The 259,546-nt window shown below is 41.2% G+C and overlaps 3 protein-coding genes, 2 long non-coding RNA genes and 5 pseudogenes across 22 annotated transcripts, besides 17 other annotated features; 2 read left to right on the top strand and 8 right to left on the bottom strand.

Moving 5' to 3' along the window:
- LOC100421494 (microtubule affinity regulating kinase 2 pseudogene) lies at positions 9,697 to 10,652 on the bottom strand (annotated as a pseudogene).
- RPL26P17 (ribosomal protein L26 pseudogene 17) lies at positions 10,143 to 15,545 on the top strand (annotated as a pseudogene).
- Positions 14,457 to 14,641: a silencer, noted in NCBI's record as "fragment chr4:77811512-77811696 (GRCh37/hg19 assembly coordinates)". NCBI's record gives its function as "represses an EF-1alpha promoter that drives an FKBP-Casp9 reporter gene in an ReSE screen in HepG2 liver carcinoma cells {active_cell/tissue: HepG2}" and the evidence as "EXISTENCE:reporter gene assay evidence [ECO:0000049][PMID:32094911]".
- On the bottom strand, positions 18,250 to 22,242 carry SOWAHB (sosondowah ankyrin repeat domain family member B). Its single transcript, NM_001029870.3, has one exon. It carries the CDS (start codon positions 21,945 to 21,947, stop codon positions 19,566 to 19,568), a length of 2,382 nt encoding a protein of 793 aa, NP_001025041.1. The 5' UTR covers positions 21,948 to 22,242; the 3' UTR covers positions 18,250 to 19,565.
- Positions 21,593 to 21,702: a silencer, noted in NCBI's record as "silent region_15494". NCBI's record gives its function as "represses an Ori minimal core promoter by ATAC-STARR-seq in GM12878 lymphoblastoid cells {active_cell/tissue: GM12878}" and the evidence as "EXISTENCE:reporter gene assay evidence [ECO:0000049][PMID:35858748]".
- Positions 21,963 to 22,262: a silencer, noted in NCBI's record as "silent region_15495". NCBI's record gives its function as "represses an Ori minimal core promoter by ATAC-STARR-seq in GM12878 lymphoblastoid cells {active_cell/tissue: GM12878}" and the evidence as "EXISTENCE:reporter gene assay evidence [ECO:0000049][PMID:35858748]".
- Positions 22,333 to 22,402: a silencer, noted in NCBI's record as "silent region_15496". NCBI's record gives its function as "represses an Ori minimal core promoter by ATAC-STARR-seq in GM12878 lymphoblastoid cells {active_cell/tissue: GM12878}" and the evidence as "EXISTENCE:reporter gene assay evidence [ECO:0000049][PMID:35858748]".
- On the bottom strand, positions 32,914 to 73,663 carry LOC105377294 (uncharacterized). 2 transcript variants are annotated; one of them, XR_001741739.2, is made up of 3 exons: positions 73,061 to 73,663; positions 34,076 to 34,257; positions 32,914 to 33,130 (listed from the first exon to the last, which is right to left on the bottom strand). It is a non-coding gene; the product is annotated as an uncharacterized LOC105377294 (long non-coding RNA). The 2 variants fall into 2 exon arrangements; XR_001741738.2 differs by having other exon boundaries at positions 32,914 to 33,146.
- Positions 72,635 to 72,714: an enhancer, noted in NCBI's record as "active region_21632". NCBI's record gives its function as "activates an Ori minimal core promoter by ATAC-STARR-seq in GM12878 lymphoblastoid cells {active_cell/tissue: GM12878}" and the evidence as "EXISTENCE:reporter gene assay evidence [ECO:0000049][PMID:35858748]".
- Positions 73,625 to 73,804: a silencer, noted in NCBI's record as "silent region_15497". NCBI's record gives its function as "represses an Ori minimal core promoter by ATAC-STARR-seq in GM12878 lymphoblastoid cells {active_cell/tissue: GM12878}" and the evidence as "EXISTENCE:reporter gene assay evidence [ECO:0000049][PMID:35858748]".
- Positions 73,835 to 74,144: a silencer, noted in NCBI's record as "silent region_15498". NCBI's record gives its function as "represses an Ori minimal core promoter by ATAC-STARR-seq in GM12878 lymphoblastoid cells {active_cell/tissue: GM12878}" and the evidence as "EXISTENCE:reporter gene assay evidence [ECO:0000049][PMID:35858748]".
- Positions 73,850 to 164,252, top strand: SEPTIN11 (septin 11). Of its 8 annotated transcripts, NM_001306147.2 has the most exons (12): positions 73,850 to 74,028; positions 111,907 to 111,968; positions 119,879 to 120,036; positions 120,523 to 120,637; positions 129,699 to 129,894; positions 135,833 to 136,019; positions 138,954 to 139,115; positions 143,263 to 143,359; positions 144,600 to 144,768; positions 152,727 to 152,859; positions 154,881 to 155,068; positions 158,595 to 162,713. In NM_001306147.2, exons 3-12 carry the CDS (start codon positions 119,980 to 119,982, stop codon positions 158,608 to 158,610), a joined length of 1,320 nt encoding a protein of 439 aa, NP_001293076.1. In that variant the 5' UTR covers positions 73,850 to 74,028; positions 111,907 to 111,968; positions 119,879 to 119,979; the 3' UTR covers positions 158,611 to 162,713. The 8 variants fall into 8 exon arrangements, with proteins under 8 accessions (NP_001293076.1, XP_016863890.1, XP_016863891.1 ...); XM_017008401.2 differs by lacking the exons at positions 111,907 to 111,968; positions 158,595 to 162,713 and adding an exon at positions 163,171 to 164,252; XM_017008402.2 differs by lacking the exons at positions 111,907 to 111,968; positions 158,595 to 162,713 and adding an exon at positions 163,841 to 164,252.
- TXNP6 (thioredoxin pseudogene 6) lies at positions 82,822 to 83,338 on the bottom strand (annotated as a pseudogene).
- Positions 118,509 to 118,658: an enhancer, noted in NCBI's record as "active region_21633". NCBI's record gives its function as "activates an Ori minimal core promoter by ATAC-STARR-seq in GM12878 lymphoblastoid cells {active_cell/tissue: GM12878}" and the evidence as "EXISTENCE:reporter gene assay evidence [ECO:0000049][PMID:35858748]".
- LOC105377291 (uncharacterized) lies at positions 138,820 to 147,423 on the bottom strand. The gene is made up of 2 exons (XR_001741734.2): positions 146,357 to 147,423; positions 138,820 to 144,874 (listed from the first exon to the last, which is right to left on the bottom strand). It is a non-coding gene; the product is annotated as an uncharacterized LOC105377291 (long non-coding RNA).
- Positions 139,373 to 139,905: an enhancer, noted in NCBI's record as "OCT4-NANOG hESC enhancer chr4:77936428-77936960 (GRCh37/hg19 assembly coordinates)". NCBI's record gives its function as "activates a minimal SCP1, AML or CMV promoter by ChIP-STARR-seq in primed H9 embryonic stem cells {active_cell/tissue: H9 hESC(primed)}" and the evidence as "EXISTENCE:reporter gene assay evidence [ECO:0000049][PMID:30033119]".
- Positions 146,973 to 147,592: an enhancer, noted in NCBI's record as "NANOG-H3K27ac hESC enhancer chr4:77944028-77944647 (GRCh37/hg19 assembly coordinates)". NCBI's record gives its function as "activates a minimal SCP1, AML or CMV promoter by ChIP-STARR-seq in primed H9 embryonic stem cells {active_cell/tissue: H9 hESC(primed)}" and the evidence as "EXISTENCE:reporter gene assay evidence [ECO:0000049][PMID:30033119]".
- Positions 150,100 to 150,179: an enhancer, noted in NCBI's record as "active region_21634". NCBI's record gives its function as "activates an Ori minimal core promoter by ATAC-STARR-seq in GM12878 lymphoblastoid cells {active_cell/tissue: GM12878}" and the evidence as "EXISTENCE:reporter gene assay evidence [ECO:0000049][PMID:35858748]".
- Positions 164,253 to 171,252: 7,000 nt separating the features above from the next.
- Positions 171,253 to 200,087, bottom strand: CCNI (cyclin I). Of its 10 annotated transcripts, none has more exons than NM_001348132.2 (7): positions 199,570 to 200,087; positions 190,347 to 190,499; positions 182,605 to 182,733; positions 180,347 to 180,421; positions 180,060 to 180,200; positions 179,248 to 179,478; positions 171,253 to 172,760 (listed from the first exon to the last, which is right to left on the bottom strand). In NM_001348132.2, the coding sequence occupies exons 2-7, from the start codon at positions 190,458 to 190,460 to the stop codon at positions 172,317 to 172,319; spliced, it is 1,134 nt and encodes a 377-aa protein (NP_001335061.1). In that variant the 5' UTR covers positions 190,461 to 190,499; positions 199,570 to 200,087; the 3' UTR covers positions 171,253 to 172,316. The 10 variants fall into 10 exon arrangements, with proteins under 10 accessions (NP_001335061.1, NP_001335067.1, NP_001335064.1 ...); NM_001348138.2 differs by having other exon boundaries at positions 180,060 to 180,198; positions 190,347 to 190,503; NM_001348135.2 differs by having other exon boundaries at positions 180,183 to 180,200; positions 190,347 to 190,503.
- Positions 196,584 to 196,653: an enhancer, noted in NCBI's record as "active region_21635". NCBI's record gives its function as "activates an Ori minimal core promoter by ATAC-STARR-seq in GM12878 lymphoblastoid cells {active_cell/tissue: GM12878}" and the evidence as "EXISTENCE:reporter gene assay evidence [ECO:0000049][PMID:35858748]".
- Positions 199,415 to 199,564: a silencer, noted in NCBI's record as "silent region_15499". NCBI's record gives its function as "represses an Ori minimal core promoter by ATAC-STARR-seq in GM12878 lymphoblastoid cells {active_cell/tissue: GM12878}" and the evidence as "EXISTENCE:reporter gene assay evidence [ECO:0000049][PMID:35858748]".
- Positions 199,625 to 199,974: a silencer, noted in NCBI's record as "silent region_15500". NCBI's record gives its function as "represses an Ori minimal core promoter by ATAC-STARR-seq in GM12878 lymphoblastoid cells {active_cell/tissue: GM12878}" and the evidence as "EXISTENCE:reporter gene assay evidence [ECO:0000049][PMID:35858748]".
- Positions 200,155 to 200,384: an enhancer, noted in NCBI's record as "active region_21636". NCBI's record gives its function as "activates an Ori minimal core promoter by ATAC-STARR-seq in GM12878 lymphoblastoid cells {active_cell/tissue: GM12878}" and the evidence as "EXISTENCE:reporter gene assay evidence [ECO:0000049][PMID:35858748]".
- Positions 200,155 to 201,253: a biological region, named in NCBI's record as "H3K27ac hESC enhancer GRCh37_chr4:77997338-77998308".
- Positions 200,283 to 201,253: an enhancer, noted in NCBI's record as "H3K27ac hESC enhancer chr4:77997338-77998308 (GRCh37/hg19 assembly coordinates)". NCBI's record gives its function as "activates a minimal SCP1, AML or CMV promoter by ChIP-STARR-seq in naive H9 embryonic stem cells {active_cell/tissue: H9 hESC(naive)}" and the evidence as "EXISTENCE:reporter gene assay evidence [ECO:0000049][PMID:30033119]".
- On the bottom strand, positions 206,497 to 207,211 carry RPL7P17 (ribosomal protein L7 pseudogene 17; annotated as a pseudogene).
- LOC339966 (ubiquitin family domain containing 1 pseudogene) lies at positions 236,393 to 237,554 on the bottom strand (annotated as a pseudogene).

Raw genomic sequence — 259,546 nt, forward strand, 5'->3', positions numbered from 1 at the left:
ATGTTATTTTATTTTGTTGCTAAGATTCTTCCAGTTTTGCCCATTGATTTAACATAATTTTTAATCCATTAAAAAATTAATATTAGGCTGGGTGCATGGCTCACACCTGTAATCCTAGTGCTTTAAAAGGCTGAGGCAGGAGAATCACTTGAGCCCAAGAGTTCGAAGTTACAGTGAGCTCTAATCATGCCATTGCACTCCAGCCTGGGCAACAGAGTGAGACCCTATCTTAAAAAAAAATTATAACCTGAGATATGAAAACTATTTTTTTTTTGAGACGGCGTCTTGCTCTGTTGCCCAGGTTGGAGTGCAGTGGCGCAATCTCGGCTCACTGCAACCTCCAAATCCCAGGTTCAAGCAATTCTCCTGGCTCAGCCTCCCAAGTAGCTGGGATTACAGATGCATGCCACCATGCCCGGCTAATTTTTTGTACTTTTTAGTAGAGACGGGGTTTCAATGTGTTAGCTAGGATGGTGTCGATCTCCTGTCTGCCCACCTCGGCCTCCCAAAGTGCTGGGATTACAGGCGTGAGCCACCGCCCCGGGCTGAAAACTATTAATAGAAACATTTCTCCTTCTGTACACAAGTTTAAAAAATCGATCTGTGATTGTGTGAAATTTATTTTATATCAAATTTTTAAAACTAGGTAGCAGATTCCCATCGTCCAAAGTTGAAAAGAAGCAGAGGGGTGTATGGTGAAAAGCAGCCTCCCCATCCTGATCACATTCAACTTGTTACTTTCCCTGGGAAATAACAGTGTTAGCAGTTTACTGTGTTTCGTTTTTAGAGATTTTTTTCATATACAAAAAAATACATATACTTTCCCTTTTTTCTTCCCCTCACTTTTATATGAATAGTATACATATCATGACAAACCTGGCTTGTTTGTCCATATCTTGAGAGATTGATCCATATCAATATTTGAAACTTCCTCATTCTTCTTTATGGCCAGAAGGTATTTTATTGTATTGGTCTCTTACTGATTCTCAGTAACATATATGTCTTTTCCAATTTTTTTTAGTATTATAAGCAATGCTAGAATGAAAAGGCTTCTACTTAGCAATTTTGTACCCATGCATATCTCTGTAGGATAAATTCTCAGAAGAGGAATTTCTTGGTGAAAGGGTTTTATGATAACCTGACTTGCAAGTAAATCAAGTATACATAATGATAAGTTTGAGGTGCTTGAAATTAGGCTTTCTCTACTTAGGCCAGGAGGGACTGCTAAGAACCCTGCAAGGACGATGCAGGTGGGAACTCCAGGCATAGCATTTTGGAACATCACATAACCCCAGCAAGGAGTCGGGTAGATAGGGCAGGGTAGTAGAGTTCAGTGAATGGTCCCTAACATTTCTAACACTAGAAAATGATGAATTAATGGGTATCTGTTATGTTCCCTGCTGGCTTCTTTTATTATTATTATCATTATTTTATTTTATTTTTCCATAAGTTATTGGGGTACAGGTGGTATTTGGTTACATGAGTAAGTTCTTTAGTGGTGATTTGTGAGATCCTGGTGCACACATCATCCAAGCAGTATACACTGCACCATATTTGTAGTCTTTTATTCCTCACCCCCCTCCCATTCTTCCCCCCAAGTCCCCAAAGTCCACTGTATCATTCTTATGCCTTTGTGTCCTCACAGCTTAGCTCCCACATATCAGTGAGAACACACAATGTTTTGTTTTCCATTCCTGAGTTACTTCACTTAGAATAATAGTCTCCAATCTCATCCAGGTCATTGCAAATGCTGTTAATTCATTCCTTTTTATGGCTGCATAGTATTCCATTGTGTATATATATATATATATATATATATATATATATATATCACAGGTTTTTTATCTACTCATTGATTGATGGGAATTTGAGTTGGTTCCACAATTTTGCAATTAAGAATTGTGCTGCTATAAACATGCACATGCAAGTGTCTTTTTTGAATAATGACTTCTTTTCCTCTGGGTAGATACTCAGTAGTGGGACTGCTGGATCAAATGGTAGTTCTACTTTTAATTCTTTAAGGAATCTCCACACTGTTTTCAATAGCAGCTGTACTAGTTTACATTCCCACCAGCAGAGTAGAAGTGTTCCCTGATTGCCACATCCACGCCAACATCTACCATTTTTTAAGTTTTTGATTATGGACATTCTTGCAGGAGTGAGGTGGTATTGCAATGTGGTTTTGGTTTGCATTTCCCCGATCATTAGTGATGTTGCGAATTTTTTCATATGTTTGTTGGCCATTTGCATATCTTCTTTTGAGAACTGTCTATTCATGTCCTTAGCCTGCTTTTTGATGGGATTGTTTGTTTTTTTCTTACTGATCTGTTTGAGTTAGTTGTAGATTCTAGAAGATTAGTCCTTTGTCAGATGTATAGATTGTGATTTTCTCCCACTATGTGGGTTGTTTGTTTACTCTGCTGACTGTTCCTTTTGCTGTGCAAAAGCTCTTTAGTTTAATTAGGTCCCAGCTATCTATCTTTGTTTTTATTGTATTTGCTTTTGGGTTTTTGGTCATGAAATCCTCGCCTACTGGCTTATTTCAGTATCACCAGATGCATATTTAGCCTAGTCAATAAAGAATTTGTAAGATATTATTACCAAGTAAAATGTTTTTCAGGATCCTTATAAAGTGAATAATTGGTATGGATATAACTAGCATCCAATAAGCAATGCTTTCTAATCTTTAAATAGTAAGGCCAAAAAAATTTTTAAATACTCATCAATATTTAGCAATAACATCAGTGTGATGGTTAATGCTGAGTGTCAACTTGATTGGACTGAAGGATGCAAAGTATCGTTCCTAGGTCTGTGAGAGTGTCTGTGAGGGTGTTGCCAAAGGAGATTAACATTTGAATCAGTGGACTGGGAGAGGCAGACCCATCCTCAATCTGGGTGGGCACCATCTAATTAGCTGCCATTGTGCCTAGAATAAAGCAGGCAGAAGAAAGTGGAATGAGCAGACTCGCTGAATCTTCCAGCCTTTGTCTTTCTCCCATGCTGGATGCTTCCTGCCCTCAAACATCAGATTCCAAGTTCTTCAGCTTTGGGAGTCTTGGACTTACTCCAGTGATTTGGCAGGGGCTCTCGGGCCTTTGGCCACAGACTGAAGGCTGCACTGTTGGCTTCCCTACTTTTGAAGTTTTGGGACTTGGACTGGCTTCCTTGCTCCTCAGCTTGCAGACAGCCTGTTTTGGGACTTCACCTTGTGATTGTGTGAGTCAGTACTCCTTAATAAACTCCCCTTCATATATACATCTATCCTATTAGTTCTCTCCCTTTAGGGAACCCTAATACACTCAGTATATTACTTTGAATTACATGACATGAGGCAGTCTTGTCTCTTGTAACTGGTTTCTATTTGTAAACTAAAGCCAACAGAGACTGTTTTTATATATAGGAGTCCATTAAGAAAGCATCATTGGAGATGTGCTTTTGGATAAGTCTGAGTGATTAAAGTGGATTTATTGCTATGCCCTTGACATTTTACTCCCAAAGATTCTACCATTCTACCTGGTTTCTGTACCAGTATTTCTGAAGTTTTATCCTTGGCACCTCCATTCTATTCCTGATCTCCTTTTCTTCCTGAACTCCTACTTTGCCCATGCTGCCTGTATCCTACTCCCTTAGTCACCTACCTCCAAGTATCCAATCACAACCCGTCGTCTTGTTTTTCACTCTGCCAAATGAAAGGAAATCTTCTTTTCAGGCAGACAAAGGATTACTTGAAGGGATATGCCAAACAATTTATCATATGTTCCTTTCTTTTTAATAATATGACTCCATACATCATTAATGATAGACCAAGAAGACAAACCCAAATGAGACTGTCAGGAAAGTGGCTCTTCTACAAGTGCTCCCACACTTCATTAGTTAGTAACAAAACATCAGCCAGACCAGAAACAAAGGTCAAGAGAAGCTGATTTTTCCACTGTTGTTTATATGAATTAGTACATCAGATGGTTTTGCAATGTGTTCACAAGTCTTTGATACTCCTTTCAAGAGCTGGAGCTTCTTCTCTTCCACTTGAGTGTGGGTTGGATTAATGAGTCACAGAAGTGATTGCGTGTGACTTCCATGACTATATTATAGAAGATGCCATGGCTTCTTCCTTGCTCTTTTGCTTGGATTATTTCTGAGGGAAGCCAGCTGCCAAGACACTAAATTGTGAGGACATTCAGTCAGCCCTCTAGATGGGGACTGAGGCCTCTACCAAGAGCCATGTGGGTGAGCCATCCGAGAACCACCCTTCAGACCCAGGCAAGCCTTCAGATGACTACAGCCATGACTGACGTCTTGACTACAACCTCATGAGAGTCCCTGAGCCAAAACTGCTCAGCTGAGCTGTTTCTGACTTACAGAAACTATGAGATGATAAGTGTTTAACTTTTTTTTTTCCCTGAGATGGAGTCTCATTCTGTCCCCCAGGCTGGAGTGCAGTGGTGCAATCTCAGCTCACTGCAACCTCCACCTCCCTGATTCAAGCAATTCTCCTGCCTCAGCCTCCTGGGTAGCTGGGATTACAGGCGGGTGCCACCACACCCAGCTAATTTTTGTATTTTTAGTAGAGACGGGGTTTCACAATGTTGGCCAGGCTGGTCTCGAACTCCTGACCTCATGATCCGCCCGCCTTGGCCTCCCAAAACGCTGGGATTACAGGCGTGAGCCACTGTGCCCAGCCCTGTTTCACTTTTTTATTAAACTGCTAAGCTTTGAGGTAATTTGTTACATGGCAATAAATAACTAGCAATTACAATATTACTTTTATGGTGTGTGGCAGTAAGGACTTTAAAAAAATGTAACAAGACAGTTTCACTAGCAACAAATAGATATGCAACTCAATGTAAAAGCTGCTCTGCATACCCATTAAAATGAGCAAATAACATAAAACCCACTCTTAGTATGGCTTTCAGGAGACATGCCTGCTGGTGGCACTTTAACATGATTCAATTTTCTGAAGTACAAGTTGGTAAATGTAACAAAAGCTATAAAACTGCAGCTGGGAAAATAGCCAAGAAATAAAAGAACCTCGTAATTATTTTTACAAGATATCTATATCTTCTTGCTGCTATTGTAATTTGAGAAAAAAAGATATATCAGTACTACAGTATTTGTAATAGTGAGAAATGACTCAACGTCAAAGATTAAAGAAATAGCTAAACAAACTACAATATATTAATCATGGTAGACCTTCTGGCTATAAAAAATGTAAAAAAGGAAAATTATTTTAATATATGGGATATGCTGTTAAATAAAATAGAAGCTAAAATAAAATATGCATGCTGATTAGACTTATGCAATCAAAAGTTAAAAGGGAATATATGGGATTGGAAATGGTTAAAATCTATTGCTCGTTAGGTTATATCTTCTGAGAATATGTTTGAATTGCTAAAAAAAAAATTATTGAAAAGTAAAACTAGCACCAATCTTCATCTTCAGACAATACTTTAACTAAAAGATCTGTATGACCAGGAAAAAAATGTATATTTTAGATTTCTATGTTTCCTTCCCTAGCCTTATGTTAAATAAAGTAGTTCTAATATAGTCTCTCCTTAGCATTAAGAAGAGTAAAAGTACTGGTAGATCTAGCCCCTTTTATGGTGCAATCAAGCATAGTAAACATTCCTAAATCATAACTGGCCCACACCTGTCTCAGTGTCTCCTTTGCCCCATAAACAAACAGAAAAGCTACAGGTGAGAGATGGTTGGTCACAGCTGCGAGTTCCCTCTTGTCTTCCTGCTATGGGTGGGAACAGGGAACCAGTTTCCTGGAGGAGGAGCCACCTGCCTGAAAAGTCATGCACCCAGAACACTGGGCAAAGAAACTGGTTAAAAACAAAAGAAAATTTATGGCTTCAAGTCAAATGAATGCTAATAATAATTTTTAAAATAATTTAAAACTTAACTCATTTAGGACCTTGCCCATAGACTGCAGAGAAGGGAAATGGCATTGAAGCAAAAGCGTGGTCTACAAATAATTTCTCAGCTGCTCCACTTTTAGTCATCTAAAGACCTAAACTTTATCCGCAACTCGGTATAGAATTCCAGTTCAAAAGGAAAAAAATAGTGACATATCAAACAATAAAATAGATTGGCAATTATGTACAATATGGTTTTGGTTTTGTTATAAGTTTTGAAAGTGTATATATACAATAAAATATCAGTGATCGCTCAAGGTAGCGAAATTAGTGACAGATTTTTTCTTCTTTTTCTTTATCTGTGTAACTGATTTTTCTTTGCAATGAACATGTATTATTTGTATAAATATAAAATTCTTCAAGATGCAAAAATAGATGTAAAATTTATAAAAACACAACCTTTATCAACTGACTTTTGTGCATCTAAAATGCAATAAGCACAAAGCACTTAAGAATCTTTCATTGTTTTTTGAGACACATAAATTGTGTTTAGTGCTGAATATATTTCATTGTAGTTTTTAAATTTTCTTACAACTGTTCATCATGTAAAACATATGTGAGAAATTCCTTTCAACTCGAATAATTTGTCATCAAAATAATCCATTTCCTAAACCTACCAGATAATGGCAGTATTTATGTGGTATCTTCTCACAACACAAAATACTTATTTACTTCTCCCCATATTAACTTTCTATTTCCTTTTAGGAACACCAACAGTCCATAACTTCCATCATAAGCCAGTATCTAAATGCTGTGGCTTTCAATTTATAAGGAATAAGGATTATCTTTTACTCAATTCAAGTGAATAAAGACATAAGGAGTTTTGAACCTGAGGAAGTACCTCACAAAAGCCTCCAAAACTGAATTTGAGTCAGAAATGTACGACAATAACAGGGAAAACATTAATGAGGGCAGCCTGAAGAGCCCTGCCTGTGTCCAGAATGCTGAGATCACCAGGTGATACTACTCCACCTGCTCTGCCATTCTGCTTCTCCAGGTGGCCTTGAGGAAGCTTTTAGCAGGAAAACACCTAGATCCAAGAGACCACAAGAAGGTGTGACACATACAAGGATATAAGGTTATGGTCAGGCGACACCTAATACAACTTCTGCATGCAGATGTTTTTGTCTTTGCCCCATGTCCAGGGGATTAATCCTTTTCCCTTCTCAAAGAATCACAGGCTGTTCACAGGATTAGGAATTTTAGTGGTCTCAGAGTTAGCGGCCACATGCAGATGCTTTCCTTTACTAAAAATCTGAGAGACATCTTAAATAAACACATCTTATGGTATAAGAATATAGCTACAATTCAATTCTTTATTATCTGTGCTACAGTATATGTGTGTGTTTGGAGGCAGGGGCGCATGGGTGGGTAGAATGGAGTGATATAAAATATCAATCACACTTGATATGGTTTGGCTCTGTGTCCCCACACAAATTTCATCTCGAATTGTAATCGCCATGTGTCAGAGGACGGGGCTTGATGGGAGGTGAATGAATCATGAGGGTGGATTTTCCGGTTGCTGTTTTCATGATAGCGAGTTCTCACCAGATCTGATGGTTTAAAAGTGTGTGGCATTTCCTCTCTCTCCCTCTCTCCTGCTCTGCCATGGTTAAGACGTGCTTGCTTCCCCTTCGCCTTCCACAATGATTTTAAGTTTCCTGAGGCCTCCCAGCCATGCTTCCTATACAGCCTGCAGAACTGTGAATCAGTTAAATCTCTTTTATTCATAAATTACCCAGTCTCAAGTAGTTCTTTATAGCAGTGTGAGAACGGACTAATACAACACTGATGATTAAAACCTCAAATAATTCAAAGATTCTAACAAGTAGCAAGTAAACTTGAGTTTCAACCCCTTTGTCAGTTCCTGATTGAATTTTACAATTAGCTAATAAGAACAAAGATCAGAAGAGAAAATGCTTGTGTAAGATCATCCATATTAGATACACTGCTCCTGAAAGAAATGTGTAAACCTAAAATTTGAAAAGTAGTTCTAGGACTCAGCTTTCCCAAGAATTTATGACAGGTATCAGGAATCTTGCCCAATAAATCCAGGGCAATATTTTGTGATCTTTCCAGAATGCACGGAAAGAGGCTCCACAGGTAGGTTAATTACATATTTCTATGAAACATTACTTAGTTAACATGCCCCCTAGGAGTCCAGAGTTAAAGTCATTATTGTGAGAATATATGGCTTACAGATAAAGCAAAATCAGCCTTCTGTTCTCCCCCACCCCCCATTTGCAGCTACTCATTAGTAATATTGTGTATTTTAGCGCTGTCTGTCCTGAAGATCTGAGGCTGATTTGATACTATTGGTATGTTTTTTTCTTTCCTCCTCTCTCCTTTCCCCAGAAAAATCAAGGTTCACAGAGGTTTTATATTTGCCATATAACCTATTAGGGTCAAACCAGGTGGAAAACTAAGAACATCCACTCAACAACATGCAAACACTGTAAAGGCATGGCTATTCCTGTGGCCCTTTCCAGGAAGAAAAATCCATGTGACTCTCCCTGGACCATTAGTGCAGGCAAAGCTGTCAGCGCAGAATACTCATTTTGCTCACTTTTAAAAGTCAGTTTTAATCAGAAACTCTGAATACTGTACTCTGATCTGAACACCCTTATGCGATTCACTAAGTCTTGAGAAGTTCTCAGTCCTCAAATAACTAAGAAAATTGGACTATTTCTGGCCCATTAGCAGGATCATAGATTGAAATCCTTGTCTTACCCCTACCATGACTGGCCCATTCTCTTAGGCAGTGAGACCCACTGTGGGATGGTGGCATGTCACTTGGCTCACAATATTTATGTCTCTGAAGTGTTTCCCTAGCTGACATCAAAGATAAGAATTCACTAGAAGCTAATTGTATTTTGGGACATAAATAGAAAAAAACCTTCAAATCCTGTAAGATTAATAATTATAGTTTTCGAAAAAGTGATGGTACAGAAATAGCTGTTAGTAGGTGCTAGATTTGGGAGTGTTCACTGTTGTAAAAGAAGAGGAAACAAGGAAAGGAAAAAAGGAAGGAAAGAAAGAAAAGAGAGTACTTGGAAGAACTAGACACTTTCAAAACAGTCCTGGCTTTGGCCCCAATAGGCATTTGAAAAATATTTCTCCTTACTTGTCTTGGTATTTTCTTTTTAAATTGAGAACTAATTTACATACAGTAAGGCCTTTACAAAACGCACAAGTCTTAAAACTAGAAAAGAGAGGGCATCATCAGGCTGCACAGACCAGATGCTGATGTGCTGAGCAGGGAATGGCAGTAGTGGCCACAGCAACCAGGGCAGCATGAGCAGCACTGGGCTCTTGCAGCCTACCCCAAGTGAGGTGCATTCCTGCCAGTCTCCAGTGGCCTTCACCATGTGCTGGCACCTGCTGTACACCAGTCCACCCATCCAAGCTGTCGCCAAGGAGCTGTTCCTGGGCAAAACCGAGAAGGAAGCACAACAAAGGTTCTTGCCCACAGCTCTCCCACTCCCTCTGCCTACTGACCCCCACCGGTGCTTCTCTGTGTGGTCCTGCATGTTGTGTGCCTGTCCTCTGGGGAACTGTGGGCAACAAATTATCTTTTCAGTTGTACAATACTTGTTTCCTGACCTGTTGGCCTTACTATACCTCAAATTTTGTGTCAACCCACAATATTTAGACCAGCACGAATGACAAGACACTTTGTACCCTTAAGAGTGAACAAATGAAGAACATACGAACTGTGCACCTTTTCCCAATGTTTTTAACAAGTTTTGTATGTTAAAGCATAAGAGTTTCTTTCAGGTGATGGGGAAGGCTAGTAGCTGTTGGGTGGGATCCACTGAAGGCAAAGACTTTGCTGTGATGATGGAGCCCTGCATCAGGTTTCCTGTAGCCCAGGATTCAGTACCAGGCCATGGTATCATCAAATTTTTGTTCTAACAAGGACTGGATGTGGTCTGCCTCATATCCCACGGACACCATGAGCTCTGTGTTTCAGGAGTCCTGGTAATCAGAGAGCAGCTCCCGGTATGGCCTTCGTGTCTCCTCCTGACCAGTGTTGATCCATAGGTGTTCCATGACGTGGACTAGTATAGGCCTCTCCCTGCAGTCAGAAATAGGTTTATGAAGCTCTCTGGAAATGAAAAGCAAAGAGTGGGATCTTGTACAATTGTTCACACAGTATCAGCTTCCTCAGCGCCACAAAATCTGCCCAATAAATGGCAGGACCTGGTTACTGTGGTGTAAAGAATGACTTTCCAGCTCCACATGTCCACTGGGGCCCATCATATGTTTGGCCATGGAAGAGTTCAGGACCGCATAAGAGGGACTCCCACCGAAGGTGCCCAGCTTCTGGCCTACAGTGAACCTGGTATCAAATCCAAAGTCTGTTATTTTTATGTTGTGATGGACCACAAGGAAATTCTTGGGCTTCAGGTCCCTATGGATATCCCCCTTCTGTTGGTGGTACTAGAGGGCTGATACTATCTGCTGGAATTTGCTTCAGGCCTCTTCCGCCTTCATGTAGCCCAACTCTAGGATGTAGTCGACCAGCTCTGCTCTGCTGGCCGTACTCCATGGCTAAGAACAAAGTGTCTGTGGTGTTGAAAGAGTTTGATGACCTTGGGGTGACCCCATGGAATAGACTCTAGAGGGAGTCTAGAGTCTCACTGCTGCCCAGTGAGAAGGTACTTGGTGAACTTCATTCACCCTGGTGAAGCTGTCCTGGCTGATGATCTCGAGGAGCCTATAATGATCAGTAAGGGTCTCCTCATCAGCAGAGATGGTCGTAAGGCCCTGCCACATGGTAACCTTCTAGCTACAAATCCTAACTAGGAATGCTAACCAAGAATGCTACCTATAAAAACGTTGCTAACTGTGAAAACGAAAGAGCACAGCTGGAGTTGCTCTGCACACTTTCGTGTGTGACCTATGGATCACTCCAGTGCCTGTGACTATGTGCCCGGCCAACTTCACCTGGTCTGTAGCTGGGTGCTGGATAATGGCACCAGGAACCACCTCTGCTGACCTCTTGGCTATGTTTACTTCCCTCTGTGTTGGTGTCATTCTTGGGTGGGCTTTCCCTTCAAGGTGACAAGATGGCACCAACCATTCTAGCAACCTAACAGAAATAGAGCTTCTGTTCCCCCAGGGTTCCAACCCGGAGGTCTGACCTTTGGCACCCGACTGGTTACGTGCCCAGACCTCAGCCAATCACTATGGCTGAAGAGAATGGGCTCTGCTGATTGGCCAGGTTGAGGTCATGTGGCCTCTATCTCCAAGGGAACTTGGGAGCTGCTCACCTGCTTCCAGTGGGAGAGGGTGTGACACCTGAGAGAGCAGGTTCAGGATCGAGCCCTCTGTTCATTTCCTGGATATGCCTGCTCATGTCCTCCCACGCCACTGTCTTCTGTGTACACAAGAACCCAAGGCAGCACTTCTTCCCCTCTCCTGCCGCCTCCTTCACAGGCCCCATTTCAGGCATAATACAAAGGAACAGGGCTTCCTGCTTGAAGGTAGGATTTGGGGTTCACTCCCAGCTTCAAGGCCTGCTGCTGTGTCCTGTTGTAATCAGCCAGTCAGTGATCACCTACCATGTGCCAAACCCTTCTAGGTGCTGATCCAGGGATCAACAGGACTGATGACGTTGCTCTCCTCAAGGAGCTGACACTGCAGCGTGAGGGGACAAATTCAGAGGACAAATTCCGATCAGTGTTCCCTCTTCCAGCACACATTCACTGAGGTCCTATTGCATGCTCCAGACATGGAAGCACGGCAGGGAGTGAAGCAGGCAGAGGTCTCCATTCTTATGGGATGATAGTCTAGCGGGGGAGACAGAGAAAACAAAAGTAAAACATAAACAAAGCTAATTAACCTGAACCCAGGTCATCAATCTGTTGAATTCAGCAAATTGTATTCCAGTGATTCAATATGGAAACAGAGGCCTAGCTAAGTGGTGGCTCATTCTTGGAGACCCAGCTCAGATGTCACCTTATGAGGCCCTGCTGGATCCTTACCACTCCCCCAGACGCTTTTGCCTTACTTGGGACCCCTCAGTGCTGTGATCACACTTTGAAGTCCTTTCTAGCCTGTGAGTTGTGTGAGGACGCTGAGTTAGATGCAGAAAGGGGCTCAGAATGTGATGATGAGTAAAGTCTGAATAAATGAAAGGATCAACCCCCACCCCACCCCACCCCCCAAAAAAGTAGAAAATAGGAGTCAAGCTTGGTAGCTAGAGATCAGGAAGTGTCATTTTCATATCATGAAGGAAGAATAGTCAGGTCAATACTTTTTAACCCAACTCAGTGACTTCATCGTGACCAAATTTAGCAGAAATTTGATAAAGTTTACTGCATGGTTCCATTTAGATTTTTCCAATTCATGAGTGATAGTAGCATTACACACACACACACACACACACACACACACACACACACACACACACACCCCTCACCTCTCCATAAGCCTGAATCCTTCAGAGCTCTGTCTGAGTTTCAGTTCCGGGCAACATCAGCGCTTCTAATTTGACTGGTATTAGTTTATGTGACTTCAATTGGACATAATTCTGTTTAATGACATAATAGCTAATGATTGCTACACACAGGAGATAGTTAAATAGTCTTTTTCATTTGAAATGAGAAACCCAGACATCTTTCTCGTGTAGAAGCATAATGAAAATTATTTAGCTTTATCAATAAATTTTTATCAGCACCTTTTGAATCAACTAGATTTCTTTGCTTTCTGCATAGATGGAAATTTAAGTGAACTGTATACTTTGAATGGTATTAAAAATAATAATACCAAATGTTTAGTGAGGATCTACTATGTGCCAGGCATTTTCTATGAACTTTGTACAGGTATAAATTCATTTTATCCTCTCAGGAAACCCATTTTCTATTGCTATTATTTCCATCTTACAAATGACAAAACTAAGAAGTTGAAGGTCTTGTCCAAATCAGGACAGGAACCAGGCAACCTAGCTTCATTGCCATGAGCTTAAGTACTTACATAATACAACCTTTCGTTAAACATTTTAAATTTGTTTTGATGTTGACAAACCCAAGTGTACACAGCAGCACTGCTATGCAAAACAGCTTGTACAGTGTTTGAATTTACACTCTGGATTCAGTGCCACCATGAACCTAGATGGTCATGACAGGAATGAAGTAATTTAATTATAAAACCAGGCCAGACATGATGGCTCACCCCTGTAATCCAGCACTTTAGGAGGCCGAGGCAGGCGGATCTCTTGAGGCCAGGAGTTCAAAACCAGTCTGGTGAACATGGCAAAGCCCCATCTCTTCTAAAAATACAAAAATTAGGCCGGGCACAATGGCTCATGCCTGTAATCCCAGCACTTTGGGAGGCCGAGGCGGGCGGATCACCTGAGGTCAGGAGTTTGAGATCAGCCTGGCCAACATGGTGAAACCCCGTATCTACTAAAAATACTAAAATTAGGGCTGGGTGTGGTGGTTCACGACTGTAATCCTAGCACTTTGGGAGGTTGAGGCAGGTGGATCACCAGAGGTCAGGAGTTGGAGACCAGCCTGGCCAACATGGTGAAACCCTGTCTCTACTAAAAATACAAAAAATTAGCTGGGCCTGTAATCCCAGCTACTCGGAAGACTGAGGCAGGAGAATCATTTGAACCTGGGAGGCGGAGGTTGCAGTGAGCCTGGGCAACAAGAGCAAAACTCCGTCTCAAAAAACAAAAACAAACAAACAACAAACAAAAAACCTAAAATTAGTTGGATGTGGTGGCACACACCTGTAATCCCAGCTAATCCAGAGGCTGAGACAGGGGAATAGCTTGAACCTGGGTGGTGGAGGTTGCAGTGAGCCAAGATTGCACTCCAGCCTGGGTGACAGAGCAAGACTCTGTCTCCAAAAAAAAAAAAAAAAAAAAATTAGCCAGTTGTGGTGGCTCACGCCTGTAATCCCAGTTACTAAGGGGGCTGAGGCATGAGAATTGCTTGAACCCGGAAGGTGGAGGTTGCAGTGAGTCGAGATCATGCCACTGCACTACAGCCTGGGCAACAGGGCGAGACTTTGCCAAAAAAAAAAAAAAAAAAAAAAAAAATTGACAAAACCAGGGTATTTTGAGGGTGAGAGGAAATGGAGAAACTCTTTTACATCTTACCTAATTCTTAATTCTTATCAACTAAATCAGCCCCACCAAGAAAGTTTTTTTTTCCTCACTGTATATATCCAATCCAATGGATGACACCTTATCCAGCTTATTGAGTCAACATTCCTGATATTCCCAATATGAAACTAAGATATTACAATAGTTTCACTGATCTCTGCTTCTAGTTTATCTCCTTTACTGCAGCAAGAAGAATCTTTGTTTCACCCCATCTTATATGTCACTCCCCTGCATTAAACCTTCAATGGCTTCCTATTGCCTGGATCAGTGGCTCTCAGATTTATACAGGAACTTAATGTGGTTATAGTTGCATAGGTGTGATTATACTAAAAATCATTGAATTGTACATTTAAAATAGGTGAATTGAATTGTAAAGTTATTTTTTAAAATGTATAGGGGGAGCTGGGCATGATGGCTCATATCTGTAATCCCAGCACTTTGGGAGGCTGAGGCTGGAGGATTGCTTAAGCTCAGGAGTTCATGACCGGCCTGGGCAACATAGTGAGACTTCATCTCTACAAAAAAATAAAAAAATTAGCTGGGTGTGGTGGTGTGCGCCTATAGTTCCAGCTACTCCAGAAGCTGAGGTGGGAGGATGGCTTGAGTCTGGGAGGTCAAGACTGCAGTGAGCTGAGATTGCATCACTGCACTCCAGCCTGGGTGACAGCAGGAGACCCTGTCCCAACAACAACAAAAAACATGTACGGGGTACCAGGTGTGGTGGCTCACACACGTAATCCCAGTGCTTTGGGAATCTGAGGCCAGGAGTTTGAGACCCAGCCTGGGCAACATAGCCTGGGTAACAGAGAGACCTTGTCTCTAAAAAAAAAAAAAAACATAGCTGAGTGTGGTGGTGTATACCTATAGTCCCAGCTACTAAAGAGGCTAAGGTGGGAGGATCTCTTGAGCCCAGGAGTTTGAAGTTACAGTGAGCTATGATGGCAACACTGCAGTCTAGCCTGGGTGACCAAGTGAGACCCTGCCTCAAAAAAACCCAAAAATGTATAGAGGAATCAAGGCATCTGGAATTCATAGCATGCTATGTGTAGCACACTGAAATGTTGAAGTATAAGCAATTTTAATATCATAAGATAAGACTAGACCGAAGCAAGAACTGCAAAAGGCATTTCAATGCGCTTTCACACATTTGGAAGAAGATTATGTCTTCCCCCGTTTCCAAAGAGCTAAGACAGAAGTACGACGTTTGATCCATGACCATCCGGAAGGATGATGTTCAGACTGTGCAAGGACATTGTAAAGGTCAGCAAATTGGCCACGTACTCAAGGTTTACAGGAAGAAAGATGTCATCTACACTGAATGGGTGCAGCAGCAAAAGGCTAATGGTACAACTGTCCGTGTAGGCATTCACCCCAGCAAAGTGGTTATCACTAGGCTAAAAGTGGACAAAGACCATAAAAAGATCCATGAACAGAAAGCCAAATCTTGCCAAGTAGGAAAGAAAAAGGGCAAATACAAGAAAGAAACAATTGAGAAGATACAGGAATAAATGAATCTATATACAAGCTTTCATACAACTGCTAAAATGAAAAAAAAAGTGTTGAGCTAAGCTTATCAACAATTTCTAATGTTTGGTTTTAAAATGAAATTGCCATTTGTTAAATTACTTTGTTGCTTACCACTATGTGCTAGCAAATAAGCATTAACAACACTGAAGACCTAAGAAAAATTTGAAAGAGGAACTTAAAGCACATTTAATCTAATACTTTGAAATATTTTTTGTCTTCAAATTAAGACTTCAGGAAAACACCTGGATTTGGAATAACACTAAGTTTTTCTGGGAGGAGTTTTCACAATGCTTGGCTTCCTAGAAAATGCCTGTATTTCCTGAGGTCAAAAAGACCCTTCTTTCAACCTAGTCCTAAATGACCTTTCCAGTTTCATCTCTTTCTACACTGCCTCACTTCTGCCACACTATGTGGCTCAGTATCCCCAAACCACTCTGTGGTTTTGGTCATGTCCCTTCCCTCTCCTGGGATATTCTTCCAGAACTCTTTCCTGCACTTCACCCTTCAAAGCTCATCTAACTTCCTCTTTCCCTCCTGACTTCCCCAATCCAGAAAAGCATAATCAGAGCAGGAAATAGGTATATTCTACTAAATGTTTTATTTCCAGCATAACCAAAGAGACTGGCACATAGAAAATGCTTCACAAACGTCCCCTTCTCTGAATTCTCAGAGTCTTGACACACACACATATCTGTGCACTTACCTCACTGTGCTAGAAGCAATTTTCAGTGACACAACCCTCACATCTCCTTCCACAGTAGACTATGAGCTCTTAAAGGCAGGAATTATGTCTTTATCACATAGCAGATGCTCCATAAATATCTGGAAATCTAGATGAATTGAAAACATATTCACTAATCTCCAGATGTTCAAAATCTTCAGGAATATTGAGACATACAATTTACTTGAATACTATGTGGCAAAAATTGTAAATGAGTTATGTACACAGTATTGTAAGAATTCTGATGAAGGAGCTATAAAGCTTCCAGCTTGGAGGTGTTTGTCCTGGAATCTTCATATAGGCTGTGACATTTGAGCTATCCTTTGAGGAATAAGATTACCAGGAAAATAGCAAAAAGGGTTTTCTAAGTAAAAGAAATCCAGCACAAGACAGAAACTGAGAGGTTAGGGCCACCAGCATCCCAATGGGTCTGCTGTAGCTGAAGTTTAGGGTTCATGGCAGGGAGTGGCTGGCAGAAAGCTGGGAAAGTACGCTAGTCCTGGCAGCCCTCCTGGCCTGGACTTCACAAGATGAGTAAGAGGGTGTCAGGATCAGATGTGTGTTTTAATCAGCTCTCTACACCCTCTTCTCCCCTGACTCCTCCCCAACATAGCATATTGACCATGTAAAAGAGTTGACCAGACGCAGGTATGAGGGACATGATGAATCATCATAAGAATCAACTTGAGACTTACGATTGTGTTCTAACCAGTGAACAATCAGCCAACACTAGTGCTATGTAAATCACACACTGAAGCAGAAGTCAAGAATGTGGTAGGACTAACAGAGCTGGTTTCTTGGGAAAGTTAGTATCATTCAATTAAAAGATTCCTGGCCTCTACGAAGCCCTCCCTGATTTTCCCAGCCCGAAAGGATCTCTCTCTCTCTGTTTCTCTCTCTCTGTTTCTTTCTCTTTTTCTCCCTTTCCCTCTCCCTCTCTCTCCTGAAACAAGTGCTCTCTCCAGAGCATGTATTTTGTACTTAGGACACTTTTGAAAATTTTTTCTTGCATTGCTGCTGTTTGTCCTCATTTCTGGTACCATCTTTCTTTTCTCTTTGCCTGATTTTACAAGCTTATTTTCTGATATAATGCAGCTTTAAAAGACATCATGGGAGCAAGATAGGGTACAGGTCAGGCACAGTGGCTCACACCTGTAATCCCAACACTTTGGGAATATTGAAACATACAACTTATCACTTTAGGTCAGGAGTTCGAGACCAGCCTGGCCAACATGGTGAAACCCCGTCTCTACTAAAAATACAAAAATTAGCCAGTAGTGGTGGTGGTTGCCTATAATCCCAGCTACACGGGAGGCTGAGGCAGAAGAATTGCTTGAACCTGGGAGGCGAAGGTTGCAGTGAGCCAGGATCACACCACTGCATTCTAGTCTGGGCAACTTCCAGCCTCAACTTTTTTTGAGACTCTGTCTCAAAAAAAAAAAAAGGGTATAAAGCAATCAGTAATATTGTCAGATTTTAAATTTCAAGACAGGAGGGGTCATCTCCCACTCATCTTTATAAATCCCACAGCACTACACAAAACACATCTGTTGAATAAATTGATGTAGTAATAACAATATGACAAAGTAAAAGCATTCATTGGATTTTTTTAGAAAGTTGACATTTTTTCCATGAAATATCACTAGCTTACTAGTAGTTTACAATTTTTACTAGTTTACCAGAGTATTTGCATAGATGTCTATTGTATTCTTTTAATTTTTTATCTCTTCAAACTATGTCCCATCTGTGGTTGCCATTTTTCTTGCTTTGATTTGACAAAGTTTCATCTCTTATATAGGTCTTTTGGGAAAAAAGCTCTTAGATTTATTTATTATGCTTATTTTTCTAGTAGAAGAGATGTATTTATTTCAGCAAAATTATAAAGTAAAAAATCAAAGAAACAATAATATTTGGCACTCGCTGAGACATAATTTTGTAAAGAAGAAAACAGTAATCAGCATAAGTATAATAAATTATAAAGATCTATTGATCTTTTAATGGGGGCAAATAACCAGAAGAAACACAAAAAGACTTAAAATACAGCATCATTGTCACATCTCATGAAAACATTCCCATAAAAAATTAACAATTTCCACTTGAACATGTATTTCAGCCCTCTTTGAACTTATTCTGAAATCTTGATGCTCTACTGACGTTTATAGACTAGCCATTTTCTCACTCCATGAACTCACAAGTTATCGGTCTCTTCAAAAGCAATTAAAAAGGAGCACTTCATGTTAGATATAGAGTACTTAAAGGCTAATATTTAATCTTAATTGGCAACAAGTTTAGTGCAAATACAATTATATTTAGCGGCTTAGATAGTCCTGGTAAGGATGCATTCTCTTAACCCTTACTGTTTCCCCAGAGTGAAATCATTTCTCTCTTTTTATGAGTACAAACGTTGGCCATTCAAACCTCTGAAAACTAGTAACGATAATTCTGTTTGTTACACAGGGAGTTTCCATGAAAGATGGTTTCAGTCACTATGTAAATGAGCCACATGGTTTTTACATTTGGAAAGTTCCCTTCGGGTTGATACAAAAAAGCAGGGCCTGAATGACAGTCATTCCTCTTAGGAATGGAGTCCAAGTCATAACTGGATCTTACCCAGCTGCTTCTCTGATCAGTGAGAAGACCCAAAGGAGGCATTAATCATTTTACCCATTAACCACCATGCATGGAATTCAAAAGAAGACTTGAGAACAGGGCTGAGGAATCTCTTAAATCGAACTGTGCTCTCCAGTAATAATTTTATTTCACTGATTTAAATGCCAAAAAAAGAAAAATAAAGCCATCTGATTTCAAACCTGGTGCTTCCCACTGTCAGCCAAGATTTATTCTTCAAATGAACAGAAGCCAGAGAGCTACTAGCCAGAGAGGATTTTAATTGTGCTTCATCAATTCCTCGAATTGCTTCTCTTTTTGTTAGACATCTGTTCCCTCTCTAGCCAAGGCCTGGGACTCCTGCTTCAGGAAACAATATGGCTTACTGTGCCCAGCTCCATGGTGGCAAGGGAAGAGGAAGAATGCCTCCTAGATATCAAGCACCTGGCCCCGCCTCTTGTCTAGGTTTCTCCAGTCAAGGAGTTCAGCTTTCAAAAAGCTTGGATGACCCTCTTGAGGTCCAGGATGTAGTGACATAAGATCCAGGGAGGTCAACACCATCTCACTCGACCATCCTCTTTACCAACTCTCAGCAGCTTTTCTATTCCCCCTGAATTCTCTCACTGAGCAGGATGAGGGAGTGCTGCCTGCATGTTGGACAGAGAGACCCACCTCAGTCACTATACTCTTCTCTTTCCCTTGGACTGTGGAATTTCTCATACTGGTTGGCCAGTTTCCACTTGTTGTGCTGACTTTTGAGTAGTGCAGCGAAGGAAGTTTTTCGGGTGACACTTCTAGATATTTCCTTGCTCTTGGCCTTTCTGGTAGGGGAAGAACTTCCAACTAAGGGATAGACAGGGAAAATGGGCTTGCCCCGAGGAGCTCCCAACAGCTGCCATATTTCCCCAGAGGTATTACTGGTTAGATACTGCCATGGCTTCTTCCCACTGCTGTCCCTGACATTTACCCGAGAAGCCAACCTTTGCACTAGCAATTTGATGACCCCCTGGTGGCCGTGAATGGCTGCAAGGTGCAGCGGGGTATATCCACAACTGGACCTCACGTTTACATCAAGGACAATCCCTGCCTTCTTTGCTCCAGACACCAAGTCCTGAAGGGCCCTGAGGTCACCATGTTTGGCTATCCAGTGCAACGCAGTGTACCCAGTCAAAAAGTCTTTGTGCAAGGCCAGTTGAGGGTCCTCCCAGAACAAAGTCCACACCTGAATCCAGGAGCCACTGGCAAGCTTCACAATCCACTCATGCTCCCTGGCATCTAGTGGAACCAGGGATGATTTGTGCTCAGAAGTTCTGTGGGGGGCCAAGGCTGCAGACCCCTCCCCACTGGGGACCCACAGGCTGTGTCGCCAACCCCGCTCGGCCACAACAGCCTTAACCTCTGCAAGTTTTAGTGATAAACCTGCATCAACCCTTGGGCTGGGTGCCGTTCCTGCCTTGGAGGGCTTCCTGGATCGAGGTGGGCGCCGACTTCTTTTCAGCAAGCCCTCATCGAGGTACTCCTCATCAGAGGAGGACAATTTGGCTCTCCCTGCCAGAGAGCTCCTCCTGAGGGACCTCCTTAACTTAGGAACTGGCCAAGGCAAAGGCTTCAGGGGGTGGCCTGCAAGGCCATTAGCCCCTGCAGGGACCTGCTGAGAGATGTGACCATCCCCTCTGTTTCTGAGACCCTGAGGGCTCCGGCTGGGGCTGCCCTCCTTCCGAGATACAGAAAGGCCCCCAGCTGGATTCCTGAGCTTCCCCCTATCTGGGGTTCCCAAGACAACCTGCAGCCCCTCTTCAGAAGCCCCCGGGGAGTCTTTGGGCCCACTGCTGCTCTCCTCACTGCCATCACTCTCCTGGTCCACAAAGTCATCCAGATCTTGGAGGGACAGCTGACAACGAATGCTGCGAAAGACAGTCAATGAAGGGTTCCCCGCCCAGGATTCCCAGGACTCATCCGGAACAACAGGAAAGAGAGAGTGCGAGGAAAGACAGGGGTCTGGCGGCTCTGAATTAGGCTCCGTGGAGCCGGGTTCCAAGGGCAGCTGGAGGAAGTTGTCTGGCAGCACCGACCAGGCGCGGATAGGGCCCTGATCACGGGCCTCGGGCACCTGCGGGTGCCTGGCCACCCACTCTCGAGTGCGCTGCTGCTGCTGCTGCAGGGTCGAATAATGCAGGGAGCTGGGGGTCAGCAGCTCCGGCCGGTCTCCGCGGGGAGCGGGGCCGGGCAGGAGAGCAGGCGGGGAAGCCCTGCTTGTCGCAGCCTCGACGGTGGCGGGAGGCGAGTGAGCCACTGCAGGCACAGGCGCCGGCTCAGCTAGCGCGCCTTCTTCCCGCTCCCTGGAAGCCCCGCGGTCATCCTGGGCAGGCAGAGCCCGTGCCGGCTTCTCCTCCGCGGTGGCCGAGTGCGGGAGTGCGCCGAGCTCTCCCGGCAGTACAGCCAGGTTGTTCTGGAGGCATTCCCAGCAGCAGCGGCCCTGCGTCTTCGCCGCCGCGCAGCTCGCTCTCGCCTGGGCCCCTGCCGCTGCAGCTGCGGGCACCGGCGGCCTCTGTCCGGGACTGCCCTTCGATCCGCCGCCCTTCCCGGGCGCCCTACGGGAGTCGCTGCCCGGGAGTCCATTGCAAGCTGCGTCGGCGGCTCTGGCTGCTGCACCTGCTGGCTCCTCCTCCGGCTCCTTCTCGCGCCGCCGCCGCCTGGGCTGCTGCTGGGGCGGCTCCCCCCGGCGCGCGCCTCGCGGGGAGCAGGGCGCAGCTCCCCCTGCACTGGGGGCGGCCGCGGGCGGCTCGCGGGGTCGCTGCAGCCCCTCCTCCCCCAAAAGGTCCCTGTATCTCCTCTTGAGCACCACGTACTTGGTGCCGTCGGGGTCCTGGCGCACTGCGGCGACCGAGTTGACGAAGCCCTTGAAGAGCTCGCGGCGGTGCTGGTGCTGGCTGGGGGACGCGTCGGGGTCTCGGAGAAAGCTCTTGAAGTGGCTCAGCAAGGCAGCGTTGGTCACGCGGCCCCCAGCCTGGCACAGAAAGTCCAGTAGTGCCTCCTGGCTCAGCTCTCGGGCCATCGCTGCCTTGTCCTCCGCCCCAGAGGTGTCTGAGTCTCGCCCTCCCGGGGCTCTCCCCAGCCAGAGGAAACCCTGGCCGGGCGAGTGTCACCTGCGCCCGGGGCGGCACTAGCCGCCCCCATCAGCCGCGGAGGCCAGCGCTGCCCGCAGCCCGTGAGCGCGCCAGGAGGGCCGTGGGTCCCCTCCGGGTGGCCCCAAGGCTGAGTCCCCGCGGCAGTCTGCGTGAGAGAGGGCGGCTCCGAGGCCGCCCCTGCGCGACTCTAGCCTCTCGCAACGAGTCCTCACAGCGAAAGTTCCCGGGATAGGGCCGAGTCGGTTTCACCTGCGCCCTGGCGGCACCTCCTCCCTGCCTCTGGGGGAAGGGTCAGGCCCGCCTCCTCGTGTCCCTCCGCCCCCTGAGGTCTCCCCCACCCCCTGCCACCCATCCCAGAAGAGTCAGGCCGGAGAGCCAGCCGGTAGGTGAGGTTGGCGGCGAACCGAGCCGGCAGCGAACTGCTCTGCGGCCGGGGAAGTGGAAGGCAGGTAGGCGACCGGCCGTTCCTCTAAGTCTCCGCCACGCAGGAAACAAAAGCGATAGAAGGTCCGTTCCTGTCCTCCGGTGCTTTGATGAGTTCAGGCTGAAGCCGATGGGGGAGGAGGAGAAGCTGCAAGTTAACAGGCAATCTGAGTTATCTTTCTTTATTAACGCTGTAGAGGAGTACTTCAGATTTCTCGAGGCTGTATTGAGGTCCGCAAAACTCACTTTGCATCCAAACTAAATTTTTCTTAATATAGAAATACTTTCTGGGCCGCTTCTCCGGCGCCCCCTCCAAGGGGTCCGAATACATCCAAGTCTATACTGAAAAGAGAAATCACTCTGAAAATTACTACTGGGCAATATTGGTTTGGGACTTTTTCTTTCATACTTGTCTTTCCTTCATACTTGTCTCACATTAAGGTGCTGGAAAAAAAAAATCACTTTGATAGCTTCTTGCCCCCGGCGGCTAAAATGAACTAGGAATTATGTCTCGCCAGTTAAGGTATTTGATGTGTAGCATTAGTTTGCTTTTATTTACTCTAAAATTTGTGAACAGCAGAGATTTGTACAGTGTTTTGTATTGGCTTGGTGAAGTGCTTCCTTTCAGAATGTAAGGTTCAAAATGCAGACTAGAGCTGTCTTTAACAGCACCTTTTCCCCCTAACAGCTGGGATCCCTCTTCCTTTTTCTCTCTCCACATGTTGACCCTTCTGTCTTTGATGTGAGATCCTGGATGTCCCTCACTGTTCCTTATCAGTCCTGTTGACATGCCTGAGATAGTTTTCACTGTCATTATCTCTTTACCTGTTTTAGTTCCAAGCCTTCTCTCATTCTTTTCTTTAACTTGGCCTTCCCATTTCTTTCTGTTACACGACATCCTTGTTTACCTTCGGCCTCTACTGACAGGAAATATGTCTGTTTCTCAGATCCTCTCATGTCCACTGTATTTCCCATTCAAAAACCTCGATTTTCTCCTTCCCTGTAATTTGCCTCTCTTTTCTCATGGACTCTTCTCATCTTTTCACTTTTCCTTTTGCTCTTCTATTTCTGATTACTCATAGTTCCTATACTTCTCGCCAAGAAAGAGTATTGAAAGTATGTGTGTTGGCCCTACAATTGTTGACAAAGACATGTTTTAGCATGGACCAATCTTAGTGACTGCCCTATAGACCACATTAACTGAGCTTGATTTTAAATCCCCAAAAATACCCTAGCACTTTTCCAGGAATGAATCTTTGGTTTTACATTATCTAGGTCAGAAAAAAAGAACTGGAAACATTTTTGTCTATTTTTGGCATTTTCTAGGATCCAAACCCAATACTGGGTTGAGAGAGGGATAGTGGTTTTCACTGATGTCTCTACATAACATCAAGCCTTTAGGATAGTTTTTAAAATTAAGGTTTTGTATTAAATTTCAGCTTTCTTTTGAGTTTATTTGCTGGTATAGAGTCTTGTTGGGACTGAGTAAGGTGAGTCCATACCTAAGGCAGGAGGAACACCAAATGAAAGACTCAAGTGGGCATTTTAGAATGGCAAGTGGAAAGAATCCCTCTTTGCTACTTTTTAAAACATCTGGTTACAAAATAAGGGGCTAACTGCAAAAGAGAGCCATAATATGGACTGAGGTTTCGACTCAAAGGAAATAAAAAGACTAGAGTGAAAGAAAGTGGAGGGCCAGGTGAGGGGAGATTATAAAGCATCTGTTTGTTGAAATCAGATCATTTTTAGTTGAGGGTGGAATTAATAGGATTGGAGCCAAAAAGAAGAAAAAAAAATCTGATTGCTTTAGATTTCTGGATTCCCAGGTACTTTGGTGTCCAGACCTTCTCCTCTCTCTCTCTCTTGTCCCAGGATAAAGAGGTGGTTAATTGGAAAGCTCTTTACATTATCTCAGGGAGAATTTTCCTGCCTCCCACATATACAGTTCATTATTTCCAAAAATATTTATGAAGCTCCTACATTACCCTGACACTGTTGGAAATGGGTATAAAGAAGAAAGTGTACTTGAGAATTCACTATTTCTCTCTATTTAGTAAGGAGCAACAAGAGAAATGGCATGAACCTGAGTGCTAAGTGATTTAACAGAGACATGCACCACATACTGGTGAAGTTGAGGGGAGGTGCATAAAGGAAGAACTCAGGCTCAGCTTGGGGGATCAGGACAATTTTCCAGTAAGAGCTAACTTTGGGGCTGGGCGCGGTGGCTCACAGCTGTAATCCCAGCAGTTTGGGAGGCTGAGGCGGGCGGATCACGAGGTCAGGAGATCGAGACCATTCTGGCTAACATGGTGAAACCCCATCTCTACTAAAAATACAAAAAAATTAGCCGGGCGTGGTGGCGGGCGCCTGTAGTCCCAGCTACTCGGGAGGCTGAGGCAGGAGAATGGCGTGAACCCGGGAGGCGGAGCTTGCAGTGAGCCGAGATCGCGCCACTGTACTCCAGCCTGGGCGACAGAGCGAGACTCCGTCTCAAAAAAAAAAAAAACAAAAAAAAAAAAAACAAAAAAAAAAAACAAACAAAGAAAGAAAAGAAAAGAGCTAACTTTGAGTAAAAAGGTGAGAATAGGCTTTAAGGCAGAAAAAACATTGGTGCGAAGGCAAAGAGCTGGCTTAGCATCGCTATTTGGGGAATGAACTGCCAATAGATCTGCTTGGCCTGTTTGGCTTTAAGGAAGACGATGTGTGTGGATGTGCTGGAAAGGGAAAAAGTAGATGGGAATCAGAAGATGAAGGGCTTTGGGGGCAGGGGCGGCTTGGAAGAATTTTCCCAAGGGTAGCAACCTGACCAGATTTGTACTTTAGAAAGATCTCCTGGAAGTAAGTGTTGGTTTGGAATCATGACCAATATTAATAAGTAAAAAGAGTACATTGTAGAACAATGTTGTATGTAACCAAACCTAAGAACCATTGATTGTATGACACATTGTGATTTTAGAGATGTTAAAATATGGAAAAAAGTTCCTCCTAAAATAGAATATGGCATAGAGAAATATGGCATGTGTAATAAGATCCTATTTTTAGAAAAAAACTATGTGTATATGTATTTGGGGGTAAAATTTAAGGACTGGATACGGGGTGACTTTAATTTTTTTAAATAGCCTTATAAACTATTTTACAATGAGAATATATTACTTTTTAGTTTGAAAAAGACACTAACGAAAAGAATCCCATAAATGAATATCAACAAAGAAAGAGACAATATCAAGTCTTTAGGCTGTAGGAGGAAGGTGAGGCTGCCCACAGGAAGAATAGTCCAGAAGTTACTGAGATGATCTAAGAAAGTGATGAAAAAGGTCTGAGCTCAGCAGTGGCCAAGAAAGGGAGACGAACAGATGTATTGGAGAAGTGTTCAGTAGATACATGTAATAGGATTTGGAGCCAGAGTAGTCTGAGGATGAGAGACCAGGTTGGCTTACTCCCATGTGTCTAGCTTGAGTGCCTGGATATAGTGCCACCCGACCAACCACTGTGTGTTTTTCTCCATTAGGGAACAGTATACCCTGGGGGGTTAGAAACAGGGAAGGCAGGCACTGAACTGTTCCAGGTTGAGGGTTGGCAGGTTAGGGCATACAAATTAAGCTTGTGGAAGAGTGTAGTGGTATGAATGGATAGTGAAGGAAGTCAGCTCAGAGGGTTAGTGGATGACTGTTACCCATGGACAATTGTTACCATCCGCCTCAGTAGAAAATATAAAAGCAGTCGTTGTTGGAAATGGGAAAGATGATCAATTCAGTTTGGACATATTAAGTTTGAGGTGCCTATGGGCCATAAAGATAGAAATATCTAGGAGGCAGTTGGTAATATAGGTTCAAGGCTCAAGGATGTGTGGCATTAGCATCTATAAATAATGGTCATTTAAACCACAGGCAATAACAAAATTGTTTAGAAAGAGATATATAGGCAGTGGGAAGAAATGAGGGTAGAGGGTGAATCCACATTTACCAAAGAGAGAGGAAAAGAAACCTGTCAGGGAGACTTAGAAGGAGCAGCTGGAGGGGAAGAGGAGCACCAAGGAAGGAGGAAGAACAGCTTTCTATGCCAAGATGCCAAGTTAGATAAGACGTGAAATATGACCATAGCCTGTTAGGCCACTGGGGCCCAATCTGGAGCAGTTTCACAACGGTGGTAGGGACAGAGACCAGGTCATAGAGTAAGTGGGGTAGAGAATGGGATGAAAAAAGCCTTGAGCATGAAAGGAAGGAGAAAAGAGAATTCTAGACAAGGAGAATATCAGATCATGTAATGTAAGATTTGTTTTGTATAGTTGTTAGAAGAGATATGAGCATGTCTGTGTGCTGAGGGAAAAGAGCCAGGAGAGGATAAGTTGAGACCTAGAGGAGAGAGTAAATAATTGATGAAACAGGGCTTGGGGTGGGGTTGGAGTCCAGAGTTCAGGTAGAGGGATTCCCTGGGACAGGAGAGAGGAGAGCCATTTTTCCCATTAAGAACTGAGAGAGGAAAAATAGCTATTGTATTCATTAGCATAGGCTAACCTGCTATAAAAATAAACCTTAACTCGTAATGACTCAAAAATAAAGTTTATTTCTCACTTACATCATTTTTAGGGCAGTTTTTAAAGACAGGCAGGCAGCTACTTCCCATGCAGTTATTTAAGGAACAAAGCTGATGGCAGCTCTGCCATCTTTAACACATGGTTTTCATATCATCAAACAGCTTGCCAGAAGGGGAAAGATCACGGTGATGTGCACGTGAAACATTTTTATAGACCAGGCATGGAAGTGGTAGACAATACTAATGCTCAAATTCCAATGGCAAAAAATTTCATCACATGATACACCTAACTGCAAGGGAGGTTGAGAAATGTAGCGGAGCTGCATGTCCAGGAGGAAGGGAGGAATAGATTCTGGTTAACAGCAGTTCATCTTGGCCATAGCTGTAGATATACATTCACTTTATTTGCACATGGAGAGCAGAAAGCTGAGAGGTTTTATGCGTGAAGACCTCCATTTTCCTCATGGTATAGAAAAGGATGCCATTCACTGAGTATGAATATGTATGAGAGAGAAAGAAGCATGAATAAAGTTCATGCATCAGTTAGGGCAATTGGGAGAAGCATATAGGATTGCCATTTGGCCAAAGGAAACAACTTATTTTGAAAGTTTATGGTGTCACCAGATCAAACCACTCTGTTATTTTCTCCATGAGGGCACAGTACCCTGGGTGTTTAGAAACAGGAAAGGCAGGCGCTAGACTGTTCCAGAGTTGAGGGTTGGCAGGTGGGGGCATGAAAATTAAGATTTTGGAAGAAGGAAGTGGTATGGATGAATAGTGAAGGAAGTCAGCTCAGAAGGGGCCTAAGAGATAGGGAGAAAAGGTTTGAGGAAGTCTTGGTGGGGTTGAAAAGCAGGCACAAGGGGAGTAAGTGAATATGAGAGCTAGAGGGTTAGGACATTGTGAGCAGAACATCAGTTATTCCCAGGTCTTGAGGCTTGAGGTTTCCAAAGTGGAATAGTTTGGGAGTGATGACAAGGTTCAGAGTGTGACCACATGAATGAAGCATGGTGGAGGGGAGAGGCATATTGAAGATGACGATACCATAGAATGGTGAGACCAGGTGTTGAATGAGTCTTATACAGGGATACAGAGTTATCTAGGATGGAGAGGACAACAAAAATTGTCTAAGTCCTTAGTACTGTGGTATGAGGAACACTGATGGCATTCTGCCAGGAGTATTTGCTCTGCTCCTCATCAACACATAGTGATGAGGAGCAAATAGTGTAATAATGTAGTGATTTACACATGTGGGTCATGTTCCAGACCACACTTCTTTATCAGATCATCAGAACAAGTATGGGAAGTGTGTAGAACAGAGATCATTACTGTTATGGATGAAATGTTTGTGATCCTCTAAATTCACATGTTGTACATCCTAACCCCCAATGTGATGGTATCAGGAGATGGGGCCTTTGGGAAGTAATTAGCTTATGAAGGTGGAGCCCTTATGAATAGGCTTTGTACCCTTATAAAAGAGAACCCACAGAGTTCCCCCACCCCTTTCTGCCATGTGAAGGCACAGTGACAAGACAGCTGTCTATGAGCCAAGAAGTGGGCCTTCCCTAGACACCAAATCTGCCAACATCTCGATCTTGTACTTCTCAGCCTCCAGAACTATGAGGGATAAATGTTTGTTGTTTAAGCCACCAAGTCTATGGTATTATGTTAAAACAGCCTGAACAAACTAACTCAATTATCTTGCAGAAAGCAGCTCTCCTTGCTATTAATAAGTCTGTATTTCTTGTAGGATGTTCTGATGAGCTTATTCTTTGCCTTCCATCCAAACCTCTACTGTGGATGTGGAGTGATATCACCACTCAGGAAGGTGGAACTGCCCAGTGTTAATCATCCAGGTCAGTGGGTAGATCCCCAGGTGATATAGTTTGGATGTTTGTCCCCTCGAAGTCTAATGTTGAAATTCGATCCCCAGTGTTGGAGGTGGGGCCTCTGGGAGGTGTGTGTGTCATAGGGGTAGATTCCTAATGAATGGCTTGGTGCCTTTCTCATGGTAATGAGAAAGTTCTTGCTCTATGGGTTCACACCAGAACTGACTGTTAAAAAGAGCCTGGCATCACCTTCCCTCTCTCTTGCTTCCTTTCTCACCATGTGACACACTGGCTTCCTTTGCCTTCTGCCATGAGTAAAGGCTCCTGAGGCCTCACCAGAAGCTGAGCAGATGCTGGCACCATGTGTCTTGTACAGCCTGCAGAACCACGAGCCTAATAAACCTCTTTTCTTTATAAATTACCCAGTCTCAGGTATTCCTTTATAACAATGCAAAATGGACTAACACCCAGGTGAAACCGTAGCAAAGGTAGAATGTAGAAATGCAGGAGAGAAAACCAGGGGGCTTGCCAACCCTCTGTCCTCACTGTCCTTTGTTCAGGTTTGGATTTCCACAAGTCTAGACATTCTGACATAGCAAGGGAAATGCATTTTCATGCTGAACTACAAGCTGAAGTTGGGGATTCTAATTTATGTGCCAGACAATCTAATGATATGGTGCTTCCTGCATTTACTTCCCTTCTCTTATTTGAACCTTTATTTATTTATTCATCAAATATTAATTGAGGGCCCACCAGGTATATGCACTTTTCTGAGGCTGGGAACACAGTGGTAAACCAAACAGATAGAATCACTGCTCTCAGAAAGTTTACATTCTAGTGAGAAAGAAACAGACAATAGACAGAAAATAAACAAGGAAATATCAGTAGCAATAAATGCTCAGATGCAAAAGCCAGCTGATATGATAGAGGCTGACTAGAGAGCTATTCTAGCAAGGACAGGCAGGGAAGGCCTTTGTTAGAACATAAAAATAAGCAGAGACCACAACGATGAGAAGAATGCAGCCAAGTGAAGATGGGGAGGAGGGAACAGGATGGAATGAGCCTTCCAGACAGAGGGAACTGCTGAGGTTACATCAGAAATGAGCATGGTTTCACCTCTGATTCTTGTGATAAAGATAGATAGATTAGGTAGATAGATAGATAGATAGATAGATAGATAGATAGATAGATAGATAGATAGAAAGAGAAAGGAGCTTGGTGTGTTTGAGGAACAGAAAGCAATCCAGCCTCGAATCTGGAGCATGATGAGCAAGGAAAGTGTGGGGTGAGGTCAGACAGTAAGCAGGATCTGGGTCTTGCAGGGCCTAATGGGGTTAGAGTTTCAATCTAAGTGTGATGGGAAGCCATTAGAAGTTTATAACCAAGAGAGTGACACATAATTTATGTAGTAAACAGACCATCTGGCTGCTGTGTGGAGAGTAGATTGTAGGGGATATTAAAGTAGGAACAGAAAATCCAGCTGAGAAACTACCACAGAAGGGGAGGTAAGAGATGGCAGTGGCTTGGAATATTAAGGCATCAGATGTGGAGAAAGATTGAGATTCGCAAAATGTTCCAGAGGTAGAACTAAGAGAGTTTGCTGATGGATTGATTTCTTAGGCTGTTCTTACATTGCTATAAAGAAATACCTGAAACTGGATAATTTATAAGAAAAAGAAGTTTAATTGGCTCACAGTTCTGTAGGCTTTACAGGAAGCATGATGCTGGCATCTGCTTGGCTTCTAGGGAGGCCCCAGGAAGCTTCCTATCATGGTGGAAGGCTAAAGGGGAGCAGGCACCTCAAGTGGCAAAAGCAGGAGCAAGAGAGAGGGAGGGTGAGGGGGGTACACACAACCTTTAAATGACCAGATCTCGCGAGAACTTACTCACTATCATGAAGACGGCACCAAGCCATGAGAGATCCATCCCGTGATCCAATCACCTCCCACCGGCCCCCACCTCCAGCACTGGGGATTACAATTCAACCTGAGATTTGGGTGGGTACAGATATCCAAACTATATCAATTGGATATAAGTTTACCAAGATTGAGAATATTGCAGGAAGAACTGGTTTGGGAGCAGGAAGTCAAGCATCCCATTTTGGAAATGTTATATTTGAATGACCATTAGATATCTAAGTAATAATCTAGAGCAAGCAATTGGACATATAAGTCTGGAGCTCAGGAGTAGGTCAGAGCTAGAGGTATAAATTTGAGTCTTTGGCTTTGAGGTGGTATTTTAAAGCTATGGGATTAGATGAATGTATCTATGGAAGAAATCTAGAAAGAGAAGAAAAAAGTCCTATGTCCAGCTCCAACATGAGGGGTCCATCTTTAGTAGTATCTTGCATAAATATTATAAGCTGTCTCAACCATACTATGGCAATGAGAGAAACTGTAAAATCCATGCTTTGTACCCCTAAAGCCAGTTTGCTGATTGTGGCTCCAGCAGACATTAGTGTGAGTAACCTTATACCCCAAGAGTAAGGTTAATTTTAAGATCTGGAGTAAAAGACTTTCCTCCATCTTGTGGAAAGTCTTCCTCTGTTACCAACTTTAGAACATATGGGTTTAAAATTTTTTAAAGGCATCAGCAGGTTTTCTACGTGTATCCTGATTTTACATGTGGAAAAACCAAGTTTCAAAGTTTAATGGTGTCTTAGCCCATTCAGGCTGCTATAACAAAATACTATAAACTGGGTGGCTTTTAAACAATAGAAATTTGTTTCTCACATTTCTGGAGACTGGGAAGTCCAAGATCAAGGTTGCAGCAGATTTGGTGTCTGCTGAGGACCTACCCTCTGGTTCATAAATAGTACCTTCTATATGAGTCTTCAGTTGGTGGAAGGGAAAACTCTGGTCTCTTCAGCCCCTTATAAGGGCCCTAATCCCACTCATGAGGACTCCACCCTCATGACCCAATTACCTCAAAAAGGCACCACTTCCTAATACCATTACATTGGGATATTTGAATCAAGTTGACTTCAAATCTATTTTCATTCTTCTTTCAGCATTCTGTACTAATTCTTGTGTTCTTCCTGAGTAACTCTATTTCCTCAGATTCAATCACTGCTTATATTCTTATGATTCCCAAATATATATGTATAGTTCACCTAGAAAAAGCACAGACTTTCAAGCAATTTTGTCATCTCGGCTCTGTTCCTATCTCCTTAAATTTGGCCAATTTCAAACCTCTCTGGGCCTCAGTCTGTTCATTTGTACAATGGGGGAATTAGATTAGTTGATTCTGAAGTCCTTTCCAGTGCTCACATTCTGATTTTAAATTTGCTGCTTCTTCTAATAATGTTAATAGTAATAATGACATTTATTGCATATGCAGTGCCAGACATTGAGCCAAGTGCTTTACAGGTGTTAATATACTTAGTACTCCTAATAGCATCCTATGAGATAGGAGCTATTATTATTTTTGTTTTATAGTTGAAGAGACCAAGATCCAGATAATGTAATTTCTCGCTATTTTGTAATGAATAAGTAAGTGGCAGAGGCAGGATTCAAACCCAGAGGGTTTTAGTCTGGAGTCAGCATCACTTAGTTCCAGCTCTGTACTTGTTTCTCTTCAAAGACCCTGAACCCTGTTCTGCCTTCTCACCTTAGCCCGACTTGACTTCTGCCCCTCAAGCGCAGGTCCTGACTTCTTGTGTTACCTCTTTCCTGTCTATCTTTATCCTCTTTCTCCTCTATCTCTCCTGGCTATTCTTTCCTTCCTACACAAAAGAAAAGAAAAGAAAAACCAAAAAAGAGTGCCTCCCTCAGTCACTGCCTTAGCCCAGCCTCATTATTCTGTGCAGATGTCCAGATGTCACCTCCTCCCAGGGATCTTTGCTGAACTCCTTGGCTAGGTCAGCTTTCCATCTCCACGTACCTCCAGGCATTTCCACTGGGAGAAAGTTAGGTTTGAGATGCCCATTAGACATTAAATAGAGATGACCAGTGTCTGAACTGTGTTGCCCCCTCATCCAGAACAGTGGCTCATGATGGTGGGACTGTGTTTGGTTCACCACTAGCAAAGACTTTGTTGTGAAGAGGACTTGGAATAACAAAATGTATTTGTTTCATGGAGCTGCTGTAATGCAGTATCACAAACTGTGTTCCTTAAAATAATGGGAATTTATTTTCTCACAGTTCTAGAGTCCAGACATTGGAAATGGAAGTGTTGGCAGGGCTGTTCTCCCTCTGCAGACCCCAAGAGAGAATTCTTTTCCTCTTCCAGCTTCTGATAGCTGTCTTCATTCCTCAGCTTCCTTGGCTTGTGGCCACATCACTCCAATCTCTTGCTCCATCTTCATGTGGCCTTCTTCTCTTCTCCTGGATTAAAGATAAACTAAAAATAAGATCCTTAATTTAATTATATCTGCAAACCTTTACCTTTTCACAAATAAGATAGCATTCACAGTTCTAGTGATTTAGACATGGACACATCTTTTGGGGGCCATCATTCAACTCACTATACAAGAAAACTGAAAGAAGTTCAGGGATGTCCTTCTCCAACCCCTCCCCTTCTCCCTTGAGTCTGGCTAAATTAAATTTCCTTCAAGATTCAGCTCAGCTGTCACGAAATCAAGGGAGTCATCCTTGACCCATACCCCCAGTCTCAGCACGTGTTCCTCCTATAATAATAATAGCTCTTGCATATTCAACACTGTTTTAAGGGCTTTATGTGTATGAACTCATTAATTCTTGCTACAAACCTATGGGTAACCTCATTACTATCCTTATTTTACCGAATCCTAATAGTCTGTTGTGTTGTCTCTGTCCCCTACTAGACCTCCTCCAGGGCAGAAACCAACCACTTATTTATCTCTGTGCCCCTAACACTCACCGCAGTACATCCAGGCTCTCTAGAAAGGCGGATGGGTTGAATAAATGACTGAATAAGAGATAGTTTGGTAATAGACTGGGGACACTTTTGAGTATCAAATTAAGATATTTGGAGAAATCCATCTCTGAGATCACAGGAGGCCAACAGAGTTTTAAAGCCAAGAAGTGATAGAAGGTACCCCTCTTTCAAATATATCCTCTTCTTGGGAGAAATCACATGAAATATTGTTTTAATTACATGTAGTTCTACCTGGGCCTTTCTACCACACTTTAGCCTCATATTTCTTGCTTCTTACTGGGTCTTTCTTGGTCCTAAATCAGCATGTCCAGACTAGCCCTCATTATCTTTCCATTCTACCAAAGTCATTCTTCCTATATTACAGAGCCCACAGGTGTTCAACCAGACCATGTGAATTTATCCCAAGCACTTACCTCACCTGCCCTGCCAACTCTATCTTCTGAACTTTATCTCAGATCCATTCCCTTGGCCACTGCTGCATTTTGGGCTCTTGCGTCTTTCACCTGGACTATTGCTGTAGCCTCCTTATCAAACTTGCTGCTTTAGTCTTTTCCAACTCCAGTCCATCCTCTATTGTACTGCCCATCTTGTAACCCTAAAAGCCAGATCAGATTATATTACTCTCTTGATAAAACAACAAGCAAACAAACCCCAAAACAATTTTGCAATGGTTATTCATTGCTTACAGGATCAAGATCTTCAAGATGTAGCTATGTCTTAATTCATCTGGGCTGCTATAACAAAATATGATAAACTGGGCAGCTTCAAAGCAATGGAAATTTAATTCTCACAGCTCTGGAGACTGGAAAGTCCAAGATTAAAATGCCAGCAGATTCAGTGACTGCTGAGGACCCATTTTCTGGTTCATAGATGGTGTCTTCTAGCTATGTCTTTACATGATAGAAGGGGCAAGGTAGTTCTCTGGGTTCTCCGAGTGCATAAATTCCATTCATGAGGGCTCTGCCCCCATGACCTCCTAATTCCATCCCATTGGTGATTAGGTTACAGAATGTGAATTTTGGGGGGATACAAACATTCAAACCATAGCAAGCTACAACCTAGTTTTTCTCCCTATTCATGAATCATTTGCCTCCTTGGTGAAGATTAATTTAGTTAAAAGTAGATAATATAATCTGTAAATCCACTTAACAAGCATACAAATAGCAATAAAGTTATAATATATACTGAAATCATTTCTTACAAAGAAACCATAGATTAAAGATAATGCTGAACTCCAAGCCCAAGCAAACAATACTGCAAGCCCAGGGGATTGGCACATACACCTAGTATGTGCCTTCAGCAATGTTAAACTTAAAACAATAACTGCCTAGCCATATCTGAAAATAATTGCTCTGCAAACTTTAAATTATGGAAAATGCCATTTATAATAGAAATTTACATGATCCCTCTTTAATGATGAGCTCCTCCTTAAGCATATACAGTCATGTGTTCCTTAACAGGGTTATGTTCTCAGAAATATGTCAGGAGATTTTGTTTTTGTGAAAACATCGTAGAGTATATTTACACAAACCTAGATGGTATAGCTTACTACACACCTAGGCTATGTGGTATAGCTTATTGCTCCTAGGCTGCAAGCCTTTATATCATGTTACTACACTGACTAGTAAGACAGAAAATAGTAGCACAACAATAAGTATATGTGTGATAGAAATTTTTCTGCTCCATTATAAGTTTATGGGACCACCATCGTATATGCAGTCTATTGCTGACTGAATCATCATTATGTAGCAATGATTGCTGATATACATATAGACAAATTTCATTTATGTTTCCTATACACATAGCCCAAAAGTAATTTTATATAATATTTTTCATAATTTTGTGCATGCAACAGATTTGACTGTGACTTGCACATATGTTTAATATATATTAACACATATATACATGTTATATATTTTAAATGTATACATACATTTAATTATAGATTTTAAATGTATACATACATTTAATTATATATTAAATTAAATGTATGTACTATATATTCATATTTTATATATTTATAGCCATATAATATTCATGTTCAATATTATATTCAATATAATGAATATATATAAAAAAAGTGAAACAACCCATCAATCTCTCTTTCTTTCTCTCTTTCTCTCTCTCTCTCTCTCTATATATATATCTTATTTAATTTTAAGTAAGAAGATGAGACTTCTTTAAGACTAAATAATGCCAGGTTGGGATATTTTAAATGTATACATACATTTAATTATGTATTAAATTAAATGTATGTACTATATTAAATTAAATGTACATACTATGTACTCATATTTTATATATTTATAGCCATATAATATTCATGTTCAATATTATATTCAATATAATGAATATATATATAAAAAAAGTGAAACAGCCCATCAATCTCTCTCTCTCTCTCTCTATATATATATATATCTTATTTAATTTTAAGTAAGAAGATAAGACTTCTTTAAGACTAAATAATGCCAGGTTGGGAGAGACATAGCTACAGGTTATTGGGAAAGAACCAGACCTTCCACCCATTAGAAGTTGAGCATTCCTTATCCAAATATCTGAAATCTAAAATCCTCCAAAATCCAAAGCTTTTGAGCACAGACCTCATACCACAAGTGGAAAATTCCATATCTGACCTCATGTGACAAGTTACAGTCAAAACATTGTTGCATGCACAAAATTATTTAAAATATTATATAAAATTACCTCAGGCTATGTGTTTAAGAAACATAAATGAAATTTATGTTTAGACTTGGGTCCCATCCTCAAGATATTGCATTATGTATATGCAAATATTTCAATATTCAAAAAAAATTTTGAAATCCGAAACACTTCTGATCCAAGCATTTTATGTAGGGATACTCAACTTGCAGCAGTCATTCACCATTCCTCCCTACCCCCAGCCACCAGTAATCTACTTTCCTTTATTATGGATTTGCCTATTCTGCACATTATATATAAATAGGAATCATAAACTATATGGTCATTTGTGATTGGCTTCCTTCATGTTTTCTTCAAGTTTCAACTATGTTGTAGCATGGATCAGTAGTTCATTTCTTTTTATTGTCAAATAATATTCCGTTGTGTAGACATACCATATTTTGTTTATCCATTCATCTATCAATAGACTGATGGGCTGTTTCACTTTTTGGCTATAATGAATAATGCTACCAGGAGCATTCATGTAGAAGTTTTTGTGTGAACATATGTTTTCATTTCTCTTGGTTATACACCTAGGAGTAGAGTTGCTGTGTCATTTGGTATCTCTATATTTAACCTTTTGCAGAGTCGCCATACTGTTTTCCATATTCGTAGCACCATTTTACATTCTCACCAGTAGTGGATTCAAGAGCACCAGATCTTACATTTTCACTTATGAAAGAACCAAAACTCTCCTCTAGGCTCAATTTTTTAAAACCTGGGAAAGGATTTTACTTCGCCTGGCCTGTGACCAATGCAGACCTGTTTTCTCATCTCTGTAGCTAGAGAAGGGTCGCCTAAGAAGATGGCCATCTAACACATGGGTGTGGGAAGGAGTTTCCCTGGAAAAGTGACATACTGGGCAGACAAGAATAGATGTCTGCCACAGAAGCCTAAAAGTTAAGGATAGCACCACCCCTTAAGGATAACTGTAAATGTGTAGGAGCAATTGTAAATGTGATACAATGACTGGGAGGGTAATAATGGCATTTAGATAGTGTCTTGGACCCGGAGGTATAAATGTCCTGAAATATGCAAGACAGTTCCCATTCAATAAAGATTTGTCCGCCCAAAGGCCAATAGTGCTCCAGTTGATAAAATCAGTTCTGTAATAATAAACTCCCCATTTTTCAGTTGGCAACATGTCTATCCAAAATAAAGATTTTATTTCCTAGTCTCCCTTTGCAGCCAGATGTGGCAGTGTGATTAAGTTCTGGCCAATGGAATGTAAGCAGAAGTGTTGTGTGCAACTTTTCACAAGGATCCCTGGAGAGAGAGGTTATGCCCTTCTTTTCACCTTTCTTCCTCCAACCCCCCAAACACTAGCTGGAATGTAGATATGATGGCTTGTGCTGGAATAGTCATCTAGATTATGAATAAAAACTCCACTTTGAGAAATAGTGGAAAAACAAGATGGGAGGAATCTGGATATATGATGATTGCAGTCATCCCAACTTCGGGCTGTCCCTGGTTAGGTGTGAAACAAACTTCTATTTTAATAAGGCACAATTTGTCTTCTATCACTTTTAGCTGAACCAAATCCTAACAAATCTAACCATATACTATGTGCCAGGCACCTTCTCAACTGTCTTACTTGTATTCTCATTTACTATTCATACTTTCCCTGTGCCCCCCATAAACCACAATGCATACAGGTCTGCCTGCTTGCAAGCCACAGTACTCTTGATGCAAATATGTATTGCAACAAATAACATTTATTGAGCCCTTACTATATGCCAAGTACTGTCTCATGAAAGCACTTTATATGCATTAACTCAATGATTTCCCATCAAACCAATAAGATAAGTACCCTTACCCCCACCTCATTTTGAGATGAAAACACTGAGGCTCAGAAAAATTAAATAACTAGCCTGAGTTCACCTAGATTTTACATGAGAGACACTCTGCCTCCAGAGCCCCTTTCTATAACTATGCTGCCCAGATAGCAACAAATTAACAAAACCCAGAACAAACTGATAATGATAAAACTAAAGTGACTGTAATTTACAATTAATAAGCAAGAAGAACTGAAATCAGAACCTAAACTACCTCAGTATAACAGTGACGATGATGATGATGATGATACATGATAAGAAAGTGGCCTTTTGAAATTTGGAGAAAAACCAACTATCTGCATATGTGCATTGGCCAAGCATTTTTCTGGCTGCTGGACTTTTTAGTAGAGTGCAAAATTAGAATTCTAATCCTTAAATATGTGCCAATTGTAGTATATAGAGATCAAATTTCAATAACTTACTAATAAATACTCGTTAGCTACATGTAAAAAGGAAGGTCTGTGGAATCACACATCATTCACATATATGAATAAAGATATGCATTTGTTGAAATTAATGTACAGTCTGTCAGGAGGGCCTATGGACCTTACTTTGAGAATCATATTTATAAAATGCTGTATGTGAAATGAAGAATCTTGTGTTAAAGCCATAGCCCTCTGTTTCTATTCATATATGAGAGATATATATCATAACTGTATTAGGGTTCTCTAGAAGGACAGAACTAATAGGACACACACACACACACACACACACATATATATAAAGGGGAGTTTATTAAGTATAAACTTACACAATCACAAGGTCCCACAATAGGTCGTCTGCAAGCTTAAGGAGAAAGCAGAGCCAGTCTGAGTCTCAAAACTGAAGAACTTGGGAGTTGGATGTTCGAGGGCAGGAAGCATCCAGCATGGGAGAAAGATGCAAGGCCCATCTCGGCTTTTCACATTTTTCTGCCTGCTTTATATTCGCTGGAAGCTGATTAGATGGTGCCCACCACATTAAGGATGGATCTGCCTTCCCCAGTCCACTGACTCAAATGTGAATCTCCTTTGGCAACACCCTCACAGACATAGCCAGGATTAATACTTTGTATCTTTCAATCCAATCAAGTTGACATTCAGTATTAACCATCACAATACCAGTTTGAAGCTTAGGGCATTAAATGTTCTGAGATGATTAAATTCAATGAACACTGATTGTATACCCACTACTTGTGACTGCATGGCATCAGGGATAAAATGATGACTAAAAGTGATCCTTGCCCTCCAGAAACTTGTAATCTACCAGAGGAGACATCAACAAGACCAGTATAACCCAAGGGCAGATGTGCCATAATAGAGGTATGTTCTAAAGGAAGAGTGAGGAGAGTGATTATTGGTGTCTCTGGATATTGGAGAAGGCTTGAACTATCATTAGGATTCTGCCAAATGGAGAAGAGAAACCAGACTGAGAGAAAAACAGCAACAAAATACAAATCTGGCCGGGTGTGGTGGCTCACCCCTGTAATCCCAGCACTTCGGGAGGCTGAGGCGGACGGATCACCTGAGGTCAGGCGTTCGAGACCAGCCTGGCTGACATGGCAAAACCCCATCTCTACTGAAAATACAAAAATTAGCTGGGCATGGTGGTGATGCCTGTAATCCTAGCTACTTGGGAGGCTGAGGCAGGGAGAATTGCTTGAACCCGGGAGGTGGAGGTTGCAATGAGCAAAGATCATGCCATTGCACTCCAGCCTAGGTGACACAGTGAGCCTCCGTCTCAAAAAACAAACAAACCAAAAAAAGGGACAAAGTTATGGAAAAACTGTAACAGGCTTACGGAGTGCCAAGTAGTTGAGGGCAATTTATTTACAGGCATATCTCAGAGATATTGCACATTCAGTTCCAGGACACTGCACTAAAGCAAGTCACACAAATTTTTTGGTTTTCCAGTGCTTATAAATGTTATGTTTACAGTATACTGTAGTCTATTAAGTATGTGATAGCATTATGTCTTAAAAAAACAATTGACGTCTCCCTCTCCCTCTCCCTCTCCCTCCACAGTCTCCTTCCACGGTCTCCCTCTGATGCCGAGCCAAGGCTGGACGGTGCTGCTGCCATCTCGGCTCACTGCAGCCTCCCTGCCTGATTCTCCTGCCTCAGCCTGCTACGCCTCACTGGTTTTCTTTTTTTTTTTTGGTGGAGACGGGGTTTTGCTGTGTTGGCCGGGCTGGTCTCCAGCTCCTAGCCGCGAGTGATCCGCCAGCCTCGGCCTCCCGGGGTGCCGGGATTGCGGACGGAGTCTCGTTCACTCAGTGCTCAGTGGTGCCCAGGCTGGAGTGCAGTGGCGTGATCTCGGCTCGCTACAGCCTCCACCTCCCAGCCGCCTGCCTTGGCCCCCCAAAGTGCCGAGATTGCAGCCTCTGCCCAGCCGCCACCCCGTCTGGGAAGTGAGGAGCGTCTCTGCTTGGCCACCCATCGTCTGGGATATGAGGAGCCTCTCTGCCTGGCTGCCCAGTCTGGAAAGTGAGGAGCGTCTCTGCCCGGCCACCATCCCATCTAGGAAGCGAGGAGCGCCTCTTCCCCGCCGCCTTCCCATCTAGGAAGTGAGGAGCGTCTCTGCCCGGCCGCCCATCGTCTGAGATGTGGGGAGCACCTCTGCCCCGCCGCCCTGTCTGGGATGTGAGGAGCGCCTCTGCTGGCCGCAACCCTGTCTGGGAGGTGAGGAGCGTCTCTGCCCGGCCGCCCCGTCTGAGAAGTGAGGAAACCCTCTGCCTGGCAACCGCCCCATCTGAGAAGTGAGGAGCCCCTCCGTCCGGCAGCCACCCCGTCTGGGAAGTGAGGAGCGTCTCCGCCCGGCAGCCACCCCGTCCGGGAGGGAGGTGGGGGGGGTCAGCCCCCCGCCCGGCCAGCCGCCCCGTCCGGGAGGTGAGGGGCACCTCTGCCCGGCCGCCCCTACTGGGAAGTGAGGAGCCCCTCTGCCTGGCCAGTCGCCCCGTCCAGGAGGGAGGTGGGGGGGTCAGCCCCCCGCCCGGCCAGCCGCCCAGTCCGGGAGGTGAGGGGCGCCTCTGCCCGGCCGCCCCTACTGGGAAGTGAGGAGCCCCTCTGCCCGGCCAGCCGCCCCGTCCGGGAGGGGGGAGGGGGGGTCAGCCCCCTGCCCGGCCAGCCGCCCCGTCCGGGAGGGAGGTGGTGGGGGTCAGCCCCCCGCCCGGCCAGCCGCCCCGTCCGGGAGGTGAGGGGTGCCTCTGCCCGGCTGCCCCTACTGGGAAGTGAGGAGCCCCTCTGCCCGGCCAGCCGCCCCGTCTGGGAGGGAGGTGGGGGGGTCAGCCCCCCGCCCGGCCGGCCGCCCCGTCCGGGAGGTGAGGGGCGCCTCTGCCCGGCCGCCCCTACTGGGGAAGTGAGGACCCCTCTGCCCAGCCAGCCGCCCCGTCCGGGAGGGAGGTGGGGGGGTCAGCCCGCCCGGCCAGCCGCCCAGTCCGGGAGGAGGTGGGGGGATCAGCCCCCCGCCCGGCCAGCCGCCCCATCCGGGAGGAGGTGGGGGGTCAGCCCCCCACCTGGCCAGCCGCCCCGTCCGGGAGGGAGGTGGGGGGGGTCAGCCCCCCGCCCGGCCAGCCGCCCCGTCCGGGAGGGAGGTGGGGGGATCAGCCCCCCGCCTGGCCAGCCGCCCCGTCCGGGAGGTGAGGGGCGCCTCTGCCCGGCCGCCCCTACTGGGAAGTGAGGAGCCCCTCTGCCCGGCCAGCCGCCCCGTCCGGGAGGGAGGTGGGGGGGTCAGCCCCCCGCCTGGCCAGCCGCCCCATCCGGGAGGGAGGTGGGGGGGTCAGCCCCCCGCCCGGCCAGCCGCCCCGTCCGGGAGGGAGGTGGGGGGGGTCAGCCCCCCGCCCGACCAGCCGCCACGTCCGGGAGGGAGGTGGGGGGATCAGCCCCCCGCCTGGCCAGCCGCCCCGTCCGGGAGGTGAGGGGCGCCTCTGCCCGGCCGCCCCTACTGGGAAGTGAGGAGCCCCTCTGCCCGGCCAGCCGCCCCGTCCGGGAGGGAGGCGGGGGGGGGGGTCGGCCAGCCGCCCTGTCCGGGAGGGAGGTGGGGGGGTCAGCCCCCCGCCCGGCCGGCCGCCCCGTCCGGGAGGTGAGGGGCGCCTCTGCCCGGCCGCCCCTACTGGGAAGTGAGGAGCCCCTCTGCCTGGCCAGCCGCCCCGTCCGGGAGGATGGTGGGGGGGTCAGCCCCCCGCCCGGCCAGCCGCCCCATCCGGGAGGTGAGGGGCGCTTCTGCCCAGCCGCCCCTACTGGGAAGTGAGGAGCCCCTCTGCCCGGCCACGACCCCGTCTGGGAGGTGTGCCCAGCGGCTCATTGGGGATGGGCCATGATGACAATGGCGGTTTTGTGGAATAGAAAGGCGGGAAGGGTGGGGAAAAAATTGAGAAATCAGATGGTTGCCGGGTCTGTGTGGATAGAAGTAGACATGGGAGACTTTTCATTTTGTTCTGTACTAAGAAAAATTCTTCTGCCTTGGGATCCTGTTGATCTGTGACCTTATCCCCAACCCTGTGCTCTCTGAAACATGTGCTGTGTCCACTCAGGGTTAAATGGATTAAGGGCGGTGCAAGATGTGCTTTGTTAAACAGATGCTTGAAGGCAGCATGCTGGTTAAGAGTCATCACCACTCCCTAATCTTAAGTACCCAGGGACACAAACACTGCGGAAGGCCGTAGGGTCCTCTGCCTAGGAAAACCAGAGACCTTTGTTCACTTGTTTATCTGCTGACCTTCCCTCCACTATTGTCCTATGACCCTGCCAAATCCCCCTCTGCGAGAAACACCCAAGAATTATCAATAAAAAAAAAATAAATAAATAAAAAAATAAAAAATAAAAAAATAAAAAAATAAAAATAAAATAAAATAAAAAAAAAGGAAAAAAAAAAAAACAATTGACATACCTTGACTAAAAAATGCTTGCTGCAAAGATACTAATGATCATATGAGCTTTCAGAGAGTCAAGATCTTTGTGCTGGTGTAGGTTCTTAGTGTTGAAGGCTACTGACTGATCAAGGTGGTGGTTGCTGAAGGCTGAGTTGGCTGTGGCAATTTCTTAAAATAAGACAACAATGAGGTTTGCCACATTGATTGCCTCTTCCTTTCACAGAAGATTTATCTGTAGCATGTGATGCTGTTTGATAGCATTTTACCCAGAGTAGAATGTCTTTCAAAATTGGAGTTGATCCTCTCAAAGTCTACCACTGCTTTATCAACTAAGTTCATGTAATATTCTAGATCCTTTGTTGTCATTTCACCAATGTTCACGGCATCTTCATCAGGAGTACATTCCATGTCAGGAAACCACTTTCTTTGCTCATCTATAAGAAAAAACTCCTTATCTGGTCAAGTTTTATCATGAGATTGCAACAATTCAGTCACATCTTCAGGCTCTACTTCTGGTTCTCTTGCTATTTCATCACATATGCAGTTACTTCCTTCACTAAAGTCTTCAACTTCTCAAAGTTATCCATGAGGGTTGGAATCAACTTCTTCCAAACTTCTGGTCATGCTGATATTTTGATTTCCTCCTATGAATCACAAATTGTTCTTAATGGCATCTAGAATGATGAATTCTTTCCAAAGGTTTCCAGTTTACTCTGCCCAGATCCATCAGAGGAATTACTATCTATGGCAGCTATAGCCTTCCTGCCTGCTTCTTTCCTTCCTTCCTTCCTTCCTTCCTTCCTTCCTTCCTTCCTTCCTTCCTTCCTTCCTTCCCTCCTTCCCTCCTTTCTTCCTTTCTTTCTTCTGGGTCTGGCTCTATTGCCTAGGCTGGAGTACAGTGGCATGATCTTAGCTCACTGCAACTTCTGACTCCTGGGCTCAAGCCATCATTCTACCTCAGCCTCCTGAGTAGCTGGGACTACAGGTGCATGTCACCACACCTGGCTAATTGTTGTATTTTTTGTAGAGATGAGGTTTTGCCATGTTGCCCAGGCTGATCTTGAACTCCTGAGCTCAAGTGATCTGCCCATCATGTCCTCCCAAAGTGCTGGGATGTGAACCACTGCTCTGGCCATGAAATATATTTCTTAAATAATAAAACCTTAAAGTCAAAATTACTCCTTGATCCATGGGCTGTGGAATGGATGTTGTGTTAATAGGCATGAAAACAACATTAAGCTCCTTGTACATCTCCATTAGAGCTCTTGGTTGACCAGGTGCACTGCCAATTAACAATAATATTTTGAAAGGGATCTTTTTTTCTAAGTGCTAAGTCTCAACAAGGTACTCAAAATATTCAGTAAAGCATGCTGTAAATAGATGTGCTGTCATCTAGGCTTTGTTGTTCCATTTATAGAGGACAGGCAGAGTAGATTTAGCATACTCTTAAGGGCCCTAGGATTTTTGGAATGGTAAATGAACATTGGCTTCAACTTCAAATCACCAGCTACATTAGCCCCTAACAAGAGTCAGCTTGTTCTTTGAAGCTTTGAAGCCAGGCATTGACTCCTCTCTAGCTATGAAAGTCCTAGATGGCATCTTCTTCCAACAGAAGGCTGTTTCATCTACATTGAAAAATTGGTTTTCTAGTGTAGCCACCTTCAATCATCTGAAGTAGATCTTCTGGATAACCCGCTACAGCTTCTATATCAGCACTTGCTGCTTCACCTTACATTTTCATGTTATGAAGACAACTTCTTTCCTTCAGCCTCATGAACCAACCTCTGTTAGCTTCAAACTTTTCTTCTGCAGCTTCCTCACCTCTCTCAGCCTTCATAGAATTGAAGAGAATTAGGGCTGTGTTCTAGATTAGGCTTTAACTTAAGGAAATGTTATGGCTGCTTTTATCTTCTATCCAGACCAATAAAACCTTCTCCATATCAGCAGTAAGATTGTTTTTCTTTCTTATCATTTGTGTGTTCACTGGAGTAGCACTTTGAATTTTCTTCAATAACTTTCCATTTGCATTCACAACTTGGATGTTTGACACAAGAGGCCCAACTGTCAGCTTGGCTTGCTTGCTCTCTCTCTCTCTCTCTCTTTCTCCTTTCCCCCCTTTATTTCTTGCTTTATACAGACAGAATTTCACTCTGTCACTCAGGCTGGAGTGCACTATCATAGATAGCTCACTACAGCCTCAAACTCCTGGGCTCAAGGGATCCTCCCACCCTAGCCTCCTGAATAGCTGGGACTATAGGCATGTGCCACCACCCCCAGCTAATGTTTTATTTTTTTACAGAGACAAGGTCTCACTTTGTGGCTCAGGCTGGTTTTGAACTCCTGGCTTCAAGCAATCCTGCCACCTCAACCTCCCAAAGTGCTGAGGTTACAGGCATGTTCCACTGTACCTTAGCTTTCTACGTGCTTTTCCCACTAAGCTTAATCATTTCTAGCTTTTGATTTAAAGTGAGACATGAGACTCTTCCTTTCTCTTGAACACTTAGAGGCCATTGTAGGGTTATTACTTGGCCTGATTTTAATACTGTTGTATCTCAGGGAATAGGGAGGTCTGAGAAGAGAAAGAGAGATGGAGGAACAGCTGGTCGGTGGAACAGTCAGAACACACACAACATTTATCAATTTCACCATCGTATATGGGTGTGGCTTGTGGTACCCTAAGACAATTACAATAGTAACATCAAAGATCACTGGGCTGGGCACGGTGGCTCCTGCCTGTAATCCTAGCACTTTGCAAGGCCAAGGCGGGCAGATCACCTGAGGTCAGGAGTTTGAGACCAGCCTGGCCAACATGGTGAAACCCCATTTCTACTAAAAATACAAAAATTAGCCAGGCATGGTGACAAGCGCCTGAAATCTCAGCTCCTCATGAGGCTGAGGCACGAGAATGGCTTGAACCCAGGAAGCAGAAGTTGCAGTGGGCTGAGATCATGCCATTGCACTCCAGTCTGGGCAACAGAGTAAGACTGTCTCAAAAACAAACAAAACAAAACAAAACAAAACAAAAAAACCCCAAAGATCACTGATAGTGGATCACCATTACAGATATAATAATAATGAAGAAGTTTGAGAAATTGTGAGAATTACCAAAATGTGACACAGAGACACAAATGAGCACAAGCTATTGGAAAAATAGCACCAATAGACTCGTTTGATGTATGATTGCCTGCCACAAACCTTCAATTTGTGGAATATGCAATATCTGTGAAATGCAATAAAGCAAAGCCCAATAAAATGAGGTATGGGCCAGGAATGACATCTCATGCCTATAATTCCAGCACTTTCGGAGGCTGAGGCAGGAAGATTGCTTAAGCCCAGGAGTTTGAGACCAGCCTGGGCAACATAGGGAGACCTCATCTCTATAAAAAATTAACATTTAAAAATTAGCCACATGTGTTGTCTTACACCTGTGGGCCCAGCTACTCAAGAGGCGGAGGTGGGAGGATCACTTGAGCCTGGGAGTTTGAGACTGTAGTGAGCTGTGATCATACCACGGCAGTCCAGCCAAGGTGACAGAGAGAGACCCTGTCTCAGAAAAAAAAAAAAAGCATGCCTGAACTTTAAATTACATGCATGTACTTCTATTATAATGTTATGTACATTATTAAAGCAAACATATAGAAATTATACAAGGAAATAAGGCAAAAAAAATTGTAAAGATATTGCTAATCATAATGGATTCTCCCACTATACCCAGCTAATATAACAAGCCTTAGTGGGGTGTGTTTGTTTGTTTGTTTTTAGACTGTCACCCAGGCTAGAGTGCAGTGGCATGATTTCAGTTCTCTGCAATCTCCACCTTCTGGGTTCAAGCAATTCTCCTGCCTCATCCTCCCAAGTAGCTGGGATTACAGGCATGCGCCACCATGCCCAACTAATTTTTGTATTTTTAGTAGAGACAGGGTTTCACCATGTTGGCCAGGCTGGTCTCGAACTCCTGACCTCAAGTGATCCACTCCCCCCTCAGCCTCCGAAAGTACTGGGATTAGAGGCGTGAGCCACTGTGCCCAGCCCCTTAGTGGGGTTTTGCTATGGACTAGCGATGTTGTAGCTGTTGTAATGTTGTAGCACAACTCATTACTCATGTGTTTGTGGTGATACTGGTGGTAAAAAAAAGAAACCTGTGCTGCCAGTTGTATAAAAGTCTAGCACATACAATTATGTATAGCACATATGCCTGTTATTGATAATAATACTTGATCATGTTACTGTTCTATGTATTTATTATACTATACTTTTTAGCATTATTTTAGAGTGTATTTCTTCTACTTATATGTAAAAAATGTTTACTGTAAACAGCCTCTGGCAGGTCCTTCAAGAGATATACCAGAAGGAGGCATGGTTATCATAGGAGGTAACAGCTCCATGCATGTTATTGCCACCAAAGACCTTCCAGTGGGATGAGATGTGGAAGTGGAAGACAGAGATATTGATCATCCTGCACCATGTGTAGGCCTAGACTAATGTGTATGTTTGTGTCTTAGTTTTTAACAGAAACATTTAAAAAGTTAAAAAAAATTAATAGAACAAACGTATAGGATAAGGATATAAAGAAAATGATTTTTGTACAGATGTATAATTTGTATTTTAAGCTAAGTATTATTACAAGTCAAAAAGTTTTTAAAAATGTAAAAGTTTATAAAGCAAAAAAGTTACAGTAAGTAAAGTTAATATATTGTTGAAGAAATAAAAAATTTAAAAATAAATTTAGTGTAGCCTAAGTGTGTAGCATTTATAAAGTCTACCATAGTATACAGTGTACAGTAATATCCTGGGCCTTCACATTCACTCACCACTCACTCACTGACTCACTCAGAGCAACTTCCAGTCCTGCAAGCTCCATGTATGGTAAGTGCCCTATACAGATGTGCCATTCATCTTTGATACAGTGTTTTATTGTACCTTTTCTATGCCTAGATATGTTTAGATAAACAAATATTTGCCATTGTGTTACAGTCACTTACCGTATTCAGTACAGTCACATGCTGTACAGGTTTGTAGCCTAGGAGCAACAGGCTATACCATATGGCTTAAGTGTTTAGTAGGCCATACATACCATCTAGGTTTGCATAAGTGCACTATACTCGGTGATGTTCACACGATGACAAAAATCATCTAACAATGCATTTCTCAGAATTATCCCTGTTGTTAAGCAACGTGTGACTATAATACTACTATACTGCCAGTGTATCACCTTGAGAACAAGAGACACATGACTGTGTACTTGATCTTTGTCTCTGGTTCCTCCTAAAACCTTTGGAATTTCTGGAGTGATAGGAGTTTCTTATCATAATAAGCTCCTTTTAACCATACCTGAATTTACGCTAAGGAGGTGACTCAAGATAGACTTTTAGATAGTTTCAAGGGAGGGGCTGGTTATGTCAGGAAGACTTGGCACATAATTAGAAGGTTGGAGCTTTCAGTCCCATCCCTCCATATCTGGGGAGGGGAGAGGGACTGGAGACTGAGACCAATCACAATGGCTTAATCAATCAATGGTTTAAACAATGGTCAGTGGTTTACTCAATCGTGCCTACATAATGAAATCTTGAAGAAAACTCTAAGGAGATTCAGAGAACTTCCTGGTTGGTAAACAGACAATATAAGCAGGGGTTGGGGACATGGCACGCCCCCAATCCATGGGACGAAGGCTGCTGCCTCCTCTCCCACAGACCTTGCCCTATGCATCTCTTCCATTTGATTGTTTCTAAGCTGTATCTTTTATAATAAAATGGTACTTGTAGGTATAGCACTTTCCTGAGTTCTGTGAATCATTCTAACAAATTATCAAACCTGGAGGGAAGTTGTGAGAATCCCTGAATTTGTAGCCAAGCCAGTTGGGAAGATGTGTGGGTAACCGCTGGGACTGCATCTGGCATCTGAAGTGGGGATAGTCTTGTGAGATTGAGTCCTTTACCCTCTGGGGTCTGCACTACCTCTGGGTAGTTAGTTTCAGAATTGAATGGAACTGCTGGACATCCAGTTGGTGTTGGAGAATTGCAGGAGCGTATGGGGGAAGTACTTAGCATTTGCAAAGTGGGCCATTATCTAAAACATTTGAGACACTGCAGGAAAGTACTCAGTACAGAAACACTAGACCTTGAATATAGATAGAGGGTAGCCGTTGTGCTACTTTGAGGCATTTCTTCAAGTGAGAGATAAAAATATTGACATTTTTAGACTGGAGTCATACATACAAATGTTTTCTTGGCATACTTTTCAAAAGACACGTTCTCTTCTTAGTAACCTTATCAAAGATAATGAGGCCTGTTTACCCAAAATTATTTGGCGGCAAATCTGTCTGAAGGCTCTCTTTTAGCCATATAGCATATATATCTCCATCAGGAGAAAGTTTGCAAGGATCTTGAAACAAACAGCTGCTGCTATCTAAGTAAGTGTGAATGCTGGTATGAATGTGACACATTATATTTCCTTCAATAGATATTTTTATTACATTGATTCTTTTGAAAGAGTTCATTATTTCCATACTTTCTCTGAACCTTCCTTTCTCTTTGGCCTCCTACTTTTTTACCCTCCATCCCCAGATAGGAAAAGGACATTCTTAGAAATTCACATACACAATGGCAGAAATACTCAAGACTTTAAAGGAATGAGAAATAGTCCATTATGAAAAAAAAAACTACATCATTTCAAGAAGATGGGAATAAAAGATACTATTACCTGATGTTTAGGGTAATGAGTAGGGAAAAGAGAGACTATACTTTTAGATTTGGACAAGGACAAAACTCAAGGTAATTCATGTGGCATATATAACCTAGATATTTGTAAAATGAGTATAAATAGTGTTTTTAAACAACTGCAAAAATAATGAAGAAATGAGCTAGTCAATGTGTGTGGATACAGGGTCTTCCTTGTGAGCAATAATATCGTTTGGGATATTGTGACTTTTATCTTACTAAGTCAGAATCCCCACATATAACATTAATTTACAAGTTAAATTTTTAATAAAAGACTTCTTTCACTCGTAGATGCAAGCAGTGAAAGCAGTATTTTTAGTATTATTTCAAATGAGAATATTTACTGTACTTCATTAGTTCATTAAATCATGGTAAAAACTGTATAATGATTTTGTCTTCATTTTAAGAGACTGCAATTATAGTCTTATGATAGGTATTTATAGACTGCCTCTTGTGCTATAGAAAACATCTTATGTCACCTACTTAATATTTTAAAATGACATGAATCTCTGTTCATAACACCTTCAGGAAGTTGTGAACATGAATAACAGTGTGCAGATAATTTTTAGTTTGCTAACTGAATAACACTTTAATTCATCCAAAGTGGTTCCTAGAGACTATAACAATAAGTAGTTCATTTATTTTTAATTGCTAATTTAATTTCAGCTGTAACACTTTCATTTAGGGGATGACTTCATAGTAGAAAGTATTTGGCAGCAAGAAGAGAAATAATCAAATATGTAACAATCTTCGAGATTCCATGAAGCACAGGGCTTATGACACTATTTATAAGAAATGAGGCCATTCTGTAACTTTAACTTTCAAATGTAACATATATTACATTCATAATAAAATAAATATGTACCTTTTATTTTCCTAACGGGTTAAATGTATTTACCTAAAGGGCTGTGCATTGTAGTTGAAGGAGCATGGTATGGAAGTTTAGGGGTTTGATTCTATGCCCTGCTGTGAAACCATCTAGCTCTGTGATCTCAACCTAACAAGTTAGTGTAGCATTTCTGGATTTCAGTTTCCTATCCTAGGGAACAAACTCAAGAATCCCTAATGCACTTCCCAGCTCCAAATTTCTGTGATTCATTCCATAACTTTCAGAGATACCTACAATGTTAACATGTTTTAATAGTTGTAATGAGCACGGGATTGTAGTCACACCAGACGGATCTCCAGTTCTGCCATTTACTTCATTGTAACCTTTGGCAGATAATTTTTCTGAATTCCAGTTTATTCAACTTTAAAACAGGGTTAATGATAGGAGAGCAGACACCGTTGATGTCCTGCTGCATAGCGGCTCGCTCCGCTGCAGCTACAGGGGACAGCTCCACGCCCTGACAATGGTTCACCACTGGGCCTGCTGGAGTCTCCTTCACTGCCCCTGGGCTTTTTCAGATGCCACAAGAACTTGTACAGCCCAGAAGTACCAAAGATGTAATGCCCTCAGGTGAAACCCTCCACCAGTGAGAGACAGAAGCTTTCTGACCCTCAATGGGACAATTCAGAGGCACAGGTCACACAGTTCTTCGGTGGGTCCTCAGTGGGATTGAGGCACATAGCAGTAATCTGCTCATTCATTCACCCTGTGTTTGTGAATTAATCTCTCACTCCCCTGTCTCATTTTTCCCACTACATCACTGTGCTTCCTGGGATCACCTCCCAAATAAACTACTTGTAGACAATTTATTTCTCAGGTTTTGTTTTTGGGAAACCCCATTTGACAATTGCTGTGATGATTAATTGAGAACATAAAGCACCTACTAGGTCCTATAATAAGGCCCCAACAAATATGATAATTATATCTGACAAATGAAACAGAATTTCGTGGTTCTAGGTAATATTTAGGTTGTATTTCTATAGTTAAGTGATGCTTACATCCTGCTAAAGCATATTTCATACTGTTCTGAGGTATATCAGATGCAAAGAAAATTTTGTAAGTGGGGAAACTTTAGGTATGATTAAAATTTTGTTATAGAAAAATATTTGCTAAGATGTTTCTTTTTTTAAGTTCCTCCTTTCTCCTTTTTATTGTTTCATACTGAAGTCATAATTCTATTTCTATATGAAACATTAATTGAGTACTATTTATGGAAGAAATAAGTAGAAGAGTATTAGTAATATAAGAGACAACCTGTGCCGGACACAGTGGCTCACGCCTGTAATCCCAGCACTTTGGGAGGCCGAGGCAGGTGGATCACTTGTGGCCAGGAGCTCGAGAACAGCCTGGCCGACATGGTGAAAACCCATTTCTACTAAGAATTATGAAAAAAATTAGCCAGTCATGGTGGTGCATGCCTGTAATCCCAGCTTCTCAGGAGGCTGAGGCATGAGAATCACTTGAACCTGAGAGGTGAAGTTTGCAGTGAGCCAAGATCAAGCCACTGCACTCTAGCCCTGTGACAGAGTGAGATTCTGTCTCAAAAAAAAAAAAAAAAAAGAGAGGCAAGACTACTGCTCAATGATTCTACAATTGTTCAATCATGAATGGGTCATTTATCTGACATTATCTAATATGATAATTCTAAAAGAAGAATATTATATACTTTGTATTTCTTTCAGTGCTGGGATTGAATTCTTTTAATCATTTCTTAATCTATACCTTTCCTAGGCAAATGCATTTTAAAAGTATGTTGTTGTTTGTTAATATGTCACTACTCGGTTTAAAATGCATTCTTGGCTTGTAAGAAATTCCATATATAAGTACACAGCTTATCTGAAAGATCTTTGAAAATGATGAAATGGAGCAGAATGAATCTTACAGCAAGCAGCAGTAGGTATCTCAATACTATCTCTTCTTAACTGCACGTCCTAACAGAAAAGACCACTCTAGCATTTTGTTATTTATGGACATAGCCTTAACCCCTCAGGTTGCTCCCAAACCAGAAAAGCATCTCTTGGTGGTGCCAGGTACATACAAAGGGAATCATTTTTCTTGATGAAAGTATGGTGGCCTTGGGATTCCAGTGCATTGGTGGTGGAAAGAAATATTGTTGGTTCTTTCTGGAAAATAACTCTATGTGTCAAGAGTGTTAAAATATGTATACCTTTCATTCAGTAATATCACTTTCAGGAACATTTCTTTAAAAAATAATTAGAATGGCCAGGCACAGTCGCTCATGCCTATAATCTCAACACTTTTGGAGGCCAAGGCGGGCGGATCACTTGAGGTCAGGAGTTTGAGACCAGCCTGGCCAACATGGTAAAACTCGTCTCTAATAAAAATACACAAAAATTAGCCAGGGCTGGTGGCATGCACCTATAGTCCCAGCTACTCAGGAGGCTGAGGCAGGAGATCTCGCTTGAACCCAGTAGATGGAGGCTGCAATTTGCCAAGATCGTGCCACTGCACTTCAGTCTGGGCAACAGAGCGAGACTCTGTCTCAAAAATAAATAAATAAATAAATAAAAATAAAAATTTAGATATATATGTGTAAAAATGTTTATTGTGTTATTTATAATAGTAGGAGGGAAGAATGAAAAGGAAGAAAGAAGAAAGAAAAGGGGAAAGGAAGGGAGAGGAGGAGGAAGGAGAGAGAAAAAAGAAGAAAAATAAAAAATAAAATTAGAAACAATCTAATATTCAGTAACCAGGGAATAATTCATTAAGTTTTGATGCCCTCATATGATGGACAATTTTGCAGCCATGAAGATGATTTTATTTATCTATAGTTATGGTTGACATTTTTCAGGCATAAAAACTTCTATTGCTCAAGAAAAAAGTTAAGTACTTCCTATGGAAACAATAGACAAATGACATCAACAAGAAATTTACAAAGAAAGAAAAAAAATGGCCAGTAAACATTTAAAAAACTTAATCACTAATTGTCAAATTTAAATTTTTTAATCTATAAACTATCATTTTTTACTGTGAAATGGCAAAGATTTTTTAAAAAGTATATCCAATGCTGCCAAGAGGGCAGAGGCCTTTCTGTAAAACAGCAGTATGTATCAAAAGCTTTAAAATGTGCAAATGTTTCTACCTAGTGTATTGCTTTGAAAAAAAATTCACAGGCAAATTAAAATTTCTTGGCTGGGCACAGTGGCTCATGCCTGTAATTCCAACACTTTGCCTAACCAAGCTGCACTTGGGGAGGCAGAGGTGGAAGGACTGCTTGAGGCCAGGAGTTTGGGACCAGCCTGGGCAACATAGTGGGACCTCATCTCTACAAAAAATAAAAATAAAAATTAGCACATCCTGTGTTCCTAGCTACTCAGGAGGCTGAGGCAGGAGGATCTCTTGAGTCCAGGAGTTTGAGGTTGGAGTGAGCTGTGATCATGCCAGTGGGTACTCCAGCCTGGGCAATAGAGCAAGGCCCTATCTCTTAGAAAAAATTCTGAAAATTTTCTATGAAGCAATGTTTCTATCCTAAGTTAGATATTGAAGGATAAAAAGTAAGTGTGGTGCATATTGCTATGTGAAGGAAGCCAGTTTTAAAGGTTTCATAATGTATAATTTCATTTCTATCACATCCTGGAGAGTGCAAAACTACAGAATCTGTAAGGAGATCAATGATTGCAAGGGGTTTAGAGAGGATTGAATAGTAATATGGGAGAATTTTAGGGTTATAAAACTGCTCTGTATATACCATAATGGATCATATAAGTAATGGATCATGGCATGATGCATTTGTCAAAACCCATAGAACTTTACAGCACAAAGCGTGAACTTTAATGTATGCAAATTAAAAAATAAAGTAGGGAGTTGGGGATCACAGGATGGAATACAGACTATGATAAAAGAATCTATTATATTACAAATGTATGAAATAACCTCACTGAAGAGGATGGGAGGAAAGGGTGCTGACCTAAGTACCTTTGGAAATGGAGTCTATACATTAAAGGCAAAAAAACCTGATAAAATTGTTTCTCATTGAGTATATGCTAACAATTCTGAAATTACTATACATACATACTAAAATGGAAGAATTAAGAAAATGTATGGTGGATGGTGAGAGCTAGGTTTATCACTATTGGACTGAGGTTACAGACAAGAAGAAGGCTAGAATGATCTATGTGGTAATGGATTTGAGTTGGGGACATCAGTATGAACTCATAGATACAAATGGTGATAGAGCCATCCCTTGATATCCAGAGTGGATTGGTTCCTGAACCCCCTGCCCCACCCCAAGGATGTGAAAAATCACAGAATGCTCAAGTCCCTGATATAAAATGCCATAGTATTTGCATATAACCCATGCACATCCTTCTGCATACTTTAAATCATCCCGAGATTACTTATCATACGTAATACAATGTAAATGCTATGTAAATAGTTGTCATACTGTATTGTTTAGAGAATAATGACAAGAAAAATGTCTGTACATGTTCAGCACAGACACATCATTCTTTTGTTTTTTTCCTTTCTGAACATTTTCTTTTTCTTTTCTTTTTTTTTTTTTGTTTTGAGATAGGGTCTCATTCTGTTGCCCAGGCTGGAATGCAGTGGTGTGATTATGGCTCACTGCAGCCTCAACTGCCTAGGCTCAAGCAATTCCCTCACCTCAACCTCCCAAGTAGCTGGAACAACAGACATGTGCCACCATGCCCAGCTAATTAAAACAACAAAAAAAAGTATTTGTAGAGATGAGGTCATGCTGTGTTGCCCAGGCTGGTCTTGAGCTCCTGGGCTCAAAGGATCCTCCTGCCTCTGCCTCCCAAAGTGATGGGATTACAGGCATGAGTCACTGCACCCAACTTCTTTCTGAATATTTTTGATCTGTGGTTGGTTGAATCAACACATGTGGAACTCACAGATATGAAAGGTTGATGTGCAAAGAAATATTTACAGATAAATGCATATACACAGGTTAGTATACACATACATTTTCTTCCTCTGACAGCTGAGAAGGTCTAGAAGCAACCACATCCCTGTAGCAATGAGCACACTTAGTGCCTAGATCTTGTTTCTAATACCAATCTCCAGTAAAAGTAACCAGAGACCCTTAGAGAAATGGCAGGCTCTAGGACTGGGACAGAGGATGTACAGAATAAACCTGGAGCGTTTTGCAGTGCTAGAAAGTAAGGAAGTGCTCAAAACAAGTAAACAAGCAAACTGCCAGTGATGGGCGTATGTCAAAAGGACAACAGAGCCAACTGAAAGAGCTCCCAGGGGCCAAAGGTGGAAGAATTTGAGCAACAAAATAAATAAAGTGGTATTGGATCATAGCCCAAAGCAGAAAACAAATATCCATGAGTCTATACTGATATAAGTAAATGATTGAACAATTGTTAATAAATAAGTGGGAAGAACGGACAAATCTCCCATGATGCAGGAGAGTACCAAATAATTTTTATATATGCTCCACTCTCAAAAAGGTGGAGCATAATTCCTATTCATTTAATGTGGGCTGCTCATTGTGACTTCCGTCCAGAGAGCACTGTATGGAAATGAGGAAACTTTGCAGTGGAGAAACCTGACACACATTAGTTGAGCCAGGTCATCAAAGTTAATATCCACAGTGATGAGTCGTGTTGATAGTATATACCCTTGATATGATGTGACGACAATGGCACATTGCCTCTATGATCTTCCTACCGCACACCCATAAACTTAGTCTAATCATGAGGAAACATCAGACAAATCCAAACTGAGAAACATTCTACAAAATACCTGGCCAGTACTCTTCAAGGAGCCCAAGGAGACGTGACAACTAAACATTACGGGCTCCCCTGTATATGCCATCCTGGAACAGGAAAAGGACATTAGGCTGAAAATGAAGGAAATCTGAATAGTTATTGGTTAATAATAATATATCAATACTGGTTCATTAATTGTAATAAGTGTACCATACTCATTTTAGATGTTAATAATAGGGGAAATTGAGTGTGGGTTACATGGGAACTGTATATACCATCTTCAAAACTTTTCTGTAAATCTAACATTTTTAAGTACAAAAAAGGTTATTAAAAATGATAGTCAATTTTAGGCCGGGCGCAGGGGCTCACAACTGTAATCCCAGCACTTTGGGAGGCTGAGGAGGGTAGATCATCTGAGGTCAGGAGTTCGAGACCAGCCTGGCCAACATGGTGAAACCCCGTTTCGACTAAAAATACAAAAATTAGCTGGGTGTGGTGGCACACACCTATAATCCCAACTACTTGGGAGGCTGAGGCAGGAGAATCACTTGAACCTGGGAGACGGAGGTTGCAGTGAGCTGAAATTGTGCCACTGGACTCCAGCCTGGGAGACAGAGTGAGACTCCGTCTTAAAAAAAAAAAAAAAAAAAAAGTCAAGTTTAAAAAAGATTTGAAACAGGAAAAATAGAAAAAGGACCTGTGGCTTATGGAAAACCAAAATCTGCAGTATAAATCCCCTTCGAAGTAGAATTTACTACCTGGCTGCTGGGAGTGCAGTGAGCACAGTCTCAGCTGTCAGCTTTTACAGGGTCTGCCTCAACTGTAGAGAGACGCCCCTTACCAAGTCACAGCTTTCAGAAGTAGCCCACATCCAATGACTGAGCCAGGGTGCAATGGTGTGGCCATTTCTGCCAGAAGGGGACAACTGATGGGCATTATTTGCTCCAGAGCTCCCCACTGGGTTGGCTCCAGCTTTATTGGGTACACATCATGGTTCATGTTTTCTCTCTGCCCAGTCCTGCTTCATCCCCCTTCCTTTCACAGGTTTGATGCCTAATACAGGTTTTTTACCCCAACCTCAATTTTTGCATCTGTTTCTAGAGAACCCGACCCGCAACATGGCTTGTTAGAGAGCTCTCTCCTGCTACCCACCAGACCCTAACACATGAAAGATAGTGGGAGAAAAGGAAGAGAAAACCGGCCCTCGCATGGCAATGAAAGAAGGAGTTCTAAGGATGGCAGATGGAGGTAGTTATAGATGAATGGATGGCAGGGAGGATATCCTTTGTGGAACACCGAAGTGGAGAGTTCTCTGAACTGCCATCCTGGACTGGCTTGCTCAGGGTTTTGGTCCACTGCAGCCTTAACATAGAACCTTGGCAGCTGGAAATTTGAACTATCTGTTTAATTTCAGCTGCTGGCCTTTTACCAAGGTTGGGGTCCTGTCCTCTACATCTGCTCCATGGAACCATATAGCAGGTAGCTGATTCTGGGCACCCGTTTTAACGGAAGAGTTTTATTTAGTTTTAAAGATAATTTCCCTCTGAGCCTTACTTGAACCCAACTTATGCTTAAAGATTGAAACATTTACCAAATATCTTCTCCGTCATCATTTAAATAAGGCTACAGGCAACAATTTATAACCTTATTTCATACACATATTCTATTAGGTTGGTGCAAAAGTAATGGCAAAACCACAATTACTTTTGCACCAACCTAATAATACAAATAGCATCCTGGTAGTACTCACAGTGGCTTTTGCCTGTTGCAATGGACTGAATGCTTGTGATCCCCCTCCCAAATTCATATATTTAAATGCTCATTTCAATGTGATGGTATTTGGAGGTGGGGCCTTTGGAGCAAGATTAGATCATGAGGATGGAGCCCTTATAAGAGGCCAGAGAGCTGGCTATCTTTCTTCCGGCCATGGGAACACACATGGAGAAGTTGGCAGTCTACTGCCTAGAAGAGGACCCTTACCAGAGCCCAACCATAGTGGTACCTTGATCTCAAACTTCCAGCCTCTGGAACTGTGAGAAATAAATTTCCGTCGTCTATAAGCCGCCAGTTTATGGTATTTTGTTACAGCAGCCTAAGGTAAGACTCTTACCCCTTTTGGAAATTAACTACGTTTGTGCCTTGGGATTTTGGTGGGATCAGTCAAGGTGCATGTGTACATACACATGTACATACACACACTCACGAGCCAAAAGGTGGGCACACAATCCAAGCCAGGCCAACCAGACTTTGCCACAGAGTGTCAGAAAGCTGGGAAGTAAAGCTGACTCCTGCTGAAGGGGTGGTTCTTCTATCTGTGGCCTGATTGTTCAACCCTTCCTGTGTAAGCTCCCCAGACCCTTGTAATGAATATCTGTTTTACTGGCTTTACTGGCGTTATCTGGTTCTACTGGCTTTAGCCAGTGTCTATGTCTGCCACTTGAGTTCAAAACAAAACAATAAAATGACCCGAATGGGTATATTTCTACTTTATAATCTTCACACATAGCAGTCCACACAAATAAAAAGAATTTCTACAACACTCCCAGAAGGTAGAGGGAATTATTACAAAGTAAATGTAGAGGGAATTATTACAAAGTACTGAGGGAACTTATGGGGAAGGAGCCAAAAAATGAAGATTTGTCTCAAATTCCTGTGACATCCACCAGTTCCATTTCCAGGAATTTATTCTAAGGAAATAAACAAGCAGTGAAAGATGTATGTGCTAGGTCATTGGCCACAGAGTTATTTATAAAAATAAAATATAGAAATAATCTAGATAATTATGGGTAGTAGCAGTCATTAAAAATGTAATGAAGGCTTGTATGCATTAATACGAAAAGATGTTCTAATATACTTTTAAGTAAAAACGTGATTATAAAACAACCTAACACTTCCATTTTTACAAATACATTTCTATATATGTAAGTATGCATACAAAAAATCTAGAAGTGAATATATAAAAATATTGGTAGTTGCTATCTGAATGGTGAGTTTATGAGTGATTTTTATTTTTCTCATTATATTTCTCAGAAATTTCCAAATTCTTTGCAAAGAGGTCTTAGTAATATGTAATCAGAAATAATCAATGAATCAAGTAACGTTCTTGAAGGATTTTTAATAATGTAAAATGTAAAAATGTTACATTGTAAAAAAGGATAAAGTGCTATTTTTAGCATCATCTTTTAATTATATAAAAATATTCAGTGTTTTAGAAGAAAATACATCAGTATATTAATGTGCTTTTCTCTGAGAGGTTGGCTTATTAAAGATTCTAAGATTTTTATAAATAAACAGTATACCTACATATATATGTATATATATATAAAATTTACCTAAACATCAACAAATTGAAATAAATAATATTTAAATCCAGATACCAATATGAACCCTGTTATTGCATAGGACCAGAGAATGAATTGATAATACATTAAAATTCAACCCCTTTCTATTAGGAAACTTCATCTGATTGAGGAAGATGATGATAAGAAGAATCAGAGAGAAAGGTGATCAGATCCAGTTTGGGATCCAATGTGGGGTTAACCCTAAAAAGAATTGAACTTGGCCTCTTTTTTTCTCCCCAACCCTTCTGCTAGGGCCAATATGATTCATGTCCAGTTATCCTTCTATCTCCCTTAATTATTATTATCATTAATTTGCTCCTACTGAAACTAGAATATCATTGGACAACAGTAGCCATGTCAAACCTTTATAAGGGTGCCAACCCTTCCGTTTTTCTAAGTTGACTTATTGGGTAGAAATAACTGTTTACTGAATGTCTACCATATGCACAGCTTTGTAAGAAAAAGGAAAAATTATAAAATATGGTTAGGCAAAAAAATTAAACAATAGTTTAACAGTGACATAACAATTCAAAGTCATTCCAGGATAGTACACCACCACACCAGAGGCAGGATGACAGTAGCAAGTGTATGGGTTTAAGAGGCAGATCAGCCTCTACCACTGTTTTGTTGATGTGTGACTTTGACATATGTTATAGACCCAGTGAGAATTGGTTTTCTCATCTGTATACTGGAGATAATAATAACTACCTGTGGTGTTCGGCCTCCATGATAGTTTCTAGTGATCTTGCCTTCTGGTATTCACACTTCCCGTAGTCATCTCCTGCATTGAATAGAGCTAATATGACAACAAATAGGATATTGTAGGAATTATACAGTATAATTTTCTAGGGTGAGGTCATGAGAGACCTTGTGGTTTCCACCTTGCTCTTTGCTCTGTCTTGGATCACTGGTTTTGGGAATGTCAGCTGCCATGTCATAAGGACACTCACTTAGCCTTATGGTGAAAACTACATGGCGAAGAACTGGGTCCTCTCACCAACATCCAGTGTCAACTTGCCATGCATGTGAGTGAGCCATCTTGGAGGCAGATCTTTAGCCCCTTCCACACCTTCAGATGACTGCAGCCCTAGCCAGCATCATGACTGCCATGCCACAAAACCTGAGCCAGAACCACTTGGTAAGCCACTTCTGATTTCCTGACCCACAGAAACTGAGATAATCACTGGTGATTGTTTTAAGCCACTACATTTTGGGGGATAATTTGTTATGCAGCAATAGCTAACTAATACTCTAGATTATGATGTATTAGTGTTATTTATTTGCTTTATCTGCTGCTCCAACATCAGACAATTGAGAGTGCAGGGTCTGGGACAGCATCTTTGGGAAAGAGAAGGGATGCCGAGAGTTATAGACAGAGGTGCAATTTGTATATGAGGGTGCATAAGGATAGCCCTGGTGGGAAGATTTGGTTTTCTCTGTAAGCAGGAAGCATGATATAGCTGCTAGAGGAAATGACAAGTAATAGAGAAAACAAAAACAGGGTTAGACAGCATGAACGTATAGTGATCTGAGCTGCAGGGTTCTTTTCTTTCTCCATCAATTCTCTGTGATCTAGGGGTAAAAGGATTAAAATAAACAGCAACTGGGGAAAGACCAAGTGAAAAGTTCGATGACCAAGAGCATTGGCAGGGAGGACTGATGCCCATGGTTGTAACATGTGAATTTCTTCTACCTGAACACTGATTTATACTGTGAAATTACCAATATTTGGTACAAAAAAATGTCAATTTCATATAGTTCAACCCATATTCATTCTAAAGAGTAAATCTACATCTTCCTGGAGGAGTTTGGGTGGTTGAGATCACTGATGAGGAAGAAGCAAGTTTCTTAAGAAAGCCCATCTTGAGAAAAACCCCTACAGATTAAAGTGAGTTTTCCCAATGCCTGGAACAAGTAAACTTTTTTTTTTTTTTTTTTGAGATGGAGTCTTGCTCCGTAGCCAGGTGGGAGTGCAGTGGCGTGATCTCGGCTTAGTGCAACCTCCGCCTCCTGGGTTCAAGCGATTCCCCTGCCTCAACCTCCTGAGTAGCTGGGACTACAGGTGCGCACCACCATGCCCAGCTAATTTTTTGTATTTTAGTAGAGACGGGGTTTCACCATGTTGGCCAGGATGGTCTCGATCTCCTGACCTCAGGTGATCCGCCTGCCTCGGCCTCCCAAAGTGCTGGGATTACAGGCATGAGCCACCGCGCCCGGCCCACATAAACTCTTAAAAATTTTAAAAATAGATATACATGCACGTAATTCAAAAAAGGAAGATACAGAAACATAAAAGAAGATAAGTAAGTCTCCATCTGCACTAATTGTTTTCAGCCGCAAGCAATAGAAACCTCATACCTGACTGGTAGGGAAATGTATTCACTCTCTTACCAGAGATGCGAGATGGGGTTCAGTTAGTTGATTTAGCAGCTTCACCGTATTATCAAGGACACAGATTCTTTCTGTTTTTCTACTCTGCTCTCTACTGCCTGGGCTTCAGCCTAAGGCTAATTTATTTCACAGTTGTCAAATGGAAACAGTTGGGCTTCATCCTTCCTTATTTGTGTCCAACTGACTTTCTGTGAATTTGTCCTTAGAGTAAGAAAGCAAATTCTAGAACCTTCCAGCAAACCTCTCCTCTGCTCTCCTCTCATTCACTGGACAGAATTGGGTCACATATCTCTTCTTTAACAAATCACTGTCAGGGGAAAGGAATCATACCTGTAACAATCAGAGCCATCCCTGGCTAAAAAGTCCATTTTCCAAATGCATTTGTGTAGAATGGATGTGGTTGAGTCACTCACAATGTTCATCACCTTGACCCACACCTGCTGCACGTGCTCTTTCACAAAAGCAAACACTATTCTCAATCTCTAGTGCATCCTTCTGAAGATGCATGTTCATTTAGATGCATTCTCTTCCCTTTTTACAGAAGTGGTAGTGCAGCATACATGTTGTCTTACACATTGTTTTTTTTTTCATAGTATACACTATTGGTAAATGTTTAATGAATAAATGCTAAGTTCAGAAACATATATTTTGTAAGCCAGGTGGCTTTTATCCTAATTATGTATTTTCTTGTTTGCCTTTTGTACTCCACTAGCATTAAGCTTTTTTAAGTTCCAGCAATTTCAGTTTTGCTAAGGGGAAAACAAGGAAGAGTCTTTGTGTGGACTGGGGCCAGGGTATTAAAGGGGATCAGCAGATCCTGAGTGCCAATATAGTAGTGGCAGCAGACAGAAGAGAATCCCAAGGGGTATGTAAAATAATATAATAACAACAATAATAGTGCCTCCTATGTACTAGATTGTGCTAAACATATATTCAGTAAGAACCAAGTTGGGGCCGGGCGCAGTGGCTCACACCTGTAAACTCAGCACTTTGGGAGGCCGAGGCGGGCGGATCATGAGGTCAGGAGATTGAGACCATCCTGGCTAACACAGTGAAACCCTGTCTCTACTAAAAATACAAAAAATTAGCCGGGCGTGGTGGCAGGCGCCTATAGTCTCAGCTACTCGGGAGGCTGAGGCACGAGAATGGCATGAACCCGGGAGGTGGAGCTGGCAGTGAGCTGAGTGGGCAACAGAGTGAGACTCCGTCTCACAAAAAAAAAAAAGAAAAAAAAAGAAAAAAAGAACCAAGTTGGGTCTCCTTGGTTGGCTGTCTCTTCACAACTAATGATTCTCCTTCAAATGCTAGACCTTATGATTTGTAGTGTTTTCACAATGGAGGTGATTCTCTTAGCCTTTGTGAGTGAAACTCCAAGAGCTATATTAAGAAAGATATGAGTGCTGAGGAGGCAACATAGCTTGTTGAGAGATGTGGGTGGTGTAGGGTAACAAACTTGGGCTTGAATCCTAGCTCTACCACTTATTAATTTCACAGTGTAATTAGACATTGGATAACGTGGATGATTTTGTTTTGTTTTGTTTTTTGTAGAGATGGGTCCTTGCTATGTTGCCCAGGCTGGTCTCAAACACCTGGCCTCAAGCCATCCTCCTGCCTTGACCTCCCAAAGTGGATAATATTCTTATTGTCTCTGTGCTTTAGTATCCTCATCAAGAAATGGAGAAATGCCAGAGGATTGCTGTGATGATTAAATGAGAGATGCATACAAAATACTTTGCATGGTGCCTGAGACAGAAAAGCATTCAACAAATCTAAGCAAAAGTTTGATGGCATGTGATAACTTGTAGAGAAAGAGGTCCACTCTTACAGGTTTTGATATCACAAAAACAATATTAGTACAGCAATTTAAGATTTTTTTATTGATGTTTAACCTGTATACAACCATACCCATTTTAAGTGTACAGACAAATGAATTTTGACAAATTCATTCACTCATCTAATCATCACTATAACCATGATACAGATTTTTATCACTCCAAAAGTCCATCCTGTGCTCTTTTCAAGTCCATCCTCCTCATCTGATACCCCAAGCCACCATTGTTTTGCTTTCTGTAACTACAGTTTTGTGTTTTTAGAATTTCATATATGTTGAATCATACCATTTGTAATTTTGGGGTCTGACGTCTTTCACTCAGAATAATGTATTTGAGATTTATCTACATTTTGCATGTATCCATGGTTTATTTTATACCAAAGCAGGGTTCTATTATGTAAATATAGGTACCACAATTTGTTTGTCAGTTAACCTGTTGTTGAACTCTTGGGCTGTTTCATTTTTTGGCTGCTATGCATAAAGCTGCTATGAATGCTTTTTTGTGGACTCATTATTTCTGTCGTGTAACTATTTTTTAGTGTAAATGTAGAGTCATATGGTAAATATATGTTTAACTACATAAGAAACTGCCAATCTGTTTTCCAAAGTGCTTGTACATTTTGCATTTTCACCAACTGCAATGGTTTGGATGTGGTCTGTCCCTACTGGAATGCATATTGAAATTTTATCCCCAGTGTGGTGGTGTTGGGAGGTAGGCTAGTGGAAGGTGTTTGGGTGAGGGAGATGGATCCCTCAAGAATAGATGAATGCCCTCCTACAGAGGTGAGTAGTTCTTGCTCTGAGAGAATGAATTAGTTCCCATGATAGCAAGTTGTTAAAAATGAGTTTGGCTTCCTTGGCTTCTCTCTCTTGCATCCTCTCTCACAATGTGATCTTTACACACACTCTCTCTTTCTGCTTTCTGTCATGAGTTGAAGCAACATGAGGCCTTCATCAGATGCAGCTGCCCAATCTTGACTCTTCTAGTCACCACAATCATAAGCCCAATAAACCTCTTTTTTAAAGTAAAATATCCAGCCTCAGGTATTCTGTTATACCAACACTAAACAAAGACAGCAACAAGGCATCAGAGTTCCAGTACTCCACATCTTCCCGAACAACTGGAATCATCAGTCTTTCTAATTTTCACCATTCTACTAGGAGGCATACAATTGTACTTTAATTTGCATTTCTCTGATGACTAATGATGTTGACCACCATTTCACATGCATTTGGCCAAACATGTATCTTCTTTTATTATGTGTATGTTCACATATTTTGTCATTATTATTTTTTGCAAATAGTGTAGGTATTTTTCCCCAGTCTGTGGCTTACCTTTTTAGTTTCTTAGTGGTGTATTTTGAGGAGCAAAAATTTGAAGTTTGATAATATCCAGTTGGTTAGTGCTTTCTGTGTCTCCTCTACAAAACTGTTGCCTAACCCACAGTCATGAAGAGTTTTTCTTTGTTTTCTTCTAAACAAAGCTTTACTGTTTACACTTAGGTTTATGATCCATTGGATTCAATCTTGTGTATAGGTGAAATAAGGTTTGAGGTTCTTTTCTTCTATATGGATATCCAATAGTCCCAGTATGATTAGTTGAAAAGATTGTCCTTTCCCATAGAATTATCTTGGCACTTGTGCCAACAATCAATTGACCATATGTGTCTATATGTAGACTTTCCATATGCTCTCCCACTGGACTATATGATTGTATGTTGGCCGATTCCATGTCTTGATTATTGTAGCTTTTTAGTTAAGTATTGAAATTGCACAGTGTAAGTTATCCAACTTTGTTCTTTTTCAAAATTGTTTTGGCTAGCTAGCATAGGTCTTTTGTGTTTTCACATACATTTTACAATCAGATTGTTAATTTCTATTTTTAAAAAAAGCTTGCTTGGATTTCAATTGGGATTATATTGAATCTGTAGATCAATTTAGGGAGAATTACATATTAACAATATTGAGTCTTTCAATCCATGATCATGGTATATTTCTCCATTACTTTAGGCTTCCTTTAATTTCTCTCAACACAGTTTTATAGGTTTTTAGAGTACAGATCTTACACATATTTTGATAAACTTATCTCTATTTTGTTTTTGATATTGTTGTACAATAATTGTTTATATGGTTATTTCATTATAATAATGATCCTATGAGGTAAATATGAGCTTAATTTATTAGTTAACAAATGCAGCTCAAAGAGATCAAAAGGTTGGCTTAATATCATATGATTGGCTAATCCCATTTCTGGAAATGTATCTTGCAGATATACTTTCACATGTTAAAAATGACTAGTACAAGGTTATTATTGCGGCATGGTTTATCATGATAAAAGACTGAAAAAACCTTGAGTGTATCCATGAGACTTTATCAGTGATATAGCCTTAGAAACAGTAGGCAGCTGTATAAATGAATGAAGAAGGTAACTATGTATCTATATAAAAGGAACTGCAAAATATATTAAGTGAAAAAAAGATACAGAATGTTATACATAGTATATTTTTTCTTTCATGTACAATATGGGGTAAGGTAGGAAATAAGGATACATATTTATATCTGTTGCAAATTGCTTAGAAAAACTCTGGAAAGATACATGACACAATAATAAAGTATTTACCTCTTGTTGGGAGGCATGAGGACTGGATAGATGGTGAATAGAGTGGAAACTTCATTCTGCATCATTTTATGTTTTTTAAAAAACTGTGTAAGTATATTACCTCTGAGACTGCTGATTTCCTCTCAGTGTCCATTTTTCATTTCTTCCTTTTACAAGTAGGACATCCCCCCTGAGTTTTTGGAGGGCATATCCTAGCCTCCTCTGCAGCTAAGTACATTCCTGTGACTGAATTTTTGCCAGTGGAATGTGAACACAGGTGACTTATATTATTTCCATGTCACTTCCTTAAATGGAAACTAATATCTTCCACTTTCTTTTCTTTACCCTTTCCATGGGCTAGAATGTGGATATGGTGCTGGTGAGACTGTTTTGATCAGAGTAGATAAGGTAACAATCGGAAATAAACATCTAGGCTGGGTGCGGTGGCCCACATCTGTAATCCCAGCATTTTGGGAGGCCGAGGCAGGTAGATCACCTGAGGTCAGGAGTTTGAGACCAGTCTGGCCAACATGGTGAAATCTCATCTCTACTAGAAATACACAAAAATTAGCCGTGCATGGTGGCTTGCACCTGTAGTCCCAGCTATTTGGGAGACCGGGGCAGGAGAATCACTTGAACCCAGGAGGTGGAGTTTACAATGAGCTGAGATCGCACCACTGCACTCCAGCCTGGGTGACAGAGCAAGACTGTCTCAAAAACAAACAAACAAAAAACCATCTATTTTTCTTTAACCAATGACTCTTGGGATATTCCCATTACAGCAGCTTCGCCTATATCCAAATACATCAACTTAAAAATTTTGCATAGCTCATGATGTTTGACAGTGTAGGAACACGAACGCAAGTGTCCTGGCTTCCAAGTCCATGTTTTCTCTGCTGATGAGTAGGAAGGCAGTCTTGCAACGGCTAGTTCGTTATCTTCCTAAAGTGTGGAATGATGACTCATGAAGCATAATCTGCCAAAATTCATGATACCAGCCAACCTACAGCCACTTCTGCTGATTCAGATGGGACTCAATAAAACAGACAGAAGTAAGGTGAAATATAATGCTGATGACTTTTGAAATCTCAGCCTGGAAAGAGAGAATTAGTGGTAAAGCAAATTGAACTTGGGAAAATTAACAAAATGAACATAATCCAATAGGTATCGGTACATGAGGTAGCAAGGAAATTATGACTGAAATATTATAAGTCAAGGAAATTTTATCTCATTCAAAAGGAACAAGTCTACAGTAAGGGAGATGAGGGTGCAGAGTAACCCCTGCATCAGAGAGTTATTCAGCTGGTAGAAATGGACAGTGGTAGAATGGTAGATAGCAAATAGGACGAGACAAAAGGTGAGAAGGTGTAAGTGACATGGCTGTCAGAATATACAAGTGCATATGATTCTCTTCTAATTCAGTGGCAGTATCTAGTATTCAGAGGGACATCCACCACATAAATTTTCTAGGCTCATGAAAAAGAATAATAACTGTCACCACAATGACTGGCCACAGGGAGAAAGGAATTATCTGAGAAGGAGTGATGCCAGAGCCAGGGGAAACTGACCCAGCTCCAGGGCTGGCTGCCAAACAGAGTGGCCAGCAAGCCAAGTCATCTTACTCTAAGGAGCATGTCACTTCACAGGACATACTTATTGCAATCAGATTTTTTAAACAGCGTGCTTTAAAGAGTACCATAGCCTATAAGAATGGAAATGTCCCTGCAGGCTTAGATAATTTTTGCCTTTAAAAAGAATACAAAGACTTTTTTTAAATTTATTTTTTTGTTTTTCAAGTAATACTTGCCACAAGAGGGTGAACAAGAAAGGATGGAAGCTACTGCTTCGTGCTGATGACATAATGCTATCAGATGACAAAGAAAAGGTAAAACTCAAGTTTTAATTTATTTGTCTCCTCTCCCAAAGAGACTAATGTTTTAATGAAAAAAGGTAGAATAAACATGATTTAAAGGCTACTAAAATCCAGCATGGTAAGCAAGCAATCGATTGCTTTAAATGAGTTTCTAGGCCTAAATGAATTATCCATGCAAGAGATTTCATAAGTGATCGTAAAGGTAATTACTCACTTTCCAGAAGCCAGAGAAAAATAAGAAATGATAAAAGATTGAAGAAGGGCAAATATTGTCTTGATTTTCAAAGATAATAAAAAGTGGTAGGGGCAAAGAAGAGTCAGAGTTATTGGTAAATTTAACATTGCCTAACAATTTTCTAGAATGATTTTTAAATGCATTTTTTTAACAAAGAAAAGAAGAGATAATCACTGGAGCCTATGTGAGTTTATAAATGACGGTTTCAATGTTTTTGCCTTCCATGTTTATCAGAATCTCAGTGGATCCTGTATCTTGTAAACTTGCTGAGTTCATTTATTACTTCTAATGATTTTTTAGTGGATTCCTTAGGATTTTCTGTATATTTGTGTTATCTGTGAATAGAGAGTTTTACTTTTTCCTCTCAAATGTAGATGCATTTTACAATGTTTTAATGAACATTTTTACATATTGTGTTGCAGAAGGAGTTCAGGATCAGTCAGTTCAGGACAGTCAGTTAAACCATCCAAAATTAAAGTGGCAATAGCTAACTTATCACCTGTTTTGTGTGTGTGCTTTTGTTTGTTGTTGTTGTTGTTGTTCTGTGACTCAGTCTTGCTCTATTGCCCAGGCTGGAGTGCAGCGGTGCGATCTCGGCTCACTGTAACCTCTGCCTCCCCGGTTCAAGTGATTCTCAAGCTTCAGCCTCCCAAGTAGCTGGGATTACAGGCGCCCACCATCACGCCCGGCTAACTTTTGTATTTTTAGTAGAGATGGGGTTTCACCATGTTGGCCAGGCTGGTCTCGAACTTCTGACCTCAAGTGATCCACCCACCTTGGCCTCCCAAAGTGCTGGGATTACAGCCATGAGACACTGTGCCCAGCCTCCTGTTTTTCTTGTATCCCTTTATAATTAATCATTTTTATGGTAGTCAAGAGTGATCTGGTCTTTGGGTTCTTTGACTGTAAACCACAGAAACAAATCCTAGATAACTTAAGCCAGAAAATAAAAAAATAAATTGTAGACCCCATAAACTGTAACAATTTGCCAAAAAGTAAAAAATAATTTATGGCCTGCATAAACTGTAACAATTTGTATTGTCTTTGTGTCTCTTGATTCAAAATTCAAATGTAACAGCATCTAATTGGCCAAGCTTAGATCACATACTTTCTTAAGAATGTATGTACTGTGGTGATGAAAGGAAGGGTGTGATGGAACGTCTCTTCAGGAGCCTCTTATTGAAAATAAATTAAATTAATTTTTTTGGACGTGAGATCTTGCTATGTTGCCCAGGTTGGAGTACGGTGGCTGTTCACAGGCTCAATCATAACGCACTACAGCCTTAAACTCCTGGCTTTAAGTGATCTTCCTGCCTCAGCCTCTTGAGTAGCTGGGACTACACCATGCTACCACAGCCAGCGAGGAACCTCTTTTTTTGGTTTTGTTTTGAGATGGAGTCTGGCTGTGTCAGCCAGGCTGAAGTGTACTGGTGCGATCTCGGCTCACTGCAACCTCCACCTTGTGAGTTCAAGCTATTCTCCTGCCTCAGCCTCCCGAGTAGTTGGGATTACAGGCATGCACCAGCACATCCCACTAATTTTTGTATTTTTAGTAGAGGTGGGGTTTCGCCATGTTGGCCAGGCTGGTCTCGAACTCTTGACCTCAGGTGATCTGCCCGCCTTGGCCTCCCAAAGTGCTGGGATTACAAGGCATGAACCAGTACGCCTGGCCCAGAACCTCTTTTTTAAGAGGCATTTACTTTTTACCAAGTTGAAACATTCATTGGAAAAGCTCTCCAAATAAATTGGGGTTCAATTAAAAAGGGAATAGACCCTAAATTACTAACAATGCCAAATATTCACTATAGCTGTTTTCTAAAATGCAAATTTTCTTTGCTTAAAGACCTCCTTGACTCTTCATTACCTTAGTATGGCAATAAAAATTATTCATTTCCTAGTCTTTACCCTCATCTCCAACTCAAAATTTATTGAATATACCAGACCATGTGACAGAAGCTAATAGACAAAAAAGCACTCTTACCTTGAGACATTCATAGTCTAGTGACAGAAGCGTGATAGTACGACCACTTCTTGATTGCTTAATATGTCTAAAGCAGAGTTTACTGGCAATAATAGCTGGGGTGGCCATAAGTCCTTGTTTTTCCTATTGTCCTGACATCATTACTATCAGCACAAACCCCCTTTTCCCAGCCTCAAAAGTTTCTCAGTTTGGACAGAAATTATAGGTCATTCTAATAATAATAATACAGTATTTTCTCAGTTAACTCTCAAAACAATTCTGTGAAGGAATGAGATGTTCATTCCTACTGGATAATGTGAGTAGAGTTTTATAAAAAGACTATCTGCAAAGGTATGTGCAAAATGAAGGGAAACCATAGGGGTTTACTCTGGGTCACCCTAGGGAGGGATACTGGCTGCTTCCTTTGGTTGAGGGAGGCAACCAGCCTGCAATGGTGCCATAGTAAGGGAGCCAGGGGGGAATAAATAACCATACTCCTTCCTCTTTGTTCCATCGCTGTTGCTTCCTAGTGCCTTCACTCAACTGGAAGCTAGAGGGAAAGAAAGTCTCTTGAGTTAAGGCTCCAAAGGACAGACAGCAGGTTGGAGAGTGGATCTGGCTAACAGAACACGTCCTCCCCCAGGACTCACTGTTACTACCCTATTTTACAATAGAAAAAAAAAAAATGAGATGAAAGTTTAACTTATTTGATATAACAAAGCTCATAAGTGATCATCTGTAGCTGAAGTGCCAGGTTCTCCCCACTCTGCCACTCTCTCGCTAAGGCTCCAACATTCTAGCAATGCCAGGATACCCACCCTCCCCATAGCATCTTCACATCCCAAATGAGATGTTGGAATATGTAACGTTAAGTTTTGCTGATTAGAATAAACTAACCTACCCACCAAGGTAGGGCATTCACATTCTTACAATCTAAGCAGATGAGTTTACAGCATATACATTCACAAAATAAATAAGTAAAAAAAAAAAATTTGATAAACAAATTCTACAGTCTGTTCTGGTCAAGATAACACAGTTCCTTTGCAACTGCCCTTACATCCGGTTGGTGGTGTGTGGAGCCCTCTTTTCCCAGGCCTTACATGAGGCCTCTGGTCCATGGGCAGTGCTGCTGCTGTCTGATCCTCCTTATGGAGAAAGGACAAAATGTCCATGTACCAGAGCTGCAGAAGAAAGTATTTGTCTTCCCCCTCCCTTTGCACAGCACCCATCTGTGTGTAATCTTATTATTATATATTTTTTGAGACAGGGTCTCACTGCGTCACCCAGACTGGAGTGTAGTGGCGCGATCTCGGCTCACTGCAACCTCCGCCTCCAGAGTTCAAGCGACTCTCCCACCTCAGCCTCTATAGTAGCTGGGACTACAGGCAAGCGCCACCATGCCTGGCTAATTTTTGCATTTTTTTAGAGCCAAGGTTTCACCATGTTGGCCCACCTCAGCCTCCCAAGGTGCTGGGATTACAGGCGTGAGCCACCGCGCCCGGCCCATTTATGTGTAATCTTAATTCAACACTTATTGAGCGCCTACTGTATGTTTGGCATAAAATGGTGGTCCCTAATTTCAAAAGATTTGGAGTCTAGAGGGCAGAAATTGAAGAGGTTGGTGCTCTGCACGTCTGAGTCCGCCCACAGACTGAATAAATAAGCTCTGCGTCGGCGCCCCTCACCTTTCTTTCATGGCCAGACTTTTCTCTGGCGGTTCCACAGCTGTCCTGACAGTGGAATTCAGACGGGGTGACCAAGCCCCTAGCCCACCTACCAGCGAAATCCAGCATCAGTTCCAGGGCAGCCGGACCCGCGCCCGGGGACGACTGACCCTTAGCCCAAGGCTGCGGGGGCGTCGGAGTCCTGAAGCGCAGGCGAGGCAGGGCCAGCGGGACAGGGAGACTCAAGGCCCCAGGGGATCTGGGCGTTTGAAGACTCAGGTCAGACTCTGAGGCGCCCGTCTAAAGAGACCGGTTGTCTTTTCCCTAATTCAGGAGGCCAGGCTGTCCCTTGGGGCGTCGTACCGAGGGCAGATCACAGCCCTTCCCTCCTCACCACACTCCCTGTGCTTCCACCCAGCTGGTTCCCCGCCCTGTCCATCGCTGTCCTCAATCGCTTGTTGTCGTGGGCCCCCCTCTCCGGCCCACGTGGGGCCGCAGGGATCCACAGCTCATCTGACACACCTCGCTGCCCTGCACGCACCGGGACCCCTCCATTCCGCCGGCCCCTCAGACACGCAGTAACACCCCAACATCTGCTGGGAAAAAAATCTTCCCCACGGCGGAGGAGTTCTCAGTCCCACGCGCCCAGAGTCGCACCCACTCGAGCCACCCGCCTGTTGCCGTCGCCACGCCCTCCAGCCGCAGCCCCAGCGCGCATTCCTACGGGTCGCCGGGTCTGTCGCCAGCGATCGAATGAAGTCGGCTGATCCCCCACGTGTGGCTGCTCCAGTGACACCCAGGGGAGGCCTCGGTCCTTACCCCTAGAGCAACCAATGGCTGCCTTAATTCTTCAGCGGGGGCGTTCTTTTTCTTCCTCCCAAGCAGGCGGCCGTTGGGTCGGCCGAAGGCAGCAGCGACTACTACGGCTCTTCCTCTCCAATGGGATCCCCTGTCTGCCCGCGCGCCACAGTGACAGCTTCCAGATGCCTGTCTTTAGTCTCCCTTCTCAAGGGAAGCGGTGGGCGACCGAGGTGCGGCCTGGAGGGCCCCCATGTGGGAAGGGAAGACTTGCGGAAGGGCAATTCTTCCAGTGCGGAGACGAGGAGGCCAGCCCAGCCGCACTTCGGTCGCCCACCGCTCCGCCTGGTGGTCCGCAGCCCCTTCCAGGCCGGCTTCTCCGGGTGGGGCGTGCTAGTCCGGGGCTAACTTTCCGCCACGTGCTGTCCCTGCGACCCGTCTCCCCCGGTCGCCCTTCCTTCTCCCGGCGGCCGCTGGAGCTGCCCGCTTCGTGGAGCCGGTGGCAGGCCCCGGGGCTGGGAGCTCGCGCCCAGGCTTTTACTCAGATTCCAGCACCTGATGGAGCAGGGGGTGGCGGCCAGCGCACAGGCTGTCGGCATCTCATGGCAGCGGAGACGGTCGTTTGGGGACGGAGGGGCGAGCCCCGCGGCCGGGGCCAGTGGAGCTGGGCTCGGAGCCCGCCCACCATCCTCCCGCCCACCACCGCGGCCGGGCGCGCAGGCTCACACCCCTTCCTGGGGAAGCGAATGGTCCCTTCCAGGCGGGTGGCCATGTTGCTCTAATAAAGCGGGAGGGGCGGCGGCGTGGGGGGAGCAGATGCCGCTGGCTGCCAGCGGGACGCCGGCGAGCAGAGCGCAGCCGCGAGGGAGGCGCGAGGGAGGCGAGCCGGAGCCCGAGCACTAGCAGCAGCCGGAGTCGGCGTAAAGCACCCGGGCGCAGCCGGAGCCGGTGCCGCAGCTGCGATGGCCGTGGCCGTGGGGAGACCGTCTGTGAGTGCTGGGGCCTCGCCTGCTGCTCCTCGGGCGCCGGGTGGTCTCTGCTCTGGGGCGGGTGCGGTGAGGACCACAGGGGAGCCGGGCGGGTGCTCGGCCCCGCGGCGGCGGCGACGGCTGTGGGTGTGTGCACGAATTTGGGCGCGCGTCTGGGGTCGGGGTTAGGAGCCCAGGGGCTCAGTTACGTGATGCAACAGTGGATCGCCTCGTCGCGCCCCTCTTCTGGGAATGCGAAAGAAAAAGGACCCCTCTCCTGTTCCCTTTAAAATAATTCTTTGAGGCGCGGCGTGTCTCAGCCGCCTCCCTCTGCCCGCGCACCTCTTCCCTCGTGACAGCCAGAAGGGCGCCGGGTTCGGGGCTTTCCTCCAGTCTCCCCCGCGCCGAGGGGGCGCTCAGGGCATGGGAATTGCGAGCTGAAGTGCTGCGTGTGGCACTGCTGTAGAAGCAGGTCAGAGGGGTGGGATTTCCGTGGTGGCCTCCCCAGCGCATTGTGAGATCCCGGACACCCTCGGGCATCCACCCGGCTGAGCGGGCCCTGCCCAGGATGTGGACAAAGCCCCAGATAACACACACAAAGTTTTCTGGAGGCTCCCTTGTGGTGTGGGTGGAAGGACTGAAATGTTCTGCGGCTGAAAGGCCGGGGGCGGCGGGCTGAGGAGGCTGGGACGCGAGGAAGAGGAAGGGCGGGCGGGTGCGTGAAGAATCGAGTGCCCCACGGCGGGAGGGAGGAGAGTAGGAGGGAGGAGATACCTTTGCCCCGAGTGTGTGGGCCAAGGCGCCGCGCCTACTGGGTTGCAAGACTCGGTCCGCGCCCCGGGGCCGGGCCGGAGGGGAGCGGGACTCCGAGGGTGCGGTTCAGTGGCCGCTCCGCATCCCCAAGTGAAAGGCGGAGGAAGGGGCGGCGGCGGCCTTTCCTTTTTTTTGAAAGGAGCGGAGCTGGGTGGGAAAGGCGGAGTCCTCCTGTTTTCCCTTTCCCCTTTTCATCGTCGATGTTCACAGTCCACTCGCCTTACTGGCTTTGGGGGCGCCTCGGGCGATGTCTTTCCCTGTCTATCACCTCCTCTTCCCTTTTTCTTCTTCCCTTTCCCACAGCTGTGCAGCTGCAGGTGGTGGCTCGGGAGATTTTGTAGTTACAGACGAAAGACTTACTGAGATACTGGAAGCTCGGAAATCCCAGAAATGCAAGGCTGTGCTCTCAGGCTCCCGGCTCTTCCCCCTCTCCCCGCCTAACTCCTCCCCAGATACGCGCGCCTTTTGCACCCTACCCCCTCGGGAGAAGTTCATGGGTCCCTTTGCGGATTCTAATTCGATTTGGTGGTTCGGCTGCCCGCGGTGCTTTCAAAGACGTTTTCTGCAGTCAGAAAACACAGCGGTCATATCGAATCATGACTGTCTTTTAGGCCTTTTCAACTCTACGATTTAATGACATGGCTCTTTTAAGAATTCTGGTCTTCTTTTGCACATAAATTGTGCTCTTGATAATTAGTGGTCACATGTAGGTTATTGTTACTGAGGGAATTTGCATAGTCTCTGGGCTAGTCGTTTTATTTTTGGTGAGAAAATTGAGGTCTATAGAGGTGAAATTTATCTGGTTAAATTACTCCTCCCCCTGCCCCCCATTATACTTATTAGCAGGCATAGATTCAGAGAACTAAAATAACAATATCTGCTTTAGATAAATTGGCAAACGTTTAGGATTGCAAATATTCAGTGGGGGTGTTTGGCTTTTTCAGTAACACGTATTATTGCTGGTGCATTCTTGAGGGATGGAGGAGGTGGAAGAAATAATTAGCTGCACATTTTCTATAAATTAGTTCATATATGTCAGTTAAATAGGAACAGTATGTGGATTTAAGGTTTAGTTGTGTGGCCGTAATCACATCCAACACCAAGTCGGCCAACCATATGTGAGCTTAATCCCACAGAATTCTTATGTTAGACCTCCCTCTTCAGATAATAGAGGAGATTTTTTTTAAGTATACGTGCACAGAGGAAGTGACTTCTTTCTGCGCACTCTGTTGTCACTGGAATTAAAATTAAATTACAATCTAAAGACAGAAGACTTTTCTTTTGGAAACCTAATGTACGAGTGATTAGGAATTGACTATAAAGTTAGAAAGTCTACAGAAAATATGTGATCACATTTCACAGATAATTGTTGAATCCTTTCACTTTGTTCATTGGGCTATTGTCTTAAGTGTGGTCTCTGCAGTTATGGCTTTAAAACAAAGTCAATGAATGGGGAAGACTCTTGAGACACAGCTCCATGGAATCTACACTGCACCTTTAAAGTTAAGAGTTCTCTGGCCCTCCCATTTCTTATCTAGTCTGTGATTTCACCAAAAGAAAGGAAGGGTGCGCTGAGGGAAAAGAACCACTCCGAAGTTGATTTATGTGTGAATGGAATTTCCCTAGGTATTTAATTAGATTTTTTAAAAAGTTATTTAGGACATATATCTCCTTTTGCGATAACTACCTCTCCCCGCCAGACTGAAGAAAAATGCAATCTGAATAACTTACCCTAAATTTTTGATATTCTTGAATGGGAACATCTGAGTGTGATATCCCAGGTAAATATGACATTTTAGTGGGCAAAAATGCTTACATGTCAAATGCACTATTTTCTATCTTATGAAATGGTTATATTCTGTTACAAACCATTCAAACCTCAAGGCTAAATTCAGGTAAGTTTCTTAAGTGGATTTGTTGTTGACTGCAAAACAAAGCTTCAATTTAGTGTGATACTGTTTATTTCAGTTTTAATTTTGATCCCTAGCTTCTCCATTTCCCCACTGATGGTTTTTGGGCTTAGCCCTAAGAAGACCCTGAAGCACATCTGCTGTTTGCCTAGTATAACTGATGATTAGCAAGAACATTTTACTCCCAAGGGATGTGTCTGCATTTTGGATGAATTAGCATTTTTGCGTCCAAATCCCGGGGCAGCTATTATCTTTATTTTAAACAGAACATGGCAATTTACTCTACTTGGGAATCAGGCTTTATGTAGCTGATGGCCTCTCCTAAGCTGTGGTGTTCATCAGTTTAAAAACTCTAGGAGTTGAAAGGAACGTTAGAGGTCATTTGGGTTAGCCTGCTCCCCAGTGCAGAAATATTTCTTACTTTATCCCTAACAAAAAATATGTGTTTAAACTTCACTGGTGGTGGAGATTTCCCTATGATATCCTTCAAGAAATGCACTTAATTGCTGTTTTATCTGTTGAGCTGAAGGAAATGGAAAACCAAGTTTCCATTTGCTCATTTAACACCATTTATTAAGCACCTGCTATGTGTCAGGAACTTGTTCTAGGTGTTGGGGATATAGCAGTGGACAAGTTTTCTTCTTACCAGGAGCTTTATTGTTTGAGAGATTTGGTGTATTAAAGTGACAGACTTCAGTGTAAATGTGTAAATCATTTAGGGAGAAAAGGAATTATATGCCTATTGCTGACTCAGCAAATATGATTCAGGTGAAGGATCATATCTGTCTGGGGATAATTATAGGCAATTCTTAAAGATGAGGGCAGGGAGTGTGGGAAGTGGAGGAGTACTGCCAATAAAATGTTACTTTCCCTTGTTATAAAATTGCCATTTTTGTGACTTGAAAATGTGGCCCCAGATGGATGGCTGTGGTCGGTGTGCCTGGAGAAACATGAATGGAGCCAAGAAAGGTCCAGGGGAGGGCCACCTAAACAATAAAGGGACTGTCATCTCAGGTCAGTTTTCAAAAATTAGAACTTTTTAGTCAGTGATATAAATTATACATACTGAGGCTCTATAAGCAGTTATTAAGGAATGCAAGAAGTTTCTGAGGTACAATAATCTCTCCTTTTAAAATCTTTCGAAAGTTATAGATTAATTTATCTTTTAAATTATCATCTTTAAAAATGATGTGTCTACATTACAGTGAAAAGGAGACCCAAGGAATTGATTAAAAGAACAAAACTGCCCATAACCCACTATCCTGATATAATAGTTCTTAGGTGTTTAGTCTATTTCACCACTTTTTTGAGCAGACATAACCCATCTTGTATAAACTGCCACCTAGAAACCAAACTGTGTGCCTGAATGAGTCCTGTGTGACCATTTGAATAATACTCTTAAAATGAAGGAAGTGGATGCTTAGTGTTTGGGCATGGGCCATCCTATGTCTGCAAAAGGAACAAATGATTGTGGGACTCTGCTGTTTCCTTGATTTGGATGGCCTACTTGATTGATTGCCAGCAGACCAAGTGTTTATATTCTACCCAATGATGATGTCACACTGATCATGATCATCGGATTTAGACTGTGGCGCAGCCCACAGAGTTTTCTGTGCCTGTGTTTCTCTTTATAGGACTCTAAATTTGGTTGGGGATAGACGCTGCTCTTGGATTTTATCATTTTATTGGGATCCATCTTTCATAGTCTTAGCTAGACCTGTCTCAAATGGGGTTAGCAAAGCTGAACCATTATTTAAATGAAACCCAACACATCTAAAGCTTCTATACTTTTTTCCAAGGAGATCTACTTTACAATATAATTGATAACCTCCCCCGCCCCCTTTTTAAAAATCTGGATTGACAGAAAACTCTCAAATAACAATACTTCCCCTGACCCACTCATGCCTGCTGGCAGCCCATCAATGCAGCAGCTGTTGAACATAAAAACAATACTTGGGCTAAGGTAATAGAGACAGACTTCTAAAAGGAATTTGCTGGGCGATCTAAAATGAAATTCACATTGTTCCAGGCTTGACCTGAGATAGAAATCAGGAGTCTGTTCCCTGATATGACAAAGCCAAGGCACCAGAGCCACCTCTTTTTAGGATCGACGCCAATGAGTGTGAGCACATCGCTCAAGCCAAATGGCACAGGAAGTCCAGTTCTGTGGACACATTCTGCCCACCTGCTGAACTGTGACTGGGTAGGATGGAGTGTGAAACATTGAGAGAGGGGTAGGCTGAGGTGGTGAGGTGGGAAAGAGACCATATTCTAAAAGGACCATTTTTCTGACAAGTGGGAGCTTTGTTTGTTCTTGTCTGTGTGTGATTTCTTTTTTATTTATTTATTTATTTTTTTTTGCATTTTTATTGTACAAAAAGGAAATGAAAATATATATAGCATAACATTAAAATTTACCTACTTGTTTTTGATAATAACATTCCTTTGGGAAGAATTGATTTTTTTTCTCTTATAGAAGTTGAGGCACAATAATGTGGATAGGTTAGAGATTGAAAAACAAAATAATCCTCAACACCCTAACACATCAGTACTCATTCTTGCCTTTCCAACCCACCTGTTTTATCAGACATTTCTTGTGTACCTTCTATATGCAGGTGCTGAAATTATGTTGGTGAGTACTTGACTGCAGTCTTTGCTGCTCTCATGAAATCTCTCTATAGGCTGAGTAAGCAATAGGATTTAGCAAGGAAAGGGAGATGGGGAGGTGGTTGTGGAAGTGTTCCAAGCCCAGGAAACAGCATGTGCCAAGCTCTGGAAGTGAGGGAGAGACTCTTAAGAAATCCAATGTAGCAGGAACGTCAGCCTTAGGGTTGGGTAGGGAGAGTGGACAGACAAGAGGCTGAGGAGGTGGGAAGAGACTCAGTTGTGCAGTGCATTCTTTATAGGCATGTATTTACTGTGTAGCTCTTTAAATGCTTTATATTCCATCCACCCTTTGCCCATAACTTAAGATATCTCAGATCCTTGAAATTGGTTGAAGGAAGACAAAGAAAATCTGCAGACTACTAATTCTTCAGGATTCAATAGGAGAGTTGAGAAACGATCAGGGGAGTTGATTCCTTTCATGCCCAAATTGAACCCTTAAAGAATAGAGGAAATGAAGACTGACAGAGGACACAGAGAAGGAGAGTCCAGTGACAACATATGACAACGACAATGCTAGATCTTCCTCTGCCCAGTTTTATGCATTGAGCCTTTCCTCAGGATTCAGAACTAGAAGTTATTATTTTCTTAGACCTAAGCAACTGAGTCCTGAAGAGTGTGGTGGGGCTGGGGGGGAAGATGGTAGGACTCTTTCCACCTTGGACTTCAAGTGGCAATCAGTGTTCTCCAAAAAGGAAATTAAAAACTCATTGGATTTTATGAAAACAGGAGAAGAGTCTGTTAAAAGCCAGGGTTTACTTAAGACTTCATGCTGTTTTAGTTATCTCATCTCTTTGAGTACTGTCTTCATACCAGTATAAATTTTGTGAATCTCATTAAGGTACTCATTAAACTTACTCTGACCTGCTGTTGGAGGGCAAAAGGCTTGACCAAAAACTTCTGTGCACGGGAAGCTTGTTCAGCATCTTGATTTTCAAATTTATTCAATTCAAATTACTGTCAAGACAATTATCTCACCTTATACTCACAAAATACCTGAGAAGTAATATAGAGAAGGAAAATGAGACAGGAAGAAGTTGTCAGTTAATCTGCTACAGCAAATTTGTGGGAGAGCTAGGCTTTGGAACCAAAGGCTTTTAGACCAACATGCATACAGACCTCCCATCTGATTCAGTCAGTTAAGCTAAATTATGTTGCGGTAACAAATTGGCCCCATGTTTTGGTGGCTTACATAGCAAGGGTTTATTTCTCATGCAGCTGTTCCACCCTCGGAGGTCTGCTGCATACTGCATTGCCTCCAGGACCCAGGCTGAGGGAGTATCCTCTATCTGGGCATTGCCAGCCTGGTGGCAGAGGACAAAGAGACATGCTGAACCCTGGCTTCTCAAGAGCTGGCTTCTCAAGCTCTTAGATGGGTCACTTCCATGCAGATTGTATTGGCCAAAGTAAATGGTCATTCCTAAATTCAAAAGAATGAGGATAGAGAATCCTCCTGTAAAGAGTGGCTCTGAAAGACCCTTGGGCTGGGGAAGTAAATCCCCCTCTAGGGAGGGCAGTGAATATTTTGAATAACAGTTGGCTAGATTCCTAGTCAAGGAATCTACTATGAAGCCAAGTCTTTATTTTTAAAATTGTATCCCTGTCTGTAAGGATTTTTCTCCCTCTATTTGGCCTGCTCTGATTCTAGCTGGGCATAGTAGAATGATGTGTGTGTGTGTGTGTGTGTGTGTGTGTGTGAGAGAGAGAGAGACAGAGACAGAGACAGAGAGAGATAAGAGTTAGGCAGCCACAATGAATTGAAGTCAGAGTGAATTCTCCTACTCACTGGTGATGAGCTTCCAGGGACATCACCATCAAGTAAGTCATGGGTGGTAACCTTCTGAAAGGCCTTCTGTGCTGCTCTCTGATGACCTCAGCTGTGGAAGTGTACTCTCTGGGAAATGGTTCTGAGGCCATTAGGACTTCCAGCTGCTTGACAGAATGATTTCCCTTGGGACCTCGGCCCTTTGGACCTTTCCCAGCCATATGTCCCTAAATGCAGATGAATCAGATGGCACCCTTCTTTCCCTTGCTCTGTTTTTCTCTCTACTGAGAGGCCATAGTGTATAGCGTTTGGGTGAAAAATGTGGGCTCTGGAGCCAGGTTGCTCCGGTTCTAGAGTATCGGTTTTACCATTTAACAAGCTTTGTGTCCTTAGGCAAGTTACTTCCCTCATCTGTAAAACACTAACAGTACTTCCCTCAAAGAGTTACAGATTAAGCCAGTTAGTACACACACAGTGCTTACACTGCTGCCTGGAACATTCATCCTCAATAAAAGTTGGTTATCTGAGGAAAATGGTGCTGAAATAGTAATGGCTTTATACTGAAGACTGGGCTCAAACCAGAACTGCCACTCCACTCCACCCCACCCCAGTGGGAACTGAGCAATTGCCCCTTCTCTTGCACACCTGAACCACACAGGCTTCCCATTTTCTAATCATAGCACACCTTAGAGGCACGGATCAAGCATACCCTCCATGAAGCCTCCACCCATGAATCACCAAAATTTTGGCGATTTTTATTTATTTGAATTGCTGGCAACACTTATGTGTCATCCACATAGTGCTCTGGAGTCCCCACCCCACCTTTCCTTAAGTTACCTTTTTTAAAAAAAGTGACTGTCAAATATAATTGTGAACATAAAAACACAAAACAAAAAAACCTTATTACCTACCATAAGCAATATGTTCCACTAGCCCTTGACCACATTCTTGCATTCTTAGTCTAGATAGCCAGACTTAAGGGAAAGGACTATATGTCCTATACCCCCCACCAATAAACATTTGACTCAATAAGTGAAAATTCACCCTTCAGATAAATTGGATAAGACGTATTGTCTAAGACGTGTGCCTACCTGGCTGTTGCTGTGTCAACCCCCGGTAGGTGTAGACCTCGCAAGTCCACTTTCTGCCCCAGGCTTCTCTGCCATCGCCACCTGGGTTCTGCTTAGCTATTCTGACCTTTGTGCACTTCTGGACATCCAAAGGAGTTGCCATCCCAGGGGGCAACCCCCTTGAGATGGTGGATCTACATGGCTCCTCAATTGACCTGGCTCCTTAGAAGTTCCCCTCTGGGCCCCAGCCTCAGCCCTCAGGGGTGATTACTCTACAGTCCCCTTAGGGTGGCCTTCCCTCTTCCCCTGTTTCACTTTTCCCTGTCCCCCATTCTGTTCCCCTGGGTCACTTCCCAGGACTCACATGCATGCAAGTCCCTGTCTCAAGTCCTTGCATTTTGGGGAAACCTAGATGAAAACGCCTTGTTTACTAGTGTGGGGCTCGTCTTTTCCTTATACAAATAAGGGAGTATGAATGTTAATTTTGTAATATACTAAGCTACTTTGGATGTTTTAAAAAATACTCAGAACAAACTGACTTTTTACCAGGTTTTCACTACTATTTGTAAGACGCGGTTTTTGTTGTTGTTGTTGTTAGAATTAATGTTTTATTGTCACCCAGATGGCAATTAGGTTTATAATCTTCATACTTTATGTTTTTTGTAAATTAAAAAAAAATAAGTTTTAAATAGTCAATGGCTGGTTATATTTTCAGAAAACATGATTAGACTAATTCATTATGGTGGCTTCAAGCTTTTCCTTATTGGCCCCAGAAAATTCACCCACCTTTTGTCCCTTCTTAAAAAACTGGAATGTTGGCATGCATTTGACTTCATACTCTAAAGCAACATCCTGACAGTCATCCACATCTACTTCAAGGAATACCATGTTGGAATACTTTTCAGAGAGGGAATGAAAGAAAGACTTGATCATTTTGCAAGGCCCACACCATGTGGCTGAGAAGTCAACTACAAGTTTATTGCCTGCGGTGTCCAAGGCTTCCTGAAAAGCAACCTTGCTCTTGATCGTTTTACCATTCTTGGCTGCTGGGGTCTGATGAGCAACTGTAACGACCGATGGAAACGGATCCAAAGCACTGGACTGAGCTTGGACAAGACAAGGTTTTTTTTTTTTTTTAAAAATAATAATAATTATTATTTTTAATGGATACAGAGTCTTGCTATGTTGCTCAGGTTTGTCTCAAACCCCTGGCCTCAAGTGATCCTCCTGTCTAGGCCTCCCAAAATGCTGAGGTTACAGTTATGAGCCACGGGCACATGGCCAGATTAAAAAAGTAGACTCAAAAAAAAAAATTTGTATCGCATCACCTAGACTTTTCTATAATTTTCATTTCTGATTCTTTGGGATGGAACTCATAATCTCTCAGGGTGGCACTACTTGCTTTTGAATCTATAGTGCCTATTTTGTTCTGTAATGGGTTTAATTTACCCATTTCAAGTCAATTGCATTTTTATATTCTAGGATCTAGATCCAGAGTGAATGGGGGAAATTATGGTTTTGATACATGAACTATGAACTTAGGACAAAGCTTAAAACTCTTTTGAAAAAAAATAATCAAAGTTTTGGGCTTATATTGTCTGCATAAATTGGAAAAATGGGGTAATAAGAAACAACTTTAATTAGCTAACATTGAACAGTTTTAAGGATGGGGATTAATGTAGTATTTCCCTAAGAGTGTTTATTTTATTTTATTTTGAATTTTTTATTTTTGTGGGTACATAGTAGGTATATATATTTATGGGTTACATTAGGTATTTTGATGCAGGCATGCAATGTGTAATAATCACATCAGGGTAAATGGGGTGTCCATCACCTCAAGCATTTATCCTTTGTGTTTCCAACAATCTAATTGTACTCTTTTAGTTATTTTTAAATGTACCCCAAGAGTTTTTAAGAGAATTGTTCAAATGATCACTGCACTTCGTGTAAGCCATTCTCAGAGGCAGTTTCTGAGAATGTCATGGAAACTACGTAAACCAAGCTGATTCATTTTTAGATTCTCCTCACGTTTGTCACCTTTGCTCTCATTCTTTGAGGTGTTTGGTTTGACTTACGTGGGTAGGCAGTCTAAGACTAGTACTTTGGCCTGATAATTTGATTGTTTGTCACATGCCTCTTTGTTTTCAAAGCCTTTTCCAATCCTTAGTCAACCTCTTAACCACTGGGAATGTTGGATTGTCTGAAGTTGAAGCACAGTTTTCTCTCTGAGCCCTCTAAAGAAGTCTTTTAGTTGTTGATAATCAAATTTGCTCCTTCAGAAACTAAAATTCCAAGGTATTTTATGAACTTAAGGCAGATAAGATGAGGTCTCAGGTATCAAAATCACTAATAATTAATTTGCTGCCACTAGCTGCTGCTCCAAAGCTGACATTTAAGCTATGTGAAGAGGACCAAGTCTAAACTGGATTTTATAACCCAGTCAAAGCTGGGGGTGATGAAGACTCTCATTGACTTTATGTAATGGAGATTTATATAGGGATATTGGAGAGTTGGGGATACTGCTGAATATTTCTAAATCTCCTCTTTCTTGAAAAACTTATGCTTTTATTCCTCAGTGGCTTTTCCTATTTCCTGTTCATTAAGTCAACAAATATTGAGCCCCAGCTAACACCATGCATGAGTGACAATGTCAAAACCATATCCTTCTACTCCCCCACCAAACCAAATCAGAACCAAAATTTGTCTTTGGAAAATGGATCTCTTTGTCACTAAGGTTCAAAATTTTGGAATAAGGTTTGAATTCAGGGGCGAGTTATCAGGATGTGTTTTGTCGTTCCAACCTCCTGTCTCAAGTCATTCATGACTGTGCAGCATCAACCAGTCAGATATTTGAGGACCTTCTGTGTTACTTGTCCTGTGCTCCATGTTGTTGGAAAGCCTACAAAGTAGCTGGGGAGAAAAGGCTAAGACTCAGATAATGCTCAACCTCCATGACTGGGAGGATCTTGTCAGGCTCTTTTAACTAGTATTCAGCCCAACACATTTTCTTAGTAAACATGAGGAACTTGGCTTAGCATTCAGAAATAATAAGGCCCATTTTATTTCCCTTCTCTTTACCTTTTATAATGTAATTCGAGGACCCTTGAAAGGTAACCTCCAGCTTTTTTTCTTCCCAGGCTATCTTTCGAAATTTATTTTTTTAGTTTAAGGCGAGGATAAAAAGGGCACACCAAAGGGAATTGGGAAGTTTTATTAGAATCTGGATGGAATGTCTTCAGGCTCACTGACAGATTAATTTGTGCCCTATTTCCGCTACAAAACATTCTGACTGCCTGCACCATTCCACATGCTTTTGACTGGTAGACTAGTACAGATGCTCCTCAGCTTGCAGTGGGGTTATGTCCTGATAACCACATTATATTGAAAATATCTAAGTTTAAAACGCATTTAATACACCTCGCCTACTGAACATCAGAGCTTAGCCTAGCCTACCTTAAATATGCTTAGAACACTTACATTAGCCTGCGGTTGTGCAAAATCATCTAACACAAGCCTGTTTTATAATAAAGTGTTGACTATCTCAGGTAATTTACCAAATACTGTATGGAAAGTGAAAAATAGAATGGTTGTATAGGCATTTGAAGTGTGGTTTTTACTGAATGCGTATCACTTTTGTACCATTGGAAAGTCAAAATCGTAAGTTGAACCATTGTAACTGGGGACTGTCCGTGTTCTGTTTTAGAGCTGCACATGCATTTCTGCACCTGCCAACAGAATTTTATGCTTACTGGGTCAGTAGTTTGTTTTCAAACCTACTTACACTAGTTGTAATCATCATCATCGCCTAATTTAATGTTTTGTGAATCTATGAAATATAAGTGCAAAAATTGAATTGCTTCTAAATGAGATGCTTTGGAAAGTTTTAGTAAAGGTAAAAAATTTTGCTGAAATAAAACTGCCGTTAATTAAATATACATAAGATAATTGCAAAAAGTTGGAGCAAAAATTGTAAGAATCTAAAAAGAGCCTGTATTCAGATTGCATTGAAAACACTTTTAAGTTCTGTCTCCACATTAAATAAACAAACTGGAAATTATAGATGATGCCTGTGGGTTTGTGCTGGAAAGACACCCTTATTGATATTCCTCTGACCTATTATGATGAAAAAGCCTTGGCCTTTTGTCAAAAAATTGTGAATGAATGTATGTTTAGATGTTTTAAGGTGAATTTAAATGTTTTGGCTATAACTAGCGTTTTAAAAATCTCAATCTTTAAATGCCTTTTAAGATAAAATGTCCAGTTCCTGCTTCTAATAGTCTTAGCTTAAGGGACTTGTACTTAACAAAACATTTCCATATTCTAACACACGTACCCCCTGGTTTAGGATCATTGTGTGTATGGAATTATCCCCACATGGGGAAACGGGAAAAAAGGCTGAGAATTACTGGTTTGTCCTGGGTTGAGGTACACATGTCTCACTTGGCATTACCTATATTTAATTCCTTTCACACCCTGACGTAACTGGTTATCAGTTTTTTTGTGTTTGTTTTTTTCCTGATACTAGCTTTAGAGATAAAAGGACATTGGAAATACTGCCTGTTTAATCAGTTTCTCTTATGTTAGTCCAGAATAAGGGGAAATATGATTTGGGAAGCAAAATAAGCTCATTTGGAAAGGCAAAGTTATTTTAGTGATCTTTTAATGTATTTCTTTAAGGTATACACACAGTCACACACACACAAACACACACTCACATACCCCACATGGGATAATGGATAACTTAAAGATGTACTCAATCTGTCCGGGAAGGAGAAATTCTCTCATTATATGTAGATAAAAGCTGGGACCACTTAGTTCCTGGATTTTTGCATTCATTCAAGTGACTTGGCTTTTTGGCCCAAGTGGTGCATTCCAGCTATCCTTTGCTACTCTTACATTAGCAATTCGATTTAATTTTTAATCCCAACCATGGAAAAATTATGTGTTAAAAAAGCAAGTAGAAAGTTGTTTTTCTATTCCAATAAAGAGAGTGGGAGGAGAAAACTTAACAAATTTGAAGTTGAAATGTGTGATTTCTTAAACTAGAGTCATTTCAGAGTTTTTTTGGTCTTTAAATATACTTTTGGAATGTTTTCACTTGCACATTGGCTTTGCCACTAAACCCGTTGCACACACTGCAGTGGTTTCCTAATTGAAATTGTGCAATTCCACGTATTTTTCCTGTGATTACATTTCAGTGGGTAAAAGTTGATCTTCACAACAACTTTGTGAGGTGGGTTGGTTGGATATTATTCTTCACCCAACACCTTCACCTCCTTTTTGATTGATCAGGACTCAGACTTGCCCAAGGTAAACAGTGATGATCTTAAGGCCAAGTCTTCCGACTGTTGTTTACACCTTCTTCTACCATGTAGAGATACCACCCTAGGCTGCAGAACACTGTTGTCAGTTTGGAACTTCCATGATGATGGAAAATGTTCCACTATTGCATAGTTGCCATCACAGTCGTCAAATATGGCTTTTAAACACTTGAAATGTGGCTGGGATAGCTGTACAACTAAAATTTTTATTTTGTTTAATTTTAATTAATTTACACTTAAACAGCCACATGTGGCAAGTGGCTACCATACTGTATAGTGCAGCTTAGGAATGTAGTCTAGAAGTATTTATAGTCTGATCTTTCTCTTTTTTCCAAGAAAAACTTTATTTATTTATTTATTTTTTATTATACTTTAAGTTCTAGGGTACATGTGCACAGCATGCAGGTTTGTTACATATGTATACATGTGCCATGTTGGTGTGCTGCACCCATTAACTTGTCATTTACATTAGGTATATCTCCTAATGCTATCCCTCTCCCCTCCCCCTACCCCACAACAGGCCCCAGTGTGTGATGTTCCCCTTCCTGTGTCCAAGTGTTCTCATTGTTCAATTCCTACCTATGAGTGAGAACATGTGGTGTTTGGTTTTTTGTCCTTGTGATAGTTTGCTGAGAATGATGGTTTCCAGCTTCATCCATGTCCCTACAAAGGACATGAACTCATCCTTTTTTATGGCTGCATAGTATTCCATGGTGTATATGTGCCACATTAAGAAAAACTTTTTTTAATTAACAAAAATTCCAAACATACACAAGAGTAGAGAAAATAGTATAATGAACCCTTCCGTCCCATCACCTAGCCCAGTCATCAATTCTTGGCCAATCATTTTTTTTTTTTTTTTTTTGCATCTCCCCCTCCCATTTAAATTCATAGCCAATCTTGTATTGTCTATTTACCATTCTCTTTAGCCTCCTCGCTCCCTTCTCTAACCTCTTCCCTCACCTCTCCCCAAATTATTTTGAAGCAAATAACAGGCACTGTCTGATCTCATTTTTGTTTTAAGAGCCAAGCTGTGACCTGGGGAAGGAGGGGCAGTGAAAGGGATCAAGGAGAGATACTCGAGGATCTTCAAACGTATCTGTGATTTAAAAAGAAAGGATGAAGTATATGGATGGTAAAAGTTATGGTTTAACAAAGATAGGTCATGAGTATTCAGATACGTGATACTCTGTATGCTTGAGCTATTTCATCACCATCATCATCATCAAAAAGCCAAGTTGGAACTCACGTGGAAGTTACTGTGCCAGGCCTCGCTTACCTGTGCTTATCTTGAACTTTGGGTTTATGCATAATTTAAAACACTTAAACATTATTTCTGTGCAATATTTATCATTGAGCTTTATTGAATACCAGCAGTGCTGTAGAGTCATGGGACCTTTAAAAGGTCAAAAGAAAGCTGAGGATCATTTTAGTCTAGTCTCCTCAGAAAGCTTAGCTCCTGAGAGAAGTAGCTTGATTTGAGCTCATATCAAGTGGCCCAGTGCTTCCTGTCATTTACCACACTTGCCAGAACGACTGATTCACTGAGTTAAAACTTGGCATTGCTAAGTCATTCTTACCTAGCTTTTAAAATGACAGATTCTTATGACCTCTTTGAGAGCAGAGATATGCCTAAGTCTGCTTGCTTGGCATTGTAGATACTCTTGTTAGAGAGAAATGTTTTCATCATTAATAGTATAAAAGAGTCATTTATCAGGCCACACATGGTGGCTCACACCTGTAATGCCAGCACTTTGGGAGGCCAAGGCAGGCGGATCACCTGAGGTCAGGAGTTCGAGACCAGCCTGGCCAACATGGTGAAACCCCATCTCTACTAAAAATACAAAAATTAGCCAGGCGTGGTGGCGTGCACCTGTAGTCCAGGCTACTTGGGAGGCTGAGGATGGAGAATCACTTGAACCTCGGAGGCAGAGGCTGCAGTGAGCTGAGATTGTGCCACTGCACTCCAGCCTGGGCAACAGAGCCAGACTCCATTTCAAAAAAAAAAAAAAAAGGAGTCATTTATCAAATTTTGTCTTTTGGGCTTAGAATTTATGCCTATTACTGGTGGTATAATATTATGTATTATTGCCTATATAATACATATTATATATAATTTATTATAGGAAATACTTATTTTAATATTTCTATTTCTAAAAGAAACTTGTGTATCAAGTACATTTTAGTCATATGAACAGACACATTGAAGGAAATAATGCTTGCACCAATGATATTTAAAAGTGCAGTTTTCCTCACAACATAAAGCAAGAATTGTTGCTATGCTTTTATAGTTTAATTTAGGAGCCAATAGTGATTTTCTCTCATGACAGAGTGCAGAATATGTATATTCTAAATTTGGAACCCTATACACGGTATCTTAGGATTTAAAGGGAATGGTTTTGTGATGGTAAAAGGATCTTGTATCATCGGAAATGCTCTCAGGGCTTGGCTCAGCTGTCTATTGATGTAAAAAGATAATGTGCTTTAGAAAAAGAGCTATATTGAAATTTTCACCAACTTTCTGATGGACAACTGCAAGCTTTCAGCTATAAGAGGCTGCCATTTCTTTTACATGGTTTTGTCTCCAGCAGAGTCTGCCCTTTGTGTTCCCTTAGGCTTTGTTAACTATGTTCCTGGGAGAGAAGGAAAGTCTGTGTTTCATCTCATCATCTGTGTTGCAGTTTAGTCCAGTTTGCTTTATTCCATGGTGAGTGGAGAGAGTAAGTAGTTGGATGGCGCCCTACATTTTAATGTTACCACAACTCAAGATTTATGCTAGTTTTGCAAAGAATTCTCTCATGAAATGAGTTTTATCTCCACTTGACAAGAGACAGTTGAATCCACAGTAGGGCTAAGAAGAAGATTTAGGAAGATATTTGGTCAAATTAGTTATCCTGTGCTTTTTATGCAGGATAGAGACAGGAAACTGTTAAGGCTTGTAAAATGACTATGACCTGATTAGGCAAATATAGCAACTATTTTCAGCAAAGAAGCCACAAGATGAGTATAGCTGACTTTTTTTTTTTTTAATGTATAAAGTTTGGAGATTTTCCAGTGATTTTCTAATAGACCAAATTTAAATCTAACAATAATACATCTTGAAAAAAATTAAAAATTTATGTAATCAGCCAGGCATGGTGGCTCACACCTGTAATTCCCAGCACTTTGGGAGGCCGAGGAAGATAGATCACTTGAGCCCAGGAGGTTGAGACCAGCCCCGGCAACATGGTGAAACCCCATTTCTCAGAAAAAATACAAGAATTAGCTGGGAGGTGGTGGCGCTCACCTGTTGTCCCAGCTACTCCGGTGGCTGAGGTGGGAGGATCGCTTGAGTCTGGGAGTTTCAGGCTGCAGTGAGCCGAGATTGTGCCACTGTACTCCAGCCTGGGAGACAGAGGGAGCCCCTGTCTCAAAAAATATTAAGTAGTCTAGATCTCAGTTAATGCTTATGCTTTATTGTAGTTAGAAAAGTGCTTAACCTGGCCTGTAATCCCAGCACTTTGGGAGGCCGAGGTGGGCAGATCACTTGAGGTCGGGATTTTGAGACCAGCCTGGCCAACATGGCAAAACCGTGTCTCTACTAAAAATACAAAAATTAGCCAGGTGTGGTGGCTCACACCTGTAATCCCAGCTACTTGGGAGGCTGAGGCACGAGAATTGCTTGAGTCCAGGAGGCAGAGGTTTCAGTGAGCCAAGATCATGCCCCTTTACTGCAGCCTGGGTGACAGAGTGAGACTCCATCACAAAAAAGAAAAGAAAAAGTGCTTAACCTGATGTAGCTATAACATTAATAAGAAATAGAAATTTATCTAACTTTCTCTTTAGTTAATGGCCAATGGTTTATACACAGTTTTGGTTAAGCTTCAATTAGGTTCCGTGTTGAATTATTGATGGCATGGTAAGATGATAGTAAGGGAGGCAAATGTGTAAGCCATCTATGAATGAGCTTCATTATTTAGCTTATTTATTTGAGGGAGAAAAAGTACCAAAAAGGCAACCCACATTCTTCAGTTAAACTGCTGGAAAAACACATGCCACCTCTTGGCTCTGACTAGGAAATGGGGGCCTGATGGTGCCATAGTCTTCAGTTTTTCAAAAGAAGAGATGGACATTTGGAATTTGATGTGAAATTTCCACATCTGACAATGTTGGCAACTAAATGTTTTAAAAATACTGTGTGGGTCACATAAACACATTTGCTGGTTGAGTCTGCCAATTTGCAATCTGATTTCCATTGGAAATAAATTTATTTGTTTTTCTTGTATTTGAATAAAGGAACCATTAATAGTTTTTTTTTTTTTGGTATGCCTTTTAGAATGATTTAACATTTGAACAATTTAAGCTTTTTGTGTGTGCAGAAAATGTGGCTGCTTTTAAAATACAAGTGAAGCAAGTGCTTGAACTCTGATATTAAAACATATAGATTGGTTGAGGACAACATCAACATTTTTGAATTGTTTCTGTAACAGGATTTCTCCAATACAGGCCCGGCCATAAGAGAGCAAATTTGGAGAACCAAAAGTTGATGTATGGTGTGAGCAGGCCCACAGCTGAGGGAGTGGGAGGAATTCTAGAGTGTGTGGTAGCCAAGCAAATGTGGCTCCGCAAAAACATATGCTATATATAGTGAATGGGGTTGGATTTTCTATTTTTGGTTGAGTTCCAATGACAGTTAATGGCTGTTCCTATAGGCCATGAAATTATTTATGAATTCGGCAGTGGGACGATATAAAATGCAAGTTGATATAGGTAGAATAAAATTTGTTACCAAATTTCAACAAATTATTAGTGCTAGAGCCAGAAGGGCCTTCAAAGGTCACCTTATAAAGGACCTTCCTTTAAGATGAGGAAACTGAGGCCTGGGGAATTGAGGCTTAAATTTCCCATTAATCCTTATTGAGGCCTAAGGACTTAAGTTGAGGCTTAAATTTCCTGTTAATCCTTCCCTCTACAGCTGAAACCCAGCATCCTCCCTTCTTTTCGGTCTTCCTGCCTATACAAAAATGCATCTTCTACGAACTATTAGTGACAATTAGAGTCTCAGAAAAACAAAAAAGGCAGATGTTTTGTAAGCAGACTATTTAGAAAACATCTTTCTAAAAGGTTGATTTAGGCTGTCTTTCTAATTATTGGAACATTTTTATTGATAAAATTTCTGTTGTTTTTGTTATGAGTTTTGAGACTCTTCTTTTCCGAAGCCTACTCTTTCATAACCTTTTTAAGAAGCAAAAAGCCAGTGAGATCATTAACAGTAAAAGAAAAAGATGTGGCAAAATTGCTCTTGATTTTACAGAATGTCCTAGTAGTGGGTTGAACCACATGAAAGTTGATATCCAGCCATTTCTCAACTACAAAAATAGTAGCTTCATGTGATTCAAGATGGTAGCTTGAGCAAAATGGTAATAAGGAGTATTGATGTATCTTCCTATTCTTAAAGAAATCCGTGGCATTTTACATGGTCATTGAACACTCCACCCCTCTCAATTTATTCTACTCAAACACTGTTACGCCAGAGCATTTTTATTGAGAAATATGGAGTTGGAAGTTAAAGGTTCCATGTGTACATGTGGAATAGTCTTCTTCCCACATGTTATGTTTGGCTTGAAACATAGTCTTCTTGCCTTGAAGAAAAGACTCCCTAGCTAAAGTCAGATGCTGGATTTGTCTCTAATTTTTCAGGCCAACAGAAGCAAGTTGGCGGCGGGAGCTCTTTTCATGCTCAGTCTTGGTCATGAGCACAATAGTTTCATATGTAGTTCTTAATATTACAACTTGCATTGAGGATCTGGGACTCTTGAACACATTGTCTTGTTGTAATCGTATCCTAATTCTGATTTGGGAGACAGGGTGAATGAGCCTCCAGAGACCAGTATTGAACTTTAGACCTCTTCTTCTGCTGGTTTTCTAAATCGAATCCACTGAATATTTGTTTGGCCAAACAAATTTTTAAAATAAGTGGCATTTTAGCATTTTGGAGATTACAAAAGGTACAAAATATGAGACATTTGAACTTCACTTTGAAAGTTACAGAGAAATTTGAGAAAATGTTGGGAACTCTGAATCATATTTCAGGCCCCTAACTAAATAAAATAAATCTTTGACTTTGGGCATCAAGGGAATTAATAAATGTATCCATGCGAATTTTTCTTAAGAAATTAGAAAAGAGAAGTCCATATGCAATCCAGTCGATAGGAGTAGGGTAAACTCTACCGACTTCATGGTTCATAAAGATTAGAGTGTATCACAGCTGAGTAAACACAACCAAGGAGGCATCACAAACAGCAACATAGTAATGGGATTTTTCTCTACTACTTTAAACCAGAGGGTTAGTTAAAAATTCACTTCTGACATTTCTAGCCCTTTTCTGACTATTAGTTAAAAATTCAGATGCTTTCCTCCAGTTCTTAAAAAGCATTTCATAATACTTTTGTATGAACTGTAGAACTAAAGGGCCCTTTTCTTGGGGTTTCCAAAAGAAAAAAGGTATTGGAGAGACTAAATCTATTTTTTCTCTCTTATTTCTGCAAAAATGCCCTTCCATACTTCTGTTCCCTTCAGAATAAATAACAGCTCAACTCCCAGCATGACATGCATGCCCTTCCGAGACTTCATGCCTGTCTTCCTACAATCTCCATTAGGCTACCTGCTGGGCCCTGTGTGTGTACCCTTCGCTTACCTCTGCTTTTGCATTTCACCTAAATGCCTTTCTCTTTGGCCTGTTTCCAGTCTCTCTATCTAGTCATCCTTCAGGACTCTCAACCAGGCAGAGTTAGGAGGACTAGTTTTCTGAATTCCCATTTTTCTTAGGCTTCTCTAATCAGCAGATACTGTGTTGTACCATAATAGTTTTCACGCCTTATTAATTTTTGTATCTTAAACACAGCATAGAGTAGTGGCTAGCACAAAGGAGTTATTCAGTAAATGCTTCAAAAGTAATTGTGCAGTTACAGGCTCAGGTCTCTTGCTATGTAGAGCGACTTAGTCAGAAAACATTACTGTGGCAAAACATCCTAAAAGGAGATTGCAGAACAAAGAATTTAACGATCTCCTAAATTTTCTCCAGGAATTCTTACAGTTATCAGTATTTAGTGGTTGAGCATCTGACAACAGGAAGCTTTGAAGGGCTGAGAAATAAAGACATGCAATGAATTGGCTTAAGATTTTAATTTTCATTTCACCTGTTTTCTAGTCTCAGTCCAATTTTTCTCAGCCCTGGATTGCTCAGACCATACTAGTTGGATTGGACAGAGTGTAATATAATTTACTCCTATCAATCAGAAAATACTACAGTGACTGGTGAGGCAGCCTTAGCAAATGATATAGGTATTTCTCTTTGATGCTGTATTCAGGGCCTTCCCCTGGGCTTTTCTTAGTAATTGAAATTATGTGTATAGGATTGACTCCTGAAGCTGTTTTTTATGGAAATTAGTGGGCATCTTTCAGTATTTTCATTTTCATTGCTTATTTGCTTCCAGAAAACTACCAACATGCTTGATGAAAGTTCTAGAAATAATGTGAGAGGTGATTATTCATTAGATATCTTTGTCCTGTGGAAGTGGGGAAACAGGATTCATTGGAACAATAAGTATTTACATTTTAAAAGTTTATATATGATATCTGTATGTATATCTTACATAAACATACATAAATGTCTAGCAGAATTGATGTTGAATTAATAGAGAACAACATTTTAAATATTTTCTACTGTGGAATTGTTTAATGTGGGAAAGACTATACAAGGTGCTTCATAGTTTCAATATAGTTCCAATCAGTTGAAACCATTAAAAACCTATGATACATTAATATATCAAACCTATGAGATGTTAATATTATATGCATTTTACAAGTAAAGATAGAGGCTCAGAAGTAACTTTCCCCAAAGTCATTCCCCTAAAATATGGCAGAGCTGGAGTCTTTACTTCTGACTCCCAGCCAATGTTTATCCCACTATTCCATGCTGCTTTTTTTTATATTAATTATGGAGAGGTTTTTTTTTTTAGCCTTTCACCTAAAATATTGAGATTTGAGTACTAAATTTAAGAATAGCACATGGACTTCATGCAGACATCAATGTATACTGGTGAAAGGAAACACTAATTTTTAGCTTAAGATTAGATTTAGATTTAGATTTAGATTAAGATTAGATTTAAGATTTAAATCTTTCTACGTATTGTGATCAGAATATTGAGGAGGTTGTTTTAGCTAAGTACTTTTTAATTGTGACCTTTGAATCTTGTCTTAAGCACAACACTTACGAAGATGCCAAGACTTTATGAGCTTCTTAGAAGGGCAGTATTCACTTGAGAAAGCAGGAAAAAGGAAACCACTTTAAAATAAAAAAACTTTGGAGCTATTCATTGATACACTGTTCATCTTTAAAGAACGTGGTGAAGGTCTAGGTATAAAATGCCAAATGGTTGTCACAGCTGCCCCATACAGCTCTGCATTGTCTTCTTAAAAACAGACCTTTTAAAATATGAGGATGTAAGCTATTTTTTTAAAAGTAATTGTTAACTAAAGATGGCCGGTGGATCCACAAGATACCACAAGCTCCAGGTTGTTACGATCCCCAACTACCATGACTTAGTGAGGTTGGACATCTTTTTATGTGGTTATTGGCCATTTCTATTTATTTCTCTGCAAATAACGTATTCACATCCTTACCTTCCTCCACTACCTGCCCCCCTACTGCCCTGCCAATTGGGCTATTTATCTTGTTGAGGTTCATCCTTTATTGTATGTGCAAATATCTTCTCCTAGCCAGTCATGTATCTGTACTTTTGTTTTTGGTGTCTTGTTACACAGAAGTTCTAACTGTGCCATCTTTTCTCTTTGGTTTGTACTTTTGGTGTGTTGTTTTAGAAATCTAGATCACTCTTCACTGAAATTCACTTAATTATATTTAACTACTGTTTTGTCTTTTGCTTGGTGGTTTAGAAGGGGCAAGAACATAGCAACTGCTAAGAAACACAGTTCATTCACCCAGTGGGAGAAGTACTGAACTAATAAATTAGAAGCAACTCAAAGAAAGCAAACAGCTTGGAACCTAAGGCATGAAAAGGAAGAGCACTCAGGAATCCAGCCTTTTTAGTTGGGGCAGGCAATTAATGCTCTGTGATTTGAAGAAATGTTTATGAGGTAATTAACACCTAACTTGTAATTAGCAGTTGAGTACAAACTGAGCTAGATGAAAAACAAGCAAGGGAGCCCTTAAGTTAGTGATAGGGTCGTTAACTAAGGTTGTTAATGTTTGCTGTTTTGGGGGAGATATCCCATTTTAGTACTCCTTTCACTTAGGTTATTTTCTGATTTATAGATTAAAATTCTCATCAAAACAATAATAAGTAATAATACTGGGCACTCATTCTGCTAGGCACTGTGTCTAAGGACTTCATATACATGATCTCATTCTGTCAACAGACTTATGAGTAGATGCCATAATTATGCCATTTTACAGATGAGAAAACAGGCTCAGAAAGGCTAATTAACACTCCCAAAGTCCACAGCTGGCAAGTAAATGGTGCCAGGATTGAAGTCAATTCTTTCTTCTCTCACAGGTGCCCAAATGTGATGTTACACATTTTTAAAAATAAAAAGTAGATGAGAAGAAACCGGGTGGTGAGTAGTTGAAGTCAGTGATGGGGCCTGTTATGCTTTAAATCAAGTATCGTTGGCATGCCCTGGGAGAGTTAGTTGCTCTTAAAGTTTCTGCAGGACTTTATCACTCAAAGCCTGTGTGGGGGGAAACAAAAAAGTCAAAGCTCCATCTCTCCTGGGGTCCCTGCTTTTCTACATTCGCTTTGCTGCTACCCACCAGGATGACAGACGGGTCTGCCTCTCTTTTCCAGCCCCAGCCTTGTTCCACAGCATCCCTTCAGTCAGTCAGGTCCAGAGAAACCCACCTGTCACTCTGGTGCAAGGGAACTGGCTGTGGCTTGCAGTGCGTGTGTGCATGATACAGCATACGTGTGTGTGGAGCAGCCACGCAGCGCAGCACAAGGGAGGCAGCTCAGCTGTTGATGCCCAGAGGAGGGCCCTCTCCCAAGGTTCCTCATCAGCTCTTCAGCTCTCCACACAGCTCAGCATGGATTTCCTCAGACCATCCCAAACATAACCTTACATTTTGGTGAAAATTTGTCTACTACTTTTTGTATGACACAAATCGAGCAAACAGCACAGAAACCAAAATCTATTTATTTGGAAATATTCTGAAGCGATTCACTGGTATAATTTCATAGTGTTAAAGCGGGTTAGAACCCAGGCTCTGTTACTTACTTGCTCTAAGAACTTGGGCGAATTTCTTTGTGTCTCTGTGACTTTGTTTCCACATCTGCGAGGATGTACACTTTAATGCATTTTTTATGCACCTTAGACCAGTGCCTGGCATATAAATAATACCTTCTGAATGTTAGCTAGTTTTAGAGATGTAAAGCACTAAGCCACTATTTCCAGAGCGGTGGTCCTGGCACTATTTCAATACACCACCAACATTTTATATTCGTATCACTAATAGTTTTGGTGATTTGATACCACTTTTACCTCTCCTCATAAATCAAGGCATTTTGTGGTCTCTAGAGAAGTAGGGTTCATTTGAGCCCCAGAATACAGCTTCTGGCTTTGGATCTATGCTTTTCCAGCAATCTTTTGATCACTCACATGTTGTCCCCTCATTTGAGCCTAAAGAATTGGTTTCTCTCCCCTCTCATATTGGTGGTGTTCATAAGTTCTACCCACTAGCAGTTGAAATTGGGACAAAAACATCCCAGATGTCCCGTGACTCTTCCTAATTCCTTTTCCTGTTGTCCTCTTTCTTTCTTAAAATTATCCCCCTTTGCCATGGTACTGGTCCACTATTTAAAGGTCAGTGACTCATGTTGTGCCTCAACACTCTGCCAATCCCTGTACCGGATGCTGGGGAGGCAAAGTGAATACCACTTCAGGTTTTTGTTACTGGAGATTTCATAGAGTGTTAGAGCAGGAAGGGCTCACAAAGAAACAATCTCATCTAGCCCTTTTATTTTACAGAGAAAGAAGCCAAGACCCAGGAGAGTGAGTGACCTGCTTAAGACCCATAGGCTCAGAACTGGAGCCAAATCCCCTGACACTTGCCCACACTACAAACCCAAGGACAGTAGAACTAAGGCGTTCTAGATAGGTCATTTGTAGACAGATTCTTCAGTCGTTTCACACTGCCAAGTGGAGAAAACCCAAACTCCCCTTCTAGTCACCGATCTTGTGTTTAGGACCCTGGACACTGGTTTATTTATGGTGAAAAGAATCTCACTGTTGGAGCTGGGCTGCAGATGGAATGAATCAAGTTTAACTTAGGTCCTCAATGCAGTTGGATATTTTATGGTAAGCTACCCTTTGTAAGAAATGTGAGCGCTTGGGTGGGTGTGGTGGCTCATGCCTGTAATCCCAACACTTTGGGAGGCCGAGGCAGGCAGATCACTTGAGGCCAGGAGTTCAAGACCAGCCTGGCCAAAATGACAAGACCCCATCTCTACTAAAAATACAAAAATTAGTCAGGTGCGGTGACACGTGCCTGTAATCCCAGTCACTCAGAAGGCTGAGGCATGAGAATTGCTTGAACCCAGAGGTTGCAGTGAGCAGAGATTGCGCCACTGCACTCCAGCCTGGGTGACAGCAAGACTATGTTTCAAAAAAAAAAAAGAAGAAAAAAGAAAAAAAAAAAAAAGAAATGTAAGCCCTTTTAAAAGGCTTATTGAACACAGCTTGAGTTACTCTTGGTGCCTCTCGTGTGTGTATCTCTAGGACTAAAGAATAACTAATGCCTTGCGGACAACATAGAACGTGGTTGGAAAACTCTTTCTACCATCCCAAAGTGTTTACTATGACTATGTCAGCTTGGGGCATTTTTGGTTAGTTGGTATACTTTCTACAAACATGAAGTACTTCCCGTAGCCATTCCCATAGGTTTTTGTTGCAACTTCAATCCGCTTCTATTATTATTACTTCAAGTTTGAAATATATTTACTTATTCACTTAAAATAACAATAATAAACTTATTACATGTTAATGTAAATAACATTGTTTTATGAAAAATACATTTTTCAAGTCAAAAAATTAGCTGAGATGCATTGTTTCACATTTTGCAAATTTCTTTAATGTCTGACTTAATGGACAGCTGGGTCATCAGATCTGTATTTCATTCACTCTGATGCAGCGTATTCTTTTGGTTGAAGTACCTGAAGATCCAACCTCACATAGGTATGTGGTTGGAAAAGGAGGAACTTATATACCCCTAAAAGGTTCTTGGGGAGGACCCAAGGATTCTCTTACCAAATTTTGAGAACCACTTTCTTTAAAGTAACTCATCTACTCTCTGTATCTTTACCTTCAGTCTTCTCTAAGGAGGAGTTCTGAATTTCCTACAGATAACTTGGAGAAGGAAGTAAGCACTTTTGTTATTTTGAAGTTAGTGACTGTGTCCTGATAGTAGTGTATAAGGTAACACTATAAAGAAAAACAAGAAAAGAGTTTAAGGCAAATTCAGGATAGTGTTTACCTCCAGTACAGAGGGAGAGTGATGCCATCTCACAGGATACCATGGGGCTTCAAAGCTTTTGTTAATGTGTTGTTTTTTGGGCTGGGTGTTGGGTATGTGAGTGTTTGTTCTATTTTCTTTACATGGTAAGGACATGTTGTAAAAGATTATGAGGTATCTACTTATATACTTAAAGAAACCTCTGGTTTTTAGTACTTGAGGAAACAGTAAATACTGTATTTTGTATTCAACATTTTCTGCTTTTTTTTGGCTTGTATCTCTTGCATCTTTCTAGGACCAGTTTTTTAAAATACCCCTTTTGATACCTGGCTCACCCATCAGAATTATTTTTCACTTCCTATACTTGTGTTAACATAAGATCCAAGGCTTGTGATTCCCTAATTGCTGCATGAATACACAGAACTGGAGACTTGCAAGCTCAACTTTGGGACTAGAGTGATGAGATTTCTTGGTGTCTGAATGTTTGACTGTCAGACGACAATGGCTTTCAACCGTTCTAAGCCTTCTATGTCACATTGATCCTGGCCCTCAAAGACTCGTTGGTTGTTCTCCTTTCCACTAGATAATAGGCTGATTTTGTGGTATCTAAACAATCATAAAGTTGCACTTCTTGGAAAGGGTAACCCGCTATTTGACTTATGTTGGGAGCCATCCCACTCTGTAGTATCTTCTTGCTTGGCGTCAGCATTTTAGACTTTTGTTTTGATGACCCAATACCTCTAGTGAGGTTTTATTTGAAGTCTGATACCCACTCTGACATAGGCTCTGGCAGCCTTTAATCTTTTATCCCATTGCAAATGTTAGAATCCCGTAATTTAACAACTAGAGTTTATGTACCTTTCCTCAATGACCCTTCTCCACCCATCTATGTTACAGATGATGATACTGAAAACCAGAGAAGTGGTGGTCCCTGTCACTTATAGCCAACCTAGCTGAAATAGGATTGGAAGCCCTGATGGATGTTTAGCTATGGAATATAATGGTTAAAGTAGTTTTTATGTTTTTTTCCTTATTTGCCTTAAGGTAGATAAGCCCAGCTACACAATATAACATGGAATGAGGTAGAGAAAGAAGAGTATAGTGTTCTAAAGAAAGCATTTTTGGTGGGAGAGAAATTTAAACCATAGTAAAAAGCTCAAGAGAGAGAGAATATGGCAGTAAATAATATGTGACTTTGAATTTTTTAAAGTTTGATTTTAGAATGCTCTCCCCTTTGTTACACTTACAAAAATATTACTGCTTAAGTAGATGATATCTGAACATGGTTTCCAAGGGCCTGAGTAAACTATTTGTAATTACCTCATGGATTGTTAGGAAATCAACAAAACAGGTATTTTATGTTGCTGCCATGGTGGCTAGTGGTTGAACATTTGTTCCAAATTGCAAGTTGCAGAGAAGTGCATGTAAAGGAATGTGAGTGTAATTAAAATGCCTTCAGAAATGGGGGTCTAAGTAAATATTGTATTTATTAAGTGAAACAGCACAAGTGAAATTACCAACTAATGCCTAGCTCAGGGTAGGCTTTAGAATAATGAATATTAGTTTTCCTGAGAGTAAAAGTATTGCTAGTTTTTAAAGACTTATTTTTAAATATAAGCTCAGAAGTGGATAATGGAGTTTCATCAGTAAATCAATATTTTTTTTCATTAGTCTAATTTTAATACCAGGTAATGAGCATTTTTAGCCTTTCTAAAAAGGATGAAGGAGTGAGTCTGGGGATGTCCTCTTATCCCAAAAGGTTCGTCTTTTTTTTTTTTTTTTAGGATGATTAAGTTGATAAAATGGCTTACCAGTTCCTTGCACATACTAGGTAGAGATACAGAAAATATTTCTTCTCTAGCCCATACTACCGAAAGGTTATTTGTTTGTTTGTTTTTGGTAATACAAGCATATGTGTGTTTGCTCCTCAGTAGTCTATAAGAAGCTAAGGAGGAAGTGGTGGGAATATCTGATATGTTAGTCATGTGGTTTTAATCAGTCAGGACTGCTAACTGCATCCTTTCTTGTTTTTCTTTGCAACTTCTATGTAAGCTTTGGTTGATTTTTCTCTGCAACTAATTCTTACAGCTTTGCCAGAGAAAAGTAAGAAAGGAGACTTGATAATCCTTGCTCTTAGAAGAGTGTGAGAGAGAGTAAGAGTGATTGCTGTAGGCTGCCTAACCTTAATCTGTACTCTCTGGGTTAGACTTACTCTGCTTCTTTTCTGTGAGAAATATAAGAAATCCACTCCAGCAGCTGGTGGTGGAGGTCTCTTCTTGGATTCTTCCTTCTCTTGTTTCCTGCTGTTCCCACTTCCCGTAGCTCCCACGTTGCTTTCCTTGTGTGCTCTTACTTGGTGGAATAGGGCCTGTGCACCATGACAACCTACCTCTCCAGCGATTTCTCACCTTGGAAGTTGGTGACTTCTGTAGTGTGATGTGCTTGGGTGGGCCACGCATGTCCCTTGATGGCCAACACACACATCACTCTCTGGTTTATAAAAGGTTGACCAGAGGTAACTTTTCTAGACTCCCAGGCTCTACTAATGTAGTGGCCTGGGCTTTGGAGGAAGCCTGCTTGGCTTTGACTCCTGGCCCTACCACTTACTTGCTGCACAACCCTGAGCAGCTTAATCTCTTAGAGCTTCACTGACCTCCACCGTAAAATGGGAATAATAACGGTGCACACCTCAGAGGCGATTGTGAGAAGTAAATGAGACCTATGTAAAATACTCAGCATAATGCCTGCCATATATGTATAAAATAAGAGCTTTATACTTGTGAACTTTAGCAGAATAGTTTATTTCCTGAGAGCAAACACCCCTACAACGTTTGACCTCTTCACTACCGTGTCTCTCCCTCCCTGCAGTTGATTGTGACTAAGTGTTGGGAAGGGTTCATACTGAAGCATGTGGCTGGAGTATTGACATCCCTTTTCTCCATTTTCCAAGGGCCCTCTTAAACTTCACTTCCTCCATCAAACATACCATGGGCATTTCAGCCCATAGTGAATGCTCCCTCCCATGAATTCTCTATCACTGCACTGCTGCTCCATGGCTGTTGTTTTTGGTTGGGGAAGTCAGGTTGTATAGACTTTGTGAGAAATAAGTTGCTGCATTCATTCATCCTAAACATATGGCCCTGGCTACTTGTGATGTCATGGTACATACAGTTCAAAGTAAGATGAATAAGACAGGGTTCCTGTCCTCAAAAAATGTACATTCTTTTGGGGGCCTGACCAAGTGAGAAACTAAGTGTACTGCTAGATGCAAGATGTGACCAAGGACCCAAATAGAGTGGACCTTTATAAAATAAGAAGCAATGGTGTCTAATTCAAGGAACCAGGGAAGGCTTAGTGAAGAAAGTGGCATTTTGCCTGGAATTTTGAGGATGAGTAGGATTTGACAAGTGGAGTTGAAGGTGGAGGCATGCTCTGTGCAGAGGTCGGTATGCTTTGAAAAGAGTCAGTTGTCCAGTTTAGTGTATGGGCGGTGGTGGACTTAGAATCTGGCAAAACTGGTTTGAATGCTGGTTCTGCCATGAATTGAACTTTAGTTTCCTTCTCTGTAAAATGGAGCCAATAGTATCTACTTCACAAGTTATAAGGATTAAATGGGAAGGTTTTTAAAAGGGCAAACAAAGGGCCAGGCATGGTGGCTCACATCTGTAATCCCAGCACTTTGGGAGGTCAAGGCAGGCGGATCACCTGAGGTCAGGAGTTCAAGAACAGCCTGGCCAACATGATGAAACCCCGTCTCTACTAAAAAATACAAAAATTAGCCGAGCGTGCTGGTGGGCGCCTGTAATCCCAGCTAGTTGGGATGCTGAGGCTGGAGAATTGCTTAAACCAGGGAGAAAGAGGTTGCAGTGAGCCGAGAAACTCCATGTCAAAAAAAAAAAAAAGTGGGGGCAAACAAGCACCCAATAAACATTATTTTCCTGATGGCTGGAGTGGAAGGAGGGACATATTGAGAAGCTTGAAGGGTAGACCAAGCATCAAGCATGGTGACCTTTGAATGCCTTGTTTGTTTTTGCTAAACCATACTTAGTATTGTGGTCTTTTCATAAATGTTTGATAAAATTGTTTTTTGATTGATTGATCTAGGGAAATGGCAGACCCCTCTTTTTTTGTTCTGTGGATAAGAAAGTGGTAGAGCCTGTTGCCTTTTTTCCTTCTCTGGGTATTTTAACCTTCATCATATAGGTACTCCCAGCAACTTTAAACTGATACTTTGAAAAGATAGTGATCTACTTTTCCACCTTGATCCCAGAATATGAGGTGAAGTATGAGGTACATTTATTGGTGCTCTGTTCTCCATGGGGACTAAAGCTTCACAAGTTTGTCTGTCCAAACACATCAGGTTTTACAGTGATTGTTTCTTGGGTGTTCATGCATGTGACTTGTGGCTGTCACACTGTCTTCTGAATTATTAATATCCGGGCTAAAGGGTGGATAGGAAGTGGAACTGAGAAGGAATCGTGGGGAATTGCTGCCAAGCCTTGTTTCCTTATATCGGTGGCTGCAGCTGCCACATTGCGCTAAACCCACTCCCGGTAATAAGCAACCTAAGTGTGTACATTTGGTGCAGTTGTGGCAAAAGAGGCTTAACTCTGTGTAGCCATGATTACAGTGAGATACGTGGTCTGACCCTCTCTATGTGGGAAGGGATTTGAGGCTTGGATTTTTCTCAAATTCAAATGGGAAAGTAGTTCTTGTTTTTGCCAGTGTAATCATCACTTATTTCCCTTAGCTTGCCATTCATTTTATCTATGTGAGTAATAATTATTCAAATGGACCATTAGGCTTTGGGAGTGTTTAATGGCAGCCACCTGGATCAGTGCCTAAGATTTTTGCTAATTCTGGTTTGTCTTTCACCCTGAGTCTCATTTAACTTCAGTTTTTCCTTCCTACAGATCGTATGGATTACAGCAAGGATCTCTTGCCAAGCTATAATCTTTCAAGTTTTGATTTTAGCTTAATGCTTCCCTGTAATCATGCTATCAAGACTGTCAGAAACATATTCCCATTCACATATCCCATACTCTTAATCTATCAATCTAGGACCATTGATGTGGAATTGGACCCGATCTTGCTGAGAAGTCTGGGCTGCTGACCCAAACCTTTTGTGCTTTGTGGTAACAACATGAGTAAAAATGTAACCTGTGCTCTTGCACATATTTTATCATCTCTTTTTGAGAGCTGATGGGATTTATAACGGATTGTTGTATGCAGTTGCATTTTCCCTGTGTTCTACTTGGGCCCTACTTGATTATTCAGACATATCAACATGATGATAATGATAAAGAAAATGGCTCTTTAAGAGACATTTTTAGTGGACAATGGAGGGGGTGGAGAGGACTGTGGGAACATTCTTGTGAGCTGCAGCATGTGAAAAGGTTTGTTTTGCATTAACTGATCAAGACAAGAAAGCCAGCATATAAAATCTTCTATCAATAGGAGAACTTTGAGAAAAGAGGAAAATTGTAATACAGCCTCTTGGGTCTGCTTTCCTAAGCACAACAGTATGTGTGAGAAAAACTCTAAACCAACTTTCTCTTACACCTAGGTGGATGCTTCTACAATGTGCAGTTAACTTTCTGTAAGGCAGAAAGTTGTCTCTGCTAGTGGGAGTATTTATTGATTTATTAGGGGTTATTTGGTCCTATTTTTTGAGAAGGAGAACAGAGTAAGGAAGGAGTAAGAAAGCTTTAGCTTGATTAGAATGGCTGAACTTGTAGCGGTAACAAATAGAGTCTGTTTATTAGCTTCTCTGCAAGATATGCATTTTTTTTTTTTTTCATGCTCTGCAGAAGTTTGCATCAAATAGCTTACCATTTGGATGGTTGCCCCAGCTGGTAATCTGGGTTAAAACCTTGACTGAGGCAATTCTATACTCATGATCCCTTGGTGTGCTGGTCTGGTGGGAAGATATGTTTGTAAGTACACTAGGGAGTGGGAAACAGAAAAGTCTTTCATGACGTGGCTGCTCAGTGATTGTTTCTAGATCTCTCCCCCAAGTGACACTCGAATACTTAGTAGCACATCCTGGGCATAATGCTCCCCATTTAAGGACTATTTCCAGTAAACTGAAAAAGAATCAGTTTTAAAGTCTTACATCCTCTACTCTTAGTTTTCCTAGTTCATTGATTTCCCTGCCCTTTGGGCCTCTTTCCTTTTCCTGCTGCCTTCCTTGATAGATTCTACCTCTTTCTTTCCATCCATCTCCATTCCCTTTCTGCAACTATTCAAATCTTTTTTTTTTTTTTGATTGAGATGGAGTCTTGCTGTTGCCCAGACTGGAGTGCAGTGGTGTGATCTTGGCTCATTGTAACCTCCGCCTCCTGGGTTGAAGCGATTCTCCCACCTCAGCCTCCTTAGTAGCTGGGATTACAGGCGGGTGCCACCATGCCTGGCTAATTTTTGTATTTTTAGTAGATACGGGGTTTCACCATGTTGGCCAGGCTGGTGTCAAACTCCTGGCCTCTAGTGATTGCCTGCCTCAGCCTCCCAAAGTGTTGGGATTACAGGCATAAGCCACCACCCCCGGCCCAGATCTTATTTCATCTTACCATAACCTAGGGCAAAACTGACCTGCTTTAAGAGAGTTTTACATTTTTGCTCTGGTCCACATTCATCTCCATTGTCTAACCCTGTAATCTTTGTAGTATATTTCATCATGAAACATTTCAAAATCATCTTCCATTTTACCTCAATAACTTATCTCCCTAATAAGACTCAAATTCCTTAAGAATCTTTTGTATTTCCTAGAATTCTTGTTACAAACACAACACCTAAACATTTGCAGTTTACTTTCATTTTTGGAAGGCTTCCTCCAAAGGCTAGCTAGTTTGTGGTTAGCTGCCCTTATCAGATTCAGTGTAAAAGGTTTGCCTTGGTAGCCTGAGAGGGATCTAGTTTACCATGCTTTTACTAATATCTATCTTTTTTCTCCTGGAGACAGTTGTGTGTTTTTTTTGTTGTTTTTTGTTTTTGTTTTTTTTTTAGCTGGGGAAATGCCAATATTCATTATTATATCTTATCCTAAAGTTACACAGGAGAAATAGGGATGTTGAAATAATGTATACTTTGGTAGGCAGAATCCGAAAATGGCCCCAAGATCCCAGCCCCCTGGTGTACACGCTCTGCATAATCCCCAGAACTTGTGAATATCACTCCCACAGGTAGGTTATGGCACAGCTGTCGTTTAGAAATGGAGATTGACCTGGGTGGACCTTACCTCATTAAGCAGTCCCTTAAAAGGGACCAGACTGTTCCTGAAGAAGGATATTTGACATGTGAGAGGGACACAGGGAGATTTTTCATTGCTGACTTTGAAGACAGAGGTGACCTCGTGGCTTGGAACCGTCAGTGACTTTTTGGAGCTGAGTGCAGCCTCTGACAGCGAGTAAGGAGAGAAGGCCCTCAGTCCTACAGCTGCAAGGAATTGAGTCTGCCCACATCTGGAATGAGCTTGGAAGAGGGTATTTCCCCAGAGCCTTGAGAGGACAACCTCCTTAGCTTGGCCCACACTTTGATTTCAGCCGTGTGATAACCCAGGCAGAAAGTCCAGCTACACCATGCCCAAAGTTGTGACCTATGAAACTGACTGCTAATAAATGGATGTTGTTTCAAGCCACTAAATTTGTGATAATTTGTTATATGGCAGTAGAAAACTAGCACATGCCCCACATTTATGTAAACAACCCCTATTCCATCCTGATATTGTTTTATCCAGGGTTGAGATTAAGACACAGTAGAACTCTTAGAGGCCAGGTGTGGTGGCTCATGCCCGTAATCCCAGCACTTTGGGAGGCCGAGGCAGGCAGATCACAAGGTCAGGAGTTCAAAACCAGCCTGGCCAACGTGGTGAAACCCCGTGTCTACTAAAAATACAAAAATTAGCTGGGCGTGGTGGCAGGTGCCTGTAATCCCAGCTACTCGGAAGCTGAGGCAGGAGAATTGCTTGAACCCTGGAGGCGGAGGTTGCATTGAGCCGAGATCGCGCTATTGCACTCCAGCCTAGGCGACAGAGCAAGACTCCATTTCAGGGAAAAAAAGAAAAGAAAAAAAGAACTCTTAGGAAGACTTGAGGATTTTGGCCATAATTGTTTAGTAATATTTGTAGAGCAAGACCAGATGTTAATTGGTATGTTTATTTCCTCAATATGTATCATGGTTTTGGTCATTTCTGGTATAATTCCTCAATTTTCAGGTGCTGGAAATGTGTCACTGGACTCAGATGTTCTAGGTCAGCCTGGATTAGGAACTGAACATGCCTTGGGAGGAGAAAGCAGCCAGGTTGTGACTAGGGGAAACAGCCCTGGTGCTTTTGTTCATGACTTGCTTGGAACTGGATTGGATTTTTTTTTTTTCTTCTCTCACAGAGACTGCCATCACATGGCCATTACTGTAACTGAAAATCCCCTGCCTTTTCAGAAAGGCACAGAAATATATGGTATCTTTCAGAAAGGAAGTGGCTAATTTATATCCGGTGATAGAAATGGTGGCATCGGGAAGGAAGCGTCCCATCCATATTTCATTATTTGCTGATGAATGCATTCAGTGAATAGAAATAGATGAACTGAGCCACAATATTTCTCAAACAGGAAATACTGAGGAATAGATGTGTGAATATGAGTAGCACAGGACATAAAAAGTTGAGGAAAAAACTTCCAACTGCTTTGAGCCTCTTAATTCTATTTGACCTCCTATTCGTCACTGTTTTGAAGATATTCCATAGGATAAAGACAGGGCAGGAGGGACAAAAATGACCCAAATAAACAACAGTGAGACAAGTGGGTGGTTTTATGCTCTGCAAGAGACGTGATATGTCTTAAATGGAACTGGGTTGTTTGGGACCCACTGGACAGCAAGAGGGTTTTGAAATGGTTTATGACCTCTTCCCCACTTCCCCGCTTGCTTTGCTCATTAGTGTTCCTAGGTGGCTGCTGGGTGACGGGCTTTTCATCATCTCTGATGTGGGCCAGTGCGAAAGAGCAGCTGCAACATCTGTTTCTAATTGGGTCGTGCCTTTATAAATACTTCTTGCCTATTTGTCACATTGCTTCCCTCCCACCCTGTCTTCCTTGGAGTACTGCAGAATCTGTAAGCGTCCCTGGAATGCACACGTGGACCTTGTCATTCCCAAACAGACTTTCTGCTGGTCAGCACTTTGTAATGTTCGGCTGTTACAGGCATTAGTCACTTGTGCTCAGAGAGAGACTGTGGTCTTTGGAAACTGAAGAAAATGTCTTTTTTGTTGTTGTTAATTCTTGGCATCCAGTTAGATTTAACTTCTCAAGAGTTTACACAGACTTTTAGAAAAACATTCTGTCTCTAAGAAAAAAGTGCTCTAGCTTTGTACAGTTTTTGGATTTTCACACTTGGTGGTTGTTTGCTGAAATGCTGTTTTGCTAGTGATTCCCCTCCTCCCCCTATCTGGGGTTGTAAGCAGCTCTGGGGCTCTGTTCACTTCGGATACCTGTTTCTGGGGACTGCTTTTCAACAGCGTTTTTCCTAAGGGCATATGAGAAATTTAATTTCTGATGGAATGAAGGTGAAACTCTAGTCCCAGGTAAACCTGGGTAGGCTGTAGAGACAGAAAGGGGGCTGCAGGTCTAGGTGGAAGAACGAGAACGAATGCAGCATGGTATTTCCAGGCCTTTTAGATTCGGCTTCATCCACAACCAATGTGAGTTCTTATCTGCAAAGCGGGCCTAAGTGTAATGGAGGGAAGGTGGGCCAGGCACCAGGGTCCTGGGTTCTCCCGCGCCTCACTCTGTCTCCACCTGGCCCATGCATAAAGAACACTAGTCAAGTAGCCATTGTACCTGTTTCCTTATCTGAAAATGAGAAGGTTGGAGAGTATGACTTCTGTTGAAACAACAAGGCGCTTACAAATTTTGGTGAAGTCGAATGAGGGCAGCGTTAAGAGAAATATCAAAGTTAGTCATTGGATTTCAGGGCTTAGGGATGGAAACCAGCTGGTAGTAGACTGGTTGTAGTTATGTCCAAAGGGCAGAGTGGGAAAAATTTGGCCGAAAAGAGTGTGGTGGGTGACCAGCAAATGTTAGAGGTATACATCAGGGCACAGAGGAGAAAAGCTAACATGATACTGATGACTTCAAGTCTTCACTGTCCAATTCAGAGGATAGGGGAGGGTTTAAGCTGATTAAACAGTGGGCTTTTTTTCTCCTGCAAGAGGGTGGAGGTCTATAACTGTGCAGATTTTATCAGATGCATGCTAATACATGTTATTCTGGGGGACTCTCTTATACCTTGAAGTAGACATTGCTGCTATTTGGCGTGAAAAAAATAGGAGGACTTATTTGAATTGAGAATGGGGATAGGCTGAGTTCCACCGAGATGTTGGCTTAGAGATGCCTGGGCCATGCTGTACAGTAGGAAGCCCAGCAGAGGAGATTGGGCTGTGTGGGTCATGACAAAGGGAGTTGTTAGCTTATGGTTGGCTATTAAAGTCATGGGCAAGGATGGGCAAGAAAAGTGTGTAAAATGAGCTGACAAAAGATAAATATGTTAATTAATTCTTTACAACAGCCCTGTGAGAGAATGTGTCTTAAAGCTGACAAAACTGAGGCAAAGTTAAATACCCTAGGTCACACAGCTAAACTATGAAAGAGGTGCTCTTGTCTTGACTTCACATGTTGGGCACCTTCCACTACACTTTTCCACTTTTCCGATTCCTCCTGTCACTTTCAACATGACTTGGTTCTACTATTAGAAAAATTAAGTTCTCCTATTTTACTCTGTTAACCTACCTATTAGCTACAATAAATATTGTGGGCTTACCTCCTCAAAAAAGATCTTTATTTAGTATTATTGTTATTGATGTTCCTGGATTTTAAAAATCTTATATATTTTCTATTATAAAACTACAGCTTTTTTTTCTTTTGTAATAATTCAAATGTTACAGAAACAAAACAATTAAAAGGTAACATTTCCCGAAAATCTTACCAGCCCCAAAGAAAACCCCCACACGGCATTAATTTTGTAAGGATCTGGAAAAGCAAAATGTGTTCCTCTACTGGGAGTCTTCTGGAGAAAGTTACTTGGAGATAGCACTTGGAATTGGGACAATTATTCAGTATTAATCAAGTGCTTTTTTGGTTATATGATATGTTTTCCAGAGTGGCTCCCTGGGTTTGGCATTCTGAGCTTATCTACCTGGCTTTGTGACCTAGGGGCTGGCTCCTGGATGCTCCTCCTTAGTCTCAGCTTCCAGCTGGGCCGCACTGAGAAGTTGTTCTTTCCTTGTATTACCATATGGTTTTTCTCTTAACAGTTCCTCACTGCCGCCTGGCGCTCTCTGTTCTGCTGCTTGTGTGAGACAATTTCCTTGGGGGTTTTCTTGGCTCTAGGCATGGGATTTCATGGTATAGATGACAAGCAGAGTAGCAAATGTTGTTCAAATCATCTTTAAAGAATGCAATTCTCATTGGTAATGAGATGGTCCAGACATTTTATATTATGAAAGTTACCCCAGCAATGCTTAGCTTTGAAAGCATCCCGATGCTGGCTTCATAGCTGTGGTTTGGGTCAAAACTTTGCATTCCAGTGTTTTCCCTTTTGCATGAGAACTAAGGGCGTTTCCCATCTTCCCATTAACCTTCTTTTTTTAAAAGAGAATGTGAAACCAATTCAATACTTTCTAGAATGCAGTCAGATAAGAGTGTGTATCTACAGAAATGATTAATCAGGGTACTTAAATAAAACTTACTTTGCGGACAGTTCGTGAGGCCAGAATTTCTCCAGATACTGGGAGGTGGCTGGTGGTCAGTCAAAGATTTTGTGTGCGAGACAGCATGTTCTTTTCTTTACCTCTCTTCAGCTCAGAGGCGTCTGTACTACTGAAATAGGACCTCAGAAAAAGACATGACCTAAGATGAAGGGGTATGTACTTCTTCTCTTTTCCAAGTGGGTATTCTGTAAGGAGAAAAGACAGAGCTCAAAGGAGTGTACTGTACATGTCTCCTCTGCCCTCTGCTGCCCCATGGTTTCATCTCAGCTCTCTTTAAAATTGGACATCTGTTCCCTTGAAACCTGAGTTCTGATATTTCTACCTTCTCCCATCAGGTACTGCTGCTCAGAAAGACTATTTGTTTTCATCTGAATATGTGAAACCTGCACATCAGCTGTACACAGGGGCCGCCTATTAAATTAATATTCAACAGTGCTTTGGACTAATACATATTTTTACATACTATAGGCTGGTGAATTCACTCAAAGAATGAGTAGTTAATCACATGAGTTATAAGGCTACACAGCATCCTGTCCTTTGGATAGCTTTATGGTTATGTATTTGTGACTATTTGATTGACATCTGTGTGCCCCATTACCCTGTACGCTCCATGAGTTGGGGAGGCTTTGTTTTTTCATCATGGTATCCTTAGCATTTAACACAGTGTTCTACCCACACTGGTACTCGATGAATATTTGCTGAATGAATGAAAGCATGAATAAAGATTTGCTTTTCTTTTTGAGAACAGATAACTAACTTATACAGAGAAGTCATTTCCTAGGTTTTTTGTTTGTTTTTTTATTTTGGAGATAAAGTATATCACTCTGTCACCCAGGCTGGAGTACAGTGGCACAATCCTGGCTCATTGCAGCCTCTAACTCCTGAGCTTAAGCAAGATCCTCCTGCGTCAGCCTCCCAAGTAGCTGGGATTATAGGCATGAGCCATTGCGCCCAGCCCTAGGTTTTGTTTTGAGGATATAAATCCACTTTTCAAAAATCTCGTGGATGACTGGAGATGTAGCCAAACAAAAAGAAATTGCTTTTAAGCAGGGCATTTGTAAACAGTGGGTACATAACTTTCTTAGCTAATTCATATGTATTGTAGTTAAGCAGAAATTAAAAGTTGAGGTGGAAAACACAGAGGTTATGCACACAGATTTCCATTTGGTTTGGAGTTTCCCAGCATAACTGATAGAAACTCCCTTTCATGGGTCAATTAAAACTTGAGCCATCTTGATCTGGCCAGAGCAAATATGCTTCCAGGAATTTTTCACCCTGTGTTGGCTTTCCTTAAGCAAAATGACGGAATTGGATTTATGCATCTCTAACATCCAGATTAAGAAGCCTTAGAATTAGAAAAAACAAAGAACCAGAGACTTTGTTTAGAGGTAATTTGATTAAATCTCCTCACTTTACAGAGGAGGAAACATAAGCCCGAGGATTAAGTGACTTGGATCAGTATACTTTATTTATCCATAATCTGAGGCGTTGAGAAAAATGTAATCACCATGTCTTGTTAATAAAAATCTCCAGCTCTCCACCTGAATACATAAATGTTATCTCTTAAATTTAAAAAAAAATAAATTTTAAAGAGAAAAATCTTTCTAAACTTAAATTGTAATACCTGATTTTAAAGGTAAAAATTAAATATTGCTTTCGAATGGAAACGTAATTTTAATTTGTTTGGATTAAACAATTCAAATATCACCTTGGTAACATGCTGTCTTGCTTCCGCCTGCTGATAAGGATCAGAGGCTACGGCCTATCTAACCACATCTACCGAAACACTTCATTTTTAAAAGTAAAGAAAAGGGATATCACTTCAGTTTAAGTATGGTGAATAAAATCCATCTGGGCACACCGAGCTTGTTAATTTCAGTAGACCCAGGGCTGGATTAAAATACAGTCATGTACTGCTTTACAAACTCTCAGTCAACAATGGACCGCATATACAACCGTGGTTCTGTAAGATTATAAAACTGCACTTTTACTGTACCATTTCTATGTTTAGATATACAAATATTTACCATTGTGTTACAGTTGCCTACAGCATTCAGTACAGTAATATTCTGTACAGGTTTATAGCCAAGGAGCAATAGGCTATCCCATATATCCTAAGTGTCTAGTAGGCTATACCATCTAGGTTTGTGTAAGTGTATCTGGAGTTTGTTCCTGCCGGTTGGTTTGTGGTCTTGCTGACTTCAAGAATGAAGCCGCAGACCTTCATGGTGAGTGTTGCAGCTCTTAAAGGTGGCACGGACCCAAAGAGTGCGCAGCGGCAAGATTTATTGTGAAGAGCAAAAGAACAAAGCTTCCACAGCGTGGAAGGGGACCTGAGCGGGTTGCCGCTGCTGGCTTGGGTGGCCAGCTTTTATTCCCTTATTTGTCCCTGCCATGTTCTGTTTCTGTTGTATCAGAGTGCCCTTTTTTCAATCCTCCCCGCGATTGGCTACTTTTAGACTCCTCCTGATTGGTGCGTTTTACAGAGTGCTGATTGGTGCATTTTACAATCCTTTTGCTACAGAGTACTGATTGGTGTGTTTTTACAGAGCACTGATTGGTGCATTTTATAATCCTCTTGCTAGCTACAGAGTGCTGATTGGTGTGTTTTACAATCCTCTTGTAAGAAAAGTTCTCCAAGTCTCCACTCGACCCAGGAAGGCCAGCTGGCTTCACGTCTCACAAGTACACTCTAGGATGGAGTCCCCAATCCCCAGGCTGCCAACTGAGACCAGTCCGTGGCCTGTCCGGAACTGGGCTGGCCAGCAGGAGGCGAGTGATGGGCTAGTCAGCATTACCGCCTGAGTTCTGCCTCCTTCAGATCAGCTTCAGGCATTAGATTATCATAGGAGCCTGAGCCCTGTTGTGAACTGTGCATGGGAGAGATCTAGGTTGTGCGTTCCTTATGAGAATCTAATGCTTAAAGATCTGAGGTAGAGCGGTTTCATCCCCAAACCAACCCTGTCCGTGGAAAAATGGTCTTCCACAAACTGGTCCCTGGTGCCACAACGGTTGGGGACCACTGCTCTAGAATGTTCACACAAGAACAAAATCACCTACTGGCATGTTTCTCAGAATGTTTCCTCATCACAAAGTGGTGCATGACTGCAGAAGCAAAAGTGATGGGGAATCCAGAATGCTTCCCAGCTGGGGAGGATGTGGATTCTGCTAACTGCTGATTCTGCAAACAGGAATGTGATTTTGTGGCTTTTCCTCCAGCTTTGTAAATGAGTTTTCTCTTTAGGAATGGATTTTCTTCAGGCTAGAATCATCATTCTCGTTTTTTATTTCTTTCTGTTCACTTTATTTTTATTGTGATTTTACCTTATTCATATGTCCGAGAGCCCTGCTGGTCAGCAGCTTCTCCTGGAATGCCTAGCAGCTGTAATAGAACTTCTGATTAATTTCAGATTTTTAAATGATAGTTGCCTCTTCCTCCCAACTACTGTAGGTAAAGGAAGTCCAAGTTTCAGAAGACCTGTTAAGTGCTAGGCACTCTCATCCATACCTCTTTATCTCCTCCCAACAACCCTGCCAAGGAGATATGTATGAGAGAGCCTAGCACCTCTTCCTGTTTTTACTGAGGGCAGAATAGAGACTAAAGCAAGTAGAAAGCAAAGCTGGGATTCAAACCCATGTCTGTCTGACTCTAAGCCTTTTGCTGCCCTTCTCTGGTGAAGCAAGATTTGGAATTGTGGAACATATTTTACAGCAGCGCTCAGAATGTAGGTGGTGGCACACATTCTTACATAATTTGTTTTATAATTATCTCAATAATGAAGTCAGCTGGGAATTTTCTGAAAAACTACCAGTTATACACTTCAGGTATACATTCATAAGAAAGTGACCTTTTGGGCATAGAAACATTTATCCAGAAGGGTTCTGCAAGCTGGGCTTTTGTTTCACTGATAGATTTGGGGAACTTTAGCTTTCCTAAAAGGTACCCCCTGAATTTCCCTAGACAAAAACTACTTCTCCTCCATGCCTTCCCGTAGTTGACGCCATGGTATTGATGACTTTTATCCTTCATAGTCCTACATTTACATCTGTCCTAGCTCTACTACTACATTGTAAAACCTCTTAAGGGTCGGAACTGCAGTGTTCTTCAATGAATTATAAAAATAACTTATTTTAGCTTTCTTAGTGCTTTGAGCAGTGGGTATTTTTGAATGAACAAATAAATAATTGTATCTAAGAGGATATGTTCTAAAAAGAGAAAAGTGAAATTGTCAAGTGAAAAACAAGTTTATTTTATACCATAAAGGTTAGTCATAATCCATTTCAAGATGGAGTGGGCTATAGAAATTACCTAATTACAAATCCTTACTAGGTAGATTAGCAAATGCAGGGCTAAATCAATTAAGGTCTTATAGTTACTTACTTAGTGGTTCTGTGTTGGCACTTTCTTTTCAAAAATGGTTAAAACTAAGCATTATATTATAGGTTTCATGTGCCATCACTACAAAAATCATATTTGGTCTTGGCATTGCCAGGATCAGCGAAAATATACTTGGAGCTACTTTGCCAGTTCTAATTCTCAATTTCCACCTCTTAAGGTTGCCAGAGAATCATGGTTTCAGAGTATTTTTTTCCTTCTATTTTAATGTATTGGATTTTTATAACAGCTGAAATAATTATGCTGTCTGGGGCTACCTGGGAACTTAATATTCAGTTCATGAGATAAATTTCAGTTTCATGAGATAGCAATGACTATGTTCGACAACTCTGGAACCTGACTTCCTGGGTTCCAATTTCAGCACCTTGACTTTACTAGTTGGGAAACCTTGGGCAAGTTACTAAACGGTGCCTCTGTTTTCTCATCTGTAAATTGAGTTTGGGTAACAATGTAACTAATTTATAGAATTATTAAGAGAGAGAAATTAGGGCTTTTCTGGAGCATTGGAAGGGATAAATGTTAGCTGTTATTATCATGATGGAATTCCAAATAGCTTGAGCAGCTTTTCAATCAGTATTTTCCTTTTATTGGTCAGAAGAATGTTTGGTGAAATTTTCCCCAAGATTTCATAATAAAGACAATGATGGAGGTATAATTTTATTGGGATCTGGAAGATTTGGATATGTAAACACTGGCTGTAAGGGCCTTTCACATAGAGGAAATAATGTGAGTAAATTCTGATGGGAAGAAACCTGGGTTTGTCCCAAGAAGAGTGGTCATTTAATTTAACTGCAGTGTAAGGTGCTCCCTGGGGAGAAGTGGGAGGTTCAGTAGGAATGGAGACTTGAGGTTAGCCCATGGGGCCCTGAAATGACAGGCCAAGGAGTTTGGATTGGGGACCTTGAGTACCGAGATCCCCTTGATGGCAAGGTGGAGGGAGGAAGTATTAGAGAGGGTGAGATCAAGTCAGGGAGGCCAGTTGGGAGGCTGTTGAATTAGTAGGAATAGAAATGTGGAGGATGTAGTATTGATAAGACTTCAGAGTTGATGGTGGGAGGGGAGCTGGTCTCAAGCATGGCTAAGTACTGTTAACAGAAATAGGGAACTCTGGAGAAGGGGCGAGTTTGGGATAGAGGAATATGATTTCAGTTTCATGAACATCAAGTTTGAAGTACAGATGGGACAACCCAAGAGAAGTGTTCCTCTGATAGAAATTCAGAACTGGATGCCAAGCAGAGTTCAATATTAGAGATAAATTCAGAGAGTCGTTTCCAGATGTGTTAGTGTTAACGACATGGAATATATGCAGTTCCCTGAAACTGGGCCTGGAGACTCAAAAAAGACCCCTCAATCCTTGGCTTGTGGTAGCTAAGGGAAGAGCTATAAAATGCTGGACTGGAGGGATGCGGTTCAGCTGCTGTGCTGGAGGCACTGGGTAAGGTGCTCAGAGCTGCCCTGTGCATGTCCTCCAGTGCCGTTCTCTCCAGTTTTTAAGCCTGTTCATAAACCAGAGAAGGAACTTCTTTTTCCCTTTCCCCCATCACATACTGATGGGCAGTGACTCTCAGGTTTCCTTTAATACTGGGCAGAGAATTAGGCTCAAATTATGAAATGTAAAAACTGTATTATAAAATTTACATATTCTATATTACAGTGTTAGAAGACAGACTCTAAAGATACAACTTTAAATTTCAAAAATGTCAAGACCAAACTGTTTTATAACCCTTCATTTTGTATGTGGTTTTCAATGGGTATAAAAATACTTAGTGGGTGTGTGGGTGGCTTCTCGTGTTTTGGAAACGGTGAGAATATGAGATGCTGAGCTTTGGGTTCTGGGATGAGAGCTATAATTACTAACTCTGATTCTTTCCCAGGATTGGTTCATAGGTGGATATCTGGTATCTAAAAACCCAGCGATCCAGAATCCAGAGCAATAAACCATTCTCCCCTCCCCCTGAAATTAACAGAATTATGTGGCGGTGGAGAGAGGGAATGTGGGATGATAGTTCTGCCCTGCGTTGTCTCTTTCATACCGTTCACGAACGGTTGAAGTCAGTGATGTAGCAGAAATGAAGGCTGGTGCCATGGCTTCTCCTAGCCTGATACACAACAGCTACTGCACAGCTAGGTGGAAAGAGTTCTAAAAATAACCCAGGACTCATTTCAAACCCTCCTCCCCCAAGTCTTGGCGGATGTGGTAAACACCTTAAAAACACCTGCTGTCTGAACCTTTGAGGTATCTAAAGAGGAAGGGGCAGGTACAAGGATTGGGGCTGGAAGAAGTACAGTATTGTTGGAAGGCTTGCCCAGCTACAAGGACTGCTGCCCACTGGGGCCTGCCCTCGAAGCTGTTTGGTGAGCTGCCTACCATGCCATCCTGGTCAAGGATAAGTGCCTACTCTTGAGTCTCATATTCACTGTTGGCAGGTTTCAAGGAAACTATTCATAGACTAGACATCTGTTGTCTGTCCCATTGACCTCAAATCTGCAGCTGCCACCATGGTATTCAGGCAGTGTGGTGGCTTTTAGTCTTATTTCACAGAATCAGAATTTTAGAGCTGATATGGACTTTAGACATTTTATTATTAATAAAACCATTGAAGTCCTTTAAAATCACTGCATTTCTGGAGTCACATTTCTGTGCCTATATAGTGACCACAAACATTTGAAATGGGGTCTTAGTCCTTGCTTGTTAAAAGAAATCACCCTCTTGATTATGTAACATAAAAATAGGATGATGAAAACCAGTCTTTTGAAAACATTGACTAAGTGATCCTGTACAAAGCTTTTTTTTTTTTTTTTTTTTTTTTTTTTAAATAAAATGGAACATTGAAGCTGGGAGTGGTGGCACATGCCTGTAGTCACAGCTACTTGGGAGGCTGAAGCTGGCTGAGCCCAGGAGTTTGAAGCTGCAGTGAGCTATGATCACACCACTGCACTCCAGCCTGAGTGACAGTGCAACCCTGTCTCTAAAAAAAAAAAAAAATGGCTGGGTGTGGTGGCTCATGCCTGTAATCCCAGCACTTTGGGAGGCCGACGCGGGCAGATCACGAGGTCAGGAGTTCAAGACCAGCCTGGCTAACATGGTGAAACCCTGTCTCTACTAAACATACAAAAATTAGCTGGGCGTGGTGGCGCGTGCCTATAATCCCAGCTACTCGGGAGGCTGAGGCACTAGAATCACTTGAACCTAGGAGGCAGAGGTTGCAGTGAGCTGAGATCGTGCCACTACACTCCAACCTGGCGACAGAGTGAGACTCCATCTCAAAAAATAAATAATAAAAATAAAAATAATAAATAATAAAAATAAAAATGGAGCTTTGAGGATCATTTTCTCACCTGGACTCCAGTATTTTGAATATAAAGTTCATTGACAACACAGCCAGAACACTAGGAGTCCTGTCTCCAAGGAGAAGACTTTCAGTGTCTAATTTCTGAAATTGCAAACCATAACCATGATATTATAACTGAGGGACTGTAGCTGATCTCTGCATCTTGAGAAAAAAAGGTTTCACAGATTATCTCCAACACCCACGGGATGCATTCAAAGTTGTGGGGGCAGCCAGTACCATTTTATATAACAGCATAAATCACCCAGTGATTTTACTTTAGCTTCCAGCCATATCCTATGTGATTTTAAAATGTATGATAACTACCTTACCCTAGTCTACATCGGTAAACTCTGCAAAACTCCAGCAGTTACAGAGCCTGTGCTAGGAGCTACAGGGTGAAGAGGGGGAAGAAGACTCAAGAAACCTGTAAAACTAATGGAGGAGAGGAAACCAGCTCATGTGCTGAGAAGTTTTAAATATGCTGCATTTATGGTAGGTAGAGCATTGTCATCATTGTAAGGAGTATGAATCCTCCACTGTGAGCTTTTCAAAGTTCTTTTATGTATCTGGAAGAGTGTTAAATATTTTTTCACTATGAGTTGACAGTAAATTGAAAGCTTTTCTTGAATAATGAAAGTGATCAAAATGACTGGAGGTTTTTGTGTTTTTTTGGTCACTTAATGCATATCTGAAATAGTCACCTCTAGAAGCTCAAATTTCCCTGGACCAGTACACTTGTAACAAGGAATGAGATGCTCAGGGAGATGGTCTGCTTTGGGAGACTGTGACTTTTGTGGAAAGAGCTTGGCTTTGGAGTTGTTAGTGCCCTCAGCTGTGTAGAAGCCAAGGCAGCTGTGGAGGGTCTCCTTTTTCCATGTATGTCAAGGGAAGAAGAAGAAAGAATGTAATGTTTGTGATATGTGATATCCAGGTGGCATGGTTCATGGACACTCAAATCTTTCTCCCCTGAAATTGCAGAATGAAGAGCTTCGAAACTTGTCTTTGTCTGGCCATGTGGGATTTGACAGCCTCCCTGACCAGCTGGTCAACAAGTCTACTTCTCAAGGATTCTGTTTCAACATCCTTTGTGTTGGTAAGTTATTCATCACCCCACAGCAAGAAATTTGATCCTTAGATATTGACAGGTAACTGTCGGAGAGACATGCTTCAGTGAAATAAGAATGACATGTTTATTCTCTTTCTTTCATCAGTAAAACAAGGCAAAATATCTGCCTTATACATGTCACAAGTTATAAAGATTGAGAGCTGTATTTAGGTAAATGCGTTGTATGTTTTGTCATGTTACTCAAATTACTATTAGTATTTCTGTCACACAGTTAAGCAACTGATCATTACAATATTGTTAAGATCCCTTAAACATTTTACTTTGGACTAGGCCTCTGCCTTGGTATTTTTCTTCACCCCTCTAGCCATATCTTTTTTTTTTTTTTTTTGAGGAGTCTTGCCCTGTTGCCCAGGCTGGAGTGCAGTGGGGCGATCTTGGCTCACTGCAACCTCTGCCTCCCAGGTTCAAGCAATTCTCCTGCCTCAGCCTCCTGAGTAGCTGGGATTACAGTAGCCACCATGCCCAGCTAATTTTTTGTATGCCATATCCTTTTTGGACTAAGAAGAGGAAGGTGGAAAGGAAGGGGGATAAAGAAAATCAAAATATAAATTTCCTGTTAGTTTGAAGGAGAAGTGTGTGTGGAACAGATGGCTGTTCCTCTCTCTCCCCATCACGCCTGATGAATGGCAGGTGAAACAGCAGTGAAGTGGTTTGGGCTGTGTTGATCTGTTGGCATTGTCCTCTGGGCATTTCCCTCTGAGACATCACTTTGAGACAGATCAAAGAATTCTGTATGTAGCCAAGTGGACTGTCTTTTCCCTAAGCTTGGCAGAATGTGTCAGACTTACTTTTCTTGTCCAAGTAAAGCAAAGAGAATTTAGAAAAGGTGTGTGTTCAATGTGAGAACCACCATTTGCTTATTTGTCAGTTATGGAAGTTGGGGGGAGTGCAGATATTTTTCTTTTTTAAAAACTTCTTGAACTTCTTGATGACTCTACTGCATGTAGCCTCTGTGCTGGGCATTCATTAGTAGAAAGCCACAATTGGCAGGCACGCTACACCAACTTGCTCCCTGGCATTGTATCTTAAGCACTGGATAAGAGAAAGACTGGAGAGAACACAGCCAACTCTCATCTCATGCTTTCCCCTTTTCCCTACGTGAAGCCTTTTAAAATTCAGCAGGAGACCTCCCGAATGGCAGCTAGTTCTACAGAGTGGCGTGAATGGGTTGTCCTTTCTCTCATGATAAATGCTCATTGCAGAGCAGGGCAATTCTTCATTAGCATAGCAATTTGTTGGCAATTTGTTGGGTTTCTATTGAAAAGTATGCTAAATTGTAATCGCAGGCCAATTACTATTCTGGCTTCTCTTCAGTGCCTCCCCAGCCCTGTCTCCAAAATCAGCTCTAAGAACATGTCTGAGAGTTCTGTCCTGGCTCCTGCAGGGGACGGTAGGGGAAAGCCTTCTGGTGGGATCCTGGTTTAACTGGGTATGTGGTGTGCAGTGGGGTGTGCTGGCTGAGGGGCTGACTCCTTGTGTTAAATAAGACAATTCAGATGCTGAATTCCTCAGAGACCAAATTGATGCTGCCCTGTTAGATGTGTAAAGCAGCCCTATTTGGAGTCTCCTGGGTGGGTTACAATACCTGTGATTCTTAGATATTTGTCAGGTTCTATTCTTAAACATGTTTAAAATTAGTTTTTCAAACTAATGAACATAATATATATTTGTTGTTTAAAATGTTATAAAACACTTCCCTTTCATCTCCCACCCCCATTTCCATTTCACAGAGATAACACTGTGGGATCCTTCTAGAAACTTTTGACATCTTTCTGTATTAGGAAATTGCTTTTGGTGGCTTACAGTTCTGTAGGTAGGAGTCCAGTATGGGTCCGCAGGGCTGCATTCCTTCCTGGAACCTTTAGGGAGAGTGCGCGCCTTTTCCAGCTTCTGGAAGCTGCCTGCATTCCTTGGCTCTTGGCTCCTTCCATCCATTCTCAAAGCCAGTCACGTTGCATCGCTCTTTTAGTATTCTTGTGTCAGGAAATTTTCCACAGAGAATTGCAGAAATACAGCTTAAACCCAGTTAAGACTCTCCCCCACCCTCCAACACACACTGAAAAGCTAATACCATGAATTGGGTAATTAAGAGCAGCTGGCTGCAGGGGTTCAACGAGCCCCATCAGGCCTCTGTCTGTGGTTCTTGATCCTGCTTCTGCTTGCTTCACATTCAGGCATTTTCCTCATGACAGCAGTCTGGCTCTGTCAGCATCACCAGCCGAGCAACCTCAGGGGAAGGAACAAGGCATTCCTGACACGTCTCACCAAACAGTCAGGATTTCACTGATTGGCCAGGACTTAGTTACATGCTCAGCCTGGGGGGAAGATGGAGTCAGTTCACTCCAAAACATACAAGGTTCCCCATAGGCAAGAAGACAGGATCAGAAAGGAGATAGGGCTTGGGAGAGAGACACACTGGACAGATAAAAACAGCTTTCTCACAGTTACATAGGTGCTTTCTTGTTTTGCTTTTACACAAATGAGATCATGTTGTTCATCCTGTGCATTTTCCTTTTTTCGCTCCACAAGGAATCCTGGATATCCTTCGTTGTCAGCATATCTAACTCTCCAGGTCGTTTTCCATAACCCTTTGGAGCCCCTTGTTTGGGGCCAGCGTGAGCTCTTTGGGAGATAGGAGTGTCAGCATTAAATATCATCCTCAGAGAGTTGAATATCAAATCCCGTTGCCATACATATTTTATAGCATAATATCTTTATAAGAAAAAACTTACTGTCAATCAATGGTCCATCTATTTTTAAAATAAGAGTCTATAAAAAGTAGATCAAAATATTTGGACGGCCTCGTAGAGGAGGAGGTGTTATATTTAACTTAACAGCATCCATGGTAACTTTTCCTCCTTACTTACTCCCTTCCTCTTACTGCCCATTTGTATTTTTTTGCACAGTATGCACATGTGTGATATTTATAGCGTGAATTTACATTTTTGTGGTAAATATGGGAGGGAATTAAGGATAAAAAAAATAAAATTATGATCCCGGTAAGGAAAATTTTTACCAAAAATGTCTCAGAATTGTAATTTTGTTTTGTGGCGTGAACCTGTAGGTTGAAAGAAAGCAGAGGAAATAAAACAGGGCAGAAAATGGTCCTGGCATGAACTAAGTCTAGTTTCAGAGATAATGAATTAAATGTATGCTGCTAGAACCCATCTCTGTTGGTCCTGGGAAGGCATGTAATAGAGGAAGAATAGTTTTCATTTCACTGGGAAGAGAATTCTGATGTTAAATGAGATAACAGAACACCCAGGAGTTCATCATTCCCCTTCTCTCTGTTTTGCTACAACACACCTAAATCACTCCTGAAGCCACATTTTAGTTTAAATAAAGCCTTTCATATTTTACCCATGCTGTAATTCTCCAGAGAATCTAAATTAGATCTAAATTAGCATTTAGCCTTTTTTCATAATTTTAAATTTGTATGTCTTTCTCATCCATTTTCCAAAATGATACTAACTCTACGAAAAAACCTCATCCACATTGATCCAGCTGTCTTGTAAACATACAAAGGTGAAAATAAGATACTGTAACATCTCTGCTTTTGAAGAAGAACCAGTTTGATAGTAGAGTCAAAGTAAATTAGTAATACATTTTGAAATAGAAAATTTGTCCACAATTCAACCTTAATTGTTTTGAGGGGATGAGAGAACAGGAATTGAAAACAGGTAAGTGTAAGGCCATCTTAGCCAAGGCTATAGTGTCAACATAAATTGTGGAAATTTATAATCAAATCTTAAACATTTTTATCCCGTCTTGTTTTTCCAGGAAAGGATGTAAATGGCTTATAGGGTAAAACGAATGAAGATAAAATTAACCCCAGAAAATAAAGGTGAAGCCAGGGATAGAGTCAGTACTCAAAGTGTGCCATCAGGCCTGCCTATAGCAATTAATTGATGAAGTATTACATTTTTCTCTCAGCTTAGTGGTCAGAGCATGGAGAAAATTTATTAATTCACTCATTCATTAGCAGATATTTAGTGAGCATGTGTTATATGCTAAACACAAGCAAAAAGTTTAACATACGACAGATTTATAGTATCTATAAAGTAAAAACAAAATGATTGCTCCAGATGAAACACAGCTTTACCTGGAAAAATTTCTCCATGGATTTTCAGAAAAGAGATTTGGTGTATGTAGTGGTCTGGGTTCCTGGGCATCCTCTAAGTCAGTGCAATTGTTTAATGAAATGCCAGGTGCCACACGCTGGCTCATCTTATGCCGGAGTATGTTTCATCAAAGGTGATTCTATGAGGAACAAGAACAACGCAACTTAGGTATGTAGCTTTCTGACTCTCTGATTCCATCCAAGAGTAAAATCTAGAATAATTAGGGAAGGCAGGCAGATCCCCATGCACAGTTACTTACTCAAGTAGCCAGTCTTGGCAATTAGAGTGAAAGATGCTGAATCACAGATCAACAATTTGTTCAATCTACCGTTACCTTCTAATTAATAATACAATCCCTCTGTTTTTCCCCCGCCTTGTTCACCTTAGAGCTCGTAGGTTAAATAAGCCTGAGGATAGAATGGAAAAGGTAGGACTGCTTTCCCCTGTGATGTGGGCATCATGTTTACTAGCATTGGCAGGAATAGGAAAAACAGAAGTCCCAGATAGCACTTTAATAAGGTCTCTAATTACTGTAGCAATAGAGTGTTTAGGCAGATGAATTTATGATAAAATAAACAACAAACTCTGAAAAAAATCTATCACAGTGGCATATCTCTGTATAAATCATCACCATGATCATTTTTGTTTTCAATTAACTTTTTTTTTTTTTTAAAGATGGAGTCTCTCACTCTGTCGCCCAGGCTGGAGTGCAGTGGTTCAATCTCCACTGACTGCAACCTCCGCCTCCCAGGTTCAACGGATTCTTCTGCCTCAGCCTTCCAAGTAGCTGGGATTACAGGTGCCCACCACCACACCTGGCTAATTTTTGTATTTTTAGTAGAGACGGGGTTTCACCATGTTGGCCAGGATGGTCTCGAACTCCTGACCTCAGGTGATCCGCCTGCCTCAGCCTCCCAGAGTGTTGAGATTACAGGCGTGAGCCACCGTGCCTGGCCTGCAATTAACTTTTAATAAATGTCTCCTTTGTGCCAGGCATTCTGCTAGGGAGTTTTGAAATACTTTAGTCATTGACTTTTCTGAAAATATTGTTATGGTTGTTTGGTTTGAATTGGAACCTATGCCTAGTAGGCTTTTAGTTATTCAGTTAGAAAGAAATTTTTGTCTTATGGGTCCTCAAAAATATAGATGAGATTCCGCTTACAAAGATTAGAGAGAAGCCTCAAAAACTAATCCCAGTGCTTCAGGAGGCCAAGGCAGGAGAATTGCTTGAGCCCAGGAGTCTGAGACTAGCATGGGGAACACAGTGAGACCCTGTCTGTTAAAGAAAAAAAGCTAATGCATTGAAAAACTTCCCTAGTTCTTCTAGAGTTCCTTTTATTCCAAAAGCTGTCATTTCCTGCTGAACTGCTTTTGGTGAATCACACTGCTGCTGGAGTTGCCGTGTCTAATTACAGCTCTTAAAAGCACAGACCATAGAAATGGAAAGCAAAGCACACCAAAGTTTAGAGGAACAGTGGTTTTTTTCAACCCATTGATTAACCCTGTGCTGTAAGTAGGGCCTGGTATGCTAATTGTTTGTAATTTCCACCTTAATGTAAATGATAATTAAAATTACCATGCCTTTAAAAAGTATGGTGTTCCTGATTCACATGGGTGCTTAAGCAATTTTCAACCTAGTAAAATAAGATGATAATTTCAGTCTTGTCCAGGTAACCTGGAATGCTTGCCATGTAATTGAAGTCTTTATTGCTATTCTTAGGGAAGAAGATGAAAGTTAAGTAGGTCACTTTCTACTGACAGAGCCTTTCCCATGAAGGAGAAACTTTTATAGGGCAGATCTGCTTCTGTGCCTTTTGTGTTCTAAAAATAGGTAAATCCTGAAAAGAAGTTGGCTCTGCTTGAGAATGTTACACTTGTAGCATGTACTTAAAATGACTCAAGTACCTTCGGTATTGACTAGCAGTGAGAACTCTGTTTTATTTCTGTATCCACTACACAGTAACTTTGTTTTGCTCAAAGTTAATTTGTTAAGCCATGAATGGTGAGTGTGAACTTGTTAAACTCTTTCAGGTTAGGGAGCAGAGACTGGTTTTATATTGCTTTTATGGAGGGTTTTTTTTTTTGTAAGACTATTCAGGAAAGTAAGGAAGACAGGAAACCGTCTCAACTGCTGCACAGCCAGACCCCATAGAGATCTGGAATGACATTCAGGATGTTACAAACGTGCAAACAGTGTCAGTGTCTGTTTTTATTCATTACTTCATCCCTGCACCTATGCTTGTCACACAGTGAGCGCCCAAGCATTAATTTCATGATGGATTTCCGATGCTCTACCCCATCTATCTGCTCTTTCCTGTATTCCCAGCCTACATTCTGTCTGCAGCATGGCTTCTGTTTACTTACACAGCCTTTGCTGCCTCATGGTTTCTGCTTACTTACCTCTCTTTGTATATTGTTTCTTTTTCATGCCATCACGCTGTGTGGGGATTGCATGTATCTCATTCAAATACCCAAAGAGAAAAACTGTGATTAGATAGACCACTCTCCAATGTGGAGCCCCAGCTCATAGTGAAATGATTGGGCTTCTGTTGTTGCCTTGAGGTCAGGGACCTAGCCATGGTCTGGTTGTCTGTGGCCAACTAGCAGGGCCATGGATGTAAAGGATGGTCTTGCTTATAAGAGGAAAGCGGTTATGACAAACACTTAGAATGGTGTTCCCATAATTATAAATTAGAGTCTGACTGGTATTATTCAGTCATGTTCTAGACCAGATTCTAAGATGTGGGAGAACACCCTATCAGGCTAGTTTCTTGAATTCTCAGAACTTGGCACAGAACTTGTATATAGTAGGCACTGGAAAAATACTGGCTGAATGATGGTTGACTAAAGAGGAAATTCTGTGATCTTAGATGTTCAGGGACACACAGGAAAGGTTAAAGAGTAAGATGAATATACTTGACCAACTTTTATCCTATAAGTGAATCATCATAGTTACAGGCAAGCCATATAAGGCTTTTCTAATCAGAGAAAGCTCAAATCCAGAAAGACTTCATCCTCCTTCACTTTTGTATTATGTTAGAAAGCAATGAGTATACAATACAGAATTTATAACTAGTAAGTAGATTTTGTCATTATAGTGGGAGGGTTGCCCAGAGCTTTTCTTTTTTCCATAGAACACTACCATCCTTAAAGTCATTATAGCAGTCCTTAGAAGAGGGGATGCTCCTAGGAACATATTGGGATTAGAAGTAGTTGAAAGGGCTGTTCTATATTGGCAAGTTTAAATTGAGCTGGAAATCTAATTGAAAAATTTTCCAGATTAAGAAAGAAAAAAGGTATCCCTAGGGCTAATGTTTCTAGATTTCTACCTGCTTCTCTCCATCATCATATGCTCAGCCACCACCACCACGAACATAAGGCTGTTTTTTTCTCATTGCCAACTGTCTTTGACTCAACAATAAGAATTAGAATTAAGAGAGAATTTGCTTGGTGTTATTTTGAGGGTTGGGCTGCAGTTCTTCATAGCCCCACATTTGGGTGTCATCATGTGATTGGTACAGTGGTTACAGATACCTGCTACTCTGCTTTGCACATGGGAGATCTCAGTAAACACTTACTGAGTTGAATTATCAGTGTAAATAAGGTCATTTGACATCATTTACTTTCATTGTCACAAACTTCACACTGAAGCTGGGAAAACTATCTAAGAAGCCACAAATGTTTGGCTTCTTGACTCCAGCTGGATAAAGAAAAATAAAAACAATATGGAGAGATTAATATAACCATAACTGGAAAATGTTAGGCAGTCAGTTTTCTGTGTAATAGTAAAATCAGGCTGCTGTCTTGGTTGAGTGCAGGTGTTGGAACCATACAGACTTGAGTTAGAACCCTGGTTCCACCACTTAGCAATGACTTCAGGCAAGTTACTCATAAATCTTATCTAAGCCTAGTGTTCCATCTTGAACATGGAGGAAACAGTAGTACCTATTTCATGGGAGTAGTACTAGGGTTTAAATGAGATAATGTAGCCGGGCGTGGTGGCTCATGCCTGTAATCCCAGCACTTTAGGAGGCTGAGGCAGGTGGACTATTTGAGGTCAGGAGTTCAAGACCAGCTCAGCCAACATGGTGAAACCCCGTCTCTACTAAAAATACAAAAATTAGCCAGGTGTGGTGACATGTGCCTGTAATCCTAGCTTCTCAGGAGGCTGATCTGGGAGGATCACTTGAATCCAGGAGATGAAGGTTGCAGTGAGCCGAGATCGCGCCACTGTACTCCAGCCTGGGGGACAGAGCGAGACTCTGTCTCAAAATTGAATAAATAAATACATATATACATACATACATAAAAGAGATAATGCACTAGAAGCTCTTGCCACCGGGGTTGGCACAAAGTGAGCACTCAGTGATGTTAGTGATTATTGTCATCAAGAGTGTTATTTTGAATAATGTAATTCTTTTCTACGACATGGTATCATATTGATGTTGAATTAACTGATCTTTTAGGTAATTCAGTGTAAATGGAATCACTTGTTTCAAGTAACAGAAATTCAACAGTATAGTCTTTTATCCCTTAAGTAATATAGATTTATACTCTAACATTTAGGAGAGAAAGAGACAAAGTTCATGTTCTTGTTCTTGTAATATACAAACTGAGCACAGGCAATCTTACAAGTACAATTTTTCTATTCAGAGGTAAAGAAGAATCTCTTGATCTGTAAATTTGAAATCTCTCTGCTAAATAGTTTCTGAAATTCATTGAGGCATTTTTAGGAAGGTATTCCATAGATTACACATAGAAAGAATTATCTCTTCACAGTGACATTTCTGGTGACAGTTTTTCTTTTTTAAACTTTATAATCATGACTAATAAAAAATACTGATGAATTGAACTGATGTCTGAGAGACATTGACACATTCTCTGATTTTTCTTTTGTGGTTATGTAGGTGAGACAGGCATTGGCAAATCCACGTTAATGGACACTTTGTTCAACACCAAATTTGAAAGTGACCCAGCTACTCACAATGAACCAGGTGTTCGGTTAAAAGCCAGAAGTTATGAGCTTCAGGAAAGCAATGTACGGCTGAAGTTAACCATTGTTGACACCGTGGGATTTGGAGACCAGATAAATAAAGATGACAGGTACATCTTGGGATTTTGGGGGGACATGAATGGATGAGGAGATAGCAGGATCCATCCCAGGTAAATTTAAAGGCCAAATGTTTTGGGGATTTTTTAGTTGTGGGGCTTGGTCCTCTATTGCCTAAAAGGTGTGATATTCTTGTCCTCTGAGAATTTTTCTGAGAATATTCTTCCTTGAGGTCAGAATCAGACATCAAAATTGATCCCAGCTAGTAGGATCAGAAAGGGGCTTTATTAGAGGGACTAAATTAGCTTACAACATCTTTCCACAAAGGCCATGAAACCAGGTTTGGGGCTTTCCTACCAGGAAAAGCAATCTAGAGAAACACCCAGCCACCCTACAGAACAGTTTTAGCAGAAACCCCAGCCATCAATCACTTCATACTGCTTGGGAAGCCAGGACACTAGAGGGGAGGTCTCTAGAAGCTCCACCAAATCTGCCCCAGGTAATCAAATGCCTTCACCATGGCTTGCTATATAATGATAAAATAGTACACTGAGTTTTTATAATGTACCCCATTTATAAACCATGTAAGTTTGGGTCTTTACCATGAGTTATCTTTTGCCCTTATTTGAGGGAAGTTTTCAATTCTTAAAATTTCGTGGCATACAACCCATGTTAGTCTTAGTCTCAGGATTTTGTTCACATTCCTTCTCAAGAGCACCAATTCTGTTCATCAGTCTCAACCTCAGATGTCTTATGACTATTTTACATAGTACATTCATTCTCAAAAGAAGTTTGAGAAAGTTAAAATAAAACTGCCCCAGGTCCAAAGGTGATTGTAGAATGGGGCTTCCAGAAACATCTTTGAGCAGTTACAACATTATGGGCATAAGTGTCTACCTGCTTAGTGTGACCAACATGTAGACATGAACAACAAATCAGTAAGTTAGGGTGTGTTTGCTTACAGCTCAGACACTTTGCTTGTATCAGGATTTTTTCCCCATATTCCTCAAAACTGTATATTATACACATGTGTTTTGTAAAGAGGAACTCGACTATTTTTATCTAGAAATGCCTAGATATATTTTATCTATGCCTGATATAAGTATGAGCACCACAGTAATGACAGATAAATGTTTAATTCATTCTTTAGCTGAGCACCAAGCTCTTTATTTTATCTACAAAGCACTTTAAATGCTCTTCAGTAGACATTGTCCCGTGATAACAGGAACAATTGGTAGATAGAGTGAGAAAGATTTTATTTTGCATACCAAAATGGACTATCTGTACATTGTGCTGGGGCAGGGAACAAGTTCAGCTCTGACACTGCAGCTGAGCAGTTGCTCTTAATATATGACCTCAATGACAGGGAATGATGGAGAGGCCCCTGCCTGAAGGCTGTTTGTAATGCCAAGAGCAGTAAATGAAGAGAAAGGCCTGGTCATAAGGAAAGGGGCACAAGTGCATTGTGGGAGCTGGGAAGAGAGCCGGGGGTTTCAATCATTGCATACTCACAGAATATACCCAGAGCAAGGCCTGTTCTCCATCTCTCAGACTGGTATAGATTTTCTCACTGGCGTTAGGAAAAATCTTGCTTGTCCATTCCTTGATTGGAAGACAGCAACTGTACTTTTTCAGGATCCCTCCCCCAAGGAATGAGAACCATCCTCCACATAGCCTCTTGCTGAGATTCCCTGTGCTCTTCCAGCTCACTGGGGTTGCCACAGTGCTGCCACTCAATTTTTGCCTCTCCCCTAAACTGGGACTTTCCCTCGGGCTGCTGGTGGCTTTTCACTCCCCAATCAGCACTCAGCAGCAAACAGTTAGCACAATGCATATCCTCATATTTGCAGCTGGAGCCCTCCTTAAGAAATTATCTGACTCATTTGGGTCAAATAATAGTTTCCAAGGAGATTTAGAAGAGAGGAAGTGTGATATTAACTTAACCTAGATACCAAATATTTTTTTTCCTCTGAAATTTCTTGACAGCTATTGCATAACCTCTTTAAATGGCACTTAAAACTCTCTGTTACCCTGTGCCTCAGAAGGTATTGTTGACACTGTTGACTGTAAAGCCAAATTACTTGTTCACAAATTGTTATCTGGACAGGCTCTGCCTCCCTCAAGAAACTGGAAGTGGGATATTCATTTCTGCATCAATATATAACCATATGGAAAGGGATGTGGTATTTCTCTATGCCCATGTTGATTTTTACCTACTTTGGGGATTAGGCAAGCTTTTCTGCCATAGATGCAAGACTTCAAGAATGTCCCAGTTTGTTTATGTAGGCTTTGGACATGTCAACATTCCTGTATTATTATCTGCCTCAGACCAGGCTAGCTAGAAGGAGGCAGGAAGAGAGATCTGGTAAGGTTTCCTGTTATGTTTAAAAGCACATTTCACTCTTTGTTATTTAAGGGCTTCCTTGTTTTGGCTGTTTGTACTCTTCAGTGGAGAAAGAAAGGGGCCTGGGGAAGAAGGGAAAGCAAGTTTTGTTGTTCAATTGGAAATAGAATAATTAGTTTGCCCCACACTGGGGAGATGGGAGGTGAGCTGTCCATGGCGTATCACTAGCTGTAATGATAGTTAGCCCTCAAAGGCAGAGATAATTGAAATCCCCTGAGACGGAATTTCAACCTCACCAAATCTTTATCAGAGTTATAAAACAGTAGTGAGATGGACTGTTTGGCCTTTAAATTTTAAGTTTTTAATCACACTTTCTGGTGGAGGTAGTCAAGGGATAAGGAAAATTGGCTAACAGACAGCAAGATAAGGGAAAAACATGGTAAGTATTTGGTCGTATATGAAGTGGAAAGTCAGTCCCTGAATGATGGCATTGGCCATTTTGCAAGAATGATCAGTGGGTAGGTTGGATGGATGGATCACATTGTCTAAGTATCTTTTTCCATCGGTTTTAGGGTTAGCCTCTGTCATTTTTGTGTGTGTGTATGTTTTATGGCTGGAGGTATATGGAAAAAAAAATGAGTGCTGTGTAACAAGGAATATCTCCATGCCTTAAAAGAAAATGATGTGAAAACGTAAGGGCTAGATTGGATTTGTCCTCCTGTCTTTCCTCTGATTGATATGGCCACAATTCAGGGAAGTTTTAATTGGCAAAAAAAATATAAATAAGTGTTAGTAGGAATGGGGCTAGCAAAAGGCTAAGTTGGGATTAAGCTTCCTATCTTTCTCACTTTAGATGGAGAAGTGGAAAGGATTTGGAGGAAGAGGCAGATAATTCATCTCATCTACAGGATGATGATGAGGAGTACAAAACCACTTGGCTGGCTTGAGTCTCATCAAGAAGAAATTATTTCATCAGCATAATTAAATCTTTGACATAGGGAATAGTGGTTTTGGTAAATTGTTGTCCAGGAATACATTTCTTTTTATTGGTTAATAATGGTATGGAAGGTAAAGTAGATGGGATTTCATATTTATTATGTGTATGACATAAGAGAAGGAGGCTCCAGGTTGAATCCCAGGTTTCTGACTTGGCCAGTGGTGTGGGTGGTGGCCCACCATGCTAAGGAATACAGGGAAAGTGAGGGTTTGAAGGCAGGATGAATAGTTCAGTTTTGGACATATTTAGTTGGAGAAGCAGTTGAAAATATAGGATAACCAATTGTGGATGGGTCTGAAGCTCAGAGGAAAGATCTGGGTTGGAGGTAGAGATTTATGACTTGTCATCAGATAGATGGTGAGTGGAACACAGGAATGAGTATGATTTTCTAGAGGGAATACATAGAGTGAAAAGAAGGGAGACTGAATGATTGGCCAGGACTCTCTAATAAGAACAGGTAGAAGGAAGCCTGAGATATTAGAGAACAAAAGATATCTTGAATCCAGTGGGGAAAGCATTCCTCACTGCAAAATGAGTGTTGTTATGCTTCTCATTATCTTTGGAGGATCAGAATCAAAACCAGAGGCAAGAAGGGAAACTAATAGAAAACAGAACCATATTTGGACTACTATTGAGAGGAGGAGGTGCTAAAAGCTAAAAATCAGACACAGGGGAGGCAGGGGAGCAATTGCTGTGAGCTGCTTCTCTTACCCTTTGGGATAAGAGGCTGCTGGGGAAGAGCCCTAATCCCCAAATCTGCCTCAGTGTCAGGAGACAGAAGGATCAGCCCCAGACTCAAAGGGCAAAGGGCATGGGTGGACCTCACTGGAGTGGCTTGCTCTACTTCCCTACTGGACATGAGCTCCATAGCAGAACAGATAACCAGCAGAGAACTGGGTGAATGTAAAGTTCCTTTTTTTTTCCTTAGGTTTTTCTAAAAAGTCAGGCTTGATTCTATAGTGGTGGTTGTTTATTATATAATTATGAAATAGTTATATCTGACTTTTATGTGCCAGCCCTTTACATGTATTGCATGTATTGGCTCATTTATTTGTCACAATAGCTCTCTGATAGAACTACTATTTTTGTCTCTGATTTACCTGTGAGGAAATTGAGACACAGAGAGGTTTAGTGACTTGCTTAAGGCTGTGCAGCTAGTAAGTTGTGCGGCTGTATTATGGTTTTAGGCTTGAATCCATGTTTCTAACCACCATCCTCTATAACTATCTCATTAAATATTATTATTATTATGCAATATATGTCTATATTTCAAGATTAGAAAATATAGAAGAATCTTATTGCTCATTCATTCTTCTTATTGGAATTTTGCCTGTCATGATTTGGAACTTTATTATTGCTGAGGTACATCCTACCTTTTTTTTTTTTTTAAAGCCTCTAGAGATTTTGTCTACTCTAATTGAACCAATATATTGTGATAAAATCACCAAAGAAAAATATCAAAAAGCTTTTTATGACTGCTTTCAGTTTTGCTCATAAGTTTGTTTGTTGTTATTGTTTATTTTGGGGATGTTTGTTTTTCTTAGGATGTCTGCGTCATTTTTATTATAAAAGATTTGTGGTTCCCTTTCAAGGGTTTCAGTTTAACTTATGGGTATGGGATTTGGGTGTTGAAAGGTTTTTATTTTTCTTAAAACTTGTATCTTCGGAAAGGCAATAAAGTTTGGGGAGAATTAACTCTTCGTATTCCTAATAGAACAGTCTCTTTGTTGCTAAAACGAACTTCTTCTGAGTAGTCCCTTTGGAGACCAGAAAGAATTAGTGGGTTTCCCACAATGACCTAATATACTACTTACTTCCTGGACATGTGGTTTATGGAATGTGTATCCCCAATATGCTATTAGTCATTGTGTTTATGGTCAGTTAATAGGATTACACATAATTATCCAAAACAGATTTGAATGATTTGGTGAGAAGAGAGGGTTACGACATTTACCTTTAAATCATGAAGATTTTGAGTTGAAAGGAATCTTGAAGATCATAATAGTCTAGGCGCCTCAGTTCCTAGATGAGTTATGGATTATGCACAGGGCTATGGGAGCACAGACAGCCCCCATCTCTGGAGGAATAGGGCAGATGACCAGGGAATAGCTCGCAGTAGGTGGTGGTGTCATATCCTGAAACCACACACCAGTTTCATTTTGTGCACCAGTGGCAATCAGTAGGGAGAGGCTATCACAGTCACTTTTCTGAGATGGATTTTTGAGGCCCAGTTTTGGCCCAGCAGGAAAGAATGCCACAGTCTCTTAGCAATATCTTCCACGGATACCCCTTGGGGGAGTGGCAGTCAGCTCCACGTATGTACAGTCTCTGTTTTAGAGGATGAATGTTAGCCAGGAGAAGAGTAGGAAAAAGACAGGTTTCTCGCAGAGGGGCCAGCGTGAGCAAAGACACAGAGGAAATAAGGGCTTGACATGGGTGGGGGGCGGGCTGCTACAAATGATTGGGCGTGGCTGGGACAGGAGAGGTGAGCCTGGAGCGCTGTTCAGGGATCAGGTGATGGAAGGCCTGGATACCTAGGTAAGGACTTGGGCTTTAGCCCTTAGGAGAGAAGAAGCCATTGTGATGTTGAATGGAGGATTGTCCTGTGAAAGAGGTTTGAGACTAGAAACATGCTGTTTCTGCATTCTAGCTATAAGCCGATAGTAGAATATATTGATGCCCAGTTCGAGGCCTACCTGCAAGAGGAATTGAAGATTAAACGTTCTCTCTTCAACTACCATGACACGAGGATCCATGCCTGCCTCTACTTTATTGCCCCTACTGGACATTCACTAAAGTCCCTGGATCTGGTCACCATGAAAAAGCTGGACAGTAAGGTACTTGCTGCCATTCTGATTATCATCCACTCTCCTTTTAGATCTTCTTTATCCTAATGCCCTAATTTGTTCTCTGCTTTCAGTGTGATTTTTTTTTTCCTGGATTACAGGAACAGTGTTTGACAGCATGAGAAAAACGCTTCAAAACCTCTTGCCTGTTAGACAAAAATAAAATAAAACAAAACAAAACTAGCAAAAAAAAAAAAAAAAGTCAAGTTGCTTTCCAGGAAGTATTTTTAATTCTTAAATGGGAGGTTGAAATATAACTTCCAGGTTTGTTTACTTTCTTAAAAAAAAAAACTTTCTCTAAAAGGTGTTTAGAGGTTTGGTTTTAATTCAAAGTTTACAATGGAATAAAAGGTTAAATTTTTGTCTCTGTGATGATAATGGTCCAGCTTCTTCAATTTTAAAACTGAACTGCACATGTGTGTTCAAGTAAAGCAAAGTCTTAATTTCAGTGTGATCCCTGAGCTTGCCACATTTATACCTTCTCTTTTTCACAACACATGAAGGAAGAGACTGGTAAGTTTGATAAAATTTTGCACCTTACTATATATTAATTAGACTTTCCATTTTGAAATAAATAGAAGACAATACATTCTGAAATAAGGATGAAACAAATGGCAACAAGAACAACCACAAAACTAAGCTGTGGATGGTATTTACCGTTAGATTCAAAACCCCTTTTGCATTCACAGAAAAGTCTTATCAGATGATAAAGCTCTTTAGAGGACTCTGCTGGGTGTTGTTACTATGATTTTATCTAAACAACACTGATAAAGATGCTGTCTCTCCAGAGGGACAAAACAGTGAGAGAATGCTCAGAAGATCAGCCTGTCCCCAAGGCCTCTGTCTCAACTGTCCTTTAAAGGGCTGGAGAGGCTGAAGCCAAGCCAGGCTCCTTTGGCTTCCAGCAGGCACAGACACAGTAGTTTACAGAAAAATCTTCTAATGGCCTGGAAGGATCACTGCAGCTAGAGTACTCTTCGCAGAATAAATAGAAACCCTCCTTCATCCCATCTGATTCCTCAGCTCCCTGGGAGCTGTGCCATTAGCCATGATAGTGGAGAGATCACGGGCAGTGAGGGCCGCTTCCGGGTCTGTTGTGTCCTTGGAAGCAGGGGCAGACCTCCCTGTTCTCAAGAGTGCCCCATTCTCCACAGACATTCTGAAGGAAGTAGAGTGAGGAGGCTTCCTAATCGAGGGCTGAGTATGCAGACCCAGCCGGATAATATCCAACACTATTATTATGTTTAATAGAGTTCATTGAAAACGGAAAAGAAAAAGGCAAAACAGGCACAACTAATAAAAGCAAACAGTCAACCATAAAGCAGGTTAAACTTTCAAAGAAGTGATATTGTTGGAGAGTTGGAGAGCTAGCTAGCATCTGAAAATGATAATATCAAAGTTTTATTTATACAAGTAAAGGGAAGGGTTAAGCAAATGTATGGTCATTTCAGAAAAGACTTTCAAGTCCGGCTAGTGAGGAAAAAGAGGTTTTAAAACTAAATTGCTTGATTTCTCTATCTCCTCTGATCAATTTGGCCAAGAAAGAGTGAATCTCTGCCATTTTGTCTATGTTGACATTAATTAAATACTAAATGTGTATCAAAGATAGCCAATAAGAACAATAGGAAGTTTCTTGTTCCTCTGGTCCTGATCCAAACATTTCCCCCACCATCAATGATGTTTTTCTTAGTCTGCAACTTGCTGGAGGAAGCCCAAGCATGGTGAGCTTAGGAGCAGGTTGAGGAATAGGTTGAAGAATAGGTCTTTCTCTCAGCATGTCATCTCATTCGGGTTTATCAGGATTTCTAATTTGGCCTTTGGATAAAAGGAGAAGCAAAGGCATGCAGATGGGACCTGAACACCTCCCGAAAGACTCTCTGTTCCCTGGCTAGGACAGCTTCCTTACCGAGTCTGTTTTCTCTCACCTGAACTGGGTGAAGATCATAGTTCTATATATCGGATGTCAGTAACGTCTTATTGAAACCTGTGTTTACAGGGATTAGGGGAAAGTTAATCTTAAAATGCGAATTTAAGAAATGTGTCCTGTGCACAGGGCTGGGGGCAGCCGGGGAAAGAATGTCCACATGGGGTTTGGAAGTTGTGCTCTGGGGTATCCTTGGCTCCCTTTCTGGGCTTCCTGCCACTAATGTCAAATTCTGAGTTCTCCCCTGTTCTTTGTAACTGATGCTGTGAAAGTGAGCCTTGCCTTTGGCGCTCGATTTTATTCTGGCATGAAGGAGTAATTTGATGGAATTACTGATTTTCAAAAGAATTAGTTGGTGTGATTTTGAAAAATTTTACAGTGGGCAACACCATTTTTGTTTTGGCTAATACATAGGTTCTCCTCTCAGCAATTTTCAGGTCATCAGAAGAAAGAAAGGATGTTGGGCTGCATAGAACTGAATACTCCACTGCTCTTACAAAAACTTTGCTGTTATACTGTTAGGAGGTGCGAACTCAAGAGCCTAAAGTAGATGGGAGGGGTCTAAAAGGAGTGGTTGGTCATTCAAAGAATAAGTTCCTTTGTTATCACTATTTGTCATAGAAGAGTAACACTTCCTTTACTCTGTAAAGAAAAATGAGGTAGCATAGGAGAGGAAATTACAAGTATACTTTCAGTGCAGGATGGGAGGAAGTAAAAGTGTTTGAATATGGAACTAAAAGTTTATCTCAGGTCTTCTTAATTTTTCACCTAGGTAGAAAGTCTGATTTTCATTATCATCTCTACCCCAAAAAAAAAAAAAATTGTAGGTACATAGGAGGCGTATATATTTATGGGGTACATGAGATGTTTTGATATAAGTAGGAAACATCTTTATTTTTTACAGTAAGGTTTTGCAATTTTTATTTGTTTGCTATGTTTTATTCACTTGTCTATTTTTCTTATGTTGGAATTGTGTAAAAATGGACGTGTCTGTTTTACAGGTGAACATCATTCCAATAATTGCAAAAGCTGACACCATTGCCAAGAATGAACTGCACAAATTCAAGAGTAAGATCATGAGTGAACTGGTCAGCAATGGGGTCCAGATATATCAGTTTCCCACTGATGAAGAAACGGTGGCAGAGATTAACGCAACAATGAGTGTAAGTCCTCAAGTCAAATGGGAACAAGTGATTTTTATGAACGCCTGTCTTAGTAGCAGCATTGTAGAGTGGCTGGAGCACTGGACTGACTAGGAACCTGATGACTTCAGCTGTAGTCCAGCTTTGCCACCACTTCAAGTCATTTAACCAGTCTGCTCCTCCGTTTCTCCATCTGTCAAATGGGAGCTTTAGACAAGATGATCTCAAATTTCCTTCCCACTCTAACAGTTACGATTTCTACAGCAAATCTTGTGAGAAGGAAATGCCAGCCCAGTACCATTTCATAAAAAGCAGCTCAAAGGAAATAGATCTGTGCTTGTTTCTACCAATCTTGGCAGAAATACATTAGCTTGTCCCAATTTTGCTTTGGTGATTGGATCCTGCCCTTCCCTCCTTTCTATTTTCCCTATACTTTTCTAATCATTAGGTAAACTGGCAGTTGAGGATACAATTTCCACATCACAGAGAGGAACTAGTCAGGTGATAAATGATTAAAGTGACAGTGGTTCCCTGTGTGATTGTGATGTAATCCCTCCTGGTGAGTCTCCATCCTGCCGGTTGATGCTCAAGTCTGTTTCACTACTCTTTTGTGTGTCTCACAGCCCATAGCTCAGCTGTGAGCTGCAATGACTCTGCACATCTTTTTTTCCCTTTGGGAATGCATAACATCCATGAAAGCCACATGCTTTGCATATAGTGGAGGCCCAGTGATGGTTGTTGGAATTCAAAGTAGTAAAGGCTCTAGAATTGTTGGAAGAATCTGGAAAGCAGATTCTTCCCAGGAAATAGGCATGATGGGGTGTGAAAGGAAGGTTGCCACAAGGGAAAATGGCTAGACTTGTGCAAAAGAATGAATGGACAAAAGATCACCAAGGGGTTTTGGTCCCATTACGAAGTGAGTGTTTAACTAGTAGAGCCACTGAGATGGAAGATACACCTTACTTCTTGGGAAGTAGTGAGTTCCCATCGCCAGTGGTTTGTAGATAACAGACCCTGTTTCAGTCCACTTGGAAGAGATACTGTAGCAGGAATTCTTAAGCAGGATTGAACGTATAATAAGCAAGATCTCTTCCACCTCTAAAATTCTCTGGTTGTGGGTATTGAGAGCTACATAATAATAATAGCACCTGACATTTTTCACATTTCTGGAGCATTTACTATGCACCAGGAACTGTTCAAGACTTTCCATTTAATCCTCACAACAGTTGCATAGGTAGGTGCTGTTATTATTCCTCCCTCATATATGAGGAGACTGCAGCACAGCACCTAAGATTGCATGGCTGTGGGTAGTGGAGGTAGAATTGGAACCCAGGCTTTGGCTGTCAGGCTACACTCTCACCCTGTGTACTGCCGCCCGAGCAGAGCAGTGTACCATCAGCCTCGGCATCCATGGATTTCACCAACCATGGACCAAAGATATTTGGAAAAAAAAAATGCAACAATAAAAACAATAATACAAAATATATATATATATGTGTATATATATAGCATATATATATATTTTGTATTATTGTTTTTATAATATATATAGCATATATATTATATATGCTAAAATATATATATAGCATATATATACACACACATATATATATATACACATATATATATATATACACATATATATATATATATATATATACACATATATATATATATATGGCCAGGCACAGTGGCTCATACCTGTAATCCCAGCACTTTGGAAGGCCGAGGAGGGAGGATCACTTGAGGCCAGGGGCTCAAGACCAGCCTGGTCAACATAGCAAGAAAATAAAAAATAAATTCTACAAAAAAAATTTTTTTAAATAGAGTATAATAACTATTTATATAGTGTTTACATTGTCTTAGATATTATAAGTAATTTAGAGATGATTTAAAGTATACAGGAGGATGTGCATAGGTTATTTGTAAATACTATACCATTTTATATCAGAGATTTGAGCACCTGCAGATTTCAGTGTCCATGGACAGTCCTGGAACCGGTACCCTGTGGATACTGCAGGAGGTCTGTACTTTTTTATAGGAAGGTCAAAATCTCAAACTGAGATGGCACTCCTTTATTCTGCTGTAGAACTGTAATTTGGGATGTCAGTGTGGGATTCAGGAAGTATCATGAATGACTGCTATGTAATTTTTCTTTATATTCCTATCCTTCTAGATAATTTTTCATTATTTTCTAGTCATGGAACTATATCTTTGTTAAACTTATTGGAAATAAAATACCCAAGAATTTTTGCTCTCTTTCTCTCTTTATCAGATTAATAGAACTGAATCTCTGACATTCCAAATTAATCCTGCTCTTTAAAGAAATTTTCTTTTAGGCTCTTCATTACAAACTATTCTTGCTGATCAAATTCCACGTAATGTCTGAGGAAAACAGATTCCACTGGCAGTTGCTTTTGTTACATTTGAGTGGAGAAATTTCCTTGGTCATTACACCAAAATATTGACCAGAAAGGTCCTGTTGCTCCTCAACTTCAGGGGAAACAATAGGGTTCAGGTCTGAAACTCAGACTTGTTTGAGAAAGATAATGTGCTTTCTTTCCTTCTTAGGGTGTGAGATGAACTAGAACATTTCAATATCTTGAGCGTCCAACAAAATGCTACTTGGGCAATCTGAGCCAATGATTATGCCAAGTTCTTTGTAGGAGAGGAATTGGCTTGAAAACTTTATCTTCTTTCTCAGTGTATCTATGGTGGAAGAACACTGGATCAAGGAACTCTAAATAATAATTCTTGGAGCAGCTATTTCAAATCTTATTCTTACATGCTAATAGAAAAAAGATAGGATTATTATTTCCTCCCTCACTCAGAATGCAGTGATAACTACCAAATAAACCAATGTGAAAGAGTCAGTTGTCTTGGACACCATCTCTACTTCAGATAAATCTGGGTGCATAGCTTGAGCCAGTAATTTGGGCTAAAGTGTGTTTCGGACTTAGAAATTTGTGCAATAGTCAACTGTCTAAAGCAGTGTTGTTCAAATAGAACTATAATGTGAGACACACAAGTATTTTAAAATTTTCTAGTAGCTACCTTAAAAAAGTAAAAAGAAATGTGAAATTAATTTTAAGGACTTAACCCAATATGTTGCAAAATATAATTTCAACATGTATTCAATATAAAAATTATTAGATATTTTAGGCTGGGCACGGTGACTCACGCCAGCACTTTCGGAGTAATCCCAGCACTTTCGGAGGCCAAGGCGGGCGGATCACAAGGTCAGGAGATCGAGACCATCCTGGCTAACACGGTGAAACCCCGTTTCTACTAAAAATACAAAAATTAGCTGGGCATGGTGGCCGGTGCCTGTAGTCCCAGCTATTTGGGACGCTGAGGCAGGAGAATGGCGTGAACCCGGAGGGCAGAGCTTGCAGTGAGCCGAGATCGCGCCACTGCACTCCAGCCTGGGCAACAGAGCGAGACTCCATCTCAAAAAAAAAAAAAAAGATATTTTAATGTAGGTCTTTGAGATCCAGTGTATATTTTACAATGACAGCATATCTCATCGTGGACTGAATTTTCACCAAAAATATTTTATCTGTATTTACATTTTGTAAAATTCACAGCTAAAAAGTTAAATTTACATACAGGTTTCTCCTAACATACCTTAAAGATTTTCAATATGAAATAAGTGCCAAAAAGATACTTTATCTTTAATCTTTGTGTCTACCTTGCCATCTACCTTGGTCTTTTTCAGAAGATTTGAGTTTGAAGCAAAGTGAAATGCAGTTTTGCCAAAACAATAAAGTTGCATTTAATTGAAAAATATTTTACGTTGCTTCCATTTTAAATTTAGATGTAAACTAATTAAAAGTTAGATATTCAATTTCTTGTTCCTACAAGCTGTATTTCAGGTGCTCAACAGTCACATATAGTTAGTGGCTACTGCATCGGCTAGCACAAGTCTTAAGCTTACTTTATAGTTGCAAAGACTCATACACTTTTCCCTTGAATCTAGCTCGTGTCTCATACTCAGTGTTTGGTTATAAGGGGGGTGGGATACGTGACATCCACCCACCAAACTGCAGCCTGCTTTTCCCTTGTCACCAAGTAGAGGCCTGCAGAAGGAGGGAGAAGATAGAGACTGGTGGAAACCAGTCTGTCAGAGCAGGGGAAAGTAACTATTCTCTGTCCTTTTGCTTGGCAGGTCCATCTCCCATTTGCAGTGGTTGGCAGCACCGAAGAGGTGAAGATTGGCAACAAGATGGCAAAGGCCAGGCAGTACCCCTGGGGTGTGGTGCAGGGTATGTGCACAGCATGGGAGATGGAGTCTTCATATTTAGCCCCTATGTGAATGGCCGTGTTTGTTCATTTTCCGTCTTGTTTAGGGAGGCCCTCAACAGTGGGCTGGCAGTGGGAGGGAGTGGTGGGGCTCCACATGTGACAATCGTGGAGGTGAGGAAGAAAGAAAAAGTAATCAGCTAGGTAGACAATGGAGAGACATGGCTGCCAAGCCCTTGAGGTAACCCCTCAAGGATGCTGGGTTGTGTAGGGAATTAATATAAAGTCCTGATTGAAAAATAGTTCTTCCCTAGGAGTTGGAGCTCGTTTCATCAGCCAAGTATTAAAAAGCAGCAAAAAGTTTCTTGCAAACAAGAGGGTACTTTTTTCTCCATCAACTATGCAAAAAATGTCTTCTAATAAAATGTTATCTTAGTAAATCTGAGACTTAGGAGAATATTTGATCTATATTTGGCACTGTGGGACATGGCCACAGTCTAACCTGAAAGCTTGTCACGTGTGTCACTTTGAATGACAAGGACTCTATGACCTACTCTTATGTTCTGAAGGAGGACATCCAGTGCTATGGATTAAGCAGGATGGCTAAAGAAAGTTCTTCGCTGGTTTAAGATGTATCAGACCTCCTTTTCCTCTGTTTTGAATAAAGGCAATAAAGCTGTGAGAAGAAACAGTACCTTTGAGATCCCTGGGAAAAATACAATTTTTCTTACTCTTACTAATTTCTCTACAATAAGAAAACTCCTTTCTTCCTAGTGTTGTTGATAAAATTAAATGAAGTGGTATGTAAAAGTGGCCCTGCACAGTTATAGACAGCATGGAGTGGTACAAATACATCTGGCTTTGGGCCAGATGTTCTGGCATTTGAATCTAGACCCTGCTACCTCTCTTTGGGAGGTCAGCTTGCTCACCAAGCTCCTGCGTCTGCAAAGCAAGAGTCATGACATCTAGTTGGCAGAGTTATTATGAAGGGTAAAGACAATATTTGTTTTCAAGCTCCTCCCTCTGTGCTCTGTGCTGAGTAGGCACTCAGCAGTCAGCGTTGTCATCAGTATTATGGTCAATGTTGTCAGAAATCTTGTCTTCGTCAGGAATGTAAGGTGAATCCAGTAAAGGATCTTCAGATGGTCTTGAGACCCCAGAGATTTCAGGAGTGATGGTAATAACATCTTGGAAGCATCACTGCAGATATTTCAGTGACATCATTGCTAATCCCACTTCCGCCATTTCCCCCCTCTCTTGTAGTTGAGAATGAAAATCATTGCGATTTTGTGAAACTTCGAGAGATGCTGATCCGCGTGAACATGGAGGACTTGCGAGAGCAGACTCACACCCGCCACTATGAATTGTACCGACGCTGTAAGCTTGAAGAGATGGGGTTCAAGGACACTGACCCTGACAGCAAACCCTTCAGGTATGAAGGCATCTAGCAATCAGGTGTCTCCCAGACAGTGGCGAGAGTGGCATGGTGGTACATCACAGAAATGCTTGCTGGATTGAGATGGTGATGATGGAAGGATCTGGTGGGTGAAGATTAATACATATGTTGTCAGGCATTGTGATAATTGCTTTATTTGCATTATCTCAACTAACTTACCTAGTTGATGTCATTATTATCCACATTTTACAGATGAGGAAACAAAGGCACTGAAAGTGTAAACAAACTGCCCAAGGTCCTCCAAGTAGTAAACAATGGTGTGGTGTTGAGCTCTTGCCATCTGGGTCCTGAGCCCAGGTTTCTGCCAGTTCTCTTGCAGAGGTGCAGAGCCTGGTCGATATATTTACAAAGGTGCGGCTGCTGATTACAGTTTGCCCCATTCATTTTTGCCAAACACCTTTAACTTCCGGAGGCTCTTCCTTTGTCAAGCACTTTTACTATTAGCTTTCAGTGGTTCGGTAAAATTCTAACAACAAAGAATCAGGAGGAAAGGAGAATAGCTTTTAGGAGATCTATGTATTTTCTTATATCACTGACGGGTGGAGACGCAAAATGTGAAGGGGAGAAATGGATGTAGAATTAATATCCTAGCCGAAGCCCAGACCCCGTCAGAATCCAGTGGTAGGGATAGGGCTGGCAAGGCTGGGGTGCTGTTGCCCACACCGTAGTGAGTCATGGGGTGGTTCTGGGTAAAGTTGTGGGGTGAGGCTGCCAGGCCAGGTTCACCACCTCCTGGTCGAGGAGAGGATTGTCCAGATGGTGCCCAAGCAGTTTTCTTTCTTTTTTTTTGTTTGAGACGGAGCCTTGCTCTGTCACCAGGCTGGAGTGCCTCGGCCTCCCAAAGTGCTGGGATTACAGGCGTGAGCCACCGCGCCTGGCCCCCAAGCTGTTTCTTAATGGGGATTTGAATTCAGGTGGTGTGAGGTGTGTCTGGGCTCTGTGCCTTTACAAACTGAGGGCCATAGTTCCTTGGGGAAAAAAAACCTGTCTTTCTCCTCTTTGGCCTACAACACACTCTGATGTCTACAAGCTGGCTGACAATAGAACCGGAGGCAGCCTGTGCACAGCAGATTCTGTCCCCGTGGGTCTGTAGGAGGGAGTTTATTTTCTTGCAATTGCTTTAGAGATAGTTTAGGAATGCCTGGGCTTGTCGCCTGGCACTGTGCTGCTGAGGAGTTCCATGAGCATGTGTGTATGCAGTGAGAACAAATGCAGAACCCAGACAAGGGGCATACCAAGAAGTTAACTTCTAGCCAAGATTGCATCATTCACTTCTGCCCTGACGGCTTGCAAAACTGACCATCTCCAACCATGTGAAAGTCATGTTCTGAGGCGAGGTGTAGGACACCTTTTTGTGTACACAGGTTTAGCTAATTGAACCTTGAAATGCATTTACCAGAAAATAATCCTTACAAAATCAAGTCCACTTTATGGTTACTAAACCTGATGAAATGGTTTCTGTGTGGGAAAGGCCGTCTTCAGTATTACATAAAATATTTGTTTTCATGCAAAGAGATATGGAACAAAAGGAACTGCCATAAAATTGAATTCATTTTCCCCTCACCTTCATTCAAATCCAGACAGTGTTGAAGAGCACTGGGCTAGGAGTCAGGAGTTTGGGTTCAGTTCTTGGTCCTGCTACGCTACAAGTTCTTAACCCATCTGGGCCTGAGTTTCTTCATCTGTGAAATGAGGAGCTGATCCAGATCAGGGAATAATTAGATCCAGTAAAAAAAAATTTTTTTCCATACTGGGTTAGACAGTAAATATTTTAGGTTCTGCAGGCCAAACGGTCTCTGTCACAACTATTCAGTTCTGCCCTTGTCGTCCGAAAGCAGCCATAGACCATACTGTAAATGAATGGGCATGGCTGTGTTCCGGTAAAACTTCATTTACAAAAACAGATGGGGGGCCAGATTTGGTCCTCAGGCTGTAGTTTCCCAACCCCTAGACGAGATCATAACTTGGAGCCTGTGAACTGCCTGCAAAAGTTAGAATGCATGTGACTGCTTCTTGAGTTTGTTAGAGGTCATTTACCTCCCAAAGTGTTTTACTTCTCAAAATGTTCAGAGCCATTTGGCATAGTTGTGTTTCTTTCAACTCAGGAATCTGTGGAATTTGAAGAGTCTATGATGCTATCCTTAGCTATCTACACCACCAGGAAGGGCCCAGTGGCCTAAGTTTGCCACTTAGGTCTTTCCACCATCTTGACTGGGTTCCTTAGGATCCCTGGGAGCCTGGGGATTGTGAGGATTTCCTGCTGCTGCAGACGCACAGCCTGCTAAGTTGTCTGTGTGGCCAGCATTTTAATTAAGGCATTTCCTGCAAGCCCAGAGTAACTGCCCACCAGGAGGAGGTGGAGCTGGGTAGGCCCAGCAGGGCTTCTGCAAGGGACAGCTGCTGGGCAAGCCCACTGCTTTGTTCTCCCTGTTTCAGGGGCTTCAGGATTGGTGAGGGATATCACCGAGGCTGCCTGACGCTTAGAGAGCATGCTTTATCCATGTCTCCCCTCCCCACTTGGATCCATTTCCCCTGGCCTGAGTTTTGCTTTTGATGATGAAAAGGGAAAATGTATACACACACACACACACACACACACACACACACAATATATATATAAAATAATATATATTAATTATATCATATATTACTAATATATGATATAATTATATAATAATATATAATATATACACATATAATATATATACACACACATATATATTACCAAGGCCTTTACTTTTTTCCATATATAAGAAAATTAGAAAAAAGTGGACCTTCTAAAAATAAATACCTTCCAACATCTCGATAACTGGAACCAGGTTTTCCATTTCAACTGGAAACAATTTCTCCTCTTAGACCACTCATTCAAACTCTGATGTCCCTCCTGGTTTAGGGAAGATTACTTGGTACCAAAAGTTGGCTTTGAATCACATGTCTTGGTAAATAGTGATAAGAAATGAATTTGATTTTCCTTTTCTTGGAAACCACTACTTTTAAAAGGGCTCGGCCTTTCCCTTTGAAGAATTTCGGGCACCCTCAGCACTTCCTGTGCACCTGAGCGGGAGGAATGGAGTGAGGTGACTCTGTTTGAAGGATGACAGAGTTAAGGAAAAGCAGAAGCCACAGTTGATTGAAGTGATTTTCCAGAATTTCATCTGCAAAGTCACCATTCCTGGATGTGCTTGGAAGATGGATCTTCCGTGTGAATTTAGGCTGAGCTTGGAGGAGTATAAATCAAGGGCTTAAGGTTTTATTATATTCTCAAAGCACAGGATTTCTGCATGGGTGTGCAGTGAAGTTCATCCTTCCCAGTGAGCACCCTCGTTCACCTTTTGTCCTCTGGGCCCCACTTGTGTTTACAGTACATGTTTGTAAAACAGAGAGTGACCTCTAACACCAAGTCTAGTAAGAGGCAGTGCCACTGTGTATGTTACACAGTGTGAGGCAAAAGGAGGAGTAGCGCGCGCACAGAAACGCCGTATTCAAGCCTTGGCAGCACACCACGGCAGTAAAGCTAGCGGAGCCCGTCCCTGGGGTGCCTTTAAACCCGCCTGCATTCACACTTGCGTCTTTATTGTCTTGTGGCAGAATATGTATATAACCAGACATTCATCTGCTCTTTCCCAAGCCCATCTTTATCCGCCCCCTGTGCATGCCCGGCTGCTGCCCTGAAGCCTTGAAACTCATGCGTCTACCACCCAGAGCACCCATGCTTCCCTGGACCCAGGCGTCTCCTTCCTCCAGACCCCAGCCCCTTTCTGGCTGGCATTATAGGGTAGAAGAGGAGACGTCACGTGTCTCCCATGAGCCACTCCCTGCTTCCTTTCTCCTGAGAGGCCACAGCGCTTTTCCTAACAGTACCTGCCCAAGCTGCTCCCATCTCACCTCAGAACACCACCGTCTCCTTGCTTCACCCCCGTTCAACTCACACGAAGCACTCAGTTACCACCATTTTCTCAGAGGCCAACGAGGTCCAGGCCCCAGAGACTCACTTGTTTTTAGGAGTGCCTGGGCCTCTGTACACCAGCCATGCAGTGCAGGAGATGGAGTTCTTATCTGAGCAAGGCAGCCTGGTCTCAGTCCTGGCTCTGTTACTTCTTTGTGGTGTGACCTGGTCAAATTACCTGTGTGTCCAAGTTTCCCCATCTATAAAGTGGGAGGTGATAGTAATGGCTACCTTATTGGGTTGTTGTAAGGATTAAATGAATTCACATGTGTATTGCTCCACTCCACAAAAGCTGGTGGAGATGATCATACTCTGGCCTGCCCTCCACTAGATGCTTTTAGATAAGAACAGAGAGAGAATCGTGCTGTGTGAATCACCAGAATGAAGGATGAACTGAAGTGTCTGTGTTCGTTCTCTCTTCCTTTGACTTCAACAAGCAAAACCTGCCTCTCCCAAGGGCTGTTAAGAGGAAATTATAAGATAAAATCCTCAATTTCAAATCAATCTAAAATCTTGTGAAAAAGGTACACATTTCTCACTTAGAAAAGGGTATTAATAACTGTAATTAAAAATTAAGTTTGAAGAACTAAAAGTTGCAAAAGATACCACTAAAGGGATGCATGCAGTGGCTCACACCTGAAATCCCAGCACTCCGGGAGGCTGAGGTAGGAGGATCACCTGAGCTCAGGAATTTAAGACCAGCCTGGGCAACATAGGGAGACTTCATCTCAACAAAAAATTTTAAAAAAAATTAGCTGGGCATGGTGGCACATGCTTGTGTTTGGTCCCAACTACTCGAAAAGCTGAAGTGGGAAGATCGCTTGAGCCCAGGAGTTCGAGCGTATGGTGAGCTATGATCCTGCTCCTGCACTCCAGCCTGGGTGAGACAGTAGGAACCTGTCTCAAAAAAAAAAAAAGATGTAAAATCACTTTGGATATCTTTACTGAATATGAGCCAGTTCCTTCTGAACTGGTCTTCAATGACTGGAAATATTAGTGAGGGCTTGTGGTATCTCTAGTGGACAACTCAACTGGCAGAGGGGCTGGGAATCTGATTCTGTGGATGCTATGGTTCTAAGTTATTTGTAAGTAACTAATTACAGTTATGATTCCTTGGGGTAAGGTTTTATGGCTTCTGTCTTATGTTCCTGATCATTGTTTCCAATGTCAGAGTTCAAAAGCTGGCTCACATCCTAAGACACAATGATATAAGAAGTAGCATTTGTTGAGCCCATTTGCCTGCTCTGGCCCAGGGTGTCAAAACTGCTTCCAGACTCATGTCTGAAGCTAATCTTGCCAATGGCAAAGTTGCTCCTTAGGCTTTCTCTGGGACTAGGCTTTCCAATTTTGGACTGCAGGTTTCACTATAAAAAGCATTTTCCATCATGATCCAGCATACACATTTTGTGTAGTAATGCCTACTCTTAAACTTTTTAACGTACTGGTTAAGACCCACAACTGAGTTGTGATTCATAGTTTCATAAGATGGCTTGTGGTTGGGACTGGATAAGGCAGAGTCATTTAGTGAGTTCTCAGCATTTAGGGTAGCATTACCCAGAGCACATTCTATCAGTGAACTGCCTAAATTTTCCATGATCAGACAAATTTGGAGGATTCTAAGACAATCAAGTTGAATAGATTCTTTTACTGAAGGGCTACTCAGAGCATTTAAGACAAGCAGTAGTTAGCAAACTAGTTATATCAAATCACATGGGAAGCATTTAAAACTAGCAAACTAGTTGCATCAAATGACCTGGGAAGCATTTAAAACTAGACCATTTTGCCTTACCAGACATCCTGAATCAGCCTCTCCAGGACTGAACTTCGGACTCTGTATTTAGGGAAGTGTATGCAACAAAATGTGCCTAGTGCCCCTGCTGTATGGCCAAGGTTGAGATCCACCATGCACTGTGAATCTGCTAAAAGGATATCAGGGGCACCATTCTCCCTTCCGTCTTTTGACGTTGGAGCCCCTCTTTTGGAGATCCTTTCTTGAAATTGGTGGTCTCTGGAATACACTTTCGGTGGTGTTTCTATCAAAGTTTCCATTGTTTGTTAGAAAGAAGAGGGAGATATATTCATTATTCTAAAATCAACAAAAACTGAGTTTTCTGTAAAATTTCATAAGAGGGACGAGTCATCCTCTACCTTTGGCAATTCTGACCTAAATAATAGTGATCAAGAGTTTATTATAAGCTAATATGCAAAATTTCATGAATTATTTTATAGTTCTGTTATGAGTACACTTCTCTATATCTCCATTGCTATAGATCTTAAACTTGAAGTCCAACTATTGCTATTAATATTAGCCAACACTAACATTGGCCAAGCATGTTTTTATCTTATAAGATAATGTGAAAGCGAAATGTACCTCTGGAAACTCAAAACACTTGATTGTTCATAAACAGGTACTATTGATAGTGGCAAGGGCAAGAGAACTTACTTTTAATAAACTAATAACCGTGTTAATTATTGAAGTATAAACCAGCCTGATTAATATGTTTTCTTTTTTCGAGATGGAGTCTTGCTCTGTTGCCCAGGCTGGAGTGCAATGGCATGGTCTCAGCTCACTGCAACCTCCAATTCCTGGGTTCAAGTGATCCTCCTGCCCCAGCCTCCCAAGTAGCTGGGATTACAGGTGCTCATCACCACATCCAGCTAATTTTTGTATTTTTAGTAGAGATGGAGTTTCACCATATTGGCCAGGCTGGTCTCGAACTCTTGACCTCAGGTGATCCTCCTGCCTCGGCCTCCCAAAGTGCTGGGATTACAGGTGTGAACCACCATGCTTGGCCTAATACATTTTCTAATACTAAACTGGTTGTGTGGTTCATTATAGATGTGTGTATCTACATGCACGTATGCTCCTATCACCTGAATTTCCTTTTTCTTCATGTAAATGGACAGATGTAAATGATATGTGGTGGTCTGCATGGTGCCAGGGATCGTGCAGAGTGGCTATCCAGTTTGTAGTCTACACTTTGGATGAATTTAGTCCATGGGAAAGGCAGATATACTGCAGATGGTTAATATACAACAATTGTTGTAGGGAAACTACAAGACAAAGAGAGAAATAGCACTTTATAAAATATCAGCAAATGTTTCTGTGTGTATGTGGGGGTTGCAGTGGGGGTGTATTTTCTTAAGCTGTGTTACCAAAGTGATTTCTCTGTAAATATATTTGTTTTGACTTAGAGATAAAGCTGAGCTGTAGCATTCAATGTAGAATATTGGGCTCTAACTTCCAAGACAGTCAGGAGGAGGATAGAATTGAAAATAAAAATTAAACTTCTCCCTGCTCTGTTTACAACTGGTAATATACTTGAAAAGTAGCAATTTTCTACAGTACCTTTAAAGGTAATGTTGTCTCTTTAGTTTACTTGCTGGGTCTATTTTCCACATTGGGGGCTGGAGGGAGATGAGAGGGGAGGGTACCATTTACTGGGCACTGACTATATGTTCGATGTTTTATTCCCTTCCCCTCATTTCATTCTCAGGGTCATATCCCTAGAAGGTAAGTGTCACTGTATCCACGTCTTAGACCTTGGAGGCTGAGGGAGGCTGTGCTTTTCTAAGAACAGCCGGTTACTTAGTATGGCCCAAATTCCAATCCGGATCTGTGGGACTCCAGTCCCTCTTCATTTCTCCCCCTATAGCAGGCCTTCTCCATCTTCTCAAATTCTATACCACCTCCACCTCCTCAGCCCAGGTTTTCCTTGTATGAATATATGTAAGATAAAACTTGGCTAGTCACAGACACACCTTTAGTGCTGTGTTGTGCTTACTGACTGATTTCTAGTTCTTGATGCACTTGTCTTTCCAACCACAGCATAACTAAAAGCAAAACAGTGTCATTCTACTTATGCTTTGATCTGGCAAGCAGCAGCTTTATCTATGTTTTGAAAGTAGATAGGTAGAAATTATGTGAACTGAAATTTCTTAGTATACAATTTCATGATGCTGTCCTTCGTTTGTGGATTTTCAATAGTCTTCAGGAGACATATGAAGCAAAAAGGAATGAATTCCTGGGAGAACTGCAGAAGAAAGAAGAAGAAATGAGACAAATGTTTGTTATGAGAGTGAAGGAGAAAGAAGCTGAACTTAAGGAGGCAGAGAAAGAGGTAAGCCATCTGTCCTGCTTCAAGGGAAAGATTTGTAAGAGAGAGATTTTCTAAATACATCACGCTTTAGAGGACTTCATGATGGTCCAAGTACTTTCTACATGCATTTTGTCACGAGTGACCTGCCAACCTGGCCAGGAAAATGGGTCAGATATTCTCATCCCTGTCTTACAGATGATAAACAGGTTATAAAAGTTAAAACTATTTTTGCAGTCACATACCTAGTTAGCAGCAAAACCGAGACTAAAACTAGATCTTAGGTCTCCAGATCTGATCACATGGCCTGTGTAGCTCTGTGTTTCTTCAATTTACAAGTCTTAAAACATGAGATTTGGGATTCTGCGACTATTATTATCTTCTTAGTCTATCAGCCAACTCAGCTAGACTTTGGCAGTGTCTGGGGGACAACGATCTGACACAAAGCCTGCACTCCACATCTGCGCCCGTGCTTCTGCCCTCACGGGGCTTGCACTCCCTGCTTCAGCCTTACCTTAGTCCCCTCCCCTGGCCAGATTAACTGCTTCCTAGAAGTTAACATAGATTTATACTATAACATTCATCCCATTGTATTTGAGTGTGTGTGTGTGTGTGTGTATGTGTGCTTGTGTGCATAATGTCTATTTCTGCTGGTCAATAATGAGTATCTGAAGTGTTTGACCAATGTCTCTATATGTTTCTAAGTGAAATCATTTAAATAAATTTCCTCGTTTTCTTGTTTTAATTTATTTTGTCTAAAAACTACTGAAATTTAGAGGCTATTTAAATAGCTAAGCACTCAAGATGGTTTTGCTGCAGAGAAAGTTGAGCCTTATTTGCTGTTGGCTTCAAGAACCAAGGGGATGCTGGGTAAAAAATCTAAAATTGTCTAGAATTCCTTCCTTTCCTTTTCTTTTTCATTTTCTTTCTTCTTCCTTTGCTTTTCTTCTTCCCCTTCCTTCCCTCAAGGGCCAGAAATTTCCCAACACATTATTTAAGTAGCTAATACATAATGCATATATATATATATACACACACACACACATATATATACACACACATATACACACATATATACATACACATATATATGTGTATATATATACAAACACATACATATATGTAGTCATTGTATATATTTCTAAGTAAATGTTTTTTATACATTTCGAAAAAGGACCAGAGGTAAAGAACCACTTTTACCACTAGGGTGAGTTTTTTGTTGGGATCATAATTATTTTTGGCCAGGTGCAGTGGTTCACGCCTGTAATCCCAGCACCTTGGGATGCCAAGGTGGGAGGATCACGAGGTCAGGAGTTCGAGACCAGCCTGGGCAAATGGTGAAACCCCGTCTCTACTAAAGATACAAAAATTAGCTGGGTGTGGTGGCGCATGCCCATAATCCCAGCTACTCGAGAGGCTGAAGCAGGAGAATTGCTTGAACCCAGGAGACAGAGGTTGCAGTGAGCTGAGATTGTGTCACTACTCTCCAGCCTGGGCAACAGAGCGAAGGAATTTTTAGTCCCAAGGAGTTCTAGTGTCACAGGAGTCTGGGACTCTGAGGGATGCTCTTCAGCATCCCAGCTCAGCTCCTCCAGGAAGTCAGCAAAATGGTACTTTACACCTGTATTAAAGCCAGTGCAGCCACATGACACATATTTGTTTGTTTTCTTTTATTTTCTTTTGAGACGGAGTCTCTGTCACCCAGGCTGGAGTGCAGTGGTACGATCTCAGCTCACTGCAACCTCCGCCTCCCAGGTTCAAGCAATTCTCTGCCTCAGCCTCTTGAGTAGCAGGGATTACAGGCACCCGCCACCACGCCTGGCTAATTTTTGTATTTTTAGTAGAGATGGGGTTTCACCATCTTGGCCAGGCTGGTCTTGAACTCCTGACCTCGTGATCCACCCACCTCGGCCTCCCAAAGTGCTGAAATTACAGGCGTGAGCCACCGTGCCTGGCCATGTTTTGTTTTTTGAACAGATCCAAAGAACTTTACATCAAAAGGATTTTCATTCCATTCACCAAGCCTGTTTTCTTTTTCTCTCCAGCTTCACGAGAAGTTTGACCTTCTAAAGCGGACACACCAAGAAGAAAAGAAGAAAGTGGAAGACAAGAAGAAGGAGCTTGAGGAGGAGGTGAACAACTTCCAGAAGAAGAAAGCAGCGGCTCAGTTACTACAGTCCCAGGCCCAGCAATCTGGGGCCCAGCAAACCAAGAAAGACAAGGATAAGAAAAAGTAAGCAGGTGTCACCCCCCTGTATCGGGGACCTCTAACAATTTATTCCTCTTGCATGTCTCTACTTTTCCCATTTACAGACTGGAAACTGGTCCTTTACCAGAAAGATAAAAGCAAGTATTTTCTCTACAGTGCAGGGAAGATGATGAAGGTTTTTAAATTTTTTTAAAAGGTACACAAAGATTAATTTATAAAACTTTACCACAATTGACCAAGCAATCAGGCCTGGAGGAACCTGTTGTCTCCAGTAGCATCTTCCACACCAACACTAGGAGTCTCAAAGAAGACAGGTTGATGTCTCTTCAGCACCCTCTGAAGACAATTCTCATGACTCTTGATAGAGAGCATCCTAAAATCACAATTGTTAAAATTATTTTCCTATTCTGTGTTGTAAGACTTCGTAAGCCAGTCACTGAAATTCTCGTTCCCAAAATGAAACATTTGGAAGAGCTGCTAGTGGCCACTAGTTTCCTCAAAATTCAATATGATGAATTGTTTTATTGTGAAATGGGATCCAAATGCCTATCCAGTTGACACCTCTGCCAACCTCAAGCCAAACCTAAACCCATTCATAAAAGGTTTTTTTTAAATAGGGTCTTAATGTCATGTGCCAAAGGGTCAGATTCTGCTCTTGAGTTGGTCACTTCCTGTGATACTCCAGTAGCAGCTGCCTGAAACCAGTGGGAGATTTAGGCCTCCCTTGACATTCTCCTGTGATTTGAAGCTCTCCTTTGAATCATCATAAAGCCTAGTTTTATGTCAATGCTATCGGTTTTGACAGGAAGCACGATGGTAAGAATACCACTAACGAAAACCTTTGTGGTGTCTCAATGACAAATATGCAGATGCCACCCTCCTTTGTCTAATGTACGGTGCTTTAGGGCAGCTATTTAATATAAAGCAACTCAGAACTTGTTTCAGGAAGTGTTGCTCTTTCGCCTTACATGCCAAGGTTCTAGGGAAAAAGCTGACCATATGTAAAAACATTGATGCTCAAGCACATAAAGAATTACATTCTTTAAACATAGAGTACATAGGATCAAGTCTCTGCACAATAATTGAGATGTGTTATAGGGAAAAGTGAGCACAGTGCTATTGTCCACTTAGTCTTGGTGAATGTGCAGTAGGCTCACCCCTAAGGAATCTCATGTTGCCTGCAGTAAAAATAAAAATGGACTGCTACAATGACATACTGAGAGAGTTTTAAATCATGCTTTACAAACTGACATTCTGAGCTCTGAGACAGCAGAAAATGTATCACCAGAGCAAGGGAGGAGGCAAATGTTCTGAACAATAATTGAAATGGTTGTGATTTTATTTGGAGTTGGCACAGATCCAAGTGACCAAAGGAGTTCAAGGCCCAAAATTTAGTTATGCTGGATTAATTCTGAGAGTAACAAGCACATAGATTATAATCTAAGAAAACCCTTTGTAGCTATGCATGTCGGGAGAGCATCTAACACTAATGGTGATGTTTCCCATGCAGAGACTCAGATTACAGTGACTCTTCCAGTGAAGACAGATGAAAGCCATTGGGCATTGTACCTTTGTTAATCCAAGCTAAACTAACCAAGGATATAGGGGTGTGTATGTGTCTGTGTGTGTGTGTTTGTGTGTGTGTACACATACATCTATAGGTATGAATGAGACAAAAAGCTGCTGACTTACAGCTTAGGAAATGCAAAGTCAAGTTTTTCTTTTCACCCTGAGGCACTCAGTGCATAAAGGTTCAAGTTTTAAAACTAAGAATGTTTCCAAAAGACCAGCAATGTTAAAAGAGTATTTCGTGTATACTAGACGTGCCTTTAAGCAATAAAAATTCCAAGAGCTGATCATTATTGTGCTTCCATTTTAGAAAAGTTTATTTAGTAACAAACTTCCCAGTGTAGGGAGGTTTTTCCTTGCCCTTTTGAACATGTTAGGTTATTTTCTTCCTATCCTGGGGCCTTACCAATGTGTAATGCTTTCAAAGTTTCTATGAAGCCTGTGTGGATTCTATTTTAGCTTATTTATATATTCTCATTTATTTTGAAGGATATTATACTTAATTTGGTTCAGAGTAGTCGCCAGGTTTTGCACCTGACAATGGCACATATTTTTTGTATAACTTTTTCTAGGTCCTTACCCTTTTCCACACTTTACATTTGTACAGTGAAAGCAACTGCCAGTGGAGGCCTGAAATGTCCAAGAAAAAAAAAAATCACACCTCTTACTGCCAGTGGTAGTGGAGTGTTTTGGTTAGAGGGACCGCAGAAAGACAGTGGCCAGGCTAGACAGAGCAGCACTTTGAAAAGAGCTGGGAAGATGCCTCCTAGCATAGCTGGAACAGATGTGGGAGTTGCCATTCAGGAACTGACTTTGTTATAGGTAGAAAATGAAAAGGCAGATGCTTACTTATTTACCTGCTATGCTTCCACCTCCAAGCCTAACTTAGTTTTTCTAATAGTTTTAAATTCTCTTTTTTCTGTTCTAATGACACGCTCCTTTTTTAATGTAGGTAAGGCTTTATACTTCTCCTTGACCTGTAGTGGCATGAGAGTGTATAACATTTCCTAAGATGACAGGCAAAGTAGAACTAACCCTGGCACTGCCATTAGCTGGACCCCACCTTCTGCCATCTCTGGCCACGAAGTCACTTTCCTTGTTTGCGGCTATACCACAGTGGTGGGACTGCCCAGGGGTAAGTTGGTCAGTGGACAGTGTTCCTCTTTTCTGAAAACTGTCTGCACAATTGCCAGCAGGCATTTGCTGGTTAAGATGCAAACAGTTTTAAAATTCGTCATTTTAAAACCATACTTGGCATCTAATAACTACAGTTTACCCAACCATCCACTCATCTTTTAAAAAAAAATCATTTTGATTCTTGCTAAGGAATAAGGTTGCATGTTTTGCAGTTGCCTAAAATTAGACACGTGGACCGTGGGTTTGGCATTACTTTGTACCTAAAAGAGGGGGAAAGCTCCTGGCATTGCTGTAGCTGTAACCATTCCAGTGATTGTCCTTTTTTTCCCCCTACCCAACTAGATTAATAGCATGTCCTCCATTCACTATGTAATTTCAATCCCTAAACTGCTTTAGACCTTTTCTTCAAGTCAATTGTACAAAGGCATTTATTGTATATTTATTCTCTGACTCCTTCAGCAGCTCAGAAGTGGAAAATGAAGCTCCTATTCAGTACTAATGGGACACCCAAACCTAATAGATAATGGTTTTGTGTTATTTGAGAAAACAAAAGCCAAACAGTAAATCCTCCCACTAGACATGCAGTGGTTTCAAGAAGTCACTTGTGAATTCTAAATTACATACAAATGGAAACTAACCATATGTCTTTAATTCAGTATTAAATTTTGCTTTGGCTTGTCATGTAGAGTAGCCTTCTCAAATTTTTGGTTTTAATTTCTGTCAATTCCATAATCATTGCATGAGCATTCACCATCACTGAATGCTGGTGCTGTCGCTCCTAATTTTCCTTTCTTTTTAATTTATTATTATTTCTAACTTTTTTGTTTTGTTTTTTAACTTGCAGTGCAAGCTTCACATAAAGCCTGGCAAGCCAAGGATGTTCCCGCATTCACCTGCTTTTGCAGTAATATCGTATCTCTGCCATGTGTGTTCTTTAGTTTTATTTTATTTTATTTTATTTTTTTACCCTTCCTCAAACACCAGTAACTATTATTAACTCGTTTTGCTGAATGTTGTTGGGTGGTAGAAAATGATAGAACAAGGGAATAACCGCGAATGCTCTGTGCAGCTGGACTCTGTTTCCGGAAAGTAAATGATTTGCTTTTTATGCCTGTTCTGAATGGCAGCACGAAGCAGGCCTGTTACTTGTATGTCGCTTTGGACAGAGGAAAGTGGGGTAAAATGCTACCTGTACGTCTGACATGAAAACTTCTCACCGCCTCAGCAGCTGAACTAAAAACCTGAATAGCCATGACAAGAGTTTGCATTTTCTTGATGATTCATCTCCATGAGTGCACAATCCCTGAACTCACTGTCTTTTCTCCACACTTGTCCTAAGCCAAGGTAGATTTGTACGTAGACAGACTGGTGAGCAAGCATTATATTTTATTTTTACCCTTGCATGACATTTTCATTTTAATCAATAACATTATTTGGCCTGAGCTTGTGGGTCTGTTCAGACTGTCTCCTCTCATGGTTTGAAACTGCATCTGAATGCCTGCCTTCAATCCTGGCCAAGTTGGAGTAGACTGGTATGAGAAAACTATGATTAGTTCACATTTACTGGTGCATCCTTGATCCTCTCACAGATAGAGGTCTTAAAGGTTGGATCATGTAACATTGCTTAGTAGAAGAATCTTCTTCTAAGGATGATGGGCTTTCTACAGCCTGCTTACCACTAACAGTAAGGAATCTTTCATAAACACACCTCAGTTTGTTCCCAGTGGGCTTAGAGGGAGGACCTGATGACTGATTCCAGGATACTTGTACTTCTAATAACATTTTTCATGAATCATGAGAAAATTTCCACAGATACTTCCCTTAGAAAATTTGCTATAAACTCTGTATCATTGGTAGCACAAATTTGAGCGAGGCCTTGTCAATTTTAAGGTGGAAATAGGAAGGACCACAACATGACCCGTAAGTCAAGAAGGTAGACATTTCATATCCAGCTTCCTTGCTTAGTCTCCTTTCAGTATTTGGCAATAAAAGAAAGAAGAAATAGAACAGCTGAAGTCTCAAATCATTGTCTGGAATTTTCCTCACCTTGGCTAGCTCCACCTGCTCTTTGTCTAAGGCCCTTGCCTCATCAGGGATTAGAACTGGCCCATATGCCAGAACCTGTACTAAATGCCTAATTTGTATGGAAGAGTGCATATTTAATCTCTTTTCTATACTGCTCCTTTCTGATGCTTATCCTTTCATCTGTGTGATTGTTTTTTCCCCTCTACTAACAAGATCCTCCCAGCTTTCTCTCTACATGTAGAAAGGATAACATTTCTCATGAACCCACTGCCCCTCTGCATTTTCCTCACTGGTTAGAGATTAAGTAAATAGGATAGAATATGCTGCGTCTCCCCTGACACACACTTTCTTTTTTGAATGAGCAAGTCTCCATTTTGATTTCAGCAAAGATTTTTTCTCCTTTTCTTTGTCCTCAACCATACTTAGAGGAAAGAAGGAATGGTCTTCCATGAACTGATTATGCTTAATTAAGCAAAGTAAGGAAATTAGTTTCATGGAAGCCTAAACAAAGCTGGAATAGAAACTACACACTAGACACAGCAGTAGTCATAGTCTTCACAGGTTTAGGAGCTACTGGACCAACATTCTTGTTTTTGCTTTTGTTTTTTTAAATAATTCTAGTCTGGAGCTAACTGTGGAGCAGCCAAATAGTAGCTGGCATGTTGATTCAAACCATGGGCTGAATTTGCTCATAGGCTGTGCATCAGACAAAAGCTTGAATATTTGTGTTGTATGCTTGTTCCAACCACCGCTTGTGTGAGCATTTTTGTGGCTTGTACAGAAAGTACACTTTTAAATTGTCTCTTGCATCACTAAAATTTTTTTAAAATGAGCATAACAACGAAAGGCATCCAGCTGACTTTTTGATTCCAAGATTATTGATTGGATTGACTTTTTTGCATTAAATTTTTCCCAGCAAAATAAATCATATGGCGAGTCAGGGAATAAAAAGTCAAAAGAAACAAATAGAAGCTTTTTTTTTTAAAAAATGTATTGCTTCTGAACTTTTTTCTGCCACTGCTCCCTAGCCCTGTTTAGTTTGTTATTGCTGCTTTTCTTTTTTCTTTCTGTATCTATGCCTTTTTTTCACAGTAGTCCTTGGCTCTGCACGGAATAAATGATACCCTCAAATCTAATTGGATGTGCTTTCGCCTTTGCATGTAAGTACGGTAGTAAGAAACCTTTGAGATCTTTCTGACTTTTCAAAATTAGAGAAAGCAAATGGGATGGATAGATTTTTTTTTTCTTTTCAAGGGGGGCAGGAAGGTAATGGTTTGAGTAGCCTTTGTTTAAAAAAAAGACTAAATATATTTAAAAGGCCACATTTATATTTTTTTCACAAGAACCACATAATAAATTCCACTTCTTGACCTGAATTTGGAAATCCGAAATTACTAATCCAGGCCAGGTGTGGTGGCTCATGCCTGTAATCCCAGCACTTTGAGAGGCCGAGGTGGGCAGATCACTTGAGGCCTGGAGTTCAAGACCACCTTGGCGAACACGGTGAAACCCCGTCTCTACAAAAAATACAAAAATTAGCCAGGCGTGGTGGCACGTGCCTGTAGTCCCAGCTACTTGGGAGGCTAAGTCAGGAGAATTGCTTGAACTTGGGAGATGGAGGTTGCAGTGAGCCAAGATTGCACCACTGCATTCCAACCTGGGTGATGAAGTGAGACTCTCCAAAAAAAAAAAAGAAATTATTAATCCCTGCCTGTGCTCTACATAGCCTCATGGGCATCATTGGATAGCTCAGAGGGCCCTTGATTCTGGCAAGGCAAATAAAGCCAGAATGAGAAATTACCATCTTCTACTAGAGAAAACCAAGAGAAAAATTTTTATGCTAGGATGCCTTTATGACCACTTAATTTTTTAATCTTAGTTTAATGGTCTCTCCCTGGTGCTAACTGCTGACAGTGGCCACCTCTTTTTTGGGGATTGAGGGGCCTACATAACTAGCTGGCCTTACCCCATATCTTTTGTTCAAACATAATACCATCTTTTTGCTTCTTCTGAACTTTAGATCTCCATAACACATGTACTGTAGAATGTGATGGAAAAGCATTGATGAGAATTTATTGGCAGTTCAGATTGTGTTTTCCCAACTTAGGCTCTTTATTAATTGGTTAAGGTTTTCTCCAAAAAGGGCATTTCAACAATGGGAATTATTTAATGTAACAGTGGGCACAGATTACTTATCTTCCTTCTCTGCTTTGTGACTCACCAGCAGTAACACACACAATCCACATCTTGTGCACCTCAAATGAACAGACTTGGTTTCCTTGCTTTCTTGACATTTCCATGACTGTTTCACATACAAACTATTGGGTGAGGTTTTTCAGCTGTTACCGACCCACGTCCTGCTGTCTCTGTGTGGTCCTACAAAAACTGTCCATTCCCACCCCTTTGCTTTGCCATTTGCAAGAGTCTGGAATTGTCAGGTCTCAGCTTCGAAAAGTCCTGGTTCCACTGACAGGACACATTCTTTAGTGGGAATTAAGACCTACAAAGTCTAGTTTGTATGTAGGTATGAAGGGAATTTTTTAAATAAATTGAAAAGCTGTGAACAGCATTAGAACTTTGTCTATTTCTTAATTTTAAAATATGCTGATATGCCTTAAACTGTAGTTGTAGATCCTTGTCATTTTGCTGTTTGAAAATAACCAATGTGTTTTCTAAAACTGTCGTGTAATCTACTTTCATTGTTAATGCAGAATTGTCATATATGTAAGCTGCATGTTAGACATTTGTCTTTTTTAAACTAAAGTAATTGTATTGATGTGAAGCATATCATTTTTTCAAATATGAAAGTGATCACTTAGCAACATGCTTGGTAATTTGGCATCTGTTAAGGTAGGAGAGTGGTGAACAGATAATCTATGCATATATCACTAGTGCCAAGACATAAAGCGGGGGAAAATATATTTTTACCCAAACATTATTTGTGTGCCCTTTTTTGTGAGTTCTTTTTAGTCACTGCTTGGTTTGCATATGTACACGTGCTTACTGGATAAAAGAAATAGGGATAAGAGTCTCATGCTTTCCTGCCTCGTGTGGTAGACTTCAAATGGCTGCCGTCTGGGTTACACCAGTTTCTCAAAGATACGTGCCATGTGGTGTCCTGTACTTCACATATCATGTTATCACCCTTTTTCCCCCATGCCTGTCCCTGTCCACCCTGCCAATTCATGTGCCTTGGTGCCCAGCTGAGGCATCGTCTTCTTCACTGGCCTCCTCTTCCCTGCTGCTGCTCACCCTCCCGTCGAGCTCGAGGAAGTCACCCCATTAACTGACACACTGCTGTTCTTTCACAGCTTGTTGTAGAGAAGCTCCTTTTCTTTTCTTAAGCCATTAAGAATCAAATTTGAATCTGAACCTTTCTTTTTTCTCTTCTGTAGCTTCTTCTTTATGTAACCATCCTGTTGACAAGCCCTACTCTCTCCTAATGGACATAGAGCATTAGAAGAGCAGGAGCTGTCTGTTCACACGTGTTGGGGAAGAGTTACCTCATTTCCACCATCGCCTCCTGTTCTTTTAAAGTCTGGGTCAAATATTGCACTGCTGTTTGTACTTGTCAATGTCTGCCCATAGTGGATACTGAAGTGACTTACCACTACCAAAAATAGTCATATTCAATAATATTAATTAAAAAGGAAAAAGGAAATTGACTGAAACAGAAAACGTGGGCCAAGACCCAAGGTCTTGTGCTGGGATCCCCTTGCTTAGAACTATCATGTTCTTGAAGCTGCTGATCCAAGAACTGATGGACTGAAGACAGCGTGTACCCTAACCTGAGGGGGCCACCACACCCAGGGCCCACAAACTTGATCTCATGGTAACTCCTGTCCTTTCTGTCCCATGAGCCACATTCTGAACAGCCTGATCAGGATCCTCAACCGTCAGGTCATAAGATCCGAGCAACATTTTCCTTCCTTTTGTTAGTTTTATGGGTTGTTTTGGTGTTTGGGGTTTTTAAAAAAAAAAAATCATTTGATATTGCATGAACAGAGATGGCTGCAATTTTTTTTCTTTGGAGTGTTCTATTGATACAATGTTTTTATTTTTCAGCTGACCATCTGCCTCTTGAGAGAGAGAGAAGTGGGCATCCTTCCTTTAAATTCAGGAACCACTGTTGTTTTATTTGACTTTTTCTGTTACTTGCATCCCTTATATAAGTTGTTTTGGATTTGGGACTATGTTTTGGGGGAGAAAAACTCCAGTTAGTTCTGTTTTTTGTATTGGTTATTCAGCTTACTTTTGGTATCAAAATTATGCCAGTTTTAAGCTCACTTGAGTGAAGTTTAAGTCACAAGATTCTGTTTAACATGCTTTCCTTGTTTTGGAAACAACCAAAAACTTCCCTTTTTTGTTACGGGATTTTGACCTACAAATCCTAATCATGTTTAAAATGTGCCGGTGTTGGGTAGATGACTTTTCTGCCTCTGGGGTTCAATTTATATTTAAAGATACCTTAAAATAACTTACTGGCCCATCCCTGCCTTTTTATTTGTTGTGAAGCTCTGTACCTTGTGTCCACAGCTTTTTACCAAGACCCATATGTCTTGGACCATGGGAAATGAACCCCAAACAAGTACATGTCTCTTCTCCCAGATAACAGCATCATTAACAATGGTTCTGATTCACATTGTCTTCTCAGAGTTACCTAGGTGGATTTCTCTACAATATCTGCAAAAAAACCTGCTGAGAATCAAAGCATTCAGACTTGATCACTTAAAATAACATCCATATCCAAACACATACTTCTGCCAGTTGAGTAAGCCTCTGATTTCTAATGCTGACCTGTTTGTGATGAGTCAGATTCAGGGCTAGATTACTTTAGTTAGCAGTCACTTCTTGGGGGCAGTTTTCATAGTGAAGGGACAATTTTCAAATCGTATGTATTATAAAGCATGGACATATATTTTGTTATCTTTCAATTTCATTACCTGTTTGTAGATAGGCTTATTTCCATCTTTACTTTTCAGCTCCATAGTAGGTAGATCATAGAAATACCGTTGGTGGCATGAGTTGCCTTTAATCAAGATCCTCAGGAGTGTTCCCCTCTGAATAAGAATGGTAACATATGGTTCCTTTAGACAGTGAAATGAAGAAGCAACAGTCCCTGCCTCTTGAATCACTTGATTCCTGGAAAGAGATTATTTAGAGCAATTGGATGAACAAGTTGGCAAGCTGCTTTCTTTACTTAGAAACTAAGTAAATGTAAGTAAAGTCAGATACATGTGAGCCATTAAATGATCAAAATGTCAGCATCAAAAGCCATCCCCTTCATTCTACACTATAATCTGTAAGGACAGAAATCTGCTAGTAATGTGACCAGTGGAGTGGGAAAGGAATAGCAGCTCCTTACCAGCTGATGCCAGAGCATGACATCAGTTTTGCAAGTTAAACATGTAGTTCCTGTTGTGTGAGACTACTGTCATCACTACATATAAGTGACTTTATTCTTAAACTCCCTATTTTGATATTTTAACTTTATTCTATCATTTTAAAAACAAATTCTGCATCAGATTGTAAATATTTTTTGAGCAGTATTTAAAAATCAAATTAGGCAATATTTAAGTAAGAAATGTATGTCTGTTGTTGCTATTTCCTTTTTTGTTTTTCTGTTTTAGCTCCCAGAGTAGAGGAAGTTAATATGAACCATGTTAATGGGAGGAGTTGGGGAACTGAGAATATTATCAGTACGTTAGCCTCAGTCCAGTTACCTAGGGGAACCTGATCATGTACACCTCTGGCCAACCGAGTGCCTTGCCATCTCAATTCCCCTAAGATAGATTGCCATTCATTTGGCATTTTACAATAGGCAGTTCTTTTTCTCTAGTGTTGATAAAACTGGTAGATTTTCTCCTGGCTGACCAAGTAAGGGATGTGAAACCATCTTGGGTATAATTACTAGCAATAAAAATTACTGGCTTATCTCAAACAAGATTGTGGAAAAGCAAAGCAGGGAGAAGTGAGCCATCTAAACCTGTTTCCATTGGTAATAGGCTTTTTGTTCTTCATCAATCTTAAACAAATATTAGTTCTTTTCAGATACAGACTCTGCCTTAATACGAGCATAGTCTAGATGGTCTCCTTGAGATTAGCCCAGCACACGTGTAAAGGAGAGATCCAACTTTCTCAATGGTTATGCACTGAGCTGGACAGATAGAAACAGGTCCTCACCCCCAATAATTGACCGAACTTCTTTTCCCGTCAACAGTGCTTATCAAGTTCCTTCTTATTTGGTTATCTATCTATCTATCTATCTATTTATTTATTTATTTATTTATTTATTTATTTATTTTTGGCCTGCTATTGGCCCAGATTATGGGTAAACAGGTCTGGTATCAAACAAATACGTGGCTAAGTGCGATGGCTCACACCTGCAATCCCAGCATTTGGGAGGCTGAGGCCGGTGGATTGTTTGATGTCAGGAGTTTGAAAACAGCCTGACCAACATGGTAAAACCCTGTGTCTACTAAAAATACAAAAATTAGCTAGGCATGGTGGCGCGTGCCTATAATTCCAGCTACTCAGGAGACTGAGGCAGGAGAATCGCTTGAACACAGGATGCGGAGGTTGCAGTGAGGCAAGGCCGCCCCAGTGCACTCCAGCCTGGGCGACAAAGCACATCTCCGTCTCAGAAATAATAATAAAATAAAAAACACAAAAGACTATTAAAGTTTTTTTAAGCCACCTTTAAAACCTTTTGTTTCACAACTGACTTATCTTCCCACCTGGAGACTGACAGTGATGGCAGTGTGGCTCACTTCAGAGTTCCTAGTGCTTGAATTTTTAAGACCATGGTATCTAGTTTTTGCGAAGGATGCCATCTGTCTTTCAGGTCAATCTCCAGCAAGCAACTGGCATACCCAGGGCTGGTGAAGGGATTGCTTGTATTAATTTTTTTTTTCTTTATTGGACTCTCACTCTGTTGCTTAGGCTGAAGTACAGTGGCATAATCACAGCTCACTGCAGCCTTGACTTCCTTGGTTCAAGCAATCCTCCCACCTCAGCCTCCTGAGTAGGTAGGACTATAGACATCAGCAACTATGCCTGGCTAATTTTTTTATTTTTTGTAGGGATGGGGTCTCATGTTGCCCAAGCTGGTCTCAAACTCCCGGCCGCAAGCATTCCTCCCACCTCAGCTGCCCACAATACTGAGATTACAGGCATGAGCTACTGTGCCCAGGTTGCATGTGCTAATTTGAGAAGACTAATTGGGAGCCTAGGTGTCTACTCATCTCCCTTTCCTACCTTGCTATTCCTGATTAACAGCTATATATAAATGAGACCTATTGGTTGTCAGTGGAACATCACGTGAGGTACAAAAGATTTCACATCTGCCTCAAATCAGTTACTTGTAGGGATGTGAGATGAATAGCCTTTCAGTCCATTGTGGAAAGTTTCTTCCAAAGTTATGGCACCTAGACCGGGGAGGCAAAGGCTATTATAACAAGATTTTTTTGGTCCCTGTCTCACAAAAGAACAAATAAATGTGTGTGTTTGAGGGTGGGGAACGGGGAGCAGAATAACATTCCATAAAGAGCTGGGCTTAGACAGGTGCATTGGCTCAACATCTGTAATCCCAGCACTTTGGGAGGCAGAAGTGGAAGGATCACTTGAGGCCTGGAGTTTGAAACCAGCTTAGGAAACATAGTGAGACCGTATCTTTAAAAAAATTTTTAAAGTTAGCCAGGCATGGTGGTGTGTGCCTGTAGTCCTAGCTACTCAGGAGGCTGAGGTGGGAGGATTGCTTGAGCCCAGGAGTTCAAGGCTGCAGTGAGCTAGGATCGTGCCACTGCACTCTACCCTGGGCAACAGACCTAGACCCTGTCTCTTATATAAACAAAAGAGCTGGGCTTAACTGTGAACAATGTGTTTAGAACTCTGGAGAGTTGCAGTTCTAGCTTTCCTTGTCTTTTTTTCTTATTCACTCATCCATCTTCCCCCAACCCCTCCTTCCCTCTTTCCAAATACTTTATTGTGTATACTGCACCAGGCCTACATTAGGTACTGGGGATTTAGCCATGCACTATGAATTGAACTTGTATAACTCATATAAGCACAGCAACGTTAAGAGTGAAAGAAAGAAAAGGCAAGCCTTTTCTATGCTAAGTCGTTTGCTGAAGATAGATCATATCCTGAAAAGCAAAAAGGATTCTGCTCCCCACCAGTCACTTTGTCGTGGCTGCTTGCCTAAAGTTGGCCTTCATTCTGGAGTGTCCTATTGCCTAACAAAATAAGCTATTTCCAAGAAATGGGAGACCAGTTCACTAGGCCTAGGGCTATTCAAACTGCTTTTTTACAACCTTACTGTTGTGTAACACAATAAGGTCAACAATTCTGGCATTTGATCTGGTATGAAGGCTATACTTCTAGAGTTAAGAGAAAGGCATTTCATCCTTCTCATTTCATCCTTAACTCCAGAGGCTCTTAGGAACTAAAAAAGTGAGTTCTTCTCAAATTTCTCTGATAAGACATTCTTGGTTATCTTATTACGCCTTTTAAAGTAAAACTGGCACAAGGGAGAGTTATGTCTGACATTGGTCTTACATACGAGTACATCATAAAAGCCACTAAATATGGTGAGGGAAAACTTGCTATTTCTTGATGCAAGCTGTGCTAAGTAAGCGTGCTCTTCAATTTTTCTCTCCTAATGATTGGCCAAATCCAATTCAAACTGAAAGCAGCAAGGTTTTGGGACTTGGCTATATTCAAGCCTTCCCAATTGTATTTCTAGGCTACTTTACAGAACCACACAACTCACTAATTGGGATTTGTAAGACTGGTTCTGGTTTTTCTTGGTCTGAAACGTGGTATCCAGTCACCATCTGCCCCTTAACCCTGGCTGATCTTGCCAAAGTTCCCTGTCTCTCACACACACAGGCCTCCTGTACCTTAAGTAATATGAACTTCTAACTAAGCCAACACAGTTGGCTCAGCAACCAGATGAGTGTTCAACTGCTCACTAACATACAGTAAACTCAACTCAATTTCTCCCAGAAATTGAAAAAGATGCTGTATTTTTCTAAAAGCACCATCTAGTGGCCAAAACTCATAGCATTATTTGATAACAGGTATAGGAGACATTCTCCTCAACATAAAGACTGAAAGAATTTTCGAGGCTTTAGAAGTAACATTTACATGTTAGACAAAACTTCATGATGTCAAATAGAAAGGGTAAACGTTTGAGATGAGTTAGAAGTTGAACCCTGTTAAACTGGGGATGCATTCTGCCAGGTTGGTTGTGAGAACCTGTGACATAGTATCTTCGCTTTCCAGTTGAAAATGTGCAAACTACTTTAGATAAAGATAAGCTCCTCATCATGTTGGCTGTACATCAGTAGCTTAACCACATTTTCTTCTCAAGTGAAAAGCCACCATGCTGCTTTGGGCACTAATGCTCAAGCATAACTTGCTTCAGGAAATCTAGGAGTAAATTTAATAGCTTGAAAATTCAGGTTTGTAAAGAGCACAGAGGACACACACAAGTGGCTGACTCTAATAACACAGGAGAAAATACATAGTATTTCTTGGGGGCACAAACACCAGTGTCTTAATTCTCTCAAGAACATAGGTTCAGATTCTCTTCAACTTGGCTGAGTGAAGAGCTACATTCTACCTTCCTTCACAGCCAAAGGTAGCATCAGGAACATTTATGACAAACTGGTCATATTTGACCTTTTACTGACATTTGGGAGCATTCTGCGTTCCCAGCTTTCCCTTCTCCCTCCAAACTAATACATCGTCTATCTGTAGAGAAAACTTATAGTTCTCTATATAACTAACTTTATATTCATCTCGTAGAGAATGAAGAAGTAAAATATTTAGCTTCCAGTCTGATCTTCAAGGGCTAGAACATGTTTAGGTTTTTTTTTTTTTTTTTTTTTTTTTGGTTGAATGGAGGATTAGAGAATAACTACTATCCCCATCAAGTATATTCCCTTGCCTTTCCAGAGGCTTCACGGAGCGACAGGTTTTTTAACCACCAGGAGGCACAAGACAATTATGATGCAGAGTGCTCAAGTTTCTGGATCTTGAGTTTGTGATGTGATGCCAAAGTTTAACACAAGTAACTTGGGACAGGCTGAGAATAGTTTCAGGTAAAAGGAACTAATTGAACAGCAGGAACTTTTTTTTTTTTTTTTTTTTTTTGATAGTCTTCCTCTGTTGCCCAGGCTGGAGTGCAATGGCACGATCTCGGCTCACCGCCTCCTGGGTTCAAGCGATTCTCCTGCCTCAACATCCCGAGTAGCTGGGATTACACACCTGGTTAATTTTTGTATTTTTTAGTAGAGATGGGGTTTCAGCATGTTGGTCAGGCTGGTCTTGAACTCCTGACCTCGTGATCCGCCTGCCTCAGCCTCCCAAAGTGCTGGGATTACATGCGTGAGCCACCGCACCCGACCGGAACATTCTTAATGAAAAGTTCTACACTGTTCAAGAATACTAGGCTCTTTCTGTCACAAGCCACAGTTCTCTAAGGGCCCACAGTAAGTTGTGAGGAAGTGGGCTCAGTCCTCTGAAATGGTGGCCAAGGTTTAACAGTGCTTTTGAGGGCCAGGTCTCCAAAACTATCACTGAACTGAACGATGGGTTAAATAAGCTCTGAGGCATGAGGGCTAGCAGCCCACTATCCCACTTGATTCGGTGTCCCATGAGAAGAATGCTGTGTTCCAAACTAACTTACCAGCAATTTGTAAATGTTGAAAACCTTAAGACTGAAAAGTGAAAATCCTATTGTCCTCTAACATTCTGCTCAATTTGCAGCTACTGGACTACAAATGAAATACTGACTCTAAACTCAGTTTTATCCCTAGCTGTCTACATAACACAACTATGTCCTCATCTGTTAAATAGGAGGAAGTTTCATAGTATCTGTATCATTTTACAGATACTATGAACATATGCAGTTGTAAACTTCTTAGAGCTCCTACAATTCAGATGAATTAAACAGATGAAGATCAGGATGAGAAATTTTTAAAATGTCTATCTGTGAAGCCAATCCTTTGCTATCTTCCCTCCCACTCCCTTTACTGACATGTGAGTAAATGCTTCCCATTTAATTGGATTTTAAGGTCATAAAACAGGTAAGTCAACCCTACCACAAGAATTTTTTACAAATCAGATGATGACCTGAAAATACTCTTGTTCTGCTAAATCTGAACATTACAAAATGGCTAAAAATGACATTTTAAAGATAGGGGTCTGAGCCTACTCTCACAAGCAGTCACATTAAGATGTAAATTTACTATTTGGAGGATTCACAGTGCACCAGTGAAAAAATATCACGAAAGAAAAATTCTTATGTCTAAAACCTATATCCCTCGATCACATTCAGATCCTCTTCATGTTTTATTTTCAGTAAGTGTATTCTTGGTCTTTCTATTGTTTTCTCTAGTTGAAATAGCAGTGCCTAGCCAATCAGGAACCTGTACCTCTTCACAACCAGAAAAAAGTCACAAAAACAAAAGTTAAGGACAACTTTTTATTGCTACCAGAGGCTTTTATCATCAGTACACAGTTCTGACTGCAATACCTTTTTCAGACTGCAAAGGGAGCTCAGGATCCAGAAGTCATTAAAAGAAACATAAGGCTGGGGAGGCAGGGGGAGTAAGTTCTATTAGAAAATCCTAATAGCTTAACAAAACTAGGGTACTAAATTCAGTTATAACATGTTACAGACTTAAATCATAGAGCTGCCCCAACATCTAGACAGTCTCTCCTACTGATTATAAATGAGTGAAAACTATCAGTTAGAAAAATCTAATTTAAGTTGTTAATACATGTTTCTTTGGTGAGCACCTGGATATATTTATCACAAATTCTTTTATACAAATGTCGAAAATGCTTTCAACAAACCTAAGTGTCCTAATTACATGCCACTTTTAAGCATCACTTTAAGGTAAACAAAAATGAAAACCATAATTTTAAATTAAAATTTGAAATGAGACACAAAATCAACCTGGTAATATGAGAACTTTTTCTTTTGCCATCTCTGATTAATATGGGACAATTCCAAAGTACCCTTTTCAGACTAATTGGAACTTGAGTCATGGCTGTCACACTGAAATAATTTGTTCATTCAACTGCAGTGAAAATCAATATAGATCAACATGCATAAAGTTCAGTAACTATTAAATGGAGAAGCAAGCAAAAGCAACAGGAAAATTAAATCAGGATGCTGAGGGGGAACAGGATTGCTGGCCATGAATTTTAATTGAATTTTTGACGGGGCAAGCTACGTTACATTATGGCAGAAAAAAAGTGCAACTGACATACTACAAAGAGATTTTTTAAGTTTAAAAAAAGTTTGGATCTTTTGGATTTCTTTTTTTTTTTTTTGGTCTTTATGTGCTTAAATAACGCTGAATTATAATTAGCCACACAAATAATGAGAGTTTTATTTTTTTTTTCTGGCTCACTCCAAATCAGCCTGTTAAGGTATATTTCCTTCTACAGCCTTTCCTGATTTTGCATGTTCTCATTCCCAAAGTAGTCTACCTTAGTTTACACTCAAAGGTAGCACTTGTTGAAACTACATGACAGAAACAGGCTGCAAAGGTGGACAAGGGGAAGCATGTCCCTCTTGTCTTGATAAATCAGTGCCACACACAGAACCCACATTTTCTGAGACATTATCTTCATTATAGAGCCGTTTGATTCCATCATAGAAGTCATCCACTTCCATTTCCTCTACTTTGCGTTTAGTAGAGGTCTGCTTGCACCCACTGGCAGCTGGGAGATGATGGTAAAAGGCTGCTGTACCTCTGACTGGCACTTCTGGCTTGCTGTTGTCCTTGGAGAAGTCTGGGCCTGGGACAGAGGAGGGATGTAATCTGAACACTCCTTTGTCACAGGTCACCAGGGTGTGCTTGAGGGGACGGTAGACATAAACGGAATTCAGAGGCAGGGAAGACTGCAGAGTAGAAAGGTGATGTGCCACAAGCTCCCGACAATGGATCAACTGGGAGCTATCCATCTGGGCCAGGAAAAAAAAAAAGCCACACACAGTTGATCATTAATTAACATAGGCTGCTCTGTTATCTCTGGTGGCCATTTTTCCTCCCTGTGCTTTCCGTCCCCGCTGAGTCTTTTCTCTCCCCACATCTACCTCCAACTCATTTATTTATCCAGCTACCCATCCATCAACATCATCTTAGAAATTAGGTCCAAATCTGTATTTCTAATATAATTATCTTTGGAACTTGAGTTTTGTATTTGCAATGTATGCTGAACATTTACATGAGAACAGAAACTACTTTTTTGTATCCAACGTCTGTTTTTTTTTTTTTTTTTTTTTTTTTTCAGTCTATTCCCCCTGTCTGGAAGGCCCTTCATCCTACTCTCTTGGCCTCTTCTAATTTTTTTCAGTGGAGTCCAAAGTACTCATAAACACATTCATTAAAAATGTAAGAAGCCAAAGGGCAAAAAAAAAATTTTTTTTAATCAGGGATGAGGAGGGAAGCTAAGAATTTTAAAATAGTAAATGAAAAATTTAGAAATATGTATTTTGTAGAAAATAGTAGACTTAGCACTAAGATGAAATGTTTTTGGTAAAGTTTTTAATTTGGGAGTTTTGCTGATTCCTTCTTACCCTTCAGGACAATTCACAGATATCAATCCTTTCTGGAGTTACCCCTGACTCCCTCAACACCCCAAAACTCTAAATGCCACGGTCATCTGTTTCTATATCAACCTTTTAACATATTTATGGCCAGGCGTGGTGGCTCATGCCTGTAATCCTAGCACTTTGGGAGGCCAAGGCAGGTGGATCGCTTGAAGCCAGAAGTTCAGACCAGCCTGGCCAACATGGCGAAACCCCTTCTCTACTAAAAATACAAAACATTAGCAGGACATGGTGGCAGATGCCTGTAATCCCAGCTACTCAGGAGGCTGAGGCATGAGAATAGCTTGAGCCCAGGAGGTGGAGGTTGCAGTGAGGTGAGATCAAACCACTGCATTCCAGCCAGGCCAACAGACAGAGCAAGACTCTGTCTTAAAAAAAAAAAAAAAAGACACTAAAACCTTTCAACGTATTTACCACATTTCAGTATAATAATCTATTTAACCATTTAGCCTTTCCATTATAGACTACAAGACCAAAGGTGTGGCATTGTATTATATTCATCTTTTTATCCCTAAGTTTCTGGCACAATGACTGTACATGGAAGGCCTTTAAATTATTACCTGTAGTAAAGTGTCTCTCTTCCTCACTTTCAATTACAGCATTGTCAAAATAACCTTAGTTAGCATCATATATTCCTTCCCTGCTCTCTCCAGCGGCACCCCAATGCCTACCAGAAATAAGCTAAACTGCTTAGTTTAGTATTAATAAGAATCTCCATAATCTGATCTCAACCTTCTTTTCTAGCCTTATTTCCTAGCATACCCTCAACTTGTGGTCTACACTCTTGCTCAACAGTCCTGCTCTATATGATGCACTAATCTTCCCCTTTCTTATTTTACCCTTAATCATCTTATTTCTACCTGTTGAAATTGTATTGCGCATTCCTTCCAGGACTGGCTAAACACCATCACCTTCAGGAAGCCTATCTTGACCATTTAACTATCAGGGATCACTTTTTTCCAGTTTTGAGTATTCTGGACATTTCTGTACCAAGTCTTACTTATCCTCATATAACCTGCAGCACTCACCATGACTGTTTGCAATACCACAGAGAAAATAGGGGAAAATAACGCACTCTACAAGAACACATTTGGTCACAAAATTATTTTTATCTCTAAATACATTCACTATTTGTTACTGAAAAATACCAGAGGAAAGAATGGTAAAAGGCTGATGTTAGTCATTGTATAATACAAATGCAAAGTAACTGAAACTGTCAGAAATATACAAGAAAATGGCAGATTTTAGCATCTACCATAATGTTCACTGATTTTTTTCCCCTAGTTTGAAAGGCATTAGATAACACACTGTGGGTAAGACACTATTAACTAGTATTAGAATTTGTTCTCCCTCCCTTAAAAGAAAAAAAGTTAACATAACACTTAAGATAGTCCCTGAACTATCAAGCTTACATTTAGGCTAGGTCTTATTATATATCCCAGGGATGTAGAACAAGCTGAAACATGCTAAAAACATTGGAACAAAGCACAGAGAAAGGATGGAGCTTCTGCCAATATTTTAGGAAGCCTAAAAAAAAAAAAATGAAAGAAACTGGGAGTAAAAAAGGGGCTATAGTGTAGAAATTATTTCTAAAAAATAAGTACAGTCATCCCACAGTATCCATGGGGGATTAGTTCTAGGATCCCCCAAAAGATAACAAAACCCAACATGCTCAAGTCTCTTATATAAAATAATGTAGTATTTGCATATAACCCACTCGCATTGTCCTGTATACTTTAAATCATCCCTAGATTACTTATAATACCTAACAGAATGCCTACACATCACTTCATCTGTGTAGATTCAATGTAGTACTCAGCATGCCACAAATTCCAGGTTTTTTTGGAACTCTGTGAAATTTCTTCCTGAATATTTTCAATTCACGGTTGGTTGAATCCAGATGCCAAACCCATGGATATGGAGAGCCAACTGTACCTCGTTTAATGAAATGTTCTTTAGCAAATGAATGATATTTATTGGCCTAAAAAGGTAAAGGTACCACAAATATTCTAATGCCTTGGTCACTGGGCATAATAAATGCCATGGCAGAATCAATACTATGGCAGAATCCTAAAAAGACATGTATTTAAGTAAGAGGAAGACTATGTCACTATAATCTTTCTGTGTGAAAAAACGAAGTAAATAGAGTTATATTTTAGCGGTGGGAGACTGACAAGAAATGATAGAGCTAAAAGACCTTAGAAATTATTCAAAACAAAACCATCCATATGAACTCCACTTCCACCCAAGTCCCAAGTAAGTCTTTTCTCCAAAATAACATCAAAATAAATTCCTTCTAATCTAGTACAATCTGAATTTGTTCTATAAGACACCAAAATAATTTGTTCCTTCTTGAGATCCAGTGGAAGAAACAAAACAAGCACATATACTGGAACTACCAAAACTCTCGACACCAGACAAGTACTCTAATGGAGTTGATAAAAAGGACTTAAATGAACTCTAATTATAAGGTGTCAAGAGAATATGTATTATTTTTTATAACAATAAATGACATAAATGGTAGGTCCAGATGGATCCAGGTTTGATGAACAGCATGAAGCACTGAGGAACCTGCTGGAATAGTCTGACCACAGCCACCTTCAAAAAGAACCAGGAGACTGGTGGGGAGGGGTCTGTTTTTTTGTTTTTTTTTTTTTAAATTTGCTTCTTTTTACTTTTAGATGGTACATGTGCAGGTTTATTAACTAGATATATATTGCATGATGCTGAGGTTTGGAGTACAAGTGATCCTGTCAACCAGGTAGTGAGCACAGTACCCAACAGTTTTTCAACCCTTGCTCCCCTCCCTCCCTCCCCCTTCTAGTAGTCCCCAGTTTCTACTGTTGCCATCTTTATGTCCGCGTGTACCCAACGTTTAGCTCCCACTTGTGAGAACGTGTGGTATTTGGTTTTCTGTTCCTGCGTTAATTCACTCAGGATAATGGCCTCCAGCTGCATCCATGTTGCTGCAAAGGACATGATTTTGTTCTGTTTTATGGCTGCACCTACTCTAGTTTTAAACTAGAACATGTACTTTGACTACTGCCCAGCTAGGAACTACAAAGACCACCACACTAATCTAGGTAGAGTTAACAGCCTGAGTTTATAAGGCTAAGGAGAGAAAGAGGTTTAGCCATCCCAGAATGGTGACCAACAGGTGGCGCAAGAGCTTAAGGGGGTGTAGTGGGAGGTTAACAGGGACAAAAGGAAGATTGCCTTTCAAACCTGGGAACACTCACCATACTTTGTCTCAAAGTGGGGGCTCAGGCAGAACTAGTGAGAGTGGCCTCCTCACAGCACGGTATGTCTGTGATGGACTCTCCTCAAACCAAGACACTGGGAATCATGTCGCAAATAATTTTGGCATGATCTCATCAATCTGATGCAAGACTTTCCTATATTAAAACCAGAAAACTAGGAAGAAATCTGATATTGTGGCCTTGTCACACGTCTAAACACAAAGATATTAGACCTGGTGTTCCCTACCTGAACACAGCAAACTTAGCAAAAACAGAAATGAGTCCTAAAGAACTAGGAGCCATCCATGTTTGGACCACATGGGTTGGTGTTAGAGAACTGCTAGAACAAGTCCCAAAAGTCTCTACCAAGATTTATGACCTTCCTTTTCTTCACTAACTTCCCCACTGCAATTATATACTACATGGGGCATATCTCTTAAAAAGAAAAAAAATTCACTGTATTTCCAGTTTTCAAACTACGTCCAAAGACTACCTACATAATATAATCTAAACCTACACTACATAGGTAGATTTCTAGCTATGGAAGGGAAAACGCTATGTTGAGTGGAGATCTGCCCTTAAACACAAGTATAGCTCCGTTCTTCTATTCTATATTCTGGGATTGTGTGTGTACAAGATTTTCTTTGGGGAAGGGGGACTGGGAAAGGGTTCCACTTCTAAAACAAATTATGAAAACCACTGAACTAGAATTTTTAAGGTTTGTGTGGTATGAAAAAAAGCATTGGTTCTTTTAAATCACTACTAAGTAGCTCTACACGGCTCTAAGAAAGTCTCCAGTTCCCTACACCAGAGCTATAAAATAAAGGAGGTGAATGAAATAACTTCTCCAAAGATTCTGTCAAATCCCAGGTTTGCAATACTCCTTCAGCTAAGAAGAAAAAAAAGTTTCAGTGAATACTCTCTTCCTCTAGCACCAGAAAACTTACAAAAGAGTATCAGATTTTCCAGTGTTTTTCACTAGGAAAACATGATCTCAAAGCTACAGAATACACATGCTATTTACAACATTATTATTTATGCTTCAAAATCTGTCCTCTGACACTAACACTTTAAAGCAATCTTTTTCTGTACTATCTTGAGAGTAAGCACAGAGAATAAGTCAGAAGGCATTTAGAGAGATGTCATTTGTTCCAATAAAAATAATGTAATGTAGGAGGTTTTCTATTAAGCCTATTCCTCTACTTCACAGTCTAATGTGAGTGATTAATATTCAACTTTTCTTTCTAACACTCCAGGGTGAGCAAAGTAAATTTTCTGTGTCATATTATTCATTTAAATGGTGGTTTATCATAATTTCTAAAAATTCTAAGTAGCAACTACCTCCTAGGATTTATTCTCATTACAGCATTTAATTATTTTAATCTAAGACAATTAAGATATCCCTTCAAAACAAAAAACAGCCCATGTTACACTACATAGGTAGATCTCTAGCTAACATACTGCTCTGATCATCAACCTTTTTATGAAAAGACTGAGCTCCCCTCTGCTCACAAACTAGAGCCTAAAATTCTTGGAAGCACTGACATACTTGTTTAAAAAAAAAATTATTTTTTTGCCTGGTTCATTTTCTTCAGACATACTTCTTAAAATGTTTGCTATAAGATCAATTATAACTTTCTTAGAAAAACACCAAATTCAACTATTATGTTTTTCTTTTATAATAATCTAAATTTTTAGCTCAATAACTGCAGTTCTTTGCTACAATTAGTTTATTGCAAAATGTTAAGCTTAGAATTTCACAATCTTCTAAGTAAAATCCAATAAAACAAATCAGAATAACTACTGTTAAATAAGAATAAATAGCCATATAAAGGGAAAGTAGGTTCATGAGTCTTTTATGGATTCAGGTGGCAGGAAAATGGTCTGCAGCAGATCTAAACTCGGTAAGTTCTATTTGGTGACATGAATAGAACCAGTAAGCCTTCTCTCAAAGTAGTTGCTAACATACAGCACTCTCACCAACTTTCCATTTGAATGAGAATTTTCTCCACTGAACCTTTACATTTTACTTAGGTAGTTGATAATTTATCAACCTATACATTTTATAATAATCTGTAGATACAAGTTACAAACTAATCTTAGGTAATAATGGAACTGCCAGGGAAAAACCTCTTTCAGAAAAGTGGCTTCTACCTGCCAGTTTGGTATAAATACTTCACTTACTAGCCAACAATAAATTATTTGCTTGTCTAAAAAGCAACTTATTCTAATTTTTGTTCCTGACATCCGTTATAAAATGAGTGAAGTAAAGAAGTACTACATTAAAACCTACAGATGTAGCTAGGAAGTTTCTTTACAAAAAACTAAAGGACAATATGGTATTGACAATCTTATGAACATTTTAGAATTCTTAAAAATAAGAGAAATGGTTAAAAGGAATCTTAAAAATACTATATAAGTTTTATATGAAAAAAAGAGATCACCTAGCCCGTAAATTTAAAATATATACTTTACTCTTGTCTACTCTTAAGAATGGTTTGCCATTACAACATGAGAAATGTCTTTTAGTTTGGTAACTCTATGTATTCCAATAATAGAAAAACTTAAAAAGAACACTATTTAATTAGACTGACACCTACCTGTGCTTTCTGAAGCAGTTCAATTGTAAGAGAAAGCCAATCAGGAATGAGTTTCTCCATTTCCAGACTAACCATGGCCAGAGCAAGCATGGATCCTCTGAATTGCAGAAGTTGGTTGCAGGCCATACAGTGAAGTAGTTGCTTGGTAAGGACTGCCAAATGTTGAGATGGGCTCAATTTGGGCAAACTGAAAAGTAACTGAGGCCTAGTTGACACTGCAATGGCATGGAACTGAAAATCACAAGAACATCATTTTAACTTTATTTAAATATCTGGGAAATTACATATAGAAATTGATGCAACCTATTCAATTTCTTTTTTTTTTTTTTTTGAGACAGAGTCTCACTCTGTTGCCCAGGCTGGAGTGCAGTAGCATGATCTCAACTCACTGCAACATCCGCCTCCTGGATTCAAGCAATTCTCCTGCCTGCCTCAGCATCCTGAGTAGCTGCGATTACAGGCGCCTGCCACCATGCCCGGCTAATTTTTGTATTTTTAGTAGAGACAGGGTTTCACCATGTTGGCCAGGCTGGTCTCAAATTCCTGACCTCAAGTGATCCGCCTGCCTCAGCCTCTCAAAGTGCTGGGATTACAGGCGTGAGCCACCGCGCCCAGCCTAACCTATTCAATTTCTAAGTCTGCGAATTAAGCTTCAGTGATATGACATATATACTAATTTATAATTTTTCCTTGGATATCAAGTTTTCTTTTTCCTATTTCCAGTACAAAATAAATGAGTAGGCAATCTATTTTTTAATTTACTGAAAACTACACACTCAAATAAGAAACTAAAAGACTTCAGGTATATTTACAATATGAAGAAAATCCAATGGTGTGGCTGTGTGAAGATCCCAATTCAACTTATCCAGAATAATTCTCTCCATTCTCAAAATTTCAGATGAGGAACATCCACAGAAACTGTCTCTTGCCAATACCTTTAGTACTGGAATTCTCTATCCAAAGCAAAGGGGAACAGGGACAGGGAGAAAAGGACAGAAAAGAAACTCATTTATGATTTTTGTTTTAGCAAACGAAGCAAGTTAATAAATGTGGAGAGAAATTTTCACGGAAGAAACATTATCTTGAAAGGATTTATTACCTCATCTTCCTCAACAGTCTTGGCAGCTAGGAAAAAACAGCTGATTGCAATACAACTCAAGTATTTTGGATGAGCCTAAAATTTTGAAGAGGGAAAAAGCAACTTTAGTGATTTTTCAAAAACAATTTAACTTTTTGTAACTGTTTTAAAAACCTAGATATGCAGATGAGACAGGTATACACAAAATACTATGGAATTCAATTAATGTGACTGCCACTCATTACTTTTTAGATCAGAGCTAACTTTAAGAACAGGAAAGAAAGTTTATTAAAAAGCTTTAGAGCAGTAATGAAAGGAAGGAAAGTACACTTGCAAGATCAAGTGTGTCTAGAGCTAACTTTTTTTTTTTTTTTTTTTTTGAGACGGAGTCTTGGCCTGTCGCCCAGGCTGCAGTGCAGTGGCACGATGTCAGCTCAGTGCAAGCTCCGCCTCCTGGGTTCATGCCATTCTCCTGCCTCAGCCTCCCAAGTAGCTGCTACTACAACGCCCGCCACCACGCCCAGCTAATTTTTTTTTGTATTTTTAGTAGAGACGGGGGTTTCACTGTGTTAGCCAGGATGGTCTCATCTCCTGACCTCGTGATCTGCCCGCCTCGGCCTCCCAAAGTGCTGGGATTACAGGCGTCAGCCACCGTGCCCGGCCTGAGAGCTAACTGTTAGCATTACAATCCTAGCCATATGATATTCTACAAAAATAATATCAATTCCATTGCTCAAAGTTCAACCAAAGCCAATTAACCAAAGTTCATTTCTATCCAGCAGAAAAAAAGCTTGATTTAGAAGTTTTTAATAAATAATATTCCCAAAATTAAAAAATTTTTTGTGTATGTAAACATTTTTTAAAGCTAATTGCTTGCAATCTGGGATATCTGAAAAATGCCTACTTTTATCTCAGCAACAAGTCCACATCACTCCTCCCTCCCTCTCTACTACATCTAACCTACTTTTCACAGATAATTCCACAGAAAGATGAGTTTAAAGTTAGTGTCCTTTCTTGGACAGTACATTTTTCAAAAATTATTAGTGAACACATTGTTGTAGTTTCTATCATGAGTTTCTTGCTGTGTTTATTAAACATTTGAAACAAAGTTGGAGAAATTTGTGGAACAATTAGAGAATTTTGCCAAATATCTCATTTTTTCATATTTCTTATTTATTGGGTCCTGTCATGTTTAGTAAGTGTCTTAAGAGTAGAAGTTTGAGCAGCTATTCAGTCTTACACTCCGTAATTATTTGGCTTCTATTCTGTATACCTAATAAAGCATTTAATTGACAGTTCCCCCAGTTTACATATTCTTTTGCATACTAATGCCTACAAGTTTAAATACTATGCTACTTTTTCATGCCTTGCCATTAAATAAATGCTCATTTTCTGCTTTAAATATGTTGAGGGCCTATTTACTAACTTGACACAGCCAATGACATGGCAATGGGGACAATATAAAACCTAATTATTTGTATGCTGTCATTCAACAAAAATATACCAAAGTTGCTTTATGACATCTTGTTATATACCAAAGTAAGCCCGTAGAAAGCACTTTGTTTTTCAGAAAGCCACACAGTATGGATATTCAATAAGTAGTGACAGAGAAAAACGTGCAATAGGCTTATACTTTATTCTAGTCTGATTCCTTGTCCACCTCTGTACACCAATATGTTAGAAAATGACTAAGTATTCTGCTGATGCTATACGGTTTGTGCTAAAATCAAGAGATAAAAAATTTCATAGGCTAAAAAGTTATGAATACTTGTAACAAAAAGAAAATTACAGAATACTATTAGAAACACTTCCAAAAACACTTCTGCTTTTTAAACAATAGTAGAAAGCCGGGAGTGGTGGCTCATGCCTGTAATCCCAGCACTTTGGGAGGCCAAGGCAGGCTGATGACTTGACGTCGGGAGTTCAAGACCAGCCTGGCCAACACGGCAAAACCCTGTCTCTACTAAAAATACAAAAATTAGACTGGCATGGTGGCACGTGTCTGCAGTCCCAACTACTTGGGAGGCTGAGGCACAAAAATTGCTTGAACCCAGGAGGCAGACACACTCCAGCCAGGGCAACAGAGCAAAACTATCAAAAAATAAAAATAAAATAAACAATAGCAGAAGACATCACCATGTCTTCTTATGGGTACATACATCATTCTCCAGCAAAGTTCTCCACTTCTTTCTACCTTACAGAATGTTCACTAATAGCCTCTAGTTTAGCATACATACACTCAAATGAGGTTATATGTAAGTCTATCTTAAAACACTTACCTTTACGGTAGCTAAAAACCTATCCAAAAGACTGCTAGCCAGAGCAAATGTTTCTGGGTAAAGGTTGAATTGGTACTTGAGTTTGGCCAGCCATTGAATTACTTCATCTCTCTGGGATGGAGAAACATTCTATAAGGGAACAATTTTGAAAACAGAAGACAAAGTTTGAGCTATCATCAAGAGTATGTTTAGAATTCTCTCTCATAAAAGGTTAGGTAATACTACAAAATATATTTAAAAATGTTAAGGTTATTCAAAATCTATCAGACTTGAGACACATGAAATAAAACTTTATGTATTATCACATTTAATATCAATATCCAATATTCTCCTACTCTTTATTAAAATTTTCACTATGTCATCTCACCAAATATCCATAGTTGAATTAAATTTAGGTGCTCAGAGAATATAACATTTTAAAGTTTAAGTAACACTATTATCAACTGATAGTAATTTGGAGTTAAGTTACCCCACCTCTTAAGATTAAGAAAATACAGTGAATTTCTCCCGCAGCAAGTAGCCATTAACTTATCTTAGGAAATATAAATGAACTATGATAATGGAAATGATAGCCCATTTGAAAAACTAAAATCAATAGTAATAAGTAAAAGATACCAGGGACAACAGATGAATTATACACTTAGAGATGATGAAAAAATATTGAACAGGAAATTAATCTGAAGTAAATTACTATTTTGAAAAATTTCCACAAACACAAAACATTATTGTTTTATTGTTGTTGTAAGCCTATTGAGTATAAGCTTAATTTTTAGCAGGGACACACTTTAAAGTAATAGTGATTAGAAAACTTTTACTCTTGAGTTTTGGAGTCGCCATTAAAAAAATAAAACCGGTTGTTTATTTTGGGAACATTCAGTATTCTCCTTACAGCTCTTTCAAACTGTAGTTTCAAACAGTTTGAAAGAGCTGTAAGGAGAATACTCAAATAATATGTAGGAAGATTAAAACAACAATGTTTTGTGTTTGTGGAAAGCTTTCAAAATAGTCATTTACTTCAGGTTGATTTCCTGTTCAATATTTTTTTTCATCATCTCTAAATGTATAATTCATCTGTTGCCCCTGGTAACTTTCACTTATTAATATTGATTTCAGTTTTTTAAATGGGCTATCATTCTGTTATCATAGTTCATTTGTATTTCCTAAGTTAACCATAGTAAGCCTACAATGGTATGGAACACTAGAAGTTATTCCTCATATCTAGCTGTAATTCTGTATCCAGGCTACTTTAAGATCTAGTTCTGGACTAAGGATCCATAAAAATCCCTGAGAACCAAGTAAAGCCAATCACAAGACTTCTGGATGAAGAGTTAAGCATTCAAGAGAAATTAAATTCCTATCAAGATGAGCTTTTATCCAAAATGCCACAACAAATAAGGAAAAGTAATGTTAACTAAGCCAGCCAAACACATCAACAAGGAAATAAATTCCCAGGAGAGGTAGGTGATGTTATAATCTGATGAAACTGGGAAGGCTTTTAGGGAGATGAAAGGAACGATGACTTACAGTAGCTATGAAAACAAGAACACCATTAACTCTAACCTTCAGTTAGAGATACAATGTGGGGTATGGGAGAAAAAAAAAAATCCCTGAATGACAGATTACATTAAATAATGTCACTATTTGGTGTTTGGCATTAAACAATAACAGAAACATACAATTGTAAGAAGAATCACAAAGGTAACATACAAAAAAAGAGAATACAGTTATATGGAGATTATCATATAGTTATAACTAAATGACATAACTAATGTAAAGCATATATATGGAATGCAAACGTACTCAAATATTAGTTCTCCTTTCCCACCTCTAAACTACCCAATTCTCTAATAATGTCAGAAAAACAAATTTACAAAACATTATCTATGAAGTTATTTTAAACACTGTTAACAATTAGTCATGAAAGAAATCATGACAATATCTTTGAACTTTAATATTCCATATACTTTTTGAGACAGGGTCTTGCTCTGTCACCCAGGCTGGAGTACAGTGGCACAACCATGGCACACTGCAGCCTCGACCTCCCAGCCCCAAGTGATCCTCCCACCTCAGCATCCTGAAGTAGCTAGGACCAGAGGTACGTGCCACCAGGCCCGGCTAATTTTTTTTTTTTTTTTGAGATGGAGTCTCGCTCTGTCACCCAGGCTGGAGTGCAGTGGTTCAATCTCAGTTCACTGCAGCCTCCGCCTCCTAGGTTCAAGCAATTCTCCCTGCCTCAGCCTCCCAAGTAGCTGGGATTACAGGCTTGTGCCATCACGCCTGGCTAATTTTTGTATTTTTAGTAGAGATGGGGTTTCGCCATGTTGGCCAGGCTGGTCTCAAATCCCTGACCTCAAGTGATCTACCCATCTCAGCCTCCCAAAGTGCTGGGATTACAGACGTGAGCCACTGCGCCCGGCCTAATTTTACTTTTTTGTAGAGACGAGGTCTCACTATGTTACCCAGGCTGGTCTTCAACTCCCAGGCTCAAGTAATCCTCCCACCTCGGCCTCCCAAAGTGTTGGGATTACAGGTGTAAGCCACTATGTTTGGCCCATATACCAGATAGTAAAATTTAACAACAGGGCCAAGAAAAGCATTCCTGCATAGCCAATGTTATCATCACTAGCCAAAACCAGCAATAATTTTTTTAAAATCCAAAAGATAACAGTTTAAGAAGACTCAATTTAACTGAAGTAATACTGAGTCTAAGGTCACTTTTTCAAATCAATTCAAATATGTACTAAACAGTAATATCATCATGACAGCATTACAAATAGTAAGTTCTGCGCCTAATTCATTTCATTCCTATTCCTCTAAAATAAAGAATGAGAGAGAAAAAGAAAAAGCCCAAAACAGTATTTCCTGATTCCATCAGGTGAACTGTTTCTCATATGGACTGCTTAAATAGGATTAGAAGGATTCAGTAGTTGAACAAATAATCCTAAAGAGAATTTATAATGGATTGATCAAACATGGTAAAATATAGACTGCTATTAATATATATTCTGTATATATATTATATTCCACATGCTGCTAGTCTTCTCCTTAAAATATACAACCTCCCCAGCTTTAAACTCTAAAAGGTTCACCATTACCTAAAAGATTAAGTACAATTCCCCAGCATGGCATACAAATCTATGACCTACCTCTTCTTTGTTGTTGTTGTTTTTGTTTTTTGTTTTTGAGACAGTCTTGCTCTGTCACCCAGGCTGGAGTGCAGTGGCGCAATCTTGGCTAACTGCAAGCTCCGCCTCCCAGGTTCACACCATTCTCCTGCCTCAGCCTCCTGGGTAGCTGGGACTACAGGCACCCGCCACCACACCCAGCTAATTTTTTGTATTTTTAGTAGAGACGGGGTTTCACCATGTTAGCCAGGATAGTCTCGATCTCCTGACCTTGTGATCCACCCGCCTCGGCCTCCCAAAGTGTTGAGATTACAGGTGCAAGCCACCATGCCCGGCTATGACCTACCTCTCTAACCTCGGACATCTTCCATCACTTTCTGTCTTAAACTTCATGCTGTAATAGTAACTTCTACTGATGATCCTTCCTTGCCCCTGGTATTTTACGTTACTGCTCCTTTGTTCATATTGCTCCTACTGACTGGAACGCACTCCCTTCTCTCTCACCTGCCTTATTATGTATCTCTTGAGAGCTATTTTGATGTTACTCCCCGCCAGATACTTTTCCTGATAATTCAAGTTGGGCTGAGTACCTTCCTATGTTCCCACAGCATCTCATTACACCTGTTAAACGTTCAACATTTTTTTAAAAATTAAATTTCTGGGCATGGCTCACAATTGTAATCCCAGTACTGTAGGGGGCCAAGGCAGGAAAACTGCTTGAGCCCAGGAGTTTGAAACTAGCCTGGGTAACACAGTGAGACTTCATCTCCACAAATAAAAAAATTAGGCATGGTGGTGCGTGCCTGTTACCTCAGCTACTTGGGAGGCTGAGGTGGGAGGATCACTTGAGCCTGGGAAATAGAGGCTGTAGTGAACTGTGATGGAGCCACTGCACCCCAGCCTGGGCAACAGAGCAAGACCCTGTCTCAGAAAAAAAAAAAAAATTAAATTTTTCCTTTTGGCTTTGATGAAGTAGGAAGCAGCAAATCTAAACTCCAGTTGAGAATGACTAGAAAAGCTGTTAACAACCTCTTTTTAAGATTCCTTAGAGTTCTAAAATTCTACTGAAAATCATCTGTATATCAACAATTTGTGGCAGGGTTTTATCTTTGTAAATCAAAAGCACTTTGGCAAAATAAATTGAGAACATCTGAAAGTATGTGCCACTTTGACCAGTTTCAATGTTTTCCCCAAATTCATGTAACAAAATTATCATGAACTTGAAAGTACTATTACATAATATAAAAGAAGTTCTCTGCAAGTGCCAAGAACACAGTAAGGTACCTGAATGAATCATAAAGAAATGATAATCACCATTCACTTAAATGCTTACTTTGAGTCTATTATATGCAAGTAAACAAAAATGACACCACCATACCCCTCAGGGAAACTCACAGTCAAATCACCAGAAAATTATAATACTTTGTGCTGTCATAAGGGAAGCAGAGTGTGGCAGAAACACATAGAAGGTGAGTGACAGCTGCATAATATTCTTGCCTGACCACACTGTCCTAAATTTGGGGATAGGGGATGCAAATTAAACAAGAATTATGTGAGAGACTGACTTCAAAATATAGTTGGGGCAGGGGGGAAGTTAGAAGGAAACTGGAGGAAAAAGGCATAAGAGAAAGCTTAAAAATATCTTACTTTTCCATTTTTACCAACACTTCAAAACCAAATTAGAAAAGTCAGAGCAACAGTGGAAAGGGAGGTAAAAAAAAAAAAAAAAAAAAAAAAAGCCAGTCCCTTAGAGGAAAATAAGAGTTAGAACTAGAATAGAGAAGGTGCTGGGTGCGGTGGCTCATGCCTGTAATCCCAGCACTTTGGAAGGCCGGATCACAAGGTCAGGAGATCGAGACCATCCTGGCTAACACAGTGAAACCCCGTCTCTACTAAAAAATACAAAAAATTAGCCGGGCGTTGTGGCGGGCGCCTGTAGTCCCAGCTAATGGGGAGGCTGAGGCAGGAGAATAGCGTGAACCCGGGAGGCGGAGCTTGCAGTGAGCCAAGATCGCGCCAGTGCACTCCAGCCTGGGCAGCAGAGCAAGACTCTGTCTCCAAAAAAAAAAAAAAATAGAATAGAGAAGTGTCCCTGGGGGTTACCCTGGCAAGCAACTCAAGCCCCTATAGCCTTTTACCCCTATTCTTAACTCCTATCCCCACCAGACCAAGGCCACCCAAATTTTACAAGTATTAAATATGGCTTCTACTTGGCATTACTAAAGGCAAATCCTTAAGAAGTGGATCTCTCTCAGAAGTTCTGATACTATTCTGTTCTCTGGTATTACCACACCAGTATTCATTAAATCACCTACAGAAATAGGCCAGATTTGGGTGTGGTTGCTCACGCCTGTAATCCCAGCACTTTGGGTTGCTGGGGCAGGAAGATCATCTGAGGTGAGGAGTTCGAGACCAGCTCGGCCAACATGGTGAAACCCTGTCCCTACTAAAAATACAAAAATTAGCCAGGTATGGTGGCGGGTGCCTGTTAATTCCAGCTACTTGGGAAGCTGAGGCAAGAGAATCACTTGAGCCCGGGAGGCCGAGGTTACAGTGAGCCGAGATCATGCCATTGCACTCCAGCCTGGGCAAAAAGAGAAAAAAACTCCTTCTCAAAAAAAAAAAAGAAATAGGTCAGATTATTTGGTAATATAGCAATATACTACAATCTAGGTAGAATATCACCTTCAAAGACCAGGCTGTAAAAATATATTATTGTTGGTTACATGCTGACTTAAGGAGATAGCAGGAGGAGGAAAGGAATGGTCCTACAAGCAGCTATAAAAAAGTTTTGAGGCTCACTAGAATGTCACAACATAAGGGCAGGAATTTATTTTCTCCTGTTGTATCCCCAATACCTAGAATAGTGCCTAGAGTATAGCAGATACTCAGCAGACATTTGCTAAATGACTTGAATTCCCAACTAATCTAAAAATCACACATGCGCGCGCGCGCACACACACACACACACACACACACACACACACACACAAAATATCACAGGAAGAGGACTACCTTAGGAAAAGGATCGAATTATAATTTTTTTTCTTTTTTTTTTTTTTGAGACGGAGTCTCACTTACCCTGTCGTTCAGGCTGGAGTGCAGTGACGTGATCTCGGCTCACTGCAACCTCTGCCTCCTGGGTTCAAGCAATTCTCATACCTCAGCCTCCCAAGTAGCTGGGTCACAGGAATGACTCACCACACCCAGCTAATTTTTGTATTTTTAGTAGAGATGGGGTTTCGCCATGTTGACCATGGCTGGTCTCGAACGCCTGACCTCAGGTGATCTGCCCACCTCAGCCTCCCAAAGTGCTGGGACTACAGGCGTGAGCCACTGCGTCCAGCCCAAATTATCATTCTATTACTTATTAAAGTCTTGAGCAAATTGGGACTACTGAGTACTTTTTCAAAGAATTAAATGAGATATTAAATGAGATAGCATATATATAAACACTCCTCATTCAAGTTAACTAATCAGTTTGCAAAATGACAAGTAACAGTAAATGAAGAATGTATTTCTTTAGCTTGTGGGAAAGAATAAGTAGGAAAAATTAGAATTGAATTAAAAAGGCATATATACTTTCAAAACCAATAAGCAAAGGATAGCCTAAAACAACACACGAGGAACTTACATATTTGCCATTCATTCACTCATGCATATTAAAAGAACATTTGACCACTATTCTATTTTCCAAGCACCATGTTAGATATTAAGGATAAAAGACATATAAGACATCTTATACAATAAACTTTTGGAGTGGATAAAGTTCACAGTTATTTGTGAAAAATAATTATATATGACAGAAGTATAAAAATTTCTAAAAGAAAAACTATGCAGCTAACAGTAGTTAAGAGACCAGCTGGCTATCTTCTAAAAAGCTTCCAACATTGGTATTACCTTAGTAATTCACATGAACTCCTTACCGCTAATGATGAAAGAGTAGGTTTTTAGTTGACTAAAGACAATGGTATGAAGATGTTCAGCCTCTGTGGCTAACTATAAACTATATATCTAAAGAAGGTTACTACTGTTAGTATAGATTATGATGAAAGAAAACAAACCTAACTATTTTCCCAAAGCTGTAACTCAGATAACAACAAAACAGGTCAACAAACAAAAACAGTTAACTCTTGTTTCAGAAAGAAAAGGCCACAGCAGGAGCAGGAGTTTTTAAAAAAGAAGAGGCCGGGCATGGTGGCTCACGCCTATAATCCTACCACTTTGGGAGGCCAAGGCTGGTGGACTGCTTGAGCTCAGGACTTCCAGACTAGGCTGGGCAACATGGTGAAACCCCATCTCTACCAAAAATACAAAAAATTAGCCAGGCATGGTAGCATGCGCCTGTAGTCCCAGCTACTCAGGAGGCTGAGGTGAGAGGATTGCTTGAGCCCGGGAGGCAGGGGTTGCAGTGAGCTGAGATCATGCCACAGCACTCCAGACTGGATGACAGAGTGAGACCCTGTTACACAAAAAAGAAACAGGGAGAGTCTCTCAAATACAGCACATCCTTAAATGGTACACACTCCTCCAATGTAGTGTCAAGATATTATTATGTATGGCAGTAGTATGTTTATTTCTAATAAAATTCATCTGTCTTAAGAGAAAAATCATTACCTGATTTGAAGGCATTTTCCGCACATTCACTTTCCACATCTGTGCTTCCCTAGTGATTGCCTTTTCCAACAGGAAAGACAATCTCTGGTTTTCCAAAGGCCCTGGAAACTTCATGATATCCTTTGGATCTGCCTGCTACCCAGCTTGCTGTAGCTACCTACAGAATCAAGTAAGTTTTAAAATTAGTTATAGAATAAGTGTAGCATTATATAAAGTACTAATTAAGCAACTCATAAAACAAAATAAGAATGCTATGAGGCAGTATAGGATTTTATAGCTCTTTAAAATATCGTATTAAAATACCAAAATAATCAGTTATCTAAAACATTCACACTTGAAATCTGAAATTCAGTTATAAAGAGAATAAAAACAAGGCCATGTAATTGATGGAACCTTTGGACTCTGATCAAAACATGTTATTACTGTTTCAAATTGTCAAAACTTTGTCACTGGCTTTTTTACCAGGAATTCTTAGAAGTAGTTATTCCAAACATTCCTCTTAAAAACCTAATCAGATAAGGACCACTAACATTTTTCCTTCATTAAAAAGAAAATATATTACATTAAATCCTACCCATTCCCACTTCTTCAGTATGAAACCATACCCTCCAGTATGAAATCATCTTAAATTGCGCTTCCAATTCAGTATCCATTAGCTACACATGTGGATATTTAACTATGAGCTGAATAAAATTTAAAAATTGGCCAGGCATGGTGGCTCACGCCTGTAATCCCATCACTTTGGGAGGCCGAGGCGGGTGGATCACTAGGTCAGGAGTTGGAGACCAGCCTGGCCAACATGGTGAAACCCCATCACTACTGAAAATACAAAAATTAACTGGGCATGGTGGTGGGCGCCTGTAATCCCAGCTACTCGGGAGGCTGAAGCAGGAGAATCGTTTGAACCAGGGAGGCAGAGGTTGCAGTGAGCTGAGATCACACCATTGCACTCCAGCCTGGGCAACAGGGTGACACTCCGTCTCAAAAACAAACAAACCAAAAAAAAAAAATGTATTTCTTCAGTCACAATAGCCTTACTTCAATAACCAGATGTGGCTAGTGGATACTATATCGGACAGTGCACAAAAGGAACATTCCTATTAATACAGTAAGTTCTACTGAACAGTGCTCACCTAGAAAGCTCCACAGTACATTGACTAGCACTCTAAAATGAGCAGCATGTCTAAATAGCAAGTTTAGCAGTGCAAGACAACATAGAGTCCAAGAGAAATGTCTCTAGGTTTTATGTTTATATGTATTTGGAAACAAGAGTCCCACTCTGTTGCCCAGGTTAGAGTACAGTGGTGTAGTGGCTCACTGCAGCCTCGAACTCCTGGGTTCAGGTGATCCTCCTGCCTCAGCCTCCCAAATAGCTGGGACTACAGATGCACATCACCAAGCCCAGGTAATTTTGTGGGGTTTTTTTTTTTTTTTGTAGAGATGCAGTTTTGCTATGTTGCCCAGCCTCACGCAGTCCTCCTGGCTTGGCCTCCCAAAGCACTGGGGTTACAGGTGTGAGCCACCGTGCAGGCTTCTAGGTTTAAAAAAAAAAAAAAAAAAAAAAAAAAAAAGAAGCAAACTACAGACTTGAGGTTTGACTGTGTGTAGAAAATTGGATTAAGAAACTGCTAAAGAATGTGAAAAGGTGGCTGGGCACGGTGGCTCACACCTGTAATCCTAGCACTTTGGGAGGTGGAGGCGGGCAGATCACGAGGTCAGTAGTTCCAGACCAGCCTGACAAAACATGGTGAGACCCCCGTCTCTACTAAAAATACAAAACTTAGCCAGGCATGGTGGCAGGCACCTGTAATCCCAGTTACTTGGAAGCCTGAGGCAGGAAAATCGCTTTAACCCAGGAGACAGAGGGTGCAATGAGCCAAGATTGCACCACTGCACTCCAGCCTGGCGACAGAGCAAGACTCCGTCTCAAAACAAACAAACAAACAAACAAAAAAGAATGTGAAAAGGCTTAGCTGGATTTGTTGAAAGGTAAGCAACTAAAAAGGTAATTAACTTCAGAAAAAAGAATTTAAGAAAGTAATGTATCACAATATTTATACAGCAATAATAATGAAAAGACTGGATAGGGATCGCAATATGATAAAACTACATTGGCAGGATGTGGAGACATAACTATGGATATTGGAAGAGGGTAAAATAAAAGCCACGTCTTTACATTTCATAGTAGGAAATTCATAAATATCTCAAACTGAAATGTCAAAAAACAGCAGCAGAGCAAGTTGTTTGAAAATGTGATGCTAAATAACGGGACAAGGAGGAAAGAGTTGGGAGTAGTTAACCTCTGCAGAGTAAGAAAAGGGTGAGAAAGGCCTAGCGTAGGAGAATGCTGTTTTTCATTATAAATTTCACTAACAATTTGACTTTCTCAACTATGTACCTGTAAACTATGTATCTGTATTACACACTTCAGATTCATGGGCTCTAAGAATTTTTTTAAATATCCAGAATTAACATGTAAAAAGTTCCAATTTTTTTAAAAATAAAAAATTTGGAAAAGCAAAAAATAGCAAACCACTTCTTTAATTTCCACATTCTATCCCAACTCCAGCTACTATCCTCCTTCCTATGTACCACTCCACATATGCTACCTATTTGCTTCTCAACTTACTAGAGACTAATTCTGGTTAACTCAATTATGATTTTGTTAATTTTTGTGTCTTTAAACGCCTGAGTTTTTGCAAATCTTCTATAATTAGCATAAAATATCTTCATACTAAGATGACAAGGGGTAAATAGAGAGGAAAAAGAACTAATATTAATCCAAAAAGACCTATCTCAAAGGTAATTTCTTCTAAAAACTCTTGATTCTTTAATCATGTCATAAAGCAGCTTTCTGTTAACTCCCCAACTACGTTATAAATTCCTGGCCAGGCGCAGCGGCTCCGGCCTGTAATCCTTGCACTTTCGAAGGCTGAGGAGGACAGATTGCTTGAGTCAAGGAGTTCGACGCCAGCCTGGGCAATGTGGTGAAACTCCATCTCTATAAAACATACAAAAATTAGGCAGGCGTGGTGGCACGTGCCTGTGGTCCAAGCTACTTGGGAGGCTGAGGTTGCAGTGAGCCAAAATCATGCCACTGCACTCCAGCCCCAGCAACAGAATGAGACCGTGTCTCCAAATAAAGAAATCCCTATGCAGTCACATCTGCCAATATCATTTTTATATATATATATTTTTTTTATTATTATACTTTAAGTTCTAGGGTACATGTGCACAAAGTTCAGGTTTGTTACATATGTATACATGTGTCATGTTGGTGTGCTGCACCCATTAACTCATCATTTACATTAGGTATATCTCCTAATGCTATCCCTCCCCCCTCCCCCCACCCCACAACAGGCCCCGGTGTGTGATGTTCCCCTTCCTGTGTCCAAGTGTCCTCATTTTTTTTATTACTCACTGTGTCCACAGCACAGTACTTCGACGGAACAGAGACCCAACCAATTGTTCCAGTTTCAACCACTGGTGCCCCAAACAAAAACACACAACCAAAAACTCTACCCCCACCTGTACCAACCCACTGTGTGTGGGGTTTTGGTACCTTCTTTTTTTTGATACATCCTTGTTCACAACTTTAACCTACCAAAATCTAATCTCTTTCACACCAATCCTTCCAATCTTTGAAGGGTGCTATCATGCTCACCAATTCATCTTTTCCATAGCTGAAAACTTCGATAGCTCCTCACGATATTTTGCCTCTTCTAAATTAGCTTTAATTTTACCATAAATACAGTCTAAAATCATGGGCTTTTTTTTTTTTTTTTTGAGACAAGAGTCTCACTCTGTTGCCCAGGCTAGAGTGTAGTGGCACGATCTCGGCTCACTGCAACCTCCACCTCCTGGGTTCAAGTGATTCTCCTCCCTTAGCCTCCTGAGTAGCTGGGATTACAGGCACACACCACCACACATGGCTAATTTTTGTATTTTTAGTAGAGGCAGGTTTTACCATGTTGGCCAGGCTGGTCTTGAACTCCTGACCTCAAGTGATCTGCCTGCCTTGGCCTCCCAAAGTGCTGGGAGTACTGGCATGAGCCACCACTCGTGGCCCTCATTAGCTTTTTTTTTTTTGAAGACCACACCTCGGTATCAATTCAGATATAATTTACGGTCAACAAAAACTCTTAGGAGACTTTCTCAGGTTCCTTGTTAAGCCAGTTCTACCCCTACCTGCCCCAACCCATTGTGTGCGAGGTTTGGGTACTTTCTTTTTTTTTTTTTTTTTTTGACACATCCTTGTTCACAACTTTAAAAATATTCTTTATAAAAAAGAAAAAAGGTCATCCTGTTATATTCTATCCCTGTTGCATACTGCTGAGATGTTCTGAGATTCCAATTTTGTTGCCTTGGTGCCTTTCTCAGATCTTCAACAATTTGGTAGGCAAGCTCACTATAATTTCTTCTAATGCAGACATAAGTATTAACACTAGAAACGGAATGTAGGCCAGGTGCTGTGGCTCATTCCTGTAATTCCAACACTTTGGGAGGCCAAGGCAGGAGGAGCTATCGAAGTTTTGGGAGGCCAAGGCAGGAGGAGCCCAGTAGTTCACGACCAGCCTGGGCAACACAGTGAAAATCTTTATATAAAAGAAATGGAATGTAAACCAGATGACCATCTGACAAGAGATATTTAGAAGAAACAGCTATTTGGGTCAAGATTAGACTTCATAGGTTCTAAGGTTTCTTCCAAACTCCTATTAAAAACCTTAAAACTTTAATAATTCTTTCACGCCATTAGCTACAACCAAATGGATCCACCAGCCTTCACAAGCTATCCCAACAACCGACTGTCACTAGTGACTCAAGTTCCTTCACTAGGTTTCAAGATTATTTTTAGGGGGTTTAGATGGTACAGAAAGAGACACATAAAGTAGAATCATGTAAAAAGAAGTAAATCAGGTTCAATGGATTCCCGTTCTCCAATTGCCTATAATTAAAGCCCTCAGTATGACTTTCAAATATTTATATTGTAATAACTTTTTTTAAAACAAAGGTATCTGGTCAAAGAAGAGTCACAGGGGAAATTAGATAATACTTTGAGATGAGTGAAAATGAAGATATACCAAAACTTACCAGATACAATTAAAGCAGTGCTTAGAAATAAATTAATACCTGAAAATGCCTCTACTAAAAAAGGATATCTCAAATCAAGAGCCTAATCTTCCACCTTAAGGTAATGGAAAAAGAAGAGTAAACTGTTCCTAAAGCAAGACAGAAGCAAGGAAATACTAAATATTAGAATGGAAATTAATGAAGTAGAGAATACAAAAACAGCAGTGAAAAGTCAATGAAACCAGAAGCTGATTGTTTGAAAAGATCAAAATGGACAAACCTTTAGCCAGCTAGACTGACCACGAAAATACAGAGGACAAATTACTAAAATCAAGACTAAAAAGAAGACACTACCTACCTTACAGAAATAAAAAGAATTATAAAGGAATTTATGAACAACTGTGTGCAACTAAATTGGCAATTTTAGATGAAATGGTCCAGTTCCCAGAAATACAAAATACCAAAACTTAGGAAGTAAAAAGCTGCACTGGTGAGATGATTCCAAAAAAACAAAAACAGAAAAAAAGAAAGAAAGAAAAAAGCTGAGTATTTGTAAAACCAAAGATTTAAACAGTTAATTTTTTTAAAGCACTGCCAAAGAAAAATCCATGCCCAGATGGCTTCACTGGTTAATTCTACCAACCATTTTCAGAAAAACTAATAGCAATCTTTACAAATTCTTCCCAACTTATTCGTTGAAGCCAGTTATTACCCTGCTACCAAAACCAGACAGACATCACTAGAAAACTACAGATTAGTATTTCTTCTGAATATAAATGCAAAATTTCTCAACAAAATACTAGCAAACTGAATCCAGCAATATTAAAAAAAGGATTATATACCATAACCAAGTGGGATTTGTTCCAGGAATGCAAGCTTGTTTTAAGATTCAGAAATCAACGCAATACATTATCAATAGTAAAAAAAAGAATCACTCTTTGCTCACTCTAGAGAAAGCTAACAAAGAAAAAGTAAAACGAGGTAAAATTTCCTTAAACTTTTAAAAACAGGACAGAAGGCAGGGCATGGTGGCACCTGCTTGTGATCCCAGAACTTTGTGAGGCAGGAGAGGAGCACTTGAGGCCAGGAGTTTGAGACCAGCCTGGACAACAGAGCGAGATCCCTGTCTCCACCAAAAAAAAAAAAAAAAAAAAAAAAATTTAAACTAGCCAGGCATGATGTCACACACCTGCCTGTAGTCTCAGCTACTCAGGAGACTCAGGTGGGAGGATTACGTAAGCCCAGGAGCTTGAGGCTGCAGTCAGCTATGATTACAGCACCTCACTCCAGCCTGGGTAACAAAGTGAGACCCAATCTCTTAAAAAAAAAAAAAAAAAAAAAAAGAAAAGAAACGAAACTGCAATACCTGACCCTCAACTAGATCCTGTACTGGAAGGAGACAAATGGTGTAAAGGTCATTATTGGGTCAAATGAGATAATTGGGACGGTAGATTACACAAGTCAATGTATCAAATGCTAAATTTACCAAAATTGAAAATTTTGCTGTGATTCTGTAAGAGAATATTACTATTCTTGTGAAATATTTAGCAGTATAGGGTCATAATGTATGTTCCACATAAAAGAACAAAAGACAAGACTAGTAAGACATACTATGATACAGAAAGCATGGGCTTGGCTTTTCTTTTACTGACAGTGCACAAGCCTATTTTCTACGGGTAAAGCACATTTTGAGTTGAATTAATAAATTCCGCTAAGAAAATGCAAACATTTAAAATACAATTTTAGTTTTAACAGAACTATATAGTTATGTTTTGTTACTGTATGCCTATTGTTGGTTACATCCAACTTTGCATGCTTTTTTAGAAAAGCAAGAAATAACAAAAGACTATTTTAGTTGGCATATTCCACACACATCAAACTTTATGCCAGTTTCACATTTCTCCTCCCATCCTCTCAATTGCTGCCGCTTCTCCTTTCTCCACGGTTATCAAATAGCTTAATGTCTGAGGTAATAGTTTATAAAAGGCTTACTGTACAGCATAACTATTACAGATATACATACAGGGCCCCCTGCTCCTCTGAGGAAAAGTGCTGCACAGTGCTGGGTATACAATATAAACAACTTCACTAATATGTATTATTGTATTTGCTATCATCATCACACCAATTCCATTAATAATCCTGTACTAGTGCTGACTTCTGAATCTTAGTTCCTCTTCTGAAAGGAGGGATTAACGTGGCCATACAAGAAACTGAAGTTCTACTATTCCCTCCTTGACTTTATGCACTAGAAACAATGAATTAAAGGTATTTGCAATTCCAAGTGTATGCTCTTTCCCAATCTCCCTGGCTGTACAAGCACTGCTGTTTCAACTTGAAATGTCCTCTAGCTCATACTTCCCTTCCTAAAGTAGCCATCAGTCTGTAAGACTCTCTGGATTTGTGCAGTTGTGCCCTGCCTTCCAACATCTGTACTTGGACATAATTCTACCTTTACATTTAGTTGCTTTGAGACTATTGGTAAACTTGCCTTTCCTAATAATGAATTCTTTGATGTTAATCTCCAGAGTTGAGCATATGCCTAATAGCTTCACTTGTAAACAGCTTAACAAGTAAAAGCACTGAGTGCTTACTATTTGACTACCTATTGTTCAAAGCGCTATGCCATATTAACTCATGTAATGTTCCCACAATTTGATGAAACTGTGGAAAGCCCTTTTTTTCTAGTTTTTTATTTTTCTTACTACACCCCCATTTCAGCCATAAAGCCCATTTTAAAGACGAAGAAACATACATAGGAAGATGAATATTCATTTTTAATGTATTACACAATCAAAACAAAACACGGACACACTCAGCTTCCAATCTTGACCAACACACATGCTAAGCTCCATTCTAACCTACTAGGATGTCACATTACCACATAAACTACCTGTAACTGCAGATCATTTTTACTGAACTTCCCTAACACATGCTGACTGTATTAGTCTGCCCTTCATCGGTATCAAGAAATTTCTAGTAGAGGGGCTCAGAATCTCTCGGAGATTCTCTGGTCCCAGATTAGCCAATCTACATCTATTCCGTCCATTATTTCTTAATCTATTTGTCCAATCCTTTCTATTTCATCTGCCACAAATGACCTGGAAAAGCTAGCAGCAGATAACACTGCTATTTCAACAAACTCATTTTCAGGACAGAGACCACACAGCGTAGAATCAGACTTAATTCTGGCTACTGGGTTTTAGCCGCGTTACCTAAGGAGAAAGTTAATCTTGTGGAGTCTCAGTTTTCCTCATCTGTAAAATGAGGCTCCTACTACCAGCCTTGGGGGGATTAAGTGAATTGCAAGCCACTTAGGAGAATGCCTGGCAGATAATAAGCCTCATCAAATGTTGTTATTTAACGTCATTACTGTAATGCTCTGCTGCTCTAAGTCGAGTGGCTCCCCACTGACAGAATAAAACATAAACATTTTAGTTCAAACCCCTTCAGAGTCTGAATCCATCCTACCTCCCGAAACACCTTCCACTGTTTTGATACCCAATTGTCAACTTCTGCCAAAAGGATCTGTAACGGAGCCCCCTAGCTCCAGCGGAGGCTCCTCTGTCCTCCTTTCAAATTCCAGTTATTTAATCTAGCCTTTAGAGCACAACTCAAATCTCACCTCCCCCGGATTCCCCCCACCCACCCGCCCCAAGCCCTGGGTAACGTTGCCCTCCCCCGAATTTCACAGCACCGGAGGTTCACCCCATTCATTTGGCATTCAGTCTGCCGTGCAAAGTTAGTAATCCTCCTGGTGTCCCCGGAGAATCGTTCAACCTGAGGGTGGGGGTGTGTCCCCTTCTTTGTGTATTAACACGGGCTCGTAGAGCCTCCAACACGCACTATAGAGTAGCTAATTTGCCGCTGCCACAAAAAAAAGTTACTCGCTGACAGAAAAACTGGCCCGAAAAGGAACACAGTAGTGCCGTTTTCAAGTGGGCAGGTGACGGGTCTGTCTGGGCCGGAGAGGACGAAGAGGGCGGCCCCGAGGTTCCCCGGGCTGGGGGATGCGGGAGGGTGGGTCTCCGGCGAGCAGCGCGCGGCCAAGGGCGCTGCCACGGGGGCGGCGCGGGGGGAGCAGCGGGGCCCCAGCGCGTCGACGCCGGCCGCGGAGACGCGTCGAGCCCCCGCCCCCGCCCCCGCCCCTCACCTTCTCCTCCTCTTCCTCCTCCTCCTCCTCCCCGGCAGAGCTGTAGGCCTCACAGTGGTGACGCGGGGTCATCCGGGGGCCCGTTACCACCTCATTCTCATAGGCGCGCGGAGGCGGTGCGCGCGGGACGACTCGGCCAACTGAGGAGGGAGAAAGGGGAAGCGGATCGGGGGGCGCGGGCGCGGGCGCTGGCGCTCGAGCGGGACGCACGGCTGCGGCCGCTGGGTCGGTCAGCGAATTAGTTCCATGATGACCCCCGGCCTGAGGCCGCCGCCGCTCGAGCCCGGGTTGGGAGGGGGCTCCCTCTCGCCATAGGGCGGCGGGGGCCGGGGAGAGGCGGGGGGTGAGACCGGCTCTGCCCCTGCCCGGGGAAAGCGCCTCCGAGGGGAAATGGTGAAAGGGGGGGAGGGGAGAAAAGAAAAGAAAAAAAAAAAAAGAAAGGGGAAAGGGGGGAAAAATAAGAAAAAGCGAGACAGAGGCGCTGCCGCGTCCGCTCGCGGGGAAGGCTGGGGAGGGAGGGGAAGAGAGGGGAAGGGAGGAAGAAGTGCCGGCTTCCTCGGCTCCGCCCTCGCGGACCGATTCCTAGACTCGCCCACTCCTTGTAAACTACGCGGACTTGGTCTTTCACCCTTCCTGTTCCTCCCCGCCGCCTTCCCGGTCCAACGAAAGTACAGAGAAGTGCGGCCGAAAGGAGACGGGCTGGGGAAGTCGTTGGCACTAGGATGGAAGGAGGGAGGACGTTTTCTCGTGGCTAAGAAAAGCCGAAGGTCCGTGGACTCATTTTCCTTGAAGGAGCGGAAGGGTTGCTTGCAGACCGCACGGTGACGTCAGCGTCTCTGGGCCCCCACTGAGGGGGCGTGCGGTGGCCGGAGAGTGCGCTGCGCATGCGCCTGGGGAAGAAAGAAGCGGCCGAGCGCTGCGCTTGGGGGAGGGGATTTCACGATCCGCTCCTGTGGTCCAGCTTTACAGCAGCTTGGTTTTATCTAGCCCTACTCGTCCCCAGGCTCTTAGAAGGATTCACTGGGAAGGGGCTACTGATCTCTTGGGTGGAGATCTTGCAGATTTGTTGACCTAGCAAAGTATTACGTGTTCTTACCGTTGACATGTAAATAGAATTGCGGTTTTTCTCACTGCCACATTGTGTGGGTGGAGGGAGATTCTAAAGGGTTTTAGGAATCGGAAAATTAGGGAGAATCAAATCATGGGTGCTTAAGGCCTCAGTGAAACACTGTAAATTATACTGCTGACGGCGAGGAACCTGCTTGGCAATGTGGCAAGGGGATTTTATCCACTCAACCAACACGTCTGAGTATTTCCGAATAGGTTTTATTACCAGGTGCTTAAAGAATGTGTGGTGACATAAATGGGTTTTATTTGGGGTTCTGTTAGTACAAACGGTAACTTTTTGCTATTTTGATTGTTTTAATTATTTAAAAATATGTAGTATTACAGAGTTTTGAAAGAGGAAGAGCTAGATCTCAACCATTTATAGAAGTCTCGTTTGTTTTTTCCATTTGTTTTTTATATAGTTATTTTAACTGTCAGTGAAAAAATATGTGTTGAGTTTATTTAGTGGCCAGACTCAGCAAACTGGAAGTAGCCAAGACAGACATAGCTCCTGCCTTCATGGAGTTTACAGTCCAAACAGAGGATAACCATTGAGCTAATTATCACTATGTAAAATTACCAAGTACATTTACTTGTTTACTTGTGCATGTATCCCCTCCCTAGAATATAAGGTCGCAGGCGGCAGGGATCTTGCATGTTTCACCCTCTATCCCTGTGTATAAAAGGCTCTCAATATTTGACCAAGTAAACAATTCTGGTATTAAAACCGTTAAGATGGAAAATCGCCGGCTGCTGTGGAAACGCTTGCCTTTCCGCCTGGTTTGGGATATCAGAGAAGGTTTTTCTGAAGAAGTGACATTTAAGATGAGACTTGAAACCACTGGGCAAAGAATGATACAAGCAGAGGAAGTTATGTGAAAAGGCTCCGAAGCTGAGACGTTCTAAAAATCTCTGAAAGCTAGTGTGGCTGGCCCTCAGACAACTGAGGCAGGATGTGGAAGCAGAGGACAGATGCCATAGAACAGAAGAAGGAATGGGAAGCCCTAGGAGGATTTCAAGTGGGTTGTATCCTTTTTTTTTCTTTTTTTCACTTCATGTAGCCTATTATTATATGGTCTTCATTCAAAAAAGCCACCATTTTTCTGCATGTTACTCTTGAGACTGTAGCATTTCTGCATAATACTATTGAGAGTGTAACATAATTCCATTGTTAGACCATGAAATTGCTTCTGATTTTCACTCCAATAAGAATAATGCAAATTCCACTCCTAAATATATACCCAAGAGAAAGGAAAATATTTGTCCATGCAAAAACTTTTTTACAAACGTTAGCATTATTCATAATAGCCAAAGATGAAACAACCTAAATGTTCATCAGCTGGCGCCTGTATAAATCAAATGTGATACATCTATGTACAATCAAATTTTTATTTTTAAGAGATGGGGTCTGGCTCCGTGGCGCAGATGGGGGTGCCATGAGACTTCCTATGTTGTCCAGGCTGGTCTCAAACTCCTGGCCTCTAGCAATTCTCCCTCCTTAGCCTGAAAGTGATGGGATTACAGGCATGAGCCGTCACACCGACCTATACAATGGAATCTTATTGGGCCATAAAAAGAAAATACTAATACATGCTATAACATGCATAACCTTTGAAAGCAGTATGCTAAATGAAAGAAGCCAGTCACAAAAGACCACATATTATATGATTCCACTTACGTGAATGTCCAGAATAGGCAAATATATAGAGACAGAAAGTAAGGAAGTGGTTGCTTAGGGCTAGGGGCAGGCATGGGATTAGGGGATGATAGTTAAATGATATGGGGGTTTCTTTCTTTTTTTCTTTTCTTTTTTTCTTTTTTTTTTTTTTGGAAACAGGGCCTTGCTCTGTCCCCCAGGCTGCAGGCTGGAGTGCAATGGTGTGAACATGACTCACTGTAGCCTTGACCTCCAGGATCAAGCAATCCTCCTGCCTCAGCCTCCTGTGTAGCTGGAACCACAGGCGCATGCCTCCATGCCCAACTGATTTTTTGAAGGTTTCTTTTTGAGGTGAGAAAAATGTTCTGAGATTGATTGTGTTGATGGTTGCGCAACTGTGAATATTTAGGTTGAGTATTATCCAAAATATTTGAGACCAGAAGTATTTTGAATTTTAAACTTTTTTTTCAGTTTTGGAAATGTTTGCATTAAATTATATACTTACTGGTTGAGCAACCTAGTCTGAAAATCCAAAATGAGCATTTCCTCTGAGTGTCATGTTGGCACTCAAAAAGCTTTGGATTTTGGAGCATTTCAGATTTTTGTATCAGGGATATGCAACCTGTACTAAAAACCATTGAATTGTACACTTTAAATGTATTACTTCTATGGTGTTTGAATTATAATAAAGCTGCTACCCAAAAAATGAAAAACAAAAATAATTCAATTAACATCTTCATAACCTCTTTGGGGCTATTCCTAGGTCCAACAATATTATGTTTTTATGGCTTTTACTGAATACCAGTTGCCAGTTGCAAGGCAGAAGATTAAACCAATTAAAATGTTACCAGGAGTCTTTAAGAGCTCCCATTTAATTATATACTTATCCTTATTAAAACTATCTTACTGCCTATGAGATTGCCAGTGACAATTTAATCTACTATAAATATAATTACAAGTAATTAATAGGTGGGTAAGTAACTAGTTGCAGTTGTCTGAACAAAAAGTATGGATATTTTCTTTCTTTTTTTTTTTTCCTTTGAGACAAGGTCTCACCCTGTCACCCAGGTTGCAGTGGTGCGATCTCAGCTCACTGCAGCCTCAACTTCCTAGGCTCAAGCGATCCTTCCACCTCAGACTTCTAACTAGCTGGGAATACAGGTGTGCACCACCATGCCCAGCTAACTTTTGTATTTTTTGTACAGACGGGGTTTTGTCATGTTGCCCAGGCTGATCTCGAATGCCAGAGCTCAAGCAATCCAGCTACGTCAGCCTCCCAAAGTGCTGGGATGACATGCATGAGCCACTGTGCACAGCCAATATGGACATTCTTGTTCTTCAGTATCCATTTGTAAGACCATACTTTAATTCACTTTTTTTTTTTTTTGAAACAGAGTCTCTCTCTTGTCACCCAGGCTGGAGTGCAATGGTGCAATCTCAGTTCACTGCAACCTCCATATCCCGGGTTTAAGCAATTCTTCTGCCTCAGCCTCCCGAGTAGCTGAGATTACAGGTGTGCCACCGTGCCTGGGTAATTTTTGTATTTTTAGTAGAGACAGTTTCACCATGTTGGCTAGGCTGGTCTCGAACTCCTAACCTCAGGTAGTCCACCTGCCTCGGCCTTCCAAAGTGCTGGGATTACAGGCTTGAGCCACTGCGCCAGGCCATATTTTTTTTAATAACTAATAATTGTTTTTACAATTAATTGTAGTTGTAAAAAATCGAAAGTTTATGAAATTCCCTGAGAAAATAAATAAGATATATAAAGAGAACATATTATCCGCGTATTGGTAAATAACTTCTATTTAGTAATTCTAAATAGTAAAGTTAGACTACCATTCTACACGGCATTTCTAGGTGTGGTAGTTCATGCCTGTAATTGCTTTGGGAGGCCAAGCTGGGAGGATCATTAAGCCCAGGAGTTTGCACCAGCCTGGGCAACACAGAAAGACCCTGTATCTGAAAAAAAAAGGAGAGAGAGAATAATAATAACTAACACATGTTGATCACTCACTATGTAGCAAACATTATACTAAGCATTTTTATTGCATTCTTTTGTGTTTATCCCCACAGCACTCCTCTATAGTAGGTATTTTTGTTGTTCCTATTTTACAAAAGATAAAGAGGTAAAGTAAATCCCAATATTCATCACATAGCTTAGAGGGGCACAGCCAGGATTCAAACCCAGGTTGACTATCTCCAAAGCATGGTATGTTTTTAATCACTACTCTTTACTGCCTCTCCCTTAGAAGTTTCTGGCTTGCAGTAAATTTTAGGACAAAAATAGTCACCTTGTGGTGATTTTTGGCTTGTGTTTAATCTTAAATATTTTTAAAAATCTAATATGCAGTTATTTGTGTGTCTAAAGAGTAGATTTTTACTGGAAAAGGATTTCAGACTTGTTTTATTTCATGACTAGAATATTAAATCTTGAAATTAAACTATACCTTGCTTCAAATCAAAGAGGAGCAGCATAAGGAAGCACATGAGAAACAGCTATCAGAATAAAGACAGTGAGCGGGTGTGATGCCTCATGCCTGTAAGCCCAGCACTTTGGGAGGCTGAGGTGAGTGGATCACTTGAGGCCAGAAGTTTGAGACCAGCCTGGCCAACATGGCGAAACCCCATCTCTACTAAAAATACAAAAAGTTAGCCGGGCATGGTGGTGTGTGCCTGTAGTCTCAGCTACTCTGGAGGCTGAGTCAGGAGAATCGTTTGAACCTGGGAGGCGGAGGTTGCAATGAGCTGAGATAGCGCCACTGCACTCCAGCATTGGCGACAGAGTGACATCCTGTGTCAAAAAAAAAAAAAAGGAAGTATAAAGACTGTTCTGTAATGCAAAATAGTGTAAAGTGAGACCTCTTCAGAAGTCTAGGAAAATGGAAGGGAATCAAATTGATGGCCAGGAAGTGGTTCGCTATCATTAAATATTTCTAGAAATACTGCCTACATTTTTAGGAGTAAAGAAAGCAAGGCTGTTTCATGTTTAATGACAGAAGCTTCTATTCTCCTTTGTCCTAAATGAAATTTTTAGATAATGTTTCCACAAGACAATTTATGAAGGTACTATCTTGTAGGAGAGATGTTAAAGCCTACAAGAACAAAGGAAATTATTTACTGTCATAATCACTTAGCATCTGCCCACACTTTAGGATTCTTTTAACAACTTCTAAAATATTTTTCATTTATCTATACAGAGATAGAATGTAAGAGGAGTAAATGTCCCAAACCAACTTGGCATCAAGATATTAAGAGAAAAAAAAGTCCCCATTCACCAAATAATATAAAGACCTCCTCCTTAATATTAAGTGGGGAAAGTGCTCAGAGGGAATAAGTCAAGGAAGCCTCAAGCTGCCTTTTTTTTTTTTTTTAAGAGACAAGTGAACATTTATTTTTGTGCCTTTCTTCCTATGTGTATTTCAAGTCTTTTTCAAAACAAGGCCCCAGGAATCTCCAGATTCAATTGTGTCCCTGGGCTTGGTCGACTGCTGCAGGAGTCTTAGGGAACCTTGTACAAATGCTAGAGTTACTCATTTACCAACATTAAACCTTAGGATAGAAGATGCAACAAAAGCAGGACTCCTTCTTCCATGGAATATGCTGATTTCAGATGAGGCGACAGCCAATGTAGAAAACGCTGAAATTTTTCCTTGGAACTGGACTGTGATGAGAGGTGCTTGCCATGAACCTAAGCTACTGTCTTTTGTTTTCTTTTTTTTTTTTTTTTTTGAGACAGAGTTTCACTCTTGTTGCCCAGGCTGGAGTGCAATGGCGTGATCTCAGCTCACCACAACCTCTGCCTCCCGGGTTCAAGCGATTCTCTTGCCTCAGCCTCCCGAGTAGCTGGGATTACAGGCATGTGCCACCATGCCCAGCTAATTTTTGTATTTTTAGTAGGGACAGGGTTTCTCCATGTTGGTCAGGCTGGTCTCGAACTCCCGACCTCAGGTGATCCTCCCACCTCAGCCTCCCAAAGTGCTGGGATTACAGGCGTGAACCACTGTTCCGGCCAGCTACTGTCTCTGACCCTTCCTTTCCAGTGTTTGAAGATAAGGCAGGAAATAATCTTCTCTGAAGATACTTGATAAAAATTTCCAAAAAAGCAAAAACACATGCTTCCACTTCATTGACAAAAATTTACTGCCATTTGGCACCTGGGTCTGGTTCAGCTGGCGGATGAGCTGATTGATGCATTCACCCTGATAGCCAGCTGTGCCCATCTCCTTGAGGAAGCCCACTCTATTTTTGGTAGCATGACGGGCCACTGAGTGGTGGAAAGGGCACAAGAACCATGAGCTCTCCTGGAAATGCTTCCCTGGGAAGGCAGTTTCATGAATGAGGTCTTCCAAGCAAATGACACCAAACTTCCCCAGGTGCTCCTCAATCACTGTGTTTTCTGTCAGAGAGATGGTCTTATTCTTGACCTTGGCTTGTCCACGTTTCAAAATTCAAAATTCCTGGACAGACTTCAGATTTGGAAATCCCTAGGTCACATAAGGTTCCACTATACGCAGCATTTTTAGGTTCTTGGGGGTGGCTTTTACAAAGACACCATTAAAAATTTTCTTTAGGCGAAGTCTTGCAATGGTTCTCTGCCCCAGTAAACTCACACCATCAATCCTTTTGATGCACACAACAAAGGCCAAGGAATGTTCATCTGGCAATTCCAAGGCATGAGGTTTCACTTCTAGTTGTCTGAGAAGCAGCTTGTCATGTTTCTGCCACCAGGAATCATGTTGGAATGATTCCAGTCGCTTAAACCTGAGCTCTTTTCCTTTGCTCCTTCTTTGCCAAAAGTGCCTGCTTTGCCTGGGTGGCTTTGAGGGCTTGATAAGCCTTCACCTTTTTCAGGAGATTTTCTGGAACCAAAGGGATTTTTCTTTGCCCTTGATCCACCGTCTTTCTAGTGTAGCAGCTACTGATCTGGCACAACCCCACCACATGGGGAAGACAGCACTCACTCTGTTTACTTGACCATAGAGACATCAGTTCTAGCTCACGCTGGAGGACCCAGAGAGCCAGCCTGCACTTAGCAGCATTGAGACACTGAGGTCCTGCTAACCCTGATTCCTGCCAAAAGTTGCAGTGCTTCCAAGCTTTTTAGAGCCTGTGTCATTTACAAAACCCAGCCCTTTTCTTGTAGGTTAGTTTCATCACACTGGCGGTTTGGCTTTGGACAATAAAGTGCTTCCCACAACGCACCTACAGCTTCCGCTCTAGTGATGGCGCCGCACTTCCCGCGCGGCTCTGCTGCAGCCTCAAGCTGCTTTCTAAACTTGGGCCAACACTCAATATAAACTAGCTTTAGGTTTCTCATATTTAAGGAGTGATTTAGGAAAGTCTCACCAGAAGGGATCATTGGTTTCATGCTTCATTAAGAGGAGCCACGGAGATCAAACAGCAACCACCTATTTGAAAGTTGTATCTCAAAAGACTTCAGTAGAAACATTTGCCAAGGGGAAGAGTCAAAGTCTGTAAAACATTTGAAGAGATTTATTCTGATTCAAATAGGAGTGACCAATGGCCCAAGACTCAGTCTCAAGAGGTCCTAAGAACATGTGCCTAGGGTGGTAGCTTGGATTTATACAATTTAGGGAGATATAAGACATCAATACATGTATGATGTACATTCGTCTGTCCAGAAAGGTGGGATAACTGGAAACAAGGAGGGTGGGGGGTGAGGGGATTCCAGGTAATAAGTGAATTCAAGGATTTTCTTTTCTTTCTCTGTCTTTTTCTTTTTCTTCCTTCCTTTCTTTTTTTCTTTTTTTGAGAGAGAGTCTCACTCTGTCGCCCAGGCTGCAGTGCAGTGGCACGATGACAGCCCCGCTGCAACCTCCACCTCCCAGGCTTAAGTGATTTTCAGTTTTCCTGCCTCAGCCTCCTGAGTAGCTGGGATTACAGGCGTGTGCCATCACGCCCAGCTAATTTTCATGTTTTTTTAGTAGAGACAGGGTTTCACCATGTTGGCCAGGCTGGTCTCAAACTCTTGGCATGGTTGCTTCAGCCTCCCAAAGTGCTGGGATTAAAAGCTTGAGCCACCACACAGCCGATTCAAGGATTTTTGAACTGGCAATTAGTTGAAAGAGTTAAATTGTTGTCTAGAAACCTAGAATCAGTTGAAATGAATGTCTGGGTTAAGATAAGGGGTTGTGGACACCAAGGTTCCCATTATGAGGCAAAGCCTACAGGCAGCAGGCTTCAGAGAAAACGGTCTGCAAGTGTTTCTTATCAGATTTTAGAAAGTGCGAGACTTCTGTTGATTTTCTCCTGGATTAGGAAAAAGTCCTGGAAAGGAAAGGGGATTCTCTAGAGAATGTAGATTTTCCCCACAAGAGACAGCTTTGCCGGGCTGTTTCTAGATACGGCAAAGAAACATGTTTGGGATTAAAATATTTTGATTTCCCTCTTTGTCTGTCATGTGACGTTATGCCAGTTAGGTTGGAAAGCAATCCATGTTATCTGGTGTTAAATAAAACCCCTCTAATGAAACTTTATGGTTTATAGGGCGTGACTCCCCAGGCCCCTTATGTAGGAATTTGGGCAAGAGAAGAAAAAGGTCAGAGTTTAGTTCTCACATTTTATTTACTTATTTTTAGTTGGGAGAAAAATACATCATTAAAACAAAGTATCATTTTACTCTTTTCCAGAACTGTTTTGAATTGTCAAAGGACAAAGTTACAGCAAATTTAAAGACCTCAACTGGCTTTACTGCAAATTCTAGAATCAGGCAACACTTATTTTATTATTTATTATTTATTCCATAAAATACAATTTAACTGTCCCAGTGAGCTGAGTAGAAGAGGTTGGCTTTATAGGCAGAGAAGGACTGAAGCAGAAACAAAGAAAGAACTGGTCATTTCAAAGTCGCTTTCCTTGTAAAGCAGGAACAGAGAGAACAGTAGAAAAATGACTGATTGGTTAACATCAAGTTATTTGGGGTTAAGGATTACAACAGAGGGAATTTTCTTGGGAGTGGTAGAATGCACACACTGTAATCCCAGCTACTTGGGAGGCTGAGGCAGGAGGATTCCTTGAGTTCAGGAGATCAAGGTCAGTCTGGGGAAGGTAATGAAACGCATCTCTTAAAAAATAAATATGAAAATAAACTAAACCAGGGAGGACTTTATTATCACGCAGATTAAAACTGGCCTGTTTGGAAGATTAGCTGTTACCTCTCTCTCCTGATTTCTCAGATAACAACTTAGTTTGGTGACATGAAACTTCAGCATGGGTGACTGTTTTGATTTTTAGTCTAGTCCGTTGGGGCCTAGTGCAGGAGCTTAGTCCAAAACAATGGCCTCCTGTAATTTTTATTTAACAGAAGCAGGAACCACCAAATTCAGCATGTAATCAGACTATCAACACACACTTATCAAGCACTTGCGGGGGAAGATGTGTAGAGAAGGGTAAAAATCCTCCAAGTTTTATTTTAGTCTCCTCACACATATGTTTACTATAACACTTATTTCTTCTCAGTAAAGGAAAAGAATTATGTTTTGGGAGTCAATTTAAATTATCCACAATCAAGCCAGGAGCAGTGGCTCATGCCTGTAATCCCAGCACTTTGGGAGGCCAAAGCAGGAGGATTGTTTGAGCTCAGGTGTTGGAGACCAACCTGGGCAACATGGTGAAACCTTGTCTCTACCAAAAATACAAAAAATTAGCTGGGGTGGTGGTGCCTGCCTGTAGTCCCAGCTACTCGGGGGTCTGAGGCGGCTGAGGTGGGAGGATCACTTGAACCTGGGAGGTAGAGGTTGCAGTGAGCAGAGATCTCGCCACTGCACTCTAACATGGATGACAGAGTAAGACTCGTCTCAAAGTAAATAAATAAATAAATAAATAATACACAATCAGGGTTTCTAAGACTTCATTCTTGAAAAACTAAGCTGCCTTTTCTTTTATACTTTAAGTTTTAGGGTACATGTGCACAACGTGCAGGTTTGTCACATATGTATACATGTGCCATGTTGGTGTGCTGCACCCATTATCTCGTCATTTAACATTAGGTATATCTCCTAATGCTATCCCTCCCCCCACCCCGATCCCAGAACAGGCCCCGGTGTGTGATGTTCCCCTTCCTGTGTCCACGTGTTCTCATTGTTCAGTTCCCACCTATGAGTGAGAACATGTGGTGTTTGGTTTTTTGTCCTTGCGATAGTTTGCTGAGAATGATGGTTTCCAGCTTCACCCATGTCACTACAAAGGACATGAACTCATCATTTTTTATGGCTGCATAGTATTCCATGGTGTATATGTGCCACATTTTCTTAATCCAGTCTATCATTGTTGGACATTTGGGTTGGTTCCAAGTCTGCTATTGTGAATAGTGCCGCAATAAACATACCTGTGCATGTGTCTTTATAGCAACATGATTTATAATCCTTTGGGTATATACCCAGTAATGGGATGGCTGGGTCAAATGGTATTTCTAGTTCTAGATCCCTGAGGAATCGCCACACTGTCTTCCACAATGGTTGAACTAGTTTACAGTCCCACCAACAGTGTAAAAGTGTTCCTATTTCTCCATATCCTCTCCAGCACCTGTTGTTTCCTGACTTTTTAATGATCGCCATTGCAACTGGTGTGAGATGGTATCTCATTGTGGTTTTGATTTGCATTTCTCTGATGGCCAGTGATGATGAGCATTTTTTCATGTGTCTTTTGGCTGCATAAATGTCTTCTTTTGAGAAGTGTCTGTTCATATCCTTCGCCCACTTTTTGATGGGGTTGTTTGTTTTTTTCTTGTAAATTTGTTTGAGTTCATTGTAGATTCTGGATAGTAGCCCTTTGACAGATGAGTAGATTACAAAAATTTGATCTCATTCTGTAGGTTGCCTGTTCACTCTGATGGTAGTTTCTTTTGCTGTGTAGAAGCTCTTTAGTTTAATTAGATCCCATCTGTCAATTTTGGTTTTTGTTGCCATTGCTTTTGGTGTTTTAGACATGAAGTCCTTGTCCATGCCTATGTCCTGAATGGTATTGCCTAGGTTTTCTTCTAGGGTTTTTATGGTTTTAGGTCTAACATTTAAGTCTTTAATCCTATTAGGAAAAGAGGAAGTCAAATTGTCCCTTTTTGCAGATGACATGATTGTATATCTAGAAAACCCCATCGTCTCAGCCCAAAATCTCCTTAAGCTGATAAGCAACTTCAGCAAAGTCTCAGCATACAAAATCAATGTGCAAAAATCACAAGCATTCTTATACACCAATAACAGGAAAACAGAGAGCCAAATCATGAGTGAACTCCCATTCACAATTGCTTTAAAGAGAATAAAATACCTAGGAATCCATCTTACAAGGGATGTGAAGGACCTCTTCAAGGAGAACTACAAACCACTGCTCAATGAAATAAAAGAGGATACAAACAAATGAAAGAACATTCCATGCTCGTGGGTAGGAAGAATCAATATCGTGAAAATGGCCATACTGCCCAAGGTAATTTATAGATTCAATGCCATCCCCATCAAGCTACCAATGACTTTCTTCACAGAATTGGAAAAAACTACTTTAAAGTTCATATGGAACCAAAAAAGAGCCCGCATTGCCAAGTCAATCCTAAGCCAAAAGAACAAAGCTGGAGGCATCACACTACCTGACTTCAAACTATACCACAAGGCTACAGTAACCAAAACAACATGGTACTGGTACCAAAACAGAGATATAGACCAAAGGAACAGAACAGGGCCCTCAGAAATAATGCCACATATCTACAACTATCTGATCTTTGACAAACCTGACAAAAACAAGAAATGGGGAAAGGATTCCCTATTTAATATATGGTGCTGGGAAAACTGGCTAGCCATATGTAGAAAGCTGAAACTGGATCCCTTCCTTACACCTTATGCAAAAATTAATTCAAGATGGACTAAGCTGCCTTTATTATGAGATAGTGATTTAACAGATATTTGAGTCCCAGTTGCATGCTGGGTTAGGCACTAAAAGAGATTCTAAGGTGAATGAAATATAGACCTGCTAATAAGAAACGTAATTATTCATTCTTTAATTGAGCAACATTTGCTAGCCGTGTGACCTTGAGGCAAGTTACTCAGCTTTTTGTTGTTGTTTTTTTTGTTTGTTTGTTTTTTGTTTTTTGAGACAGGGTCTGGCTCTGTCATCCAGCCTGGAATGCAGTCTCAACTTCCTGGGTTCAAGTGATCCTCCCACCTCAGCCTCCGGAGTAGCTGGGACTATAGGTCTGTGCCACCATGCCCAGATAATTTTTGTATTTTTGGTAGAGACGGAGTTTCACCATGTTGCCCAAGCTAATCTCAAACTCCTGGGCTCAAGGGATCCACCCACCTTGGTCTCCCAAAATGTTAGGATTACAGGCCTATTATGGCCTACTGAGTAGGCCTATGCATGGCCAACTCAGCTTTCTATAACTTGACCTGTTTCGTCGTCTGTAAAATGGAGGTAATGATGTATCTCCTAGAGTCTTTATGACAATTAAGTGGGATAATATTTGCAAAAGGCTTAGAACAATGTGTGACACATAGGAAACCCTCATTTTTAGCTTAACTATTGCAAGAGGTCTTTATGTGCTAGGCTTGAGTATGTGAGGTATTAATGATTTGCTGTGTAACAAACTACCTCAAAATATAGCTGCTTAAAACAACAAATATGTATTATCTCATACAGTTTCTGAGGCTCAAGAGCTCTAGCTGGGTGGTTCTGGCTCAGCATCTTTCATGAGGTTACTGTTAGTGGTGGCAAATCCACACAGGTCTGCAGCAACCTCAATTCTTGCCTCCTCAGAAGAAAGAATTTGACTGAGGGGCATAAGGCAAAGGTAGAGACTGAGGCAAGTTTTAGAGCAGGAGTGAAAGTTTATTAAAAATCAGGCTGGGCGCAGTGTTTCATGCCTGTAATTCCAGCACTTTGGGAGGCCAAGGCGGGCGTATCACCTAAGGTGGGGAGTTCAAGACCAGCCTGACCAACATGGAGAAACCCCGTCTCTACTAAAAAAAAAAAAAAAAAAAAAAAAATACAAAATTAGCCGGGTGTGGTGGTGCATGCCTGTAATCCTAGCTACTCAGGAGGCCGAGGCAGGAGAATCGCTTGAACCCGGCAGGTGGAGGTTGCGGTGAGCCGAGATTGCGCCATGCACTCCAGCCTGGGCAATGAGCAAAGCTCTGTCTCAAAAAAAAAAAAAAAAGTTTATTAAAAATCTTTAGAATAGGAATGAAAGGAAGTACACTTGGAAGAGGCTCAAGTGGGCGACTTGAGAGATGAAATGTGCGGTTTGACTTTTTGACTTAGGGCTTTGTATGTTGGCATGCTTCTGGGGTCTTGTGTCCCTTCTCCCCTGATTCTTCCTTGGGGTGGGCTGTCTGCACGCACAGTGGCCTGCCAGAGCTAGGGAGGGGAGCATGCTCAGTGTGTTCACTGGCATTGTATGCATGCTCGCTTGAGGTGTTCTTCCTTACCAGTCAAATGTTTATAGAAGGTCATGTATCAGTTAAACTGCCATTTTGCCTCTTAATGTGCATGCTTGAGCCCACTTGCCCAATTCCTGAGATCTTATTGGGAAGCTGCTAAGTTTCTGGTGTTTCTGTTTATTGGGAGACTTTCTTTCCCTGGCACTGGCTGCAACCAATTATTATTTTAGAGAGACAGTTTAATAACGGCCTGACCATCACCTGATGGTTGCCTGACATTCCTGTTGTGGGAGCCTCTCTCCTGCTCTGCTCATGTCTGACTAGCTATCTACTGTAACATTTCAATGAGCTTGTTGACTGGGGCTGAAGTCATGGAGGGATTGGAGAATCTGCCACCCAGTTCAGTGGCTGTTGGCAGAGGCTTCAGTTCCTTGCACTAGGTCTCTCCATAGGGCTGTCCAAGATCAGGCAGCTGGCTTCACATGTAACAAGTGATGGTGGGGGAGGGCAGAGAGAGACAAGATAGAAGCTGCAACTGCTGCCATATTCTGTTCAGTAGAAGCAACTCACTAAGTCCAGGCTATACTGAATGGGAGAGGAATTAAACTTGAAGAGTATCAAATAATTCATGGACCTATTTTTAAAACTGCCACAGGTATGGAAAGAAAAGTAAGGGTTATCTAAGTAGACAAGAACAGATACGATAGGCAAAGGGTGTAGCGGAAACAAAGGAATAGAGATAATAAGAGAATTACATAGAATGCACTCTAGCATGGCTAGAGAATTAAGGTGATTACTTCTTCCCATTTTATTTTATTACCATTATTATCATTACTATTTGGAGACAAGGTCTTGCTCTGTTGCCTGCGCCTGAGTGCAGTGGTGTGATTATGGCTCACTGCAGCCTCAACTCCTGGGCTCAAGCAGGAGCCCAGCTAATGTCTTTTGTAGAGACAGTCTCACTGTGTTGCCCTGGCTGGTCTCAAACTCCTGGTCTCAAGCAGTCCTCCCACCTCAGCCTCCCAAAGTGCTGGGACTACAGGTGTACACCACCACACTCAGCCTCACTTATTCCCATGTTATTTCTTTGCTTGTTTGTTTGTTTTTTGTGATGGAGTCTCGCTTTTGTTGCCCAGGCTGGAGTGCAATGGCACGATCTTGGCTCGCTGCAACCTCTGCCTCCCGTTCGAGCTATTCTGCCTCAGCCTCCCAAGTAGCTGGGATTACAGGCATGCACCACCATGCCCAGCTAATTTTGTATTTTTAGTAGAGATGGGGTTTCACCATGTTGGCCAGGCTGGTCTCGAACTCCTGACCTCAGGTGATGCACCCACCTTGGCCTCCCAAAATAAAGTAATTTTCCCAATATATACAATTAGTAGATGGCAGATCCAGGGCCTGAAACCATATTTCTGATTATAGAATATTTGATTTTATCTCTATGTTGGGGTTCTCCTGAGAAACATAGCCAACAGGGAGGGTGGGTGTGCCTGTGTGTGGAGAGAGAGAGAGAGAGAGAGAGAGAGAGACAGAGAGAGAGAGAGACAGAGAGAGAGAGAGATTTATTTTAAGGAATTGGCTCATGCAATTGTGGAGGCTTGGTAAATCCAAGATCTGCAGTCTAGGCTGGAGACCCAGGGAAGAGTGGCAGTTTCGAGGCCATAATCAGTCTGCTAGCTGAATTCCTTCTTGCTCAGGGGAGATCAGTGTTCTATTAAGATCTTCAGCTGATTGGATGACACCTACTCTTATAAAAGGTAACGCTTTACTCAAATTATTCTGATTTAAACGTTAATCTCATCCATTAAAAAAAATAATAAAATTAAAAACATCTACTCAGAAACTCCAGAATGATGTTTTACCAAGTATCTGAGCACTGTGGCTCAGACAAGTTCACACATGAAATTAACTGTCTTACTACCTTATACAACAATGACAATTTACAGTTCAGACTGCAAAGGTCCTTGAATGCCATTTTGTTGGATTTATGAAAATTAACCAGTGGCTCTCTAAGAGATTTGACCTTCATCATCTGATACTGGCAGCAGGAATGAGGTGGGGTGGGTGTCCTATAGAATAGTTTAATTTCTTTAGGGAACGTGTGTTGGAATATTTGCCTATCATGCTTGATTTTCAACCTTATTTTGACACATGACAAATTGGATGTTTTTTCCTTTCAATACTTTTCCTTTTGGTCCACATATTTTTAGTAATTAATCATTTTTTATACATTTTACATATCTCTTTTTTCTTTTTTTGGGGTGGAGAGACAGGGTTGCTCTCTGTCGCCCAGGCTGGAGTGCAGTGGCACAATCTTGGCTCACTGCAATCTTGACCTCCTGGTCTCAAGTGATCCTTCCACCTCAGCTTCCCAAGTAGCTGGGACTACAGGAACATGCTAATTTTTGTAGAGATGGGGTCTCGCTATGCTGCCCAGGCTGGTCTTGAACTCTTGGCCTGAAATGATCCTCCTGCTTTGGCCCCCCAAAATATTGGGATTACAGATATGAGCCACCTCACCCAGCCATTTCATGTATTTCAATATAATGACTTAGATTTCAAAAATATTTTTCTTTGGCCAGGTGTGGTGGCTCACGCCTGTAATCCCAGCACTTTGGGAGGCCAAGGCAGGTGGATCACCTGAGGTCAGCTGGCCAACATGGCGAAACCCCATCTCTACTAAAAATTCAAAATTAGCTGGGCGTGATGGTGGGCGCCTGAGGTCCCAGCTACTTGGGAAGCTGAGGTAGGAGAATCGCTTGAACCCCAGAGGTGGAGGACATAGTGAGCCGAGATCGTGCCACTGCACTCCAGCCTGGGCGACAGAGCAAGACTCCATCTCAAAAATATATATGCATATATATGTATACTTTTTTTCTTTATTGTATATTCTCTCCTATTTAGTCTTTCTTAACTTTAACTTTTTCTTTCTCTTTGAGGCCTTATTTCAAGGCTTACTTTTAGATATCCCTTCTACCAAAGTGCAATGTGAATTTAGTAAAGATGACAGAAATGTAGGTGAGAACTAAAGGACCCAGTTTGTAGACCATCTGGACTAGGAGATTCAAAAGGTATAAATATTGTTCAAGCTTCATTTCTTTGCAGGCAGTGCATAAAAGAAAAGCTATTTCAACCTTGATGCTGGAGAGATTTCTCTCTGTAGCTAACATAGAACAGGAAACCTTAATATTTTTCTTGGTGCCTCAGAATTTAAAGTCACATTGGTCCCAGACTGTTGTTTTGGACCACTTGAAACAGCAGGAGAAAACACGTAATTGGGAGTGGGCTGGAGAATGTTATGAGGCCACTCAAAAGTGATCTGGATTATAAATCTATGCATACACCCTATTAGGAGAGAACAGGAAGCAGAATCTAGAAAACCAGTAGAGCAAAAGTTCTGATAAGCTAGAAGAAAAAGCAGAACCAGACTTGCAGAGTAAATGGGGGCCGAGACCTCATAATAGAGTGTAAAACAGAGTGAAAGGATTGGGAGCTAGTTTTATGGTTATATCCATATTCTGGTCAGTTGTTTTGTGGAAACCGCAAAAGGGAGGGTGAGCATCAGATGGTTAGTTAAAATCAGCAGTGTAGCCATTGTTTTGAAAGGGCTGGTTTCTGTTTTGCCTGTAGGGAAGGAAGCCTGATGGTGGTTAGCAAGGGAGAGGGTATAAGGAGTGGGATCTCCCATTGCATCATGGCCCTGGGAATGTAGTTTTAAGGTTTCTCTGTGGTCCTCTTGGCCAAGAGGGGGTCTTTTCAGTCACTTGGGGAGCTTTCCAAGAGAAGATTTTGAAAGTTTATTCATCTTTTTGTTTTTAATAAAATTAAACCATCTTGGAAAAATAGTTTCTCCTATTTTACCTTGAAAGATTGCCAGGTGTGGGCATTCTGTGAATTCTCTAAGTAACACATTCCAAAGGAATTTTCTTCTCCTTTTAATTGTGTTCCGGAAGCTATTATTAATAGGTTACTCATTTGAACTGTATGACAGCAGGAAATAAGACTCAAAGATCTAACCACACTAAATAACTCTTTGGATTAACCCATGTAGAAAATGATCAGCTAATTTTGACTTAAATCTTGCTTATACTAATGACCACTTGCATTTTGAAGAAAAAAATTAATCATATTCCCAAATCCACTACTCTAAAGTATGAGATAATTTCTATTCCAGAATCTTTTTGTTTTTGTTTTTAAGACAGAGTTTTGCTCAGTTCCCCAGGCTGGAGTGCAATGGTGTGATCTCCACTCACTGCAACCTCTGCCTCCTGGGTTCGAGTGATTCTCATGCCTTAGCCTCCCGAGCAGCTGGGACTACAGATGTGAGCTTTTTTTTTGTATTTTTAGTAGAGATGGGGTTTTGCCCATGTTGCGCAGGCTGGTCTCAAACTCCTAGCCTCAAGTGATCTGCCTGCCTCAGCCTCCCAAAGTGCTGAGATGATTATAGGCATGAGCCGCCACCCTCAGCCTGTTCTATTCCAGAATCTGAAGTGTCTTCTGAACACTTGAGGATAAGGTAAGGTAAAGACAAAAACATAATGGTGGAGAAATATGGTGAGAGGAACCAATCTTTATGGGGCAGAAACTTCAATATTCTATGAGATCTTTCCCTCCTCCCCAAATATCAAATATTCTCCATCATGCCTCTTAGAGAGGGCTCCCGGTCAATTTTTGTAGGTTCACTGAAACTTGGCCTCTTGACCACTATCAGGAATTTACAATATACAGGCCAGGTGTGGTGGCTCATGCCTATAATCACAACACTTTGGGAGGCCAAGGTGGGTGGATCACTTGAGGTCAGGAGTTCGAGGCCAACATGGCAAAACTTTGTCTCTACTAAAGATACAAAAAATAGTTGGGTGTGGTGGTGTGCACCTGTAATCCCAGCTACTTGGGAGGCTGAGACAGGAGGTGGAGATTGTAGTGAGCTGAGATTGTGCCACTGCAATCCAGCCTGGGTGATAGAGCGAGACTCCATACCCCACCCCCGCCAAAAAAAAGAATTTACAATATACATATAAATAGGCAATAAATATTAAAAGGCTGATATGAATGCCAAGTCAGTTTTTTTTCACCCAGAGAATTGCTGAGTAGAACATAGACCAGATTTCATTTGACAGCTACTCCCACGTGCATTATAATACACACATCATATTCCTTACTGTAGAAAGTTACAGTTAAGGTTATAAGAACTGGATCTTGTCCATATGAAAAAAGAAAGACTATGTTAGTAATAGTATTGCTTTTATATTTATGTATAGTATATTGTTACTTGCCTTTGCCTTTAAATATATTACTATTTTGTCTCTTAAAATTGTTCAAAAACCCAGGTAGTTATTCACCAAGTTCTCGTTAGTCACCGAATTAAAATTGCATTTATAATAATGAGAATGTCAAATAGTATATACTGATTTTATAAGTTTGATATACATTTTAAACAAAAGAGCCAAGATAAAATGTAATTTTCTAAACCGATAAGGCCAGGATACTTTATCATAATGTTAAAATTATCCCTAATGTTAGGAGTTAAAGGCTAACATTAGGAAATCTTTTCAAAAGATTTTTTTGAGTAGAGGGGCTTTTTTTTGTATTGAGTCAACCAATTTACATTAAACAATTCAGTAAAGTTTACAGTAATCAATACACAGTATATCCTCATATTCCACAGCAGCTTCAGAGTAGTAGTACGACAATAGGAGTTTCTGGCTCTGAGCCCCCACCTGTGTAAATACTGGCACCCCAGTTCTCCAATCTTCCCAGCACTCAAGATTCCTCTTTCTCTTGGCAGGTCCCAAAAGAGTCAACTTGATCTTTTTGACAGCCATTAAGAGAACTCTATCTCTTTGTTCCGTGCCTGGTCACTTTGGCACAGCTGTCTTGCTGACACTCTTCAGATATGTGCTGACCTTGGCATGCCACTAGGGGGCCGCTGCCTCATAGTATATACTTACCAATCATCACACTCCCCCATTGCTGATGCTCGATTGAGTCCTTTCAGGTCAGTGTCTCTGTTGTTCTAGGTAATGGGGGAGTGGAATGAAGTGGGATCCTGTCTCTGCTGGTGTTACAATCCTTTAATGGGTTTCTAAAGAGGGTCACCTTGCTTTACATTTTTATGGAGAGCTCAGTGTTAAATTTTATGTGGACACATTTTCTTGCAGTTCTTAGCTCTTATGCTCCCGTCAACTTCCGTGGTACTGGGTCAGGTAACATTTGATGTGACATGACTTCAACAACCCCTGAAAGGAGCTGGACACTTTAACTCAAAACTATTCAGGGTGAGTTCCCTGCCCACTTCAGGTCATCCCAGAGAAACCAAGCTGATCAAGAAACCAGGAGATAATGTTACAAACACACTACTCACTACTGTGGGTTCCAAGGCATTCTCCTCTTTCTCACTTTCTTTCCCTTTCCTCTCTCTCATCCTACTCCAATTTGCTCTACTTTCTAGACTGCAGCAAAGGCCCTTTGTTACATGTAACTTTTACTTTTTAAGAGAGAAATTTACTTTCTGTCAACAAAGAAGTATAAATATAAAATTCTATTAAATAAATAATGAAGAGTCTTCATTTAATACGGTTAGTTAGGAAAGAGATAAGGGAAAAGCATTGTGCCTGAAGACAATATTTGAAATTAGTCTTTATTACTTGGTTGTCTAAGTTTGCTTTTTCCTGTCAGAAACAGTTTTTTATTTAGTTAGATCCACCAACTTGTTTCTTCAGCATTAACTGGGTTTTAATTATCTGCTTCTTACAAACATTCAATTGCCTTTTTCTCAAGCTTCTTTTCTGGGTAGGCCCCACAGAGAAGCAGCAGGGAGGAATTATATCCCAGGATGAAGCATCCTCACCAGTGCAACATCATTCTGTGTTGTATTTGCCAATAACTTGATGACATTAGGCCTTTTGAGTAGAGTCCCCATTTCTTTTTCTTCCAGACATTAGATATTTTTCAAAGTGAATTTTAAGTACCTTTTTTAAGATCTAGACTGCAATAAATTTTTCTGCAATTAAACACAACATAATACAGTATGTGGTTCAGACTGATGCTAGTATCAGTTGATTTTGCAAGCCCCATTTACTAGTAAAAGCTGGAGTTGTGTGACCCCATCTTATTCAATAAACAAGTATCCAAATATTTATTGAGCACCAACTCAATATAGGGCCTTGGACTGAATTAAAGTAGCAAGCTGACCACAAAACCAGGAGATAATGTTACAAACACAGCATTCCTATTGTGCAGTGGTCACAATTTTAAGGTAAAATTGGGGACAGCTATAAAAATATTTTGTGTAACAGAATGAAAAATTTCTTGCCAGGCAGGGTGGCTCATGACTGTAATCTCAGCACTTTGGGAGGCCAAGGTGGGTGAATCACCTGAGATCAGGAGTTCAAGACCAGCCTGGCCAACATGGTGAAACCCCGTCTCTACCAAAAATACAAAAATTAGCCGGGCGTGGTGGTGTGCACCTGTAGTCCCAGCTACTCGGGAGGCTGAGGCAGAAGAATCCCTTGAACCCAGGAGGCAGAGGTTGCAGTGAGTTGAGATTGTGCTACTTGCACTCCAGCCTGGGAGACAGAGTGAGACTCCATCTCAAAAAAAAAATAATTGAAAATTTCTGCATATGTCTGGATTGAAATTACCCATGAAGTCATATAGGACTTAATTCAGAGGACATTTTTTATCTATTCCAATGTTGGGTTAGGTTTGTGCCTTAATACTCTTCAGGATTTAACTACACCAGATGCGAAGGAAGTAAATGCCCAAACCTCATAGCCAAGTTTACCATTTTCCAGTATTTTGATGTGAAATTATTCTGACATAGTAGAGTCAAATGCCTCCTACTGTTTTTCTGATAGCTCTGCTATTGACTGGATGTGTGTGTCCCCCAAAATTCATATGTTGAAGCCTAATCCCCAGTGTGATGGTATTTGGAGGTGGGAATTTTAGGAGGTACTTAGGTCAAGAGGATAGAGTCCTTGTGAATGGGGTTAGTGCTCTTACAAGAAAAGATGTGAGAGAGATGATCTCTCAGCCATGTGAACATATGGCAAAAGGCACCTGTCTACAAGCCAAGAAAAGACCCTCACCAGATATCTGCTGGTGCTTTGATCTTGAACTTCTCAGTCTTCAAAACTGTAAGAAATAAATGTTGCATAAGCTACCCATTATGTTGTAATTTTGTTAACAGCAGCCCAAACTGACTAAGACAAACAAGGATCTTAGCCTTTTGGTTTTATTATGTTTAATGTTTTTGGAGATCCCCAAGTGATTTCTTCCTCAAGGGAAAATTCAAAACACTATCATCACCAAGATACTCTGTCTTGTCAATTATTTTCTGCATTTATCAATTTCCCCTTACATTTACCCTGCTTATAATTGTACCTCACCTTATGGCAGGTTCCCACTTCGGTTTTTATTTTGTTTTGTTTTTGAGACAAGGTCTCACTCTGTTGCCCAGGGTGGAAGGCAGTGCTGTGATCTTAGCTCACGGAAGCCTAGACCTCCCGGGCTCAAGTGATCCTCCTGCCACAGCCTCCCAAGTAGCTGGGACTACAGGTGTGTACCATCATGCCTGGCTAATTTTTTTTTTTTTTAATATTTGTAGAGATGGATCTCACTATGTTATCTAGGCTGATTTCAAACTCCTGGCCTCAAGCAATCCTCTGGCCTTGGCCTCCCAAAGTGCTGGGATTGCAGCTGTGAGCCACCATGTCCTGTGACTTTTCCTAAGCATTGTTAGCTCTTGTCTTTATTCTGAGATCCTATTCAGATCTAGTGGATCTATCTCACCTCCCAGGACTCTGTTTATTGCCCTTGATCTAGGTTTACTGTGCAGTGATATACATATTATCTCTCTAAACATCTTCTGTGCTCTTCTCTTACTTATGTCAGGTTCCAATGTGTGTGGAGAGAATCATCTGAAAGGTCTGCATTATACTGGCCTGGAGGCATGAGGTGTTAATTAGGGTACTGGCTATGTTGTTGGAACAAGAAACTCAAAAATACAAAGATTCCCAAATAGCTCTATAACATAGAGAATTTAGCTCCTTCCCCCTTGTTGCTTTCCCATGCTTAGGAAGTTGGCTTCATTTTTGTGTCTGAAAATGGCTCAAACACCACATCCTCATTCCAACACACTTAAAGGGAAAAGAGTGAATGAAGCACCTGGCCCAGAAATTGCATATATTACTTCTGCTTACATTCCATTTTTTTTTCTTTCTTTTGTTGGGGCGGGATTGGGGGACAGGGTCTTACTCTGTTACCCAGGCTGGGGTGCAGTGCTTGATCTTGGCTCACTGCAACTTCCACCGTCCAGGCTTAAGTGATCCTCCCACCTCAGCCTCCTGAGTTGCTGGGACTACAGGCATGCACCACCACACCCAGCTAATTTTTTGTATTTTTGTAGAGATGGGGTTTCACCATGTTGCCCAGGCTGGTCTCAAATTCCTGGGGTCAAGCAATCCACCCACTTCAGCCTCCCAAAGTGCTAGAACTACAGGCGTGAACCACTGCACCCAGCCACATTCCATTTTTTTATGCAACCTTTAGCTATATTTGGCTCCAACCTTAGTATAGAAAGAGATAAAGGTATTGAGAAGATAATTAGCAAACTCTGTCTACCACATACTATAATTTTTTGTTTTTTCTTTGGAGGCAGAGTCTCACTCTATCACCCAGGCTGGAATGCAATGGCATGATCTCGGCTCACTGCAACCTCCGTCTCCCGGGTTCAAGCGAATCTCCTGCCTCAGCTTCCTGAGTGGCTAGGATTACAGGCGTGTGCCACCACGCCTGGCTAATTTTCGTATTTTTGGTAGGGACAAGGTTTCACCATATTGACCAGGCTGGTCTTGAACTTCTGGCCTTCAGTGGTCTGCCCACCTCAGCCTCCCAAAGTGCTGGGACTACAGGTGTGAGCCATTGCACCAGGCCCACATGCTGTAAAGTCATCTAGGTCCCTTAAAAATAATTTTTTAGAGGCTGGGCATGGTAGCTCATGCCAGTAATATTAGCACTTTCGGAGGCCAAGGCAGGCGGATCACTTGAGCCCAGGATTTAGAGACCAGCCTGCACAACATGGCGAAACCCCATCTCCGCAGAAAATACAAAAATTAGCCGAGTGTGGTGGCACGTGTCTGTAGTCCAGGCAAGCTACTGGGGAGGCTGAGGTGGGAGGATTGCTAGAGCCCAGGAGGTTGAGGCTGCAGTGAGCTGAGATTGCGCCCACTGCACTCCAGCCTGAGTGACAGAGTGAGACCCTGTCTCAAAAATAATAATAATAATTTTTAAAAGGCAGTAACTAGCAGTTGGTGCTTTGGCTATTCAGTTCTTGCATCCTAGTTCTCTGGAAGTTCCCACTAGTATTCAGAGCAGGGGGATGGAGGTAGTAAGAAAAATAAGATTTTTGATCTGATCTCTCTTTATGCTGTGATCCCTATGCCATTTGTCCCTGCCAAAAATGTAACCTGTGCATTGACTGTCACAAATAGCCAGATTTTGACTTTTTGATCACTTTATCTTGAATGTACATTTACGCTATAATACATTAAAGATATAACTAATCCTAGTAAGACTAGGAAGCTGAATGTATCCCTTTCTTAGGCAGCTAAAATCTCAATACTTTTGAGTGCCCTTCACTTTACTCTTTGTACACGGGGAGTCTTCTTGTTTAGGAACCTCATCACCCTAGCTGCATGCCTTATCCACCATCTCAGCAGCTTGTTCCTTTAATGCCGCCAGTCTGAGCTTCAGCATGCTGCTTGCATTCCACAGGAAGCCTTGTAGTCTTGAGCATATTCCACAGGATGTGTGCTTCCTTCCTTAACTACTCTGAAACCTGTGGCTGATAAGTACACCATTGTCTTAATGGAGATCTCTGTTGATAAGAACCAAAACTTCCTCAACACAGCTCTATGGGTGTAGGCAGGAAGGGTATTTATTGAAGCAATTCAGGGGCATATCTGATAATCTAATTTCAGAATATAGAATCCTATTGCATAGGAAGTAGTTATCCAAGAGCTACCCTTTTTGGGATCAGATTATCTCTCATCTCTGCTTCCCTAGATATGTCCATTTGTTCCTTCTCTACCTCATTCTTTTTTTTAATGCTTTTTGTGAAAACTGTCATGTATCTCATTCTCTCTGATCTTTGCAAGGTTCTCAAGGTTTGCTCTCCCATAACTCTGACCCAAGGCTTTGATTTGCCGTGGTGTCATGTTTGTCCCAATGTACCCACACATCAGAACTTCTCTGCACAATAGGAACAGCCTCCATCTTTTTATTTTGGTACAGTTTCTCAAAGGAGGACATTGAATTGGCTCACCCTGAATCAGGTGTCTACCCCTGGTCCAATCAGTTGTGACCAGGATCTTGGGTCACCTGAGACAAGTATGACCACTGTGACTGCGGGTAGAGGACAGGTTCTCTTAGAATGAGTTGTGGGTGGGAAGAAGATGGTTGATGTATCTAGTACATATGTAATATTTTTTCTTTCTTTCTTTTTTTTTTTTTTTTTTGAGACAGTCTTGCTCTGTGGCCCAGGCTGATGTGCAGTCGTGCAATCTCAGCTCACTGCAATCTCCATCTCCTGGTTTCAAGCGATTCTCCTGCCTCAGACTCCTGAATAGCTGGGACTACAGGTGCATGCCACCACACCTGGCTACTTTTTTTGGTTTTAGTAGACAGGGTTTCACCATGTTGCCCAGGCTGGTCTTGAACTCCTGGACTCAAGCAATTCACCCTCCTTGGCCTCCCAAAGTGCTGAGATTATAGGTGTGAGCCACCGTGCCTGGCCCTCTCTCTTTTTTTTTTTTCTTTTTGACACAGTCTTGCTCTGTGGCCCAGGCTGGAGTGCAGTGGCATGATCTTGGCTTACTTCAACCTTCACCTCCCAGGTTCAAGCAATTCTCCCAAGTAGCTGGGACTACAGGTGTGCACCACCACGCCTGGCTAATTTTTGTATTTTTAGTAGAGCCAGTTTCGTCATGTTGCCCGGGCTGGTCTTAAACTCCTGACTCAAGTGATCCACCTGCCTCAGCCTCCCAAAGTGCTGGGATCACAGGCGTGAGCCACCATACCCAATCTCTTTTTCGTATTTTTAACCTCAGACCAAATTTGGGATGAGTGAAGTCAGTCCTGCAATAGTATGAGAGTTACACTTCTGGTAAGTTACAAAATACCATCTAATCAAATACCTTAATTTGTACTAGGAGTGGTTCTCCAAAGGGCACTACAGGTCAGCTGTTCCCATGACCATATAACTTGTCACCTCATCCATGCACTCATGCTTGAGAATTGGTGGCTGTAGACCCTGCTGCACTGGTATCAGTTTCTGGAGATATGCTCCATTTAGACCTCATTATTTTAGGTGTAGCCTCTTCACATCTCCTTTTGAAATTTTCCAAGGTTTCCACCATGTTTCTTTAAATTACATGATCTGTGGATATCATTTAGAAATATAAAAATATGAATTACAAACTCACCTGCAGCAGGAGTAGATTGAGGTTTTTGTGGTGCTTAAAGCTTATACAGCTTGGGAGATTTTTTAAAGAAAAAATAATTTTAAATTATGGAGACAAAATTAGGTATGAAATTGATTCATGAGAAAAAACACAACAAATATCTTTTAAATACATGGCTTTTTAATTTCATTGGGCATAAAAATAACATGGCAATGTTATTAAAATACAGATTCCTGGGTCCACCCCAGACCTATTGAAACAGAATTTATGAAGTCCTGGAATCTGCATTTTAGCACACAACCCCAGGAAGGCTGAATACCACATTTTGAGATAAACTAAGTAATCACTGCAGCGAATAAGACTTTAACAATATCTCTTCTCTTTTTTGAGGGTATATTTGCTTGGTGTATATGTATATACAATTATCACTGTATGAAAGAAGAAATATGAATTGTGTATACAGAGTTTATAAGTGTTTACGTAAATAGTGGAATTTGTCATAAAGTTATATTTTTACTTAGCCATTTTATAACTAGAAAGAATAAGCCACTAAACAGAAAATCAGAAACCTCAAAAGATAGTTATGAATGTCCTAATATTTCACAGGATATTTTCATTACTTGGAAGAAAAAAATGCTCTGTAGATGTCATTTTTCCTTAAGAAATAAACAAATGAATACTAAATGCAACTTAAGTAAAAAGGTTAATGAGATTACTGGTGAGAAAATTACTCCAAATACTGCAATTTCTCTCTCTCTCTCCCCTCCTCCCCCCACCCCCCGCCCCCCGCTATATATATATATATATATTTTTTTTTTTTTTTTTTTGAGACAGAGTTTCACTCTTGTTGCCCAGGCTGGAGTGCAATGGCGCAATCTTGGCTTACTGCAACCTCCACCTCCCGGGTTCAAGCAATTCTCCTGCCTCAGCTTCCCGAGTAGATGGGATTACAGGTACCCACCACCATGCCCAGCTAATTTTTGTATTTTTAGTAGAGACAGGGTTTCGTCGTGTTGGCCAGGCTGGTCTCAAACTCCTGACCTCGGGTGATCCACCCACCTCGGTCTCCCAAGGTGCTGGGATTATAGGTGTGAGCCACCACGCGGCACCGCAATTACTATATTCTATGACATATAGTGTATCTGTTTTACAAAGTGCTTATGATACTTGTATCATGCATATATATATATATATATATATATATATATATATATGTCAAAATTTTTTTGACAAATTCATTTTAATCAAATTAGCTTTTATTTAGTGATTAGTGAATGGAGCCCCATCCCTTCTAAAATTAGAAAGGTGCTCTGATTAGCCGAGCACAGGAAGTAGGCTTTATAGGTAGAAGAAGGCTAAAGAAAGCAGAAACAGGCAGGGCGCGGTGGCTTATGCCTGTAATCCCAGCGCTTTGGGAGGCCGAGGCGGGCGGGTCTCCTGAGGTCAGGAGTTCAAGACTAGCCTGACCAACATGGAGAAACCCAGTCTCTATTAAAAATACAGAATTAGCCGGGTGTGGTGGTACATACCTGTAATCCCAGCTACTTGGGAGACTGAGGCAGGAGAATCGCTTGAACGCGGGAGGCGGAGGCTGCAGTGAGCTGAGATTGTGCCATTGCACTCCAGCCTGGGCAACAAGAGCGAGACTCCGTCTCAAAAAAAGAAAAGAAAGCAGAAACAAGGAACAAAAAGAGAATTGGTTGTTACAGAGCTAGTTTCCTTACAGGGTTAAAACAAAGGGGACTTCCTTATGCTGGCTCAGGTAAACTGGGCCCCTTCTAATTGGTTGCTGTGAATTGAATATCCTGTTGTTTATTTTTAGTGTTTTTAAATTTTTTTATTCAAACAGATTTTGACAGATCTATTTTTAAAAAAACTGGCCTTGTTTAAAGAAACTTTGTTAATCTTATGAGTTAAGAATGCTTTTTTCTTTGAGCAATTTAATGGTTTTATCACATAATTGATTGCTACTATGCATAAAGTTTAAAACACACATATCTCTTTTTTTTTCTTTCTTTTTTGCGACAGTCTTTCTCTGTCGCCCAGGCTGTAGTGCAGTGGCATGATCTCAGCTCACTGAAATCTCTGCCTCCCAGGTTCAAGAGATTCTCCTGCTTCAGCCTCCCAAGTAGCTGGGATTACAGGTGCCTGCCACCACCCCCGGCTAATTTTTGTATTTTTTAGTAGAAACGGGGCTTCACCATGTTGGCCAGGCTCGTCTTGAACTCCTGACCTCAGGTGGTCCACCTACCTTGGCCTCTCAAAGTGCTGGGATTATAGATGGGAGCCACCGTGCCCGGCCTAAAACACACGTATCTGAAGAGATGACCTGCATATTAATTTGCAATAGAAAAAGAAATAATGGAGTTTACTGAATTAAATCACTGAACTAATTTGACAGCTTAAACTATAGTAGTCAAGCAAAATCTCTGTGGAATTCATATTTACATATTAAAACATTCCTGAGTTAAGGGGAAAAAAATAGCTTGGCTTTATAGCTTCAGGGAAATACTGCTAAGTAAATTTAGGGGACTTCCAGTGGTAGAGTAAAAGGGGGAAAACCATAGAATTATCACACTTTTCTGACAACTGGAGCTCAAACAAACTCTTGGGACATAAGCTGCATAATTCTGTCCCAAAGAATGGTTCCTCTTGAGTGACCTTCTGAGGGTCCAGGTCTTCCTGGACCTTGAAAATAAAGGGTAGAGTTTGCACCTCAGGTTGGGAATCGGAAATCAGATTTTAAGGCGTGAGGGAGGTGTAAGTCAGCCAAGGACACAGAGTTCTTCAGAACCAAGCTTTCCTGGGACATGAATCATATTTATTTTAGGCATAAAACTTTCTAGCTCCAAATGAGGGAAAATTTCTTTCTTGCTTTATAAAGAATGTCACTCTCTGCCAGAATGTTAGGAAGCTACTGAGTAGATCCAGTCCTGAGGCTCTGTGGCCCATTTGCAGAGTTCTCCTTCTTAACCTTCTGTCAGCGGTCTGCCTGGCCCTATGCCAAGCCCAGCTTCTCAGTCCTGCGGTTGTGTGTAAAGGCAAAATCATGTCTGGGGTGTAGGCTGCATTCTCCAGTGAGTTTGTTTACCTGCTCCAGGTAAGTCAATATGTCCCAAGAGAATCCTCGGGACACAGAAAGCATATCGTGCCAAGTGAATGCAGCCCTGCTGTAGGCCTGCCTCATTAGACAAAACCATAGCCCTTTGCTTCCTGAAAACGTTCCTGCATGGATTTTAAAGCTGTAACACGACCTTATTAATTTTAGTTGCAAACTTGAGCACATACAGATGGTCTATTTAAACCATAATAAACCTATGCTACACTGTAGGGTTGTGTTCATTTATGTGGTTGCATTTTACCATAGTGTTGTAAAGTTAAATTCTAGGCTATCAAACAAAAATTTCCAAATGTGAGAAATGTGAGATCCTTTTTTGCCTTTCTTTTTTTTTCTTTTTTCTTTTCTTTTCTTTTTTTTTTGAGGCAAGATCTTGCTCTGTCACCCAGGGTGGAGTGAAGTGGTTCACAGCTCACTGCAGCCTCAACCTCCTAGGCTCAGCCTGTCCTCCCACCTCGACCTCTTGAGTAGATGGGACTACAGGTGCACACCACTGTCAAGTGTTCGAACCAGAGCGACTCCATCTGGAGTAAGGACTATGAAAATGAGGCTGGGACTTGCTGGGCTGCGTACCCAGCAAGTTAGGTATTCCTAGCCTCTCGATGTTTACAGTTAAGGGAACAGATTGATAATGTTTACTAAACAGACCCAGACTTGGGAGTGTCCTGATATCCCGATATCTTGAAAACAGAAGCATTTTTTTTTTCTTTCTGAATTTTTAATAGAGACAGGGTTTCACCATGTTGCCCAGGCTGGTCTCAAACTCCTGAGCTCAAGTGATCTCCCACGTCAGCCTCCCAAAGTGCTGGGATTACAAGCATGATCCACTGAGCCTGGCCAGTTTGTCTGTTTTTTTTTTTTTTCTTTTTTCATGCTATGAAATTATTTGTATATTGTAGGTACTCAATAAGTATTGAATTAATTATTTAATTAATACCTAAAAGTCAATCTGATTGAAGTTGCTTGTATTCAAAGGATCTTAAATAATTCAAATATGTGCAACATAATCCATTTTGTTTCAAAAAATTATTTGTGCTTATAAAAAAGGCTGGAAGTATATTTTAAAAAATATTAGAAGTGATTATCACTGAAGATTGGTGTTATTGGTGATTTGAATTTCTTTGTTGGAGAAGTTAAATTATTCCTCTTTGAAGATGAAATGATTTTATACTGAAAAAACCCTAAAGACTCCACCAAAAAAAAAAACTGTTAGATCTAATAAACAAATTCAGTAAAATTACAGTATACAAAATCATCATAGAAAAGTTGGTAGCATTTCTATATACCAATAGCAAACTGTCTGAAAAACAAGTTAAGAAAACAATCCCATACACAATAGCTACAAAAATTGAAATACTTAGGAATAAATTTAACCAAGAAGGTGAAAGATCCTTACACTAAAAACTATACAGCACTGATGAAAGAAATTGAAGAAGACACAAATAAATGGAACGATACCCTGTGTTCATAGATTGCAAAAATTAAGATTGTTAAAATGTCCATACTACCCAAAATGAACTATAGATTCAATGCAATCCCTATCAAAATGCCAATGACATTCTTCACAGAAATAGAAAATACAATCCTAAAATTGTATAGAACCACAAAAGGCACCAAATAGCCAAAGCAATCTTGAGCAAAAAGAGTAAAGCTGAAGGCATCAGACTTCATGATTTCAAAATAAGCTGCAAAATTATAGTAACCAAAACAGCATAAAAACAGACATATAGAACAATGAAACAAAATAGAGACCCCAGAAGTAAATCCATGCATTTATGGCCAACTGATTTTCGACAAAGGCACCAAGAGCACACAATGGAAAGGAGAGTCTCTTAAAAAAATTCTGTCGGGAAAACTGGATATCCACACGCAGAAAGATGAAATTAGACCCTTATCTCCTATCATATACAAAAATCAACTCAAAATGTATTAATAACTTAAACGTAAGATCGGAAACAATGAAACTACTAGAAGAAAACATTAGAGGAAACTCCATGACTTTGGTCTGTGCAAGAGTGTTTTGGATATTACCACAAAAGCAAAGGCAACAAGAGCAAAAATAGATGGTTAGAATTACATGGAACAAAAAGCTTCTGTACAGCAAATGAAACAACAGAGTGAAGAGACAACTTACAGAATGGATGAAAATATTTGCAAACTCTATCTCTGATAAGGGATTAATATCCAAAATATATATACAAGGAACTCAAACAATTCAATAGTGAAAAAAAAAGCAAGTAACCCTATTAAAAATGGGCAAAAGACATAGAAGACATACAAGTTGCCAATAGGTATATGAAAAATGCTCAGCATCAATAATCATCAGGGAAATGCAAATCAAAACCACAATGGGATATCACCTGACACTTGTTAGCATGACTATTATCAAAAAGACAAAAGATAAGTGTTGGCAAAACCATACAAAAGAATGAAATCATGTCCTTTGCAGCAGCATGGATGCAGCTGGAGGCCATTATCCTAAGTGAATTAATGCAGGAACAGAAAACCAAATACTGCATGTTCTCACTTATAAATGGGAGCTAAACACTGAGTACACACAGACACAAAGATGGGAACAGTAAACACTGGGGATTCCAAAAGTGGGGAGGAAGGGAAGGGGAGAAGGTATTATGTTCACTACTTGGGTGACAGGATCATTAGGCATCCAAACCTCAGCATCATGCAATATACCCATGTAAAAAAACTGCACGTCTGCACATGTATCATGTACCCCTGAATTTAAAAAATGTTGGCCAGAATATACAGAAAAGAACACTTATGCACTGTTGGTGAGAATGTAAACCAGGACAACCGCTATGGAATACAGTATGGAGGTTCTTCGAAAAAGTACAAGTAGAACTATGCTATGATCCAGCAACCTCGCTATTGGGAATCTACTCAAAGGAAAGGAAATCATTATATAGAAGAGACATCTGCATCCCCATGTTTATTTCAGCATTATCCACAATAGCCAAGACATAGAATCAACCTAGTTGTCCATCAATGGATGAATGGATAAAGAAAATGTGGTATATGTACACAATGGAATATTATTTAGTCATGCAGAAGAGCAAAGTCCTGTCATTTGTGACAGCATGGATGAGCCTGGAAAGCATGTTAAGTGAAATAAGTCAGGCACAGAAGAATAAATACTGCATAATCTCACTCATATGTGGAATCTAAAAAACCTAATGGTTACCAGAGGCTTGAGCGGTTAGGAGGAGGGAGGGGATGGGGAGATGTTGTATAATTACAGTTAGAAAGTTGAGACCAGGCGTGGTGGCTCACATCTGTAATCCCAGCACTTTGGAAGGCATGCTGATTGCTTGAGTCCAGGAGTTTGAGACCAGCCTGGCCAACATGGCAAAACCCCATCTCTACAAAAAATACAAAAATTAGCCAGGCATGGTGGTGCATGCCTGTAGTCCCAGTTACTCAGGAGGCTGAGGTGGGAGGATCACTTGAACCTGGGAGGTGGAGGTTGTAGTGAGTGGAGATTGCACCAATGCATTCCAGCCTGGTCAACAGAGCAAGAGCCTGTCTCAAAAAAGAAAAAAAAAGTCTAGAATATGCAAATAAACAGAATAAACAGAGACAGAATAGTCAAATATATATAGCAATAAATAGTAGATAAGTGATTGTCTGGACCAAGGGTTGGGAAGGAGAGAAATTGAAAATAACTGCTAATAGTTATGGAGTTTCTTTCTTGGGTGATGAAAATGCTCTAAAATGGATTGTGGTGATGGTCATCCAACTCAGTGACATACTAAAAACCACTGGATATACACTTTAAATGGGTGAATTATATGTGAATTGTATCTCAATAAAGATGACATTTTCTGTTTTTTTATTTCAACTTTTATTTTGATACAGGGGGTCCACGTGCAGATTTGTCACATGGAAACATTGCATGATGCTGAGGTTTGGAGTGTGACTCCAGTCACCCTGGTAGTGAGCATAGTATCCAATAGGTAGTTTTTAAAAAATTTTTTTTTTCTTCTTTTTGAGATGGAATCTTGTTCTATTACCCAGGCTGGAGGGCAGTCGCGCAATCTCGGCTCACTGCAACCTCTGCTTCCCAGGTTCAAGTGATTCTTGTGCCTCAGCCTCCCAAATAGCTGGGTTTACAGGCGTGTGCCACCATGCCTGGCTAATTTTTTTTATTTTTAGTAGAGATGGGATTTCACCATGTTGGCCAGGTTGGTCTCGAACTTCTAGGCTCAAGCAATCCACCCACCTCAGACTCCCAAAGTGCTGGGGTTACAAGGGTGAGCCACCGCCCCTGGCCTCCAATAGGTAGTTTTAAACCCACTCCTGCTTCCTCCACCCTCTGGTAGTTCACAATGCCTATTGGTTCCACATTTAAGTCCATATGTGTGCTCAATGTTTAGCTTCCACTTCTAAGTGAGAACATGCAGTATTTGGTTTTTTGTTCCTGTATTAATTTAAATAAAGCTTCTTTTAAAAAGCAAATACATTTTCTTCTTTGGTTATAATACTTCTGGAATTTTCTATAGTAACCATATATCATTCTTGTAATCAGATAGAAATAAATACCTTTAGGGCAGGCACGGTGGCTCACACCTGTAGTCCCAGCACTTTGGGAGGCCGAGGCAGGCGGATCACCAGGTCAGGAGTTTGAGACTAGCCTGATCAACATGGTGAAACCCCGTCTCTACTAAAAATACAAAAATTAGCTGGGCGTGGTGGTGGGCACCTGTAATCCCAGCTACTTGAGAGTTTCAGGCAGGAGAATTGCTTGAACCCAGGAGGTGGAGCTTGCAGTGACCCAAGATCATACCATTGCACTCCAGCCTGGGCGACAGAGCAAGACTCCATCACGGAAAAAAAAAAAAAATAGAATAAGTCCCTTTATTTTTATTTATTTATTTATTTATTTATTTTGAGATAGGCTCACTCTGTTACATGCCGGAGTGCAGCTCCACAGAAGCCTCGACCTCCCAGGCTCAAGTGATCCTCCCACCTGTCTCCCATGTAGCTGGGACTACAGGCATGTACTACTATGCCCAGCTAATTTTTAATTTTTTTGTAACTTTCTCAAATTTAAATTGAAAAACATTGTTTTTAAAATTTTTTGTAATTTTTAAAAACTTAATTTTGTAAAATTTAATTTTTTTTTTTTTTTGAGACAGAATCTCACTCTGTTGCCCAGGCTGGAGTGCAGTGGCGTGATCTCCGCTCAGTGCAAGCTCCACCTCCCAGGTTCATGTGATTCTCCTGCCTCAGCCTCCCGAGTAGCTGGGACTACAGGTGCCCACCACCATGCCCGGCTATTTTTTTTTTTTTGTATTTTTAGTAGAGATGGGGTTTCAACATGTTAGCCAGGATGGTCTCGATCTCCTGACCTCGTGATCCACCCGCCTTGGCCTCCCAAAGTGCTGGGATTACAGGCATAAGCCACTGCGCCTGGCCAAAATTTAATTTTTAAATTTTCTATAGGTCTCAGTATGTTGCCAAGGCTGGTCTCAAACTCCTGGGTTCAAGCAAGCCTCTTGCCTTGGCCTCCCCAATGTGCTGGGATTACAGGTGTGAGCCAACAGGCCCAACAAGAGTATCTTTATTTTTAAAGTACTGACTAGTACCAACCAGACCTAATAAAGCTCAGCATTCTTTTTCATCTCTTGGCTCCCCGCCCTTTTCTCACAGTGGCATTGCCAAACCTTTTCTACTCTTTCTTAAGAATTTGTGCTGGATTAATTCCCCATCCCTGTCTACTCTGCTCTGTGCCCTAGGTATGTCATCATACAGATTGCTACAACCTGGCTCCCTTGCCCTCTAGCTTCCAGATGGGTTCAGCTATTGGCTTTAGCTGAAATCCTGAGGATGAGAAGAGAGTGAGGTCACATTATTTATTCCTGTAGCTCCCTCCCTGTCAGCTTTCTACAAATTGGCTATATCCCTTTATCTAAAGGCCATAGATCCCGTCTTGAAGCTTCAAAGCTTTCCCTGGGTCCCAGTGACTGCTTCCTCCTCTTGCTTCTTCGGGCTTAGGGATGGTACCAGTTACCTACTATTACTTGTTATGGGGTAATTCATTATTTCTTATATTATTCCTCATCCTTACTCATAATTCTATACAAAATCTGTTCAAATTCAGTGTTCCACATCTTTTCTGTCGGGTTCACCACCAAGACAGCATTCAACTCCATCTTCTTCCATTCACTGTCAGCAAATGACCTTGCCTCATTCTTTATTTTTACATGAAAGGTTGAGGCCTTCCTCAAATGGCTGTACAACATCAGTTCACTAAAAGTAGTCTATGTAGGGCCAGGCACAGTGGCTCACACCTGTAATCCCAGCACTTTGGAAGGCAGAGGCAGGCAAATCACTTGAGGTCAGGAGTTCGAGACCAGCCTGGCCAACATGGTGAAATCCCATCTCTACTAAAAAATACCTACTAAAATTAGCCGAGCATGATGGTGGGCACCTGTAATCCCAACTACAGGGATTACGAGGCGAGGAGGCTGAGGCAGGAGTATCGCTTGAACCCTGAAGGCGGAGGTTGCAGTGAGTCAAGATTGCGCCACTGCACTCTAGCCTGGGTGACAGAGGGAGACTCCGTCTCAAAAAAAAGTAGTCTATATAATGGCCTGCTCTCTCTTCTTGATCTCTCAGAGCACAGGACACAGCTCGTTCATGGCAGGGCACTACCCTGATTTCCTCTGACCTCGAAGGACATCTTTCCCTCATTAGCTCTTCTCCCCTCTTGCATACCTTAACTATGGATGCTGCTGAAGTCTGAACCTTGGTTTGCCCTCATGACAAATTTTTTTTAAACAAAGGTTTATCAGTTTTTTACCACTTTATTACTTTTATTCAGATAATTTTTCAAACATATACTTGCTGTCCTAATCATTTAATTAAACTCCAGTCCTTTATCTCTTCAACCAGATGCTACATATTTTACATGGATTTCTAGTTGTCTCTTCAAACCCAGTATCACTTCATCCTTCCTCTCATTTTCCCTCCAGTTAGATTTTCTCCCATTATGTATTTTTCTTTTTTGGAATTCAGATTTATTGATTTCCATCATATTGACTTTAAAAATGGCATGAAGCTGACTGCAAGAAAGGGAACTGGTCATTTTAAGTTAAAATTAAGCGAATCGTGAAAGTACATCACCTCTGGCTTCAGTCACCACCTCGCCTTAGATTGAGTATAGATTTTTTGTGAACAAAGTTCTAGAACTCTGAAATCCAGGGATGCTGCAGGCCTCTCCCCGCGATGTCCTTCACTTTGGGTCAGCCTCCTGGGCCAGAGGTGAAAGTGCTTTCAAAAATACTGCCATTTCCCCAGCACAGTCTTTGATTGCATCCACATATTGAGTTGGAACCCAGTACACCCATTAGTCAGTAGTAAGAGGCTTTCGTGGGGCCCAACTGAAACCCATCATGTGGTAGTCTTCATGTCCTTCCATATGTTCACTGACCACATTTTTTATGGATCCCATGGGCAATTTCTCAGTCCGCTCTTTACTGCCAATCCACAGTCGGTGTTGTTCTAACTTCAAGGTGAATCTCACTTTTCCTCCGGACTTATTGTACATGCTGGGCAGGGGTACCTTTTGTAGGTGCTCCTGGGCCCCCTTAACAGATGGCATCACATCTTCGGGTTTTCCTTTATCCAACGCTTTCCTGTGTTGTTTCTGCCTGCAGAGAGGCTCCTTCTTGTTGTCTTTGGCCTTTGCATCCTGCTGCGCAGCATCTTTGGGTGTGTTTACTGCTAAAACATCATTGATGGTGGAGCCAACCACCATGATCTTGGCCCCACTGGTCACTTTTATTTCTCTCAATGTCTTATCCTCAGGGACGAGTCCCTTATACATGACTTTCTGTATGGCAGGCGGGAGACCTGTAATCAGTGGATCTTCTGTTTCAGTTCGGAGCCTGTGCTGTCCAGGGGGAACTTCACGTCGTGCTTGGTCTTGTTCCAGATGATCCTCAGGTCCACCAGCTCGCTGTCTGCGCTGCCGCCCGAGTCTTCGCCGTTGCTGACAGAAGCCTGGGACACGGGGTCTCCAGGGGCCTGGGCTGGGGCCGGCTGCAGGCTGCAGGCTGCCTCGCGCGGTGCCGGAGTCCTCGGCCACCGTCCCTGCCCCCGCTCCTGCCGTGGCTTCGGCCTCCAAGCAGTTGAGGGGCCGTGCCAGCGCCTCGGTCGCCACGGTCTTAGCTTCGGTGTCCATGCCAGGTTCCTCCATGCCATCCGGGGCCCCGGCCGCTGCCATGATGATTGTGTACCAGATTTTCTCCCATTATGTATTTTTTCCAATGGTAACTATGTTCTCTTTGGCTCAAGAGTTTAAAACATTGAAATTTTGTTTTTGTTTTTTTTGAGACAGGGTCTCCCTCTGTCACCCGGGCCTGAGTACAGTGGCGTAATCATAGCTCACTGCAGCCTCGAACTCCTGGGCTCAAGTGATCCTCCTGCCTCAGCCTCCCAAAATGCTGGGTTTACAGATGTTAGTCACCATGCCCAACCGACATTATTTTTTTAATGCTTCTATTTTCTGTGCTCCTCCACTCCAATTACTTATTGAATTCCACATTTTTTCTTAAACTTATTTCTCAGAGTTCTTTTCTTTCTCACTGTTCTAATCAATGTTTTGTTTGTTTGTTTGTTTTTATCATAGGCCAAGATTATTTTCATAGTCAATTTGTCTTCAAATTCCAGGCTTCGCCTAGTCCTACGTGAGAATTAATTTTTCTAGAATATTGCTAATATCATGCAGTTGTAGAATATGGCTCCAATTATAATTACAATGTCAACAACTAATTTTCATAGAATACTTGCCATATGTTGGGTGCTATACAATTTTTTATATGGATTAATTATTTTAATCACAAGAATCCTATAAATATACAATTATACATACATTTGGAAGAATTTTAGAACATTTAGAAAACTCCCAGAATCACCTAGCTACTGGTGGTACTAGGATGCAAACTGAGCTTGAAAAGAAAAGTCGTGCTCTTAATCTTTTTCCTATGCTATATAAATTCCTCAACCTGACTTCTGAAGTGCTCCACAAACTGCTCCCCCGCACCATATAGTCCAATCTCAGCTTATGTTTCTCTCTACATCAAACAGAGGGAGAGTTTCCTAATGCACCATAAACACACCATACTCATTCCAGTTCTTTCCCTTTCCTTTTGCACTTGTAAATTTTTTCTCCTGTCATCTGATCAAATTCTCTTCTTGAGTTAAGGAATGGCTCCAGAATAGAATAAAGCCTTCATAAAATGCTATAGTTTTTTTTTTTTTCTCAGAGCCTACAAGACCACTTACTGTCTGCCCCATTCATTTTCAGATTCACTCATGAAGTGCTTTGGATTTTTATTTAACTGTTACATCTAAAATTGGTGTGTATTCATCCCAGAAGAAAATATTGAACATTTTTATTTGTCAGGCCCTATATAAGGGCTGAGAATACAAAGATGGGTACAATTCTGTCTCTGAACTTGACGAGTTTAATTCAAGGGGAAAGCAAAGATGTAAACTAAAATAATATACTCTGATAAGTGATAATATTGGAAGGTGACATTGCAGTGATGCTTCACTCCAATAATTGTATGACTGCAAATGTATTAAGGATAAGGGAGCCAGGTTTCTCACTGACAGAGAAACAAGTTACAATTAAAGAAAGGGAGAAAACCCTGGGAGTAATGTCACCCCAATAGCAAAGAGCCCACTAGTGCCCAGTTGTTGGTTTAGAAACCAGCAGTTTTGCTTCACTTTATGATGGGGATACATCCTGAGAAATGCATCATTAAGTGATTTCATTGTTGTGTTAACATCAAAGAGTGCACTTACACAAACCTTGATAGTATAGCCTACTGCACACCTAGGCTATATTGTATAGCTTGTTGCTTCTAGGCTGCAAACCTGTGCAGCATGTTACTGTACTGAATACTGTAGGCAATCGTAACATAATGGTAAGTACCTATGTATCTAAACATATAAAATGTACAGTAAAACTATGGTATTATAACCTTATGGGACCACCATCCTATATGTGGTCTGTCATTAACAGAAACATCGTGTGGCATGTGATTGTACTTAATTGATCAGTCCTCTTCTGTGTAACCAGTTCCCCTAATTGCCACCCGCCTCTCACCCTGAAAATTCCTTCCTTACCCTGCTTGGGCTATGATTCCCTACTGTGGGCCGCCATATTAGTCTGTTCTCACAATACTATAAACAACTACCTGACATTTGGTAATTTATGAAGAAAAGAGGTTTAAGTGAATCAGTTCTGCAGGCTTAACAGGAGGCATGACTGGGATGCCTCAGGAAACCTACAGTCATGGTAGAAGATGAAGAGGAAGCAAGCAGCACCTACGTCACAAGGCAGCAGGAGAGAGAATGAAGTGCCACACACTTGAACCATCAGATCTCATGAGAGCTCACTATCATGTGAACAGCATGGGGGAAATCCACCCTCATGGTCCAATCACCTCCCACCAGGACCCTCCCTCAACACATGGGATTACAATTTGATGTGGGATTTGGGTGGAGACAGAGAGCCAAACCATATCATTCACTTCTTTACACACACACACACACACACACACACACACTTTCCTCCAGTCGCTTCTTTACACACACACACACACACACACTCTTTCCTCCAGTCGCTTCTTTACACACACACACACACACACACACACACACACACACACACTCTTTCCTCCAGCTGCTGGGGTTTCTTCAGCCTTAGCTGAATCACACCGCAGCAGGGACCCCCAGTGAGGTTTTGGCATCCCTTATGGGTTTCCTACTCACACTATGGGGACACACACCTTGCTGGGCCCCAGTCTAATAGGTTTTGGATTGAATTACTTGGGAAGTGAACAACCAAATAGAAGGGAACAAGGGTAAGAAAGAAGAGCATTTCTAATTTTAAAAATATATTATCAGTCACATTCCCTTTTTGTATTGTACTTGAACTTTTGTCTTTAATTCACTTTTCCTGCGAGAGATTCCCAGAAATTGAATTACTGGGTCAAATGTTATAAACCAAATAATTTTTTAATTTTTATTCCTGCCAGCAATATAACATCACTGTCTATTTTATTCTAAACAGCTTTGAATGTTATATCTAATTTTAAAGGAATTTTTGTTAATTCTTTTTTATAAATTCTTTTTTTATAAATTATTTTTGGCCATTTATATTTTGGGATTTTAATATTTTTAGGTGGATATGTTAATGATATTAACACTTAGCCATATTTATTGCAAAAAAGATTAATTTTTAAGCCATAACTAGCTTCTTTCGGTCATCCTGCATTTCTACTTACCTTTCTTTGCTGCCAATAAATTTTCAAGTAGGTGCGCACTAAAGGGAATATTACTCTAAGAAAACATGAAATTGGGAAAACAAGTGGCCTGTTATAAAGCCATTTAAATATATAGTATAGTTTTTAAAAATTAGTTATTTGTAGATCACTATTATCCTTTTTGTTTGATAGATTTAATTTTCTCAATTTTTTTTTACTTTATATAATTCGAGGCTTTGGTGGTAATGTTATAGTACCAGTGAAATGAATTTTTCATCATTATAAAGTTTCTTTTATCTTTCATATATTATTCTAACCTTACAGTCTACTTTAATATAGTGATGCCAGTTTTCTTTTGGTTGGTATTTGCAAGATATAACATTCTTTAACCTTTTATTTTCAACCTTTCAGTATCCTTATGCTTTAGGTGGGTCTTTTGTTATAAGAATCAGGGCTGGGCACAGTGGCTCATGCCTGTAATCCCAGCATTTTGGGAGGCTGAGGCGGGTGGATCACCTGAGGTCAGGAGTTTGAGACTAGGCTGGCCAACATGGTGAAACCTTGTCTCTACTAAAAATACAAAAAAAAATTAGCTGGGCCTGGTGGCACATGCCTGTAATCCCAGCTATTTGGGAGGCTGAGGCAGGAGAATTGCTTGAACCCAGGAGGTGGAGGTTTCAGTGAGCTGAGATTGCACCATTGTACTCCAGCCTGGGCAACAAGAGCAAAACTCATCTCAAAAAAAAAGAAAAGAAAAAGAATCAGGATCCTGGCAGGAAATAAACGGGCAATTGTATTAGTCCGTTTTCACACTGCTGATAAAGACATACCTGAGACTGAGAAAAAAAAGAGGTTTAATTGGACTTAACAGTTCCAGGTAGCTGGGGAGGCCTCAGAATCATGACGGGAGGCAAAAGGCACTTCTTACATGGGGGCGGCAAGAGAAAATGAGGAAGATGTAAAAGCAAAAATCCCTGATAAAACTGTCAGATCTTGTGAGACTTATTCACTACCATGAGAACAGTATGGGGGAAATTGCCCCCATGATTTAAATTATCTCCCACCAAGTCCCTCCCACAACATGTGGGAATTATGGGAGTACAATTCAAGATGAGATTTGGGTGGGGACACAGGGCCAAGCCATATCAGCAATGCACACAAGATGTTAAATGAAAAGAGTTTAATGAAGGAATTCTTTAGAGAGCTATGGACAGCATTAAGGGAACCAATAAAAGATTTTGAAATGCCCAGCCATTAGTAACAAGGAAAAGCCTTTATACATGTAGCCCTGAAGGGTCAAAGAGGAAAGAGTATTACTGGAACCTAGCAAAAGCTGTTGCTGGGAGAGGGGCCCCTGGCAAGAGGTGTGGTCTTACATAGAGATAACCACTGAAGAACTCTGGCCCAGCTGGGAGGGAAATTAGAAGAATTAATATCTTGGCTTCTGTTTCCTCCCACCCTGTGACCTTCTGCCACAATCTGCTATTGGCCAAACCCAACTAGAAGTTAAAGGACAAAGGAGCTCAGGTGAGCAGAGTACAGAGTGGGACACAAAGCCAGACAGAAGGGTGGAGAAGAGCCAGCACACATGGAGACAGCTGATGGCTGGATTTTATTGTTGTTATCCAGTCTAATCATTTACAATTTTTTAAAAGGAGCATTTAGTCCATTTGCTTACATTTATTGAAATTACTAGTATATTTCTACCATCTTTTTGGGTATCATACTTCATCCGTTTTTCTTTTCCTGTCATGACCGCTTTTTGATTATTTGAGAAACTTTTCTCATTCCATTTCATTTCTATTATTTTAATGGTTACTTTAGAAATTTATTATATACTATCTTTAACTTCCTCCTAAACAACAGGAGGATCTTTGGAACATGTTTATTCTCATTATCCCTCCTCTGACATATGCAAACATTTTTCTTGGGTATTTTTAACCCAATAAGATATTATTTGTTGTTGTTTTATATAGTCACTGGTAGATTTGCTAACTTTATTTACTCATCATTTATCCTTGCATCTTAGACTTTTCATCTTTCATCTCTTTCCCTCTTTCAATCTTTTGCAATGTCCTCTATTGAGATGTATTAGTGATTAGTGATAAACTCTTTCCACCTTTCGTTTCTTTCTTTTTTTTTTTTTTTTTGAGACAGAGTCTCGCTCTGTCACCCAGGCTGGAGTGCAATGGCACAATCTCTGTTCACTGCGACCTCTGCCTCCCAGGTTCAAGTGATTCTCCTGCCTCAGCCTCCCAAGTAGCTGGGATTACAGGCACTCACCACCACACCTGGCTAATTTTTGTATTTTTAGTAGAGATGTGGTTTCACCATGTTGGCCAGGCTGGTTTTGAACTCCTGACCTCAAATGATCTGCCTGCCTCCCAAAGTGCTGGGATTACAGATGTGAGCCACCACGCCTGGCCTGCCTTTTCTTGTTTCTAAAAATGTCTTAATTTTACCCTTATTACTGAATGACATATTTTTTTTTGCCACGTGTATAACTCTAGGTTGACATCTTCACAGATATTATTTTATGGTCTTCGGGCTTTCATACATTTTTGGGGTGGGGTGGGGGGAGAAGGGTCTTGCTCTGCCACCCAGGCTGGTGTGCAGTGGCACAGTCTCAGCTCACTGCAGCCTCAACCTCCTGGGCTTTAGTGATTCTCTCAACTCAGCCTCCTGAGTAGCTGGGACTACAGGTGTGCACCACCATGCCTGGCTAATTTTTGTATTTTTTTTTTTTTTTAGAGTCAGGATCTCACCGTGTTACTCAGGCTGGTCTCAAACTCCTGAGCTCAAGTAATCTGCTTGCCTTGGCCTCCCAAAGTGCTGAGATTACAGGTATGAGCCACCGCACCCAGCCCATCCATTTCTTGAGAAGTCTGCTATCAGTCTAATTGTCGCTCCTTGGAAGGACAGATTTTAAAATATTTTCTTTGTTTCTGGAATGTTGCAGTTTCACATGATATGTGTAGGTGTGGATTTCTTCTTATATATCCTGATGTAAATTGGGAATTCGTGGATTATTCTTAAACTATTGATTGGTACCTTTCCATTGGTTCATACAAATTATCAGATCTTATATCTTAAAATATTGCTTCTGACTCACTTGTACTCTCTCCTCTTTGGAACTTTGAATAAGTATATATGGGAACTTTCTTTCTATCCTCCATTTTGTTTAACCCCTTTTCATATCTTCCATCATTTTGACTATGCTGCATTCTATATAATTTCCTCAGGTCTACCTTCCAGTTCATGGGTTTTTTGTTTTGTTTTGTTTTTGTTTTGTTTTTGAGACAGAGTATTGCTCTGTCACCCAGGTTGGAGTGCAGTGGCGCGATCTTGGCTCACTGCAACCTGTGCCTCCCAGGTTCAGGCAATTCTCAAGCCTCAGCCTCCCGAGTACCTGGGATTACAGGTGCCCACCACCACACCTGGCTAATTTTTGTATTTTTAGTAGAGACGGGGTTTCACTGTGTTGGCCAGGCTGGTCTCAAACTCGCGACCTCAGGAGATTCATCCACATCAGCCTCCCAAAGTGTTGGGATTACAGGCATGAGCCACTGTGCCTGGCCTCAATTCATATTTTTAAACACTTCTTTTATTCCTTTACATTGTTATGGGCTGAATGTTTGTGTTTTTGTCTCCCCACTCCCAAATTAATATGTTGAAATCCTAACCCCCAATATGATGATATTAGGAATGTCTACGGAAGGCATGCAAACTAACTTCTCTAATTTCTCATGGTTTATTCACAAGAGTGATCACCCCCCCCCCCCCCCCCACTTTTTACAAGTTAGCAGCACTTATTAGGCACTATCTTACTTATGTTGTATCCTGCCTGCTTCCAAAGGGCATTTCAGGATGCTTACAGGGAATACACTTCATCAACATGAACCATCCTGTTTTGTTGAAGTTTTGGGTCTCATTGCTCATCACTGTGAAGGAGCAAAAAGCCAGGGCTGATCAACTGGACCAAGTTGGTGTTCTACACCATCAACCTGCCCAGTGAAGCAGATGGAGACCTGGTGTCTTCAAGTAGCAGCATCCAGCATTTGGGTGAATCAAGTCCAGGAATTCACTTTGTTTATCCTATTTCACTGAGTTATTTTTTTAAAGGGGCAATTGGTAAGCGAAATAAATCTTTCTATATATGGAAGAAACATTGGGAGGAATTTTCAAATTCATAATTATGAAGACTTCTTTACAGATTTACCCAAAGACTTTCTTCCTAACTTTAAAATTTTTAAATTACATGTGAAGTACCTGGGTTTAAGCCATTCTCCTGCCTCAGCCTCCCAAGTAGCTGGGATTACAGGTGTGTTCCACACCCGGCTAATTTTTGTATTTTTAATAGAGACGAGGTTTCGCCGTGTTGGCCAGGCCAGTCTCGAACTCCTGACCTCAGGTGATCTGCCCGTCTTCGCCTCCCAAAGTGCTGGGGCTACAGTCATGAGCCACCATGCCTGGCCTCTGGAGGCCTTTTCTTTGTGGTTCTGTAAAGTGCGGAGGAGAGCAAGTCCAGCTCTAGGCACCTCCACACATCTCTTTCTGTGTTCTTCCCTGTATTAGTCAGCAGAGGGTGTGCTGTGTTGCAGCAGTGATCAAATTAAAACCTCACTCAACTCACTCATGCAAAGTCCGCTATAGGGACAGCAGCTTTCCAGGGAAGCTCCCTTCCAAGTGGTAATGGAGGGATACGGGTTGCGTCCATCTTAACAGCTACTGTACATGGAACACAGGCTTTCAGGGACACTGAAGCAGGGGATGAACTCACACATGCTCTTAACTGCCATAGGCTGGAAATGACACACATCACTTTTACTCCCAGCTCACTGGCTAGAGCTCATCACACGGCCCCAGCTTAACTTCAAAGGAGGTGCTAGGGCATCTTCCTTTGTGTCCAGGGAGAAGAGGAAAACCTCTTATGATGAGCACTAGTAAGTTTCTACCATATTCCCACTCCTCTAATGTTCACCCATGCACCCATGCAGTGATGACCCCAAGGTCTTCAGCTTGTTTATGACTATCTCTGTACCCATTCCTGAGGACTAACCCTAGCAGTAATGAGACAAGATAATTCCCTTGACCTTGATCCCCTTCATGGTTGGGAACTTGAGTGGCTCGTTTCACTCAGCCCACCGTTGGCCACTCCTCATGAGAGGGGGTGTACAAGCAAGCGAGTGCAGGAACCAGAGGGAGCAAATGCTGGAACTGGCTGATCACTCCTCTCTGGCAGGAGCAGGCTCTGTGTGGGCCCTGCAGCAGCATCCAAGCCCCTGCCCTGGGTTCTTGTCCAGCATCCAGGAAGAATCAGGTCACACAAACAGATTGAAGGGTAGTGTATGTAGAAGATTTTATTGGGTGATAAAATTGGCTCTCAGCAGGATGGGGAATTGGAAAGGGGATGGTGTGGGACCTTTCCCTGAGGCCGCACTGTGTGAAGTTAGCCGCCTTTATCAGTAGCCTCCCATGCTCAGTTGCTGCTTCTCTGATCACGGCTCAGCCGCTTATACCCCTGACCCTCAGCAGCTTGTGTTGCTCTGCCAGCTGAAGTCTTTTTATGGGCACAGGATAGGGCTGTAGCAGGCCAAAAAGGCAACATTTGGGTGGAAAAATGGGGTCAGCTGTTTTTACTTAGGACTGCAGCATTCCAGGCTTAAGGGTGGGATTTAGCCGGGAGCCCAGCCATTCTGTATCAGTAAGTTCTCTGAGACAAGTTAGAGGCTAAGAAAGGAGAGGGTTTGGAGAGTGAGGATGACATACGGAAGGGATCTAAGTCTTTCAGTTGGTAAGATTCCCACGCTAGAGAAGGAAGAAGCCAGCAGGAACCAACTTTCCTTTCCCCAAACCTATTTACCATCTGACCTGCAGTGGTATGATAGATGGTGAAACTGCCTTTGCAAAATTATAACTGAGGAAATTATGACAGTGAAAGAAATCAGACCTAACCAACTCTATCTTGCTTCTAACCCTTAAGCTGTCCTTATTCATTTCTGGGTGGGTGTAGGCTGAACTAACTTTGGGAAGGAATTCAGTTCATGGTTTGACTCCAGAACAAAATTGATAACAGCCCTTTGCGGAAAAGATCCTCTTCTTGCCTGGGATCCAGTCTGCCTTTGCAGGAATAACAAATTAACTACAAGGTTAGAAATTACAATTTAGGGGTCATGCAGCCTCTGGCTCCAAGAGTCTGAACCTCCCCAAATTGCTCCCGGGGATAATATCACTATTTTAAAACCTAAGATCAGTGCTTGAGATGTTTTGCAGACCCTGCACTTGATGGATCAGCTGACACCACCCAGACCAGTAATCTGGCCCAACCAGCTCTGCCGTCATATCCAGGAACAAAAGACATTAAGAAAATCTAACTTTGACCCACTATGATTCCATCTCCTACCTGAGTAATCAGCATTCCCCACTTCCCAAGCCCCTGCCTGCCAAATTATCTTTAGAAACTCTGATCCCCAAATGCGCAGGGAGACTGATTTGAGTAATAATAAAAACAGCTGGCTCTGCGTGAATTACTCTTTTACCATTGCAATTCTCCTGTCTTGATAAATTGGTTCTGTCTAGGCAGCGGGCAGGGTAATCCATTGGGCATTTACAGTGGGGTAGTGGAACTCCCCATCTGACCTTGCCGCTGTGTAATGAGGAGGTCCTGGGGATATAAGCCCAAGGTGGTTTGGGTACGGTTTACTATTATACATTTTAGGGAGACATGAAACGTCAATCAATATGTGTAAGATGTATATTGGTTCAGTCCAGAAAGGTAATGAGGATGGTGGAGGAGTTCTCGCCAATGAGCATCAATTTCTTTTATCCCCCCAAGCTTTACAGAGGTAAAACTGACAAAAAAAAGTACAGATATTTAAGGCATGTAATGATTTGATATGCATACATGTTTTGAAATAATTACCACAAAGTAATTGACATATCCATAAGCTTACATAATTACCTTTTTATTTTAGGGGTGAGGACACAAGATTGATTCTCAGCAAATTTCAAGTATATAATGTATTACTGTTAACTATAGTCATCATGCTGTACATTAGGTCTCCAGAACTTATTCATCCTGCAGAACTGAAACTTTGTACCCTTTAACCAACACTTCCCTGTTTCCCCAACCTTTGGGCCCTTGGTGAGCACTCGTCTACTCTCTATTTCAATAAATGCAACTTTTTAGCTTCCACATGTAAGTGATGTGAAAGGAAAATAGATCTGGGACTTATCACTAAGCCAGAGGGAAAAGTCAAGCTGGGAACTGCATCAGGCAAACCTGCCTCCCATTTTATTACTAAGTAAGATAGCTACAAAGATAAAAAGCTAAATACTTCCCTCACAATTTCCCCAGAAGGAGATTACCTGTGGGCCACCAGGTCTTTACCCTAAAACAGTTCTGTTGAATTTCACCTTGGCAATGTAAATTGACGGCTTATCTTCACAGGAGCAAGAAAAAGGACAGAACTCAAAGGCATCCCTCTGCTCACCTGAGATAAATGCCTGTCTGATTTGCCTCCTCTGTCCCATTGTTTATGTAAAAATCCAGATTCACTGAGCCAGACTAAGGCTTAAATGACAATTCCTCTACCCCCTCTCACATGTAAGTTGTGTATTCACTGAAAGGCTCATCAAAATCCCAGAAGAATGCAACTGTTTGTTTCCTGTCTACCTATAACTTAGAACCCCTCCCCACTTCAAGTTGTCCTACCTTTCTGGACTGAACGAGTATACATCTTACACATATTGATTGATGTTTCATGTCTCCCTAAAATGTATAAAAGTAAACTGTACCCAAACCACCTTGGGCTCATGTCCCCAGGACTTCCTGAGGCTGTGTCACAGGTGTGTCCTTAACCTTGGCAAAATAAGCTTCCTAAATTGATTGAGACAGGCCTTAGATACTTTTGAGTTAACAGTGATATCATATGACATTTATCTTTTTATGACTGGCTTGTTTCACTCAGCAGAATGTCCTCTAGGTTCATTCATGTTGCTGCAAATGGCAGGACTCCCTTCTCTTCTAAGGCTGGGAAATATTCCACTTGTGTGTATTCCAACATGTATTCATTTGCATTCATATATAAGTATATATATTCATTTATCTGTCGATGGACACTTAGGTTGACTCTGTGTCTTGGCTGTTATGAATAATGCTTCAGTGAACATGAGATTGCTGGTATCTCTTCAAGATAGTGATTTAATTTCTTTTGCATGTATACCCAGAAGTAGAACTGCTCAATCATATGGTAGTCACATTTTCAGTTTCTTGAGGAACCTCCATAGTCTAGAATAGCTGTACTAATTCGCATTCCTGCCAACAGTGTTCAAGGGTTCCCTTTTCTCCACATCCTTGCCAATAAATGTTATCTTTTGAGCCTCAATATCTGAAGAGGGGAATCTGATTTCTAGCTAGTCCCTGAGAGAATAAACAACAATGTAGGGAATTTTTGGAAATAGGGAAGATTTATCTTTCGTTTGTTTGTTTGTTTTTGAGATGGAGTCTCGCACTGTTGCCCAGGCTATAGTGCAATGGCGCGATCTCCACTCACTGCAACCTCCGCCTCCCAGGTTCAAGCAATTCTCCTGCCTCAGCCTCCCGAGTAGCTGGGATTACAGGCGCCTGCCACCACGCCCGGCTAATTTTTTATATTTTTAGTAAAAACAGGGTTTCACTATGTTGGCCAGGCTGGTCTTGAACGCCTGACCTTGTGATCCGCTCCCCTTGGCCTCCCAAAGTGCTGGGATTACAGGCGTGAGCCACCGTGCCCAGCTGGGAAGATTTATCTTTAGAGGTCTGTGAATATTCTGTTTATTTGCTTCCAGAGTATCTCATACCTATTTATCTCCACCTCCCCCATGCCAGCTTTTCCTCCCACATCACATATGCAGTTATTTACACTCAGAGTGCAAATACAAACACACATGCAGAGTCAACTTCAGAAACTCTCTTTCTAAATTGTTTTATTTTTTCTGCCAAGTCCAAACTTTGTCAGCTCTGATGGAGCCAGATGATTATTCATGAGGTAAATGCCTGGTATAATTCATGGTTATGAAAGCATTTATTGATTCATAGCTTAATTTATATGTAATTGATGAGCAAATGTTTTTTGTTAGGCTATTAATTTCATTACGAGTGTTTGGGCTTATATATCCTATGCAAAAAGATCTTTGTGCTTTTCTCATTGGTCTCTATTCCCCAATTTTCTGATTTCATACCTTCAGTATACTGTAATATTTTGAGCAACCTATCCCTCTCCCTCCAAAAAATAGGGCTCCTTGGACATAATCCAGCTCCCCACTCTGTGGACATGCATGGTTCCCTGAAGATTATAGACAGAGAGAAAGTGGTTGCCACACAGTTTCTCTAAGTCTAGGAGAAAGTTTGATGAAATCCACAGTGTTAAAGAGGCATTCAGAAGGCTCTGTGCTCTCTCACTGAAGCAATACGGTTACTTTGGTAGTAACCTTATGAGACTCCAACCTCAGTTCCTTTCTGCCTTTCCTTTATGTATATCTATACCGAATGAGGCCAATTTTTTCATGTGCATTAAGGCAGATATGCAGAAATGAGCTCATCTTAGGCTCCTCTTCCCTATCCACAGCAGGGTGTGCCAAGCCCAATATCTCAGTATTCTAAGATTCCAGAAACGTGTTCTGTAAACATCAGAACTTCCAGACTTCTATCTTCAGCAGGAAGGTGCTCCGCCTCCTGGGCTCAAACGATTCTCCTGCGTCAGCCTCCCAAGCCTGGGATTACAGGCATGTGCCACCACGCCTGGCGAATTTTGGTATTTTTAGTAGAGACGGGGTTTCATCATGTTTGTCAGGCTGGTCCTGAACTCCTGACCTCAGGTGATCCACTGGCCTCGGCCTCCCAAAGTGCTGGGATTACAGTTGTGAGCCATAGTGCCTGGCCAAAATTTTTTTTTTTATTAGCTAGGTGTTGTGGTGCATGCCTGTATTACCAGCTACTCAGGAAGCTGAGGCAGGAGGATCCCGTCAGCCCAGGAGAGTAAAGTCTGCAATGAAGTTTTTTCTTTTCTTTTCTCTCTCTCTCTCTTTTTTTTTTTTTTTTTTTTTTTTTTTTTGATACAGAGTCTTGCTCTGTCGCCCAGGCTGGAGTGCAGTGGCGTAATCGCAGCTCACTGCAACCTCCACTTCCTTGGTTCAAGCAATTCTTCTGCCTCAGCCTCCCAAGTAGCTGGGATTACAGGCACTCCATGCCTGGCTAATTTTGTATTTTTAGTAGACGGGGTTTCACCATGTTGGCCAGGCTGGTCTTGAACTCATGACCTCAGATGATCACCCCATCTCAGCCTCCCAAAGTGCTGGGATTAGAGGCATAAGCCAACGTGCCCGGCCAAAAACATTTAACATAAAAAGTATGAAAGATGTAGTTATTCTGAAGTAAAACAGACCACTTAAGGATTTATTATTCCCCTTTCCTAACACTGTAGGACCTTTGAGAGGTCCAGTGACTTCACTTGGGCCTCCAATAAGAGAAGTGTAAGGCTAGGATCTCTGGGTTCTCAAGCTACTCTTTTCACCACAAGATCACACTTCCTTCCTCTTTTACAACTGGTATGCAGAAAAGAATATATTATAGAAGCAGCTGGTGTGGTAACACAGAGTATGATGGAAAACATCACAATGTTATTTAGCAAGAGTACAAAATAAAATCTGAATTTACATGGCTCTTTTAAGAAATTGTTTTGTAGATTTGATAAGTAGCTCTCAATATGTAATTTAAATAAATGAAACAATTTATTACAAACCTACCATATGTTAGGCACGGTGGTAAGTACTGGAGATACAAAGAATATGCAAAATGAAGTTCTCACTATCATGTATTAAAAAGAAGAACAAACCACAGTGTGTTAGACATTATTGTTGCCTAGCCCAGATCCCCCTTATAGCCTGGGCCGTTCATCCTTCAGCTGCTCATGTGCCTGGGCCAACAGCTTATAGCTGTGACTTTCTCCAGAGGCTTGACTTTGGCTAAATGGATCCACCTCACTGGAGGCTCCTGAGACATTATACCCCCCTCCTCCCCAAGGGTGACCAAGGACCAACTTGTTTCTACTCTCCAACACTCTTCTGTCCCAACCCAGACTTTTCCTGGAACCATATCCTTGCTCAGCTCCTTTTTATCTGGCTCTTCCCTTTCCTTACAGATTTTTTCTAAAGAGCATTCGCTCAAAGTACAGACACTAGAACCCCTTCCTGAGGCTCTGCTTCTACAAAACCCAACCTAAGACAAGAAGTGTTGCTGTAAGTCATAGATAAGTCTCCTAGACACATTGTCTAGGGAAGGATCTATAACAGATCTGTAAAAGTTTTTATATACCCCAATATTTCCTATTGAGACAGGATGTTTCCTTGATCTCCTTGACCCCCTTTGTGGGCAGGAACTAGAGTGGCTTATTTCACTCAGTCTGCAGTCCATGAACGTTTAAGTGTTAACAGCTCAGTGAAGGGTCAGGGTGACAGCCTCTTGCACCTGCCATTTTTGACACCCGAGTTCTTGTTCGGTGTCCAGGAAGAATCAGGTCACACGAACTGTGTGAAGGATGATGAATGTGGAAGACCTTATTGAGCAGTGGAAGTGGCTCTCGGTGGAAGGGGAGCTGGAATGGGGATGGTGCGGGAAGAAGGTGATCTTTCCCTGAAGCCCAGCTGTCTCTGGCTGTGCTCCCCTCTGAAATCACACCATCTGAAGCTAGCCACGTTTATCCGTAGTCTCTAACGCTCAGTTGGCTGCTTCTCTGCTTGCCTCTCAGCAGCTTGTATCCCTGCAGGTCAGCTGCTTGTGTTGCTCTTTTCTTCTTTTTTTCCTGCCAGCTGGTCTGGTTTTATGGGCACAGGGTAGGGAATGGGGTGGGCGGAAAAGGCAGTCAATTGGGTGGAGAAATGGGGTCAGCTGCTTCCACTTAGGGCTGAGGTTCCAGGCTTGAGGGTAGAGTTTAGCTGAGAGCCCAGCCCTTCTGTATCAGGGTCAGCTGCTTTCACTTAGGGCCAAGGTTCCAGGCTTGAGGGTGGGGTTTAGCTGGGAGCCCAGCCCTTTTGTATCAGCGTCAGCTGTTTTCACCTAGGGCTGAGGGTCCAGGCTTGAGGGTGGGGTTTAGCCAGGAACCCAGCTGTTCTGTATCACTATTATCTAAAGGACATTTAACATGATTGAGCTATCTCACACCTTCTCTATCTTTTCTTCTAAAGACAGCAATCCAGTTTTTAAAACTTTTTTCTTTTTAATTTTTGTGGGTATATAGTAGGTTTATATGTTTATGGGGTACGTTAGATACTTTGATACAGGCATGCAATGCAGCATAATCACATCATGGTAAATGGGGTATCCATACCCTCCAGCGCTTATCCTTTGTGTTACAAACAATCCAATTACACTTTTAGTTATTTTAAAATATACACTTAAATTATTATTGGCTATAGTCACTGTGTTGTGCTATCAAATACTAGGTCTTATTCTTTTTTTTTCTGAGATGGAGTCTCACTCTGTCACCCAGGCTGGAGTGCAGTGGCGGCATTTTGGCTCACTGCAAGCTCCGCCTCCCAGGTTCACGCCATTCTCCTGCCTCAGCTTCCCAAGTAGCTGGGACTACAGGCGCCTGCCACCATGCCCGGCTAATTTTTTGTATTTTTAGTAGAGACGGGGTTTCACCATGTTAGCCAGGATGGTCTCGATCTCTTGACCTCATGATCCGCCCACCTCGGCCTCCCAAAGTCCTGGGATTACAGGCGTGAGCCACCGGGCCTGGCCCAGGTCTTATTCTTTCTGTTTTTTCGTACTCATTAACCATCCCCACTCCCTATCCACCCCCACTAGCCCTTCCCAGCCTCTAGAAACCGTCCTTCTACTGTCTAGCTCCGTGAGTTCAATTGTTATAATTTTTAGCTCCCACAAATAAGTGAGAACATGTAAAATTTGTCTTTCTGCGCCTGGCTTATTTCACTTAATATAATGATCCCCAGTTCCATCCATGTTGCTGCAAATGACAGGATCTCATTATTTTTTATGGCTGAATAGTACTCCATTGTGTACCACATTTTTCTTTATTCATTTGTCTGTTGATGGACACTTAGGTTGCTTCCAAATCTCGGCTATGGTGAATAGTACTGCACTAAACATGAGAGTACAGGTATCTCTTCGATACCCTGATTTCCTTTCTTTTGGGTATATACCTAGCAGAGGAATTGCTGGATTGTAGGGTAGCTCTATTTTTCATTTTTTGAAAAACCTCCACACTGTTCTCTATAGTGACTGTACTAATTAATATTCCCACCAACAGTGTACAATGGTTCGTTCCCTTTTCTCCATATCCTTGCTAGCATTTGTTATTGCCTGTCTTTTGTATATAAGCCATTTTATCTGACGATCAATGATGTTGAGCACCTTTTCGCATACCCGTTTGCCATTTGTATGTCTTCTTTTGAGAGATGTCTATACAGATCTTTTGCCTTTTTTGCCTTTTTTTTTTTTTTTGAGATGGAGTATCACTCTGTCGCCAGGCTGGAGTGCAGTGGCAGGATCTTGGCTCGCTGCAAACTCTGCCTCCCGGGCTCAAGCAATTCTCCTGCCTCAGCCTCCCAAGTAGGTGGGACTACAGGCACACGCCACTATGCCCGGCTAATTGTTGTATTTTTAGTAGAGACAGGGTTTCACCACGTTGGCCAGGATGGTCTCCATCTCTTGGCCTTGTGATCTGCCTGCCTCAGCCTCCCAAAGTGCTGGGATTACAGGTGTGAGCCACCATGCCCAGCCCTTTTGCCCATTTCAAAATAACATTATTAGGTTTTTTTTTCCTATAGAGTTGTTTGAGCTCCTTATACATTCTGGTTATTAGTCTCTTGTCAGATGAGTAGTTTGCAGATATTGTCTTCCATTCTGTTGGTTGTTTCTTCACTTTGTTGATTGTTTCCACTTCTGTGCGGAAGCTTTTTAACTTGATGTGATACCATTTGTCCATTTTTGCTTCAGTTGCCCGTGCTTATGGGGTATTACTCAAGAACTATATGCCCACACCAATGTATTGGAGAGTTTCCCCAATGTTTTCTCTTAGTAGTTTCATAGTTTGAGGTCCTAGATTTAAGTCTTTAATCTATTTTGATTTGATTTTTGTATACGGCAAGAGATAGGGGTCTAGTTTTATTCTTCTGCATATAGGTATCCAGTTTGCCCAGCACCATTTGTTGAAGAGACTGTCCTTTCCCTAATCTATGTCCTTGGCACCTTCATGGAAAATGAGTTTACTGTAGGTGTATGAATTTGTTTCTGGGTTCTCTGTTCTGTTCCATTGGTCTATGTGTTTGTTTTTATGCCAGTACCATGCTGTTTTGGTTACTATAGCTCTGTAGTATAATTTGAAGTCAGGTAATGTGATTCTTCCAGTTTTGTTCTTTTTGCTCAGGATAGCTTTGGCTATTTTTTTTTTGTGATCTCTTATAAATATAAAAAATAGTATTATTTTTCCTATTTCTGTGAAGAATGTCATTGGTATTTTCATAGAGACTGCATTGACTCTATATATTGCTTTGGGTAGTATGGACATTTTAACAATATTGATTCTCTTAATCCATGAAAATGGAATATCTTTCCTTTTTTTTTTGGCTTTCTTATCAATTTATTTCATCAGTGTTTTATAGTTTTCATTATAGAGATCTTTCACTTATTTTGTTTAACTCCTAGGTATTTAATTTTATGTGTGGCTATTGTAAATTTGATTACTTTTTTCATTTCTTTTTCAGATTGTTCATTGTTGGCATATAAAAATGCTATTGCTTTTTATATGTTGATTTTGTATCCTGCACCTTTACTGAATTTATTAGTTCTAATAGTTTTTTTGGTGGAGTCTCTAGGTTTTTCCAAATATAAGATCATATCCTCTGCAAAGAAGGATAATTTGATTTCTTCCTTTTCAATTTGGATGCCCTTTATTTCTTTTTCTTGACTGGTTTCTTTAGCTAGGACTTGCAGTACTTGAACAATCTAGGTTTGCAATGTGACCTTTTAGTTAATATTTCTTGGAGGAATGGATATTCTTCAGGGAATGGATTATCAGAATAGAATGGTAAATATATATGTAACTACATGAATGATATGTGTGATAGCACTTTCCCACAATTGTGTGGTCATTGAAAGCCATTTTACTCAAAAAACATCTCCCCATGGTCCCTACAGAATTATAGAATAAAAACTATATACAGGTGGAGTCCCAGCACTTTGGGAGGCTGAGACAGGTGGATCACCTGAGGTCAGGAGTTTGAGACCAGCCTGGCCAACATGGTGAAACCTCATGTCTACTAAAAATACAAAAATTAGCTGGGTGTGGTGGCGGGTGCCTGTAATCCCAGCAACTTGGGAGGCTGAGGCAGGAGAATCACTTGAACCGGGGAGGCGAAGTTTGCAGTGAGCTGAGATCTCACCATTGCACTCCCACCTGGGTGACAGAGCAAAACTCCATCTCAAACAAACAAACAAACAAACAAAAACTCTATAGAACGAAACTGATAGCCTTATAGTATAGGCAATCATACTTAGTAAAGCTCTAAAAAGGTGTTGTGTGATTCAGCTATTGTGTTCCTTATTCATGCATTTCAACAAATGAGTTTGTGACTGCATGATAAAGAACAATATCAATGCAAATTTTCTTACTGGTGGCTCCTCCTCCTGGCCATTCTCTTTAGTCTCGCAGGCTGGTCTCTTCCCAAGCTATCGTATTCTCCCCTTTAACTCTCTTTTTTAGCTAAGGCATAAATATTCAATTACCATCTTAAATGTTAATATACGAGATTAAATGATTAGAGACAAAATTAAAATATTAGAGCCATCTCCTAAATGTGCCTTTCCTCCCAAACTGCAAGAGAGATGATTGCTTATTTAAAGATAAAGACAGGGCAGTAATTAAGAATCAATGGAGGTTACAAGTTAGCAGAATAATAACTAACTTTTAGTATGGCCAGCTGCTATTCTAAGAGCTTTGCCTTATTGTTTAATGTTCACAGTAACCATATGAATAACTAATTATCAACCCCATATTACAGATGAGGAAACTGAGGCACAAAGAGCTTAAGCAGGTTTTCCAAAATCTTCCAACTACTGACTGAAGGACTTAAACCTAGGAAGTCTGGTTACGAGTCGTTACAGAGTCCATAGCCTAACCACTAACACATACTACCTTTTTGTGTGGGAAATAAAAAAGACTCAAAACTTAAGATCTTCTGAGTACAGATGTTACAGCTGACAGAGTGAGCTAGAGGGACTGACAGAATAATTTATAATCTCATCTTAGTTACTGTACTATAATTACAGACAGAATTTTAGATTAAGTAGGTCAGTTTCTAGGATGATTTACAACCTCTTCAATGAAAAGGGAGTTGAAAGTATGAGTAACACATATTAAAATACATGTAAATACCAATGTTTCCTTTTTAAAAAACAGTTCTTACTGGATGTTTTTATATTTGCATCTTAAGAGAACACAAACTGCAAATTTTAGAAAACTCTCATCTTTGAAATTTCCCAGAGAGCTTATTAAAAATGGAATTTGTTCATTGCCTAGAGTATTGGAAGGTGTTGCACAAATGCAGACTCTTTAGGATTTTGCATGTCTTGCATCTGGTTTATAATGTTATTTATTATGCAAAGAACACAGTATGATGGCTACAATGTGAAAATAGAGAGACAGTAGTTGCCAAGTAGGTCTGGAAAATATAAGACTGCCAGTTTGGAAAAAAAAACAGAAGGAAAGGCCAAGTGCTTTATTTTATAGGAAAAGGTTTGCATTGTCAGTAGTGTAGGGATTGACAACTTGTCTTAATGTTATCTTTTTTTTTTAAGTTGGCTGCTACCATTAAAACCACTTCTTGAAAATAAAAAGTTATGTCTAGTAAACATTTATCTTATTTAGAATGCTCAAAAGTATCAGACCATTAAAGCTGTAACACAAGTTTCTTTTCTAGCTGTTTTAATGGAGAGAAAGACTATGATAAACAAATTTTGCTTGAGTGAGAGGAAAGAAACAGGTCTGGAATATGGGGCATTGTGTGGGGTATGGCAGACCTTGGTGGGGTGTCAAAAGTGGGCTCTGAGAAGCATAAAGCACTAGGCAGTGAGAAATCTGAAAAGGAAGAGATTTATCCAAATACATTTTGATATTATTGCCAGGCAACAGCAAGCTAACTTTTTGCCTGCCTGCCCACCCGCCTGCCCACCTGCCTGCCTAAAGGGTAGATCTGGAATTTTTTTTCCAAGGCCATGAGAGAGAGCCTCATCTATTTGGGATCACTTAAGAGTTGTTTTGCCTAATGTGGGAAGACAAATTGTTCATGGTTTCCAGTGGACATCCCTTGGCATCAGCGAACTAATAAGGACCCCCCCAACTCAACTACCCACACCTGGTGATCCACGGGGCTAAGACTAACTCCTCCCCAACCCCACACTACCACATCATCATTTCCATTTTGTATAAGATGGTTCCTTGACTTTTCCTCCCAGCTGCAGTTTATTGTACCAAGAGTGACTATTGACCAACGCTGGACCAATCTGAGCACTTACTCTACAAATTTGGAATTGAGGTGGATAAGGAGTAGAGGCAAGGATGAAGAAAGAGAAGGAGGGAGATTGATTCAATTTCCCTATGAGACAGATCAGTAATCTACACACTTGTGAGTTGTGTGTGGCCTTATTCTGCCAGGCAGACAGGGAAACAGAGTAAGCTGGGGTGCATGGACAGAAGAATGTGATGGTTACATAGAGAGAAACACAAATGGGAGGCACAGAGGAAATCAGGCCCACATGTCCCTTATGCTTCCATCAGATACCGCTGCAGTCATATCATAAATTCTCCTTGTTTGCTTCACTTAATTCAACTGGATTTGGTTTTTGTCACTAAGAGGCTCCCAACTAGATACACCATTTTCTCCTCTTTATCACCCTAATGCTATGAAGTTCACTTCCTTTTCTCTTTTTGAAAGAGGAGGAAAAATCGACAAATTCTTCAGCTATACAGTTCCCTTGGGCTTGTGTCCTCCATATGGATTATGGAACATAAAAACCATGTCAACTTTGTTATCTCCCATCGCAGCTGATGTTTGGAACCATTATCGGTACATATGCTTAAATTGAAAAATAACAGTTTAAAACCGAGATAGTGATGTGAAAGCACCTGGCAGGTTGCCTTTCCCAGTAAATATGATTTAGATGCCATTGGATACCAAGAACAGAGGCTCACTCAAGTTTTCGTTTTGTTTTGTTTTTTAATAGTGGGTTTTCAGAAAGATATACATAGACAAAAAGAATCTCACCTACAAGCTAAGGCCTGGCATTGCAGTTCTAAGCCCTAATTTTTCTTTTTTTTTCTTTTTTTTTTTGAGACGATATCACCCAGGCTGGAGTGCACTGGCCCAATCACAGCTCACCGCAGCCTCCAATCCTGGGCTCAAGCAATCCTCCCACCTCAGCTTCCCCAGTAGTTGAGACTACAGGTGCATGCCAGTATGCCCAGCTCAATGTATATGTATATGTATATGTATATGTATATGTATATGTATATGTATATGTGTATATATGTGTGTGTGTGTATGTGTATGTGTGTGTGTGTGTGTGTGTGTGTGTATATATATATTAGCTGGTCTCAAACTCCTGACTTCAACTTCAAGCCATCCTCCTGCCTTGGCCTCCCAAAGCACTGGGATTACAGGTATGAGCTGTGGCACCCAGCCTGTAAGCCCTGAATTTTCTAGCTAATCATTCAGTAGCAAAAGTTTGCTGACCCTCCACAATTAACAATTATAGTGGGTTGGTTCCTCTTTGTCTCCACCTTTATTGCTTCTGCCTCTCCTGTCCACCTTCTATTCAGTCTCTTTTCTCTACCTCATTGTTTTCTGTTTTTTCTTACTCATTGTCTCTCTCTCGCGCGCGCCTTTTTTTTTGA

This window comes from Homo sapiens, chromosome 4, assembly GCF_000001405.40.
Source record: "Homo sapiens chromosome 4, GRCh38.p14 Primary Assembly".
Taxonomy (NCBI): domain Eukaryota; kingdom Metazoa; phylum Chordata; class Mammalia; order Primates; family Hominidae; genus Homo; species Homo sapiens.

Excerpts from the sequence above, each read along its gene's own strand:
- SOWAHB (NM_001029870.3), bottom strand. The coding sequence starts at position 21,947 with ATGGCCCGAGAGCTGAGCCAGGAGGCACTACTGGACTTTCTGTGCCAG.
- SEPTIN11 (XM_017008401.2), top strand. The coding sequence starts at position 119,980 with ATGGAGGAGAGGAAACCAGCTCATGTGCTGAGAAGTTTTAAATATGCT. Across the intron at positions 136,020-138,953 it reads TGAAAAAGCTGGACAGTAAG|GTGAACATCATTCCAATAAT; the intron begins GTACTTGCTGCC and ends TCTGTTTTACAG. Across the intron at positions 144,769-152,726 it reads CCTGACAGCAAACCCTTCAG|TCTTCAGGAGACATATGAAG; the intron begins GTATGAAGGCAT and ends GATTTTCAATAG.
- CCNI (NM_001348132.2), bottom strand. The coding sequence starts at position 190,460 with ATGAAGTTTCCAGGGCCTTTGGAAAACCAGAGATTGTCTTTCCTGTTG. Across the intron at positions 179,479-180,059 it reads CATTGGATTTTCTTCATATT|TTCCATGCCATTGCAGTGTC; the intron begins GTAAATATACCT and ends TGTGATTTTCAG. Across the intron at positions 172,761-179,247 it reads AACTGCTTCAGAAAGCACAG|ATGGATAGCTCCCAGTTGAT; the intron begins GTAGGTGTCAGT and ends TTCCTGGCCCAG.